This window comes from Biomphalaria glabrata, chromosome 3 (assembly GCF_947242115.1).
Source record: "Biomphalaria glabrata chromosome 3, xgBioGlab47.1, whole genome shotgun sequence".
Classification (NCBI taxonomy): Eukaryota; Metazoa; Mollusca; class Gastropoda; family Planorbidae; genus Biomphalaria; species Biomphalaria glabrata.
In genome coordinates, this window is record NC_074713.1 from 16770483 (window position 1) to 17014275 (window position 243793).

A 243793-nucleotide genomic window follows, 5' to 3' on the forward strand; every position below is an offset into this window, starting at 1 on the left:
GCTGGCTTGGCCACGTTCGTAGAATGCCAGTAGTTCGACTTCCACAAGACATTCTGTATGGCGATCTAATAGAAGGCAAGAGAGCTGCTGGTTTCCCGCTTTTACGTTATACGGATGTATGCAAACGCGACATAAAGCTCTTTAAAATCGACACTAGCAGCTGGAAAAAAGTAGCACTGGATAGATCCACATGGAGAGAGAGCATAAAGGAAGGGTCTCATATTGCAGATGCCATACACAGCTGAAGCAGAAAGAAGGGTGAAAATGCAATGGCGCTTGGTGATCACATATGCCCAACCTGCGATCGCAGCTGTGTAGCAAGGATTGGCCTCTTTAGTCACACAAGAAGTTGCAAAGGGAAAAGATCGTCTCTCAAGACGTAAAATACCACAGAAAACAAAAGGTTAAAAGTTCCCCTTTCAGACCTTGCGATCTATAGGGCAGATGATGTAAAGGTCGTCTGTTTCTGTTGGCAAAGTAGTATTGTATGTATTTTTCTTTTCTCTGCAGACACTTTTTCTGGATCATTTGTATCCTGCTCAACTGCTGATCATAAATATTTGCTTTTAGAGTTGCACTAGTCTAGTTCAGATCTTTATAGAGTAAAAAAATACAGCAAAATAATTATCTGTGTATACTATACATAATTGATACATAATTAATGTTCTTTACTGATGCATTATAACCCTCTGTATAACAGAACATTATGAAATATTGGTTTGAGGCTGGTGTGAGTGGTTTTTACATTCATGATTTGGAGTATTTGGTGGAAGACTTAAATGATGTTAATGGACAGAGCAATACTCAAGATACTCTTCAGTTTTTAGAAGAGTTGCGCAAGGTTGCCGATGACTATTCTGATAAACCTGGTAGGGAAAGGTGAGCACAACAGTTAAATAGTTACAGATTTTAAAATACCATTCTTCTCGTTCTCATTACTCAATATATATGTGTGCCCATGACCACATATATGACGTCTTAAGCAATCTATACAATGGTGGAAATGGGTCATCAAAGAATGAAATGCATACATAAAGATTGTTTTATATATATACATACATACATATACATATATACATATATATATTTATATATATATATATACACACACATATATATACATACATATATATACATATATAAAGGCATGTTTTGGATTTAATTATTTGTTTCGGAAATAGGAGAAGTTCTTACTTAGTGACAACTATATATATTTAAAAAAAACTTTTAAAAACATTTAGACGATATTAAGGAAGAAACAGAGCAGGCCATGAAAATGAATTAACACTGGCGAATAATCTTCTAATATCATTGACAGAAACAATTCCTATAAATAGTGTGATAAAGAATTCTGCGATTCACAAAAATTCCTAGCAGTTGTTATGAATGTGACAAGTGTTGTTTTTTTTTTTTGTTTTTTTTTTTAATTGAAATCATGCAGATATAAAGCTAGATGCTAAGTGCAAATAAAAAGCTTTCAGTTTCCCACTCTAAATTTACAAATAATTGTGCCTTGTCTGCATTTTCTGTGTAGGTTTGCAGTAATTCAAAGCACATATGATGTAGTGCGTAGCATTATTTAAAGAAAATACTCCACAAAATTAAATTCTACATATTAAAAAAATATTTTTCAGGGACTCCTTATTTGGGTTACCACAGCTGGCCTGTTAAGATAGGTTGATTTAACATCTTTCCTAAATTTATTTCAAAGTCTGTTCCTATCACTGATATAATGTTATATCTGAAATTGTGCTAAAGAAAAACAATTGTTAAAAATATTTCCAATTGCACACATTTGTTACTGTGATTCTAGATCTATTACATAGTAATGACATGATTGAGTTAAAATAATGTATACAATTACTTAGTATTTAAAAAATAATTTTAATATTTTACTTGTTAAAATTTTTTTAAAGGGCTCTGTTTGGATTTGTTCAGACGGCAGATAGAAATCAAACTCTTGAATATTGGGGTAATGATGAGAAAAAAAGACTGCACATTGTCGTTCCAGATCTATCAAACATAGATCTATCATGCAATTCTAAATGTGTTAAAAAATTGCTTGAGAACATCTTGGAAAAGGATAAGTGGTTAGGATTGCAAGTAAGTTGTATATTTCAAACTTTTGTTCTTATCTGGACAAGTGCACTTGCTTTGTAATCTTTTTAAAAAAAATGTCTTCCTGATTAGCTTAAAAATAATTTTCAACTGAGATGTTCCATTTTTTTTTTTTTCATATGCTTGGGAAGAGCAAGGAAATAATCTGCTTCATAAATTTACATTTATGGTTGAATATGCCCGATTCCTGATGGGAATGTTATATTATTCCATTAATTAGAGATAGAACAGCCTTTATTTTTTTTATTTCACTGGTTTTGCAACTCCTCTTTATATTTTTTGTTTGGCACTGTAGATAAAGATGGCCTTTACTAAGGTTCATGAGCAAGCAAAAGTTTTAAAAACATTTTAAATTAGACTTAAACTGATGTATCTTAAAACCTTTTTTTTTTTTCATTAAAAAATTTTTTTTAGTTAATCATATTAATATGGCTCAAAGTCTAAGAGAGGTGTGGTGGCTGAGTGTAAAGCGCTTGGCTTCTGGACTGGGGTTCAAATCCTGGTAAAGACTGGGATTTTTTATTTCTGGATCTTTAGGGCACTTCTGAGTCCCAGCTCTAATGGGTACCTGACATTAGTTGGTGAAAAGTAAAGGTAGTAGTCACTATACTGGCCACATGACAACCTTGTTAACCGGGGGCCACAGAAACATGACCTTTACATCATCTGCCTTAGCTTTACTTTTCAAAGTCTAAGGCCTAATTACATTCTAACAAACCATTGATCAACACCTAGTTGAATATCAAACATCTTTAGAATTTCGATAGATTGAATTTTAACTAAAACTTAAATTACTATTGAATAAGAAAGAAAAAGAATATGAAAATTATTAATGTTACTTACATGACATGCATTATAAAAAATTGATCTAACTTGGCTCGATACAGATAGGTGTTAAAAATTAACTGCAAGATTTGATCATTGTAAGATTAAACAAATTAAAATGAAATAGACAAAAAGGAATCATGAAGTTTACCGTAGTGGATTTTTTTTTCCTTCTAAATACATTGACTCAAAAGTTTTACTGATAACCTCATGTGAAATAAAATCTTATAAAATTAACAGCTTACTAATGAAAAGAGTGATCGTGTTGCAACCAGACTGGACAATAAAGATGGCAATTACAAAAAACGTTTGACAGTTGCCCATGCTCTACAGTTGCTCATTCAAGGCACTCCAATAAATTACTATGGTGATGAAATTGGTCAAAGAAATGGTGAAAAAAACTCTACATTAAATTTAAATGTATGTATTTTAAAATTTGTGTGTATTTAGATAGACTGAATTATTTTTTTACTGAATTATTTTTTTAAACTGTTGTGCTCTTTTCGTCCTATTTTATGAAATAACTTGTTGCTTATAAACACTTTATTTCTTACAAATTAGTAAAATGTGTATATTTTCAGGGTAGGGAAGTTATCATGAGTCCTATGCAATGGAATACTGACAAATATGCAGGTTTTTCTACCGTAGAACCATGGTATAGTGTCAGTACAACATATAAATTGGATAATGTAGATGTAAGTGTTTCAATTAACAGATAGTTTTTTTTACGTTAGATCACTCATACAAAAAACAAACTTAATGCCCCACAAAATGAATTTTTGCAATTTTAATAGTTAAATAGAATTAATTTATGTTGCTTCTTTAACTAATTTAAGTAGGTCATAATTCAGTATTTTGAACTTTTATGTTTAAAATTCTACAGGGTGAACTTGCTCATTTTACTACTTCATCATCTCTGAAACAGTTTAAAAATCTTTTGAAGCTCAGAGAAAGGGAATCATTCCGCTGGGGTAAAACACAGGTAAGAATAAAAAGGCAAAAAAACAATTTATCCTGATGTGGATCAGCTCACCTCCCAACTGAATGGGATATTATATTGATAATCTGTAATTTTGGTGTTGTGTGGATATAAAATTAAGTAATTCTAGATGTAAATCTAGTGACACAACATTTATGCAATGTGCTGGAGTGCTGTTCTAAAATATTGAATTATATAATTGCACAAACTCAGATTGTAGAATGCACACAGAAGCTTCAGATATAATAAATACAAAGTGAAATTATTGCAATAAAAACAATGTACAACTGGCTCACCCTGGACATTTGGTTCAACTATACTTTTTTTTAATATGCATATAGGAACATAGAAACTAATTACTCCTCAAATGCTTCTCACGCTACAATCTCTAGTTCTTCACGTATTGAGTCATACCAACTCTTTCTACCTTCTTGACGATATACAGGGTTTCAAAACAACAATATTGTAAGAATCGATATAGTCAAATTCTAACAATCAAACAATATCCTCTACAATTGCAACAATCCAAGATCTTAGAAAAGAATACAATTAACTTACCCACTAAAAGTGGATAGATGACAACAACAAAATCTTATATTAGACCAAACAGTACTTAAGTCTATAACAGGGCCTCCTCTTACAAGTTACAGGGCTTCCTCCTTCTATGTACACATTACACACTGGTCATTCTTGCAAATCAAAAACATTGAGGAGTCATTCACAGCAGAGGTCAGTTGGAGTCATCCAGACAAACAGTCATAATAAACATACTATTAAAAGTATGAAGATACTAACAGCATACTTTTTTTGTTTAAATCTAACATGTACATTTAGAAAATGTATCCAGAAATGTAAAAGCTATCAAACATAAATTCACCCATCTAAATATACAAACTTTTTTGTCTTGCATGCATTTTTTTGTCTGCATTTAGTGTCATTTGTAACATTATTTTAACATAATATAAATATGTGGCTCCTTATAGTTACCACACCACAGGATGTCACAAAGTAGGGTGTAGAAAACGTTTTCAAATTTCTTGTATATTCTGTTTCACTCGCTAGACTTAAGTGTTCTACCTAACAGATATTGAGACTGGGCTTATCTGGGAGTTACTTGAGAAAAATTGCTTGCAACTTGTTCATTTGACATTCATGGCTATTTCCACTGTTCCTGCGCATATGAAACAAGTGTAGAATAAAAATAGATAATGATTTGAAATAGTATCATAAATGCTCATAAAGCTGCAATTTATTTAACCTTTTCTAATTTTTCTCTGTTTAATTTCTTGTGTAGGTTTATGCACCAAACGATGATCTTTTGATGTTTACACGCAAGGCTGAAAGATTTCCTAGCTTTCTGGTATTGATTAATACTGGTAATTCAAGTCTTCATGTAGCTCCAAGTAATATTGAAATGGCAGATGTCCCAAATATTGGACAAGTTCGCTTTCATAGTAGGAATGTTGAGATTGATCAAGAGATAAATATTGCTGACTTTGCACTAAATCTGGAACCTTTTGAAATAGTTGTCTTTGAGTTTCCAAGTAAAGATTAACTTGTTTTCAAAGAATTGGTTAAAAAAATTCTAAACAAATTGAAAGATTTTAAGGTCTTATGTAGGCCAAGTTATTTAGTAGTATATTTATTGATATTTTAGGCACTTTAGGAAATAAATTAAAATAAACAATTATTCAGTTATATGCATAAGAAAAGGCTTCTTTTTTTTTCTTTCTATTTGATTGTTATAATGATGTTAATTAAGGTTTGGAAAAAATTCTAGTTAATGTCATCAATTTAATTACATAACAGATTCAGATACGCAAACATCTGAAGTTCTCTATGCTTAAATCTTATAGAACAAGATGACTAAGAAAGTTTGTATTATCAGCTCTATTAATGTGTAGGCAGGCGCAATATGTGTTCTTTTTTGTAACCACATTTTTATTTATTAACTTTGTAACTAAAACACAAGGAAATGCACAAAGTTGTGTGTATATATAATGTAATATGACAAAATTATTTATAAATGTTTCAACATAAATGTTTTCCTTAAGGTTAACTTAACCTCTCTTTATTGTTTTAAAAAATGACTTGCTTAATTGATTTTAAAAACAAAGCTCTTCATTTTGAGAAGACAAAAAGTGCTCTTAAACATCACTAGCTACAAAATATGGTGAATTTGATTTTCAAAAGCATTTCTATTTTATTTGAGATACAAACTAAGCAGGACATACTGATACCACACAAAACAAATAGTGGCTTTTCCCCATTCTTGGGCGGCTAATAAATCTCAGTGGCGTCACTAGGGAGTTGCAGTCCGCACCGGGTGACACCCAAGTATAAAAATGCACTTTGTGAATAACTGACAATTTATAAGAAAAAAAAGACACCGGCCAAATATTGCAACATGTTATTCACAATAGATTTATCTTTTTTTTTTTTTTTTTCATTTCAACTAAACATTTTCATTGCTATTCTATCAAAAGGTTTAAAATGTTATAATTAATATCACAAGGAAAACTTGAAACCTTACTTTCAGATGTATAATCGAATCCATTGAATTAGTAGCTACTACCATTATATTGTAAGTAAATAACTGGCCATTGAGATTTCTGAAGGTCATGATTTTATTTCAAAAGAATCTCTAGCCAAGGGTGAAGGAAATGTTACAATGCATCAGTCGAATGATATACTTGAATATTTTAGGGGATTTTCTTGGCCAAGTGTGGTTCTGATGCTTCACAATGGGACCGATTTAGTCACTTAATAGCAAAAAATTGTATTCTTTAGTTGTCCTCTGTTTTCAACTAATTGTATTGAAATGAAATAGAAATAATTTAATGTGTGGAATATTAAAAGACGTATGAAGAATGGTCATCTGGAATGGAAAATTGAAAAACAAGGGCATCAGCTACAAATACAAGTGACAAGGAAGTTGTTGCTATGATTGATGAAAAACAATGGATGGATATACTGCACGGACTGTTTCTATAAAAGCAGAATATTTGACATTTTGTGACCATAACGAGTTTTTATTGAATAAACAGATGATGGAAATGTTATCTAGATGAAACCTAGAACTGAAAGTACACCTGTCATGTTAAAAAGTTCATAAATGTTTTAGCAAATGACTTAAAAGATGAGTCAGTATGGCTGTAAGCACATTTGTATCTTGTTTGACAACACACCTGACATAATCATATAATTATAATAATTTTATTTATAAGGCGCTGTTAACAAACAAAATGTAGGCTCTGAAGGCGCTGTTATAACATTACAAACACGAGAGCTAAATACAACAGGTAGGTCTTAATGTTTTTCTTGAAAGTAGTGTATTGTCGGTCTGAGCACACTGATCAGATTCAGAAGTTGTACGATTTTAAGGGAGACACAAAAAAGCTGATAAGATCAACTTAATATCTTAGAATGTCTAGAAAAGGTTGATCTCAAAGATATGAAAATGTAGCTTCAATGTCTGGAACCATGGAGGAGTACAGGTCGGGGAGGTGTACTAGAAGGCCAAAGATACATGAGTTGAGGCCTATCTTTAAAATATTCACAATGTGGTGACTAATTAAACCTTTTCTTTAACAAAAGCACAACACGTTAGCGCAAAATGTTTTTGTTTTTTTTTAAAGGCTCTTCTAAAAAAAAAAAAAAGAAGCACTTAGATTCAGAAGAAATAAAGATTAAAAAAAGAAAATGTCAGGCGAGCAATGACAAAATACCGACAAGAGAAAAAGAGATACATTCTTATGTGCATTGATCGTTTTTTTAACTCTGAACTTCAACTCCTACTGGAAGCAATCATTGATGTAGCAGATAAATTTGAAGCAATCCAACCGATGTAGGTATTGTAGATGTCAGTTTCAAAATACTGGCGTTAGCGTATATGATGATTTTTCAAAAGGCGACATTCAAACAGAAATACCCTGACTCAGAAGGGATCTAAAGGCAACAAAAGTTATTCTTGAAGAAAATAAAAGTTGACAGTGCATGATTCATAAGCCACTATAAAGACATAGAAAAATATTTCTAAACCATTTAACAAAGCTTTGAACCGTTTCTTACTATCTGCTTATCTATGGTGTCATATGAAAAGGATTCTCAAAAATTATAATTTAGAATTTTTTGAAACAAAGGAACAAATTACACTTTCACAAAGGGGAATTTTAATTACAAATGAGATCGTTAAAGACATTAAATTTGATGAGGTTAATGATAAGTTTTCAAGTTTGAAATCCACAAGAAAAAACAGTGTAATTTACTTATAGCTACATTGTTGCAAAATTGAACTATAGATTAATGGCAATGATTCCAAGATTAAGGATGCGTGCAGAGTTTCACATGACTACACAAACCCAGTGAACTGTAGGTAAATTGTAATAAACAACTGAATTTTTTAATTTAATAGACACGCATTTTATAGTTGTTGAACAATCAAATAACGTGGTAATTATAAAATATATGTATTAAAGTGCAACAAACAAATAAACAATCAAAATTATTTTTTAAGGGGGTGTGTGGAGGGGGTGAAACCCTGAGCTGACCAACTGGGTGACAGTGACACCCACCCTAGTGACGCCACTGGTCCTGACCACTCATTCATTCATTCATAGGCCTAATCACTAAGTCTCTCACTTTTCGTGGCTATAAAAAAAAAAACAACCTTAAATTTAACTTAAGCCTAGAACAACAAAGCCATATTCAAAACTGAAACAGCAGCTGTTTACCAAAATGATTTTTTTTTTCACAATTTATACCCATAGACATAAAATATTTTATGTCTATGTTTATACCATTTGACATCCACATTTTTATGTCTAATGTACAACACAATAATTCCTTCAGCTTAAGCACTTATTGGTGTGTAACTTTCTTTCTTTCCGTTACTTTAAATTCCTTCTTCGCACATCTAGATCTATGTATATGTAGATCTTTAATGTATTTCTCCTCTAGGTTTAAATTAGACTGGAAACCGGAAATAAATTCTTATCCGCGATTGATTGATTCACAGACCTATACATATATAGATTTTTATGTACGTAAGCTCTTTTTTTCAGGCTCTAAAGGAAGTCGCCCCAATCAATCTTTTCAGCCGTTTCCTGTTTGTTTCCATTTAGATAATGTGTCAAAAATCCTAGATGGAAATAATTCTTGTTGATTTAAATCATCTTATGTACATTTAAATAGATTGATTACCTAGATCTTTCTAGATTATGTATCTAAAAATTGCAAAATAATAATTATGAGACGAGAGTACTCTTATTTTTGGATGTTCAATTACTAGATCTAAAAATAAAATTATATGTTACATAATTGTGATTTTACCATCACAAAAGAGATACAAGACACCGATAGCAAAGACAAACAGACACAAACACTCTTTTGTTCCCCTGGCAATCAAATCATTAAATAAGAACAATCTGGTATAAACTTTGTCACATGTAAATTATGAGTGAGTCTGGTGTGAATGTACACTTTGGTTTCTTATAGTTATAATGTTTTTTGTTTGGTGTAGTGCACAAATTGTAAGACAAATTTCCTTACGGATAATAAAGATTATTATTATTATTATTATTATAAATAGGCTAGGGTTGAAAAAAATATCTTTACTTCTTTTAACTACTTTACAAAACAACGCCTTGATCCAACTTTCTAAAAAAAATTAAAAAAATCTCCATGTCCAGTCTAGACATAGTACATACAAGTCTATGGTTAAAATACTTGTCAATGTGAAGAATTATCCTTACATCATTGTGATTGAATTGCGCATAGAGATGTTATTGTAATACTGGCTGTTCCACTGAATATACAAGGGTTAAATAGTGTAATGTTGGAGGAGGGTCGTTTTCATTGAAAATTGTGTTTGGGGGCATCATAATACAGATACATAAGACTACAACTGATAGGCTTAGTGTTTGTGCATACTCCTTAATATCAGTTCGATCGAAGGATAAAGGGACTTGATTTGAGGGCTAGAAAATTGTGTTAGCTGTGGGTGGGGAAGCGTTGTAATGAGGGCCGTTTTATAGGTGGATTTAAAAGTGATCAAGGCGATATACCAACTATTACAACAGTAGCGTAGTACGTATATCGAGCATAGCTATGAGCTTTTACATTCAAGGACAACCGTTTCATTAGAATAAAAATGGCCAAACTTATGGGCCTAAGTAGTGTTTGAGCTTACTTTATAATAGGGGGTTGCGGACTCTTCGTTTGTAGAATGAAAGACAAAAAAAAATAATAAAAAAGGTAGAATTTAAGGGCTAGAACATTTGGGAGGGGGGAGGCGGGACGTTTTATTGAGGGGTTTAACTGTATTCCGGGCAAAATAAGCATACATACACCAACTATTAACTCTTTGTCTCCGTAATTATTTTCCATGCTCTGACACACGTGTTCATTTTTCACTTTTGTACTTTTTACCCCATTATCAGTATAGTACTTCAATAACATTTTTGTGTGTAGGCCTAATCAGAAAACGTTACTCTTGGTATTTAGGAGAATGCATGATCTTTTTATGTAACACAAATACAAGTTCATAAACCAAAAATTAATTTAATGTAATAATGGGGTCAAATCAACGGCGGTGTCATTAATTAGGAGAGAAAGAGTTAAAACCATTGGGTATCAGTTAATTTATAAAAAAAATATGCACTGATTGTTGATTTAGTCAAATGTAAATGCTGGAAACCACTGGCATGAAGATATGTTAAAGCCATTGAAGCACTCTTCTCTACACACCTTTATACATTTCAATTGTTACGTCATCCTACTCATTTTCTCACCGTAATATTAATAATTGTTCTTTTTTTAAAAATTTTTTTACTACTTGAAGCATTGATTTACATGCAATTTAACATACAAGTAAGAGAAAAAAAAGTCTGTCATTTATAAATCCTTACTTTATGAGAATACTAAGTCTGCATTAGCACTTAGAGCATCAACTAACAATATGTCTTGATCATAAAAGTTGAAAGATTCTAGCACAAACAGTGCAATAATTACACACGACTCTTGCACACTGAGGTCATTTAATTAACAATGTAAACAAGAACCTACCATCACTAAGTCAATATAATTCATTTAATTCATTGTCTATTCTTTTTTTTTTTTCAAAATGATCAAAGCCTTCTTGCAAAGGTGTAGGCCCTACTGCTAAAGGCTTTGTCCTTTATTATGTGCTAGCCTATCAGTTGCAAACTAGTTTTAGAAGCACACTAAACAGAAAGTACGGGTAGCAACATTCTTTCAGCTTCACAAGATATAACGTTCAATTTGATTTGGCTCATCACACAAACCTTCCCCCCCCCTTTTTTTTTTCTTTCCCACATTTTGTTTTTATAAATGCATTGATAATGTTGGAAGTTCCTATTTGAAGCTGCAGTTGACAATCTTTGGCTTGTATCATCTCTTGGAAGGTCCATTTTCTGTGGAATTTATATAGACTTCATCCTCGTCATAGTAGTCGAACTCTTCTTTAGACCTTCAAGAAAACATTAGAAACAAAGAATCCTTTGTAACAAAAGTTACAGCTTCTTTTCGTAAATATTTGAGTAATGCATCTAAAGGTTCAAGTAACAACGAATCGTGGATAGACTTAGGCCTAGGTTATATAAGTTCAAAGAAAACCAACCTCTGGAACAGGTCACTATTTGATGAATAGGCCTACATGAAGGCTATAGATGGTCTGGTTCAACTTAAATGCGAGCTTTTATTATTCAAAGGACAATACTTGACCAAAATATCATTGGAACTGTAGAAAATGAAATTGGTGCTTATTTCTAGAACTACATCCCATTAAATGTTTTCCATTATCTCACAAGATGTCAAACTAGCATTTGAAAAAAAAAAAGGACTTTTGCACCTTTTAGCAAGTGATGTGTAAATATAGAATGAATGTATCCAGAAAGTCATCCTTTATGGGCACAAGAAAAACTGGTCGTCCCACCCCCGATGTGTGGATGTAATCAAACTCAAAGCAGTGGACATCGATGTTGACTACTGGGAAGACATAGGTTAAAACTTCTCTATGTGGAGATGGTGACAAAGAAAGTTATGGACAGTGAAAAAACATTATAGCCTCAACTCTGAAAAAAACAAAGCCAAATGAGAAATGGCTGGTTCCTTCCATCAAAGCATATGCCACATTTACCTGCGTTCTTTTTGGACGGGAAAGTCTCCCCAGAATTGGGCTGTACAATCACATGCAAATATTCTACGAGATGAATAATGGTCGTTCAACGACTAAAAGAGGCCAGCATTATCAATTATAGAACGATTAATAACCCAGCCTGTGTGCCAACACTTGAACACTTCCATAAGACCTGTCGTTCTGGTGTTTGACAGGATGGAACTCTTGTCGCCACCACTGGCGGATCCAGAACTTTTAAGTGGGGGGGGGGGGGGCGATTTTTTTCCAAACCCTAACCCTAATGCCCAGTAAACCCTAACCCTATGCATAAACGTGCATATATATATATATATATATATATATATATATATATATATATATATATATATATATATATATAGCCTATATATATATATATACATACATATATATATATATATATATATATATATATGAAAAATTTTTTAAAGCAGCATTTCTCAACCTTTGGTGAAAAACAAAAAAACTGGGGCATCGCTATAACGTTTTTAAGTGGGGTCGACAAAAGCGTATTCTTCCTTTTTTCACTGCAGAAAAGTATTCTCCTGACATTTACAGCTCAATATTCATCAATGGAGTTCGGGGCGAAGCCCCGCCGCCAAAAGCGTTTTCTTGCATTCTTCACTGTAGAAATGCATTCTCCTGACATCTACAACTCATTATTTATCAATGGAGTTCGGGGCGAAGCCCCGACGCCAAAAGTGTTTTCTTGCATTCTTCACTGCAGAAAAGTATTCTCCTGACATTTACAGCTCATTATCCATCAGTGGAGTTCGGGGCGAAGCCCCGCCGCCAAAAGCGTTTTCTTGCATTCTTCACTGTAGAAACGCATTCTGCTGACATCTACAACTCATTATTTATCAATGGAGTTCGGGGCGAAGCCCCGACGCCAAAAGTGTTTTCTTGCATTATTCATTGCAGTAACGCATTCTCGTGACATCTACAGCTCATTATTCATCCATGGAGTTCGGGGCGAAGCCCCGCCGCCTAAAGCGTTTTCTTGCATACTTCACAGAAGAAACGTATTTTCCTGACCTAAAACTCATTATTCATACTATTAAAAAAGGACCTTTTGAATAATGTTGTACTTGAAAAATATTCTAATATGAATTTATAGGCCCTTAATACATTGCAAAAAATCCGATTTGTTCCTTGAAAAGATAAGATACCCCACATATTTAGATTTTTGTTTTGAGGATCTCCGCCGAAAAATAATTATTCGATAAATAATATTCAAGAAAATTAAAGTATAAATTGTGAGTTATAGTCCCAAATTTATTTAACTAGAAAAATATCAGATTGAGTAAAGGTTAGAAAAAGGCGACTATGAAAAAATTATTTGGGTTTAGAACGCATCTCAATCGTGACTCTTATACTGAAAAATTTCGTTTGAATTCTAATTTTTTGAATGCAAAGTCTTTCTTAAAATAGTTATGATAAATTCATGTGAAATTACATAAACTCTGTCTGGAAATGGGAGGGGCGGTAGAGTGAAAACGATTAATCCTCGCTCCTTTAATAATTTCTGATAAAGATTGCATTTGGCATTAAAGAATAGGGGTGTGGCGACTCGATGTAAGAATTTAATTTATAGTATATATAAATTATATTAGTGACAGATGTTTTTGTTTTGTAATTTCCACTAACTGTAATACAAAAAGAAAAAGTAGGCCTATTGGTTTGTCCGATGGGGGAAAGGCGATTGCATGAATCGCCCCTCCCACCTGGTACAACCCTTTTTCATTTAAATTTCACTAATGATAAAATTTGAGATTAGAGTGTGGTACGACATAATATATAATGAGTTCACATATCAATATGTAGTTTATATTATATAGATATTCAACTAATTTTGTTCACAAACTATGATTCTCCACAAAAATAGGACCGCCCCCCCCCCACTCAGAGGGCTAGAGTGGGGAGGGAAGTACATGCAATTTCCCTCTCCCCCAACCTCACCGAAACGGCCAAGATACAAGAAGGCTAGCGACATAATATAAATCTATATAATAATTCAACTAATTTTGTTCACAAACTATGATTTCTCCATTAAAGTAGGACCGCCCCCCCCCCTCAAAAGGTTTAGGTGGGAAGGGCAGTAGAGATAAATTGGCAAACAGGGAACGACATAATACAAAGATAGGTTAAAATATCAATAACAAGTTTTAATCACATAGATATGTAATTGATTCTGTTAGCAAGCTGTGATTTCTACAAAGAAATTGGACCGCCCCCCCCACTCGAAAGTTTATGGGGGTAGTGATGGGAACTAAACTAAATTTTTTTAGTTAAACTAAAACTAAGTTTGAACTAAAAAAAAGTAATTAAACTTTTAGTTAATCACAAATTGAAAAAATTAGTTAAACTAAACTAAGAAATTTTAGTTAAACTTTTACAAACTATTTTGACCTTTTTTAAGGACGAAGCAGCCAAACATGAAAAATATAAAGCACAACCAATCTCTTTAGCAAAATGTAATAAACATTTATTTGTGCACATGAAACAAGATTTAAATGTCTTTATGGGATAGATGTAGATCTTAATAGAATCACTAGAATTAGAATACTATTATAGAAAGAAATTAGAAGTAATTGTCCAAGTTCTAATATAAGTTACCTTTAGATAGTGATGGGCAAAATTAGTTGAAACATTGTTATTTTCATAAACTTCAGCTATTTTTTAACGTTATGTATTTCATTTTCCGGTTATTGTGTTGGATACATGATGTATTATTATGTTATTAAAAGTTCTATCATTTTTAAGAAATTCACAAAATGTTACATTAAAGTTTCAAAAATGCGTTGACGAAATAGATCTAGATCTATTTTATTACTTAGAAACCAAATTTAACAATGAAAGGGCGGGGTAAGACACATTTGGCCTGTGTAACTGTAAGAGTAGATCTCGATTTATCCTTGACTATCAGATGTGTTATTTGTTCGCTAAACAACTCAAGCCTATTACGCACAAGGAAAACACATGGCAGTCTTTTTATCTTTTATAACAACTAGTCGACATATCGACTACACACTAGCCCTAGAGCTATCTGACCACCAATACACACTCTCAAGTTCAAGCTTATTTACTTTTGGGCAGAGAGGAAAAAGGGGGGGGGGGGATGAAAGTGTTACTTTTTTTTCTAGGACTGGTTACCCGAACGCTAAGAACTGTAAGTGTAGTCATTCATTGTAGATCAAGAAATCTTGATCTCAGTATGGCAGATTATAGGCCAACGCTTCGGTACCTTCTATCAAATGTTTAACTATTTGTTTTAGTTGAAACTATTAAAAAAAATTATCTGTAGATTCTCCTGTTATTAACAAATTATAGTTTAGCGCTAATGAGTAAATTGAAACCACTAACTAAAACTAAGCACGGTGCGCGTTGTATACACACAACCACGTGACTCGGGGGGAATACGAAACTACCTAGATCTATATTATTGACTTATAATTTTAAATTTACATCTAGATCTAAGACTACTAAGAGTTAGACTCTACTTAAGCCTAGAGACTAAAATAATTAAATATAGACTATTATGACTATAGTAGTCTAGACTAATTCTAATACTAATAGACTAGACGTCACTAGACTCTAGATCTATCTACTAGTAAAAAGTTTTAAAATAAAATAGAAAGAGTCGACATTTCTTTTAGATCTATAGTAAAGCAAAATTCTTTGTCTGCAACTATACAGGAACACACTGGTGTTTAAAAAAAAAGCAACAAAATGTAGATCAATAGAAGCAAGGAATTATCAGGATTTATCAAGCAGGGAAACTTGCTAGAATATAATGAACACGTTTATTTTTCTCGCCTTTCAAATACATTGAATTGGCGGGAATAGCGACCATTATAGGGTAAAGGTCAAAAGGCTTTCTAGTGACCTGTGCACCCTCTAGTTATTTCTCCTCTCTATTATTTATTACATATATTCTCCAAATTACATAGATCTAAATATTTATTGGTATGTCTGTTAAAAAAGTTTGTAAAATTTGTAATTAAACTTTTTAGTTTGTAACTAAAAAAAATTAATTAAACTAGGATTTTAACTAAACTTTTTTTTTTTAATTAAACTTTGGCCTTAACTAATTTTTTTTAGTTAAACTAAAAGTTAGCAACTTTTTAGTTAACTTTTGCCCATCACTATGGGGGGGGCGGGATTGATACCATCGCCCCCTCCCGACCCCACCCAATCGGCCAACATACTAGAGGGGGGGGGGCGAAATAATCTAAAAATAGGTTGAAATATAAATAATTAGTATATATTATTAACATAAGTAATGAATTCGTATACAAATTGTGTGAATTCTATACTAAAATTCGTCCGCCCCCCCCCTTCGGGTGGGGGGGGGGTCGGCCGAGTGGGGGGGCGATCGCCCCTACCGCCCCCCCCCCTGGATCCGCCAGTGGTCGCCACATTGGCTAGACTTAAGGTATTTTCGTGTCACTGGGTAGAATACTTGCAATTCTGCAACAACACAATACCATTGCAAATTGCTAGAGATTTAACCATAAGTAAGCAAGAAAGGCTTCGTTTTCAGATTGATTGATTTTCTTAACACTTTTCTGACATTTCTTCAAAAAGGAAGATATAAATATAGGTCAGTGTTTCCCAAACTTTTCCTTAACGGAACACTTCGCACATTCTGAATAATTAGCAGAACTTTTTTTTTTATCTTTTAAGATAAGATAAGATACGATAATTTCATTGATCCAATCAAATGGAAATTGACAATAACAGCGTACTACTGTACAATAACAGTATAGATGAAAAATTCAAACAACATTCACACACGAAACACATACACATTCACAACCAGCGCTTTATGAATTTGACTTCTATGTAATTCTCGATGACGACAGCTGATCTTGTAACACTCTGATCGAAAGTGGGATAAAGGAATTTTTAAATCTTTCTGTTTTAGTCCTAATGGAAAGGAGACGACCACTTCGTTCAGATCTTATGTAACAGTGGTTTAATGGGTGCAGGTTGTTCTTAAGAATCGGGAGTGTATTGGAAAGGCATCTTTCATGAAAAAGCTCTTCAAGAGATGGTATCTGTATTCGAGTGATATGCGATGCTTTTTTAATTAGTCTATTTAGTCTAAGTCTTTGTGCCAGTGAAGTATTACCATACCAGCAGGTGATGGCAAAGTTAATTAGACTGCTGATGGTTGCTGTATAAAAAAAAGTATAATAATTGTTTTGTCGATGTTAAATTTTCTTAGCTTTCTGAGATAGAAGAGTCGCTGGTGAATTTTTGTGTGGAGGTTTTGACGGTGTTTACTCCATTTTAGTTTGTTGTTGATGGTTGTGCCTAGATATTTATATTCTTGTACTAGTTCTACGGTTTGATTGTTTAGACGAGAGATTAATTTACGTGCTGGCCTACTAGTTACTCCAGCAGTTCGTGGACACACCTATTCAGACCTCGCTAAACACTAGGGTTCCGCGGAACACAGTTTGGGAAACACTGATATGCCTCATAGCCCAGACCTCCAGCAGGAGCAGTGTTCAAACTCAAGACCAGCATGACGACAGTCCGGAGTGCGTTAGAGACAAGGCCAGCACGATCTTGTTAGTCTATGGCCATCTCTAGAGTACTTAAAGCACTTAACAACTTACCAAACTATCTCTACAATGTTGAGTAAGGCCACTATTGCCAGAAGGCTCGCACTGGTAGCAGAGACAAAGTAACCCCAAGAGAGATTGAAGTCAAAAATGTAGGGCAAGGTTTTGTTCACCTGAAACTTTCTGTTGATTGCATACATGAGAAGTGGCGCTGTCATCAGTCCAGCTGTAACATAAGATGCAAGGAACTTACAGGAACAAGTCAATACCGGTTAGATCTAGATCTAAATATGATGTGCTATTTTTTTTTTAATGTTACGATTTTAGACAGAAATCACTATTCTCTATTTTTGTGACCATATATAGGCTACGCAGCAGTCTTATCTTATCTTATATTATACAGACGTTACTTCAAAAAAGAAGATGATTACGTCCAACGCGTAATGCATTTAGTCATGCATATTGTTATAAACCTGGTGGTGGCACAGATGGGGGTCGTGGTGTGAGTGTAGTCAGCCGACGCAAATCGCCCCAGGCCAGCGCTAGACGAGCGGTCAACCGTGACGAGCTACGACTGTCAGCCGAGACGAGTGTCAACACGGCGGTTCGGGAAGGATCGACGGCGGTCCGGGAAGGATCGACGTCGTGAACAGAGCTCAGGAACGTCACAAGAGTTGTAGTCATCTGACCACCTAGAAACGTCGAGCGGCGTTCTGTCCGGTTCGAGAAGGCCAATAGGGACCCTATATAAGAGCGGAGGTGTCGCAGTCAAGACGGTTCAGAAAGCGGGTTCACGGCAGGGGTTCAGAGCCCGGTTCACTACAGTCCGGTCTACTACAGCACAGTTCAGTGGTGTGGTTCTGTACGGAGCATTACGACGGTTCAGTGCGGAGTACTGTCAAGTACAGTTGAGACGACTGGCGTCTTGATCTTGGTCTGCGATCGAGTCCGACACAACGAGCCTAGTGTGTGAAGTCAATCCTGAACTGTTGAACCCAGTGCAAGCCCGGAACGAGACGGAGAGGCCAGTGCAAGAGTTGATACGGCGGTACGGTGTTATCGGAGAGATATTTGTACAGTCTTTTGTTACGTGCTGCCGATTGGACAGTATTGGCTGTTATTTATTCAACCATTAAAGTGTTACGTTACTTTGGAGCCCTGAGTTGTCAAGTTCTTTAAGTTGGTGGTGTATGGTGCAGTTTGCAGAGAGCCTGGATAGTGAGATTCGTAACAATATTAACCAATGACCTAAATTCTGCCAAGTCACTGATTTTCCTGGCTAGCTTAGGCAACCCATTCCATGCTCTTATAGCACTAGGGAAGAAGGAGCATTTGTACTAATTTGTCCTACCATATGGAACGAGGAATGTGCCTTTATATTTGTGTCTTTCTGAGTATTTTATTAAATTTTGTTTTTGTATTTGAAGATTATGGTTCAGTGTTTTATGTATAATTGCTACTTTACTGTTGAGTCTTCTATCTTGAAGGCTTTCTAAATTCAGTGATTTTACTAAAGGTGTTACTCTAGTGACACTCTAGTCAAATGTGAATATTCGTTTGTTATGAATCTCACTGCTCTATTTTGTGTCTGTTCCAGTTTCTTAATGTTTTCTTGAGTTGAGGGGTCCCAAACAGAGGATGCATATTCTATTATGGGCCTAACCAATGTTCATCAGTGATGGCCAATCTTTTGCCTATGGGACATGTACATTTTCCGATATCTGTGGCACCAGCTACATCAAGCCATCGTCGATTTTTAACACACCAGAACCTCTGAGTCTTCAGTATGCACAGAAGTTTCGAGGGCCCAATAGCACCGTGTCAAGGATCGGATATGTCCCAGTTGGTGAAATGATTCTTTAGGGATAACACGTATTTATAGACATAGACTGGACTGTGGTCTTTTTTTTTTGTTCTTCTTCTTCTAGCCAGCTTTATTGCTGCTGACTGTGCCAAGGATAAAAAAGTGTGCTGTTTTCTTCAGCACTGCCGAACAGGGTGTTGGTTATGTTGGGCTGTAGTGGAAGTAGGGTCTGTCAAAGATGGAGTAGGGAGGGGCACTCAAAGAGGATATGGTTTAAGGTTTCATAAGGGTATGCGCAGTGTCTGTATGTGGTCTTTTAAGTATTAAACCATCATCTGAATTGTCTAACGGTTTTTAGACTTTTCTTCACTTGTTACATTTTTTACATTTTCCTTTTTATGACCCCAAACCTTGATCAAGCGACGCACATTTCCACTAAGAAACCATCCAAACAAAACTAAATCCATTCGTTACGTCCTGTCGACTTGGTGGATGCAGCCATCTCGATTAGTTTTGTTCTAAACCATATCAGCCTTGATGTTTGCATAGTTACCCACCGCAAAGATTACAGTAGACTCCTTTAGAGAACTTACCACTTAGTGCATTACAAAGAGCTATGATAATCTTGCAACATGTTTTCTGACAACAAAACACGTAGAGCACGGCAATGAGGAGTCCAAGAAAACTCAGCACCATACCAACAATGGCCAGGCCAACTGCTATAAACTGCCAGTCGGCGGCTGTAAGTTGTAGAAAAGAATGGTGTCAGTGTATGAGAGACAAAGCTGACTATAATAAAACATTAACAACACCAATGAACAAGACATGAACAATATCAATGAACAAGAGACACAACTGAACAAATCAATGAACAAGAGACACAACTGAACAAGTCACTGAACAAGAGACACAACTGAACAAGTCAATGAACAAGAGACACAACTGTACAAGTCAATGAACAAGAGACACAAAGGAACAAATCAATGAACAAGAGACACAACTGAACAAGTCAATGAACAAGAGACACAACTGAACAAGTTAATTGATAAGAGACACAACTGAACAAGTTAATTGATAAGAGACACAACTGAACAAATCAATGAACAAGAGACACAACTGAACAAATTAATGAACAAGAGACAAAACTGAACAAGTCAATGAACAAGAGACACAACTGAACAAGTTAATTGGTAAGAGACACAACTGAACAAATCAATGAACAAGAGACACAACTGAACAAGTCAATGAACAAGAGACACAACTGAACAAGTTAATTGGTAAGAGACACAACTGAACAAGTTAATGAACAAGAGACACAACTGAACAAGTCAATGAACAAGAGACACAACTGAACAAGTTAATGAACAAGAGACACAACTGAACAAGTCAATGAACAAGAGACACAACTGAACAAGTCAATAAACAAGAGACACAACTGAACAAGTCACTGAACAAGAGACACAACTGAACAAGTCAATGAACAAGAGACACAACTGAACAAGTTAATGAACAAGAGACACAACTGAACAAGTCAATGAACAAGAGACACAACTGAACAAGTCAATGGACAAGAGACAAAACTGAACAAGTTAATGAACAAGAGACACAACTGAACAAGTCAATGAACAAGAGACACAACTGAACAAGTCAATGAACAAGAGACACAACTGAACAAGTCAATGAACAAGAGACACAACTAAACAGCATTAGGGACAAATGGGAACGAATATACAACATAAATTAAAGCCCTCTCATTAAATAATTATAAACAAGTAACTTTATATTGAGTGAAGCAGTTTCCATAGCCTCGACAAGAAATGCTTTCATGATGGCTATTACATAGTTAAAGAGAGTGTCTTCCATTTTTAGACATACAAATATAAACAACTAACGTTACACACCGCGGCTATGCCCGTTCATTTGTTCTTAGGTTTTTAATTGTTTATTCTAGCCAAATAGCCAAAAACACCCCCACCCCTCTATTATTTTTTTTTGGGGGGGGGGAGAAATTCAATAAAAGGACCACACTTTAACGATCATACTTTTTAGCCAGTGAATTAGTTAGTGTATCTGTTACAATGAAACTAAACGGCCCGCTTTTTTTTCCCCACTTTCCTTCTTTCTCTCGCTCTTTCTGAAACCAACATTTTCGTGAATGTGTCTTCTCCCTGCGCATCGTAATTTCTCCAACATACACAATTGATTTGATTTGGAAAGACCTGCTTTATAACCCCTCCCCACCGCGACACACATACGCATATATCCTTTTGGCCCGTGAATTCTAGTATCCCTTTTGCTTACTTACCCGCCCCGCCCCCCATACACACACCTCCAGCCCACAACAAAAGAGTTTGGCCTACGTACTATCACTTCTGCTTCTCCATATTTAATATACTCTATGTTGCTTTTCCACCGTAACCCTTTGCCACACACGCACACACCCGCTTTCACACTTTTCGGCCCATTTTTATTACAAAGACAACCCTTAACTTATTTTTAGCATCCTCCGGTGATCAAAGTCCCAAATTGAATGCTCCATTTCCGTTCTATGCATTACATTTATTTTGGTTTGATTAATTGTAACTATTATTTGATCCCTTTTGAATATAGAGAAATGATAGTGCAACAAAGTATCATTCCTTGCTCTCTCTCTCTCAAAAAAAAACAACAACAACAACTATATATATAAAAAAAAATAAAATTAAAACATAGACCTTGATTTTTTTTTTCTGTTAGGATTTTGTATTTTTATTTTGAGTGCGTCTAAACGGAAGCGGAAATGAATAAGAAATTTTTCTTCTTCTTCGTTCTTCGTTTTACATGTCGGAGGGTTCAGATCAGTAGGTCTAATCCTATATCTGAGACAATCTGAGATAAACTGAGAAGGGGTTTCCATATCAGGCAGTTCCCCGTATAGTTTTTTTTCTATAAGAAGGTTTTATGGTCAATTCTTGTTCGGCCAATTTTTCTATTAAAAGTTTTAAAGTTTAAAAAATGTTTGTGCTACTTCCATTTATACTTTATATATAGAATGCGCCCTTTTTGGCAAATACAAAAAAATAAAATACAAAGGTTTAATAGAACGCTTGCGTTTTTTTCCCTAATAGCGGTGGTCAAGCTTCGAATTAGTCAAAACCGGTTCTCAGCAAGTGCCTAGGAGTTAAAAGGAACATGTGTACGAAATTTCATGCCAATCAGTACGACAGTTTAAGAGATATCTTGATCAAAGTCATTCAGTGGTAACGAAATATTCAGGGTATGGTGCATATCCTACCATTTGATTGTCAAAAGAGTTGAGCCGAAGGCTCTTCGAACTCTATGCGTGTAAGCCTGCCTGAACAAACCGTTCTGCCTGGAAGAGGTCCAAGTCAATGTCTATGTAAAACATTGCTATTTCCGATATAACCGGCACTCCGGGCGCATGGACTAGAATGCATGGCCGAATTCATTTAGCCTAATCACTTCCTCTAGCGATCGTTTCCACCCGAGTGACCAGTTGATGCAGAATAGCGTACACCCGGGGCATATCCTACCTCAATTATTACTAGATGGCTTAAACTGAAACACCCACTAAACATAACTACAGTGGGAACAGCTTCCTGATTTCCCAAAACAGGCTATAGATCTACATTCTAGATTCTAGAATTGTCAATTTGCATAGTAATGGAAACTAATAAGAAAAAAAAAATACCCACAAGCGTTTCCATGGTAACGTGCCTGGGTCTTGTAGTATGTTATGGATTATGAAAAAATTTAATATCTTCGTATTTTTTCAAACCTCCTCGTGTACACACATTAAAAACTGTGCTTGAATATACACACACACACACACGCTGTTGCAATTTACGGTAGGCTTCTGTAGTAGCAGTGGCGGCGCTTGTGAGACGAAGTCGTAGGCCCTAGAGAAAATTGTGTAGAGGCAAAAAATAGGAAAATAAACCTAAGACTGAAATTTAAAAAAAAAGCCTGATTAGAACTACTTAAGAAAAAATGCCATATTGTTTGTTTCACATGGTGACTACCCTTACTAAGCGCCGCCACTGCTTGTCTTGTGAACACAAGAATTCGTTTTTGTATGTACGGTACCTCCATCTGAGCTACAGTTTTCTGTGATCCTTTCGCCACCACCCACGGTAGAATAGTGGATGCGCTTGCAGGCCGTGTAGAGCCCCATGTTGGCCTCTACCGGTGTGCTCTTAAAAGAATTCGGCGGCTGTGGCGGTATTTCAAATTTTGATTCTAGCCAGAAGTGAGAAGCGAAACCAACAAGGTACAAAACAAAGGCAGGGCACGCAAGGAAAAAATTGAAGAGAAACAATTTTCCATTCGTTTGTCGTTGTCCCATTTTTGAGTATTGTGACCAACAGCAACAAGAAAGGCTAATAATATATCCAACAATTTACAGCTTAATGTTGGCCAAATCTGCAGATATAGTCTTTGAGAATAAAATACTTTGCTGTTAAAAATACATAATATCTGGCAAATGGATAGTCAGTTACAATAAGATCATTGCCAGGTTGTCACATTATAAAATATCTCCACAGCTGGAAACGAATAATATTTTGTTTGTTCTCTTTCAAAACTTTTATTTTCTTTATAATTTTTTAAAAATTTCTTCTTCTGCTGTATCCAATGGCTTAAAACAGAGAACCATTCCAACAGGGTGTTTCCTATGGGAAAAAAAAAAGAAATAAAAAAACAGAACATTAGGCCATATATCAAATAATACAAATAAGTAAGTAAAAAACAAAAGCAAAAAAATCCGCTATTGAGGCCGTTAAAATTAAACCTATAACGTGAGTTTACATCGTGTGTTCACCAACAACCGGTTTTAGAGCATTCATTATTGACGGTATCTCCAACGAGATGGCAGCCAAAGGAGAAATGCCGTGCACGCATATGCAACAATATTCCCTGAAAACATTTTGGCCTTCTTTGTAAATGATGAACTGACTATGGATCTATGCTGTACGCTTGTGTCAGAGTGTAAGTGTGACGTATTGATAGGGAGAGTGCGAAGAAGAAGAAAGTAAAATACAAGAAATAGGTTTTAAAGTTGATGAATAATGAGAATTAAAAAAAGAAACCTTTCAGATATTTGTGGAGAACATGCTAGGTCTAACATGACTACTCAATTTTGTAATCGCACACACTTGATTTGGGCTACAGATAGTTTTCTGTGCTTATAATAATAATAAAGCCTGTTGTTATATCAACTGAGGATATTTAATGACAACTGACCTCACAGATACCTTCAAGGCCCTAAACATCTCTATGAATATTCTCGTTGCCTGTCAGAGGGCAATACTGCTGAAGACCTGCCACATCTCCAGAAAATTTCTCAGTTAATACTGTTAAAAGGACTACAATGAATTTTGTTTCTCTGTAACGGAGCTCGACCCTGGCAGTGCCACACTTGGTTACGCTAAGGACGTACTTAACTTCTCTCATGAAGACTCAATCTTTCAAGAACTATCTATTCCTCTAACGAAACAATTAAAACCCGCTCCCCATCTGTGACTCTGGGTTGCCAGGAGTGTGCGGTTCCTCTTTCCACTGTGGGTTGTCAGGAGAGTGCGGTTCCTCTCTCCACGCACCCACCTTTGTTGACTTGTTATTCAAAATGTTTAGGACATGCCTAAACTATTATGCCCCCACACACACACGCACGCACGTACTACACACACTCAAACTTCTTTTCTCTGCTATGCTACATATGCATTAAGTCACTAATAAGAAAACAAAAACATGAATACAAGACAGAACAAGCCCCACGTATTATCAGATAATGTTAAAACACCAGTCAGTTTGATATAGGCCTACTATTCCAGTGGGCCTCAAACGTTTTAGAACCAGGAACAATTTTTTTTTTAAGTTGTAGTCACAAAGAAAATTTACTTCGATTCAGATCGCCCAATGCTCAGTTGTTTATAAAGTTTAACTACTGGCAGACCACTGTGTTGTGTAAATATGAATCGATCTGTCAGAGTTATAACAAACGAATACGCAATACTAAGTAACGATTTCTTCAAATGCATGGATTTTTATATTTCAAACCAGGATTTCCTCCTCTCAATTTTAATATAGACCCCATTTTGTTATCCTTGATGTTTGAAGAGTACACATGCGCCAAAACGTTACATATAAGACTATTTTTGATGACATGAATCATATATACAATAATAAAGCTACAATTAGATAAATCTTACGATTTGTCGATATTGGTGGTTGAACATTAGTCAACAGTTACGTGATACGAAGTGGGCGACTCAGTCTTTAAGTATACAATAGTGTAGGCCTATCGGGTAAGGGCTAGAAATCTTTAGTCTGCCCCCCCCCCCCATTCCAGCTGAAATGTTCAAAAGGTTTTACTTTATGACTTTAAAAAAATCCTTTATTACTTCTGTCAATGATAATTCTGTTTGTCGCCAGCAATAATTTTCAAGTAATAATTTTATGTGTCATAGGAAATAACTGGGGAAACTCTATGGTGACTGTTCTTTCTAGTTCATTTAATGTGACCACAGTCACCAGTTGAATCTATCTTCATGATTGGATGGGAGTAGTCCACTGGAGGAAGTATTCCCTTTATGTTTAAACAGTTATTTTAATTTAAGTGCTATATTTTTTTAAAAATTAAACGCTGTGTCTGACAAAATATACAATCGCTGTATTTGATATAGATAGGCCCAGAATCTAAGTGCTACGTCTGACATAAGTGAGATCCAATATACGAAGCTTTATTTGTATACTATTTCTTTTACTTCAACATGTCCAAATATAGACCTAATTGTTGCATTCCAAAAGTAAATTTACTCCAACTAGACGATAAGAAGCTGGGCTACAGTTTTAAAAAAATTACATGAAGCGGGAGGCAACTCATACAATGTACTTTGTGTTATCGCTCTAGTGGTATTGAGACAGGGCAGCTGGACTCCTCAGCAAAAGATAACTAAAAAAAAAGTACAAGAAACTGGTCTCATTTTATAACTATTTTATTTCTTCTTCAACTAAAAGATATGCAAATAATAAAAAAGTTCATCTAGATCATTTATTTCGGTTTACGGGTAAAAACAAACAGCTAAATTAGATCTGGTCTATTGAAATCAACCAGGACTTTATAATCTTCAAACAATCAGAAAGAAGAGGCCCATTGTAAATCACCAGAGGACAATTTTATTGAACATATCCCTGGAACAATTATTTTTCTTTGGGGGGGGGGGGAGTTGGTCCCCTAATCTATAGTTTACTAACCTAACCCAGTATGAGGTCACTAACTGGAAGACTCAAGGCTCGAGGATAATTAATATTTAACACTGGTACTGCAAGAATCAAGATAATTAATCTATTTATTTATTTATTCATGACACATAAAAAATGACACTAATAAAAACATCGACAAGTTTTTAGGTTCTTTGATTTTCCTTACGCTAGACTTTGACAAAAAGAAGAACTTTGTTGTAACTACAAAGGTTTTTTAACTGAAAATAGAGAAATTATAACATTACCTTTATATCTTTTGTACCTAGTGTATGTATGTATGTATGTATGTATGTATGTATGTACTGTATGTATGTATGTACTGTATGTATGTATGATTTGTTTTTTTGACGTGTAAAATTAAATTACCGAGAATGTTGTAACTAGATTGAGAATGTGTTTCTTAAAAAATCTGGCACACAGTAAACGACGCACAACATTCATTCATATAGCCAGTTATGTAGTCACTATCTGTACAGACTAAAGACAAAATGTCTAATCTTTTGGGTGAGAAAATGGATGTGCAAGGTTAAGACTGCTATCTTTGTATCTACTTGCACGTGTGTCAAAAGGGAAAAAAAAAGTCATTTCAGAAGTACACTGAATAGTTTGTATCTTTATCGTGGCCAGTCTTGGCTGGCTCAGTTATCAGTTAATGATACCATATCAAGCTAAGCATCCATTTATTAATTGTTTTGAAACGGGGAGAACAAAAAAAAACAAGCCTATCTGTCACAGAGCTAATCAATGTCGCTACTCAGCACCTGCTCTGTGAAACAAACAGAACAAGCCGAATGGCAGATTCATTGGATTGCAACAAATGTTTCTCTGATCAATGAGTGTCAGTTCGTACAATCCCTAGTGGACACACGATGGAGACTTACTGACGATGACTGAACGCATGCAACAGAGACAGCTTGCATCTTAAAATTGTACTTAAACATTATGGGAGACAAGTTACTTTACGCGGACTTGCACGTCAACAGCCGAGTTGACTTGAGGGACGTCGACTGTCCGAAATAATTGTTTCAGAACTTAAAAGAAAGTTAAACTTCCTCTGACCAAGACACTGCGTAACTCTGAAGAAATTCAAGAATCCTCACTAACGGGTCACAATGCTGTTCCATTCACATCATTTTTGAAAAGACAATTTCAAGACTTATACAAGCTGTACACACACCTACCTGCCCTTCTTTTCACAACTTTTAGAACATGTTTTTTTTTTGGTACCAGCTTATAAAAACCACCACACCAGTGAATCCCAACCTAAGACCTGCGGGCCATATCTGATCACCAGCATCCAAAAATGACTGCCCATAGGGAAGCCGCATATGCTTGATTCCATTAAACTCGAAGATTGCTAGCGGTGATGTGGCCAATACACGTATCAAAAATGAAAGAAAGTGATATAGAACAAAATTGCTCCACACTGTCACATTCTAGTAGCTGATTATAATACTCTTTTTACAAAGCTTATATCAACTCACTTTGTCTGTCTATCTGATAAAAAGTTTGTACATATTATTTCTCCCACACCTAATCACAGATGAAGCTAACATTTTGCACAGTTATTTTTTTTTCGCCTGACAAAGCAACAATCAATACAAAAAAAATTAAACAATTAGTTAATTAACTATTGGTAATTTTTTTTTTTGGTTTTGTACAAGGGAAAGAAATTGTACTTGACTGATGTGGTGGTATAAGTTTAATAACTCCTGTTTATTCTTTGTAGAGAGAAAAGTTCGAAACTAACAATAGAGTTCGAATTCAGGACGTTCAATTAAAAAAAAACGCATTTTAAAAAGCGATCACCCAGATACCCCATTCTTTCTCCCCCATCATATTTTTCCAATTGGTCCAGACAAGTGATGGGATCATAGCTTATTGAGAAAGCTAAAAGAATACAATTGCGCTAAACAAAAACAATTGGTAGAACAGATTTATTATTGTTAGTCTAGATCTATTATAAATTTAATTACATGACAGATCCAAACTAAGTGACACAGCTACGCTTTTAAAAGTATTTTTTTATGTTGTTGCTTTTTGGTTTGTTTGTACTTTGAATATCACTTTAATGCTTGTCAACTTTGAGAAGAATGTAAATTTTAAATGTAAAAAAGTTGTTTTAAAAATTTCCTATTCCATGTTTTATGTTTAATGATCCATGCTTAATGTTTTAAAAGATCTACTTTGACGATACAAGTATCACGGAATTCCTCAATTTATGTTACATCTAGTCTATACAGCAAATTGAAAGATGTTTTTACGCTGGATTAATCTTAAGACTGTCATTAATATTTCTTAGATGATTTTGGAGGCCGTAGGTTATGTAAGAAAACCCTAAACCCGATGTAGTGTACATTTAGAAAAAAGTTTTTTTGTTTTTTTTTACTTTAGTTGTATTGTCTTGGAATAAACACGTGATACGCCGGGTACTTCTGCTAGTATATTAATAAACTAATGCTGTTATCTTCTTTAATAAAGTTCTATACACTGGAATATTTAAAGCAACTTTTTAATTAGTTAATTTGTTCTTTTATTTTTTTAATGTTGTTATGACAACATTGGCCAGGAAGCAGAATGCTAATGCAAAGGTAAAGTGTGAGAAAGGGCATGGGAGAATGTACACTCTAAGTATTGACAGACGTTTTGTCTTTGTCTAGTAGTGACATTCTTTGATTAATCTCTAGTCGATGGAAGCCACTGATTAGTATACAGGACGATGCTAGATTAATTCTAAGAAGCAAGATCTAATTGATTCCTACCTGATAGTCCAGGTGTAACATGTGTGGACATCTGCGGCCAGACCTGGTCAACTCCTGGTAACTCGAGACTTGAACGTCAGAAAGTAGCCCATGGAATGGATTGTGTTTCTGGCCCACATATGTAATAGCCTTGCTGCATGATAAGGAAATAATACAAACATAGCAATGCACAGTTTTACAAACATAGCAATGCACAGTTTTACAAACATAGAAATGTACAGTTTTACAAACATAGCAATGTACAGTTTTACAAACATAGCAATGCACAGTTTTACAAACATAGCAATGCACAGTTTTACAAACATAGAAATGTACAGTTTTACAAACATAGAAATGTACAGTTTTACAAACATAGCAATGTACAGTTTTACAAACATAGAAATGTACAGTTTTACAAACATAGAAATGTACAGTTTTACAAACATAGCAATGTACAGTTTTACAAACATAGAAATGTACAGTTTTACAAACATAGCAATGTACAGTTTTACAAACATAGCAATGTACAGTTTTACAAACATAGAAATGTATACAGTTCTAGAAACATAGCCATGTACAGTTTTACAAACATAGCAATGTACAGTTTTACAAACATAGCAATGCACATTTTTACAAACATAGAAATGTACAGTTTTACAAACATAGCAATGAAGTTTTACAAACATAGCAATGTACAGTTTTACAAACATAGCAATGTACAGTTTTACAAACATAGAAATGTACAGTTTTACAAACATAGCAATGTACAGTTTTACAAACATAGCAATGCACAGTTTTACAAACATAGAAATGTACAGTTTTACAAACATAGCAATGTACAGTTTTACAAACATAGCAATGTATACAGTTCTAGAAACATAGCAATGTACAGTTTTACAAACATAGCAATGTACAGTTTTACAAACATAGCAATGCACAGTTTTACAAACATAGAAATGTACAGTTTTACAAACATAGCAATGTACAGTTTTACAAACATAGCAATCTACAGTTTTACAAACATAGCAATGTACAGTTTTACAAACATAGCAATGTATACAGTTCTAGAAACATAGCAATGTACAGTTTTACAAACATAGCAATCTACAGTTTTACAAACATAGAAATGTACAGTTTTACAAACATAGAAATGAAAAGTTTTACAAACATAGCAATGTACAGTTTTACAAACATAGCAATGTACAGTTTTACAAACATAGAAATGTACAGTTTTACAAACATAGCAATGTACAGTTTTACAAACATAGCAATGTATACAGTTCTAGAAACATAGAAATGTACAGTTTTACAAACATAGCAATGAAGTTTTACAAACATAGCAATGTACAGTTTTACAAACATAGCAATGTACAGTTTTACAAACATAGAAATGTACAGTTTTACAAACATAGCAATGTACAGTTTTACAAACATAGCAATGTACAGTTTTACAAACACAGCAATGTATACAGTTCTAGAAACATAGCAATGTACAGTTTTACAAACATAGCAATGTTCAGTTTTACAAACATAGAAATGTACAGTTTTACAAACATAGCAATGCACAGTTTTACAAACATAGAAATGTAAAGTTTTACAAACATAGCAATGTACAGTTTTACAAACATAGCAATGTACAGTTCTACAAACATAGCAATGTATACAGTTCTAGAAACATAGCAATGTACAGTTTTACAAACATAGCAATGTACAGTTTAACAAACATAGAAATGTACAGTTTTACAAACATAGCAATGTATACAGTTCTAGAAACATAGCAATGTACAGTTTTACAAACATAGCAATGCACAGTTTTACAAACATAGAAATGTACAGTTTTACAAACATAGCAATGTACAGTTTTACAAACATAGCAATGTATACAGTTCTAGAAACATAGCAATGTACAGTTTTACAAACATAGCAATGTACAGTTTTACAAACATAGCAATGCACAGTTTTACAAACATAGAAATGTACAGTTTTACAAACATAGCAATGAAGTTTTACAAACATAGCAATGTACAGTTTTAAAAGCATAGCAATGTACAGTTTTACAAACATAGAAATGTACAGTTTTACAAACAAAGCAATGTACAGTTTTACAAAAATAGCAATGTACAGTTTTACAAACATAGCAATGTATACAGTTCTAGAAACATAGCAATGTACAGTTTTACAAACATAGCAATGTACAGTTTTACAAACATAGAAATGTACAGTTTTACAAACATAGCAATGCACAGTTTTACAAACATAGAAATGTAAAGTTTTACAAACATAGCAATGTACAGTTTTACAAACATAGCAATGTACAGTTCTACAAACATAGCAATGTATACAGTTCTAGAAACATAGCAATGTACAGTTTTACAAACATAGCAATGTACAGTTTAACAAACATAGAAATGTACAGTTTTACAAACATAGCAATGTATACAGTTCTAGAAACATAGCAATGTACAGTTTTACAAACATAGCAATGCACAGTTTTACAAACATAGAAATGTACAGTTTTACAAACATAGCAATGCACAGTTTTACAAACATAGCAATGTACAGTTTTACAAACATAGCAATGTACAGTTTTACAAACATAGCAATGTATACAGTTCTAGAAACATAGCAATGTACAGTTTTACAAACATAGCAATGTACAGTTTTACAAACATAGCAATGTACAGTTTTACAAACATAGCAATGTACAGTTTTACAAACACAGCAATGCACATTTTTACAAACATAGCAATGTACAGTTTTACAAACATAGAAATGTACAGTTTTACAAACATAGCAATGCACAGTTTTACAAACATAAAAATGTACAGTTTTACAAATATAGAAATGTACAGTTTTACAAACATAGCAATGTACAGTTTTACAAACATAGAAATGTACAGTTTTACAAACATAGCAATGTACAGTTTTACAAACATAGCAATGTACAGTTTTACAAACATAGCAATGTACAGTTTTACAAACACAGCAATGCACATTTTTACAAACATAGCAATGTACAGTTTTACAAACATAGAAATGTACAGTTTTACAAACATAGCAATGCACAGTTTTACAAACATAGAAATGTACAGTTTTACAAATATAGAAATGTACAGTTTTACAAACATAACAATGTACAGTTTTACAAACATAGCAATGTACAGTTTTACAAACATAGAAATGTACAGTTTTACAAACATAGCAATGTACAGTTTAACAAACATAGAAATGTACAGTTTTACAAACATAACAATGTACAGTTTTACAAACATAGCAATGTACAGTTTTACAAACATAGCAATGTACAGTTCTACAAACATAGCAATGTATACAGTTCTAGAAACATAGCAATGTACAGTTTTACAAACATAGCAATGTATACAGTTCTAGAAACATAGCAATGTACAGTTTTACAAACATAGCAATGCACAGTTTTACAAACATAGAAATGTACAGTTTTACAAACATAGCAATGAAGTTTTACAAACATAGCAATGTACAGTTTTACAAGCATAGCAATGTACAGTTTTACAAACATAGAAATGTACAGTTTTACAAACATAGCAATGTACAGTTTTACAAACATAGCAATGTACAGTTTTACAAACATAGAAATGTATACAGTTCTAGAAACATAGCCATGTACAGTTTTACAAACATAGCAATGTACAGTTTTACAAACATAGCAATGCACATTTTTACAAACATAGAAATGTACAGTTTTACAAACATAGCAATGAAGTTTTACAAACATAGCAATGTACAGTTTTACAAACATAGCAATGTACAGTTTTACAAACATAGAAATGTACAGTTTTACAAACATAGCAATGTACAGTTTTACAAACATAGCAATGCACAGTTTTACAAACATAGAAATGTACAGTTTTACAAACATAGCAATGTACAGTTTTACAAACATAGCAATGTATACAGTTCTAGAAACATAGCAATGTACAGTTTTACAAACATAGCAATGTACAGTTTTACAAACATAGCAATGCACAGTTTTACAAACATAGAAATGTACAGTTTTACAAACATAGCAATGTACAGTTTTACAAACATAGCAATCTACAGTTTTACAAACATAGCAATGTACAGTTTTACAAACATAGCAATGTATACAGTTCTAGAAACATAGCAATGTACAGTTTTACAAACATAGCAATCTACAGTTTTACAAACATAGAAATGTACAGTTTTACAAACATAGAAATGAAAAGTTTTACAAACATAGCAATGTACAGTTTTACAAACATAGCAATGTACAGTTTTACAAACATAGAAATGTACAGTTTTACAAACATAGCAATGTACAGTTTTACAAACATAGCAATGTATACAGTTCTAGAAACATAGAAATGTACAGTTTTACAAACATAGCAATGAAGTTTTACAAACATAGCAATGTACAGTTTTACAAACATAGCAATGTACAGTTTTACAAACATAGAAATGTACAGTTTTACAAACATAGCAATGTACAGTTTTACAAACATAGCAATGTACAGTTTTACAAACACAGCAATGTATACAGTTCTAGAAACATAGCAATGTACAGTTTTACAAACATAGCAATGTTCAGTTTTACAAACATAGAAATGTACAGTTTTACAAACATAGCAATGCACAGTTTTACAAACATAGAAATGTAAAGTTTTACAAACATAGCAATGTACAGTTTTACAAACATAGCAATGTACAGTTCTACAAACATAGCAATGTATACAGTTCTAGAAACATAGCAATGTACAGTTTTACAAACATAGCAATGTACAGTTTAACAAACATAGAAATGTACAGTTTTACAAACATAGCAATGTATACAGTTCTAGAAACATAGCAATGTACAGTTTTACAAACATAGCAATGCACAGTTTTACAAACATAGAAATGTACAGTTTTACAAACATAGCAATGTACAGTTTTACAAACATAGCAATGTATACAGTTCTAGAAACATAGCAATGTACAGTTTTACAAACATAGCAATGTACAGTTTTACAAACATAGCAATGCACAGTTTTACAAACATAGAAATGTACAGTTTTACAAACATAGCAATGAAGTTTTACAAACATAGCAATGTACAGTTTTAAAAGCATAGCAATGTACAGTTTTACAAACATAGAAATGTACAGTTTTACAAACAAAGCAATGTACAGTTTTACAAAAATAGCAATGTACAGTTTTACAAACATAGCAATGTATACAGTTCTAGAAACATAGCAATGTACAGTTTTACAAACATAGCAATGTACAGTTTTACAAACATAGAAATGTACAGTTTTACAAACATAGCAATGCACAGTTTTACAAACATAGAAATGTAAAGTTTTACAAACATAGCAATGTACAGTTTTACAAACATAGCAATGTACAGTTCTACAAACATAGCAATGTATACAGTTCTAGAAACATAGCAATGTACAGTTTTACAAACATAGCAATGTACAGTTTAACAAACATAGAAATGTACAGTTTTACAAACATAGCAATGTATACAGTTCTAGAAACATAGCAATGTACAGTTTTACAAACATAGCAATGCACAGTTTTACAAACATAGAAATGTACAGTTTTACAAACATAGCAATGCACAGTTTTACAAACATAGCAATGTACAGTTTTACAAACATAGCAATGTACAGTTTTACAAACATAGCAATGTATACAGTTCTAGAAACATAGCAATGTACAGTTTTACAAACATAGCAATGTACAGTTTTACAAACATAGCAATGTACAGTTTTACAAACATAGCAATGTACAGTTTTACAAACACAGCAATGCACATTTTTACAAACATAGCAATGTACAGTTTTACAAACATAGAAATGTACAGTTTTACAAACATAGCAATGCACAGTTTTACAAACATAAAAATGTACAGTTTTACAAATATAGAAATGTACAGTTTTACAAACATAGCAATGTACAGTTTTACAAACATAGAAATGTACAGTTTTACAAACATAGCAATGTACAGTTTTACAAACATAGCAATGTACAGTTTTACAAACATAGCAATGTACAGTTTTACAAACACAGCAATGCACATTTTTACAAACATAGCAATGTACAGTTTTACAAACATAGAAATGTACAGTTTTACAAACATAGCAATGCACAGTTTTACAAACATAGAAATGTACAGTTTTACAAACATAGCAATGTACAGTTTTACAAACATAGAAATGTACAGTTTTACAAACATAGCAATGTACAGTTTTACAAACATAGCAATGTATACAGTTCTAGAAACATAGAAATGTACAGTTTTACAAACATAGCAATGAAGTTTTACAAACATAGCAATGTACAGTTTTACAAACATAGCAATGTACAGTTTTACAAACATAGAAATGTACAGTTTTACAAACATAGCAATGTACAGTTTTACAAACATAGCAATGTACAGTTTTACAAACACAGCAATGTATACAGTTCTAGAAACATAGCAATGTACAGTTTTACAAACATAGCAATGTTCAGTTTTACAAACATAGAAATGTACAGTTTTACAAACATAGCAATGCACAGTTTTACAAACATAGAAATGTAAAGTTTTACAAACATAGCAATGTACAGTTTTACAAACATAGCAATGTACAGTTCTACAAACATAGCAATGTATACAGTTCTAGAAACATAGCAATGTACAGTTTTACAAACATAGCAATGTACAGTTTAACAAACATAGAAATGTACAGTTTTACAAACATAGCAATGTATACAGTTCTAGAAACATAGCAATGTACAGTTTTACAAACATAGCAATGCACAGTTTTACAAACATAGAAATGTACAGTTTTACAAACATAGCAATGTACAGTTTTACAAACATAGCAATGTATACAGTTCTAGAAACATAGCAATGTACAGTTTTACAAACATAGCAATGTACAGTTTTACAAACATAGCAATGCACAGTTTTACAAACATAGAAATGTACAGTTTTACAAACATAGCAATGAAGTTTTACAAACATAGCAATGTACAGTTTTAAAAGCATAGCAATGTACAGTTTTACAAACATAGAAATGTACAGTTTTACAAACAAAGCAATGTACAGTTTTACAAAAATAGCAATGTACAGTTTTACAAACATAGCAATGTATACAGTTCTAGAAACATAGCAATGTACAGTTTTACAAACATAGCAATGTACAGTTTTACAAACATAGAAATGTACAGTTTTACAAACATAGCAATGCACAGTTTTACAAACATAGAAATGTAAAGTTTTACAAACATAGCAATGTACAGTTTTACAAACATAGCAATGTACAGTTCTACAAACATAGCAATGTATACAGTTCTAGAAACATAGCAATGTACAGTTTTACAAACATAGCAATGTACAGTTTAACAAACATAGAAATGTACAGTTTTACAAACATAGCAATGTATACAGTTCTAGAAACATAGCAATGTACAGTTTTACAAACATAGCAATGCACAGTTTTACAAACATAGAAATGTACAGTTTTACAAACATAGCAATGCACAGTTTTACAAACATAGCAATGTACAGTTTTACAAACATAGCAATGTACAGTTTTACAAACATAGCAATGTATACAGTTCTAGAAACATAGCAATGTACAGTTTTACAAACATAGCAATGTACAGTTTTACAAACATAGCAATGTACAGTTTTACAAACATAGCAATGTACAGTTTTACAAACACAGCAATGCACATTTTTACAAACATAGCAATGTACAGTTTTACAAACATAGAAATGTACAGTTTTACAAACATAGCAATGCACAGTTTTACAAACATAAAAATGTACAGTTTTACAAATATAGAAATGTACAGTTTTACAAACATAGCAATGTACAGTTTTACAAACATAGAAATGTACAGTTTTACAAACATAGCAATGTACAGTTTTACAAACATAGCAATGTACAGTTTTACAAACATAGCAATGTACAGTTTTACAAACACAGCAATGCACATTTTTACAAACATAGCAATGTACAGTTTTACAAACATAGAAATGTACAGTTTTACAAACATAGCAATGCACAGTTTTACAAACATAGAAATGTACAGTTTTACAAATATAGAAATGTACAGTTTTACAAACATAACAATGTACAGTTTTACAAACATAGCAATGTACAGTTTTACAAACATAGAAATGTACAGTTTTACAAACATAGCAATGTACAGTTTAACAAACATAGAAATGTACAGTTTTACAAACATAACAATGTACAGTTTTACAAACATAGCAATGTACAGTTTTACAAACATAGCAATGTACAGTTCTACAAACATAGCAATGTATACAGTTCTAGAAACATAGCAATGTACAGTTTTACAAACATAGCAATGTATACAGTTCTAGAAACATAGCAATGTACAGTTTTACAAACATAGCAATGCACAGTTTTACAAACATAGAAATGTACAGTTTTACAAACATAGCAATGAAGTTTTACAAACATAGCAATGTACAGTTTTACAAGCATAGCAATGTACAGTTTTACAAACATAGAAATGTACAGTTTTACAAACATAGCAATGTACAGTTTTACAAAAATAGCAATGTACAGTTTTACAAACATAGCAATGTATACAGTTCTAGAAACATAGCAATGTACAGTTTTAGAAACATAGCAATGTACAGTTTTACAAACATAGCAATGCACAGTTTTACAAACATAGAAATGTACAGTTTTACAAACATAGCAATGAAGTTTTACAAACATAGCAATGTACAGTTTTACAAGCATAGCAATGTACAGTTTTACAAACATAGAAATGTACAGTTTTACAAACATAGCAATGTACAGTTTTACAAAAATAGCAATGTACAGTTTTACAAACATAGCAATGTATACAGTTCTAGAAACATAGCAATGTACAGTTTTACAAACATAGCAATGTACAGTTTTACAAACATAGAAATGTACAGTTTTACAAACATAGCAATGCACAGTTTTACAAACATAGAAATGTAAAGTTTTACAAACATAGCAATGTACAGTTTTACAAACATAGCAATGTACAGTTCTACAAACATAGCAATGTATACAGTTCTAGAAACATAGCAATGTACAGTTTTACAAACATAGCAATGTACAGTTTAACAAACATAGAAATGTACAGTTTTACAAACATAGCAATGTATACAGTTCTAGAAACATAGCAATGTACAGTTTTACAAACATAGCAATGCACAGTTTTACAAACATAGAAATGTACAGTTTTACAAACATAGCAATGCACAGTTTTACAAACATAGCAATGTACAGTTTTACAAACATAGCAATGTACAGTTTTACAAACATAGCAATGTATTCAGTTCTAGAAACATAGCAATGTACAGTTTTACAAACATAGCAATGTACAGTTTAACAAACATAGAAATGTACAGTTTTACAAACATAGCAATGTATACAGTTCTAGAAACATAGCAATGTACAGTTTTACAAACATAGCAATGCACAGTTTTACAAACATAGAAATGTACAGTTTTACAAACATAGCAATGCACAGTTTTACAAACATAGCAATGTACAGTTTTACAAACATAGCAATGTACAGTTTTACAAACATAGCAATGTATTCAGTTCTAGAAACATAGCAATGTACAGTTTTACAAACATAGCAATGTACAGTTTTACAAACATAGCAATGTACAGTTTTACAAACATAGCAATGTACAGTTTTACAAACACAGCAATGCACATTTTTACAAACATAGCAATGTACAGTTTTACAAACATAGAAATGTACAGTTTTACAAACATAGCAATGCACAGTTTTACAAACATAAAAATGTACAGTTTTACAAATATAGAAATGTACAGTTTTACAAACATAGCAATGTACAGTTTTACAAACATAGAAATGTACAGTTTTACAAACATAGCAATGTACAGTTTTACAAACATAGAAATGTACAGTTTTACAAACACAGCAATGTACAGTTTTACAAACATAGCAATGTACAGTTTTACAAACATAGCAATGTACAGTTTTACAAACACAGCAATGCACATTTTTACAAACATAGCAATGTACAGTTTTACAAACATAGAAATGTACAGTTTTACAAACATAGCAATGCACAGTTTTACAAACATAGAAATGTACAGTTTTACAAACATAACAATGTACAGTTTTACAAACATAGCAATGCACATTTTTACAAACATAGCAATGTACAGTTTTACAAACATAGAAATGTACAGTTTTACAAACATAGCAATGCACAGTTTTACAAACATAGAAATGTACAGTTTTACAAACATAACAATGTACAGTTTTACAAACATAGCAATGTAGTTTTACAAACATTGCAATGTACAGTTTTACAAACATAGAAATGTACAGTTTTACAAACATAGCAATGAAGTTTTACAAACATAGCAATGTACAGTTTTACAAACATAGCTGCATGATAAGGAAATAATACAAACATAGCATTGTACAGTTTTACAAACATAGCAATATACAGTTTTACAAACATAGCAATGTACAGTTTTACAAACATAGCAATGTACAGTTTTACAAACATAGCAAAGTACAGTTTCACATTACAAAATGCACCAGTCATTTACACATACCCAGTCCATCATCTAGATGTCATGTATCGCTATTAAGACCTGACTATTTCGTTGAGAACCAAATTGTATGGTTGTAACCATGTTCATACAAACTGTAACTTGTTTTCGATATCACAGTTTACAGTTTACAGTTTACATCGTTCTTTTGTTTTGTTTAAATCGTATCTTGATGGTTGTATAGGTCTCGTCCTGTATCATCAACTGGGTCTTTCTTTGAAAGTACGTTTGTAATGGTAATGAAGTAAACGAGAAAACAACACAGAGTGTCAGCTCGCTATTGTAAAGTGCTTCTATAATCTATACTTTCCATATCTCAGTGTCCGATTAGGGTCAGGCTTGAGCCCTTTTAAGACCCTTTGACTTTGACTATTGGGAAGGTGTTAACCCAGAGGCCATGAATGAGAAATTGACTCTTCATCAATCATTCTTTCCGGAGGTTCCCCATCAACAAGATTATTTAATCACATCCATTTTCGTGAGACTCCTTAACCCAACGCTCCTTTGCGAGCCGGAGGCGACCCTGCGCATGCGTACTTCATTGGAGAGGAACCTTTTCGTGCTTCTTTCCGTGCATTTCTGAACCGATTTGTTAATCACAGAAGATACCTAGAAAGCGCAAAAGTAATAGTAGGCCTACATGTTCACACATATTTTTCCATGTCTATTGATAGACAATATGCAGCATTTTTAAACCTTTGTGTACTCTATGCACTAGATATGGTTAGCACAGCCAAGACCTATTCATTTTGTGCTAACATCCACTGAATCGTTTTGTCCTCCCCGCTTCAGGCTTCCCAAATTAATATTCGCATTACTGGCGCCAACATTTGTAAACTTTCAGCCCTTGTGTATGTAAACCATTTGGAATACAAATAATTCCTGGAAGTGATTCAATTTCCAATATTTTAACTTACACGACCAACAATGCACAAAGAATCGTATCATCAGGGGAAACAATTTCATGTCTTTGTAGTTCGATTCATCCGTGAAATGGGCTTCCTGCTTCTTTACTTTGTTCATTATACAAAAGGGCCAATATTTGTGTAACGATTGCACACGTGACCTCTACATTTCTCTCACAGCACTCTGCTGCAATAGTCGATTGCTTTTGCCTTCTTTATAAGTGGGAACTCGGCCTGTAAGTCTCTGTTGAACGTCAATGTCCCCGGCATTTCTTACTCTGCCACTGACTCGAACAGAAGGGAAAGTTAAACCAAGAAATAATGTATGGTAGAATTGATTAATAGAAAGTTAGCGACACACAGGCAAGAAGACAAAAAACTTTCTGTGAAAAAGGTAGCAGGTCGCTAATCACTACTCATGATTCAAACACTGGAACCTGCGGAACGAGGAACATGACAAAACGATCAAGAAGGAATTTATAAAAAGGCGATTAAAATTTTTTAATTAAAAGTTGGACATTGATCGAATTTTTTCTGAAAGTGGAACATTGGCCATTCACTTCGGACATTTTATGAAAAGCGTGACAGACGGTCAAAAGCGCTACTGTTGAGACGTCTGGTCACCTTAGATACGCCTATGCAGATAAAACGGTTATATACATGTTGTTTATTTAGTACTGAGATTTATCTTACATTTGAGTTGCTTGTCTTTAGTTTAGCGATATGAAGATGTAGGCCTGTGTTATCTCATGGCGAGTTAATGACTGGCGCCATGCAGGCTATCAATCGCCATATGACACACATTACTAGCCAAGAGTCGGAAGACATTCATAGCAAGATTGTTGTAAATTATTTTAAATTGCTATACCCAGGTATTAAGACAAAAGGAAGGAAGTCTTAGCAGACATCAAGACAGACATCAAGACAGACATCAAGACACCCGTTACAAATGGGGCACCGAGAGCTACCTTGAGGTCTGTCTACTTGCTTCGTAGCTGCCTGTCGCTTTGAAGTAGACCTGCCTTCTATATCCTGTTGATTTAGATCTATCTCTATGTACTGGAGGCTAACAGCCAGATTTCTAGATGGTGCAGGTACTATAGGCCTCTCTTTCTTCTTCCTTTTGTAATGTACCCCTTTCAGACTTTGCGATGAGTCATCTAGTTCTATGGCCGACGGTTAACGTCATGTCAAATGTCAAATCCTGAAAGTCAAAATCCCATTCTTCATCGAGATTCGAACCCGTGACCGTTTGCTTTGGAAGCAAAGCACTTTACAACTCTGACACCACGCATCCCTTCTGTTGGTAAAAAAAAATTATTTAGAATAGGGTCAAGGTCATGGTTTGATGTTTGATGACTTACGACAATATCATCCAGTTCCTAAGGAACCGAAAGAGGGACACGTCAATTCCTTGTCATTATATCTAATCGAATTATATAAAAAAGAATTTCCTAAACTCAGATAATTTAAAATATTTTCTTCTTGAATACGCCTTCTGTTCGTACTCCCCGACATGAACTCTAACCTATAGGTCAATAAAGAGTTGATCTCTAACTTGATGAAACATTCAATGGTAATGGTGTTAATGTGAGCTTATGATGATCTGAAAATGAAACATTAGGTTTTTAGATGAACAAGTCCACAATACAAGGACTACAACTTTCAACACACAGAATAACTATCATATTAATTCTATTTGACCCTAACATAAACAAACTCGGGGGAGGGGAAGGAGTGGGTGAGAAGTAAAAAAAAATGATCTACAAAAATGAAAGTTAAAATCAAGTGCTGATTGTATATAGGCCAGTACAGCGGTACTTTGAAGTACGTTCCGTTTGTATTTATTCACTACTAGGTCTATCTAGGCCACACTATCGAGTTACTAAAATACAAATACAAGGAAGAGCATGGCGACCTTTTCGTATTCAACCTAAATATGATTTAGTATAGGACTGATAGACGACTAAATCGGTTATCTTTTTACGACAGATTTCGTTCCTTGTTAAGTTTATGATAAAGAACTATTTACACAGCAGGATAGACATCAAACATGCGGACGAATCTTTGTTATGCATGTCAGTCTCACCCTCAGGCAAGGTTCTCACCATGTGCAAGGTCAAAGAACTCTCGTCAGCAGTGTCGTCTTACATATCATTTAAAATGTGGTCTTTTAGTTTCATATTTTAATACATTGACTATCATGGAGGCCCGAGTTCAATGTCCGACTCGAGCTGAGTTACGTTTGCTGAGCGCCTAAAGACAGCACGGAAACCTTCTCCCCCACCCCCCACTAACTGATCCACAAAAGAGATTAGACCTTAGCGCACTGGAATTGGCTGTATGCTATTAGGATGAAAGTTAAAAAAGAGGAATACAAGGGAGTGAGGAGGCTGCTAGGAGGATGACAGTTAAAAAAAAAACACAAAAAAAAAAAAACAAGTAATAGAAAAAGATAACGTTTTAAAGACAAAGCTCATCTAAGTTAAAGAGCGCTAATTACTTCCAGTTATCTGAAAAATTACCTTGCTTAGCTCCCTTTCTGCTATAAAAAAAACAATATAAATTAATTAGTACTAAATAATTAACGACTTGGTTAATTTTTGGATTGATTTGTGTCTTGTCATGTTCAATGAATAATTGAGTAAAATTTTAACTTCATCTGAGAATGGGAAAAGGGAAAAAAAAACAAAATCGAACTTTTTACTAGACAGAGTGAGTTGATATAAGCTTTGTAAAAAAAAGCCAGTATAAATAAATGCAATGAAAAATTTGTTGGGAACTTTAAGAGATATACACAAATATCAACCAATTGATAAATACATAGTACTATGTCATGTTATTACCGTACACTCCCATCCAGAATAGAAAGTAACTTCGTTTCTAAACATTTTACTTAACGAGCAAAGATCAATAAGGGAAAAATCACTCAAAAAGGCTCAAATATTTCCATGGTACTCACTCTTTTATTAAAGAAGCAGTCGAAGCACTTTGATGTACTTTTAAGTACTTTGAGGTATTTTGACTTGCCGACTTTTGAAGTTGAGTTTTACACATTTGGCCTCGCAACCCTATAAAAAAAAGAACGATTGAAATACATATCTTCTTTGTTTGCAGTGACGTCTGTAATATATAAGATAAGATAAGAAGACAATATTTACTGTGGATTTGAAATTTACAGTCAATAATATATATAAAAGTTACTTAAAAGTATGTACATGTCTCATTAACGCGAAGGCCTGCAAGTTTAGGAGCTATTCGCAACTGCAAACGAAAAGAGGATGTTAGAAGTTAACTCTTTCTTTCCTAACTGACGATACCAACGTTGATTCCACTAGAATGTGATAAATAATTACGGAGAGAAAGAGTTAAAACTATGGGAAGTGCATCACTCAGCTCAATTCAATGCTGGGGAGGTAAAATACTAGAAAAAAAGAACTCAAATAATTAAGTAGATTTCAGTTATAAGACAAAGGGAAGTAACAAGTAAATTTATGCCACTGATTCCACCGAGCACTAGTTGTATTTCACTAACTGTAACATAAAAATAAAATAAAAAAAAAGGGTTACAAAGACAGTTTATATGGAAACACAAACTCAAAATCGGCCCCCGAAGTGGTCCACCCAGGTAGGAAAAAAGGCAGGTTTCAATATTTTCAGAAGAATATCGGTATTAAATTCTATCAGAAGTAGTCCACCCAGGCAGGTAAAAGGCAGGCTTCAATATTTTCAGAAGGAATATCATAATGAAATTCTATCAAAGGCAAATGACAGAGAAGAATGAAGAAAGAAGATTGACAGATCCTGTGTGGTGCCCCAAAGGTACAGCAGACCAAGGGATAGGTGAAAGTGAATGTGAAGTTAGATGTGAACCTGGCCTAACTGATGTCTTATAATGAGTATCTAATTGATCTAATTGTTTTGTAAAGGGTTAATCTCTTATTCAAAGCCTCAAGAAAAAACATTTCTGTAAAAAAAAATAATTAGTTTTGTGTTCCTCGGAGTATGGTGGACTGCAGGTCGAGCGATAATATGAAAAACTACTTATCAATTGTTGTTTTAAATTATGTCTAACTTATTTGAATACTAAATAGAGTTTTTCTCTTAAACAAAGTGTTAACATTTTTTGTGTGTGTAAATGTAGTAATTATTATGATAGAACTTACATAACCTAGCAATACAATTGTAAACAAAATATTTTTTGACCAAAAATCTAAAACGATTTGCATAAATGTGTTAAAAAATGGTAAACAGTCATCACTATTACTAAAAAGCTTAATAGTGAATAGTGGTAAAAATAGTGTATTTTTATGAAAAAGCTGCTTGCATAAGTGATTTAAAAAATTAGATTTTTCGCTTTCAGAAAAGAAAAAAAGTAGCTGTTGCATCAGAACTTTGAATGGTCTAAAATATCATGATGTCCGATTTTCATTTTGTCTTCTAGTTTCTGAGATCTAAACGGGACGGACGGACGGACAGACATGCCACACAAAAGTAAAAGCGTCTTTTCCCCTAAACTTTTTTTTTTATCATAATCGTCCATGACTGGAAAGTTAATTAAGGGGAAATAAAAATAGCTAAATGGACACAAAGGGAAACAATAAATATAAAATTCTTAAAGCTGTCAACTTTGAATGACCAAGTCAATATTTGCCATGATCTTGTCAGACGGAATGGAATGAACAATAGTATTTCCATGAAATAAGGAAAGAAAGGCGTAACAAATGTTACAATGCCCAGAAGTGAGTTCTATAAATGATGCTGACATTGTGAGTTACGACTATTTTTCGACTATTATTATATTATGCATTTCTATTTAGTTCCGGTGAATATTTTTTTAAAGGACTTTTTTAACCACTGCGAATGTGAAAGATTTGCACGACACCTAGGTGTCACCATTTTGTACAACGTCTTCTATGAATTCCAGTAGGGAAACGGTGCCGTTGGTGCCATTATGGCGATTAGTCGTTAGAAAGGATTCTATCCAACGATCAAGCATAGACCGGAAGCTCTTCACCTCTCAAGTCCTGTCTGAAAGTTCCGCAATGGTAGCGACCGTTACTGGGATGTGTCGTACCATGTAAGTTATGCACCACGCCATAGAACCGGGCCGTTCGCTACACATGGCCGAGGGCAGTACTACTAACTACGGGCAATTTCTTCATGTTCATATTTTGTAATCGCAACAGCACAAATCGTGAAGGGACCGCCGATCAATCAATTACCACGACGGCCTATTTGTGGAACGGCGTGGTGGTCTTTTGGTTTGCAGGGTCTCTGATCCATCCTCACCCCAAGCGAGATTTAAAAAAAAAAAAGCTCACCCAGGCTAACCCCAGGTATCTACGATACATTTTTTTTTCAATGCACCATGAACCGTATAAATATAGGCGATTTCTTTACCTTTATCTTCTAATCTTCTACTCCTTTGAACTCATTCCATTGATAGGACCTATCAATTAATTCCACCACCCCCTTATTTAAATAGATTAGTATTGTTGTTGTTCCTTTTAGATTAGAGACCTTCGTTGTAATTGATTTTGTGGGTGCAAAAAGTGCTTGGCACCTTACCTAAAAAGTATCTTTTTATTCGGACTACTGCAGAAAGTGAATGCGCTATAAAGGCACTTCGATTCATTCTCTTAATAGGCCTACACTTGATGTACTCTTCAACGTTTAGGTACAGCTTAATGCAGTACTAGTAGCCAATGTTTCAAAATACTTTTCATTTACTCTTCTTATACTTTCATTTACTCTCCTTATCAGGGCCGGTCCTAACAATTGCGGGACCCTATGTGGAAAGGATCGCGCGGGGCCCAGTATGGGCAGGGATACGCATAATGTCAAGACTAAAGTTTTGTATTAGAAAATACATTAGTCTTTGCAAAAAATGCCGTTTTTTTTTATCGCGTATAGGATTGGCACCCCAAAAACTGACAATTTTCTCTATTGTTCAGAAGATTTTTATGAGCTTTCAGGAGATTTCCAGGACTTTTTCGTATATTTTGCAAATTCATTTATTATATATAAGTTATAATGGTTAATTTAATAGTTTAAACCTAGAATTAGCGCGGGGCCTATGAAAGTGCGGGGTCCACTGCGACCACATAGGTTGCAGTGGCCTAAGTCCGGCCCTGCTCCTAATACTTTTGATTTACCCTCCTAATACATTTGACTTATTTTCCGAATACACAGAGATAGGAAATAATCAATTTGTGTAGTGTGTTATTTCTTGAATTTCTTGTGTTTTGATTTACATGTTTCGGAAGAACCTATAGAGTTGAAGATCTAACCCTAACCTACTGCAGTGGTTCAAACCAGGGGTATCTGGGAGAAGGCTTTCCTTGCTACCTTAAGGAGCTCAGTAAAGACAACTCTGTTTGAGTCGGGTGTCGAACCTAGAGCCCTCTTCATAGGTAGCCAAGCCAAGCCAAGTGTACTCAGCCTCTCGACCATGCTTCTCTATATTGACATATAGAACCATTATGTGAAGCATGGCTGATGAAATGTTCATTTATTTATTTTGCCATGTAATTATTAATATTAAAATATCATAAGGTCATTTTTTTTACAAATTTTGTATGATCCTTCATCCTAGTCCAAATTTCATCCTTCATCCTAGTACAAACTTCATCCTTCATCCTAGTCCAAACTTCATCGTTCATCCTAGTACAAACTTCATCCTTCATCCTAGTCCAAACTTCATCCTCCATCCTAGTCTAAACATCATCCTTCATCCTAGTCCAAACTTCATCCTTCATCCTAGTCCAAACTTCATCCTAGTCCAAACTTCATCCTTCATCCCAGTCCAAACTTGATCCTTCATCCTAGTCCAAACTTCATCCTTCATCCCAGTCCAAACTTCATCCTTCATCCTAGTCCAAACTTCATCCTTCATCCCAGTCCAAACTTCACCCTCCATCCTAGTCCAAACATCATCCTTCATCCTAGTCCAAACTTCATCCTTCATCCTAGTCCAAACTTCATCCTTCATCCTAGTCCAAACTTCATCCTTCATCCTAGTCCAAACTTCATCCTTCATCCCAGTCCAAACTTCATCCTTCATCCTAGTCCAAACTTCATCCTTCATCCTAGTCCAAACTTCATCCTTCATCCTAGTCCAAACATCATCCTTCATCCTAGTCCAAACTTCATCCTTCATCATAGTCCAAACTTCATCCTTCATCCCAGTCCAAACTTCATCCTTCATCCTAGTCCAAACTTCATCCTTCATCCTAGTCCAAACTTCATCCTTCATCCTAGACCAAACTTCATCCTTCATCCTAGTCCAAACTTCATCCTTCATCCTAGTCCAAACTTCATCCTTCATCCCAGTCCAAACTTCATCCTTCATCCTAGTCCAAACTTCATCCTTCATCCTAGTCCAAACATCATCCTTCATCCTAGTCCAAACTTCATCCTTCATCCTAGTCCAAACTTCATCCTTCATCCCAGTCCAAACTTCACCCTCCATCCTAGTCCAAACATCATCCTTCATCCTAGTCCAAACTTCATCCTTCATCCCAGTCCAAACTTCATCCTTCATCCTAGTCCAAACTTCATCCTTCATCCTAGTCCAAACTTCACCCTCCATCCTAGTCCAAACATCATCCTTCATCCTAGTCCAAACTTCATCCTCCACCCTAGTCCAAACTTCATCCTTCATCCTAGTCCAAACTTCATCCTTCATCCTAGTCCAAACTTCATCCTCCATCCTAGTCCAAACATCATCCTTCATCCTAGTCCAAACTTCATCCTCCATCCTAGTCCAAACATCATCCTTCATCCTAATCCAAACTTCATCCTTCATCCTAGTCCAAACATCATCCTTCATCCTAGTCCAAACTTCATCCTTCATCCTAGTCCAAACTTCATCCTTCATCCTAGTCCAAACTTCATCCTTCATCCTAGTCCAAACTTCATCCTTCATCCTAGTCCAAACTTCATCCTTCATCCTAGTACAAACTTCATCCTTCATCCTAGTCCAAACTTCATCCTTCATCCTAGTCCAAACTTCATCCTTCATCCTAGTCCAAACTTCATCCTTCATCCTAGTCCAAATTCATCCTTCATCCTAGTCCAAACTTCATCCTTCATCCTAGTCCAAACTTCATCCTCCATCCTAGTCCAAACTTCATCCTTCATCCTAGTCCAAACTTCATCCTTCATCCTAGTCCAAACATCATCCTTCATCCTAGTCCAAACTTCATCCTTCATCCTAGTTCAAACTCCATCCTTCATCCTAGTCCAAACTTCCTACAAGACGTCAGGGAAAAACGTGTGACGACAGTCCAAATCACACGACAATTCCCCTCCCTTCTTTTCTTATAACAGGTAAAATATATTTTTTCATTATGAAATTATTTCTGGAAATGCGAAGCAAAACAAACAAAAGAAAAAAAGATAACTTAAAAAAACAATAACAAAGCTTATTTAGGTTTAGCTCCCTTTCTGCTATACAAGACAAAATTAGTTCATTACTACTAATGCATTTTTTTCTATTGATTCGTGTATTGTCATTGACTTTGAGTAATTATGCTAAATTTGAGAATGGGAAGTGAGAGAAAAACGTGACAAAACATAGTAAGGGAAATAAGTCATCATCTCTTATTGAGTATAATTTATTCCCCTTATTTTGATATCAAACGAAATAATTAATTACCTATTATAGTTAATTAGATAATTTTTTAAATTGATTCATGTTTTGTCAGGTACAATGTATAATTGCATAAAGTTTCAAATTTAATCCTAAAATGGGAAATGGTAGAAAAAACATGTTCAAACTTTTTACCAGACATACAAAGTAGGTTGATATAAGCCTTTCAAATAAAAAAGTGAGAAGATAGAAACTATTATTTATTTAACAATGTCGTCCACTGGCCAGAAGTGGCCCACTGGTCCCACGTTGGCGTACACACGAACATTACATTCATACCAATGTTTGGCTAGGCAGTAAGACAATGAAAGGAAACTAGTTGATTGTTAAGTTTAAACAAAAGAGCTCCCCGACTCTCCTACACAGACTATTGATTTTTGTCAATGAGTCCGCCATTGTTCACTCGGTCACAAGTAACCAAAGCATTCATGTCTACATCGGGTTCAGCCGAGTACTGCTTAGTAAGGGACAATAATGTCCACTCAGCATGGATAGCAGAGATGTAGGCTTGCTCTACTTATACATATTTTACCACCACCACAGCCCTTCCCTAATTCAGTTATTGACTGTTTCTTCTCATTGGAATCTTGAGCTTTCATTCGATGTTCTCTTTCCTTTAGCATTCTCAGAGAAACGCTAAGCAGGCCTAGCTTGGTTTTAAAGTGCTTCAGTGCTATTGTAGTCAAAGCTAGAAACATTTAGTCTCGGGAGCAGTGAGATTCATAACAAACGAATATTCACATTTGACTAGAGTAACTTCTTTAGTAAAATCACTAAATTTAGAAAGCCTTCGGGATAGAAGACTTAAAAGCAAAGTAGCGATTACCTACATAAAACACTGAACCATAATCTTCAAATACAAAAACAAAATGTAATAAAATACTCTGAAAGACACAAAGATAAAGGCACATTACTGGTTCCATATGCTAGGACAAATTTGTACAAATATTCCTTCTTCCCTAATGCTATTAGAGCATGGAATGGGTTGCCTTAGCTAGCCAGGAAAACCAGTGACTTGGCAGAATTTAAGTCATTGGTTAATATGCATGACTAAATGCATGACGCGTAGGACGTAATCATCTTCTTTTTTGAAGTAACGTCTGTATTATATAAGATAAGACTGTAGATCGTACTTTATCATCTGTTCAACGAATACATTTTTGAAGTAACGTCTGTATGATATAAGATAAGATAAGACTGTAGATCCTACTGTGTCATCTGTTCAATGATTACATTTTTGAAGTAACGTCTGTATGATATAAGATAAGATAAGACTGTAGATCGTACTGTGTCATCTGTTCAAGGATTACATTTTTGTCTCCCAATAAGACACAACAGAGTGAGACTGATAGTTTGGAAGATGAAGGTTAGAACAAGTGAATCAAGCTTTAGTAGAGTGTCACCAGAGTGGGCCAAGTATGCCCTCCAAAGATGCATTCTGTATTGAAAGGTCTGAACAAGATACTGGCCCCAAAGAAAACAAGAAAATAGTTTTTAAAAATATTTTAAAACAACAACTTATATTACGAGAATTTATTTCAATTGGTTTGGGTCATTTTGTAATACATATGGGATAACAATAGTAAATCTGTGCGAAAATAAATATTTTTATCAATTGTTTTTGTTTAGCGCAATGTGATGCTTTTGGCTGTCCCAATAGCTATGATCTTATCGCTTATCTAGACCAGTTAGGATTGGGGTAGAGGAGGAGGAAGGGGTATCTGGTGTCTCTGCTGTGTTCACTTTTTAAATGCATTTATGAAAACAAATTTTTAATGTTGAACGACCTGGATTCGATCTCAAGGGCTTTAGACTCCCCAGTCCTATGTGGAAATCACTGTTACATAGAAGTGCTTATGAATATAGAAGGTTTTAATAATAATCTTTATTATCCGTAAGGAAATTTGTCTTACAATTTGTGCTTTACACCAAACAAAAAACATTATAACTATAAGAAACCAAAGTGTACATTCACACCAGACTCACTCATAATTTACATGTGACAAAGTTTATACCAGATTGTTCTTATTTAATGATTTGATTGCCAGGGGAACAAAAGAGTGTTTGTGTCTGTTTGTCTTTGCTATCGGTGTCTTGTATTTCTTTTGTGATGGTAAAATCACAAAATCCTGACACAAAGGGTGATTCTTTATAAAGTAATGTAATCTATTGTTAGTTTCAAACTTAAAAATAAAGTATAAAGGGGACTAATTCAGCTTATTCAACTTCATTATTGAAAGATATAGTTGTAAGCGAGGAGTTCTTTCTCTTTAATAAGCTTGTTTTTTTGTTTTTTTTAAGGATTGTTTTTATTTTGCTTGTTAAAAAAATAGGGATATTGGTCTTGGCATGTAAGTGTCACATTTAGCTGACCATTGACTAAAAACATTAATCTAGGCATGTAGGTGTCCTAACATTCAGCTGACCATTGACTAAAAACATTAATCTAGGCATGTAGGTGTCCTAACATTCAGCTGACCATTGACTAAAGACATTGATCTAGGCATGTGGGTGTCCTAACATTCAGCTGACCATTGACTAAAGACATTGATCTAGGCATGTAGGTGTCCTAACATTCAGCTGACCATTGACTAAAGACATTTATCTAGCCATGTAGGTGTCCTAACATTCAGCTGACCATTGACTAAAGACATTGATCTAGGCAAGTAGGTGTCCTAACATTCAGCTGACCATTGACAATACTCCGATAGAACACTTTTCCTCTTTCTTCACTTGCTCTGAGTTCAGACTCCCTCGTTCTCTATTCTCTCTTAAATACTTTCTCCATCTCTATTTCTCCCTTCCCCCTTCTCTGATAAGAGCTCTTTCTCTCTACATATCCACTCTCTCTCTCTCAATATGCTTATAGCTCTATCTCACTCTGCGAAGACCTCTCAAGACCTCTCATACTCCAATTCCTCTCCTCCTTTCTCCTTCTCTTTCTCCCTTATTCCTGACAAACTTCCCCTCCCCATGAAAATCTATCTGTATATGTATATCTTTTTATCTCTCTCTGCCTCTTTCTCTCTATCTATTTCTCTCTCTCTCTCTCTCTCTCTCTGTCTGTCTCTCTGTGTTGAAAACCCTGCAGGAACACTTTTTTTTTTTCTATTTGAAGAAAAAAAATGCCGATTAAGAATCTGAAGCGTTAATTCAATAACATATCGATACCCTGGCACGTCCGCCATGTAGCTTGTGACCTGCCACCCTCCCCCCTTTTCCTTTAACTTCTTTCAACTGTAAATAATCGATTTCCAATCAATGATAGATGAAACTCCGTATCGATTCTGGTACCGCCTTTTATAAGTTATGTTAAGACGGAGGAAAGAAAAAAAAAGTTCACACACACACACACATTTACACGTCAAAGACACAAACACACCAGCGAGGCAGCATTACAGTGTATATATGTGTACATGTATAATCGTGTGTTTGTGTGTGCGTGTGCATACATGATCGCGTGTTTTGTGCACTAATGACGTGTGTTTGCGTGTGTGGGGGTAATGTTTTTTTTTATAGAGGTATTATAAAAACGATTTGTATAACCGTGGACGCGAGATCTAAGGTATAACCACGCTTATAAAGTTTATAACGTACATGTGTATAGTATAACTGATGACGTAAGTGTTGAGACAGTTACTGAGACAGGTGCCTACGCTGACAAATGTCTCAACTAAGACATACACACCTCACATGTGACATGACACTCTGAGGGTGGAGCCGTGTGTGTCTGTTTTCCCTACTTTAAATAAAATGACTTATATTATTTTAGGTTTGGCGGAGAGATAAGGGACTTTTAAAAAAAATTTCAAAACAAGTTTTCCAGGTAAGAAAATTACCAGATACATTCCGTTACGTATAAGTTTTATATACTTTTAAAGAGTTTTCTTTTTTCACGCAGCCATAAAATCTGTCAGATGACATACTTTACTAATGCTAGTATAACTATTGTAGTCTGAAATCCTCCTGCTCGCCTAGGTTTATTTACAATTTACTATGCAGGTCTAGGTTATGGTGTAGATGAAATTAAAGCACACTTTGTTTCCTTTTGAAATAACAATTTCAGTTTACAGAAAACTTTTGAAGTAATTTCTAAAAATATGAAACATATGACAAAACAAATTAAAATACAGATTTCAAGATTATCAATTCACATAACATTTTAATACTTATTTGCCATTTAGCCAGTGGCACTAGTAATTATAAGCCCTTTAAAAAAACTCTTAAAATTAATTATTTACTTTGTACTCTCACTTCTGCTAGAAAAGAGCCTTGTTTTATTAGCAGAAGTTCTTGCAGACGGTCTTCATCAATTCAATTTTTTTAAAAATATTTCGACTTCCTCTTGGAATGCACCCTATCTAGACTCGTGTAATCTCATCGCTGCTCTATTTGGTTGGTATCCATTCTATAGTTTGATATAAATCTATGTCTACTCTAAACTAAATAAAATGAAAGAAAATAGCTAAACAGTTTATTATGCATTATCGGACAAAGCTCCATAATTTCTATTAGAAAAACAGTTCAGGCATATGCTTTTTAGGGCCGCTACCAGTATCACGAAAACTCCAATACAATCTTAGATTGTTTAAAATCGGTATTTTCCATTGAGACTAAATGAAACTCAAATAAAGGCTACCACATAAGACGACAAAAAAAAAAAAAGAGTTCAAATCGATCCCAATCAGACCAAGGCTTTGTCTGCGTAATTATGTAAAATAATATGTAAGTCATAGCTAGGTCTGCCTAGCTAGTTACTTAAGTATTTAACTGTTCCGTAATTTTACGGAGTCGCATACATTTTCCTAATTATATAGAAAAATTACAATGAAATATAAATTACCAAATGAAAAGCTACAAATCTATCTAAACACTTGCATATATATAAATCTAGATGTCTGATGTGGTGGACACATGACACCCTAATTAACATATCAGAGCCATATCACGTGCTCATAAGCAATGGGGGTCTGTTAAGATCTTTTAAAAATTTCCTTCTAAAAAATGATTCTTATAATGCCCTATATAAAATTCCCCTAATATTAAATTTTTTATTATTGTTTGCACTCTACAGAATTTTATCAGCTAATTGTTCTGTTGTCCATACAACCCATTTCGCCACAATCTATTCTACAAACACTGACTATTTTTTCCTGTTTATCGATGACTGGGTTATGTGGAATCTAGAGAGTATGGTCATCGGGCAGGCCTTTCAATGAGGCTGGGTTATGTGGAAAGATTCTAGAGAGTATGGTCATCGGGCAGGCCTTTCAATGAGACTGGGTTATGTGGAAAGATTCTAGAGAGTATGGTCATCGGGCAGGCCTTTCAATGAGACTTGGTTATGTGGAAAGATTCTAGAGAGTATGGTCATCGGGCAGGCCTTTCAATGAGACTGGGTTATGTGGAAAGATTCTAGAGAGTATGGTCATCGGGCAGGCCTTTCAATGAGACTTGGTTATGTGGAAAGATTCTAGAGAGTATGGTCATCGGGCAGGTCTTTCAATGAGACTGGGTTATGTGGAAAGATTCTAGAGAGTATGGTCATCGGGCAGGCCTTTCAATGAGACTGGGTTATGTGGAAAGATTCTAGAGAGTATGGTCATCGGGCAGGCCTTTCAATGAGGCTGGGTTATGTGGAAAGATTCTAGAGAGTATGGTCATCGGGCAGGCCTTTCAATGAGACTGGGTTATGTGGAAAGATTCTAGAGAGTATGGTCATCGGGCAGGCCTTTCAATGAGACTGGGTTATGTGGAAAGATTCTAGAGAGTATGGTCATTGGGCAGGCCTTTCAATGAGGCTGGGTTATGTGGAAAGATTCTAGAGAGTATGGTCATCGGGTAGGTCTTTCAATGAGACTGGGTTATGTGGAAAGATTCTAGAGAGTATGGTCATCGGGTAGGTCTTTCAATGAGACTGGGTTATGTGGAAAGATTCTAGAGAGTATGGTCATCGGGCAGGCCTTTCAATGAGGCTGGGTTATGTGGAAAGATTCTAGAGAGTATGGTCATCGGGCAGGCCTTTCAATGAGACTGGGTTATGTGGAAAGATTCTAGAGAGTATGGTCATCGGGCAGGCCTTTCAATGAGACTTGGTTATGTGGAAAGATTCTAGAGAGTATGGTCATCGGGCAGGCCTTTCAATGAGACTGGGTTATGTGGAAAGATTCTAGAGAGTATGGTCATCGGGTAGGTCTTTCAATGAGACTGGGTTATGTGGAAAGATTCTAGAGAGTATGGTCATCGGGTAGGTCTTTCAATGAGACTGGGTTATGTGGAAAGATTCTAGAGAGTATGGTCATCGGGCAGGCCTTTCAATGATGCTGAACGAGTAAAACACTGTGTAGAGAAATCACAAAATGTGTTGGAAATATTTGATTCCTAATTTAAATTATATACATGTACAAATATACAAATATGCAAGTATATAAACCGTATAATTTTTTTTTTAACATTGTCTTCCTTTCCAAGACCTCTGCCCAGTGTCTGTTCTAAAATGTGGTTTTGGACCCACTCTAAAAACAGCCACAATTAAAAGAATATAAAATTTAAGTAAATAGCTCTTGATCTTTTAGCATGTAGGCAGGCATGGAAAAAAATCAAAACTAAATGCATTGTTCTCTGCCCATCATATAAGAATATTTACTGGATCTCTATCTCTAACAGTGTCAGTGCTTCATGTATTAGGCCACTCATTCTGCTAGCTACGTGCTCACAGAACTTTGATATTTTAATACTGGCGCAATATTTCCAACGCTGTCCAGGCATTAACAAGTTAGAACAGCCTCATATTAAATAATGTCAACACTGCTTTATGTATATCCACTCATATTGGCTCTTTTGAAAATATTGAGAGAGCATAGAAAGCCACGAAGGGCCTGACGTGACAGAATTATAGGGACCAAAGTGCGTGGCCGCTCGAATCTGTACTCCGATATTGATTTTATTGAATTCTAAACTTGATTATTTGGGATATTTTTTTCATTTCTGTTTCTGAACTAGCATGTATAATTGACACAGTAATGTACTGTATAATGTACTATGGATGTCTAGAAAGCTGAAACAAGAGTGTTTTCTTGATACTAAATTTAGTTACAGGAAGAGATTTTAAGGGTGATTTTAATAAGAGATAAGAATATAATAATAAAAATATGGACGAAATCTAGTGCTTCTAGTCAGTTCAAAACAGTGATTTTTTTTGTGACGGTACGCACCGGTACGGCGTACCGGCACTTTTTTAAATTTGGGGGAAAATGATTACTTTTCTTGTATTGTAACGTTTATTATTAATTTAATAGTAGGCCCCTTGTTAAAAGTTAGGCAATTCATCACTGAGTACCGGCACCTATTTTTTTTTTTTTTTTTTTACAAAAAAAAAAGCACTTGTACAAAATATAATAGATATTTATATGAATATGAAATATAAGCTTAATGATATGATATTTATACTTTAAGTTAATGTTCACAGTGTGTTACGTTTGAACTTTATTTTAAAACGTATTTATTGGAGATAGTGATTAGTAGCAGACGACGAAAAAACAACTTAAGTAGACCCGCATCAGACAACGACTTTGTATTTGATGTGGCATAATATACAGTTCGCCGCAATCATTCTTAATCTTCGGAATCGAAGACATTGCCTGTTATTATAAGTAGTAGCTAATTGTAAAGGACTAATAATTCGTAATGTCAACCCAATCTTTTGGCTGCTGTGGCGTCATTATTAAGCTGAGCAGTTCTCAACCCAACAAGAAATGTAATATTTACACAACTTTTAAATGTATTATCTTCTTGTTGCAATAGTTAATGGAAGGAGTAAACCGTATAAATAATAAGAAATATTTATTTTCTCTACAGACATATTGGAAAGTCATGGATAACAACGACCAATCTAACAATAAAGCTGAGATTGTGAAAGAAATCGAGTCTTTCAAAAAGGCAGCAGATACCACCAATGTCGGAAAAGATGAGAAGTCAGAGAGACACGGGGAACTGAACACTGCTTTAGAAGAGCTTCAGAAGCAGGCTGAGAATTTAATGCTCTCAGATTCTTGGAGCGCCACTTCACCTGGGCGCCCTTTAAGCATGGCGAGGGAGCGCTCTTTGCTGGGAGACTCGGAGAGGATTCTGAAGAAGTATAATAAAAACGAGGATGAGCTAATGAAAGAGTTCACCAAGAGAAGATCCTTGGACGACGCTGACAAGAATGACCTGACCCCGCTGATCTGCTGTGCTCTGCAAGGAAAGATAAAACTGGTCACGAAGCTGCTGGACATGGGCGCAGACATGAACGCACCCAACGGGGCAGGGACGACTGCTCTGATCGCAGCCACAGCGTCAGAGAACGTGGACATTGTTAATCTGCTTCTGCAGAACAATGCCAAGGTCAACTCTGTGGACGCTAGAGGCAACAGTGCTCTTATGATCGCCATACTGACAGGAAATGATGACCTGGTCACGGCACTGCTGGACCACGGGGCTGATGTCCACGTAAGAAACGTGAGTGGCCAGACAACACTGATGCTGGCTGCGTACAAAGGCTCTCCTAACCATGTCAGCACGCTCATCCAAAAAGGTGCGGAAGTCAATGTGAGAGACAACAAAGGCTGGACGCCACTGATGTTCTGTGCCCAGTACAACGAGCATGACACTGTGGCCGTTCTCCTGAATAACAATGCAAACGTCAATGAAGTGGACATAACCGGGGCTACTGCCTTGCACATCAGCGCCGGAAATGGTAACACTGAAACGGTAAAACTCCTTCTGCAAGCAGGCGTATCAGTAAACAAACAAGATAAAAGGGGGAGCACCGCGCTCATGCAAGCCAGTTTCGCCGGCTGTCTCCCTTGTGTTGAAGAGCTGCTTCGAGCACAAGCGCAAGTGAATTTATGTGACGGAAGCGGTTCGACTGCTTTGCACTTAGCAGGCGCAAGCGGAAATAAAGATGTTCTGGATGCTCTAATCAAAGCCAAATCTGATCTGAATTTTTTAGACGACGAGGGCAACTCAGCACTTATATGTGCCTGCATGAATGGCCAGGCGGAGGTCATAAAGACACTGTTAGAAGCTGGTGCCGATGATCTGCTTATCAACTACAGGCGTGACACCGTGCTCTCGATAGCTGTTAGTCTGAACAGGCCAGACATTGTGAAAACTGTGCTTGGCCACCGTGGAAGGAAAGAACATTATCCACTTATTAATTTTAAAGGCGACAGAGGGATAACGCTGTTGGAAGAAGCCGCTAGATGCGGAAATGTTGATGTGGTCAACATGCTTCTGGAGGCAGGAGCACAGGTCAATCTGAACAACAGGGTGGTTGGAAACACTCCCCTGATGGACAGCGTCACGTGCGGAAAGCTTGGCGTAGTCCAGACACTTATTAAAGCAGGAGCTAGTGTCAATGTTTCTGACATTAGCGGAAACACGCCGCTGATGAAGTCAGCTTTCCGAGGGAACGAGTTGATAACCAGCGCCCTGCTGAATGCTGGCGCGTTGCCGAACGAGTCCAACGACAGGGGGAGAACAGCCGTGATGTTTGCCGCGTATGCCGGATGTGAAAACATTATCTCTCTGCTTTACACACATGGAGCATCATTGGAAATGTCCGAGATTGAAGGCTGGACGGCCATGATGATTGCAGCCCAAAACGGCCATCTTGAAGTAGTCACTTTACTTTTAGAGAAAGAAGTGGATGTCGACAAAGCGATGAATTTTAGCCGGACGCCCCTTTCGTTTGCCGCAGAAAATGGCCATGCAAATATTGTAGAGCAGCTTCTGAAATACGGGGGCAACATTAATAAATCGGATATCGAAGGGGATACACCACTAATTCTCAGTGCCCTTCGAGGTCATACACGAACAGTGAAGCTACTTGTGAAAAACAGCGCCGAGCTTGAAAAAGTTAACAAAGACGGACAATCTGCTCTGTACGTCAGCTCGCATGAAAATCACAAGAAAATTGTTGAACTTTTAATCAACGCAGGGGCCGATGTGAACAGGGGCGATAGAAAAGGTTGCACGCCCCTCATGGTGGCCACAATCAACAGCAATGTTGAAATTGTGGAGAGTCTCATCGAGGCGGGTGCCGACCTGAATGCCGTGGACCGCAAAGGTCGCACAGCACTGATGATGGCCGCCAATAAGAACCTGGCCAGTCTAGTCCAAACTCTAGTCGATCGCGGCGCTGACGTGGGTGCCAAATGTGCAGATGGCTGGACGGCTTTGATGTACAGCAGCCAGCATGGCTTCACGGAGTCGATGAAGATCTTGTTGGACAGCAAAGCGAATCCAAACGACATGGATAACGAAGGGAATTCCCCCATCAGCATATGTGCTGCTAACGGATTCCTTGAAGCTTTGCGTTTACTGAATGTGCACGGAGCAACCTGCGAAACACAGAATAAGTCTGGTAGAAGTCCTTTGATACTTAGCACATACAATGGTTTTACCGAGATCGTTCAGTATCTATTACACAAAGGAGATGCTCAGAAAACAATAGAGCTAGTCGACAAAGAACGTGGCGACACCGCTTTAATTATCGCCGCGAGAAAGGGTCACGCAGAAATCACAAGAACACTGCTGCAAAGCAACGCAAACGTCAATACTGTCAACAAAAAACTTCGTTCTCCTCTTAGTATCAGCGCCAAATACGGCAGAGTGGAGATAGCGCAGGTGCTTTTAGAACGCGGAGCAGACGTAAACATGGCCGACATAAACGGAAATACACCATTGCTCCTCAGCGCCCCTAGCGGCTATGCTGCGGTTCTTGAGCTTCTGCTGCAAGGCGGCGCTGATATCAACCAAGAGAACACTAAAGGCGAAACAGCTTTGCTTTTGTCGGTCAAACATGGCTGTCGTTTGGCTGTTCAGATTCTTATCGAAAAAGGTATTATTTAGACTTGCTTACTTGTTTCATTGCTTTTTATTTCTTTCACTAAATTTAAGCTTGACTGTTTAGTACTTAAAATGTGAATATAGAATTTAATTTTTGTTAAGCCAAAAAATAATTATTTTAATTCTGTTTTTTTTATGCTGATTTTCTACAGGCGCGAATATTGACATCTGTGACAAATCAGGTCGAACTTGCATGTCACTGGCCAAACTGAATGGTCACGACGAATTAGTTGAAATTTTACAGTCTGCTTCTGGTAAGGTTGTGGGTAGGTTTTTATTTCCTTTTTATTGTAGTGGATTATTTAATCTGTAATTTGTGACAAAATGGCGTAACTGTTTTATCATCGCACACACTATTCATTAAATGTGATCAATAAGTAGTTTATGGAATTCAATTTATACATATGAACAAACGCACTTGGACTTGATCACCACTGACTGTGGCATAAACACTGTCACTACTAACTGTGGCATAAACACTGTCACTACTAACTGTGGCATAAACACTGTCACAACTGACTGTGGCATGAACACTGTCACCACTGAGTGTGGCATGAACTCTGTCAACACCAACTGTGGCATAAACACTGTCACAACTGACTGTGGCATGAACACTGTCACCACTGACTGTGGCATGAACTGTGTCAACACCGACTGTGGCATAAACACTGTCACAACTGACTGTGGCATAAACACTGTCACTACTGATTGTGGCATGAACACTGTCATCACTGACTGCGGCATGAACACTATTAACTCTGGCATCAATAACTTTAGCTGACCTTAAATGTTATTAAGGAATTTCTACGCAGGGGAAGTGAAAAAAAAAACAAAATCTCGAGGACAAAGTGTCATCATGATGTCACGGAAAACTCTATGACAGTATCATTTTTTGTTTTTAAAATATGCCACACACTCTCACATACCAAATTTAACTTATGTTTTATTCTTTATTTTCATCCCCTCTCAATTCCTCTCTCTCTTTCTGTGAGTTTTTCAAACAGGTTACATGCATATTTTGCTCCCTTCTAGACTAAATGCTATGTTTAACACATTCATGAAACAAAAAAACAACAACTTTTGTCCGTAACAATTTCTAAAAAAAAGATGTGTGTTTGACTCCTCCTATGGAGACTTTGTATCTGTGATGATAAGCTGCATTCGCCAGGTATTTATTCTGATTCTTTCTCTCGAGGCTTTAAATCTTTCAGAGGAGAGGGGAGGATCAAAGACTGGTCACTAAGTGCTTAGCCGAGTTGTCACTTACTGTAGACGATATAGATATAAATTAGCCGAGTTGTCACTAACTGTAAAAGATAGAGATATAATTTAGCCGAGTTGTCACTAACTGTAAAAGATAGAGATATAAATTAGCCGAGTTGTCACTAACTGTAAAAGATAGAGATATAAATTAGCCGAGTTGTCACTAACTGTAAAAGATAGAGATATAAATTAGCCGAGTTGTCACTAACTGTAAAAGATAGAGATATAAATTAGCCGAGTTGTCACTAACTGTAAAAGATAGAGATATAAATTAGCCGAGTTGTCACTAACTGTAAAAGATAGAGATATAAATTAGCCGAGTTGTCACTAACTGTAAAAGATAGAGATATAAATTAGCCGAGTTGTCACTAACTGTAAAAGATAGAGATATAAATAAGCCGAGTTGTCACTAACTGTAAAAGATAGAGATATAAATTAGCCGAGTTGTCACTAACTGTAAAAGATAGAGATATAAATTAGCCGGGTTGTCACTAACTGTAAACGGTAGAGACAGAAAAAAAAAACAGCTAAGATTTGAATTCTACAGCAATTTGTTTTCTTCCTTAGAGTCCAGTGAGCCCAACTCAAAGACAAGACCAGCTCAAAGCAGACCAATGACTGCAGGTCGTGTCAGGTCCGCTGCTGGAGCCAAAACTAACATGAGATCTTTCAGGTAAAAAGGGGAGGCGACCTACACTCAATGACAAATCAGACTAATATATCAAGTTGTCTTTACGTAGCGGTAACTTTTTTTTGTTTTAAAAGGGGGGACATCACTGGTAAGAATACACCATATTGCTTCAACAATTCGGTGCCGACAATAGGCTCATCAAACTAGTGGATCAACAGACCAGACATTTGATCATTTGTCAATGTTAGGAGAAGAGAGTATTTTGAATGCCAACATATTAAATGTGCGAGCAGGATGTGGACAGGATGTGACTCCCTTGTGAACCAGTGTCGATAAACCAATGGTCAGTGAGCCACTTGTCGCGTTTTTTTGTTGTGAGCCAGTCTGGGATATTGCTAGATAAGGATGAAAACAACCCCCTATTAGGATTAGGCAAAATACTTTTATTCCCCCCCCCCACACACACACCTTTTCCACTCCCCGCCTGTTAATGAGAAATGTTTTTAGTCATAGAGTTCATATTTTGATAGTTTGTTAAAGTGTCCTATCGCCGTGATGATTGACATATGTAAACAAATGTATTTAATGTTTGTACAGTCGAGCCTTGAGTATCAGTTCAGCCTCTTCAGAGAACGACTCAGTTCTAGCCATCAGGAACCCAATCTTCATTACAGCTTTGCCTATCGAAAAATTGGAAGGCTCTGTAACCTTTGACATGGGCCCCGAGAATTTGTAAGTAGATCTAGTTCTAGTTCAGATGAACCAAATCCAGCTAAGATTTTATTTATGATATTTTCACATTTTATTCCATTTTTTAAGATTAAAAAATTTTGAATTTTAAACAAGCAAAATAAAAAAAAAATACTTAAAAAAAAAACAAAGCTTATATTGAATGCTGCCATATCTCTCAATATTGCAAGGTTTATTTGGTTAAATTTTTTATTGATTCAATTTTCCTCATCGGCAATGAATAATTATGCAAAATTTCAACTTAATCCGAGAATGGGAAGTGAGATCAAAAGCATGTAAAAGAATCCGACCAGACAGAGTTAATATAAGCTTTGTTAAAACATGTAAAAGAATCCGACCAGACTGAGTTAAAATAAGCTTTGTTAAAACATGTAAAAGAATCCGACCAGACAGAGTTAATATAAGCTTTGTTAAAACATGTAAAAGAATCCGACCAGACAGAGTTAATATAAGCTTTGTTAAAAGAAATACACCGAAATACAATTGAGTACATAGAAACCTAGTTCAATAAAGTGATAGTTGTGTGTGTCAGTGTGTGAGTGTGTGGGCGTATCTTGTGTGTGATTGTTTTTAGTGTTTGTATCTGTGTTGTTATTGATATAGTCATTATGCTGAGGTGAACAGTTCTAGTCAAACAGAATTTTGTTTCCAGGGAGTCTGATCTTTATCTCGACGCCACCAGACGTAGCAACGGCCATCTGGAAGGTTCTGTAGACGAGGCGGATGAGGAGAATTACGACGACGACGACGATGATGATGAGCTGATTGTTGACCGCGATGAGGGTGACAGTGAATCAGATTAGTTCGCTGACAGTGAATCAGATTAGTTCGCTGACAGTGAATCAGATTAGTTCGCTGCTGAAGTAGCAGAGTTCCACTTGGAATCCATGTCAGGACACAAAATACTTACAAAAAGATTATTTTCACGTCCTATGTGTGCTTGGAGAAATGATCTCAGAACTTTTGTTTTAAAAACATATTTCTAACGAAATCAATCCTTATTCTGAAACTAGTTACTCCTTACAGCTTATATATCTTATAGGCGCATCTTTGTAGTGGGATCTACAAAATACACTGAATTTTTTGTGTGCATTATTAGAATTGTCAATTCAAGCCTATGAAATGCAAAAATTACATTCACAAGTATATGAAACTCACGTGTACACACATGGGCTGGATTTGATTGTGTAGTGAATACTTTAATTTATTGACATTGAAGGTCACTCGATGTCATTTAATAAATATTGATAGATGTCATTTGCTTGAAGTAATAGCCCCCCCCTCCTATATCTGGTTCTAATTGTTGTTTATTGCTTCAAAAGTGTGACTGTCTAATGATTGATATTTATTTTTCTAATGTGTGTATTTAGAAAGAATGATGCTTAGGAACATGTCTGTGAGAGAAATCTTTATCTGTGTCTATAGACTTTTTTAAAACCTTGATGCCTAAAAGAATATTTTGTTTGTTATAAAAAAAATATTTTGCATATTAAGAAAAAAATACGATGATTATCACAACAACATTCGTGGTTATAAGGAGGGGTAACTCCACAACTATAAAGCATGGGCAAAGTAAAATAAAAAATTAAAATCTTAGTTTTCAGCACAATGCATCGTGTTTAAATAAATGGTTTCGTCACAAAATTTTACTGGCCACTTCTGCTTTACCATCTCTGTAATTATTTTCTTGTGCTTTAAATAACAAAAACAAATTCTAATGCTGTTTTTAAATGCATAAAATAAATGTTTATAGATGACATTTTATTTATGTTTGTTTACATATGCATACACTCTCCACATTCAATTGGAAACAAGTCTCTCAGTTTAGTAGTAAATACCTGACGTCTGTTTAGACAGCTCCCTTAAAGTAATCGCTTCCCTTCTAATCCCACAGAAGTTTACGTCACCGGATGTGTTCACATCTTTTTACACGAGCAATCAACATTGATATGGGGCTAGGATAAGATTCGTTGCTAATAAAAACTGATTGTAACAATGCAAACATCTCTGCCTATCAATGCCATCGTGGACCTCAAAATAAATCATGTGGGCGGGGCTTATCGACACTCTTCACTCAATCATTAACGTTAGGAATAACAAATCATGTAATAATCTACTTTTGGTAGACTAAATGGGCTATTTTTATAGTAGAAAACAAACCCCACTTAAATAAAAGGAATAATATAGATCAAATAAACGTAGTTTAAGTCTGGGGTTTTACCAGAGGGTACAAGAAAATCTAAAGAGATGAGTATTTGAACAGACTGTTCATTATCACATTAAAACGAGAGAAACATTGACAAAGTTCGAGGTCACTGGAGTACAGAGTGTACAGTAACATTGAGAACAAAGTCACGTGATACATGTGTACGACGTTGAAACAGTTGTTTTTTTTTTTATCAATCTAATTCCAGTTTGTAAACTTTGTGTACAAAGAACACGAGGACTACTGTCGATAGGGGTGGGTGATGGTATCTAAATAGGAACAGAGACGATGGTTTCTGTGAGGTCTTAAGATGCAGACACAATACATTATGGGCCCCAACCTAACGCAGGGCTTTAAGCTGTTTGCTGTCCTCTAGTGCCGATTGTGTCTTGAAAAAAAAAATGAAGTAAGTTCATTTCCATCGAGTCACTGAGCCATGTAAGTCTCGTTTCTAAAGGAGAAAAAAAATCTAATGTAAAGTAGCATTGAAGACATTTATTTCTGTGACATATTTCTAGGTTTTTAATTGACCTCGTCGCTCAGTGGATTATTTGGAAGGTAAAGACGTTACTTTTGTTTTCCTTTCAAATCAACACATCTTTTCAAAAAGAAAATTGACTTTTCCATACACCGAAGACTGCACGAGATTTACTTTCTCTGAGAACAGGTGTGACATTAACGTAGTGGCGGCGTTAAGGAAGGTAAAAAAAAAAAGGGTGGACAGCGCAAGACATTGAAATTGAAGGTCCCCCTAACCCTAATCGCAGTTTTTTTTTTATGGAATAATTTATAAGCACAAGTTCTCTCATGGCGCCAGCTTCAACTTTCTTCGATGTTGCTGCTTCAATTTTTGTCTTGCTACTCAAGGTCGGATTTACGTCGACGCAGTGATCCCACTTCCAATGAGGACCTCCACAAATACAAAAAAAAAGTAAAAAAATACGCAAAGTAAATTTTTAAAAAGATGGAAATTGAGATTAAATCTACAAAGTACTCTAGTTTATTACTCTAGCGTTAACTAGACGCATTTATTGAAGTCTTCAAAAAGAAGGTAGGTGTAAAGAAAGGGGGGAGGGTCTTTTATCCTGAACATGGCGTTCACTTGCTTAAATCTGGCCCTAGGACCCTTCCCCCTTTTTGTTTCCCACTTTGCAGAACGATATTTCAATCAACTATTTAACCTCAATAACCTGTGTTAAAAAGATTATTACTCACTTTTAAAACAAGAGTCATTCTATGTTCAAATTCTAGACATTATTGTTGTTGTTACCGGTCGTTGACATGTAGCACCAAACTGCTGGTAGACAACTAAACCGTTGTAGGCGTAATATATTTTAACTGTTAAAACTTCAAATAACTTGAATAACTTCCTTTTGTGAACAAACTTAATAACACTTTATTTACAATATAAACAAAACCAATCTGAAATGAGATGAAATGACATTTGTAGACTTTAGTAATAATATCTTGAACAAAATCTAACTCACTGTACAACCTTTCGGTCTCACGTTCTGGAGTCGACTCTCCTAACTAAGACCAAGTGACGACAATGCCACCTATGTTGCATCATTTACAACCAATCGCTAACCTCTTCCCATCGTCAACATATAAACACACACACACACACACACACTCCATAACAATTTTAGGCTTTAAGTCTGTCATCGTGAGACACAAAATACGCCAATACGAGGAAAGCGTAAACAGGGACGTCCTCGTATAACTTGGCGCCACACTTTCATGGAGGACCTCAGAGCAGTGGACACCAGGTGGAAAGAGGCTTCAGACATTAACAGTGACAGATCTTTATGGAGACAGCTTGCGCACGGCGCAGGAGGGTTTAAGTGTAGGCTAAGACAACGCTTTAAGAAAAACTCTTGAATAGACTCAAAAGTGTTCAAATACTAATACTATACACAATTTATTTACATGAGCAGGTTTTTAAAAATGTCATTAGTATTGCTAAGAAAGAATTGGTTACTAACTTATGAGATTTATAATAAATGAATATTCACATTTGACTAGAGTAACACCTTTAGTAAAATCACTAACTTTAGAAAGCTTTCAGGATAGAAGACTCAAAAGTGAAGTAGCAATTATACATAAAACACTGAACCATGATCTTCAAATACAGAAACAAAATCTAATAAAATACTCAGAAAGACATAAAATTACATTCCTCGTTCCATATGCTAGAACAAATTTGTACTAATGCTCCTTCATCCCTAGTGCTATTAGAGCATGGAATGGGTTGCCTGAGCTAGCCAGGAAAACCAGTGACTTGGCAGAATTTAGGTCATGCATAAATAAATGCATTACGTATAGGACGTAATAATCGTCTTTTTTGAAGTAACGTTTGTATTATATAAGATAAGATAAGAGTGTGTAGAAGGTACAGTGTCAAGAGAATGTGAGGCAGGTTGAAGATGAGTGGATCACACCATGTCCCATTCATAACAGAATCGTTGAGAGCAGTAGTGAACTAAGACAACATGTACTCACATTTTGGACACTCAAATCACCTCTGCATTGGATGCTTCCATAGAGAAACGCCTTCGAATTGATTAGACTGCCTAAAACATATTCATTAATGAATGGGGGTATTTCTACCCACTTTGTTTTAAGTCTGAATGCAGCACTAACAAAGTGTCCGGGAACAAAGTTTCTCATTACATGTTTAAACAAACACAAACTTTGGCCACATCAACAAAAGTCTAACATTGGAAAATAAATGTAAGAAATATATACTTGTGATATACTTGTGATATACATGTGATAGAGTATACTTGTGATATACTTGTGATATACATGTGATAGAGTATACTTGTGATATACTTGTGATATACCTGCGATATACTTGTGATATATTTGTGATATATCTGTGATATACTTGTGATATACCTGTGATATACTTGTGATATACCTGTGATATACTTGTGCTATACTTGTGGATTTATTTCTAAATTGTGGGCATGGTGGATGAGTGGAAAACGCTTGGGTTTCGTGCCAAGGGGTCTCGAGGTTCAAATCTTGGTAAAGACTGGGATTTTGAATTTCGGGATTTTTAAGACGCCCCAGAGTACACCCGACTCTAATGGGTACTTGGCATTAGTTGTGGAAAGTAAAGGCGGTCGGTAGTTGTGCTGGCCACATGACACCCTCGGTTGTTAATCGTGGGCTACAGAAACAGATGACCTTTACATCATCTTCCCCTTAGATCGTAAGGTCTGAAATGGGCTAGTGTACTTTTGCATTTGTATATCTAATTCAGTGAGTTTCAATGTTAAAATGTGTTCAGTTCAGAAAACAAGTTTCACACATATAAATATTCTGCAACCTGCAGTTTGAGATCACTCGGAAGTTTGATTGTATACCAATGAACTCGAATAGACCTATTGAATTTACTTGCAATCAATATTGACAAACAATTTGCACTAAGTCTCTTAGCAACAGAAAAGAAACGACTTCATTTTCTCAGAATTCAACAGAATGGAACTAATTGTGGAGCGAGCAAACTACTTAAAATGCTTAAACACTCAAAAATTCCGTTTCAATTTTCTTTCCGTCCAAAGATATCTCTATGGTAACACCACACGAAAGACATTTTCACGTAAAAAAAAAGTGTTTTTTTTTCTCTTGATAAAATATTCATTTAATTTGCTACTCAAATCAATAAACTTGTTGAAAACAACTAAAAGCATTTTAGGCAAACTATAAGATAACATGAAATGGGGGAAAAGTGTCATATTGATAAACGGATGAACGATTTAAGAGGAGAGAAGTAAGAGTAGAGATCCTTCTTATACAGATATAGAAATAGGAACTAACTATTTGATGAGTGTATTCTGTTACGATGGATGTAGTGATTAGCTCTACTTGAATTGTGTAAGTTGAGCTTTAGAGATCTTTAAAAGGAAAACTCTATTGTAAACACATTTATGTATTTTTCTATTTTTTAAAAGAATGTTATTTGCTCTTTGGTCTGCCGTTTGCATTGGCGAGTCTTTTTCGGGTGTATCTTCTACCTTTTCTATATTGTAAATATGTGCCCACGGGCTGGTGTATAGGCCTATTAAGACAATTAAAATGAAATTATTTTTTGTAACATTCAGGAATACAAATGAATGTTAAATTGCTATATGTCAGGGCATTGAGTTTTAATATTAAGTTTATCCACTGAACAGAAATTGTGAAGTGGGATATTTTTATTATTATTTGACTCTAGGTACACTTATTGGCTTTTATGTTCTACATGCTTGTAACTAGTTCGAGTGTTTTGTTTTACATGCATATATACTAGATCTATAGAATAAACAGCTAAAACTACTGAAACTCTATAAATTTGAATTTTCAAAGATTGTCATCATGAAAAACAGCATTTCGCCGACACTAATGGATGACCCTCAGCTCTCTTACTCCGGAGAAATCGCCACGCCTTTAGTCAAAGTGAGTCTGTCTTTAGCTCTGGTAGCTGTCATACTTCACACAGTTGGCATGGCTTGTCCCTATTGGCTGGTCGGGGCCATGTACTACCCGCCATATGGTCTGAACAGAATGAATATAGGTTAGTACTGTGTTGAGCGAGATTCCAATATAATTGAATGGAAGGAGCAGTGTCGTAGCATCTATGACTATGGCTCGAAGGGATTCATTGCGTTTAGGCTCACGACTAAAGTGTTTTGACGACTAATTGTCCAAACGTGCTCTTGTTGAGGTTGCCTCCTATGTCCGGCATGAATTGGCCTCCTAATGCATGAAAATCTCCAGCATTTTATTGTCTGTCTATTGCAATGGCATATAGTATAGTGTCTGTCTATTGCAATGGCATATAGTGTCTGTCTATTGCAATGGCATATAGTGTCTGTCTATTGCAATGGCATATAGTGTCGTCTATTGCAATGGCATATATTGTCTGTCTACTGCAATGGCATATAGTGTCTGTCTATTGCAATGGCATATAGTGTCTGTCTATTGCAATGGCATATAATATCTGCTGTTTTAAACACAAAAACTCGCGGATCGTCGTGCAGACAGCATTTAAACAAATGAGGTATTGATTTGTATGATGTTTGATAAGTATGTCCTATTAAAACCACTTAAAGAACATTCAAATGAGGTATTGATGTGTATGATATTTGATAAGTATGTCCTATTGAAACCACTTAAAGGACATTCAAATGACATACATCTTGTATATCTCATTCGTGTAATCTGATCTTCGTAGATTTACGGATTTTCATATGAACCTGTTACTCAGTTCTCTTCAAGCTGAATTTTTCTTATGAACAAAACAGAGATCTGTGTCCACATACCCAGGTTTAGGTTTTTGTTCCCACTGAATAGAGGTGTTTTAAAATGGTGTTTGTTGACCCAGAAGAAAGAAGTTTCATTGGGAGGATGTTTTCACAAAAATAAATCGAAAGAAAATATCCATAGCGTGGTGATAAACTACTGCAAGAGATCAGTAAGTCTGACAAATATCATACTTATAATAGCAGTTTTACAGTCTTTGATTTATTGGCATGCTTCATTAATTAAATTGTATGCCTAGTTTAAAAGTGTATTATTTTTTCCGTCCATCTTTTAAAGACAGTTCGCCTTTCTGTCCTCGTTTGGACATGCAGATGTCTGGTAGCCCTAATTAATAATTTTAATTATTAGTTCCTTCTCTAATAATATTAAGAAGATTCTCGTCACCTGTCAGAGGGCAGTAATGCTGCAGACCTGCCACAACACTAGAAATATCCAGTGGACACTGTTAAAGGGACTACAATATATTTTGTTTCGCTCTAACGAAGCTTGACCATGGTAGTGCCAGAGAATGAAAAGAAATAACAACACTAATCTGTCTTACCCTGGAGGTAAATTAATGTTACAACAGTGAATATAACAAATTCTTTATCAAATTTGCTATTTGGAAAGTCTGAAAATTGTAATTGTATTAAGTAAATATCATATTCATCGATAAAATCCATGTACCTACTAATAAATGATGGATTGTCGAAGAATTATACTTTTAGTCGGTCTACTTCAGTCGTGGTATGACTTAGGTTCATCTTAAACCCGGGCCCACTGGTACCTAGCTACGCCACTGCTCATTATGCCAGATCACCATTTCACATAACATGAAACAAGGCTTCTAGTCATTATGTTTTTTTTTAAATATCGCATTATTAGCTTTGCATTCACTAAATGATTTCCCCTTCATGTTTCAGGAGTTTTTCAAGGATGTTCTGACTTGACAGGCTGCACATCAGCTAGAGGAGACAGTATGTTAGGCTTAAAACTAATACATATGCTTTTTCTAATTTCATCCACACTTATACAATAGATGCATTGCAATTTAACATTCAGTGATGTGTACTTACTAGACAGTGTGATAAATCAACTTGATATTTGTCACAACATTAAAAACTAAAATAATTATCAAAACTAACTAAGATAAACCTATTCAATTTCGTTCAATAAAAAGGACGCACTCTGGCTAGCATTAGAGATAAGGCCGAAATCACGTGAAATGTTCAAGAATATATCTAGATATTCACCCAAAACTAAGAAAATTTCTTATTAAATCCACCTGAAAAAAAATTAAAACTAGCGACGTTGACTTAAATGTAAACAAACTTTTAGACTGTAAGAGACTGCTTTGAAAACAACTAGGGGGCCACAATGTAGAGATTATAATGCCGCGTAAAACAAGATTTAGCTAATAATTAAAACCCACACATCTTCAAAATTGCTCTATAACTTAAAAATACAGACGTTTTCTCGAAATCGCTTAGATAATTTTAGTAATAAGTAACAAACTTTTTAGATTGACTTTAAAGAAAATGATTATGTTTCAATATTGCTTTGTAAGATGCATAGTGGCCGAGTGGTAGAGCGCTTGGCTTCCGAATCAAAACTTTCTGGTTACGAATCTCGATGAAGACTGGGACTTTGAATTTCTGGATTTTTAGGACGCCCCTGAGTATACCCAAATGTAATGGGTACCTGACTTCAGTTGGGGAAAGTTGTAATGGTTAGTCGTTGTGCTGACCACATGACACCCTCGTTAACGGTCGGCCATTGAGACAGGTGACCTTTACATCATCTGCCCTATAGATGGGAAGGTCTGAAAAGAGGATTTTACTATTAATACTTTATTGCTTTGTCTAGCAAGGCTTCCCATATGTATTTTTTTTGTATTTTCTATACTATTAATGTTCACCGGAAAGTTAAAATGTAAACTTCTACAGAAAATGCTTTTAAATTATACATCTATATTTTTTTTATCTTGACTATCAAATCGATAATAGGTTCCTTTTAGGCCCATATGTAGTAGCTATTCATTCTTCTTCTTCTTTACAATGCCTTAAGAGTTGAGTCTAAGACCCATGGAATTCTAAACCTTCTGCCTGTCTGGACAAACTTGTACATACTTGTAACTGTAAAGATCCAAGTAGATGTAAACTATTACATCCCTGTTACCGATGGATCATATCCCAAGACGCTTGAATTAGAAGCGAGGCCTCCATAGTTCTTCTCTGTTGTCTACCGCATCAGCAATGCAGGTGTTCGCCCCTTGAGGAACAGTGTGTAGATAGTGACATGTTTGTTGGGGCTTTCTTACAAATCCGCCTGTACCATGGGCTCAGTCCTTAGGTACCTAATGGGTGTTCTTTTTTGCTTCCCTATTGAACTAATAGTCTCCTATAATAACAAACGTTTCCACCCGAGCGCCAAAGTGTGACTGACAAGCTTTGCGCGGGTGTGCGTAGTACTTCTATGTAATTTTACAAACCAATTTAAAACAAAAAATAACATAATAGAATCATAGGCATAGTCATAGAAATACTTATTGGTCTGGCTAAATAGCTAATAATTAATAATGCTTAAAAATAGTCTAATAAAATATTAATTACACATCAATATGTTCCACTGTTCTTCAGCAAATGATTGGCAAAAAGCATCGGCGGCACTAGAGGTGGTAGCAGAGCTTCTTTGTCTCTGCGACATCGTCACTCTGTTTGCAGCAATGTTCAAGGTGAAGTCCAGTCACACCTGGAAATATGTGAAGATAGCATCAAGCATGTTAACTCTTGCAGCTGGTGAGTCTTTCAGCTTAGTACTCTCACACCCAAACAGTGTTTTTAGAACACCAACAGCCAGTGAGTCTTTCAATTCAATACTCTCAAATCCTAACCATGTGTTATGTTTTTTCTGTGGTTGCCTGGTTATGAGGATTGAACTCCGGACTGCCGTGATGATAGCCATGAGTTCGGACCCTGTCCGCAGTCCTACCCTGACGTCCTATGGGAGAATTGGGCTAGGACATAGTAATCTTTAATTTTGAAGGAACATCCGAAACGTATAAAATAAAAATAAAACCACCAGGAGCTGGTGAATGTCTCATTTCAGTACTCTCAGGCCAAACAAGTGTAATAGCCATCAACAACCAGTAGTTCTTTTTTGTGTTTTTCTTTACTTATTAAATTATTATCACAAATTATTTTAAACAATCATATTTTTTACTTTTTAAATTACCTATTTCTGTGTCGACAATCAGGGTAACCGACCATGGTACCGGCTTATGATGGGGCCCCCACGGATCGCGCTAACTTAAAGAAAATGATAGATTTCAAATGTCTCGCAATATTTCGTTATAAATAATAATTTCGTATTAGTATATTTCAGTTTCATACATGTCATTTAAATAGTCAAGCGGTTATATAAAAGCAGACCTCTAACTTTCTTCGATGATAAGACCACGTGCATTTTATTATTCAGCGTTTAGGCGGGCTAAGGCTAGTAGTTATAGTTACAGGCTACAATTACAGCAAAGTTTATAATAATTATCCTAAGCTTAATTTGTATCTTCTTTTCAATAATGTAGAAGCTCAATGACTAATAGCCTAAAGGACAACTTCTTCTTTCAGCATTGTCCATGGTGGTCCCCCTTGCCCTCTACGGGACCAATGCCAACAAGATGTACCCTGGAGTGATCCTGAATGTTGGATGGGCCTATGTACTGGTCTGTGTCTCCGCCATCATGCAGTCCCTTTCCGGAGTTACTCTAATTATCGAACTACTCGTCTGAAGAAAACTGATCAGAAAAGAAATAGATTGTTTCATACAAACAGTTTGCATTTTCTTTATAATTTTTTTGTATGTCGATAAGATTGAAAGAAATAGTTTGGAGCAAGGTCTGTGTTTATCTGTTAATCTGTGTCATCTGTTAATCTGTGTCATCTGTTAATCTGTGTCATCTGTTAATCTTCTGGAAACGTCAAAAGGATTTCAACCAATTGCGTCTCTTTTGTCTCGAGATACATTGTATGCGCCAAGGCTACAAAAGAACATGGGTTGCCCAATAGTCTTGGGGGACACTTGGTCGCTTGAAACTGTCTTGTTAAGACACTCAGGTTTCCATTCCCATTGATGAACGCTGGGGGAAAATGTGCATAGTGCGCATATAACATCTTGTGCGCCATAATGCACTATTGAAAACGTCAATGCCGTTCTACGATATAAATACAACTGAAAAAAAAAAAGAATTAATTAGCTCAGTGACTTTTTTTTCCCAACTAAATTTTGTTCTATCTAAAGGAATTGATTACAGCAAGTACGAAATATTGTCTTTTTTTTTCTTTCAACGATTTGATCTAGATTTAGAAAATAGAACTAGATAGATAGATCTAGATCTATCTAGATCGATCTAGAAGTAGATATCTAGATCTAAGTTAGACCTAGAATTAGTATAATGTCCTATATTCTACTATTCTAGATCTAGAGATTGACACCTATTACAATATTAACCTGGTCGAGGAGGCTGAATAGTCTTGCGCTCTAGACTGTCCACTCGGTGGTTCCCTGCCGTGCTGATGGAATATGATAGTCTACAATTCTTAAGGAAATATATTATAGATATACTTTATAGATATACTCATTATATAGATCAATAGATCTAATTGTTTTACATTTTACACTAGATCTACCTAGTGGCTAGATCTTTGCTAGGTTTTAATTTTAGGGATATTTTAATCAGTCTTAATATTCTTTATAGGCCAATCTGAATGTAGGTGTAGGCTAAAGCCTAGATTGACTACACGAAATATGCAAGCGCTTTGCTACTCAAGTCACTGAGACTAAGACAGGATTTAATTAAGTGGAGGCATTAGGCAGGATTTAATGAAGTGGAGGCATTAGGCAGGATTTAATTAAGTGGAGGCATTAGGCAGGATTTAATTAAGTTGAGGCATTAGGCAGGATTTAATGAAGTGGAGGCATTAGGCAGGATTTAATTAAGTGGAGGCATTAGGCAGGATTTAATTAAGTTGAGGCATTAGGCAGGATTTAATTAAGTGGAGGCATTAGGCAGGATTTAATTAAGTGGAGGCATTAGGCAGGATTTAATTAAGTTGAGGCATTGGGCAGGATTTAATGAAGTTGAGGCATTGGGCAGGATTTAATGAAGTTGAGGCATTGGGCAGGATTTAATTAAGTTGAGGCATTGGGCAGGATTTAATTAAGTGGAGGCATTGGGCAGGATTTAATTAAGTGGAGGCATTGGGCAGGATTTAATTAAGTGGAGGCATTGGGCTGGATTTAATTAAGTGGAGGCATGTATCCTCTTATGAAGACTTGAGTAAATAATAAAAATGTTCTAATTGCTAAGATAATGAGACATCAGAGTTTATGAAAATTCAATCTCATTTTTTTCTTCATATTTGATGTGCATATTTTAAAAAGTTTTTGAATTGTTTAGTTTGCCAAGGCCCTTCTTTTGATAATGAGCTTGCACTGATGGCACTACGGTAATCCGATTCTGAATACGACTCTATATACGAATTTACTGTTTTATGTGTTTCAAAATAGACAAACACGTATTCTACTATTTAACTGTCCTTATTTAGTAAACAGTAGGCCTACTAATGATAGATCTCTTAGCGGCTTAGCCGTTAGCCTATTATGAACACCGCCTTTAACTAGTCATTTAGTTCTATTTTTATTCATTTTGGTCAACTTCTTAGTTTACAATATATTTATTTATATGATTATCAGTTTTATAAAAAAAACTATTAGACGTAGGCCTACAATGAAGTTAAGTGCTATCTTGTATATTCAACATTGAAACTGCAGATCTAATTAGTAATTACAATGTGAATAATTTCCCTTTACGCAATGTACAGTTTGGAAGGACCTGTGTTTATGTTCACAAACAAATTCGTCACATAGGTCAAGCTCATTACGTCATCTTTTCAATGTTTTCTAATTCTCCTGTGTTTTCTTTCTATTCACCTGTCTTATATAGTCTTGTAGACTAAATCAAAGACACATCTGGACGTCTTGAGACATGTTAAAGTGGACCTCGAAGGGCTCACTAACCTCGGACGATGTGGTGAGTAGCACCATGCCGCAAGATTTACCTTGGCATAACATACACGCAGTCGAAGACGGCAGGTTGCGGCGGAACGAGCCAGGGTCAAGGACGTTATCCGAGAGGGCTGGGCTGCGAAGGTTGCAGAATATAGTTACGAATGCAGACGAGATGAAAAATAAACACTCGATGGTGTCCGAGCCAAACTCACCCTATTGCAGCACCGAGGATGTTCGAAATGTTCGCAGCCTTTCCCTCCCCTCTTCACCTCTAACCAAGAAGAAAAACAAATCTGGTGTTATGAAAAAGATTAAAAATATTTTCCGAAAAGGGAGAAGTGATCGCTATGAAAGCCCGGGTCTTCTCAATAATAAAGAGTTGAAACCCTTGACTGAAAAGACTGGCTCAAAGGAGAAAAAAGAGCCACCGAAGACTAGGTTAACGCGCCTTATTGAAACCAAACGTGCGCAGCGAAAATTTAGACAAGTCGCTGATGGGAGTCACTATGCATTGGGGGAATCAAGATCATTTTTGAGTCCTTCAGTAAGCAGCGATGATGAAGGGAACTATCAAACATCTTTGTATAACGAACAGACGCACAAACCATTAGCTACCTTTACGGTGCCAAGAGTCGACGGCTTTGCTGCCAGAAAAGATTCGACGTTAAACACTTTACACTCAACAGACGAATCAGAACAGTACGCCAAGAGACCTGCTGAAACCCATACTAAGGGTGTGACTAGAATCATCGAAGAGCCAAAAGTAATTGCTCGGATTATTCCAGATTTTCACGATGAAACTGTCAAACCTATTATCGATCCGCTGCACTCTTTTGGTGACATTAAAACGTGCCAGGTTGTGCATCGCGATGTTAATGAAGACACGTTGCCAGTTAAAGTGGAGAGCTTTATCCTGGATGGCAAAAGATACGATTTTCTATGCTCACCTGTACCTCAGCAGCCTCAGAAGTGGAGCCCCTCTGAAAAGTTAAAGGGCAAGCTGGGGTCAAATGGCATAAGGAAGTCACCTCAGGGACGTCATGAAGACAGCAGCAGCTTGGTCAGCGTTAGCAGTACGTCGGTGAAAGATCTTGTGAGGTCATTAAGCTTCATCAAAGAAACAGGCAGTATGGAGAAGGTGAAGGTTATATTCTCCAGCCCAGAATCAATTATTTCTGCCCGAGCTTCACTGTGTCCAATCAATTCCAATCGCCAAAGTCCCAGTTCAATATCGAGTTCAAGCCAACCGCACAGAGTGGAGGCAGACGACTTGTACACAGATAACGACGAGCCGTGGTCATCCCAGGAAGAAGATCAAACTATATTGTTACCGCACAACGATACCGGTGAGAACATTTACTACAAAAAGGCAGTGGAGACAGACAATGGCAACAATCACCAGATTCCATTCTGTACCAGAAACAACAACAACGGTCACCACACCTCTCCCCTTGTGTCGTCCTCAACATTTTGTGACTCTCCGCCAGATGTCAACGGCTCCATCAGGCCTAAAAATATCTTTAAGTCAGACCCAATGTTAGACTCTTTCAGCCGAGAGGCGAGGAAAGACCTTAACTATTCCGAGAACAGTTTTGAAATGCGTCCATCGCCCAGTCAGTTTATTAGGAAGGGGAAATTCGCAGCGAGTAGCCCCATGAGAAAACAAGACATCTCAGGAAGTGAATCTGACTCGAGAAGTTCTCCCTTAGACATCAATCACCAAAGTCTATTAGCGATACGCCCAAAGAAAGTCAAAGATATCGTAGAACAGATCGAGAAAGAGTCACTAAACAGTTCAGCGCGCTTTTCTCCAATTGAAAGTGTTATGGAAAAGCAATCCAAAGAAACTGATTTTGTTAGACATTCTGAAAAAAACAAAACACACAACGGTGATATAGTACAAGACGGGACACCAGACTCATGTCACGTGACTTCAAACAGACCAGAGCATTTCAGCTCGTCGTCTGACACAGAGCCGGACGCGGAGAGAGAATATTCGATTGAGGACAATTTCTCTTTCTCACTTGACGAAGATTCCTACAGAAAGAGCGATGTGGACACCAAGCGGGACGATGCAGAAAAGGAGCTGACATCACCAGAGTCGTCCTCGTTTCATTTGAGTGAGAATTTACCAGACGACCGCAGTACCTTCACGTCCGACAACAACGTTTTTTACAGCGACAACTCTGACCTACTGACTTCCAGCGTTTTTTCAAAGGAAGGGGAACCTGATGAGAAAGATAAGGGATTATCCCCACTCGTCCATTTAGTATGCGATACATTAATGAATGATTCTTGTTTTGATGCGAATTATGAAAACGACTACAAGCTAGGCCGACAGCAAGAAAGTGCTAGTCAATGTGTAGCCATTTCACTACCCGCTCTTACTAGTCACGTGGGTGAAACATCTGCTTACCATGATTTGAATCAAGAGGAAAATTGCAAGGAAAAGTTGTTCTGTGTTATAGATAAAGATGCCAAAGTGAATGAGGATGGTCTGAAGAAACTAACTTCAAGGTGTCCTACTGTTGAATTGGATATTCCCATACACAAACAAAAAGCGTGTATAGATGATGCTGAGCATATTTGTATAAAAGACAAAGATTTGATGGCAACGGTCTGTGAAGAAGGTGATAGACTGGTCGCTGCAGACTTTCACACGGAACAAGAAGAATGTATAACTGACGTCATCGCACCAGCTATGATGGTGATATTAGACGCTAGCACCAGCGAAAACGTAACGGAAACGCCAGGCAATAAATCCATTACAAGTGACAATAAAGAAAACTTTTTAGAATCAAATGTAGACATTGAAAATGTAGGTGGACAAGTAACAGTGAAAACGGAAAGTCTAGTGGGCAATGAAACGGCAAGTCTAGTGGGCAATGAAACGGCAAGTCTAGTGGGCAATGAAACGGCAAGTGTAGTGGGCAATGATGCACACGAGAATGAGAATTTAGGTAGCAAAGAACATATTTTTTACATGCCCGAGTGTGCATTGCAAGAGTTTAAAGATTTAACCAATGCCGATGAAATCGCTAAAGAGATCAAATCGAAGAAAAAAGTATCGTTCAAGCTGGAATCCTACTCGCCAGAGGAATCAAGTTTCTCCGATGACAGAGCTGTCGTTGAGACAACGTTCCATCAAAGGCAGGGTCAGTCGCTAGGGGAAAATCAAATTCAGTCGCAATGCCAAGTTAGCCAGTCCGAGGCCAGGGAATCTGCAAGTTCGACAGATGTCTCGGTAACTGAGCTTTCAGTAAGATCCAACGAAATTGCTGACATGCCAACGCCCAGTGGCGACGATTTCAGCTGGTGGGGAGCCGAAAACATAGATGATATTGATTTTTTCCATGACCAGTCATTTGGCGCTGAACACGAAGAGGCGCCGCCTCAAGATACAGATGTCGCACCGTCAAGCGCAACAGAAAATTTGCTGCATGAACATTTCTTAGCCACGACTCCAGAACAGCAGGAAGACTTGATTGATTTGAGAGAAGAGAACGTATGTGTTCCCAGTAATGTTTTAACCTTGTCTTCTTTTATCACTAGTGGAAGTATTTTTAATATGGAGGAAAATGAGCAACGGTCCCTCCTTATGTTTGTCGACGAGCAACAAGAGTGCAAAGAGAATTCACCAGTTCCATTCGATGACACGGGTTCGTCTCCCAGCGATATTCACACGGGGAACAAATCAGTTAATAAACAAAATGAGATGTTTGAAGACCCTACTCAAAATCGGGAATCAGTGACACTAAAAAATGGGACTTGTGATTCAGTAAGGGACCAGCGCATTGACGACGAAGCGCACCAAATGGATATCGACCAAACTTCGGACATCAACACGCATACATACAATGTGAACAAAATAGAAACGGCCGTCGAGAAGGAGGTGCAGCCATGGTGGGAGGAGCATTCCGGTGCCAGTCCCACTAACGACAGCTCTGGCAGCTTTGAAATAAGTAGCCAAGATGAGTCGAATACATTGTCTGAGCTTTACAACCAGGTGAAAAATTCAAGACCAATAGTCAATCAAATGAAATTGGCCAGGAAAGTCTTTAAAAAATCAAATAAATCTCATGTCAAACCAGTGACAGAACGCAAACAAAGTAAGTCAAAACATCCTGATTATGACTTGAAGCCCAAGACCAGAAGCGCAAAGACCAAAAGTAATGTCAAGAGACAACCAACACCAGTGGCGGATGAATATTTACCGGAAACTGAGTTACCCAAAGCAGAGTCTAAAAAAGAGATATTTGGAAGTCATAAAAACCCAACTGATTTCACAGGATCACTATCGAGTAGAGAAGATTCAAAAAGAATTAGAAACTTCGATAAAACTAAAGGGAATAAGTCAGACGAGTTAGACATGAATGAAGTTGATAGAGACTTGATGTCAGATGCAAGCCAGTCAAAATGGACAGATCGGTCACATTACATTTTAGATGGGGCATTAGCAAATAAACATATGGACAGAAGTCCTTCAGAGTGGACACACGACAATCAAAACTTGCGACCAGTACAAAAAGAGACTTCTGAAGAGGATAAAATGCGTTCAGTCATTCGAATATCCAGTACACGATCCCCTTCTAGGACAATGTCTTCTGACAGCAGGTCAACTACTTCGAATTCACAGTTCGTATCTGATGAAGATATCCCACGAATTATTTATAGTAACACTTCGTATTTTACAGAGAATTTGAATGAACGTAAGAACACGTACCAGTCACAGGGTGGGCCGGATTCAGACAGCAGCATTTCACAATACATATCAGAGTCTTGCGTTATCGATAAATTTATTGAAGACTCTTCAAGTCAGGAGACGAGCTCAGGACAAACAGACTCCAACATTATTGACTACATAGACACTAACTATACACTACAATCTACTTTTGATCAAACTTCTGACAAATCCAGCTCAAGATATGCAGTGCGATATTCAGATTCGACAAGATCCTTTCAAACACAGATGGGTGTAGCTACTTCTGAAAGTAGATATAGTCCAAACGACAATATGGATCGTGTCTTGAAGTATAGTCCACATACAGAAGCACAACGTCACAATGTTGTCATGTCTTCGGCGTGCAACTTAAACGAAGAATATCAAAGCGGCAGGTCAATAACTCTAGCAGTAGCGGAAAGCGATACGACTGCTGCTACCAATCTACTTAGTACAGAGAGGACACAGCTTAACATGTCTCACTCTAGTGCTTTTAGGTACGTGCAGGGACATCAATTTTCAGATCCATCGGTCAACATCGGCCAAAATAGACAAATGCTTCCGATTCCCCAGCCAGGGATTTCTAACGCAGCTGCAGAACAATCTACAGGCCACTACCAGACAAACGAATATAACGATCAACAGGCGGCCCAACAGCAGTCCAGGATCCAGCGATTTGGCCAGGGCCAGCTCAACCGGTCAAGGCTCACCTGCACTGGCGTCGGAGACATTGCGTCTGCTCAACACAGCAAGCGTAGCTCACAGGACTCGTCCTACCCAACAAGCGTGATAGGAGAGGCTGTTGAATTGAAGCCTAAACCTGGAAACTGGCTTTTCATAGCTTCTTTCTTCATTTTCCAGTTATTTATTCACTGGATGTATGCTGCCTAGGGTATCGTCCACGGAGATCTAACAACTGAACGTGTTCAATGAAAGATTCAATCCTCTGGGCATAAGGAATCTGAAAATCAACAGCACCCCCCACCCTCTAAAAAAAAATGAACGTTGATACTGGATTTAACTTGCGACATTGAAGTGTAGCAGAGAAACAATCCTGACAATCAACTTGTGACTTTTAAATACATTTTTTTTTATAAACGAGTCAAAATCCTCTTTCAGACAATCGGTTTGTTTGATTGATTGTTTGATTTGAGGCACATCGGCACAATTTAGGCCATGTCGTGCCTGCAGTCCTTTCAGACAATCGGAACTCGATTCATTTTAGAGAAGAATTTCCAGTTGTGTTCTATTCCAAAAGCTTAGAAACAGCTGTCATATTGAAATAATGTAATATGACCAGTTCAAGTTGTTCTACTTTTTGAAATATTGCTATTTTATTAAGCCAACAAGTTACACAGTAAATAAATGACATCGACTCTATTGACTAAAAACTATGTCCCACATGCCTATGGTATATTACCAAGTAAAGATGTTAAGACTTTTAAAATTAAATTACTATTAGTAAAAAAAAATCACACATTTAAATCAAATCTAATACATAATGAAGAAATGATGTTAGGACTTTAAAAAGAGGGAATAATTATTAGGTAATAGAAAAAACAGTACACATTTAAATCAAATATACGGAGTAAAGATGTCACCATTTAATATAGTATTATATCAGGTAACGATTATTTCCCATTCTATAGATTATAATGGAGCAAAGACGCCATCTATTCAAAAGTATTTTATAATACCAAGTAGATCTGTTACACAGGTACAGTTTTAATATTTCGATAGTTCCTACATAGTAGTAAACATTTGTTCTGTTAGATATTTTCTTGTAGATATTTCACATTGAAAGTGTATAATAAAGTATTTTGTAGATAGTACACAATGACATCAGTGAAAACATGGGCGTGAAAGACTTTGTTTAGACAAACTTTCCTTTCATTCATGAGGTTTTGCGTACAAGTTAGTGAAAAGAAATGCAGACAATGCTTCTAATGAAATAAGTCGTGTGTGAAGCAAATGATAAGGAGAAATTGTATTTGTGTTAGTTCTATGCTCATAATAAACATATTTAAGAGGAGAAAAAAAAAAGGTTACAACTATAAGTTGGTCTCAATGTGAACACCAAGAAGAACTGACTAAAGACAGTAGCATTGGACTACATATTGTGTGACAATAAAATTGTTAGGGCTAGTCGTTGTCTCAGAACAATGAACATTAAGTAAGAAGTTGTGACTGACGTCAGCAGTGCCAGAACATTAATTGGACATATTTATTATTGAGCTAAAACCTACGCGAAGCATTTCGAACGATGCTTTTCATTGTTTGAGTTACATTTGTACACTTCCTGTTTCGTTTTTCAAAATGAAATCAAATGGTTGCACAGTTTATTTGTAATACGCTCATGGTGTCTGAGAGTTATACGGGGAATCTCAAGGTCAAGGCTTAGTGACAACTGGTGTTTTTAATTAGTTATTTCAGGACATTTAAAGTCTACACAGTTCAGGTCTTTACATTCGATTGTCAAATTTAAGTGATTGATGCCCACTGAAACAAGTGAGTATCATAAAAGGTTGCATTGAGCATTTAAATTTGTTTTCCAACGAAGTTTTAAGTTTGGCATTCGTCATTCCTTCTTTATGGAATTGTATTTTCAACACATTTATTTACATACTGTTTTGAATAATTATTACTCTTAAGTTCAAATTTTGAAACCAAACTTCTGTAGCAATGAACACAGGAATAAGAAAGAAATGGCTGGTTTCTACATGAAACAAATGTACTGTATAGACATAAGCTTCAAACATTTTCTCTATAGGTTCTCTGATTTAAATAAAGGAAGATAAATAAATATCAAAATAAAGATGTTATAAAAATGGTTTGAATCCAAATGAAAGAAATCAGTTCACAAGCTGTGTTATAAAAAACATGAATTGTTTTTTTTGGTTTTATGAATCAAATTCAAATTGATGCAATATTGAATTGAATTAAACATTTTATGATTGTAACTTGTCTCAATCTTGTGTTGTTATATTTTGGAAATTAATGAAAATGTGTCAATTGATATATATACAATTGATCAAACTCAAAATTTAGTATAACTTGTTATCCAATATATTGATGCTTCACAGCAGTAAGTTGTATTCATCTCAGAGTACAAAAAAGGAGCTTAATAAAAGTTAATAAAAAACAACAACACATCATGCACTATATGTTAACAAATTAAGCTTGCAAGTCAAACCAATTGATCAAGAAACTTTTATTACAAACATATTAGTTTTCAAAGTACATTTCTCTAAAAGATTTCATGGTTCATAATCTTCTGCATTTTAGTTTGTTTTTAGTCATAAATCAGACTGAACTCAATCTCACATATGTTTATTACTTTTCTCTGCTCCAATGAGCTGTAGCAAGCCCAGTACCAACTGGTCCAATTTTTTTATGTGGACATGTATGGAAAGGGTCTAGCTGGGAGAAGGTAGGCCCTCAGCTCCCGTCAATGTGAAATGAAACATTACTAGTCAGTGTGGCAATATCAACTCTCAAGCGGAGACCCATCGTCCTAGAAGGCCTGAACACTGACCTGCAATGTAGCAATCTGTGGGGGGCAGTGGCTGGCCAGTGTTCAGGCCTTCTAGGACAATCGGTCTTTATGCCACTCTGCCACTCATTCAATATCTACATTGGTTCAAGGCAAAGTCTTAAGTTCTCAACACATTATATTTGAGTTTTACACATGATTTTCTAAACGCACATTAGTATAAAGATTTTATAGAATATAAATTCAAAAAATGGTTTTGAGATTCTTGTAGAAAAACTGAGATTGGAATAAAGCTCTCAAATTCAATGTGAACATATTGTGCTTCACTTTGTCACAGACATTTAGTTTTGATAGAGTACAACAGAAAAAACAAAACACTAGCTGTAAAAAGAAGAAAATGCAAAGCAAAAAAAAAAAAATAATATCAATAACAAGTCATGTTCTACAATATTTATATAATGCTGTACCCAGATAGAAAGAGTTCAGGTGAGCTATAGATCTTTTCATTATTAAATGAGGGGAAAACAAAGTTTCCTCACATTTTTACATTGTGTAAAAAGGATCAAAGAGATCAATTTGTCATTGAAATTAAATTTCATATTCATAATCATTTAGTTATGGTTATGTAAACAAGGCTTTAGATTCAAGTCTGAACTACTGGTAGATCTTTTGCCTGTTACCTAGCTAGGAAAGACTCATCACTGACCTATATATGGTTGTGTTCAAGTACATCATAAAAATAAATTACAGACAGCAGCACTTTCATTTAAAAAAAAAAAAAGGTGTGTCATCTGTAAAGCTTTCTGTATTAAATTGGTGGTAAGCTTGAATGAAATACTGATCTTTGTAAAGTAACAAAAAACAAAGTTACCAACTTCACTCCTAGTAAAATAAACAAGTGACAAAGAAACTCAAAAACTTCACACTTCTATCAAAACAAACAATAAATGCAAAGAACTGGCAGGTATAGAAGCAATTAGGATTACTATCACAGACTAAGGTAGTCATCTTGACTTTTTATTTATGCAAATTTGTAAATTGAAAACGGACAAGAGATTTGTTTTTTATTTGACACAGAGCCACAAACAAAGACAATAAAATCAGAAAATCCAGCAGTAGTGTTGTATAATTATAAAAATTTTACAATATCAAACTTGAATATCTGTAAATTACATTTCCACTTAGTTCTATCTTCTGATCTCAACAGGGGAGATAGAACCATACTTTATTGTACTATCCTTACCCAAAATAAAAATGTTAAAAAGTTAAAATGAATTCTTATACTTAAAGGTCATCTCAATTTCATTGCAAAACAGTAATAGAATATGGATCAATACAGAAGATTAATTAAATACATTTAATATAGATACCAAACCTTTATAAAACAAAAAGGTCTAAAAAGTGGAAACCTTTCATCAGTAAAAATTAATTCTATTTCCCTGAAATTGAAAGCATTCTAAAATTTTTATGAAATAAACTTCTTGGTGCCACAAAAAAAAATCACAGCTGTATAGTTTAGATGTTTAACTCATTGATCTACACATTTTCTTTATATTTAGCTTTGCAAATGGTTGTGCCCATGTGTTTACATTGAATGGATGTGGCTTTACTTGAAAAAGTTTAGAAAATTTGCAATAAACATGAACCAGGCATGTATATGGTAGGTCTAGGCTTGTAATAAGCCTAAAGTTGATAGATATTTTAGTTGAATTAGACTCTTGGATGTAAAAACTTCATAAAGAATATTTTTACTTCCATTGAATGATACTGTGAGAGATCGATTGATAAGAAAGAAATTGTGAGCTTCAAAGATTGTAAGTAAAGAGGGGCATGGCACTCAGGACTTAGGGACGGTATGTTTCAGGGGTTCAGGGCTGGTGGGGTTAAGTTTTAAAACTATTTACGAGTCATAAATGCAACCCAATTAGTTGGATGAATACTAAAGAACATTTTACTACGCTTTTTAAAGTTTTTAATGAAACAAACATATCACAAAATTATGAACTCAAGTTGTAAATTTGTGCAGTCAATGAAATTGGTCTTAATAAACTAAACCAAACAAAATTGACCAAATAAAGCCAAACAAAAGAGTCTTTTCAATAGTACATCAATATCTTGTATCTAACATAATAACACAAAATGTTCAAGTCAAGTCAATGATACAAGTTTGTTTTGTTTACATGGGATAAAAAATCTATATTTTATTTTGTTTTATTTTGATATGAGAATAAAACTATTTACACCTAGTTCATTGTATCACTATAACAGACAATTAACTATTACCAATCTCTTCAGCTGATTCTGTTTTGTCAATAATGCTGAGGATGTCTTCATATCCAAGTTTCTCAGCTACATCTCTTTGGGTTTGGCCAAAAGCATCAGGAACATCAGTACGGGCTCCACATTTAATGAGAAATATGGCCACATCCATTTTATGTAAGGTGATGGCCTGGAGGGAACACAAAATACAATTTTATATCTAAAACACTTTCAGAAAATCAAGATGTTACACTATAATCATAAAGACAAGGATTAAAATAACAATCCTACAATAATAGCTGGGAAAATTGAGGAAGACAGAAGATTTGTGCATTCTTTCAAAAAAATAAAACAGCCTAGCCTATACACACTCAATATGAGAAAGGGACCAGACAGGGTCAAGCTGTAAGCAGAGTCTACATCCCCTCTCACACACACAGAAGAGAAAAGACTATTATAACATTTTGAGAATTTTTGCTTCTGAACAAATTTATCTATTGGTCCTTTAAATACTTATTCAAGATAGCTAGCGATTTATATTAAGACTGAAATTGCTTTGTTCAACCTACCACATGTAAAGGTGTTCTATCATCATAATCATGCCAATCTGGACTTGCTCCAGCAGTGATCCAAGCTTCTATAAGTTTAACATCGTTGTCAGAAGCAGCACTGGAAAGATGTAGCACACACATAACAAAATGATTTTATAATTTGTTGAGTTAATTTCATATCACATATTATACAACCTTTGCTCTATGGTAAAAGAAGACTTGATTTAGGGTTCAGGTTCATTGGATACAGGTTTAACTCAGGTTTAAATTTCGCTTTACCTAATCAAACTCAAGTTTAAATTTGATATTATCAGTAAATATTGATCACACAGAACTAAATAGGGCAAAGTTTTATGCATCACATTAGGTACTCTATTTAAAATGTTTGCGAAAACAATTTTAGAAGAGTCATGAATTTCAAAATGAAATCTTTGAAACTTCACAATAAATAGTCCTATTTAGAAACTACTAAAAAGAAAGACATCACCTATTCTCAGTAAGGAACACTAAAACATTATGAGTCTTTGAGTTTGAGTTCCTAATACAAGATAAACATGATCTCCTCCCATGATTAGATAATAAAATGATAGGATACCATTATTTTTCAGTATGGAACTGAAAGGGTTATTGCCTTTTTGTTTAAAATATATGAAAAAATCAGTTTTATTGAATTATATTTATGTCTTGCCTACAATTGGTTGAGAAAATACCTGCACATTCTGACAGCTACAACAGTGCTGGCCAAGGGCATAGTGGCCCCAGTTTGCACCAACAGCCTAATAATCTCTAAGTGGGCCCCTTCTACAGCATCAATTAGTGGTGTCTCCTTTCTGTAGTCTTTGATGTGGACGCTGACACCTTGGTTAAGCAAGTAATGCACAACATTAATGTGACCTTGGCGACAAGCTATGTGCAATGCTGTCCGGCCATCCTGATTCTGAGCTGACAAGTTTCCTCCCTTTAATGATTAAATAACAAAAGTAATAATAATTATAACTAATAATCATTACACTAATAAATAGTAATGAGTGCTATAATAATAAAATTAGTTTGACTTGTATTTAAATCAGACCAAAAGAAAGCAGACCATGATCTATTAAAATTTTACTTTACTCAATAAAAAAAAACAACAATAGCATATATAACAAGAGCTATTTTTTTTTCCAATTTAAACAATTCAAAAGAAAACAAATCACTTAAAATATTTTATTGATTATGTGACTAGAAAACTGAGACATTGATAGTGCAGTTAAAATAAAAAACAAATTCAGCCACTAAAAACAATGTCTTACAGATTTGCGTAACTTCTCTAAAGCTGGAATATCACAGACTTTGGCTGCAGCACACATCAAGCAAGGATAAATAGCTTCTCTTACTTTCATTACTTCCTGGAAACCAAGTTGAATTCTCTAAATATGTCTTAAAAATAAGGTGCTTACAGGGAGACAAACAGACCTAATGTCTTAGACAGACAGACAAAAATCTTAAACAAACTCATGTCTTAGATAAACAAACTGAATTTAGATAACAACCAACCTCACTGGTACTCAAGCTCATGTAACGGGCAACACTTTCAATCAATTCAAAGTCTGATATAGACATTTCTTGAGAAACCATTGCAGTCATTTCACCTCTGAGGTTACGTGCAAGCATCTGGAGGCATGGGAGAAAGAAATGAAAGAAAAAATTTAGTGTTGCAATCTAGTGTTGGTTCAATGTTTTTTTTAAACTAAATTAGTTTCATTACCTAGTTTTTTTCTATAATTAAGAAAATTTTTAAATAATATTGTTTCTTATTATTTTAAATTGCTTTTCATGCATAAATTAAGATCATGGGATAAAGATAAAATAATGGTTTTTATGGAAGTGGTAATGGATATAAGAACTCCATTATCTACAAAATCCAACCAATAGCGTGCATATAAAATAGCCTCTGGCAACCAGTCCAAATCCTGGCTTTCACGTGTGGCTCAGATATTGGGTCTCATAGAACTGTTTTCACAAACAGGGAGTAAGCTTTGAGATGGAAAGGCTCATTAGCATTGGTTGGCTACTCACTGAACTCAAACCTCTGTTGCCTTGCAGCTATACTTTAACATGGGAAGGCTTAGGGAGTCAACCCTGAGGAAAAATCAAGAGCAGGCAGTTTGCAACACACAGTGATACAATCTGACACTGCTGTATTGGCACTTGCCGTTCCCTTGGGTACATCACCTGCATGAAAGGGGAGGGTAGAACAGAGGGAACTGCTGTGTTCCAACCATAACTAATGCCTAGGCATTCATTTCATTTCTATGAGATAATACATAGTTGCTTTGCAACTGAAGGATGCCATAGTAGCATATGATATAATACTTATCTACCATAAACATGTACACTTAACAATTTCATCTTAAATTATACCATGCTTATTTTCTAGGTCTTATTTTGTCAATCATACTGTAGGATCATTTAAGATGTAATAATCTATCATACCAGATGCTTATTGATGTTAACCATGCTGAACACAAATGTTCTAGCATTCAAGTCTTTATTAGTTATACTGTATAAATATGTTCAATTAATGTCAGTCATACTGTACGCTTATGTTCGAGTGTCCAATTATCTTTGCCAAGTACATAGCTCAGCTTCATCAGGGCTGCTTCTGGGGTCATATCTGCTCCCATGATGATACCAATTTCACGTAAAGCCTTGATAGAATATATTGAAACAAATTGTATAAATAATAAACTTCTTGTATGACCCACACATTTAACTCACTAACAATGCCAGAAAAACTATAGTTTGTTTAAAATTTTATTTAATAAATAAAATCTGGCTTCAATATTTTTTGATGCCAGTTTAAGTAGCATATAAATATTAAACTTTTTTTTTTATCAAGGGGAATTAATGAAAATCTTTCTGTTGTTAATTTTAAACAGACACACCTACACCAATGTTCATTATTTAGCATTTGTCTCAATGAAAATTCTCTGTGAGAGAATAATTGAATTACATCCTTAGCATTAACAATATTTTGGTGCTGCTGATAACTTTACCATAGTTTTTGTATAAAGGAACATGACCTTTTTTGTTTTTGTTTGTTTGTAAGTTACTGACTAGAAAGAACAATTGTACCAAAATGATACATTCATGAAAATGTAAATAGACAACTTACTATAACTGTATACTAAAAACAAATAGTCATTTTACTTTGCTTTGGCATTTTTTTTCCCTTTCTTGAAATTAATTTGTACTAGTTCTTTCCCTGATCATTGTGACGTTACTACAATAAAATTCCTTTATACTCTCCCCAAATACAATTCCACAATTAGTCTCAAGCATGAGTGTGAAAGTCCTACATTGATGATTGCTGATAGGAAATATCAAAATTGTTTCTATTTATTTCCTGACTAGCAAAGTAAATGTAGAAAGTGCTGAGCTTAAACTCTTTCTACTCTCACTAAGCTGTATCAACAACAAAACAAAAACAAAAACTACCTTGCCTGTAGCGTAAGCTGCACTAACATTGCCCTTGCTGCACTGCGTAATGTTTAGAATGAGCACTCCCCAACTGCAGGCCTCTTTGAACAGGTGAAGTAGGTCAGGTCGATTATTGGGAGCATTTCCTGCTCCATAGGTTTGGAGCACTACCCCTTGAACTGGTGGTTGCAAAAATGCACGCACCTGTTGAGTTCATGACTGGTATTATGGCTGTCTCAGAATGTTTAAATTATGGCAGCTTGTTATAAACATTAAAAATTATTTAAAAAAAAAAATTAAAAATTTTAGTTATTTTTTTTGCTTCTTTTCTTTTTGATACCAGAATCCACATATAACTGCCCTCCAGTCTCCAAAAATAAAATTTGATAAAAAAAAAAAATAAAAAGGATTGAAAACATATATTTCAGTGCACTAAAAAGTGGGGAAAATAAATTGCAGAAATTATATAAAATAACTAAAAATGTGTATCCTCAACAAATTGTTTTATAAAACATTTTCTTTTGCTTCAGTTTAGTATTAGCCGAATTAGAAAATTCTGAAATACGAAAGCAAATAGTTTCATGGACTATACATTTTTTAAAAAATTCTTTCATATTTCAAAATAATAAAGGCTTGGTCAAGTGGCATTGGTTGATGAGGGTTTAAATATAATTTTTTTTAGACATTTAAAAAAAAATGAAACAAGACTGGGCAGACCAAATGGACTGACAAGTGAAGTGAAATAAAAGTGTGTAAAAGGATTAATTACAATATTTTCCTAATGTGATGAGGTTAAGTCATAGATTGAAGTTCTGAGCATGCCAAATCTAAATGTATGTTTCTTACCGTTTGAAAGGTTATTCCAGGAAATAAACGTAAAAGTCCAACATTGGGGCACATGTTTCGTGACACTGAAAACTTTTCTGTAGTCCCAGGTCGAAAGACTGAGGCATAATCAACTACAAATACAAAAATTGTTAAAAAGCACTGAGATGACAAAAATTATTTGAAAAATATCTGAAAAAAACAACAAAAAAACCTAAATTTTTACAAATGTACAGACTTAAATTAATAAGGGAAAATTAAGCATATAACACTGTCTAGGTTTAATTGCTAGATATCCTTAATCTTTTGAAAATTGTTTGAATACAGGCCTTTTGCCCTAATTACAAGGTTACCAAAAGTTTTAGATTTATGGTATATATAAAGCAGCAAGCATGTTCATTTAATTAAAGAACAAAAATCTCTTTCTATTAGTGTTTCTAAAACTTTTACCAGTAAACTTCCTAGCAAAGATAAAAAAAAAATTTTCACACTTCCCTTAGCCAGTAAAGGTTTCTGGGGGAGTGCTGTAAACTTCCCATTTAGGGCTTAGGGTAGAGTCCCAGCACCTTATCCTGCTCCAGAAATTAATGCTTCTGGTGTAAACAATGCACTAATTCTCACAGTAAGAAGAGTGCAAGTCAAGGTTCCATTAAGAAGGGTGGAATGGGCCCATATACCGAAGTGTGAGAGACATTGGAGGCCATAGAGCATATATGTCATGGGTCGGGTCATTATTAGATCTGTTTGATTTACACAAATGTGTCATAAGAATGATGGAACATCACTTGGGACATAAGAAAGATGCTAGACTCTATAATCATATTAGCAAAACAATATATTGAAATGTATTCTTCAAAAGAATATTTTGAATCAATCTTATTGCAGATATTCCTTGCAACCCTGAATGGTATTAGCTAGGAGATGAAATGAGGTAAATGATGTCACTAAATTTAAGTATTTTCAATTCATTGGTTATTATGTTATTTTACTAGATTAATTCTCAAATATGCATTAATAACTAAAACGACAATACAAAAGATTTTGTCCTTAGAAAAAAAAAAGATATAAGGTATGGCCACACAGTTTGAGAAATGCTGCTAGAAATATATAATTTTAGTTAAGAAACAGAAAAAAATAACAATATTTTTTGCCAAAAAGTTTCAAAAGGAAATCTAAAAAATGATAGTTTGAATAGTTAGTTATAATATTGATAAATAATTTATTTATACACAGATTTCATGAAACAGTAGAAACATGTTGAAGGCTTAAGGAAATAAGATGTAGAAGGCTAATGGAATTATAGGAAAACATAAAGACAAACATTCTAAATTTATAACACTTTTTTGTAATTGTAAATTTTTAAAGACGTAAACAAGACTGTCCCTTAGTTCCCATTTAAGCATGTCCAAAGAATTAGCAAATTAATTTTTTTTTATAACCTTTAGCTAATGAGCGGTTTAGCCCAGGGCTAATAGAATATAAAGTAATTTGACTAATAATAACATATTATCAAAGATTTTTATTGCAATCTGGGTTTAGCCCAGGGCTAATAGAATATAAAGTAATTTGACTAATAATAACATATTATCAAAGATTTTTATTGCAATCTCATAATGATAACAACAAGGATGGGTCTGACTGTATTGTTTTTTACTTGGACTATGATAAGGAAATTATTAGTTAGGCTTCCAATAAATTTTGCATTAATGAATGTATATACATTTTATTATCAGTTAGCACAACTGCAGAGGAGAGAAGAATATATTTTTCTATACAATAATAGATTACTGAAATTTGATAGAAAGTCTTTTTTAAAAGCTTTACACATTTTTAATCAGAAAAAAAAATCTGTAAGTATTTTAAGAAATTTAAATATAAAGAAGTATGAAGAAATCTAGAATATTGTTCTGACATCTGACCTTACAATCTCAGGTGAAGTTTGAACATTTCTAGCTTAGGAAAGAACAAAATCATGATGTGAATGTAATAAGTTTAACAAATTTTTTGTGGCTGTTGTTAATGTTTTAAGTGTAAGTAACAAGATATTTGATCTGGAATTATTTTGTTAATTTATTGACATGTTCTTAGTTACACTGTGATTATCCAATGATGAAACTGGAATTATTTTGTTAATTTATTGACATGTTCTTAGTTACACTGTGATTATCCAATGAAATAAAGAGCTAAATTAAATATTAAAAACCTTTTGCTGAATCATCTGAAAATGTTATAAAAACAAAATATCTGAATGATGGAGAAATTTTTGTTTTTAAAACTTGACTACATAAATTAACTGTGTAAATACAGCAGGCAGGTTGTATGGCCTTTTACTAAAAGTTAGGGTAATTTCTTTTAAAACTTGTTAATTAATAGCTTGTTAATTACAACTAGCATTTGTAGTTCTTACTAAATTAACATGTTTGTTGGGTGTGAGTATGCACGACAAGTGTCATAATGAAATTTCAATAAAAGATTATATATATATATATATATATATATCTGTCTTGTTATGTAATACAAGTTTGTTTCATCAGAATATAAGGTTTTTAGGACCAAAATAATCAATTCCAGGTGTGGTCTAAAGATTAATCAATAATATTATCCATTTATCTATGCTCAATATAAGCTTTTAAAGCTATTTATTATTTAAATCACTGTATACAGTTCCAAAGCAAATATAGCCTGTTTAATTATTACATCCTAAAATATTATTTAAGACAATATGTAACATTAATCAAAAATCAGTATGGAAAGCACAAAATACAATTAAAAAAACAACAAGAAAACAATAAATGAAAAACACTTAACAAAGTCTTCTTGTAAAATAAAACAATATCTCTCATACCTTTAATATCAATTTCTAAGGTAACCAGTGGTGGCATATTAGGTGATGCAAATGCTGAGAAACTCTGTGAATCTGACTTGATACAGCGATTTCCTCGAAAAACTTTTTCATTAAAACATATCATGACCTGCAAGATATTTGAAAAGTTCAATTGGGAGAATGCAGAAAACAAATATTTATTTACACATATCTATAAAATTTCAATGATAAATAATGGGAACAAAAATAGTTTATTATAGTTATTATAAAGGGCTAAAAATGTTCAAACACACCTCTGGTATGGAGTAATTGCCTGCTATAATGAGAGATGAAAGGAAATTATCTCGACCATCACTTCTTGTTTCAAAAATTGGAATCTTGAAGTTAAAAAAAAACAACAACATATTTTCAGTTATGTGAAATAAAAATTTTTTTTAAAAACTTTCTACCGGTACCTCAAGTCTTGTAAGGAAAGATGTCTGGGTTAATTTCTTTTCAGTTACACAGATCCTTCACTCTATTTTAATTCTCTGTTAGTTGCATACAACTGATACTATTCAGATCTATGTAATACATGTTTCATCAGACCAGCAGGTTTTGAGGACCAAAATAATCCATTCCTGGTGTGGTCTGATCAATCAATAATTTATCTATGCTAAATAAGAGCTTTTAAAAGCTATTTATTATTTAAACCACTGCATACAGTTCCAAAGCAAATATTTAAAGAAAAAACATTGTAGAATTTTAACTTTAGTTACTATAATAAAGAAAAAGTTCTTTACATAGATAAACCTTTTTACAGTATAAGATAAATTCATGGGTTAACAAAGAACACAGAAGAGTGATTACTTCTGCTGATTAGCAACCATTAGATGTAGATATTTCTTTACCTGAGAACCAGTTAGAATGATTGGTTTGCCAAGATTTTCACACATAAATGACAATGCTGAAGCTGTGTATGCCATAGTGTCAGTGCCATGAAGAATAACAAAACCATCATAGTCCTGGTAGTTCTCCTGAAAATATTGTTTCAACAGATATTTACACGACACATATCAATATAAAAAAAAAAAACTAATTAAAAACTGATATCTGTTAGAAATAAAGGTAATAAACATCTTACAACTATTAAAAAAAAACATTTGTACACTTTAAAAATTCCCAATTTATTTTAGCTATTATACCTTTATACAATCAGCAATTTTAATCCACTCAGAGAAAGACATGTTAGATGAATCCAGCAATGGATCAAACTCTATAACATGATATATTAAATATTTATCTCCTTTACCAGTGGATCTGTAATACAAAGAAAACTCACATCAAATAAACATGTCGCAAGGTAGTCAACCATAAGTGAAATTTTGGTACTGGAACTGATGAATAATTATGAAATGTAACATACAATAGTAGCATAAGAATGCTAAAGTGCTTGAGAGAAGAAGGTGAATCTGCATGTAAAAAAGTGTCTCTATCAACTTGTACTATTAGAGAGACAGATACAAATTAAACAGAGTCTTTGCTTGTCTTTGGGAGAGACCTTGAAATCCTTGTAACTTTCTATAAAAGCATGTCTGGAGGAATGAGGGTGTGCTTTAAAGCAGGTCCTGTAAAAACCTGTGCCTGTGTGACCATACAGGTCCAGATAATTCTACTGACTTGAAAGTTTCTTTTTTTTTTTTTAAATTAGATGGTCAAATCAGATGTTGCTAGGCAATGTTAGCAAGTAGTATGTCCCTAATTCAAGACCACATTATAGCCCATCAATGTTCCCCCAAGTTTCTTCCCCATCTCAATGACTATCATATTCTAGTGCTGCTATTTTGTTGTCTTTTTTGTTTTTTGTTAAGCACTACAGCTTCAAACTTCACTTGTTTGATTAATTGATTCATTACCAACTGACAAAGAGCCTTTCAATTTTACCTCTTTCCAAAATACATAATTTAATTTGCATTTATGAACAACATTATTTCCCTAATGTTAAATTTATGAACAACATTATTTCCCTAATGTTAAAAGTCACAACTAACTGAAAAACTCTTACTGTAATACTAAAAAGAACTCTGACTGCTCAGGGGTTAAAATGGATGCAGCTTCAGGACTGTGAAAGATGGGCAATGTGCGCAGCTTTTCTATCATGCAATTAGCTTTTGGTTCATAAGCTGTTAAAAAAACAAAAATATGACTTGGTTTAGAGCATTATAAAACTATTTCATAAAAAGTTAAAATCTGCTTCAAGATATAAAAACCCTGGAAAAAATCTTCATTACAATTTTTGTTAGCATTTATACATCTAAAAACCAGAAGTTAAGTCAATATCGATATTTTCTTGATGATTGGATAACTGTCAATAAGTCAATTGGTTATGGCAAATTAGCATTGAATGGGCTATATCCAGCCAATAAGCTTTGAGAAAATTTTACAAAAATAGAATGAGAAGAAAAAAAAAATTGCATTAAAAGAAGGAAATTAAAACATAAAATAAAATGTCTTTTAGTATTAAACAAAAAAAGCTTAACTTTGTGCTCTGGATAGGTTTATACATAACTGGCTCAAATACCTTGAGGGAAATTATAAGCACATGTTACAAGCATAAATGAAGTTATTAATGTCTTAAAAACAAACATGCTAATAAACTACAGCCCTAAAGACCTATAAATGTGATAATTAAGTGGTGATGGTGAGTTCTTGGCTGATAAACCAATATTCATAAGTTTACATTCATAGTGGAAATTATGTACCATCCCACCAGAGTCCTCTGGGCTTTAATAAACATTTACTGGGCAAAAGTAAAGGTTCTTATGTCATGTAGAAACATGTATGACATTTACTTGGCAAAAGTAAAGGTTCTTATGTAAAAACATGACATTTACTGGGCAAAACAAAGGTTATTATATCATGAAGAAGTTGTTGTTGCTGGAAGTTGGCCTCCTTCAGTCGTAGAACGACTATGGTTCATCTTGAATACTTTTTCATGTGGCTGTCGAGCCCTATTTTGGAGAGACACTCACGTACACAAATATTGCAGGTTAAAGTGGCATTTGCTTTGGTGGTTGAGGAGATGGCCATTTTTCACATGGCATGCTCTTCCAGAGCTGAGGCCCATGTTTTTTGGCTGTCCAAAGCTTTCTTGCTCACTGTCTCTCCATCTGGTGCAGTCTGGTGCTATGTCTTCCAAGTGGTAAGTATCAATTGAGGTCCCGTTTTATTACATCCATGTAACGAAGGTGGGGGTGACCAGTTTTTGAGATTATGAAGAAACATGACATTTACTGGGCAAAAAAAAGATTCTTATGTCATGAAGAAACATGTATGACATTTACTGGGCAAAAGTAAAGGTTCTTATGTAGAAACAGGACATTTACTTGGCAAAAATAAAGGTTATTATGTCATGAAAAAAACATAACATTTACTGAGCAAAAGTAAAGGTTATTATGTCATGAAGAAACATAACATTTACTGGGAAAAAGTAAAAGTTTTTATGTCAAGAAGAAACATGGCATTTGCCAGGAAAGAGTAACGGTGCTTATGTCATACTGCTAGCTACATGACAAACCTTGTTGATCTCTGGCCACACATTAAATAGATGCAACTGCCCTAATGGGGTGTGGTGGCAGAGTGGTGAAGCACACGGCTTTTGAATCAAGGGGTTTTGAGTTTCAAATGAAGGCTGGGATTTTGAACTTCTGGATTTTTAGAATGTCCCTGAGTCATCTAAACTCTAATGGGTACCTTACATATGTTAGGAAAGTAAAGGCAGTTGGTTGTTGTGTTGTCCACATGACACCCTTGCTAACCATCAGGCATAAAAACAGATGGCAACGTCTCGTACATATACAACTGACTCATGTATCTTTTGCTCTTAAAAATAACTTCGCTTAAAAGTACTGAGCTTCTACCAGCATGAAAAAAAACAACATAAAGAATAAACTGTAGCCCTCTCACTTACCACCTTGCTGATTGACCATTCCAATAGTACCTCCGGTGTAAATGACTAGAACTTTAACAAGGTCAGGGCCCTTTGCACTTTGAGACAACTGCTTGAATAAAACTGGACTGGGTGTACTTGACATGCTGCCTGTCAATGTGCTTGCCACAGATAAAACTGATTCAAGTTTTGAATGTTTCAACTATCACCTAAAAAAAATGGATCAACACTTATGGTAAAATTCAATTAATTAATACAAATGCTGCACAGACTGAACAATGAAATGTTTCAACTATACAAAAGTAAACTAAACCAAAGAGTTTAAAAAAAAAAAAGGAACGCATTATTGACAATTAGATAATTCATGATAATTCAATTAAACTAGCTATATGATTTCTTAAAACATTTTATTATTTTTATTTTTTATTATTATTATTTTTGTTTTGAATTTGATTTATGAATTATTATTATAAAATGTCTTCAATAATGAAACTTAAGCAAATGATATGAACATTTTTAGCAAGAAATGAATATGTATCTTTTAAATCATTCATTAAAGTTATATAAATTGTAAAACAAAAAATTAAAATTAACAATTAGTATTTGTTTGTTGTTTTACATGTTTCGAATGTTCCTTCAGAGTTGAAGATAATTACTTCCTTGTCCAAACCTCCCGCAGGACTACGGGGGATGGGAGTGGGCAGGGTTTGAACCCTGGACCATCGATAAATCTGAACGACAGTCCAGTGCGCAAACCACACGACCAGGCAGCCATCCCTAGTCTTAACTAATATAGACCGATTTAATCTAGACCTAAGTATTAGTCTTGAATAATCAATATCAACTTTTAGAAATCTTGGAATGTCAATCTAAACAGTGAAGCTACCTGAGTCAAATTAATACAGCATATGTTTTTAATCATGATACTAAATATATCAATATTATCTTTATCTTAATATGATCCCAACAGTCAACTAATAGACTAATACTACATATACTACATGAGGGCGAGGTGGCTGAGCGCTAAAGCACTTGGCTTCCGCACTGAAGGTCCCGAGTTCGAATCCTGGTGAAGACTGGGATTTTTATTTGGGGATTTTCTGGCGTCCTTGAGTCCGACCAGCTCTAATGGGTACCTGACATTAGTTGTGGAAAAGTAAAGGCGGTTGATCATTGTGCTGGCCACATGACACCCACGTTGACCGTAGGCCACAGAATCAGGTGACCTTTACATCATCTGCCCTATAGACCACAAGGTCTGAAAGGGGAACTTTACTTAACTTTACATATACTACATATCACATAGAATAGAATTTGTTAATTGAATTAATAGATAACTGTAATGCTAAATTGTTGATTACAATATAATAAACAGGATATTCTTATTTATTATAGTCTTAGTATTGTTGCTGTCTCCATTGATGACCTCTGGCTTTGAGTGGACTGCTCAACATTATGATTTTTTTTTTTCAAGAATAACTTGTGTTGACACATGGATATGTTAAAGGATTTATTATTATTAATATTATTAATGATTGAAGTATTGAGAGTGATTTGATTTTATGAGCATTCAGATGAATATTGTTCCCAATTAATTATATCTCAGGATTATTATTTCATTATATTTTTCTTCTCACGAAGCCCTATTTTGAAGAGACACTCCCATCCACATATATGACAGGTTAAGATAGCTTTCGCTTTGGTGGTAGAGGAGCCAGTCATTTTCATTTGGCACGCTTTTCTTCCAGAACTGAGGCCCATATTTTTTCAGTGTCCATAGCTTTCTGGGTCACCATCTCTCTCCACATAATGCTGTCTAAGGCTATGTCTTCCCAATAGTCAGTATCAATATTCACTGCTTAGAGGTCTCGTTTGATTACATTCAAGTAATGGAGGTGAGTTGCCAATAAAGAATGATTTTTCAAGATGTGATTGTCCTCCATCCGGTGGACATGCCCAAGCCAGTGCAGGCGTCATTGTCTGAGGATTGCAAAGATGCTGGAAAGACCTGTTTGCACAAGGATCTCAGTTAAATATGACCAATTAACAAGATTTCATCATGAATACAGAATAGAAACATCAACATATCAACAGTACTATTAATAGTCTAGGTCTAGACTCTATTTAAAAGTCTATTAATAACTAAATAGTCTATCATTAATTATGATTTTAATATCATTATTAAATCATTTTCTTATTCAGTTTATCCTTAATTAAATAATTTATGAAATTGAAGAGAAAAAATCACGAAATAGATATACATGTCAATACTTTGAGTTCAAATACATGAGTATGAGGACGGCCATTTTTGGGAGATTCTGCGTAATGAATACGCATTTTGCATAATGATAGGCTGGTCTGCTGTAATCATTTTAATGTGGAGCTGACATCTCCATGATTAAATAGGCTAGCCCATAGACATCACTGTGAAGCTAGGAAAAAATTTGCAGAACCATTATAATGTAGGGGGGTGGGGAGACAGGACTGAAAAAATGATCTCAAAATGTGGAACTGCTCCAAACAAAACTTTCTCCCCCATGTCAAAATAGGCTAGACCATAGTCATTGTTTTGCAGCTAGGGAAAAAATATCAGATATGTAACATGGATATTAATGTAATTAGAGGGAGGAGGTCTACAAAAAATCATTTTAACATGAAGATTTAGACTAGTTGGGGAAGGGAGAGGGTGCAACTTGTGACATCAATAATAAACATAGAAAGGCTAGCATTAGAGTGAGTGTGGAAAAAGTGACAAAGAATTAATTGTCTTAATCTTTTGTAAAAGAAAAAGGCTAAAAGGAAAGAATTGTAAGATTATAATGATTTTTATATGACTTTTATATACTGTGTCCGTGAAGTTTTCACAATGTTCGTGAGTTTTTAATTTAAATTGTCAGAGAGGTGTGCAGAACCCACCACAAGTAAACTTCAATTTATTTTTTTTAATTAACATAGGACTATCACACAGCAAATATATAATTATAAGCTAATAGCTGAGGAGTATTCTGATACTTTCACTTTTTTCCTAAGTAACCATTTCAGAGAAAAAAAATTCAAGTGAAAACGGTACGATCTTTACTCTAGAATCTAATCTATATTTACTCCCTCTAGACTCTCACTCTTGACCTTAACCTAGACTGCCTAGCCCTAGAGTGTCCTAGAGTTAGACTTAGAGTAAGAGTGTTATTAAAACCTCTAGACTTTAATAATTTAATATTAATCTATTAATACTATAATTCACACCTGGTTCAGGCCTTCAGAGTCCTTGTGTTGCCACTCACTCAGTCACTGGCCTAGTCACCCCCCCTAGTGAGGCTAGTGGGCCCTAGCCCTAGTCACTAGTGTAGCACTGACATGTGATCACTGTGACTGTGAACTCAGAACTGTGACTATAAGTTTAAAGTTTGTGTAACTTTAAGTTTAAGACTTTTTAAGTCAGTGTAAGTGTAGAGTGTAGTTTTAGGACTTAGACTTAGTACGGCTAAGGTTATTTATCTCACATCGACATGATCGGACATGGATGATTGAATTTGGATGATTGAATAAAGAACCTGAGTTAATCTAGTTTAGGAAATGTTTTAGTCATGGCCTTATCATTCTACAAGCCTAGATCTAAAGTAATCTAGATTCTAGATCTAGTCCTCTATTCTCTATGTTACCAGTCCAGATGAAAGTTTGATTTAGATTCTATATCTAGTCCACTAGTCTAATGTTTTTTAATCCTACTTTTTCATTGTAGGTCTATTATTAGCAAGGTGATCTAAAAATTAAAACTATGATCTATACATAGACATAAATAAATATGTCTATGTATCTAGATGTCTATATAGACTAGATCTAGACTTTTTCTAGTAGATCTAACTCTCGGAATAGTGTTAGAACATGGAACTAGATCTAGACTTCTATAATATATAGGCTGTTGGTCTGTGGTATAAATCTGCTTCCACTTCCACCCCTTTCCCTGGCATATTTGGATATAAAGGGGAGAGATCGAAAAAAAAAAAAGCAAAAATTATATTGAATTTGCATTAGCCTATAGTTAGACATTACCGACGTTTAAAAAAAGGGGACGCTGTGGCTGAGTGCTTCCAAAACGAGGAGTCTCGGGTTTGAATCCCCGCCGATGAGGCTATTGAATTTAAGATTTTTAAGGCGCCCCTGAGTCAAAGAAACCCTTTTTAATATGCTTTTGACCTACAGGCTGAGCTAGAAAATTAGATGTAAATGTTAATGTAAGTCTAACTCCGTGTTTTGTGTCTTTACAAGGAAGATGCAATCGTTTTTGTTACAGAATTATATAAATTCTTAACTTAATGATATAGTTCTGGTTATTGGGTCATAAATTAGAACTTATTTTATAAAGGCATATTACAGACGGACTCGGACGTTACTTCAAAAAAGAAGATAATTACGTCCTACGCATTTCATGTGCCAATCTATTCATGCATGTTAATCCATTCCCTAATGGCGCCAAGGAATAAGAGTGTTCTAGCGTATATGCCTCTATCTTTTTGTCTTAATTTCTTATTCATTTGTAAATTATGGTTCAGTGTTTTATGTTTTATAGCTACTTTACTTTTTATTCTTCTGTCCTGGGACAAACGAGATGTGGAAAAAGATAATATAGCCCCTAGTGTCGAAAAAGACACTTTTCTTAGGATTAAAAAAAAAAAAAAATAGAAATCCCAGATTCTACGTTCTGTTCGCGAAGTTTCAATTTTTACTGTGCCCATTCTATTTTTGGCTTACGGTTTTTTCCAAGTAAACACAAAGTGAATCACACGAATCACTCAACCTGAGATGGTGAAACGAAATTTAATGTGACCTTAGCCTTAAGAATGAAATGGCACCTTTTCCATTAATAAAACTAGGATATCTTGCGATTAGGCAAATTAGTAAACCTATTGCAAATGCTATTAAAAGAAGGGCCAAAACTCATCCATTTTTCAGAAAATATATTTGCATGCCACCCGCTCAGTGTAAGTACTTAGACTTAACTTGACTAGATCTACTGATCTAGAATTAGAATCTAGTATAACTAAGTCGACTAAGACTTACTAGATCTAGATGTAGATCTAGATCTATATATATTTTATAGAATTTACTAGATGATTAGATCTAGATCTATAGTAGTTTATTTATTTCGGACATTACATGAATTCGGACATTCGTTGTTTTTTGTGGTCATTAAATAATTATTTTAATATTTATTATAAAACTAGCGCGCTGTATAATGTGCTAGTCCATTTTCCAATGATTCTAACCCAATTTCCTTCCATTTAGCTGTCTTTTTATGTAAGAAAAACGAATTACAAATTTGTTATTCAGGTTGTTGTTTTTTCCTACGTTACCCGGATGACTTTACCTCTTCCTAGAGTTAAGACTATATTTTTTGATTGGCTAAGTCTATACTAATGAGCCCGGCAATATTTATTCTGTTTTTGGAGCTAATTTATTTGATTCATAAGCCAAGTTTTCTAATTCCATACCAAAAAAAAATTAATATGGTGTCCGAATTAAATTACGATTTGCTTACCAAAATTTATTTCGGACAGCCACTTTTGGACATCAATAAAAATGATCTTATATTATATTTGTTAGTTTGTTGTTATTATTTTTAATAGAGAATAAATGGGCAAATGTTTGGAGTGAGCTTGGTACATTGAATGAAGTTAAATGCTTAGATCTAGACCTACTAGATAGATCTAGATTTATAGAGAGAGAATATAGAGGATTCAGTTAGGCAAGAATGGCTATCGTAACCTGTAGGGGCCTAATATACTACAAAAGATCATCTGTATTAGAAATTTATTAAATTAATAAACAAAAAAAACACAAACATTCAACACACATCTAATCAGCAAACCCCAAACATTTAACACACACATAAAATAAACAAACATAAAATAAGCCTAAAAGTCGGTGCAGAAATCACTATTCCAGTGACCTAATTTTGGTAGAATAAGTGTGTTCATATTTTTATTTTTTGTGTTCGTATTTATGCATAGTTTGAAAACATCGTAATGATCTCATGTGAGGGGCTATGCCTGGGGATCTTAAAATTTAGTTAATGTTAATATAGAATTAAAATCTGAGTTTATTGATGCCTAAATATAGAGACTGTCCGAAATAAATTATGGTGTCCGGAATCAAATAATGTGGGTCAAATGTGTCCGAATTAAATGAAAACACACGGCCTCTTTGACCTTAAATATAATAACAAATATAGGTTTGTGGAACAAATATAGGTAGTCATCCTTATTCTCCTTTAACTAAAGAAGATTTTGATACCGGTACGTCATTTTCTTTTCTATGTCAAACCATTGTAAAATAATGCGCTGTCAAAGTCAAACTTTCAAATTTGGGCCTATAGGTGTCCGAATAGCATAAACTACTCTAGATTCTAAGTGAGTAAGTCTAAGTTTACTAGATCTAAGTCTAAGTTGTAACCAAGTCGTCTAAGTCTTAGTCTACCCACTCTCCTGAGACTACTGTCACTGTGTGGGGGGAGTACTGACTAACTGAGTCTGAGACTACTCAGTAACTCTCTCTAGTCTAATTCTTCTCTCTAGTCTAGTGACTGGTCTAAGTCTACGTCTCTTACTCTACTGAGTCTACTGTCAGTACCCTGCTGTTTGTCTGTGTAATCTAGTTCTAGATGATACTAGATCTATTCTAATACCTCTGGCACTGCTTAGTCATTAATTCATTAATGAGTAAATGATAATGATTAATGTTTTATTGTCTACAGTCTTGCTTAGTGATAACTTACACTGTCTCACTCACTCAGTCACTGTCTATGTCTAGAGTAGTCTAGTAGTAGTAGAGTAGAGTAGAGCCTAGACTGACTCTAGATTAGATTTAGATTAGATCTAGTAATCTAGTCTAGCTAGATATATATCTAGATTGCTAGATTTAGATCTAAAAATCTAGTGACACACAGTCTTTTATAGTGACTATTTAAAATATAGAGTACCGGTAATAAGAGTCACTACAAAATTATGAAAATACAGATACTAGATAGTCGGCAATAGATTTACTAGATCATTTAGAGATAGTCTAGTGTAAAATAGATTCTAGATTACTCTAGAGTCTAGATCTAGAAATAATAGTCTAGCGTAGTTATGCCAGATCCGACCCGGGAGGTGGTTCCATCTAGCCTGCCAAAACGTCTGCACAAACTTGACAAAGAGTAGAAAATCCCCCACCAATCCAAAAATTAAAAAAAGGTTGAAAAATGTATCTTACCTAGTTAGAGGCCTATTTTTTTCTCTGATTTCTACGTTTATAAAAATAGCTGAGACGAAGAAACCACAAGTAGACTGTATTTAGAATATACCAGTAAAAGTTAATGGATCTTTACTTTTTGTGGAACAAAATAATAAGACAACATTTTGATTTTTAAAGAAAGTGTAGCTGTTTAAAAAAAAGAACATCATATGAAATAATATAAATGTTATTATAAAACAATATGACTACGTTATTGGTTTGAACCGCAAAAAAAAGATTGCTAAACTACGTCTCTAGAGATTTTAGGATAGATGGAAAGGTTTACCAAAGGGAAACAAAAAAATGAGTCATTGGCTAGCTAACTACAATGTGGTTATGTGGCCCGTGACACAAGTTTTGGATATGGAATTGGTCCAAAGGTTGAATTACCGTATGTTGGGTATCACTGGTCTAGAGTCTAGATCAGGGGTGGGCAAATTACGAACCATGGGCCACATGCAGCCCAACAGAGTGTTTTATAAATGCGTCCCGCTGACACCTACAGACATCAAATGTGCCCACAGATTATAAAAAAAAATAAAAAAAATAAATAGTTCTAAATATCTGTATAAATTAAATAAACCTCTGATTCTTATCACTTAAAATGAAGAAGGTAGCAAAACATTCTCTACTTGTCATTCTTAAAAAGTTTAAACTAAACGAAGATTAGACATACATATTCTTATCGGCAACATTTTGAAATATTCAGTCAAAGACACAAACTCATGCTAGTATTTATTCAGTGCTATGTAGAACTGTGTTGAAAGTGTTGGGTTGGAACAAGATGGCAAGTGGAACAACTGATGGAGCCCATGCTCTGGCTGAGAAAAAGTTTTTTAATCAATTAAAAAACAAAATCCCAACCATTAAACTCTAAACGGGAATGTTTGTGCAAACCGGCATTGACTATCATTGACCCAATTATCCCAGGGGTCAAACTTATCAGAGCTTAACCACTGGAGGGAAAAAATTATGTTCCTTGAAGGACATGGACATTGTTAATAATATTTCTAATGAAGAGTGGAAGAAAGACATTGATGTTTTTCATTGGAAGTATTTAATGGGTTGTTTTCACTTGAAATGTATGTGCATGTTAAATCTTTTCAACAAAGTTTTCCCGTTTCTCCAGGCAATTGAAAACATCTTTTGTCATTTTCCTTTGCTTAAAGGTTTAACTATTTCTAGTGAAATGGTTGAAAAGTACTAGAATTATTTGGGTTTCTTGATTGTGAAATTTGAAAGCAAATTTTAAGACGTCAAGAACTTGAACCAGTTTTCAATACCCTCAGTTCACCATTTAGTGCGGAAGCTGATCCAGCTCCAGAGGACACACCTCCAAGTAAATTATACCTGAAAAAGAAGTCCCAGTCAGTTCTTCTGCAGGATTTTTATGTGTGCCAGAAGCTGTATTTCCATGCTAAAAAAAATTTGGATGCTAAACTTTCACATTATTTGGGCCCACAGATATCTGTGAACAAGAATCTTTTTGCTTGAAAATAAATGTTCTAGAAAACTGTATTTAACCTCTAAGTTTATTAATATTCAGACTCGAAGACATGAGAATAAAAATTGTATCAATGATTTGCACACAGTGACATAGGGCAAAAAGTTCTATTAAAAGGCTATTGATTGCAATGTCAGTATCAAGTTTAATCAAGAACAGTAAAAAAGAAACAAGTGTTTCATAAGCCATTCTTCGTTTGCAACTTGTGAGTATTCGTGATGCTGCACTCAAACATTCATTCAACATGGAAGTGTTCTGTTGCTCTTTTTGAAATCTTCAGTGACTTGGATAATCTGACACGATGAATGTTTCTCTTTGGACAATTCTTGGTTATACTTTCAACCAGGACAAATAGCTTAATAATATAAATCTACCAATAAAATTAATTATATAATTGCATGCTCACAGAGAATACTAACAAACATGGTGCTTTATAATCTGAGTTGTTGATATCACATGATAAGAAAACAGGAATATGCAGTTGAACTACTGCTACTACTCTACATTGAAAAATTTTTAATTGAACTTTTTAGTTCGCAACTAATTAAACTTTGATTTTAACTAAACTTTTTTCTAATTCATCATTGGGCTTAATCATTTTGTTAGTTTAACTAAAAGTTTGTATCTTTTTAGTTAACTTATTATAACTAGTATTACTATTGTTAACTGTAACTTACTTAGTGACATACCTGGCACAGATCTAATCCACATAGTCATGATAGTCTCCCTAACACTAAATAGACATATTTTAAGTTTAAAGATAGATTATGGACTAGTCACTAGTAAGTAAAGATGATAGATCTATCAATTAGATTCTATTGACTTTTAGCATGCACAAAAATGAAGACTTAGTAAATGCTACCAACCTTGGCAATTATTTTGAGGCCATGAGAATTGTAAGGCCTATATAGTCCTATGGTGACCCTGTTTATGTAGAATATTTTGATGAGTTGATGCAGTAATTTTAAGCTTTAAATTTAGATCAACCATGATTCAAAATGATTTACCTTGACAGTTAGGGATAACCAGAATACTTATTATTGATATTAGTTTAAGTGGCAGTTGTTTTGTTTTGTTCTAATTTGAGTTCACCTACTTATTATACTTGTGTCCTAATTTTGTAATTCTAACTAATTTTATTATAGAAAACAAAAAGGCTAGAGGGGAAGTAAGGAGTAAAAAAAAATTTTAAATGGGTCAAACCTTGTTCATATTTCTTTATTTGTTACATTAAAGGAAGAAACTAGTGTAGTGGGTATGACACAGCAGAATAAATTGAAGACTATGTGTAGGCAGATTTTCAACTTTTCAATTCTTAATTAGGACTAAAGACCTGATCATGGCAAATAAAATAACATACATTAAAATAGAGTCTCACATATGAGTATAAGCTTAAAATAAAAGGCATAAATAATTAGACCTAGTTGAAAACAAAACATTAAAGTCTAAATACAAGTAAATGAAATATCCTATAAGAACTTATGAGAAATATGGAACCTGTGAAACATTATAATCATTAATGTGAAAGTAATTCTCTTTAACAAAATGTATTTAATAAATATAGATAATCATAATTAAGAATATAGATAAAACAATCATAATTACATTGGTTTCATAGTTTCAAGTGCATATTTTCAGAACTGTAAATCAAAACAACTATATATATTATATATATATATATATATACATAATATATATAGTTGTTTTGATTTACAGTTCTAATATGTATATATTAGACTAACTACATTTCTACATGCTGTTCTAAAAATACATTTACAATTTTGAACATTAAACATCCTATACATTAATGAAAATCTTTTTTATTTATAACTTATAGGAATGTTTGCAGTTGTCACAGTTAAAGTACATTTTAAATATGAAGTACATTGATAACATTTATAGTTACCATTATAGGTATTTGGGGGTGTGGTGGCAGATTGGTAAAGCACTTGGCTTTTGAATAGAGGGTTTTCAAGTTTGAATCAATGCAAAGTCTGGAATTTTGAATTTCAGGATTTTTATAGTCCACTCAGCTCAAATTGGTATCTTACATACTTGGGGAAGTTAAGGTGGTTTATCATTTTGCTGGCCACCTGAAACCATTTTTAATCATCAGCCATGAAACAGCTTAGTTTTTCATCATCTAACCCCATATATTGCCAGGTCTGAAAGGGATTCCTTTACTTTCTATTATAAGTATCACCATTTTTTTATTTCCAAGTGTTATTTTATGTCAGTGTGCTGTAATTCTTAAATTTTTTGTTTTAGTGTGATGAATTTATTCTCTATAAATGTTCTCTGTTACAAAAATTCCCTAGAAGACTATCTCCATTCAGGTGGTCCTTTAACAAATATTTTAAAAAATTTAGCTGAGATTTAAAAACAAAATGTACCGGTAATTTATATTTTGTCTCTTGAATTGAAACTTTAAAATATTTTTTTCTGTCCCCAGTTTATCACTGGTGTGAGGTAAACATACAACTTCGACTCATGGGATTAGGGAAAACTAAGAATTTTCAAAGAATGCCAGACAAAGATGCTATTGAGCTTGGTGGTGAGATGCTTGGTGAATTCATTGTATTTGGAATGGCTTGTCTTGTTGTTGTAGCAGAATATACAAGGGGTGCTAGGAAAGAAGCAGCCAAAGAGGAAAGTCTCAGACAAGAAAAAGAAACTATCAATTTAAAACTGGAACAATTGTTTAGTATAACAGAGGTTCAAGAAAATCAGATCAGAGAACTGCAGAGATGTGTAGATAATTTGACTTTAGAGAAAGAGAAGACTTCTGAAAAATCTAATAGTACTAATAGTAGTTTAAAGAAAAGACTTCTAGGATAACAAAATAGACATTAATGTAAAATGTGAAAACTAGGATTTGTATGAATGTACTTTCTGATTTCTAATGGCCATCTTAATTGTTTCTACACACTTCCCATATATGTACAATCTCAGTATATTATTGTTTAGATTTCAGCCTGTAATAGAGATCGTTTTGTTGAACTGTGGTATTTATATTGAAATAATACAATTCAATACACATTATTGAAATAATAGAACTCCACATGCAGTATTGTTTTATTACAATTGTTTCTTGCAATGATATTTTCAGAGCAAAGTACATAATGTTAGCTAGCATTTCATAAAAAATGTAATATTAATATCTACCTACAAAAATAAATTGTATACAGAGAAATTATTGTCAGAACAAAAAAAGAAAAATAACTCCACAGTCCCACGTAGGCATATTTAATAAAGGAAACTTGTGTTTGAAATATCAATAAATCACATTGTACCAACTGAAATATTGCCATGTTCCCCTTGGATTTTATATTTTTTCTAAGGATAATATTAGTGTAATAGGCTACATCAATTTTTAAATATTTTAGCATCCAAGAAGCTCAATACATGAGAGGCATTAAATTTGTTTGCTGTTTAAATGCTTTACAGTCAAAACATGTTCTCTTACAAGGCTTTGTCATCTATATCAATAAAGTAGAAAAAGGGGTGCTGTTGTGGTATGAAAACTATTTTTAAAAGCATCATTTTGTGTAACTATATCATTTTTTTTAAACAAAGGTGTACCTATTGATTTCCATTGTTGATTCAGACTTTGGTAAAATAATCAGATGAAAGAAATATTGCTTTCATCTTTTCTGGTAAAATAATCAGTTGAAAGAAACATTGCTTTCATCTATAAGAAAATTGTTTTTATTACAACTGAAATTATCAGAGCATTAGAATTTATGTTAGGCTCATATAAACATAATACACCTATTGAACATTAAAATTTAATTGAATATTAATACCGTACAAGTTGAATCTTAATGAATATTTTTTTATTTTGCAATGTTGATTATTTAACACCTTACAGTTTACAACACGTCTTCCAAAGATGTACTTTCAGTTAACATTATAAATACCAGTATGAGAACTTTTCAATCTTGTAATGAAATCAATGTTACCAAAATGACTTTATAGAAGCACATTTTGCTGCTTTCTGAAAGCTGGCTACTGCCCATAACACCATTGCCAACTAAAAGAAACTTCAACTATCTTAATAATTTTTTATTTTTTTTTTGTTATCATGCATTTCATCATGACCTACATTTTTGTTGGTGAATAAGCCATTGTGAGGCTTCAATATTTATTTCTTACTTTAAAATGTGCATTGAGCATGGTATACATTGAGACTGAGTAATAAATAGAATGATTGGAGTGAGTGTTTATATATTTATAAGACATAAATGTTTTTTTTATGTCATCATCCATGTGATCCATGATTGCTTATAGTATAAAATACTGTTTATATATGTGCCTCAATTTGATTTGTATATTCTAAGATATGCAATAGATACATTTAAAATGTCAACAGATGTTTAAATTGTTTTGTTTTCCTCTTGTTTAACATTCTTCAAGAGGGGCCTTCTTTGGTAAGTTTTACTAGCTACATTGTTACTCACTTTGAAAGTAGAAACCTGAAGCCATTTTTCTATGCGAATGTGGGGGAAAAAATGCTTGCTAGCAATGACGGAATAATTGATTTGTGAAAAGATTTCAACCTTTACTCATGAAAATTATAAGGCGAGTGAAAGATATGGGTAAATATCTCCATCCGCTGACGAGTGTACCGATATAGCCTATCTTATACCTCTCAAAATCTTGGTACGGTACTTATTTGCGTTACAAAGAGCAGCTGTGAAAATCAGAGAAGTTAGTAGTTATAAAAAGCATGCATGGGATCACTATACACTGGCGAAGTCCTGTTAAAGAAGTTTCAACCACCACAGAGGATCTTCGTTGGGAGAAATTAGTTGGAGTGGCTACAGATGGTGCCAGAAGTATAGTATCCATCAAGAGTTATTAGAAAAGTTGTCGAGTGAAATGTAACCGATCCTCAGTTAACTTCATTGAATTATTCACCAGTCTAAACCATGTGATGATCTTGTTCAGATTGAACAATCGTAGTTGTTTCAAAAATTCAACTGCTGTCAATGTGTCAAGTGCCCAGACAAAGTTGCATCTGGAACTTACAGATCCAGACATCAATGCTTGAAAAATTTCAAGAGATTCAGAAACTGATCTCTATTCCGTGTTACTTGCAGAAACGTTTTCTAAATCTCCGAAAACAAGCGAAAAGGATAATCACAATAATTTCAAGCACTTATTTGTGAGGATTATCATTTTCGGTGATAAATCATGCTAAACCCATGTTACATAATTGTCTCACGGACAAACATCAAGAAGTATAGATTCAGTGCTCCGACTTGGGTGTCTCATAGGCCTATATTCAACCGTAGGCTATACCGGTACCGGTATTTAAAAGTTGGTTTAAACCTTAGGATAAACTTCCCATGAATTAATGTAAATAGGCCTACTAGTTTCACAAAAGTTTTTAATAAGTTTTTGGGGGGTCTATTTCCTTTTTTAAAAAACCTTTTCGATTATATGGCCCGCAACACGAGTGTCGGAAATTAAAATGGCCTGCCGACCGTTGAATCACTGGCCTACATTATTCCTTGTGACTATCAATGGCTTACCTAGACTACCGGTATTGAAATGTCAGGCGCTGATTTTTACTGATGGTATTGTGTTGTGGGGATTGGGAAGGGACCGTCAACATCTCATTGGTGCCATCCAGCAAGCAATGACAATAGTTTCTTGCTTCGCGAAGATATGTCCCCACAGTCATCTTGAAGTAAACTGCCCAAAGTCGATTTACTCCTGGTACACACTAGGACGTGATATATTCTTAACGAACCAGTAGAGCTACGAATGGACGAAAAAAAAAAAAAAAACTAAAATTGGACAAAAAGCCCAAGTAGGCCTACCTTTGAGTTATTCTCAATCAGAAACTATGTTTGATCAAGTCCGGCATGTACAAGAGGCTGAGAGCGCTCTACGTGGGCGCAGTGCGCTTCAAAATAGTTTCACTCTTAGGTCTATGCATAGTAAAACGTCTCTAGCGTGAGTAAATGCTGTCCAGAACCGAGTCATACAATTGATTGGCGTAGGCTCCTTACAACCCCGATAGCCGCCGGTGAAGTTATGGCCAATGTCCCACCGCTGTTATTGCGCAGAGAGATGAGCTGTCGTTTAAAAAAATAGATAGGCCTACAGACGGCTTGTGGCACGGAAACTATTTTAAAAGATGCATCTACAGGCGGAACGGACCGATCTATCACTCACCGGTTCTTCCCACCTCTTTGAATAGGCATTCCTGAAATTTGCAAAAGCCAACTTGACCCGGAGTTAAACAGAAAAAGCGGCCCAACCCGATTAGTCCAATCAGCCATCAAAACTATAAACTTTTACCCGGGTTTTTTTTATGAGAGCCGGCCGTATGGTGCGGTGATACCATTCCTGGAAGGGCAAGAATCATTGCCAAGAAATATATATCTATATATGAGTTTCTCCTTTCTCAGGACTTCTGGTAACCATATAGGACACGGAAACCTTACAATTTACAATTAACCGGTGGCGTAGCTAGGATAATTGATACCCAGTGCGGCAGCACATCTTGGTGCCCTTCGAAAAAAAAAAAAAGGAACCCAAAATAAAAAGTGGAAAGACGTTATTTTCACATAAAATATTCATTATTAAAGTATTGCTAATTAGTAAACATTATTTAAAGAAATACAAAGATATTAGGCCTACAATTTTTCTGTTGGCAAGTTTGATACCCCTCAACACTAGTTTTCCCGTGTGGCCCGCACGTTACGAAAAGAGTTTCAGATAGGATCTCTCTCTTGACTCCTTTTAGAAAGATCAGTGAAACAGAAAAAAGAAACGTACCGGTATTTATAATAATAATAATCTTGATTAATTTATGTAAATGGTTTTCCCCTTCTTAATAACAGATCTAGTATACTAGACAATAAATTATATGAATCTAATTTTAATATAGGAGCTGGTAACTCTTAGGCCGATTAAATTGTGGCACACTGTGCTACAACCTGGCAGAAATTTCGGCACTACTGATCCCAAACTGTATCGGATATTTGTAGGCTATTCCCTTGGGTAACATCAGCTACGCGGAGAAGGGAAAACTAATAGGCAATATGGGGAACTGCTTCGTGTGAGCGACATCGTTCAGACCATAACTAATGCCCAGCCTTCCATCTCACTTCTAAAATATGAACCATAGTCTTTACGACTGTAGGAGGCCAAATAACTATAGATAAATGTATTCAACAAAATATTTTGAGTGACTTGAATATTAGATCTATAGATATAATATAGATCTAAGTCTAACGGGTCCTGATCTGGAATCTAGAGTAGACTCCAGAACCGTGTGAGTCTCATCGCACTAGGGCACAGTGTTGAGAACTCTATTCTCTGATAACACGGACAAGCAGCAGTTCTTTGCAGAGTTTCCCTGTCTCAGTATAGGGCCAACTCTCCATGCTTTCCAGTTTCCGTTTCACTCAGACTACAGAACCTACTATCACAGAACTCAACAGGACACAGATCTATATAGAACTATATTTTCTATTCATTAGGATCACAGACCTATATAGATCTATATATTTCTATGCATGTCTATGTTTCTATGTCTATCGCCATAGAAAAAAGAATTCTGGTTCCGTATCCTGTTAGATTTCTAGTTTGTTATTGCTGACGTCTTTACATGTAAACCCTACCGGCTTTATTTGTTTACATTCGTGTAGACTGACATTGCTAAAAATAATAATAATAAATTGTAAATTAAAAAAAAAGAAGTAATGTCTGACGATGTTTTGGCAATCGTCAATAACATTATCACTGCTATTGACAATGAAAGAACTGATGTAATATGCTCAGTTGTAGCAGAATTGAAAAAAAGTAGGCTAGCTAGTACTACTAAGCTATTAAAAAATATACAAAAATTTATTTTAATAACTTAACTTAATTGATACTAATTAGATCTAGAATCTAGTCTAATATAATTTAATATTAAGATTATGGTATCGATGAGTTAATAGATCTAAACTAGGCATTTTCATTGTTTCGTTTGTTTGATTCATGATTGAAGTAAATTAAAGAATAAAGTTAAAAGTAGGGCTTTATTTAATTTATTAGCAGATTCTAGAATCTAGTAGGGAAACTAGCTCTGATGTTTTTTTTTAATTTTTGATTTTATTAAATTATTTATTGCGCTGACCATGCCAAAATTTTGTGCTAACACTGTGACACGTGAATGGCAATCAGATCTTTTTTTGTTAAAATGATGATATATTTAGATTTTTAACAAACATAGGCTGTAAGCTTGAATGGGTAGCATGTATACTGTTGACTCACAATGTTAAGTTAGTTACAAATGTAAACTATTTTATATAAATTATGTATGCATTCATGAAGATTTAAGGCAGCGTAAGATTATGATACTGTTAATATTTTTGAGGTGAATTTAAGTATTACTTGTTTGTTTGTTTTACATATTTTGGATGTTCCTTCAGAATTGAAGATAATTACTTCCTAGTCCAAACCTCCCGCAGGATGACGGGGGATGGGAGCGGGCAGGGTTTGAACCCTGGACCATTGATAAATCTGAACGACAGTCCAGCTCGCAAACCGCACGTAATTGTAGGGGATTCAAATACTTGCATTGAAGCTACTTGGAAGATTATTTAGTTGGAATAATTTAGGAAAATATTCTCAAATTTTGTTGTGAAAATGTGGTACTAACCATAAATAAATATATATACTTAGTTTTGTAAATGCATTATTATAATATTTACTAACAAAAAAATTCTAGATATTTTAACAAATATTTTTATGCATTCTAGATACACATAACCCAGACATTTTAGCTAATGTTTTAAATGGACTTCACACTGAATTTGGTTCAGTTCTTCACTATGCAACTAAAGTTAGTGCCTATTTTATTTATAATTTTATATATACTTAATTTATATTGTGTATTGTAGAGTTCTCAAAATTGTATAAATGGTAATATAATTTTATGAATTGAAAAAAAAAAGTAACTTTTTATTTTACTAGTTGACCAGCGGCGTACCATATGCCACTATTTTGCAGGACCAGCTTTAGGCCACTGCAACCTATGCGAATGCTGTGGGCCCCGCACTTTCATAGGACCTACACTAATTCTAGATGTATAAATTATTAAATTAAACCATTTTAGAACTTCCTGTCGATTTACCAGGAGTTCCTGGAAATCTCCTGTAATTGCAAAGTATCTGAAAAAGTCCTGGAAATATCCGGAAATTAAAATCATTTGAAAACTCATACAAATCTCCTGAAATATATAGACAAAAATTGTCATTTTTTGGGGTTTCATTCAATATGGACAATGGCAATCCTACGCACGTTAAAAAAACCCAGAATTTTGCAATAGGCCTACCTGTAATTGTGGAATCTAGTGAAACAAGCTTCTTGCGCCTCAAAGTAATGAAGAATTACTTGAATTCTCGTAGAATAGATTGAAACATTTGGTAATTCTTGCTATTGAGCTTGATCTATGTAGGAAATAGAATTTTATGATATACTGTATGACTTCGTTACTTGCAAGGAATAAAATGCAAAGACGAATTTATTTTCTAATACAAGCTCTTAATTTTCACTTATTATCTGTATCCCTACCCAAACTTGGCCCCGCGAAATCCATTTTGTATAGGGCTCCACAATGGTTAACCCCCGGCCCTGCTATTTAGTGACGGGTGAATACAGAGTAGATTACTTGCTCTCTTTCCTTGACTTCTTGGTCACAATGGTTAAGCCCGGCCTTGCTATTTAGTGACGAGTGAATACAGAGTAGATTACTTGCTCTCTTTCCATGACTTCTTGGTCACAATGGTTAAGCCCGGCCCTGCTATTTAGTGACGAGTGAATACAGAGTAGATTACTTGCTCTCTTTCCATGACTTCTTGGTCACAATGGTTAAGTCCGGCCCTGCTATTTAGTGACAAGTGAATACAGAGTAGATTACTTGCTCTCTTTCCATGACTTCTTGGTCACAATGGTTAAGTCCGGCCCTGCTATTTAGTGACGAGTGAATACAGAGTAGATTACTTGCTCTCTTTCCATGACTTCTTGGTCACAATGGTTAAGCCCGGCCCTGCTATTTAGTGACGAGTGAATACAGAGTAGATTACTTGCTCTCTTTCCATGACTTCTTGGTCACAATGGTTAAGTCTGGCCCTGCTATTTAGTGATGGGTGATTACTACTTGTTCTCTTCCCCCCCCCCCTTTTTTTTTTCCGCCTCTTAAATTACGTAAGGTAACTCTAGTCCGCCCGACTTGCAAAAATAAAAGAGTTATCTTTCCATTACGTTGTGTCCAAACTCTTGAGCCATGAAGAGAATTATATATATAGATATTTGTAGAATGAATAAGATCAGACCACCATTTAAACACCTTTAATTGACTCTCACAATTTTTTTTTTCCCTGAATCAGCATGGCAAAGTAGACAAGGTGAGGGCACTCTTGGCTGGAGGAGCAGATCCTGGTACACAGAATGCACAAGGCCAAGTTCCACTGGATTTTGCTTCCCCTCAGATATGTACTGTTTACAACGAAGAGCTGTTGAAGGCAACTGCACAGTCTAAGTAAGAAAATGATGTAAAACTAACAAGAGTTCTCTGCATATGTTGTAGAAAACTGCCAATAGCTAACTAGCAACTTTTTAGCTAGTTTCTACATACTCTAGCAAGTGAAACATTCAAACTGATTAACAGCAGTAAAACATTCAAACTTTATAATAGAAGTAGAAAATTTAAAATAGGAGTAAAAAAATTCAAACATTATAATAGCAGTTAAACATTCAACCTTTATAATAGGAGAAAAACTTTTATCCTTGTATTAGCGGTGAAACTTTAAATAATAATAATAATAGCAGAAAAACATTCACACCAATTAACAGCAGTTAAATATTCAGACTTATTATAGTGGTGAAAGTTTCAAACTTTATTAAAGCAGTAAAACATTGAAACATTATAATATTGGTGAAAAATTCAAACTTTATAGTTTCAGTGAATCATTCAAACTGATTAATAGCAGTAAAACATTAAAACTTTATAATAGCATTGAAACATTAAAACTTTTCAATAACAGTAAACCATTTAAACTTTATACTAAAAGTGAAACATTCGAAGTTTATAATATTGATGAAAAATTGAAACTTTATAATAGTAGTGAAATATTCATCCTTCAATCTCTATGCATAGTTTCACAATCCGTTATTGACGGCTCAAATCAAGAATGCTGCCCTATTTGTTTTATAATGCCATTTACATGTCTTTCTTTTTTAAAACAACACTTTTTTTACAAATCAAATATTTTGGCTTTTTATCATGTTCCACTAAAAGTAAAGATTTGTTTACTTTTTCTGGTAGATTCTACATTCAGAGTCCCATTTCATTAACGCACAAATGTTAAAGGTCATGGTACCAATTAATTAAAGAAAAATTGAGGGTCCTAACCTTTTTTTTTGAAGGGGGGATTTTCTACACTTTGTGCCAACATTTGAGTGGGCCGGATGGAACCACGTCAGCCTGCAGGCCGTATATTGGGCATCACTATACTAGCCTAAGAGATTTCAAGTTATCTGTAGCTGATGGAACAATTAATATATGATATGCTTGGTAATTTAAACCAAAAATCTATAAATTTTTTAATGAAATAATAATTTTAAGTTTCAAACTTAAAAACTTTGAAATATTATCAAAAAAAGAATATGAAAAATTCCATCTTTACATCTTTCAAAATGGCATTTAAAATCTCCAGTCTAGGAAGGGTGTGTCAGCTTCTGGCAGCAGGTGTAAATATAAACCTTACAGACAGTCCTGAGATGCTGAACACCCCTCTGCACTGGGCAGTTTGTCATGGTAATAGAGACATTGTGCAGTGTTTATGTGGTAAGATTCTTGTTATTTTTTTTGGATGTGTTCAAAAAAGAATCCCTTTCAGACTTTGTAATCTATAGGGAGATGATGTAAAAATTATCTGTTATTATGTCTGATGGTCAACTAGGGTGTTGTTATGTAGCCAGCACAACGACCTACCACTTTAATTCCTCTAACTAATGTCAGGTACCCATTAGAGTTGGGTGGACTCAGAAGTGGCTTAAGTCCCAAAATAAAAAATACTAGTCTACTTCATGATTCAAACCCAGGACTTTCAGTTTTGGAAGCAAAGTGCTTTACCACTCAGCCATCTCCCCTATCAGGATGTTTTCTTAACTATTCTTAACAAATTTTGTCCAACAATTTCATATAATACTACTACTATGTCTTACAGTGGTGATTACATAGTTCTGTAAAATTCTTCACTTTTCCTTAATCCCCGGACTCAACAATTATGCCTTAGTAATATTATATATCGTAGTAAATTGTTATTGTATTTTTTGTCATACTTATTTTATTTTTAAAAAATTCATACTCTGAAAGCTATGACTTGGGTTTTCTTTATCATGTCATACAAGCAAGAGGAGCTGATTTAAATGCCTATAATGCCAGAGGGCTTACTCCTCTACATGAGGCTGTGAAGAGAGGAGATGCTGGAATATTGGAAGAGCTTCTGAATTATGGTGCTAACCCAGATTTGCAAGTAACGTTAGGGTACCGTTTCTTTTTTATAAAGAAATCTATTTTTGGTATAGTTATTCAGTTAATATTATTTTGTTTACTTTTTTAAATTTGGGTGATAACAATAAATTAGTAACAATTATGTACTTTAAAAATATCTTGCATAAAAAAGACGAAATGCCATGATTGTTAGTATTTATCTCATATTTCTTTAAAATTAACTAGAACTTTAAAGAATATAATTTGAACTAAACATATTCAGATAAAAGAAACAAATCCTTTATCTTGCACCTCCTGCCTTTTTATTATTCTTTTCAATAATGTAAAGTTTAACTTTTATTATTGTTAAAAAATACATTTAGAGAAAATGTAGGACAAACAGTGATGGACATGGCAGCTGGTAAAGAATCTCTTTTACAAGTCCTAAGGGCCCCTCGCCATTTTCTTGAACCTGTTGGAAAAATCAATCACAACTTTGGTATGATGTTAAAGAATGTTTAGTTTTGAAGGATTTATTATTGTATGCATAGAGAATTTACTAATTTATTTGTTTAATATGTTCATTAATTTTTCTTGACCACAGACAGTAACAGTAAAGTAAATCTAGCAAGGTTTGACAGTATGACATCAACAGACAGTGTCATCACTAATGGTCTTGATGATGATGATCTACAATCACCAAAATTAACTCTTCCACCATATCAGGTCAGTGCTGCTGGTAGAATGCTTTTTTTAAACCAATAAATAATTAAAATGAAAAGGAGACCTACTCCAGAACTTTATAAGAATTTTTAAAGTACTAAAAACTTAAAGGGTTAAGTTCTGATTATTCTGTGTTTGTGTTTAATGGTAACTAAACTGTTTTGATATTTAGGAAACTAAAGCAAAGCTGGAGTCTAAATTAAGTTTTGAGGCACCCAGTATACCTCCAATCATAGTTGATGAGAAACTCTTTCTACTGTGGCCCCAGGTCCAAAGCTTTAAGCAAGGAGGAGGCAAACCTTTTGTCATCAGTCACGTATTGCCTGTATTTGTTAAACCTGGCCCACAGGGAAGTAAGTCACATCACACACAGTCGATAGTTTCTTTTTTTTTCTAAAACATACTTCTTGTCACTCTCTACGAATGATAAGCATAATATATTCCCACCCTGGCATCTTGTTTTCATCTGACCATTTTATTCCAAGACTGATTTGACATGTGGCTTTGTGAGTTTCTTTTTTTTTCTATGATTTTGAGAGCTTTTTTTATTCATAAGTATTTTTTTTTTAAAGTACTGTTAAGTACCTAGTTAAAGTTGAAAAGGTACAAAATGTATAAACTTTATTGCAATTCACCCAGATTAATTTGGATTACTTTTGCTTTTATGTGTGAGAGTTTAAAAAAAAAACAACGCTGTCCAATTTTCATTTCAGCAGCAAGTGCCTCAGATATTGCCTTCCTTTGGAATCTTCGACGTCATTTGTTTGAGGAACTGGATCTAGAACTTTCATTAAACCTTTTAACACCACTGTCCATGTTTGAATCACCTCATATTATCTGTCATGTGAACAAACACCTTGCCTGCCAGCTAGGCTCTTACAGGCTGACAATCTCCCCCAAACAGGTAGGACATAATAGTTATACTTTGCTGTAACTGTAACTTTGTTTTTAGTATTTGTTTAAATTGGGCAATAAATCTGTCTGTATTTTAATTAGGAATTTTGTAAATGCTTACGGACTGTTATAATAATAACTGTTTCCTTTGTTCTTCTTTAAGTATTTAGACAAAAACCTTGTCGTTGGATCCAAACATTAGGAGAAATTGTTGTCTTGTATATGATTTTTAAGACGAAGCTTTTATTTCCTGGCAGGGATATGCTAACTGCAAACAACTTCCCACTAGGATGAATTGATATAATTGGTTAAATGTGTCTAATTAGCACAGTAAGACTGAAGTCAAGGGTCTGTTGAAAGTGATTGAATCTCAACTGACTGGGATGAACTCTTCTTTCTGTTATCTGAAAAGAAACGAGCTTAAAGCCCTAAACCAAACTTAAGCTTCTAAAGAATTGGTTTTTCTATTATGTTTCATATTTTGTTTTCTTTTTGCCTAAAAAGTTCTTGAATTTATATTTTTGTAGATAAAACTAATCTGTGGTGATTTGGAAAGTTTAAACAATGCAATTTCAACAGTATTACAATTGCTGTCTTTGTACAAAGGAGAAAATGCTGTTTCTATCCCAACATTACTGGTTTGTAAATAGATTGTGATTACCAGGTTAAATCTGAAACAACTAGAACACACATTCTATTAAATGCATGAAATTACTAATGGTATTTATGTCTAATTTTTTCTCTCTAGATTGATGATTGGCCCAACATGCCTTACAGGGGAGTTTTACTTGACATATCACAAGGGAGAATACCACTGGTGGTGGGTCTATTACTTATATTTTTACATTTGTGTTTTTGAAAAGAAAAGAAAAAAATTTTACTTTACAAGTTGAAGTTTTTTTTCATTTAAAACTTTCAGTTCTACACAATATGATGATTTTGGGCAAAAAATGTTGTTGTCCTCATCTTTTTTTTTAGTTTCAATATCAGTACCTTATTCTCCTTTTATTTAGGAAAATTTGGAAGAATACCTGGACATATTGTCACTGTTAAAGATCAATCAGGTATGTGTGAGCGTATATTAAAATGTGTTCTGCTATATAATACTTACTGAGAATTTTTGAAGATATGGATATAAGATTTTCTATTAAAAATAAAAAACAACAACTTGTAAGTCCATCAACCAAAAGTGTATGTTGTAAGCTAATATAATTGATATATTTCGATGCGTAAACATTTGATTTTCTGTTAATTTCATTTTCAGATATATTTTTATAACCGTTTTCATTCTAACCTTCCACCCCAATGGCAATGTCCCTACACACGCAGGTAACAGTCAGAATGATTTATTAAGATAAAACTTATTTGAATAATTTTTGGGGTTCATTTGAATAATAGTTGAGTTTGAAGCTGTGTGGCTGTTATGTGAAATATTTATCAACTCTATTATCAGTCTGTTTTAATTTATGTCTACAATTTTTTAAACAGCGAGGTTCTTCATCTCTCAGAGTTTTGTCAAAAAAGACGGATGCAATTGATTCCAGTCATTGAGGCAGGTCCGCGAGTACAGTTTGAGGATCTGTCAAAACTGTATTCTGTTTTTCAAGACTTTTTAGCTTGCTTTGGAAAAGCAGAGTGAGTTGGAACAATACATTCCAATATTACTTTATTAATAATAGAAATAGTAAAAATAAGGGTTTTAATTGGAAAAGCGTATTTGAAAATTACATTTAAAATAGTAAAATAATATTAAGTCATAGAACTTAAATAGCAGACTTGTATAATACAATATTATAAAATTAAAATGAAAGTTTTACTGCATTTGATAAACTCTTCAATAATGTCTCAATAGCTTTTCAGTTTGGTATTTAGTTCTGATTTAGGCACTGAGTCTAGGATATGTCTACACACAGTTAAAAATTTTGTGTTTTGGTGCATATTATTTTATATATCAATCATTGTGAATGTGAATATTTCCCCCCATAGCTTTGTTAGTGTCGGCCCCAGGCTGAGCAGTTTTCTGTTGGATCAGTCAGATGACACTCTGGCTGTGGATGATTTTATGCGTTACCTCCCCATCTCATCCCATCAGACATTACAGCTTTGTTCATATCCTCTTCATGAATTGACCACAAACTTACTGCAGCAGTTGCCCCCAAATGTGATATTTCAAGAGTATGCTATCAAGGTAAACATCATTTCTCATTTTTTTGTGTGCATCTTGGAATTTTAGATTCTGCTTATGAAAGCCCTTGAAATGAGTCTCATGAGGCTAGAACAGAGCAGATAAAACAATTTGAGGCTTTTGAGGTGTAATTTATTAAAGCTTTGAGATTACATGCGATAAACCTTGTACATTTGCATTTTTTGTGTGTTCAGTCTGACTTTCAGGATTTGTTCTATTTTCATAGGAAAATCATTTGTTATGAAGACAGTTATAAAATTCAGTTTTTCTTGTTAAATGAAATATAAAAAGTAATTATGTGCTGTTGAAATAATAATTAATTGTCTTTATTTTAGGCTGATCATGACTACAATAAACTTTGCACACCATTGTCAGAACTTGGGTAAGAGATTTTTTAACAAAATTTATCAATTTGACATACACATTTTGTTTTAATTAACTATAAATTTGTTAAATATATGATATATAGAGTATTAGTAATCTAAAAAATTATTTTAGTCACATTAATGAGATTTTCCAGACATTATTAATAACTTATGTTTTTTTAAATTACAGAATAAATTATGTTGTTTGTCCTGGAACGGCAGCTTGGAACAGGTAATTGGCTACTTTGTGTAATAGTGGACACTGTTATTTAGTTAGCCTCTGATGTTTTGAATTAATCACGTCATACATACATTACAGTTTGGCTGGTTGTCCTGAGGCAGCTATTGGAAATATCTCTTCTGCAGCTACCAAAAGTGAAGGGGTCTTAGGCATGGTGGTGTGTGACTGGACTGGCAAAGGGCATCTTAACCACCATCCATTCTCTTGGCCTGGTATTCTCACATCAGCTGGGCTCTCATGGAATAATACAATTAAAAAAGTAAATCTTTTTTTTTAACAATGTAACAAAAGGAAAAATGAATTAAGAAATCAAATCTGAATGGAAATGTATAAAAAAGTCCTTAAAGATTTGAATGTTTTTTTGTTAGGAGACATTGGAGCAACTGCTACCTGCTCTGTTAAATCAACATGTATTTAGAGACAGGGGTGGAATTCTAGGCAACATTGTCATGGAGCTTGGCAAGGCTGAGACCTACGCTATCAAACGAGCCCGCAACCAAGATGGTAATAATTGCTCTTTTGTTTTATTCATTGCTGCCATAAATGTTATTTAATTAATAAATTGTGGTGATTTAATAGAAACTAAATGCATTTCATATTTTATAATATCGGACTGTGATTGTTTAATAAATATACAGTTTATTTGTTGTGGAAAAAATTGCACATTTGTAAAACCAATTTCCTTTAGAATAATAAATCTTTTTTTTATCGTATACTATCTTATTATTAATTTTTGTTATATGGCCTGAAAGTCACATTAACTAATTTATATTTCAGCCAATGATTACTCAGATCTACCAGAGGAGCAAGGCTCCATATTGTACAGATTCCTGACTCACCCTGATGGTGTTCCACTTGAAAAACTTTCTACTGATGCACTTCAGGTAATTACACAAGAGTTTTGTTTGTTTTTTCTTAATTACAGTTAGATGTGTGTCCGAGACGCTAAGTACGCATGAATGTTGCTTAGCTACCTATCAAGAGGGCTCGAAGTTCGACACCCGACTCGAGCAGATTTGTGTTTACTGATCTCCTAAAGACAGCATAGAAAACCTCCCAGATACCCCATCCGCCAAATGAGATTGGATCATAGCGCTTTGAGCATGCAATAAGCATGAAAGTTGTGCTATTTAAAAAAAGTTGTTGAAATACTGTAGAGCAGGTGAAGTTTAGCTTCATAATATGCTTTTATGCTTTATTAAGAAGAAATAATTCTTGATCACATGCATTTTAACCGTCGATTGGAAATTCATGACTATTTTTCTAATCTTAGTGATTGCTGCTGTTCAAATATTGAGTCTCTTTTCTTGTATGTTCTGTCTTTAAACATTTTACATTATGGACCAGTTGTTCTTTAACTTTTGTCTGAATAATTTAATTTTTAACGTGACTGTTATCCTAATATATATTGATATAAATAAGGTGAGAACTGCAACCACCTTATGGTGAATTAACTTTTTTTTTTTTTTAGAGAGATGGATTTTCACAGAATGATTGTACACCAATAATGAGTTCTTTTTAAATGTTTACAAAGTAGTGTCATTACTAATGATTTTATTGCTTTATTTTGATCAAGTAATACAAGTGTATTATGTAAATATGTTTTGTTTTGGTATTTTATTGTTACAGTATGTCACTAAACTGGTTAGAAAATGCCAGACAAATCTACAGGCAGCAGACTCTCAATGTATTTTTGGTGATGTGATCAAGATAGAGTTACAGCTGACCACAGAGCTCATGCTTCTGGCTTGCAGGTGAAATGATGGGTAGACAGACTTCATCACAAAATGTTGTACACTTTCCTTGTGTGGGAAAATCTGTAAACTACTCAAAGAATGTTAACTTTATCTGTCACCTTAAAGAATATTTTATAAGACTATTTTTAGATAGTCAACTTTTTGTGATGAAGGCCTTGTTTTAACTCTTTAAGACTTAATTATATAATGGAATTCAGTAGCTCTACCAAGCCAATGTGCAATCTTTCTCAAGTCTTCTGATTTTTGAGCTATTGCTTCAAGCTCTGTTATAGTCTTTATGTATAATAAATAGGTAAAACCATACTTGTTAGATTAATGTTGCCTCTAAATGAACATTTCATGTTGAATTTGAGATATTAGAGTTTTTTTTTTTTAATTTTAGAGTAGGAAAAGCTCTTGTTTTATCTGGTCGCAAACCTGACACTCAAACTGGTTATAGTGTGGTGAATTTTGGAATCAGTAATTTGACTATTACCACTAGAACGGATCTAGCTAACAAGTGAGTTGCTCTAACATTTTGTAGTGTTTAAGATAGATGACTTTAAACAAATTAGCCAGACTTTATTTCTTTAAATCTGCTTAAATTGAACAAGAACAAAAAAGAAAATCCTGGTCAATAGGCTAATAGTAAAAAGAAAAATAAGATCTAATTTAAATGAATATAACTGATAACATCTTTAAAAATTTATTTTGTTCTTTTGTAATTCAGTAAATGAAAGTTATGATTTTCTTATTTTCTCTCTAGATTACTCGAGCTAATGAAACAATTTCGAGAAGTTTGGTCCCAGCATTCCAACCCTAATATCGGCCTAGAGGAGTCAGTGGAGAGGCTGAGAAGTTTGTTCAAAGTTCTACTGCCTGACTCTTCTCACACAGAACATTTAAGCATTGAATCAGGCTACTAAAGCCTCTGCAGAAGAAGTTTAATGGCCTCTCCAGAAAGATGTTAATTAATGTTATGGAAACCCCTTTTTTTTTAGGCCAATAATTTGATATTTCTTGATGTGATAGAATAAATTAATAAACCACTAATTGTTATCTAAATATATTTTATATGATGACTAAGAAGTGTTATTATTAAACATTTTGTACTTGGATGTATTCGCAGCAATGGTGGCACTTATGATATTATCAGTAGCACTGATGAAATATTGTCATGTATGCTGGTATTTTTAGTGAAACAAATGGTTTTAACTGCTAAATCATGTATGCTAGTGTTTTCATTTAAACCTATTTTTTTTTTACTGTTAAATTAGCATTTACTAGTGTCCAACACTATTTAATATGCAGATTTGTATGTTGGTTGATTGACTGGAGTGGTGTTAGTATTTAGTATGATACATATCACATGATGATAGTGGCTAGATCTTTTCCAGTACTTGACAGTGTTCATGTGCTTTCAACATTAAATGTTTCAACTGTTTGGGAAATAGCTCTCAAGTCTACAAAGGAGCTTAAATGGAAATACACTCCATTGTTTCTATTAAATTTCAGCATTAAGTTGTAAGAAAAATAGTTTTGTGAATTTAACTTTAAAGCATCACTACTGCACTATGCATAATGTACCATCAAATTGTTATTGGTGCTGTAATTTCCTGCAAGCTGTTTCTTTTAAATTACTTTTAATACAACTTACACATTTCAAAACTAAATTGACTTCAGAACTGAAGGCTGTTACATTCTGTTCAAACCTCCTGCAGGCTGGCATGGCTTGGCGGTGTGCAAAGTTCAAACCCGTGATGTCAGTTTGCATACGGTCTCATACCACATGACCAAGCAACAAGTCTGTTTATTTCTGTTTGAACATAATATTAAAGATGGCTGGTAAAGTGAAAGGTATTTTTTTTTCATAATTTCAAGATAGTCAGGAGTTCAAATCCTGCTTTGCAGTATTTTTGGGACATTTTAACACATTGTTGTTTTTCAGTGGTCCTAATCTCTATATGGACTATGTTATAAATAGCACACAAAATATAACAAAGCTCTTTTGCAAATCAAATGGAAGAAACCATTTCTTTGATTTATGTATTGAGATGCATTTGACCTGTTGAGTTCCCTTGTTTAAATTCCAATGATTACAAATTTAATAGAACTGCAATTTTTCACCACAGTTCATTGTGTTTCACTAGAACTGCATGTCTGTTAATTCTATGCACAAATATTCATGAATCTTGGGTTTATCCAGTTTTTAAAAGGGATACATACTTCTGTTTTGGTACAAAATATTTTTTTGGCTTTTGACACACTGTGGCTTTTTAGGTTAAATCAAATGCATTTAGACCTTTTTAATTTTTGCAATGCTTTTTTTTTGTTCATTATGTCATTGCATATTTAATGTTCATACTGGTGGTGAAAAGAGAAGGAGAGCCTTTGGGGGAGGGGGGTTGATAGCCAGTAAAATAAAATGTTTATTTATTTCCTTATATTTTACAGTATTACCATTACATATATATTTTTTTTTAATTTCTTTATTTTTATGATATTGATCAAAATATCATTTTGTATTCTTACATATTTGCTATTGCTATTTTTGTTTTTGTGGCTAATTGTATAACTCTGGATTAGAACAATTTAAAAAATTAATTTTAAAATATCTTTTTGTGATATTAGATTACTATGTCTAAGAAGTCTTCTGTCTTTCAATGGGCGTTTGTATCATTTCTTTGAATGTAAGATCTGATTGTTTTTCTGTGTTTTTTTCTATTGACAAGTGTTATGTTTTATTTCAGACATACTATTCTTTATCTTTTAATTTGAGCTGGTTTATACTTTGTTGGGCTTAACTGCAGTTTTGTATTTATTTATTTTTGTATCATGGGCAATATTAAAATATATTATAACTTGCATATTAATGTATGTTAAATTGTAGAACAAAATCTATTTAATTTGTTACCCAATATGATAAATAAAATTGTTAATTTTAAATCACTCAGATTGCTATTAAGCATCATGGTTATATAAGGCAGAGGTTCTCAAACCCCCCACCCCCCGATATGACTGTAGGGGGTCCGCAGAAAGAAGAAAATGGTATACAAAGTCACAAAAATCACTTGGTTCATTGCATCTGTAACAAAGTAAACATCTCTGTTCTCCAAGCTGTTCTATTTTTGTCTAACATTGACAAGTCAAAATAAGAAAACAAAAACTTGTCAAGATTAAAAATGACTTTAGACAATATTTTATTCAATAATGAAATTCCCACACAAGAAAAAATAATGATTGAAAGTATATAATTATAAATGTTCAATAATAAAAACTTTATTATATAGCAGTTAGAACAAGACAGAATTTAAACAGTGCTAGTTGCTTCAGATAGAGGCAAAACCAATAAATATGAATTCTGTCCTAACCGAAGTTCAAAAATATCTTGGCACACATATGTTCTCTGTATTGACTTTGTTTTAATATTAACATAAAATCATCATCACGATGGTTAGTGTCTCAGCAACATGTCATAAAATCATCAAACTACTTACTAATAGGTTTATACACACATTATATACAGGCAGCATTCACCAATAGTGTAACAAACATCTTTTTCAACAATAAGTGAAGTTGCCAGGCTGGCTATATCTCTTACCTCATTGTGAATGAAGGATATGGAAATTACCATCATGAAAGCTAGCAACTATAGATACTGAGCATAAGTATTTATTTAACTGCATTTAACATTGAAATTACAATCATCATTTTTGAGAGAGAAAAAAAAAGACTAAAAAAAATATTGTTCAAGGGTTTTAAAAAAACATACATTTCTTAATAAAACTTGGAAACAGCCACACAAATTTCATTTTAAAAATGTCAGGTAAAAACTTCAGATTTGGCAAATAATTAATAAATGCATAAAAAGGTACATTATTTTATATCTAGCCAAACATCCTCTATAACTACATATGTAATATTTCACAAGGGGTCAAAGATCACCCATTTTATTTCATGTAGAAAACAATTTTAGTGTGGAAATTTTAATCCTCTGGATGCCAGTGGCTTAGAGTTAGCACATTTAGAATGCTGATTAATATCCAAGTAACATCAAAACATTAGCCTCCTATTGTGCATTATACATGTCTTCATTGTTCACCTTTCCAGGTAAAAAAAAAACAAACTAGTGCAGTCAGATCACTTTATACATGTCATGTTAGGAAAAAACAAAAATGAGCAAATATAAAAAATCATACATATTTATTTCAGTGAAGTACATCACTATCATTTGAAACCATGATCAGTCATTGTGTGTAGAAAAATTAATCAACATTCTCTAAGTAATCAAAAACAAATACTGGTAGAACAAATGTACGTTTGAAGAAAATACTTCTACATATATAACTATGAATGAATATTCAAGAGGAACTACAAGACTAACATTATCAGTGGGACCTTTTGTAGCAATATTGTGCTACATTTTTCTTGTGTGAAATGTAAGTATTTGAGTTCTTAAATAATTGAAACATCCTGTAGTTGAATGATAATTATGAGAACAATATAGAAATAATAAACTATAAGTACATTAGTACATCTTAAAAAAATGAATTCTTTTTAAAGACTTTTTTTTTTATTGAAACCTTTTTAAACCTTTTCAAAAGACATTTGAAGTAGGCAGTTTAAAAATGAAGTTCTGTATATTTATAGTAGTTATATATTATATATATATATAATATATATATATATATACATATATATAGTAATGAGACAGACAGAACTCTTAGCTTTCAAATATAAGCAGAAGACTATTAAAACTTTCCCTCTTCTGATCTTTGCCTTGTGTTAATGAGGAGTAGTGATGATAGTACAAACAATTAGCTCTGCTTTATTTTTAAGTACCCAGCAAGTCTATTCTTTCTCTCTCTCTAAATATATATATACATATTTATTACCACAGTTATGATTTTAAAAAATGTCAGTAATAAACAGAACAAAAACAGAATAGGTTAAGGAAACTGTCTTCAAATAGGATTATAAAAGACTAGGTTGTTTCATGGAAGATCTGGATAATACAAATGTTAAATAGATAAAAGAATTTCAATTTTTAATTGATCACAAGATAAATGTTTTGGTCTAAGTTGCTATTTTTTACCCCTAAAACAAGCAACAACATAGACAATTAAAAAAAAAATGCTCAGGTTACTAAGGAGTAAAAGAATTCGAGCCATTAATTTAACTAGGTTATATTATCAGAAAAAAAAACCCCAGTGCAAACACATATAAACTATTTGTTTATAGTGGTAAAAGCCTGTTTTCCAATAGACCATTAGTGTCTTTAGTTTCTATCACAGTGAAATTTTTACTTGAAAACTCTAGGCTTTTGAGTTCACAAATAATAAATGGAGTTTTTTTAATAGCAATCCAAAGAGAGAACTGTGTCAACTCAGACTAAAGAACTAAACTGAAACAACTGCCAAAGCAACTCAACATTGTTATTGAACCGCCAAACTCTCTCAATTGTATTCACTAAGTAACAACAAATCTAAAATCATTTCACGTATACATCTAGTCATAAGATTACTTGAAACAATCTCTTTACAGGCCATGGAATGTACAAAAATAAATGTCATAGGCCAGTGCTGTGTACATTGTTTCCCTTCCTTTCCCATTTGTTTGCCTGAATACCATTAAAAAACAAAGAAACAATAGTGAAATAGAATACTTCTGAGTGTTTTGCCCAGAAAATAGTTTTGCGTTCAAAACCTCTCCCTCCCCTTGTAAAGTTAATAATTTATTAAAAAAACAACAACTTTTTTAGGAAACAATTACATAGGTGGAATGAACTTATTGAAAACAAATATTTGTAAGAAGAAATGAAAGTAAAAATATTTACAGACAAACTTTAGATCACTTGCCTCTAGGTCACTGAAATGATTTACAGAAGGTTCGAGTGGGTGAAACAACGTTATTGTAAATAGGGATCCAGCATATGAAGGGTAACAAGATTTTCAAGCTATAAAATCAAAGCCATTGTCTATGCATAACATTTTTCTCTAATCCAATCACAATAAAAACTACTTTTGGAGTGATCTCTGTAAAGTCCACAATTGAAATGGATCAAATAGTACAAAATATTGTTCAACAGATAAAAATAATAATGCATTGTTATCAGCAAGAATGAATCATTAGAGAATTTTAAATGTACAGTATTGGAGTAAATCAAAATAAAATATTGAGTTCCATATACAAATTTCATTCACTAAAACGAAAGTTAAAACTCATTGTAGCAAATTTTTATCACCAAACTGTGATCTCAAATGATTAATCAAAACCAAAATAGATCTGTATTACAACTTAAATATAGATAAATGTTTAAGTAATACACACAATGTATTTCTTTCAGACTATTTTGAAGTGAATGAAATTCTTCAAATAATATGTTTGGAAGTTGAGTGTAAGTGTGCAGGTTTTAAGAACATTCAAATGCAAAAATTGTACTTAAAAACAAGAATTGTTTCACATTTCAGAATACAAAAATGATCCCTATGTACACAATAAGAAAGTAATGGCAATGTTACAAACCGTTTGTCTAATATAAGCAGAGAATAAATTATAGAGCAGTTCAGGCAAGCAGACTTGGAGAGAACAATTTAGATTGAATTTTTACCACACACATTCAAGAAGCAAAACTAAAAAAAAATTTACCCTTAGGATCATACCATCCAGTACTTTCTACATTGGGTATCTTGGCACCCAGTACTATCTGCTCAAACCCATTCCTGATCCAATATGAAAAATGAACAATATTGTAATACACACATACAAAATATTATTTGCACTCTACTTTTCCCCGCCAATGCTGTAATTCTAATTTAGAAACTGATTTAACAGTATTCAAATTATAACATTATTCTGTCCATTTTTGTTGACAGTGTAAGGCTGTTAGAAAATGAAATTTTAAAGTAGGCAAATTACTTTCACAGAACAATATAATGTAAAGGTTAAAATAACTATCTAGGATAGAATAAAAAATGAAGGTTATTCGACTGTCAGGTTAATGAGGACGGTGATCAGGTAGAACATAGATAGTGGTCAAAAGCTTATCACAAAATATTTCTCCACCCCAAAAAATAAATTAAAAAACATTTCTTCAGTGAACTTATTTCCAAGGGTATATTTCATTCACTTCCCACTTCTGTGATTCATTATCCGAGTCACAAGTCTGCAGGTGAAGTCTGTCGTCTTTACTGGTGCCGACACATTTGTTGACAATCTTGTGGCGTATCTGACCCAAGGACTGAAAGTTTCAAGTTAACACTAAATTAAACACTGTACAATGGGAAGTGAAAAAACAAAAATGATGTTCTCAAAGAAATAAAGTGTTAGTATTTATTTACTCTTTGTATAATATAAATAAGAAAACCCTTTCCCAAAAAGCTACACCCTGTATTTAGATTCTATGATAAAATTCAGAGCCAAGCTAAACATAGCAGGTTGTAAGGGAAATAAGAACAATGTCACATGTAGGAATCCATGTCCTTTCTTTTATGCAAAAGATTTTGAGATTTATATTTGGATATGCTGTTTGACTGGCCCTCACATCAATAGGTGCAAGTGAAAATCCAATTTCGCCATTGCCTAGCCTATATCATGCTCAGATAGGTTCAATGGTTACTTTAGTGTGCAGAGGTAACATTTTGTAAACAAGATTAAAGTCTTATAATATTATATGTTTTTTTGATAACATAATATAATTAAATATAACGCAAAATCCCTTTATTATATTATATTTAATTCATTACTTAAGATATGGAGGTATTTTAAAAGATAATGAGTACTGAAGATCTATTACCAAAGATATGGGGCAATTAAAAAAAAACACTTTCATTCTATTGAATAAAAAGGAAAATGAAAATAGGGCCATCCACCTATATCATGGCATCACACCTTCTTAGAAGACCTAAAATCTGTGGCACAAACTGGGAGGAGGCAATTAAGTCATCTATGACTGATCTCTGTGAAGAGAGCTCTCCACCCTATGCGCCAAATGAAGATAGAAGACCTAAGTCCTACGTAAGTAAGTCTACTGAAATGACCTGAATAAGTTCTTTACATTTTCCAACTCAAGCATCTCACTGACCTTATTAAACTCCCAAGGTCCTTCTGGCTGAATGTCACAGTAACGTATATGGAGTGTATCTTGATTCTCATCCATGATACAGCGTTCACCTAATCCAAGCTGACCTTTTTCATTGATACGGAACAGCTAATTCAGTGAAAAGGAAAAAAGATTTATTATAGAAATACTATGATAACAAACCATCTTGGTCAAAGTTTTATCTAGTTCCATCATCAAACAAATACAACTGGGAAAAAATACACCTTAAGCTGGAGGTTATCCAACATGAAGATAGATAATGCTTAAATAAAATTAGGATTAAATAAAATTCAATTTCAGGAAATGATGGTTTCAAAACTTACAATCATTTAGTAAAAACTAACAACTATATGAATTATATTTAAAAAAGAAAAGTTCAAACATTACAAACAAAATCACAAGATAAATGTTTGAAAGTAGTTATAATAATACTTTTTAAAAATGTAATAATTACTGCAAATGAATGCGAAAAAAAAAACAAATATTGTTATATTTAACTAATTTGCTTAAATGGTCCATTTATAAAAAAAATGTGAACTTTTTGCTCATCACAATAAAACCAAAGTTGTATAGAACTTAAAAAGAGAAACTATATTTTCTAGAACAAGTTTACTGGTCTCCTCAAGCTGCAAACAATTTGTAGACACACTTTGAACTCCCCATTGTTTTCTATTCCTACTGGACCACTTAACATTTTAACAAGCAATTAATTTGTTTAAAAATGAACAGAAATTGAACCCATAATGTTTATTTTGAAGTAATTGAGATGGCTGGCCATACAATACACTGGTAGGTTCTACAGGGCAATGAAGTTTCAAGCTTGTGGTTGATTTTCACATGACACAACATGCAGACAAAGAAATGACATAAATCATACCAGAAGCCCAAAAGCTTTAACACAAAGGAGATTGAAATTATAAGGATTCAACTAGATTTTTAAATAACAGTTTTGAAAAAAAATAAGACAATAAAAAATGTTTTTTTTTACATTCCTAAGAATGTCTAAAGAAATTTTAAAAAAAAGCTTAGCAAGAACTTATTGAGTTTGTGCAGGACATGCTGAAAGATTATCTATTTTAGTATTAATCCTCAAACCAAGCAGACTGATATTTTGACAAATAAAATTATGCTTTATGCAGACATTATCAGTGGTTCTCAAACCTAGTACATAGTACTACCTATTGCAAACTGCCAAGGCTAGATCACTAATTTTGGATTAATGTAACCAACCTATTATTAGCTTCTCAATGCTACATAAGTTTTGAAATTGAGCAAGAAAATGTACAACTAGTGCTAGATGACTGACTCTTCAGTTTGATAATTACAACTTGAAACTACAGAGAAAAAAAAACAACACTTAAGCTTCACTTAAGTCTCTCCAAATAAACCCATTTTCAATTTCTAATACACAAGGAATAAGGAATTAAACTAAACACAGAAAATGTGTTCTACATCCAATAATAGATGAACAATCTTTTTCTTACCTGACGCTATAAGACATTGAAATCCAAAATTAATGGCAGCAAATGTAGGTCAGGGTTTATTATTAGTGTGTAAGTGTGTTGAGGGGGGGGTACATGTAAAAAGTAATGAGGGAACTGGATTAGAGGTAGAACAATATTGCTTAAACAATAATAGTTGAAATATGGTGTGGTTTGCATGAATTATGGAAAGCTCTTGAGTAATCAAAACAAAAGGTTTTACAGGAAACATAGCAGTTAGATATTTAAGTATTAAAATATAGCATGAGGGTCACTAACTATAGAGACACCTTTTAATATTTAGAGAATATTTGTCCTAATATAAAATGTTTGAATAATGGTTGAGCTTTGTGAACATAATATTTCAACCATTAAATTAATGCCCAAGATTCTAAACATAAATGGGGTGATTATAAAATAACCATCATAATATTATAAAGTGTGTTGCAAAAATTATTCAGTTCTAATTCTAGCATCCATTGATAGCAAGATCTATGAATACAATTCTTGTGGTCTTTGAATTTTTGTTTTCTATAATTTTCATTTAGCTATTTTGCTGGAGGGTTATTATATATACTAGCAATAAAGACCAGCTACACCCACTGATTTGTTCCCAAACGTAATATTGTTTATTATGTCTGGAACATCACCTTTTTTTTTAAAACTTCCAATAAATGGGCCACATTTTAATGATCCTCCTAACAAACTTTTTAGCATGTGAATTATTATATCTGTTACAATGAAATGAAATGGACCTCCTTCTTTCCTTCTCACTTCTTTTCTTTGGAACCCACTTTGTTTTCACCCTGCGCTACGTAATGTTCTCTATAGAATCTGTACGGCAGATGATTAGATATCTTGATTACATACATACATAAATGAATGAACGAGTTAAATTTTAGGAACATGTTTAAGGTAAACATGTATGTCTCAAAATTATCATTTTTGGAATTCTAATCTTCCAAAGTTCTTTTTTCTCTAAATTTAATCAAAAATCAATTGATGTTTAACCACATTATAAGTTTTAGTTAGTACTTCCTTTTTTAAATTATAGATTTGTCAATTAAGTGATACCATTTATCTCAACAGTTCTTGAAAAAAATAGTATTTCAATTGAAGAAGAAAAAAAAAAAAAAAAACTCGACTTGACATATTTTATAATTAATAATAATTAATTTATAATTTAATTATTTTATATTTAATAATTTTATAATTAAAATGGTATGACGAGTTTATGCTTTAAGTAACAGCTCAACAAATTGATTTAAACATCTGTGTGTGTTTGACTGCCCAACTTTATAAGCCAGTCACTGCTAAACTAAAGAAAGATTAACAGTGTGCCTGCTGGACTCTGTGACACCTTTATTTTATTGATTTTAACCCTTTCCATTAAATCAATGCAGCAGTCAACACATACAGATGATGTATTCCCACTGATTGAAAGTGAAGCTGACAACTGTTGTATGTTGAGAGAACAACAAAACTTGGACAAACTCATTGCTTTTTTTTTTTTTGTTTCTTGCTCTTGTTTCAACAATGACTTGTCCTGGTTGAGCCCAACTTCACATCATGTGTTGGCAAAGATGGCTAAATGGCTAAGAAGATTATCTTTGACTAATTCATTTAGTTCAATTATGAGCTCCCTAGCATGTTTTCATTTTCATTTGCTTTTCACTTTGCAGCACTACTGATGCCTCAGTAGAAAGTAATTCTCTATAAGTACAAGCCGTACTATCACTTAACAATAAACACTGTAACATAAGTCACAAGTTTCTAATAACCAAGGCACCCACTTCTAGAATCAGTGAAATAACTTTGTAAACTACATACAAAACCCTCACAATAAAACAGCTTAAATTTCTAGCATTTCATCAAAAGCTCTCTAAGTACATTTTTTTGGGGTCTATATCCAACTAAAAACAAACTGATGACAATGTGACACTAAGACAAAGAAGGTATGAAAGATATACAGTATGGCAACACTTTGACACTACACACACAAAAGGACTAGCTCTATAGTGAGCACACAGGAACAACTTATAGGTCTTTGTAATCACAATTTGTGCAGGTATAAACACACATTAAAACTTGAGTGAGTTACCTGATTGCCACCTTGACTATGACAAAAGTAAACTCCAATTGGGCCTCCATTTACTGGCTGGTTATGAGTATCCCAACACTTACGATCACTGCCAGAATGACGAATCTAAAAAAAGAAATACGACACATTTTTTTTAGAAAAATGATATAAAATGGAAGATTTACAAGCTAAGCAAAAAAATATATGAAGACGTTTAAATTTTAAAGAAAAGAAAATATTTCAGAAAAAGTCTGTACCTCTCCCCAGGCAACATTTGGAGGTAAGGGAGGGAATTTATCATACACATCATAGGCAACATTTTCCATGAACCAACGGAAACTTTTGCACTTTTTCTCCTCCTTCATCTTCAACTGTGCACTGACATCTCCATAAGGTGCTCCTCTCAGCCAGGGCTCTCGTCTGTAAAAGTACTCCTTGAATTCACCTTCCATCCATACCTCTACCACTCGCAGATAATTCTGTAAATCATTTCAAAACAGGTTCAATAGATCACTACTATCAGCAAATGTACTTTTTTTTTAAATATCTAGCCATTTTATTTTGATAACAACGCAAACATTTGTTTTAATTAGTACAATACATGAATCCCAACAAAAAATACATGGATTTTGAAGTCAGACTTTATGTTTATCATCATAGTAATCACTTTACTTACAGCATAAGAGTGCGGTACTTTGGGAACTGGATAAGGTTTCTTGGGACCACCACCTGTCCTTGGCCCTCTGTAAATGTGACCAACACGTGAGCATGGAACCCATTCTGAGCTACCACCACACATCCACACCTAAGAATAAAACATTTTTCATAAATTTATATAGATAGTCAATGACCAGATTGCAAACAAAAATGATTAAAAGGTAGGCTAGTCTCAGAATGCTAAATGATGCAAGAGCTCTAAATCTAAGGATGTGCTAAAGTAGGTCAAAGCCTAAATGGAACATAAAGCCATGGGGACAGATGAAAACAAGAGCTTAAATACAAAGACTGTCACAATGAAAGCCCCCCCCCCCCCCACCAAAGAGCTGAGTTTGTGACTAAAACTGACAAACTTCATTATTACTAAGATTAAATAGTAGAAGTTCAAAGCTAATACAATATAAGGGTGCCTGGTTTGTTGGAGGCTTGGCACTGTGATTTAGTCAAGTTTTTATCATTGACTAAGCAAACACATGTATAAGCAAAGGACATAATAAGAATGTAATTTATAAGACAACAATACAAGGTACAATATCTGCCATCAACTTCCCCTCCTGAAAGCTAGGGCTATTACTTCTGTTGTGTTACATATTCTATGAATGGTGTTTATAAGGAAATTACTGGCTGCTTAAAGTAAAGTAAAGTTCCCTTTCGGACCATATGGTCTATAGGGTAGATGATGTAAAGGTCATCTATTTCCCAGGCCTACGGTTTACGAGGGGGTCATGTGGCCAGCACAACGACCAACCACCTTTACTTTTCCCCAACTAATGTCAGGTACCCATTAGAGCTGGGTGGACTCAGAGGCGCGAAATTAAAAATCCCAGGATTCAAACCCAGGACCCCTGGTTCGGAAGCCAAGCGCTTTACCGCTAAGCCACCACGCCTCCTACTGGCTGCTTGGGTGTGTTGTATTTACTTTGGATAATGCCCGCTTCCATCCCCATTAAAATCTTAAAAGGACTTCAAAAAGCCATACACACAATTTCTAGCTGATGTACTTTAGGGTAATGATGATGATTGATTGTTGATACGATGAGCTCAAATTTTTATTTTTAGTATGATAAAAAACAACATATTTATACATAGGATTTTGGATTTACCTTAAATGCTAGCTCATAATTTTCACCTCCCCAAATTTTCAGTCCAGGATCATAAGCTCCCAGCTCAAAAAAATATGCTCTGTCCATAGCCAGTAGACCACCAGCATGAGTAGGGGCGCTGAAACATTGTTAAGTCTTGTGTATACATTTATGTTAATGAAGACTGAAACTTTAAGGCTAAAGTATTGATTTAACACCATCTGGTCATGCCTCTCTATAAATAAACACACCAAGCATATTGATGGGTCTTTTTACTGAAGTATGTAAGAAATACATTTAAGCTTTTTACAATTTATTTTAGCTTCTAAACTAAAAGAAAGTAAAAAAACAACAACAACAACAAATAACATTGTTCCCCATTTGTAGATGATCTACTTACTGATAAGGTTCACTGGGATGTTTCCTCTGATCAAGGACCTTCTGTGGCACTAGTCCTTCTTTGTACAGAAATCCCCATTCAAAGATACCACGATGATGATGGTGATCATAAACAGGATAATAAGCCATATTATCCCAGTTGATCCCATCCACAATAGGTACAGCTAAAATAGTCCTTAAAAAACACACAAAACAAAATAACAATACTAAAACCAAATGTAATTGAGTTAAACTAGATGCAACTATCTGTTGAGTAAAACTAGATGTAACTATCTATTGAGTAAAATTACACGCAACTATCTGTAACTGCAAAATAAATGTTCACTTTTACCTTCTGTACTAAATCTAACTATATTTTACACATAAGCCTTACATTCAGCTCAATGAACAGCAAGATTTAAAACAAAGGAAACTTTACTTTTCTATTCATATGTATTTTTCTTTAGATTGATCTAATAAATAGTGGAGGCTTTCATTTTGAAAATGGTCTTTTTGTTCTATAATCTTTTTGTTCTATAAATCTAAAAAGAAATTCATACAAGTATCTACAGAGCAGATGTGAGCAGTTTACCTGTCATATCTTATTCTGGCTAACAGGGGAGGAAGCCAATTTTTGTTGCACTCACAGTGAGCATCAAGGAAGACAATGACGTCCCCTGTGGAGTGTTCAGCACCTCTTGTTCTAGCAGTAATGAGGCCCAAGCGTTCTCCATTTCTATAGAGTTTCACAAGACCATTGAATTGCTTAATGTACTCTTCAAGCTTGCCCTGCAAAAAGTCTGAAAAAAAAAAAACAACCCTTCATTTCAAATTTGTGTATTTGTTTTGTGTTATTATGAAGCATTTAATTAAAAAAATAAAGAAGCTATGCTATTGCAGAATCTGCCAGTGTGTAGTACTGAGTGCTACAAACTGTCCATAGGTTACCAGCTCCTGATTTTTCCTCTGTGTTAACTTTTTTTGTGCTAATGGCCAATGATGGTGTAAATTCATATTCTAATGGCCAATGTTGGTGTAAGTTCATATTCTCATTTGAAGATCAGGTTATAAACACAAAATTTGTATACATCCTGAAACTTCCCCTGGTATCAGTTGAAGTCTGTAAGGTTGGTTTTAGTGCTTGAAATGGCCAATGATGGTGTAAATTCATATTCTAATGGCCAATGTTGGTGTAAGTTCATATTCTCATTTGAAGATCAGGTTATAAACACAAAATTTGTATACATCCTGAAACTTCCCCTGGTATCAGTTGAAGTCTGTAAGGTTGGTTTTAGTGCTTGAAATTAACACCAAAATAAAATTTTGACCATCAGAAACATAAAATTTACAGAACATGTCTTTTGACTTTTGCATTAAATGGAAGCAATATAATGATAAAATATAAATTAGTAAAAAAAATGTTAATTAAAAAAACAATAAGAATGTCTTATTTACAATAAAACAAAGTTGTCTAATTACTAGTTCATAAAACAACACATGACAAAAAAATATTTGTTACAAAAATGATGCATTCAAATTTAAAATGAAAGAACGTGTACTTTATGATTAAGTGATTTTTTTTTCTATTTAGCAAGAGAAACAGACACACTAGACCTAAACCTCTTTTTACAGAACTGAAACTATGGATTTTACCATATTCACTCCCATCATCTATTAGAACAACTTCTTTCAAAAGCTTAGGAGGTGATGTGTTGATAACGCTGTGAACAGTTCTGATAAGAGTAGACCATCCTTCATTGAAAAACACTAAAATAACACTGGCTGTGGGAAGGTCTTCTGGGTAATGCCAGTACTTGCACCTGTGAAAACACACAAAGCAAAGAAACAGCTGTTACAAACTAAGGATATTTAGCTCACTGTTCCTGGACATTTCAAATGCAAACAAAATATTAAATCATAACCTTTCTAAGGAATTAAACAACTTGCCAACTAACCATCTATAAAACAAAAAAATGAGAGTTTGGGGATATCTGGCAAAATATTAAGTATTATTCTCAATTGCAGCTTTTCTGAACCAGAGGTAATTGTGTCCCTGGGAATATATGCTAGACAAAAGCTTTATTTTTAGCCCAATGCATTGTAAATTTACTCAAAAGATACAGTTGAGAAAATGCAATTTTAAATTTATTACAAAAGATTGTGGAAATCTAATTTTCAAGTCTCTAAGGGTATCCTTACTGCTAGTTTGCTTTAGTCCAATCATTATTTCAATGCAGAAAAACAAATTTAAGTAACTAAAATAATAAATACAGATTTAGTAAGATAATCTCTTACAGGAATATGAGGATTATCCAATTTAACAAAACAAATACTCACTCTTCCATTCTTGTGTCTGGTAGAGTTCTGTTCATAGCAACTTTGTCACTGGCCACCATATTGAAACCATACTCTCTTGTTTGTCTGTCTGCCTCATCTTTTTCTTCCAAGCTGACCACCACAGCAGCTCCTTCTTCACCTTAAATATAACATTTGATGAATCCATTGAGCTCATAAGCAAATTATCTCCCCCCTTTATCTATGAATTATTTTTATTGGTTGCTATTTTATCAACAGTAAACAAAATGTTTATATGTAAAACTACTATCTTACCATTTTAATTTTTAGATAGAATTGAGATCAGTACACACAAATGTTATGTTAGGTCAAAACATACTAACCTGGCCCATACTGTTTTATTGAAGGTGGCTCATAGTTTCCAATAACTCCTTCTTTAAATACAGCTGTTGGGCCATATGTTTTCTCTGGGAATGGAATGTCATCACCATTGAGGTTCTCACGTTTTTCAGGTGCTTTCAAGTTGCTATCCATAAATGGGTTGAGTGGAGCATTCTGATGGAGATTGGGCAATGGTAGAGAATCCTGTGGCATGATATAGGAGAGATATTTAGTCATAATACAACATATATATATATATATATATATATATATATATATATATATATATATATATATATATATATATATATATATATATATATATATATATTGATATAAAATTATATATATATAACTTTATATAACTTGAGTGACTATTTACTGCTTCTTAAAATTTAAATCATAAGATAAATATTAATATTCATCTGGATAATTTTGAAGTACATTTCAGAGTTGCAATAAAAACATAAGAGTAATAACACAATATCTTGATTATTCAGTTCAACTTTTTAAAGGCAAAAATAGTATGCTAGAGCCACAAGTTGCTCAGTTAACATAGAAAACAATTTAATTATTAAAACAAAGTAGAATCAATTGAGCCAAGTAAGTTAATTTGCTACATTTTTAATTATTTTTTAAACAAATTATTAAAGATATATTATAAAATATTAAAATATAAAGGAAAAGCTAGTGACATAAATACCACCATCTAACTAGAGCCAATGAAATATGTCGATGTCAACTTACAGCTAGCTTGCCTAAGTTGAGATCAGATTTGTTGGATGATGAGGGTAACAGTTTAAACATAATGATGATAAACAAGACAGCAAAGACGCCTATGCCTATCTTGGCTATCTGCTTTAACTTGAGCTGTACAACTCTCATGGTCAAATATTAACATCTGAGAAATCAGCAATAAAAGCATTATTTTTAAAAAGTAAAAAAAAATAAAAAAATATTTCCTTGGTAGTTTTCACAAACTAAATATAATAGTTAAGAAAGTACATTTGCTTTCAAGAAGCATACACATTGCCTGGATATATACAGGAGACAAGAACTAGTTCAGTCAGTAAGTGTGGCTCTATTGTAATGATTCTTGGGTTATTTCAAAAAAGTTAAATTTTTCTATAGGGACTATAGTGAATCAGTGAAACTACTGTGTCTGTATGTGTGTGTGTTTATATTTATATAAATATATTACATTTTGTATATTTTAAGTAACTTCAGTTCAAGTTATTGTATGTTGCAGCATTTATGAACCTGCACCACAATCAATAGGAAAAAATTAGCCACTCATTGCTATGTTCCTCATAATAGTGACATTAACCTTGATATAGTAGTTAAATTCAATATGAATGTATAATTACACTTGTTTTATTATATAATTTGTTAAAAAAAAATTGTGTTTTGTGTTTAGATAAAGAACAACAAACACACACTTTCTTTCCTAATCTGCTAAGGGAACTAGCTCTTACACAACATTACATCATATATATCAACATCCTTCTTTCTCTACAAAAATAACATCTGAGCAAATATTCTATAAAATTAAACAAGTAATATATTAAAATCTTCCCCTTTTACAAACAATAATGTTACATATATCTAACACATGAATTTAGAAAAAAACAAAATAAGTATGACAGAGAAGACAAAAACAGTCAATAGAGCCATACATCTGAGTAGTCGGATAGTACTTTACAGTATTTCAGTTACTATTTCATCACCACGGCTTCCTTCAAACTCCTGAGTTTTAATGATGCCTCCTTTCCTTTCAGTGTCATGTTGAGGTGCTACTTTCCTGAGATTTTCATTTTTGAATATTTTCACCTTGATCAGAGTTCTGCCACAACCTTTTCAGATTCTTCACAGAAACATCAGTCTTTACAATTGGTTTTGGATATTGTCTCTTACACAAGGAGGAAAAATTATTCCAACAGTGGTATGTGTAGCATTCTTTACCCTGGGCTGGGCAAACAGTGTTTCTTATGTGTGATACTTGCCACAGCATATCTTTTGGAAATTTACTGCCACTATATAGATTGTTCTTTAAGAAGTTTGAACGATGATCTGTGACTATAGTTGATGTCTTGATTACAATACAAAAATACACATAGGCTTTATTTTATTCTACCATTTTAGATAACACATCAAACACACACTTCCAAATCTGATAAAGCTAAGGCTTCTAAGGGATCTATCTCTTGTATGTACAACAATTCATCACACATACCAAAAACTTGAGACAGTGTTAGTGTAGTAAAGTGTAAATACTGTCTGCCCTGTAGTCTGAAGATCTAAACCTAGAAGTATATGTGGATCTAGTACAGGTCTGAGGACTGAGGTAGATCTAGTTAAATCTAGTAGAATCTAGATCTAGGTACAGTGCAGTAACAGCACATTACTACAGTATGAGATACTAGTTTATGAGTATCACATTGTCAATTGGGTAATCCTGTATATCAGCGTCCCGCGTTCATAAAATGCCGATAATTAGCCAGGATAAAATTTAATTCATTTAATACATGTAATTAGTGTTTTTTAATAAATTTGGATTAAAAAAAAGAACCTTTACATTTTGAATGACATAAATAAAGTACGTTAGCGACTTTTAATATGATCTGCACGCCGCCATTTTGTTTGTTGGTAAGGTACAGTGGTGTTGCCAACTTGTAGTATTTTAAGGATCTTTTTTTTTTTTCACATTTTGTTTACTAATGGCTGTTGCAAGTGTTCTAAAGATAAATAAAGTAATTAATTATAGAAACTAAGGTAAATTTTTATGATGGATAGATGAGTGGATGGATGTTTGTGGTTGGTTATTAGCTTAGATTGATGGTTGGTTGCATGGTTGTGTTAGGGTGTTTGATGGTTGGATGTTGTTGGTTTGCTGTAGTTGGTTGGATGGATTGTTGTGTTAGGATGTTTGATGGTTGGATGTTATTATTTTGCTGTGGTTTTTTGGTTGGCAGTGGTTGGTTGGTGTTGGTAGGTTGATTGTGGTTGATTGCATCGATAGTTTATTGGTTGATTTGATTGATGGTTGGTTGTGATTTTTTTGTTGGTTGGCAGTGGTTTTTTGGTTGTGGTTGAATGGATAGATGGTTGGCTGGGAGGTTGTGTTAAGGTGTCTGATGGTTGGATGGATGTTGATTTTATGTTTTGGTTGCTTGGATGGATGGTTTAATGGTTGTTAGTGGTTTGTTGTTTTTTGGTTGATTGAAATTGGTTGGATGGTTTGATGGTGTTGCTAGGTTGGTTGTGGTTGGTTTGATGCTATTGGTAGGTTAGTTGGATATTGTTGGTTTGCTGTGGGTGGTTGGTTGGTTATTTTTGGTTGGACGGTTTGATGGGGTTGGTAGGTTGGTTGGATGGTTTGATAGTGTGTTTGATGGTGTTCTTACATTTGTTGGTTGGTTGGATATTGTAGGTTTGCTGTGGATGGTTGGTTGGTTGGATGGTTTGATGGTGTTGGTTAGTCAGTTGTGGTTGGTTTGATGATGTAGGTAGATTTGTTGGTTGGATATTGTTGTTTTGCTGTGGATACTTGGTTGATAATGGTTGGTTGGTTATGGTTGGTTGGATGGTTTGATGGTGTTGTTAGGTATGTTGGTTGGTTGTGGTTGGTTGGTTTTGGTAGGTTTGTTGGTCGAATGTATGGTTTGTTGGTTAATTTGATTGATGTTTGGTTGTAGTTTGTTGTTTTTGGTTGGTTAGCAGTGGTTGGTTGGTTGTGGTTGGCTGGATGGTTGGATGGTTCTGTTACAGTATTTGATGGTTGGATATTATTTGTTTGCTGTGGATGGTTGGTTGACAGTGGTTGGTTATGGTTTGTTGGATAGTTGTGTTAGGGTGTTTTATGGTTGGATGTTGTTGGTTTGCTGTGGTTGGTTGATTGGATGGTTCAGTTAGGCTGTTTGATGGTTGGATATTGTTGGTTTACTGTGGATGGTTGGTTGGTTTTGGTTGGTTTGATGGTTATGTTAGGGTGTTTGATGTTTGGACGTTGTTGATTTGATGTGGATAGTTGGTTGTGGTTGGTTGCTTGGTTTGATGATGTTGGTAGGTTGGTTGTGGTTAGTTGAATGGTATTGGTAGGTTTGTTGGTTGGTTGGATATTGTTGGTTTGATGGGGTCGGTTGGCAGTGGTTGGTTGAATGGTTTGATGGTGTTGATAGGTTGGTTGGTTGTGGCTGGTTTGATGGTGTTTTTACATGTGTTGGTTGGTTGGATATTGTAGGTTTGCTGTGGGTGATTGGTTGGTTATTTTTGGTTGGATGGTTTGATGGGGTTGGTAGGTTGGTTGGTTGTGGTTGGTTGGAGGGTTTGATGGTGTTGGTTGGTTGGTTGTGGTTGGTTTGATGGTATTAGTAGGTTTGTTTGTTGGTTGGATATTGTTGGTTGGATGGTTTGGTGGGTTGGTAGGATATTGTTGGTTTGCTGTGGATGGTTGGTTATTGTTGGTTGGATGGTTTGATGGGGTTGGTTGGCAGTGGTTGGTTGGTTGTGGTTGGTTGGATTGTTTGATGGTGTTGGTTTCATGGCTGAATGAATGGCTTATTACTTGGTTTGATGGTGTTGGTAGTTGGTAAGTTGTGGTAGGATGACAGGATGGTTGGTTGGTTAATTTGATTTGTTTGATGCCTGAATGTGGTTAGTTGGTTGGTTGGCTGTTCAACAGTCTCCCGAATCGACAGGAATAATAAACAAACTAGTGTGACCATAAACGAAAATAATATCCGATTCTCACTCCATCACAACTACGCTATTACACTCCTGGCACTACTTGCTCTTATCGAGACCTAAACGGGGACTGATATTATAATAAGGTAATAATTTTTTTGTGACCTTTATAAACGTGTATTTTTGTATTTTATTTCAAAGAGTATTGTTATGGTAAAATAAATATTAACATTGCACATGGTTTACATTGTGTTTTAAGTGTTCGATTTTGTTTTTGTTGAATTTTTCTTGTTTTAATTAAATCTAATAATAGAACGAGATTCCAATTCTAGGTCTACCTGTTTTCAAAATCATTAGGTTAAGTTTGATAATGTATCGGTAACTGTATGCGTGCAAATATTGGATTCCTTATAATAAATATAGGCCTTATCTTAATCGCTCAGTGTGTAGTACTGTAGATCCTAAAAGGATTAAGCCTATACTAGTAGCACTGTCTACGCATGTAGGCTATTACATTATTTCGAAAAATGTGTTAGAGCCTACATTAATTTAGTATTACACCGTCCCTTTTATAAGAGCATATATATCATAAAACATTTTAACAATTTGATACATAAGTGGCATCCATTTGCTCCTGTGGCCTCACCAGTCCATTTTGGTGCCGGCCCACCGGGCATTTGCCCGAACGCCCATATAGCCAATCCGCCCCTGCATTTACAGCACCAAGATTCGTAGTGCTCCTAAAAAATGAAAAGTCTCATAAAATCCTCCTAAAAATTGCCCTCACCTAAAATCTAGGCATATTTGTAGCAGTGGACAGTTCGTAGATCTAGGCCTACCTATAGTGGCAGTGTGTACCTTTAGATCTAACATGTAGTGAAAATAATTCTCACCTTACCTGAAAACTCTTTGAATTTTAGTCAATTTAATGTTCTCGATATATTTAATGTCTTGATTTACGCTAAATCACTAGAATCTAATGAATATAATTAGCACAAATGCACACCATGACCATATATAAGATACATATAGGTACTAAAAATATACATTTTCACCACAGAGAATATTATGAAGGCATCTCTAAAAGAATGTTTCTTATTTAAAAAACATGAAATAGCGACATATTTGAGATGTTTAAAATAAATCTTTGGAAAAAAAAGATAACATTGTTCTCTGTTCTGGCTGAGATGTTGGCAAGATATTTATTATTTCCACAATCAAGTACCAATAATTTATTTGAAAAATGCATAGTTTTGTGTATGTTTTACAATGCATCAAACAGGGCAGGACAAACTGAATTATATAAATGTGTATATGTATATATATGTCAATATATATGTATATATATATCACACATATATCACACATACATATAGGCCTAGATCATACATTCCATCCTTAAAGTCTCCTAAAATCTTGTCATGGTAAAGTTCTACTAACTTTGACATCTCTATATCTTATATTTGTCAATCGCTGTAATTTAATCACAGTATTTTACTATTTTAAGTTTTTTAATTTCTGAAAAAAAAAATTCTGGAAAAAATGAGTAACAGAGCCTAAAGAAAAACGTGAGACATAATAATTATTTATACTGGTGGGGTATGTAATAAATCTGGACATAGATCTAAAACAATCACAGCATAAGAGCATATATATATATATATATATATATATATATATATATATATATATATATATATATATATATATATATATATATATATATATATATATATATATATGCCTATAAATATATATATTTTTGACATAGATCTAGATCAAAACTCTAAACATTTGAAATAAAAATACAAAAACAAAAATATATATTTAAAATAATTTATCAAATTGTTTTTTTTTTGTTTTTTTTAGATCTGCATAAAATAAAATCGTTTTCTGATAAAAAAAAAAATAGTTGTTAGAAAACTTACATTTGTAAAAGAAATGTTTATTTGTAGTTGGCAGCTTTCGAAATGACACGCCTCCCCCCGCCAAAAAAAAATCTAGCCAAGTTACTGATCAAGCCTTGACAACAAAGAATGTCGTGAAAATGACGCGGGGCGCTGATCTACAGGATTACCGTCAATTGTCATTGTCAGACATTCACATTGATTATGATTGATAAAAATGATTTACAAGTGTCAAGTCAAGTTAGACAAGTCAAGTGCCAATAGTCTATATTTTAGTCTATATTTATAATATAATTATATTTGTATTTATAATATGAATATAACTAGATCTATAACTATAGTTACTAGTAATACTAGTATACTGACTCAGTGACTATTCTATATATATACTATAATTACTATAATAGGTAGATTATATTATTATAATTATATACTAATATATACTGACTATCACTATACAGCGTATTATACTTATACTTATAGAATATAGGTAGACTCATACTCATTTTACTCATACTATTTTTAATACTAAAATACTATCATTTATCATAATCATATACATATTAATATATTAATAATTATATACTAGTTACTAGACTCTAGAGTCTAGACTAGTACTAGTTACTAATAGTACCACTAATACTATTAAATTAAAATTAAAGTAATATAAATATTCTAGATCTAGTTCTAGTACTACTCATAGACTGATAGACTTCATAAAGTTATTGAGAGTCTAGAAGAGACTAATCTGCATGAACACTGACAAACAGTGAACATTAATCATTTAATGAACAGAGTGCAGAACTATTACAGATCTATCTAAGTAATAAATAATATAGAAAATCTAGATCTAGATCTAGAGTTTGCATGCAATGCACACATACCTGTACACGTAATGCCAAATGGATCTGTTTGCAGATACACTTACCTATATTAGAATTTAGATTCTATCGACCTCTCTCTATATAGAGAACATATCACTAAGAAAAAAAAGTTTTTATCTAGATCACACATTTATAATATTTATAGGTCTGTGATCTATATAGATCTAGATCTTGTATGCAAACAGTAACGGGTAGTCTCCCTTAGGCTTAGGTCTTGTTTAGAAAATTTGTTTATTTATCAAAGATCCCAAAGAATTGAAAGATCTTGGAGAATCTTGGTTAGATCAAGTAACTATTAAATGATTAGATCTAGAGTCAATAGACTATAGTTATAGTATAGAGTCTAGATCTAGACATTCTAGACATTTATTTATAATTATAATATACTCATTAAGACATTATTATATTTAAATATTATATTATATCCCACTTCCGACACCATGTAAAAAAAAAATGTATCAATCATGTATGTAGAATATTTGTATTACAGTATTACACAAATAACAAACTAGTGTTTAACAGGGAAGACATATTATAATTAGGAACTCCATTTATTACGTAAACACTAGCGGTGTTGCACATTGCACTGACGCTCTAGTGTGCGAATGTACATATGATTATGTTACACCTAGTCTACATCTTAGGCTTAGTCATCTAGATTTAATCATTATCATGATCATCTATCTGACTTATATTCTAATAATTCTATTTCTATATATAGTAGATTCTTATATAAGGCACACCGTATTCGGGAACTAGGTCAAATTTTTATTTTATTTTTTTATTTGGTGACGGTTTAACTTACAAAAAAACTGAAAGCAGATTCTTATTCTGCAACTAAAGGCGTAAAGGACTATAAAAATAGCTGTGCTCCTTTGTATTACCACCCATAGTCAAGATTTTATTTTAAAATAAATTAGGTCACTTCATGCTCCTATACTAAACGCAGTTTTTGTGCTTTCTCCTGTAGCGCACACTGAGCACTGTCAATAAACACCACTATGTTATTGCTAATAAATTATATCTGTGTTAATTAAAAATTATTTAGATTATATTAAAAGAAGTAGATTTACTTCTGCAATATGTATTTATAGATATAGTATATATATATTGCCTCTCTCTCTCTCTCTCTCTCTCTCTCTCTATATATATATATATATATATATATATATATATATATATATATATATATATATATATCGTTTATAGTTTATTTATTTATATATGCCTACCTATATAATCTATGTGTAGAAACAGACAGAAATAAATCTAAATCTATATAAATTATAGATCTATAAATTAATTATTTTAATTTAATAAAGATAATATTTTCAACTAGGCTACTTGTATTTTCTCTCTGTCTTTCGTTTAATTCCCATCCAATGACCCTCTTCTTTTCATAATTTGGAGGTTCATTTTGTTACACCTTAACATCCCCTCCCTCCCATAGATGCTTATAATTCTTTTCATGACACTCTCCCCTTCCCTCCACTGCCTGTTGGATAGGTTGTGACACTACATGTTTAGTGTATAGTTCTCCTCACCGCCAGTGCTCACCTGGCATGATCACCTGCAGTGGGCATGGTCTCTGGCTTCAAATTAGCAGCCCGCACTTTTTCTTTCATTCATAAATTATATATTCTAGATATCTCAATCTAGGTCATGTCTATTCATTGAAAAAATCATAGATTTATTAATCCCAATAATATTTCTTATTACGATTTTGCCTTGTGCACTACAGGAGAATGTGTTAAATTCATTATTATTGAAATTGCAAAATATACGAAAAAGTCATGGAAATTGTAAAAAATCTTTTGAAAACTCATACAAATATCCTAAAATATATAGATAAATTTTGTCATTTTGGGGTGTTATTCAATATGGAACATGCCAATCCTTCGCATGAAAAAAAAACCGGCATTATGCAATACCCGCAATTGTGGAATCTAGTGAAAGAAGCTTCTTGCACCTCAAACTAATGAAGAATTACTTGAGGACAACAATTCTCATAGATTAGATTTAAACATTTGGTAATTCTTGATATTCAGCTTTATCTATGTAGGAAATAGAATTTTATGATATACTGTATGACTTCGCTACACGCAAGGCTCTTAAAGTAATTCTGTACGTAGTAAAGAATGAATAAAATGCAAAGACAAATTTATTTGCAAATACAAACTCTTAAATTTTCACTTATTATCCATATCCCTACCCAAACTTGTCCCCGCGTGAAATCCGTTTCCCATAGGGCCCCATAACGGTTGAGTCCGGCCCTGCTATTTAGTGATGGGTGAATACAGAGCAGATTACTTGTTCTCCCCCTTTTTTTTTTTTGCTGCTAAAGTTACGTGGGGTAGAAATAAATAATTAGAAATAAAAGAATTCTCTTTCCATGACTTCTTGGTCACAATGGTTAAGTACACGCCATTTAGTGGCAGGTGAATACTACTTGTTCTCCCCATCCTCTTTTTTTTTTTCGTGGGGTAACTCTAGTCCGACTTGCAGAAATAAAAGAGTGATCTTTCCTTTACTTCTTGGTGTCCAAACTGTTGAGCCATGAAAAGAACATCTAAAGGAGTTTTGAGTTTATTCCCCCCTCCAGAGTTTTTTTTATGTTAAAAAAAAACCCTTTTCAATAAACTAAAGCAAACAAGTCACCAGAGATGGGTTTTGAGTTTAAAATCCCCCCTCCAGAGGGTTGTGACTTTAAAATCCCTCTCCTGCGGGTTTTGAGGTTAAAACCTTCCTACTCTTCAATATAAAAGTAAAGCCAACTACAGTCACCAAATTCTCTGAGCATAGCCAAGGAGGGTTTTGAGTTTAAAAAAGAATAATCAAGTATATTAACTAGATTTAAGATTTACTTAGTTTATAGATGTACTATAGACTGTATAGTATAAAAATATGGATGCGTGCGAGGATTTTCCCAGTAAAAGAGAGAAGAGATATTCCTCTGTGGTTGTTGCAGATTTGGCTGTTTCCTTTTCACTTGTATAGATGGACAATTGTGGCATCTTTAAAGTCTTGTGGTATTGACACTTGTTCCCACTTAATTAAGAACAGCTCACAAAGTCTTACAATCAGGGCTAATCCACCTTTTTGTAGACCTCTGTGGGAATGGAGTCAGCTCATCAGTGACTTCTCAAGAGCATTCTCAGACTTTGGCCTTACCATTAACACAAAAAAGACTGGTCTTATTTTTGCCTGCTCCAGGGAAAGCCTACTCAGATCCAAGCATCAAGATAAATGGACATGATATAAACGCAGTGGACAGAATCACATATCTTGGCAGCACACTCTCCAGAAACGGAAAGTTCGAAAATGAAATCGACCTGCGTATCGCCAAGGTCAGTGCATCATATGTCAGACTGTCTAAAAATGTCTGGAACAGACGTGGTATCATCACAAATACAAAGCTATGGATCTATCAATCTATCATGCTCCCTACATTTCTCTATGCCTCAGAAACGTGGACAGTGTACAGAAAACTTACAAAGAAACTGAACTACTTCCACATGACATGTCTAAGAAAAATACTGAATGTCAAATGGCAAGACAAAATACCAGATATTGAAGTCCTTCAAAGAGCGGGTCTGCAAAGCATCCACCTAATCCTGGTGCTGTCCCAGCTGTGATGGGCAGGACACATCTGCAGAATGGAAGACCGCCACATCCCTAAATGACTCCTTAGTGAAGGAAAGTGCTCACAAGGTGGTTGTTACGTGCGCATGTTAATGTAAATGTGAAATGGTGCGAATGCGTGTTGAACGGAGAGGAGAAAAGAAAATGGAGAAAATAGAAACGAAATAGTGTTCTAGTGTTCATGAGAATTAAAATGAGTTCTAAGCGATGACGTTGTTGTTTTAGTGTTAATGTACTGTTTAAAGAGTCTCATGCTAGAAAGGAACGTAACAAGTGGCGCCCAACGTAAAGGTAAAACCTACGTAGTCCTTTATACACAGTTGATCTCCTGTCAACAGATAGTAGAGATATCATATTATATAGTCTAGATCTAGTGATAGGATACTATTCTATTTGATTAATAGTAATAGAAAATGGCGGACAAGGCTGAGGTAGCAGCGTTGAAAGAAGAGGGAAGGTTGTTAGAGCTTGAAGGGGCAGAACTAAGAAAATACGTACAAGAAAGGTTGATGGAGAGGGAGAGATTAGCAATGGAAAGAGAAAAAGAAAAGGAGAGATTAGCAATGGAAAGAGAAAAAGAAAAGGAGAGATTAGCAATGGAAAGAGAAAAAGAAAAGGAGAGATTAGACATGGAGGACAAAAGAGAAAGAGAAAAAGAAAAGGAAAGATTAGACAAGGAGGACAAAAGAGAAAGAGAAAAGATAGCCATTGAAAGGGAAAAGAAAAACGAATTAGTTGCCATTGAAAGAGAGAGATTGGCGTTCGAAAAAGAGACGGCCGAGAAAAAGTTAAAAACAACCCAAGAAAAAGAGAGTGATAAAAGAAAAGGGGAAACTACAGGGAACAAACTAGCAAAGTATAAAGGTGCAATATTCGAAGAAGCTAAAATGGACATAGACATTTTTTTGAAGAAATTTGAAATTGAAATGAGGGAACTGGAATACCCCGAAGACAAATGGTCATTCTTATTATCGAAGTCATTCGTAGCAGAGGTTCCATCGAAGATATGCATGAACCAGAGCAGCTATAGCGTGGTGAAAGAACAATTACTACGAACGTACGGAAAAACAGAGGCGTACTACCGTGAACAATTTGTTAACTGTGCGATAGAAACAAATGATGACCCACAGACATTCCTGGACAGAATGACCAGTAGTTTTGAAAATTGGACTGAAACCGCTAAAATAGAAAAGACCTTTGACGGTTTAAAGACATTTCTAATGATAGACAAAGCAATTTATGAGTGTCAGGAGGAATTAAAAATATTTTTGTTGGAGAGGAAACCAAAAGCCATAGAAGACATAGTGAGACTGATAAGGGCTTATAAAGTGGCACATCCCGATAAGAAACTATCCAGAGGCAGTGACATAGAAGAAATAGTTGCATTTAACAGAACAAGAGATACACGAGACAACTACATCAACAATGGAAGACGATTTAGATATGATGAACAAAATAGATTTAGAGGACAAGGAAGGAACCAAATGGGTAGTAGACAAGGACATTTTTATAGTAACCGAGGGCGATACCAAAGAAATGTACAGGGAAGATACGGCGGAGTGAGAGATAGAAGAGATCAAAGCCTTTCAATGTTAACATGTGCAGGAAGCCTTGAGTATTTTGAGACTTTCGTGGGAAACAAAATAGCAAGGACGATACGAGATTCAGGCAGTACAATTGTGGGTGTTAATAAGAAATTAGTAGAAGAACAAGAATATACCGGCAAAACCAGGAATTGTGTGATGTTTGATGGGAAGACTGTACAATTACCAGTTGCTAGAATTAAAATTGATACACCATATTTTACTGGAATTGTGGATGCATGTGTAATAGACCATGCTCATATTGATTTGATTATTGGAAATATTCCAGGTATAAAGAATTGCAATGAAAAGGATATGGGAAATTGGAAGAAGTGTTTCGGAATGAGTATTACTCGATCCAAATGTAAGGACCTGGATGCAGGAGATCTGGAAAAATTATTTCAGTTACCAGATAAGGAAAAAAAAAAAGAAGGATTAATAGGAAACTCAGAAACATTAGAACTTAATGATGTAGTATTCAACAAGGAAAGGTTTATTACAGAACAAAAAAATGACCCAGAGATGCGTCAGTTGGCCCAGAAAGGAGGTAGAGGAGGAAGATTTTATATAGAAAGAGGAATTTTGGTAAGAGAAATTGAGTCACAAGGAAGAAAAATTATACAGGTTGTTGTACCAGCTGAATTTAGAAATGTTATATTGAAGAATGGGCATGATGAAGCATATGCAGGCCACATGGGAATTCACAAAACAAAACAAAGAATATTTAGGGACTTTTATTGGCCATCTATTAGCAAAGACATCAAAAATTATGTGTTGTCGTGCAAAGTTTGTCAAATGAAAGGCACTAAAAAAATCAGAGCTCCATTACAAAAGGTAGATATACCAGAAAGGCCATTTAGGAAGATTGCGATTGATTTGATTGGACCCATGCCGGTGATATCAAATAGGGGTCATCGATATATTCTAACTGTAATAGACGTTTGCTCAAGATGGCCAGAAGCGATCCCACTAAAAAGAATTGAAGCCAGTGATATAGTTCAAGCGTTATATACATTATTTACACGGTTTGGATTTCCTGAAGAGGTACTGTCAGATAGGGGCACACAGTTCCACTGCCAACTAACGACAACATTTTTGAAAATGTTTGGAATTCGGCAACGGTTTACAGCCCCGTACCACCCGCAGAGCAACGGTATTTGTGAACGTTTTAACTGTACGTTAAAGAAAGCGTTGTCGAAAGTAGCAGATGACAATCCCAAAGAATGGGATGTGGCATTACCCTCAATCCTTTTCGCATACAGAGAGAGCCGTAACGAAACCACGGGGTATTCGCCATTTCAGATGATTTATGGAGGAAATCCAAGAGGCCCAATGGCAATCCTAAAAGAACTAATACTCCCACAAGAACATGTTGGAAATAAAGAAAGTTACGATATAGTGACAGAAACTAGAAATAAAGTAATAAAGGCTTGTGAGGAAGCGAGCAAACATGTGCTTGATAAAAATGAACTAACACAGTCTAGGGTGAATGAACACAGGAAATTGACCAAACTAGAAGTAGGTCAAGATGTTTTGGTATTACTAAAGGATAAGGAGAATGTACTATTCACGAAATGGTTGGGTCCTTATAAGGTAACAAAGAAAATTAGTGATGTGGATTATGAAATTAATATTGATTCAAGGCTGAAAATATTTCATGTGGATATGCTAAAAGAATTTAGGTCGAAACAAAAAAGTGAAAAAAGCAGTAAAGAAGACCCATTGGTCATGGGTACATCCGTAAGTGTAGACATTGAGACAGAAGAAAGATTGGGACACATAGAAACAATTTCAACCGATGCCAGTCAAACATGGAAAGATGTGGAAGTGAAGGGAATCTCGTCAGACAGAGCTAAGGAAGTAACAACATTATTAGAAGATTTTAAGAATATTTTTACAGATTTACCAGGAAGAACGAATATCATAGAACATGATATCAAATTAACAGGCAGAGTTCCAAATAAACTACCTCAATATGCTGTACCATTGCATCACAGAGAAGCATTACAGAAAGAAATAGATGAACTACTTCAATTGGGAGTGATAGAACCATCTAATTCGTCATGTGCTGCACCAGTTGTACTGGTTAAAAAAAAATGTGGTAACATTAGACTGTGTGTAGATTACCGCCAACTAAATAAAGTTACAGAATTTGACCCATTCCCAATGCCACAGGCAGAGGAAATGTTTACTAAATTAAAAAAAGCGAAAATTTTCACCACGTTGGACCTTTCTAGAGGATACTGGCAAGTACCTCTAAAGGAAGAAGCTAAACCACTATCCGCATTTAAGACACCATTCGGAGTCTATCAGTGGAATGTGATGAGTTTTGGCTTAGTAAATGCCCCAGCCACTTTTAACAGGATGATGGCAAAGATACTGGGTCACAGAAGAGACACTATTTGCTATTTGGATGATATCTGCATCTTTAGTGAGGATTGGAACGAACACTTACAGAGTCTAAGAGAGGTATTTACTATTATCAAGGGAAACAATCTGACATTGAAACCAACAAAAATAAAAATTGGACTTAGTGAAATTCCTTTTTTGGGATACAAGATAAAAAATGAATCAATTACACCACTGGAAGAAACAGTTGCAAAAATAATGGATATTAGTGTACCAAAAACAAAAAAACAAATTAGAAGCCTTTTAGGTCTATGCAATTTTTATAGAAAATTTGTTCCAAAATTTGCAGAAATGATTGAACCTCTTACAAATCTTACCAAGAAAGGGAAATCTAACATTATAGTTTGGTCTGAACAATGTCAAAGATCGCTAGACAAGATTAAGAGGGTGTTTTCTGAAAACCCAATATTAAAATTGCCCGATAGTACTAGAGAATTTATTTTGGCAACGGATGCTTCATCCATAGCTATAGGGGGCTGTTTGATGCAAGAGTATAGTGGAATTGCACACCCTGTTTTTTATGTAAGCAGGAAACTAACCCTTGCAGAGTTAAACTATGCAACTATTGAAAAAGAGGGGCTGGCAATTGTGTGGTGCATAACAAAGCTAAGTTTTTATCTGATGGGGGCTAAATTCCAATTATGGACTGATCATGCTCCGTTGGCATTTATTAATTTAAATAAATGTGGTAATAATAGAATTGCTAGGTGGGCATTACAACTGATGGACTATAAATTTGAGATTAAGACAATACCAGGGAAAGAAAATGTTGTGGCAGATACATTATCACGATGTACTTAGGTTGGTGAGATTGTGTAGGGTATATAATGATTACTTACATGCTGTTAAGAATTAATCTATTTTATTGTTTACAATTGTAAATTCTGGCACGGAGTGTAGTAGATATTCCACAGAGGATTGTCCAATTGGGAGTATACACAACAATGATTAGTGAACAGATATAGATTTAAATTGAATTATAGGCGGGGAGTGGTATTAACGAAATCTGCATGATTACATAGAGATATGCATAGATATATATATGTGTCAATTGTTCATAATAACAATTAGTATTGTGATTGTTACTGTCACAATGGGTGAATATAAATGCTATATGTTAAATCTAATGTTAGAATTGTATTGGTATTAATATGTCATTGTGTATGATTTTGTTTTGTAGTACATTATGGTTCTCTATGTTACAGAGAATTTAAAGTAGTTTTAACTTGGAATAGGCTGATAAGATATGTGACAATTTATATTTTGGACGTTCGATGTACATCGAACTTGTTAAACAGGGGGGGTGTTACGTGCGCATGTTAATGTAAATGTGAAATGGTGCGAATGCGTGTTGAACGGAGAGGAGAAAAGAAAATGGAGAAAATAGAAACGAAATAGTGTTCTAGTGTTCATGAGAATTAAAATGAGTTCTAAGCGATGACGTTGTTGTTTTAGTGTTAATGTACTGTTTAAAGAGTCTCATGCTAGAAAGGAACGTAACAGTGGTCAAAGAAAATGCTTCAGGAACACCTTCAAAGCTTCACTGAAGGCGTTCAGCCTAAACCCAGCCACCTGGGAGACAGAGGCACATGACAGAGCATCATGGCATCGCGCTGTGAAAACGTTAATATTATTTTAAAAAATTCTTTCTGTGTACCAGTATTATATGCATTTAAAAAAGCACAGGTTTTCAGAGTTACAAAGCCAAACCAGGAACACCATGAGAAAATCCAGCCTTTCTATTCAAATCACTTTTCCCACTGAATACCTCTTTTTGGGGCCTTCCATTTGTTCACAGACTTGAGTAATTCACAATTCATCAAGACCTTGTTTTTATTAATTTGTCAAAGCTTATAAATTAACTTTTTAAATTTCATTTTAAACACATTTGTAGACGTTTATGTATATTTTTTTTTATTACAATATTATCTTGATTATTTTAACATAATCTATAGTTGCACCATTTCCCCAGATTTAGATCATCAACAATATTCACTTCAACTTCATAGTCTACATCTAAAATGGATGATGATGATTGTGATTTTGAGAAAGCAAGCAAGAAAAATAAAAGCAAAATTAATATTTTTGATGACAGAGTAAGTTCTGCGGAAGTTTTTTTTGGTAATAAAAATTATCACTTGTGAGGTCTGAAAACAATGGGAAGGGGAAAGAGCAAGACTACAGATTAATTTAACAAGTGATATAATTATTGCCTTTAATATTCTACCTTACCTCAGCATTCCAACTACCCCTTCTGTCTAGTGTTGATCACACTATCTTATTTTAATATTTCTTAAAAATAAACTTTTGGTCAATATGAACTTCCTTAAAATATTAAATGTTTGGCTACATATTAATGTCAGTCATGCCTCTAATTATAACTAATAAAGGTAATAAAGTATTGTCTTTGACTCTGAATATTAAGGGAAAAAAATCCAGTTATGATTTACATACTTTTCTTTTACCTGATATAGAAGAAGCCAATATCTTTTTGGGGTTTAGTTGATTTTTCACCATTTGCACTTTTTTTTAATCTCATTTGTACATGACCGTGTTTCTAAGCTTTTAAACAGATACATGCTATTTTAATACTTTTTTTTAAATTATTATTATGTGACTGCTTTTTTTGCACCTCTAAAAGTAAGAAGAATTAACTGCCAGTTAAAACTTACTGTATATAGTTTTCATTGTACAAACAAACAAACAAAAACTTTTTTGGGTCAAGATTTACTTGTTAGGAGTTTCATTAAGTTTTAATAATAATTTATTTATAATAATTTTATTTATAAAGCGCTGTTAACAAACAAAATGTAGGCTCAAGGCGCTGTAATAACATTACAAACACAAACACGACAGCAATAATCCTTTTATTTTATTCATTTCCAAATGGTTTAATCTGACAAGACAGAGCTGAAAGAGTTCTTGTATATGCCATTGAAAATTAAAAAGAAAGAAATTCTATTCTCTGTAATGTTATTCACAGATATTTAAGTGGAAAAAAAAAATAAGAAAAAATCTACATTTAATAGCTTGTTTGTTTTTTACACCAGGAATGCAAAATATGTATTGCTTTCTCTACTTGATTGTTGATTAGTTTATCATCAGCATTTAACAGTCTCATTAAAACTTAGTGACTGTTTATGCTGCTGTAGGATTGAATTGATGTTTTCAGCTCACAAGAGATTTTTCACAGTAAAGAAATCCTCTTCTGAGATCTATGTAAAACTTCACAGTTGTATGTGATTACTGTGAATGATTATGTTGTATGCTCAGCATATCATTATCATTTAAAATTTTACTGGTAGATTTTATTAATATAAAAGCTTTTTGAAACAACATAAAATTTACAAAAACCTTCACCAGCATTCAAACATAGGTCTCCAGCTGTAATATCTGTGTCCTCATTTCAGAAGGTCTTATATTTGTTAAGTTTATTCTCCCATTATTTTGTTTTTTTTTGCATGTCTTATCTTCCTTCTGAATGGCATTGCACACTAAAAGAAAAACCTATTTGTTATAATTTATTAGTCTAAGTGAAAAACACTTGACTTTGTGTTAAGAAGTGTGTGTGTGTGTGTTTGATGTAACACTGAGTAAAGGAGGTTGGATGGTTTGAAACCACAAGGTGGTCTGTCATAAAATGGTTGAAGAGAGAACAAGCGAAAGACTTGACACAAAGGCATGTATTTTTAGTGAGTTATATCTTGTTTAAATTATTATGATCTCATTTGTGTATGTATGGAGGTGTGGTGGCCAAGTGGTTAAGCACTTGGTTTCAGAACGTATGGGTCCCGGGTTCAAATCCTGGTGAAGACTGGATTTTTTAAAAATTTCAGGATCATTAGGGCACCACCCAAGTTCGCCTAGCTCTAATGGGTACCTGACAGTGTTAGGAAAGTAAAGGCAGTTAGTCATTGTGCTGGCTACACAACACCCTCGTTAACCGTGGGCCACAAAACAGATGATCTTTATATCATCTGCCCCACAGATCACAAGGTCTAATGGGAAAGGGGTTTATATACATGGATATTGAAGTTGAAAACTGCCTATTTGTTATATTCAGTTTTATTTCAATAGAATTTTTAAAAGTCTATTTCAAGTTCTACATTAAGAATTCAATACTCCTACATTGGTTTAGTTGTAGTAGCTGTTTGTAGCTGCAAACCAATGACTGATTATTAACCCTCTTTATATTTTTTAGGTAAGCCTGGAGGATGCTCGATCTATTATTAAATCATCCCAGATAAATGCTGAGGATGATGAAGATGAAGATGTTATTAATTTTGATGATACTCCAGTAGGGGTCAAATTTACAAACAGTAAGTACTAATCTTATTTTAATTAGGGATTTTTAAGCTTAATATAGAAGAAATCTTATTTGTTAATGTCTTAAAAAAAACATTTCAATAACTAACAGAAAAAAATGTTTTTCATTGTAAATTATTAAGATAAGGAATATGTTTTTAAGTATTATATGTTGTGTATTATATGTATTATATGTATTTATTTAATCTAAATTCTTTTTTTTTTGTGATTTCATAATATTATGATATGTTAGTTATAAAGACTGCATTTATTATTAACCTCAGCTGTATTACTATATATTAATGTTTCAGCCAATATGCCTTTTTAATGGTTACATTAATGTAAAACACACAAAGATACTTGTCAAATTTACACACACACACACAAACTTTTTTTTCACAAAGTTAAATTGTAGGAAATGTCACTTGCTTGTTTCCGTACATTGGCAATAACGCTTCAAGTCGTCTGTTAAGTTGGAGGTACTATGTCATGCTTGCAGCTTTACTTCGTTCTCCAGCATTGTACCTCAATATCTTGTTCTCAGTGTTCTCCTGCTCTCTGAGGAAGTGAGAGATTAACTTGTACACAATAGGGTGATGACTGTCAATAGACAGTTGAAATGTATGGTGCCATCCCTCCACTGAATTGTTTGTTCGTGGTAGATTGTCCTGCACACGATCTCTAACATTCCATAATGCTATCGGAAATCTTGGAGTCACTCTGCGGTTTCGTCTCTGGCGACCAATAGGCCAATAGTCATACAAATTTAAATACAAATGATAAAAAAATTAAAGTACTCTCGTTCTCTCAAATATGGCATAATTTCAGATCTATTAATATTGAAAAAGATAGAGACATTAACAAAATGATGCCCAGGACATTCAATTACTAATAATCCGTCACTTTTATACACATCATATATAAGTCCGCGCTATTTTGTCTGGCGCTATTTTGTCGGGAAATTTTGCGCAATTTTGTCGACGCTATTTTGTCCACGCTATTTTGTCCGCGCTATTTTGTCCGCGCTATTTTGACGGGTCACCAAAAAGTCCTGTTTCAAAACTTTATATATCTCTTAAAAAATAAGACATTATTTAAAGTTATTTGATACTCTTAATTGGTCATTAAATATTTCTATTAACCCCCAAATTAATAGTTTTATAATCATTGCACCCAAAAAAACAAACAATTTTCTCCTTTTTTTATGTTAAATAATTAATTTATGCTCCATTGAACATTGATGCTTCTATTATTTTTCAGAAGTCATCTTTTTTCCCTCTCTCTCACACATACAAGCACTCTAACACTCTTTCTCAAACTCTTTCTCAAACATCCTTTTGCTGTTTGCCATTAGTGAGGAAAGTAAATAATTGCAAATTTCAATTTCACTAGCACATTACACATTTTCCTTGACAAATTTGACCTATAGAAAAATATGCTCTGATTTTTCTTTTCTTATCACTTCAAACTTTGGTTGAGTTAAAAAAAAATAAATTTGACTATAGAGAATAGTTTGCTATTTTTTATTTGTGCATATGAAAATCTACCTGCACTATGATTCTGTTTAGTCCACGGCCATCTTGTTCTTTCTTTTTTAGTGGCTGTACAATATTTTCTTTAACCTCATTTTCCATGGTGTTGCTGCTATGTGACATTTTTGTCTGCTTCAACTATTACTTAACCCAGAGATACTATTTGTATTACTCTTTTGTCTTGAGTTGTTAATGTAAATTCTATTTACATCACAAAACATTATTGACCTAGGACTCTTTTATTCTTTTGCGGTGAAACATTATATTCACCAGTCTGTCCATTGTATTTTAAATGGTTCTAGTTTTTTTTTTTTTAAGGTTCTTGATAATATATAAATATCTTGCCTGTCTTGATTCTGTCAATCTATTATTAAATGTTGTTAACCTACTTCAGAGAGTTTTCCTCCCCCTTTCACAAATAGTTCTGATACTATTCCAGTTTATTCATCATTCATAATTCTTGGTTGCCAAGAATTTTATATCTTTTGTTGAAGCTGATAATTTATTCAAGGTTTTTGTTGTTGTTATTTTAAAGAAAAAAGCTGATATTATATTGATCTTGTGGTTGTCATAAAATGAACAGCTTTTGTTTGCTAGATTAAAAAACCCATCACACCTTTGTTGCAATGAGGATCAATAGAATTTTATTTCCTATCCTTTTCTAAAATCATAATAAGTGTACTGAAGAAGTGTCATTACTTCAAAGCAGACTCCCCTTCCCTTATCATTCCCCCTCCCGCTCTTCTATCCACCTGCATGCTTATATATATTTCTAATTGAAACATTTGTATTATTTTTATTTATAAGTCCAACTAGTTAGATGTTAAAACAATCATTTCTATTAGGATTTAAACTTATGATTCATAAATGAATAGATTACAAAGCAATAAAAGTCTTCCAAGGATTTTAACTCTTTCTCTCCAAATTAATGATACCATCCTTGATTTGACTCCATTAAATTAAATTAATGTTTGGTTTTATAAACTTTAATTTGTGTTATATAAAAAGAGCATCAAAATTAACATTTTCTGATAACAAACAAAAATGTTATTGAAGTTTATTCATAACAGGGTAGAATGTACAAATGTGAAAAATGAATAATTTTGTCTAAACATGGAAATAATTACAGAGATAAAGAGTTAACAAATTTCTGTATAAACCTATTTGAACTGAGGTTGTCACAAGACCTTTAAGGGTTTCAACAAATTCCTGTATAAACCTATTTGAACTGAGGTCACTTGAAAACATGGTTCAACTAATTGTTAGGTTCTAGATGTCATGTCTTTTTGTATAACAAGTTTTCATTTATCAGAGTCCAATGAACAATCAGTGAAAGTTACTCCCATGCCAGACTTGTCCTCCCTTGCATTACCAGCTTCTCTCTCTGGCAACAGTATGCCTAGAACTGATGCTTCTAATAGCAGCTATATGCAGTTTAATGCTGTGACCTATGGCCATAATAGGTCTCGCAGTCTGACCCTGGGTAAGATGCACAAACTAGTTCAACAAGTAATATTTTACATTAACTGTCTAAACTACTTTAAAATGTATTTACACAGAAATACATTTTATTATTTACTTTATTTATTTTTTTGCTTATCTTTTCCCTTTTATTTTCTTAAGTATGCTTTTAAAAAATTATGAAAAATATTTTTTGATGCCAGAAAAAAGTAGCCTTTAAGTTTAGTTTTATTATAATTTTGTTAAGTGGAATACAGCCTTAAATAACAAAATTAATTCTCTAATATTATATTTTAAAACTTTTAGTATATTGAATTCTGAAAATTTTAATATTACATTTTTTAAATGTAAAATTTTATAAATTTGTTGTTAAAATTTTTGTTCTATGCTTTCGTATTTGACTTGCTTTGCTACTTAATTTGTCATCTTAAAATTGTCAATAAATCATATTTTTATTGTTTGATAGTTTTGGTACATAATTCATCAAATGGTTTAGACTCTGTGAAACTCACAGTTTAATACTTGCAAATTGTACATTTTTAAATTGAATTGTTTTTTTCTTAGAACATGGCAACATAAATCTTCTTTAATTGAATTATACAGGATAAATAGATGTTATATTATCACTTGAAACACTAGATCTAATCTTGATTTTCAGATAAAAACTTCTCCAAGACTTCGTTGACATCATCACAGAGTTCTTTCATGGATATTGAGGAAGGTAAGGGCATATTACAGATTTAGGTAGCTAGCAAGGGACATCAAATTATACCCCAAATTTAGTGCCCCTTTTTTTAGATGATTGAAATATAAATACTACTTAAATAAATGAGTTTCAAAAATTTAATCTCACTATTTTGTTTACTAGCAGAGCTACACAGTGTTGCACTTTGTGACAGGGAGGGGGAGGGGTTGCTAACATTTTATAGGCTTCACAATAATCCATGGAACATTCATGCTAAGTATCATAAGGATTGGTTAAATTTTTTTCCCGAAAAGATATTGGACCAAATGAACTGAGCATGCTAAATGGGCTTTACAAAAGTAATTTTAAAAAATTAATTAATTAAATAACTAATTAAATGTCCACAAAATAATGTTTCCTTTATTTTACAGTAAGTGCAGAAGATACAAAAAAAAATTTTACCAGAGCAGATGTAGAAAACCTTCAAAAGGAAGTTTTGTCTTTAAAGCGTTCCCTTTTGGTAAATGACATTATTAAATCTTATAATAATCTACTAGGCTTCACATTGTAAAGTGGCTAGAAATTCCAATGAAGTCATAAAACATTTCCAAGAAACAATTTTTTTGTTGTTAAAACATTTTGCTTTTATCCTTCAAATCTGTCCAGCTTACACTTTGATTATCTAAAAGTTTGAAACTGATTAAAGTAATATATTAGATTAGATTGATCATTGAAATTCTATTTCCAATGCTCATTGTATTGTATTTTGTGTTCAGAGTGCCAAGAAGGACAGATGGAAAAAACTACCTGTTGATGAAACGTTGCAAAGAATAATAAGAGGCGAGGTTTGTTCAACTTTAAATATTTAGTATTAAATCTGCAAGTCTTGTTCAGCTGAAAAGAAAATCAGTATTCATACACTCTTTTACTATCCAAAGAATTAATAGAGAAACTGTAATAGTGTATGTAAAGAAATGGTTTGTACATAAACCTACACATAATGCTGTGAAAATCTTTTGACTCACCATTAAACAGTTAACACAAATCTATCCCACCCTTTTATCAATTCAATATGAAATGGAACTATATATGCTATTTACTACTCAAAGGTGTATTCCCTGGAGATGTACAAATCATTAGAAGACAAATTAGACCTGATAGACAAGGCTGTGAGGATATGTGATGGAAATGCTATTACAGCAGTAAGTTTTATAAAAATTATGAACTGTTAGTTTTATTAGATAAGTTCTGGATGTTCTGTGTGATATGAGGATTATTACATCCTAGCCTAAACCTTACGCAGGATGACAAGGGACATGGTTTGAACTAGGGATTATTGTGGTGACAATCCAAGTTGCATACACATCACCAGGCAGCTGACAATTGCATTAGTTTTTACATTAGATTAGAGTCATCTAAATTGTTTTTGTTTCAACCAATTCAAGTAATAGAAACAGAAAAAGGAGCTATACTGGTGAACAAAAGAAAAGAACATGGCTAAAATACTTTTCTTATGTTAAAAATATTTGACTAACAAAATGAAAATGCTTGGCTGCCAAAGTAAGGGGCTTCAACTCTTGTGTTCACTTTTTATTTTGGTATAGTCTCTTGTCCACCAACCTCTAATCAGATTTTTTTAAGGTTGAATGTGATGTACTTGTCAGGTGTGTTTTGTCCTCGCGCTCATCTAGGGTATGATGTACTCCGCCGGGCTCCCCACCTGAGCAGTGTTTATTAGCTTTATGCCAGAGTTATAATTTAGCCTCGGCTCGTCTGCCTGGGCACCCCTAACAGTCTAGTAATCAATTTATGCAATAAATATCTAGGAACGAATAAACCCAATATTAACGTATACTATTGAATAACAATATTGCATATAACAACAAAGGTTTAATGAGTTAATGATATATATGATATTATGAGGCATACATTATGAATAAATATCAATGGCAATTACAGATTACATTCAAAGGGCTATAGCACACCTTAATCTTCGTGTCATAGTCAATCAGGCTTCACAACGCCAACCCAACGCCAACGGGCAATAGTCAACTACCAAGCCTACAACTCAGACTTGACTCCAACAGAGTCCCAAGCCTGCGTCCCTAGATAAGAAAAATACACACTCCTTTGATACCGCCATTTTCACGATTATTAAAGAACCGATTGTAAAGCTACGACATGTAAAACAATAAACTAACTTACCCAATACTGGGGAATAACACCACACAGATAACTCAATCTCAAGGCACACCAAGAGAACACAAAGAGACTCATCTCAAGGCACAACAAGAGAACAATGACACCAATATAGCGCATCCTTAGAAACAGAACTAATAAGACCTTATGGTGCTCAAACAAAAATACCCTACCAGATGCGCACGACATCCCCCCTCTCCCTCTAACTGGATCTTGCGAAAACAAGTGCAGTCTTCCAAAAAAGAAATTGAAAACTGAAGTATATAGACAGCAAAAGAAATTAGGAAACATTGCCCAGCATTGAAGCCGAAGAATACAACCTTCATAAAGTCAAAATTACAGAATTATTCACATAGATGATGTCGCAAAGAACAACATCCATCATAAAACATTATAACATTACATTGCATAATAAAACAAGCAATACATATTACATACATATTCATATATATCAATCAATATCTATAATAAAATAGTCTTTTTGTGCGAATCACACCAGTCTTGAGCACAAGTCTGCAAGTATATTGTCCTCTCCTTTTATGTGACACACGTCGAAATTGTAGTCCTGGAGCATCAGCGCCCACCTCGTAACACGGTGGTTCGTAAAGTTCGTGCTCCGGAGGTAAGCCAAGGCCTTGTGGTCTGTCTGAAGGTGAAACGTCGTTCCCCTAAGGTATCTGTCCAGTTTTCTAATGGCAAATACAATAGCCAAGCCTTCTCTCTCGATGATGGAATACCTCTGCTCCCGAGGCAACAACTTGCGACTCACATACTTGACGGGATGCAGAACACCTTTCACGCACTGACTCAGTATACCGGAGACTCCTTTGTCCGATGCATCGGTCTGAAGAAAAAAGGGTAATGAAGGATCAGGCAAACGAAGAATGGGGTACCTACACAGATACGCCTGCACCCTGCTCAAAGCCTCCGCGCACTCATGATTCCAGTGCACCTTAACAGACCGACCCCGACACAACAGATCAGTAAAGGGGTACACTAGCTCAGAGAATCTCGGTATGAACCTGCTGTAATAATTCACCAACCCAATGAGGCTACGAATCTCCTTTTTTGTTGTGGGCGTTTTAAACTCTAGAATTTTCTTAACATTACTAGGATCAGGCTTAACAACCCCCTGCCCTACATTATGTCCAAGAAACTTAACATTAGTAAACCCCACTTCTAATTTGGCTGGCTTTAACGTAAACCCATTTTCCCTAAGAGCGCCGAAAACATTACGGACACTTTTCAAATGTGTATCCCAATCTTCACTGAAGATACATATATCATCGAAGTAAAATAAAACGTTTTGCAAACCTTGCAGCATACGTTTAACGACCCTATTAAAATGATTTGGGGCCCCACTTAACCCAAACGGTAAATAGTGAAACATATAATGTTCCCCCAATACACGAAAAGCTGTGTATGGTTTACTTTCCTCACTAATGGGAATCTGCCAGTAACCTTTAGTAAGATCAACCAAAGTAAAATATTTGGCCTTATACAATTTGTTAAACAACTCCTCCTGCTCAGGTATCACTTCAGCCGGGATCTGAGTTACATTATTAAGTTTTCTAAAATCTATACATGGTCTTAACGACTCATCTTTCTTTTTAATAATGACTACCGGGGCTGCATATGGCGAGTTCGTGGGACCAATTATTCCCAACTCAAGCATACTGTCAACTTCTTGCTTAACTTTATCCCTCATATGTATGGGAACCGCGTATGGCTTTAGTGCAATAGGCTTTGTATCTGTTAACGTAATAGAAAATTTCTCTACCTTTGCTCTACCAGGCGAATCTGAAATGATATCCCTAAACTCATTTAGAACATCATCAACCTGATTTCTCTGCACAGAACTAAGATCGGGGTTTATTTTGACCTGCGCCAAGATATTCCCGTCTGACTTCTGGCTAACTTCCAACGTTGGAATGTTAGGCAGCGCATCTTCCTTAGACAACCCTTCAGTATCTGCGTCTTCGTCGCTCACGACAGACACCATATTGGCTGATAGAAACTTATTTTCATCACCAATAGTATTAATACTAACTACATCATCTACTTTCCCTACCCGACAATGATACTTCATAAGCCTATTAATATGGTACATTTTCATCTTCTCGTCCTTCTGTACAATAAAGTTAAACTTTGACATTTTTTTGACAACCTTATACGGGCCCTGCCAAAATACAGACAACTTATTTTCTCTTTGTGGTTTTAAAACCAACACACAATCTCCCGCTTCTATGTCCCGATTGGATGAATACTTGTCGTACTGGACTTTATATTTTCTTTTATTTACTTGGTCATTTTCACTAGCAATAGCGGTAACGACAGACAACCTTTCTTTCAAGTCCAATAGATAGCTAAATACATTTTTATACTCCGTTTCTTCTTCCCTATTTGTAAAAACTCGTTTTAAAATAGACAATGGACCCCTCATATGCCTGCCATAAACAAGCTGAAACGGAGACACACCAGTTGTCTCATTAGGAACTTCCCTAAATGCAAACAATGCAGCAGTTATCTTTCTATCCCAGTCCCGTGGGCTATGTTGGGTGACCTTCCTAAGGAACGACTTCAAAGTCCCATTTAGCCTCTCAATTTGACCATTCGAGGAAGGGTGAAACACAGTGGAGTGCACCGGTTTAATTGAGAAAAACTCACACACCTGGTTATACAGTTCGGAGGTAAACTGACCCCCCTGATCCGACAATATTTCACAAGGCAGTCCGATTCGGCTGAATATGGTGGTTAGTGCCTCGATTACCGTCTCTGTATTTATATTACGTAGTGGAATAGCCTCCGGCCATCTTGTAGCAATATCCACCAAGGTTAAAATAAACCTGTTTTTATTTTCTGATAGCTCCAATGGGCCAACAATGTCAATGGCCACCTTAAAAAATGGGGTGGAAATCACATTCATACGACCCAGTTCCACTCTGTCACAACGACGTGGTGTTCTAGCTTTCTGACACACATCACACGATTTCACAAACTCTTTCACATCCCTGTCTAAACCTTGCCAAAAAAAATATTTATAAATTTTGCCTTTCGTTTTCCTTATTGAAAAGTGACCCGCTAGCATACTCTCATGCGCCGTTCTTAACACAAGCTCCCTCTTAGACGACGGTACAACTAACTGTCTCTCTTCCTCACCACATTCTCCCTTAAATACTCTATACAACAATCTATCAAATACTTTAAATTCTACACATCCATTTTTCTTATTGTCCACACAGTTATCCACCTGCCGCTCCCAGAGATCTTTCAACGACGGATCACTCAATTGCTCACGTAAAAAGTCATCACTTGTACCTAGAACATCACGACAATCTTCCAGCACTCCACTGTCATTCATAACACTGTCATCATTTTCTCTCTCTTTCATCGCCCTAGTTACAGCAGCACAACCAAGCTGACTGCCACCGTTCAAATCTATATTCCCAATAATTAGGTCTGCCACTGGATCCCTAAAACATGCTACCACAAACTTACCAACAATATATTCAGTCTCAATGTAAACGCACGCTAACGGGTAATCTCTCACTGTCCCATCAACAAGTTTCAACCTATAACTTCCAGGAATCATATCATTCTTTCCAACTAACGAACTCCTAATACCTATCACGCTTGAACCAGAATCTTTCAGCACAGACACAACTTTACCATTTACTCTACCACTTTCAAACTTCAACTTGCCTACCGATCTGTCACGCAACGATTTATCCACATAAGATAATGTTTCTTTTTTACAAGGGGAAAAAAAATCAAGACCCTTTCCTAGGGAACAATTGCAACAATTTTGCACATCATGTGGACCACTCAGTCACCTGTATCTAATCGGTGGGCCAAAGGTTCTGTTGTTATAGTTGGGTCTCGGTGCGTACGCCCCTGTACCACCTGACCTTCCGTATCCGTTATCAGGCGGACGCCCCTCAACGTCATAACTTTGCCGTCTCGTGCTCGTGCCGCGAATTCTGCGCCCACTACCATCAAATTGCCTCCGATAACGCCCTAATGAAACATTTCTATTTGGGTGGGAGTTTGCAGGGGTTGCGGGTGCTTTCTTAGACCTTCCATCCGCAACAGGGATGGAGCTCGCTACTGGCGAACGTTGAGGGCATTCAACTGACTTGTGGCCTTTCATGCCACACCCGAAGCAAACAATCACTTTTCTTTCAACGGCCGGGCCACGATTCACTGCTTCGCCACACGCCGCCGCCACATAAACACTTTCTTCTTTAGCAAGCGACGCCCCCGAATTCGCGACTTTAAACCCCTCTATAATGTCTAACATGTTCTCCACAGTGTTTTGCTTGTTTAGAACAAGTTGTCGATAGACCTCCCCTGAAACATTTTCAAGTATCCCGTCTTTAATCAAGAGATCTTTGATCTCATCTACTGTCTTTCCTACCTCGGCCATTTTGCACCAGTTGTCCAGCGCGGTCCTCCGCTCAGTCACATACCCACGGAAGTCATTCTGCCGTGGTTTGACCCGGTGGAACCTTTTGCGGCATGTCTCCGCATTGATGTCTGCGTGGCGGAGAAGTGCCGTTTTGACATCCTCATACTTGTCGTTAAGGAACAGACTGTCCCTCAACATAAAGTTTTTGAGAGATGTCGTCAGTTTGTAGGACAACAGTAGGGCCCACTCTTTACTCTCAATCTTACACCTTGCTGCTACGGCCTCGAAGTGCGTCAGGTACGCCAGAAGATCGTCCTCTTCCTTCATGCCTTGGAAGTTCTTGTCTAGCCTGTCCAAGACACTCTTTTGTCGCACCTCAACTGCCTGACCTACCACTGCACCTGCCTCTGGCGCCGACTTCTCTTTAAGCCGTGCCAACTCCAGTTCATCTTTTCTCTTGAGCTCCTCTCTAGCATCTCTCTCCTTCCACCTCTCGTGTTCCTCACGCCTGGCCTTCTCCTCCCGTTCATGTCTAGCGACTTCATCCGCCTTCGCCTCTCTTCTCAACCTCTCTTCCTCTGCCTTCGCCTCTTTTCTCAACCTCTCTTCCTCAGCCTTCGCCTCTTTTCTCAACCTCTCTTCCTCCGCCTTCGCCTCTTTTCTCAACCTCTCTTCTCGCTCAAGCCTAGCCGTCTCTCGTTCAAACTCCTCCTTCTTGGCTCTCTCGTAGTCAGCCTTCTGCTCTGTCACATACCTCTCCAACCTCTCACCATCATACCCGAGAGCACGGCCGTCACTGATGAACTGGGCGGTTAGAGTCAACCTCGTCTCCATCACACAGACTATTAAATAATACTTACAGTCTAACTATCGCTAACAAAAACCAAAGTTAGATCATAGAGATAAAAAGGAAAAAAAAATATATATTATTTCTTAATTACAACGGGCTAACTGAAATCACGGGCGCATCGACAAAAACAGGGCCAAGGACTTATCTGCTCAGTATCCCGCGTCGGAAGAAAGTCGCCTCACTCCAGGCTCCGCAGAAGAGAAAAACCACTGACAACCAAAGCCACTGGAGCAGACCAACGGTTCTAACTTCAGGACGGTTCCGGTACACCAGCCAGCAAGACGCACAGTTTCAGGTCGATCCCGTCGACAGGCACTCGATCCACTCACACGTTGCCGCTCAGAGTCAGAGGATTCAGGCGTTGGTGACAATAAATAAAAGAACAGGTTACAATAGTTTCAAATAGTAAATATACACTCTAAGTTTCTCGATACATATTGTGAACTAATCCCATTACGCAAAATACAACGAATGCTCGTCTAATCTATTTAGTGCTGCACAACAGCAGACCGCTTTAACATCATAACTGTATTTACAGATCACTTTAAAATATACAAAACATATCCATTATGTATCTGCATTTTATACTGGCCCTAGCGGTCAAATCAAGGACACAGAGGTCACAAAGTTGACATTTACATATTGTTTCCCAGAGCCCCCATTTCTGTCAGGTGTGTTTTGTCCTCGCGCTCATCTAGGGTATGATGTACTCCGCCGGGCTCCCCACCTGAGCAGTGTTTATTAGCTTTATGCCAGAGTTATAATTTAGCCTCGGCTCGTCTGCCTGGGCACCCCTAACAGTCTAGTAATCAATTTATGCAATAAATATCTAGGAACGAATAAACCCAATATTAACGTATACTATTGAATAACAATATTGCATATAACAACAAAGGTTTAATGAGTTAATGATATATATGATATTATGAGGCATACATTATGAATAAATATCAATGGCAATTACAGATTACATTCAAAGGGCTATAGCACACCTTAATCTTCGTGTCATAGTCAATCAGGCTTCACAACGCCAACCCAACGCCAACGGGCAATAGTCAACTACCAAGCCTACAACTCAGACTTGACTCCAACAGAGTCCCAAGCCTGCGTCCCTAGATAAGAAAAATACACACTCCTTTGATACCGCCATTTTCACGATTATTAAAGAACCGATTGTAAAGCTACGACATGTAGAAGATAGTACAATAAACTAACTTACCCAATACTGGGGAATAACACCACACAGATAACTCAATCTCAAGGCACACCAAGAGAACACAAAGAGACTCATCTCAAGGCACAACAAGAGAACAATGACACCAATATAGCGCATCCTTAGAAACAGAACTAATAAGACCTTATGGTGCTCAAACAAAAATACCCTACCAGATGCGCACGACAGTAATGGTCATTCAAATCCTTGTTTATAGTGAATGTTTAGTCTTGCATTATTTTCTCAATGGACCATAATGTCTCAAAGGGAATTGGTCATGGACAAGGGCTACTCACTCCAATTAAATATATATTATTTATTGAAGTCAGCATCTTAGAATCACACAAAAAAAAATAATTTTCTGCATTGTAGTACTGTTAAATTTGAAGTATCTTTTACATCCATTAGGCAGTTTTATTCTTCAAGCAATCTGTGACAAGCCAGATTTTTAATAGAGAAATTCTCTCTCGTCCAGTGGCAGCCAATCATTATTTGTCTTACTTGAAATCCCATTTCGACACATCTGAATACATCAATACTTTATTGTAAGTATATTCTTGAAAGTGAGCTGTTCAAATTTGATAGTTAAAATTATAAAATTCTATTGGCTCAAATAGTAACTTAAACATGAACATTTCAGGTTACTTGGAAGAAATGAAGAGGCTGCTGTAAGTTATTTTTAGCATTTTGTTTTTCAATATAATTGCTAACAAAATTTCCAAACAGGCTTTCAATGTTTTGGTAAGATATGTAGTCAATAATCCAACTAAGTTAAAAGCATTATAATAATTAATTTCACTTTGATTAATATTCTGTGGTAGTAGTGAAGTATTGAATTTTAATTATACTTTTAGATGTAAAAAATGTTTTTTTCTCTTCTAGAAAAGATAAAATAAAAAAAAAACATTTAAAAAATGTTATTGATATTGATCAAATGTTTTTATATTGTAAACTAAATTTGTATTCACATCAGATGTACAAATATAAAACTTGTGTTGCCGCACCTGATGTTTCAGTGAAGATTTCAAAACTTAGAGACTGTATGAGGTACTCCATCTTATCTTTCTTCGTATTCATGTATTTGGGTTAAAAAAATTTTGTTAAAATTATCTCCTTACTTAGTTTAGCTTACTTGAGGTACCCCAAGCTTCATTTTATTGGCATTTACTAATAATGCATTTTGTTTCTCTGGTTTCTGAAGATCATTTTTTCAAAATGATTCACAGTTGAGTTTTGATTCTTCATTAGTAGAGCAATATATTGACTTGTTAGAAAGGCAGCGACCTATTGAGGTAATCACTTGTATAAGAAAACCATGTTGTTGTTTTTTTGAATATTTTGTGTGTGTGTGTTTTGATAACATTGTTGTTATTGCTATTTAGCACTCTTAGGACTTTTTATATGTTAAATGATTTTTTTTTTAGAGTTGTGAAATCAACTTTTCGAAAGCATATTTTGTCAATGTGTATTAAACAGGAAACTGATGCCCAATTGGAATCATCTGGGAAAAGTACATTGTTTAGAGATTTTCCCAGGAAGAGGTCTTTGCTAGACATGCCTGTTGTGACTACTTTATACTACTGTTGTCTCTATCATTATGATTTAGGAGAAGTAAGTTGTTGTTTTTAATATTATCAGAATCAACATTTTATCCTAGAAAGAATAAATAGCAGAATAATAATTATCTTATGAAATCCATTTCATGTAAATCATGTCAAATAACAATAAATAAAACAATAAAACAACACTTTTTCATTTATTTTCAGAATTCTCTTGCAAGCCCATTATCCTTGAAGAAACGGCATATGGTAAGAAATTATTGAGCAAAACTATTTCTTAGAAAATTTGTATTTAAAGTTGTGATTTTATGAAAATTTCACAAACATTGTATAACTTTTATAATTTTTTCTTTCATATCACACCCCTTAACTACAACTAGTCCATGTCTCCTACCTTCTAGGCAACTTAACAGAAACAAACAAATTTTGCCTTGAATTCTACTGTAAATTTTTTAGATGATGTTCTCTCACAATGATTTCTTTTATACCTAATTGACGTTTTGATTCTTGCATCATCAAGCTCCTTTTTTTTACCTTGAGTTAAATAAATCATAGAAATCATTTGCTTACAAAGTTATATATACATATATGTCCTTTGAAAGGATGTAGTAACTAAATGCTTTCCTGACTAACCTACACTTCTCCTAAAGTTTTTTTTTTTTTTTGCCGGTCATCATTAGCTTTATAAGTATTAAAAAAGTTTGTTAAACTAACATAAACTTACATAAAAGCTAAAACTAACTAAAGGACACATCTTTATGGACATTTTGTACTCAAGCTGGCTGGTCGTGGGGTTTGTGCGCTAGACTGTCGTTCTGACTTATCGATGGTTCCGGGTTCAAACCCTGCCCGCTCCCATCCTCCATCGTTCTGCAGGAGGTTTGGACTAGGAAGTAAATTATCTTCAACTCTGAAAGAACATCCAAAATCTGTAAAACATTTTACAAAACAAACATTTAACTATAATTAGATCTTCAAAAATTCAAGATCATTTGGTTGAAAATACATGTACATTGTCTTTATGCCGGAATCAACTTCATTTCTCATCATCTTTTTTTTGTTTAGATTTCAGACAAACAATTCTTATGGACAAGTATTTCTGCCAGGGCTAGACTTCGTAATTGGAAAGATATTGAAGCTTTATTAACAACTAAAGTATGCACTTTTTTAAAAAGTATTTTTGGTTTAAAATTAATCTAAACTAATTCTTCATTATATGTTTAATTGCTATTTTTTTGTTTCAACTTAATCTAAACTTTATCCTATTTCTCATTATATTTTTTTTTATTTGTAGAGTTGGTTTGGAGGAACAAAAATGAAAGCTGTAATAGCCTTTGAGAAAATAGTCAATATTTTGCATAGAAATGGTGCCCCACCTGATGTGAGTATATACCTATTTTAATCATCATTAGGTTTATGTGTACTTCTATTTCAATGAAAATATTATTTTATGTTTTATTTTTTTTTTTGTTTTTATGTTATCAATCATTTCTAAGCCTTCCCCCTCTTTTTTTTTTTAAAATAAATATTTTAAATCTGGTTATAAAGTTTGTTGTTTGTTGCTGTATTGTTCTTATTTCTTTAAGTTATAAACAGATTTGTTCAAATCATGTGACACAGCGTGTCAAAAAACATTCACTTGAAATTATTCTTGAGTATTACAAACAAAACATTGACATTTCTTCTCACAAAATTTGTTTGAATAAGCTGCTCAAGTTTTGTATATTTCACATCGGGAGCTATACTCACCAAAATATTCATTTGAGTTATCATTTAGTTTTACCTTTAAAAAAAAAGCTTTCGTTAATCTGTAAAAATAAAAGTTTATCTTATTATTGAGATTTGATTTGTGTAAATTAAAAAAGTTCAGGCAACATATTCAATTCTCCATCTTTTTACTTGAATAGCTAATGGAAAGAAAAAATTTGTTTTCGTTGGCTTACACATTGAAGAATGGACTTACATTTGTCCTTGTTTCTGTTTTAGGGCATTTTTTGGTTTATGAAAATTCTTTATTTTCGTGGATGTTTAGACCTGTCAATGCTCTTAGTTCTATAAAATATTTTGTTCTAGGTATTAGATAAGTATATATCAATGATAGACAACCTTGAGCAGAGACTCAGCGTGGCCAAAAAAGTGGAATGTCACAAAGCAGTAGTAGATGTAAGTAATGTTCTAGATTTGAATCAGTTCAATTAGATCTTTAATACATTCTACACCAGTGTTTCCCAAACTTTTTTTTTGACAGAAGACTTCCCACATTCTGAGCATTTAGTAGTTCAAAGAACACCTATTCAGGCTTAACCCTTGTGTTCTATGGAACACAGTTTGGGAAACACTGTTCTACACTATTCACTCATAAATGAAATACATTCAAATCTTTTCAATCTTACATGAAAGCTATTCAGTAATACACAAATACATTCAAATCAATTCAATCACAGTTAATTCAGTAATACATGGAATATATTCAAATCAATTCATTGTTGTAATCCATTCATGTATGTAATAAATTCTCATGAATGTAATCAATTCATTAATGAGTATAATAAATTCTGATGAATGGAATCATTATTACAAGTGTAGAACTTATAAAGATTCTTTTCTATTCTGCTTCATATTTTTATAAATATAAAGTATTTGATGTTTAGAAAAAAGCTTGATTATTGGGATTGATAATTACTTCTACCTTTATTGCTGATTTGGCTTCAAATAGGACAGAAAATGTTTATAACTTTTAGATTAAAAACCAACATTTACAAATGTGTTTTCACAGACATTAGTAGCATTGAAAAATAGACAGGAGCTAGAACAATATACATCTAAACTGGAACGCTACTCTAAAGAAGGCTTGTATGCTCATGATATTTTAAATAGCTCTGTAAGTATTTTACCTCCTGTTGTGTTAAGCAGATATTTTAGGAAAATCATTGTGTTCCCTATTATTATGTATTATATTTTATCTAATATTATGTTAATATATTATACTAATTATTATGTTATTATATTATACCTATTATTATTTTATTAACATAATACCAATTATTATGTTACTATATTACAGACCTGCCTACATATATATATATATATATATATATATATATATATAATATTAGATCTCGATGTCATGATTAGATCTACAATCTAAATCTAGATCAATACGACAATACAATAGAGATGATATCTAGACTAGATCTGGATCTATGTCTATATAATTTATAATGAATATAATCTACTAATCTACTCTAGATCTGGGCTCAAGTGTTACCGATGCCGTGGATCTATTCCTGTATAACAAGTTATCTAGATTCTAGATCTAGAATCCAGATCTAGATCTAGACTTGATATCTACAATGTCACTCAATGTGTTTTGAATCGATAGCACTTCGATATTTTTTTCTATACAAATGAATACGGGAATCAGGGATTCAACATAATTAATTTCTACTAATGAACTTACAAAAAAAAAAAAAGTCACGTTGGTCACCGTTTGTATCAGCTAACTGACGGTACCAACCTGGTACCAACCCGCCACTCCCTCACTCTTGCGTTCTTCATTTCTAGACTAAATCTAATTGCTATTAAGAACCAATCAACGTATAGATCTGGACACAATGTGTTCCCCCACCTTTTCTGTTACCCCCCCCCCCCTCCAGCCCAACAGGACGGCTTAGCGTGACCTCCGTGACCGCTCGTAAGCTAGTCAAGAGAGGGGGAAAAAAAGGATACGAAATGCATAACGCGACGGGTTAAATGCGTATTTGCGTATTGACTGTCATTTTTGGGAGATTTTGCGTAACGAATACGCATTTTGCGTAACGGTAGGCAGGTCTGATATTATATTGAAAAACATAGTTCTTAATAGCATGAATGCTCAAGTGAAGAAGTAAAGTTCCCCTTCAGACCTTGCAGTCTATAGGGCAGATGATGTAAAGGTCATCTGTTTTTGTGGCCCATGGTTAATGAGGGCGTTATGTGGCCAGCACAACAACCAACTGCCTTTCCTCCAACTAATGCCAGGTACCCATTAGAGCTAGGTGGACTCAGTGGCACTCAAAGATCCCAAAAATTAAAAATCCCATTCTTCACCAGGATTCAAACCCGGGACCCCAAATTCGGAAGCCAAATACTTTACCACTCAGTCACACACCTCCATGAATGTTTAAGGGAGATACATTTTAAGTGTTATTGAGTTGTATATTATTGCATTCTATTGAAAGACACAGTACTTAGTTGCATGAATGTTTAAGCCATTTTAAGTGTTATTGAGTTGTATATTATTACATTCTATTGAAAAACACAGTACTTAGTTGCATGAATGTTTAAGCCATTTTAAGTGTTATTGAGTTGTATATTATTACATTCTATTGAAAAACACAGTACTTAGTTGCATGAATGTTTAAGCCATTTTAAGTGTTATTGAGTTGCATATTATTATATTCTATTGAAAGACACAGTAATTAGTTGCCTGAATGTTTAAGGGAGGTAGTATCTTGATAATGATATTCAAGTGAAAGTATGAAAATGAAATTACATTGAAAACAATCTATTTTCAGACAATTAAATGGAGATAACAGATTCTTAGACAGCCAGTACCTTCAAGGCCTTAGATATTAATATAACTAATGGAGACAATATAACAGTCTGGTTGAAGACAGTCAGTTGAGTTTTCTGATTTATTCTTTTGTACCAAACTGCTTTTTATTGAAATATATTGTCATTCAAAACTGATTTCACTTGCTGCTGAGTAAATGAAGCTCAAAAACAGATTAAGAACAAATGAACTTCTTAACCAAATATAACCTCATTGAACCAAGGTCACCAAACAATGTCAATTTAATAATAAAAACATAAGTATAAAATAACTTTACTATATAATATATTCATTTAAAAAAATCATCATTACTTTCATTACTTGTTCAAAAAAAATTTTAATATGAATTTTTTATATATATATATATATACACAAGATTTGTGATTTAAAGAAAAAAGGTTGTCTGTATTTTCATTTATAAGGAACAATAAATGTGTGCAGTTTCCCCCCTCTCTATCTTTGCAGTCAGTTCTATTTTGGCAGATACTTTGTACTACGCTTTAAAATGTGTCAACTATGACATTTCAAAATGTATTTATGTAAATGTCTAAATTTTACATTCCAAATATTTCAATTATGTTAGATCATTTTTTGGCTACCTGTATTGTGATTTTGAATTTGTTTCCTGAAGCTACTAGTCAAATTATTTCTGTTATAAAAAAAAATATATAAAATCTTTTACACAAAATATACAATTTTATGATATATTTATCACATCTTCATATATTAACACATCTTTGTTAACAATTTTATATTTAAAATATTATGTCCTATCAGATTTGTTTCAAAATAAAGATCAATATTGTTGAGTACAGTAAATTGAAGAATTTGAATTGAATGGAATACCTGTTTATTCTTTTTGAAAGTCACTTTATGTTGATCTTCTCTTTCTCAATATTTCTTCAAGGCTACAATCATTATTTTGCCTCCTTATTTTAAAATTCTTAGTCCTAACTCTTATTTATGTCATATGTCTCATAACTCAGTTTAATTCTAAATACACTTACACTAGTCTATTATTATATCATGTTTCTGTGTAACAAGTGAAATCCTAGTAAAAAAAAATCCTTTTATAAATACATATTAAGCTTGTAGCACATGTAATATTACTATTAGTACATACCTTTATAAAGATATTTTGTTTGATTAGACTTATGAAACATTCATTTTTTTGGGGTGGCAAATAGGCTGTGTGAAGATTTAGGACTGTGTTATTGTATTATGTTGAAAATTATAGATATAATGGTGTTTGGAGATTATTCATTTAATGTTTATTAACTATCTCAGTAATTATGTACAGATTTGAAATTCATTTGAAGGTCCATTGTCACTTTTGACACTCACAGACTCACACTTTTATTAATAGCTATATATTCAGTTAAAGGCTAAAGATAATAATGGATGGAGAAAGTGAGTGGGGAAAAAATACATTTTAATCTTACATACATATGAATAAACCTATATATAATTTTTTAAAATACTTTTGTAAGAAGTTTCTTAATTTTAGATTCATGATTATTATTTAAAATAAATAACTCAATAGAGCTTGGTGATGTTTCAGAAGACTGGAGTATTACAGTTGTTTTTGTGTGTGACTCCAATTAATTTACTCTTGTTCGTCCATGTTAAACTAACATAACAAGAGCTATGACTTGATATATTATGTAAATAAATCAAAATTAATAATAATAACAAAATCTTTATTTTTTATTTAACTAAGAACACAATAGTAGGCTACAACTCTTTTTCTTTAATCCAACTGACAAGTATGAATTGCATTTGATGGAAAGCTTTCTCCACAGAAATCTGTCATAGGCCATAGCCTTCTCCCAGATTGTGCCAATGGATTTTCAGTCTTCTAAGAAGTTGCGACATATTGTTAGATGCAGATGGCCCTGTTTTTGCTTACCCTTTTTAGGCTTCCATGTTATGGCTGACTTTAGAAAATGGGTTTTTGTCTTGTCTAGATATGTCCTGCAAATCTCATACAATGCTCACTCACCACTTCTATTAGGGTGCAAATGCCTGTGCGGGAAAGGACTTCTGTATTGGTGAATTGATCTCAGTATGTTAATCCAGGGAGCTTTCTCGGCCATCACTGCTAAGCCACACTTAGCCTCTTTTTGCCTGTAGGGTAGTTTTCTACATCTTGCAAGAGTAGAAGGCCATTGAAACAATAGTAGTATTGAGGAATTGGATCTTGGTCTGCAGGCTAATTGATCTTCCTGCAGATAATGATTCCACTTAAGTGGGGAGTTACAAAAAGAAAATGTTTTAATTCCAGACCATTGACTGGTCATTATCAACAAAGCCTACAATATGTGATAGACATCACTAGTTTCAGGCTATTGAAAAAAATTACTACTTAAAAAGCTATTCTTTTGACATAAACTTCCTACTAAAAAATAAATTAATTATTTGCCACTCACCTTCTCCATCTATTATGTTTAGGTAAGGGCAGAGGAATGTAGAACTTTGGTTCAGCATTTGGTCTGCTGAATCAGAGATAATAGTGTGTGACAATATTTTCATGGTCTAAATGATTTCTATATGAGATATCCATCTATGGAGGACAACTATTAATAAACTATGTGTTATGTTGTACAGTAAAGTCGTTATTTAACTGAGAAGGTCAGTCAGAAGGTATACAATAAATTTTAGGCACTTTTTAATACTGTCAAATTAAATGTCTAAGCTCTTTCAGTTGTCCTGCAAAATGATTTAAGATAATGTTATTGGTCCAAACAAATGGACATTCCACCTCAGCATAACTACTATAACAATAGCAACATAGATGCAAATACGAAAACATTCACACATGAAACACATACACACTATCACACAAATAGGCTTCTAAGTGCTTCTCGATGATGACAGATGACCTTGCAACACTCTGACTGAAAGTCTGATAAAGGAGTTTTTAAATCTTTCTGTTTTAGTCCTAATGTTAAGGAGATGACCACTACATCCAGATCTGATGTAACAGTGGTTTAATGGGTGCAGATTGTCTTTAAGGATCATTTGTGTTATGGAAAGGCATCTTTCATGAAATAGTTCTTCAAGAGATGGTAGCTGTGTTTGAATGATATACAATGCTTTGATCTGCAATATGAAATCTGAGAAATGCTGGTTATGACACTGGCACATTTCTTCGGTAGATTAGCTTTGTGTATTCTGTTCTTCAATTAAATGATTCATTTCATTTCTTTATATATTTAAAAAACGTGAAAAAAGAAATAATGAAACAATGATTAAATAATAATATTTTTATTAGTTTGACATAAAGTCTACAAAGCTCTAGATTGCATCACAATTGATTGGCTCAATGAGTTGCCATAAGTCACAGTCATGGATTTCATTCAAGACCATGAAAAAAATATAGTTTATCATAGTAAAATCATTATATCTATTATATATCGATCAATATGTGATTAATAAGATATCCTTATCGATTAACAATTAAAAGTTAGGCTGTAAAATAAAAAAAAATGAAATTATAGGATGTATAGTTTGTAGGCTTACATTGCACGATTTTCATTGGATGAACAATAATTATACTTAAGTCACTAAGCGTTCATTTCTACATGTTACTTTCACTAAACAATTGGTCAGACTACAATCAACTTTTAGTACTGCTGCCAATTAGATTCAAGCAAATATGAAAAATAACAACATCAACTTAAAAGTTCCAAAACACCAGAAAAAAAAAAAAAAAAAAGAACAAACAAAACAAAAACATGGCAAAAAAATATGCAAAGTTATCCTGTGGATTAAATGATCACAAAATGTTAGGACCACCATATATGAATAACATGAACGCTGTTTTATGGTTCTGATTCTAAGGCTCAAAATTAGTGGATGGAAATTGTAACAATATCAATCTGTAGAATGTCATTTGATTTTTTTTTTTGATCAGATTTAAGTGAATGAACAGGTTGTTTTTTGTTGTTTTTTTTTAAACATTGTAATTAAAATTATTTTTTTTAAAGAATATTTTTCCATAAATTCAGTTTGATATGATTTTTTCAATTTATAGAATGTTAACAACATAATAAGTAGCAATTAACCAATAATATTTACCTAATACCTTGGGGAAAATTCAAAATATAACAATAATATTTCAACAATATAAATCAACACCACTATTAACAAGTCTCCAGGTGCCAGTATGTACTCTTCAAGTTTAGTGTACATCCTAAGAACTTAATACTTTTGCATTTACATTTGTGTAGGACCTGCACAAAATAACAAACTTTCATAGAGTAGAAGTTAGGGAAGCTACCATCTCTTACCAAGTGCAGCCCCAGGTGGCAGATAGGGGAAGGAGCCTTAGATAGAAGGGCTAGCTGTGAATATTAAATAAAAAGCAGAGGACCAACTGGTTTGCAGTCATGGGGAATGAGGCCCCCGGGGTATTCCAGTGGTTAGGATATTCACTTAAACATCTAAAAAAAAGAAATCCAGGGAAATGATAGCCAAATGTGAGTTTAGTGTGCTATTACTCTAAACCCGGATAGATGAAGCTTGTAAGCTAGGTATAGCAGTTTATCTAGGAGAGACCTCCAAAACTAAACAACTGCTGCCTTGCAGATGATCTTGGATGATCAAAGGCTAAGGAAAGCAGGCTGAAGTCTGAGTCATCTATGTTGCTTAGTGCGAAGGAAGAAGAATAACAAAATAGAACAAATACTTTATCAACACTCCCATGCATATGGTCACTGGAGACAAATGACTTCAGTTTGTGCACTGATTAGAATCTCAAGCCTCCTTTAAAGTTCAGCAGCACATTAGAAGGAAAGTGTTACATCCACTTTGTTAAAGAAAAAAGCATATTATATATGGAAAAATTTTGGTTATGGATAAAATCACAATTGATATGATAAAAAAGCAACTAGCACCTGATAAATATAGAGAAAGGTCAATACTAGTATAAGGTGTGGTAATACAAGGTATCATTAAATGATTTACAGGTCTTTGGGTATGAATTAAACAGCAACTAGCTATTTGTATATGTTGAGAAAGGTCAATACCAGTACATGAATTAAACAGCAACTAGCTGTTTGTATATGTTGAGAAAGGTCAATACCAGTTCATGAATTAAACAGCAACTAGCTGTTTGTATATGTTGAGAAAGGTCAATACCAGTACATGGTGGAGATAAAGTAATCATTTAAAAAGTACTAAAAAAAGACTATGAAGGATTTATGACCAAATGGTGCAATAAGTAAAATGAGCTAATAAAGAAAGAGACACAAGCAAAGTCCTCACTTCAAGAAACTTTAAATTTGCAAAATGTATTCAAAAAAGGCCAGACTTATTCTTTTTTTTTTTTATATTACATTAAAAATAAATGAAATTTTGATTAAAAAAAAATTAATAAAAATTTTAAAATATAATGATTCAAAACTATTTTGAGCACAAACTTTGTTAAAGAAAAAGAAATTTTTCAGACAAAAAAACAAACAAACAAAAATCATAAAAACAAAACACAAAACTTATGAAATTAAAAACAATTACATAAATTCTGTTTAGAATATTAAAAAGCAAAGATTTAAAGATTATGATATAAGAAGTAAATCAGCAATTGAAGATCACAACTGATATTTTGTTTAAGGTCTTTGTTGACCTTAGCATTCATTTCATTGTCATTACAATATAATACATATCAATAATTGTATGAAAGACATTAACAGATATGTCAGCATTTTAAAAGCCTATACAATAGAAAAAAGAAAAAAAATATTTCTTTAAAAATTACTTAATTACTAAAGCATTTTTGAATTTAGTTAAAGAGCATTTTTTTTGGTGGTAATGTAAAAAAATCCCATTCAGAAATTTGGATACAAAAAGTTTTGTTTTAGCACTTTGAAACTGTGTGCTGACAAAGAGTGCTGTAGAGTTGCACTTCAAAAAGTAACACCAAAAGGCAAGGGGGAGGGAAGTAGGGAGAAGAAAAAGAAAAGAACAAAATTGTTAATCTCCTACAAGTGAGATTTAGTTGTCAAAAGGTTTCACCTACATAGAAACAAATCGCAAAAAAATTGTTTTATTTTGGCATTATGGTTAATCCTATTACTTCCCTACATTTAGCTTTTCCATGTCACATTGATCATTGATCAATGATTCATTATATAGACACTAATAAGGCTACAATGATTATAACGAAATTTGACAAGTGCTTTATAGGGCTACTTTGTTTATGAGGAGGATTATCTTGAGTAAGCGATATGGGCCTACTTTTATCTTGGGACTTCATAATAAAGTTTTATGTGGACAATCTGAATTTCATGGATGATTTTTATTTGGATGACATACTAAAATGGACTAACTCCCTATTCAAATCGAATCCTAAAGTACTAAAAATTGTGTAACATAGAACATGATCACATAATCAGATCAGCTGATTGATGAACTCAAAATGAATACATATGGATGTAATAGGCAAATGGTTATATTTGAAACATATTTGTTGCTTGACTGAAGTGATAGAATCATTTAAACATTTAAATTTACAAACACAATAGCAAGAAATGAAATCAAAGATGATAAAACATGATACTGATTGTTGTTTTTTTAATTTTCAAAAATGCTTAGTTAATTTAAAAATGTTCCAACATTAAAGTGGCATTTCTTTTTTTATTTCCCCCCCCCCCCAAAAAAAAAACTGCTCTGCTACTTTTGTAGATTTTAATAAGCCAACCTGGCAATTAACAGCAGGAATGGGAGTGCATTACAGCTTAGCATCGCTTCAAAGTTTAAGTCTCTTAAATTTAATGTAATGGAATGTTGGGTCGAAACTATATTTGAAAAATTTTGTGAAATTTCAACTATTCACACACAAAACAAGTTTTTCTCAAAATTATAAATTTCCCTAAATTCTAAACATAAAATATGTAGAATTAACAACAGTTTTATGGTTGACAGGGGTGTGATGTGCATGGCCAACCCACACAAATGTTTATGATCTTTTTAAAACTTGATGCAGTGAGGAATACCTTACATCCTGAATGTGAACCACTGCCATACAAGACCTTAAACAATCAGCCAACCCCCTGACAACTGAATTAATGCATTAGATTATAATATTTTGTTCCTTGAAAGTAATTTTTTATCTTATCAAAGGTGAATATATACAGTTCAACTATTTGTTTTAGAAATGGTTAGATGTGACCATGAATTTGTACAAGTTGTAAAAGTTTATTATAAGACAATATTGTAAGTAGTATTTATGAAAAAGAATAGATTAAAGTAAATAGCAGTAGGAAAATCATGACATTGTTCTTCAAAAGTTAAAAAAAAACAAAAAAAAAAACAACATAAAAACTATTCCTGGTAATCAATAAAACTAAAAAAAAAAAAAAAATATCATTGTGGCTGTCACAAACTAAGCCATATAAAAGTAAAAAAAAAATGTTTCAAAACAAATTTAAGTTAGTTTAACTTTCATTGCATATATTATAAATTGTATACAATTTAATGCAGAAAAGATTGATATGTCTACTGAATGTGTATTAAAGGGAAGGGATATTACAGACCAGTTTCACCATTCAAAAACAATCTACCATGCTATAGGTACTTATTTTTTAAATTATTGAATTTTTATAAAATAAATACTCTTCATTTGCACCAGTTAAAAGCAATGTGATATTAAAAATAGAGAAAGTTGAAACAAATGAAATCTGAATTGTACTTATGCTTGATAACATAATTTATATTTCACTAATGAGACCTATGTTGTCAAGTATTTCTCGGAAGCCATGTAAGATTATTTTTAAAAATAATTATTTGAGAATTTAATAAAAAAATAAATGTAATAGTCATAGCCTGGGGCTTTGATTTATGGACTATGATATACAAATAGGTTTTCACTACAGACTTGTTAATATAGATAAAATTCTGATATTATCTTCAACTCACCCAACTCAGCTTATTTTTTAGAAACAATATTTTTAAAGATAAAATTACAGTGGCATTGTATATTGCGTTATGATTATTTGATACATATTGAATATATTTTAGATGTGTTACTAGTTCCTAGTTGCCTTACAAAGTAATTCTTGTAATTAATTAATTACTCCACTTTGTTTCACAACTAAATGTTGATTGCAAGTAGAGATGACATGAAGAAACAGTGTTTGTGTGTCTCCAAATAAAGAGGACATGAAGAAACAGCGTTTGTGTGTCTCTAAATAAAGATGACATGAAGAAACAGCATTTGTGTGTCTCCAAATAAAGAGGACAGGAAGAAACAGTGTTTGTGTGTCTCCAAATAAAGAGGACATGAAGAAACAGCGTTTGTGTGTCTCCAAATAAAGATGACATGAAGAAACAGCATTTGTGTGTCTCCAAATAAAGAGGACATGAAGAAACAGTGTTTGTGTGTCTCCAAATAAAGAGGACATGAAGAAACAGCATTTGTGTGTCTCCAAATAAAGATGACATGAACACATACAAAAATGGTTAAATAAGTTTAAGTACAAGACTTATTTTTAATGATTAAAAAAAAAAATTGCATATCTGTGGCAAGAGATTTTCTTTGCATATCAAAAAAATTTTCTGATCAAAAATATACAAATATATTTTTAGAAACACATAAAAAAAACAAATACACACATCAAGAATACAAACATAAATTTAAAAAAAAAAGCAGTAGAACTAAATCACAACCTTTCCAAGCCACTAGTATTTCAAATATCATGCTATTATTCATAGATAAGAATTTATACCACAGAAAACACAACTCAGCATACATTTGAAATCCATTGTTTCATTTCCATTTAATTATTTTGTTCTAGCAATCCTTCAGGCTTGAAGAACCATTTCTGAGAAAATATGCCTTCGTTGCAGGAACGCATTACCAGAATGCTATTTTTCAAAATTTCAAGACAGAGATTGTACCTCTGGTGTATTAACTGGTGCTCCTGATAGAAAAAAATAATTTTACAACTGAGAAACACTTTATAGCATTAGTGAACATAAGGGTCATAGGTTTCCTAATCTCTGATGGCAAGAAAAAATTAAAGCCCCAACAGACTATCACTTAGAAGTTATAGAAAAACAATATCAAAATTTTTCACCCAGTTTTTTTTTATCAGGCTCTTGGAATAATTAAGCACTTTTCAAAATTGGTGATACCCTAGAATTGCCAACATTGACTTGAATAATATCCAAATAAATCATAACAATTTATAAAAGGAAATAGCTATTTTCCTTATTTAAAAGTGCAGACTTTCCCTGTTAGCTGTACGTAGTTGAATTTTTTAGTATGTATGGGCTACAAGTGATAAAGCAAAGAAGTTTGATGGTAATTATGGGTAAGTGCTGGATCTCAAGTCTAGATCTAGATCTATAAATGATCAACTAAGAAATATGAGTGTGTGAAGGGGCTTTGGTGTATAAGAATTTTTCTCTCTGCTTCTTAAAGTGGCTACAGATAAGGGCTGGATCTAGAGTTAAGATATACTGAACTGACCAACCAAAGAGAATGTTATTGTGTGTTCCACTGATGAAAGAAAAACAAATTATTTCATCCTGTAGGGACAAGAACTGTTGAGCCAACAAGATTGGAGAACTATGAAGGTAGTGAATCAGAGAAATTGTATTATTATAGATTAAAAGTGATGGGCATCACAGGCCAGAACAGTGAGTGTATGGTGGCTATGTTGGGCATCACAGGCCAGAACAGTGAGTGTAAGGTGGCTATGTTGGGCATCACAGGCCAGAACAGTGAGTGTAAGGTGGCTATGTTGGGCATCACAGGCCAGAACAGTGAGGGTAAGGTGGCTATGTTGGGCATCACAGGCCAGAGCAGTGAGTGTAAGGTGGCTATGTTGGGCATCACAGGCCAGAACAGTGAGGGTAAGGTGGCTATGTTGGGCATCACAGGCCAGAACAGTGAGGGTAAGGTGGCTATGTTGCAGGCAAAGCAAAGCTATTATACTTCAGAACTAAAGAAGTTTGTGATGAAGGCATTATAATGTTGTCGTTTCATTTGAGCATGTTCAAGTAAATGATGCATATACAAAATAAGTCCTCACATATGGCATAAAATTAAATTGCTATTTAGACTTTCTCCCCTTAACAATTGTAATTCAAAAACATTTAGAAATGTTATTTCATAGCTCTAAGGTGAGAGAATTAGTGATAAGTGAGACTGTCAGGGCTTTTTTTTTTCTTGTGTGTATATTTCATTTTACAACTGAAAAGAAGATGCAGAATAGTGTTGAAGCCAAAACACATTCTTGTTTTACCCCAACCTTGATGGAGAACAGTAAACTGCATATTTTCTTGAAAAGCAGACACTAGTTTCTTTAATACTTCAAACAGACCACTTCTGCTGACAAGGTCAAAAGCTTAGATCAAATTGATAAAAGGCATGAAGAGCAGCTGTTTTTGTTTTCTGCTCTTCTCTGGTAGTTGCCGCAAGGAGAAAACCACATCTATTGTAGATATACTTGTGACTCAGGATAAACTTATTCCAACAAGATCTGCACAGTTGTTGTTGCCAGTGCTTTAAAATCCTTGAAAAGTGGAGTACATATTTCCACATTAGATCCGATGGCTTGACTTAAAGCCAAGAAGAAAAGACTGGGTATCTTAATTAGGGAACTGCTGTTTGCAGACAATGTGTCACTCAACTCTCATTCGCAAAAAGGACAAAAAAATAGTAAATGCTTTGGTAGCAGCATGAAAAGAGTTCAGTCTTACAATTTGTGTCATCAAGACACAAGACATCTCAAAAATACTTGAGAAGCATTGGCAATCACACCCTTACGATGGTGCAGAAATTAACCTGACATCAACTATTGCCAAAAACCTAAATTTAGATATTGAGTAGAAAAAGACAAATTGACCACAGCAACAAAAATGATAGTCTACAATGCCTGCATAGTGAGCACTCTTCTTAATGGTAGTGAGAACTGGTCAACATACATGCACCAAAAGCATAGATTAAATACTTTTCACTTGCACTGCCTGTTACACATATGCATGTGCATTTCCTGGAAGGTTTGTGTCTCCAATAAGAACAGTTTGAAATTTGTCAATGTGCACAGTATCTATGTTCTTTTGACACAGAGAAGACTACATTGGCTTGGACATGTGGAGGGTGTAAGATCTAAGGGACACCCAAGACTAACCTACAGAGATGTCTGCAAGTGAGATGTGGATGGAAATAGCACAAAATCGGACATTATGGAGAGAACAAAGAAGAAGGACATCATGAAGAGAACAAAGAAGAAGGACATCATGGAGAGAACTAAGAAGAAGGACATCATGGAGAGAACAAAGAAGGACATCATGGAGAGAACAAAGAAGAAGGACATCATGGAGAGAACAAAGAAGAAGGACATCATGGAGAGAACAAAGAAGAAGGACATCATGGAGAGAACAAAGAAGAAGGACTTCATGAAAAGAACAAAGAAGAAGGACATCATGGAGAGAACAAAGAAGAAGGACTTCATGGAGAAAACAAAGAAGAAGGACATCATGGAGAGAACAAAGAAGAAGGACATCATGGAGAGAACAAAGAAGAAGGACATCATGGAGAGAACAAAGAAGAAGGACATCATGGAGAGAACTAAGAAGAAGGACATCATGGAGAGAACAAAGAAGAAGGACATCATGGAGAGAACAAAGAAGAAGGACATGGATTTTACCGTATATACATATATATTTCTTTATAGTAAAAGTTTTTAATTTTTAATACATGAAACAATTTTGTTCTGAATAAAATTTGTTACAAATATGTAGTAGCACATACTGGGATAGGGTTAGAATGACCATAGAACAGTTTTCCTTTAAAGTGCTACTTGACAATCTGACATAGTTCATCATGTACCAACTCTAAGGCAATAACAAAGAATCTGGTACACATTATCATCTCTCATCACAGTACTTAGTGACCTCCACATACTTTTCAGTTGAAAAGAAACAAAGTCTGTTACTGTGAATGTTTAATAAAAACCATACTTATGCCTAAAATAGCTTTTTTTTGTTTGTTTACAGTGCAGAGAAACAATACCTTTGAATATGTCCAAAAGTCTACTTGACTCAAAAAACAGTTCTGAATGTGAGGAATGAGATCTTCACCAACAACTTTCACCACAACACAATGAATGGTGGCACGTAATTGTCCATCAGTCCCCAGAGCGAATCCCTGAAGTGATAAAAAAAAAATTAAGTCAAGTTTGTGAGAATATTGATCAGTTGACATTTTTTTAGGCAATACTTTCTGAATCAAAGTAAAGGCTGTCAACTGTTAGAATGAAATTCGCCTTATTGAAATGGGTTTAACAAGGTGTATTTTTCTCTTCCTTCTCCTCCCTCTTATTACAAGGTTTATATCAAGTCAATCATTCTGTCTGTCTGGTAAACAGTTTATTTCTCTGACACCCAATCTCAGATCAAGCTGAAATTTTGCACAATTATTTCTTTTACATGAAAACACAAGAATCAATAAAAAAAAATTAACCAATAAGTTAATTAACTATTGGTACTATTGTTCTTGACTGAAGTGGTGGTTAAGCTGAATTAGTCTCCTATATAGATCCCCACCCCCATTGTCCCAACAGGTCCAGACAAGTGATAGGATCATAGTGTATGTTATGACATGATTAGGAATTAGTTATTTGTTTCGGGAATAAGGGGAAAGTTTTGCTTAGCGACAAGTGACGTGACAGATCTTTAAAAAACAAGAACGCTCTAAGTGACGCTAAAAGAAGACGCTTCGTGTAGAGCAGTAGAATAGATATATGGATTTACAGACATAGCTGACATCAGACGATTCCCTTCTTGATTATTAAATATATTTGTAGAACAACATCAGCCTCGACTACATATTTTGATTGTTTCGGCCTTTCGCCGGTGTTACTGAAGTAGTTCGAGTTCAGCATTACTTCCAGTCAGACGTAGATCTACACTAGATATATTTCCAAGAATCAACACCGCGCGGAAGCCTTAACAGTATTAAGAAAGCTAAAAGCATGAAATAGTGCTAAACAAAAACAATTGGTAAAAATATTTCTAATCACACAGATTTATTATTGTTGGTCTAGAACTATTACAAATTTAATAACATGACTGAACCAAACTAATTGACACAATTACACTTCATATAAGCTTTGTTCAAAAAAGATATAACATAAGATAATGACCATGAATACTTTAGACTCTCCAACACAAAAGTTAAATAGTACACATTGATCTTAAGCAGAAATCTGAAGTAATCATACTTACTTGTGTCTGTAAATTTCTAGTACATGGTTTTACCATCAACAAAACAGGATCAGAAAAAACATAATCATTGTTATCCAAACAAAGATGTCCATCTTGTGTTGAAATCTAAGAGTTGAGTTGAAAAACTATTTGTTGAAACAATACATTCAACTAAGCAAGTATGATAATCCCAATAAAACTAACCAACTGATAAAAAGTTCCAAATGAAGTTTTATTTGTCATCATTTTTTTTTATATAAAAAGAATAGCTCTGTGGACAATCAAAGACTATTTTTTGGGTTCTCTTTGTTTGTAAAATGTTTTACATGTTTCAGATGATCCTTCAGAGTTGAAGATAATCTACTTTCTAGTCCAAAACTCCTGCAGGATGACAGTGGGCAGGATATGAACCCAGGACCACTGAGACCGCCAAAGGATAGTCCAACATGCATACTACACAACCAGGCAGACATTTGTTTAAATACAATCACTGTTGTTTTTTTTTTAAAGTATTATTTGCACCATTAAAATGTTTTTAATTGAATACAAACAAAATTATTTTAGAAATAAGTCATTTTTGAATAAATTGGTACATTTTACTATTTTAAATGCCAGGCATTACATATTCAATATTTCTAATTAATTATGGAGTATATATTATCTTGAACTTTTTATGTTTAAAAAAAATCTATTAATATAAATTAACTAAAAAATTTATTCCACAAGGTCTTTCAAAAAAATCTTGTAATTTTTAAAATAATTTGTACAATGGCGACTTGAAAAAAACAATAGAATTGCTAGTTGGCATTTACCTCATGATCAACTGTGGTACCATAGTTAATTTTCAAGAAGAAATAAAAGTATATGCATCTATTACCTGGCCCCAGATTGAGGAGTTTTCCTTATATGGCATCAGCTCTGGCCAAACATTTTTCATAAACCAAGAAAAGTCTTGACATTTTAATCTTGACTTGATGGCTATCCTTTCTGACAGGTCACCTACATCCAGTGCCTAGTGAAGATGATAATTGAAAAGTGTTATGAAATATATTGATGAAATAAAATTATTTTTTTTCACTGAATCTTTCTTAAAGTAAAAATATAATTTTAAATGAAAATAAGAAAATATTGTTTGGCTGTTGTTTGTGATACCTTAAATTAAAAAACATTTCAAGTTTATTTTATAGGATAGGTCAATTATCTAGTTGAGAATAGGGTCAAAATAGAGAGAATGATATTCTCAGGCTTTAAAGAAGGTTGTTAAATATTAGATTATGTGAAATTTCATTTTACTAAAATATGAATAATTTAAATGTCTGTGGTCAGTAAATATTAAAATCATACTGAAAGAAAGCTATTGCCAATATATCTAGTTTACTAACCTTCTAATCCCCTAGTGCTAATATATCTAGTTTACTAACCTTCTAATCCACTAGTGCTAATATATCTAGTTTACTAACCTTCTAATCCACTAGTGCCAATATATCTAGTTTACTAACCTTCTAATCCACTAGTGCTAATATATCTAGTTTACTAACCTTCTAATCCACTAGTGCCAATATATCTAGTTTACTAACCTTCTAATCCACTAGTGCTAATATATCTAGTTTACTAACCTTCTAATCCACTAGTGCTAATATATCTAGTTTACTAACCTTCTAATCCACTAGTGCCAATATATCTAGTTTACTAACCTTCTAATCCACTAGTGCCAATATATCTAGTTTACTAACCTTCTAATCCACTAGTGCCAATATATCTAGTTTACTAACCTTCTAATCCACTAGTGCCAATATATCTAGTTTACTAACCTTCTAATCCACTAGTGCCAATATATCTAGTTTACTAACCTTCTAATCCACTAGTGCCAATATATCTAGTTTACTAACCTTCTAATCCACTAGTGCCAATATATCTAGTTTACTAACCTTCTAATCCACTAGTGCCAATATATCTAGTTTACTAACCTTCTAATCCACTAGTGCCAATATATCTAGTTTACTAACCTTCTAATCCACTAGTGCCAATATATCTAGTTTACTAACCTTCTATAACTAATCCACTATTGGCTTTAACTAGTTCACTTACCTTCATCCCTGGAAACAAATTATAAACATAAATTTTGTAGTCGCCTAGCCAGACTTCCACTGCCCTTTTATAATTGTGCATTTCAGTGAGCCTGCGTCCTTTTGGGAAACTATAAGGTTGGGATCTCTCTATGTGACCAATGTGGGAACATGCGACGTGCAAGAGCTGACCACCACACATCCACACCTGGATGCAGGGAATTATAAATGTAGAGCAAAAAAAAAATATTTTTTTTTAATACATGTGAATATTATCTAATATAACATTTTATAATTTGAAATACAATAACTTATAGTTTAGGGCAAAGGAAATTTAAAACAGTTGACATACTCTCCAAGCCAACTCGATATTCTCTCCTCCCCATATCATCATATCTCCATCATACTCTCCAATACTTTTGAAATAGTCGACATCCACAGTAAAACCTGGCCCTACCATCAACACACCTCTGTGGAAATTTCATGACAAAAAAAAAAAATGATCAAGAATTGTTATTTCAATAACATAATTGTTTTCCCAAAATTATATTGGTGGTAATTTAAATTTTTTAAAATTACATTACATTGACTACAGAAGATACCACTTTTGAATTAATTTTCACCTGAAATTTTAAACCATTAATGTCAGTTTTCATCCTGTTTGATATATAAGAAGCTAATATTTATTATCCTACATTCAAAGTTTGAATTTATTTATATAGACTGTGGTCCAAAGACGCAATTTAGATTTTGAATGAGGACCTTTTCTTCAAATTTTTTGAATGATATTTTATTCTTTGTATAATTTGTTTGATCTTTCTTTAAATCGAGTACATTTAACTGGTCATTCAAATTTAAATAACTTACGGCATAGGATCAGAGTCTTTTTTTCCTTTCAACTGATCAGGTCGAAAATAGGTTTCAAAGAACTGCATGTCCCAGCGGAAACCATAGCGTGTTCTGTAACCAGGATAAAAATTGTAATCTAATGTCTCGCGATGAACATAGTCCAACTGGCCCATAGCTATTGTCTGCTTGTTTTTAACTATTTCATATAAAAGTGGTTGTAACCTGTTGATAAAATCAGAATAATTTTTTTTTTAAAGTAGGTGATAAACAAGGCTGAGATTTGAATGTTAAAATGTAATAAAATATCTGGTAGTTGGTTTACAGTTCAAATTTTCACTTTTCAAACAAAAATGTGGTACAGCCTCAGCTGTAAATATTCAGTTGAAAGTTTTTTATAGTTGATTGCTCAACTGTGTACACAAAAAAAAATCAATTGTAAAAAAAATGGAAACATAAAAAACACAACCTAATTTTATAAATCTTTATCACTGTAGTCTGATTATGTGTGCTTATCTTTTTATATTATAATAACTCTCAAATATAAACACCTCAAAAATATCAAATGCTATATCTTTATTTCATAAGAAAAGTGATTTAAAAAAAAAAATGAAAATGTAGTTTTTTCCTCTTCTTAATTGTTCTCATTTTTCATGTTGGAGGGTTCATATCAATAGTCCTATATCTGAGATGAACCATGCAGTGGTTTCCAGATCAGGCAGTTCTCTGTATAGTTTTTCTTCTTGGGTCAGCTACCATCTTCTACTAAGGTGGCGAATAGGGAAAAAACTAAGGTTTAGCTGTCAATATCAAATAAACAGGAGTGGACCAACTGGTTTACAGTCATGGAGGATGAGGTGGAGTATTCCAGTTGTTAGGATATTCACTCAAAACATCCAAAAGGTTCAGGAAAATGACTGCAAAATGCGATCATAGAGCGCTTGAACTCTAAACCTGGGTAGATGAAGCTTGTTAACTAGGGATAGTAATTCATCTAGGAGAGACAACTCCAAAATTAAACAATCTTGGTTGATCAAAGGCTATCGGAACACACACAGAAAAAAAAAACAGGCTGATGTAGGAGTCAGTGGGCATGCTGGTGCATAACACATTGACATGCAACCTCATCTATGTTGGAGTTCAGAATGTAGTTTCATTAGAATGTGTTTCTATCCAGCATTATTACTGAAATAACTAAATGCAAAAATAAAATAAAATAATGAGATTCCCACATATAGTTAATCCAAACATTTCTATAATCTAACACCCCAGCAGTCCCGCAACTGTCACATTATCAAAAGTCTGTACTAGTGCAGGTGTTGCAAAACTAAAATAAAAGCCTCAGGAAAAACTCACCAATCATAATTGACTTCCATGTGACTGTCAAAAAAGGATACCACCTGAGATGTGACATACTTCAGGCCTTCCAGGCGTGCACGTATTAGCCCTTGTCTGGTGTCCAGGCGTATAAGCAGGACAAGATTTTTTGGGAAATTCTCCTCAAAGTAATTTTTCAGATGTGTTCTTAAAATCTCTGTATGTACCGAAGAAAAAAAAAAAGGGGTGGGGGTAATATAAGGATATGAGTTGTATATGTATGAACATAATTTTAAATTACACTTAAAACCAAATTGTAAGTTTAGTATTTGAAAAACACTTATCAACTTAAATTGTATTCAAATTTCAAATGAGACTCTAGAATAAGCATTTTATCAATTCTGTTCAACTGAAAAGAGATAAAAGTGATTGTTATTCTTTTCTTGAACACTATTTTTCTTATTCTATTACATTCTGCTGGATGGCAAGGAAAGACAAAGAGTGGGATTGAAACTATTACGTGAGCATTCTGAAACACACACTATATGACTAGCCAACTTTGAAACATTCAATACTATTTGAACATTCTGAGATACAATATTATATAATGGACTCCTCATACCCTGATTGCTTTATTAGCTTTAGATATTTTTAATTTTATTATATTATTTAGTACTTTTTTTGTTTTGCTTGCTTGTTTTGTATTTGATCAAAGTCATCATTATTTAATGCTATGATGACTTTGCTCATGCTGATAAAAAAAAAATCTTAACACCAATATGTAATATGATACTGTAAAAAAAAAATGAGATAAATTTCCCTCTCTTATCTTAAGCAAACAGAACAGCTGTACTTTGTCACTGCAGAAGAATCATAAAGATAACACTTAGTGGCTGTTTGACAGTAACAAAAATCTTACAACTGCTTATCCAAAACATTTACTGTATTAGATGACAGCTTTCATGTTTGTTTCTATTTTCATTTTCTACGATTTTAGTGGAATAATAAAATTCCAAAATACAACATGTTTATCAATTTGAACTTCTTTTTAATCTCCCTAAATAAATTGTTTATGCTTTGTCTTAACACAATCTATTTACACATGTAGACTTATAGCTAAACACATTTTGTCTGAATCATCATTACTTAAGTAAACTTTTCACCAAATTATGTATGCTCTGAGAACTTTCCCTAAGAAATAATAGAAAATATACATGCACACACAAAAATATTTCTCACCAACATCACTAGCATCATCTACAAGTATAATTTGTTTCAACAATTTCTCTGGCGTTCTATTGATGAGGCTGTAGACTGTCCTTATAATAACAGATGGCCACTCATTGTGAAAAGGAATGACTACACTTGTAGTTGGCAGATCATCAGGATAGACCAGTGAAGCACAACTTGAGAATTTAAGGACAATGAAAAAAAAACAACTTGATAATATCAAATATTAAAAAAAAAAATGATTCAATTAATTATATGTTGGTATATTCATATGGGCATTATGTATGTAAGTGAACTAGACTTTTATGTAGTTTTTCCCTTCAATGAGTTGGCAATGTGAAAAGAAATAAAAATAATGTCTGCATCTACTATTCTTATTGAGTTTCATTTGGCAAACAGCTTATAGCATGCATTGGATAAAAGCAAAACATCTAAGACTTACCCTCTAGGCCTTGAATCAGGAACATCACGATTTAAAGGTATTTTATCACTCTTGAAGATATTTAAATTGTAATTTTTTTGAAAGGCTTGAGTGAGATCATCAGGACCAAAATCCATCTTATATTCTTTATCATTAGTCAAATTTATTGCCTTCAGCTTCTCTACTAATTTGTTTGTCTCTGATGTCAAATCCCAATAGAGTGGTTCTTGGTTAGCTATGACCAAGGACTTTTTAGCATGATTTACTTCTCTCATGTACTCTGGCACAACCCTGAACCTGCGGGATTTCTTGCTGAACAGAGTTATATAGATGGTGCTTGTGATGCATATACATGCTAAAACAAGGCAGATCATGTAAAATATTCGTCGAAAGTGAAGGCGCATGGTGAACTAATACATCTGTCGAGGGAGAACTGAAATAGAGGAAGTAAGACTTGTTTCAGCTAGTAATTCTATAGTAAATTTTGACCATCAAGGAACCTTTATAAGAAAAGTTACAACAAGCATAAAGACCAACTTTTCTCCAACTAATGTCAGGTACCCATTAAAGCTGGGTAGACTCAGAGGCGCCCGAAGATCCCGAAATTAGAAATCCCAGTCTTCACCAGGATTTGAACCCCGGTTCGGAAGCCAAGCGCTTTCTCACTCAGCCACTGCACCTCGAAGTGGTGGTATAAGCTTAATTATTTGCCTTTATAGGTCGCTGCTCTAAATTGAAACAAACAATACATAACTATACAGTTTTCTCTAGTCATAATTACCTCAGTAGCAAGTAGTCAGTCAGAGAAAGCGTGAGTTGGGATTCAGGTCCTTCCCCTTTTCTCTTTTTTTTCCCTTTTGTAAATGCTTTTAACAAACAATCATGGTAAAATCCACACAGATATTCTTTCCCATACACACACACATTTTCCCAACTGGTTCAGATAAGTGATAGGATCATAGCGTATTAACAAAGCTAAAAGCATGAAATAGCACTAAACAAGAACTATTGGTAAAAATATCATTAATTGCACAGATATATTGTTGTTGATCTAGATCTATTCTAAATTTAATTTCAGACCTTGTGGTCTATAGGGCAGATGATGTAAAGTTCATCTGTTTTTGTGGCCTACGGTTAATGAGGGTGTCATGTAGCCAGCACAATGACCAACTGCCTTTACTTTTCCCCAACTAATATCAGGTACCCATTGGAGCTGGGTGGACTCAGAGGCGCCTAAGGATTCCAAAGTTGAAAATCCCAGTCTTCACCAGGATTCGAACCCAGGCCCCCGGTTCGGAAGCCAAGCGCTTTACCGCTCAGCTACCACGCCTCTCCTGGCCTAACTGAAGTCTAATAATTGATATAATTGTTTTGAAAAGGTTCAATCGCTTATTGAATGCTCAAAAAAACAAAAAAAAAAACAACAACATTTTCGCAATTAAAAAAAAGGTCACGAAAATGATGTTTACAAGATTACTATTCGTGTTAATTTAGGTCTAACTTATAATGCATACTAATTATCTTTTTCTCTTTAAAAAACTGCTTGTATAACTGATTTTAAAAATTAGATTTTTCGCTTTCAGAAAAAAAAAAGTAGCCGTTGCATCAGAACTTTGAATGGTCTAAAATGTTGTGATGTCGGATTTTCAATATCTTTTCTAGTTTACGAGATCTAAACGGGACGGACGGACAGACATTTCGCACAAAACTAATAGCGTCTTTTCCCCTTTCGGGGGCCACTAAAAAACACACAAAAAAAAGATCCCTAATTAATAATTAATTGGTTAATTTTTTTTATTCATACTTTGTTAGGAACAATGAATAATTGTGCAAGTTTCAACTTGATCCTAGAATGGGAAGTGGAGAAATAATGTGTACAACATTTGTACCAGACAGACAGATGGAGAGAGTTGATATTAGCTTTGTAAAAAAAAAGGTGTGATGCACATTCAAAAGTGGGAGCCTGTTTCATAGATTTAATGTCAAGATATAGCTTCTAGAAAATGGATAAATGTTAAAAAAAAAATACAAATTTTTATGTTTACTCAGAGCCTCCTTTTCTTTCATAAAAGAGATAAACCAGGATCAAAATACCAATCATACAGAATAGAGAGTTATGAATACAACAATTACATTCAAGAGTGAGAAAGAAAACAAACAAACAAAAAATAGTTATTTAATGATGAAGAATGTTATTTTATGGAAAGAGGATATCATTGAAAATGAATTTGTAAATTGTAAGAAAAATATTTTAATGAAATCACTTGGCTGTTTTTCAAGTATGATGGCCTTCGGGTTACAGTTATTAGTCAAGTGTAAAATTATTAATGTTCCATGGAAGACGTTTAGAGGGGCTAAATGGCCAGATAATACTGTGTGAAGGGCAGTATAATATGGCTCCAGGCAGACCTAGACTAGAATTGACTAGATCAAGGTGATCTATCAGAATCTATCTAGAAATTGATTCTGGGTCTAGACTTAGAGTTTAAATCTATACTAAACCTATGCTGTCTATTTTTTTATACTCACAAACTGACTAGAGAGTAGTCTATAATTAGATGATCTATATTGAGATTTAGTCTAGTGTCTAGGCTCTACATAATCTTAGATATTATCATTATGTTTATCATCTAGTATGATATAGAATCTAGATTCTTCATTCTACTACAGGGTGCGTCAAAAAAATGTTTACACACTTTGAACTGTCATAGACAATTTATTTCCTGTTTTACAATGCTAAATTTTTTGACATGGAAAGCTTAATGTCCAATTAGAAAGAAAAATAAATGTGATTAATGTCAGTAGTGTTCAAACTAGTGGCCTTCAGCATCAGTAATTGCAACATGGCGGACCTGCGTTTGAGTTTTGAAGAGAGGAAGCAGATAATTAAGTGGTACTGGAAGTTTGAGAATGTTGCTGCGGTACGAAGACAGTGGAGATCTGAGTATGGTACAGAATCACCTTCAAGGTTAATAATTACATGTCTACGAGACAAATTCGAAATTTATGTAACATTGTGTGATGTGCATAAAGGTCGATCAGGGCGACCTCGTACAGCTACAAGTGATGAGTCCACAACTGCGGTCTTGGAACTGTTTCAGCGTTCACCTAAAAAATCGTCAAGGTAAGTGGCACGTGAAAGTGATGTAAGTGCAAGTAGTGTGCTACACATTCTGAGGAATGAGATTCAGACGGTGTGCGCAGAAATCTCAGTGGACACTTTGGTACGATGTACGGAATCAGTGTTGACTCGTACTCAGCAACGTATTGATGCTGAAGGCCACTGCTTTGGACATTTCTCAAATCAATCACATTTATTTTTCTAATTGGACATTAAGCTTACCATGTCCAGAAATTTAGCATTGTAGAACGGGAAATAAATTGTCTATGACAGTTCAAATTGTGTATACATTTTTTTGACGCACCCTGTATATGATAGTATATTATATTTAATCAATTGACTATATTAGTATATAGAGTATCATATTATTATAGTTTACAGAGATCTATAAATGATATTATTATTATATATAAAATTATAATATATATATATATAGAGAGAGAGTATTTAAACGTTTGGAAACACTTTGGCACGATCTTTTGTTTTTTATTTATAGTTCAGTAATGGCAATACCTAGAAAAAAAAAAGAAAGTACCCAGAAAATCTTCAACTTTTAATCTATAATAATAAGTCTGTTGCATGTCTCTGCATTGCATTTTTCTTATTGAAATTCATGTAAACTTACTGTAGGGTCGTCAACATTTGAAAACCCTTTTTCCCGAGGTGCAACAAATGAATACACTGAGAAGAATTTGTAAACACGTTAATTAAAATGTTTTTAAAATTAACTGGAGTATAAGTATGGTTGCATAGACTTGTAGTATTTTTGGTGATATCAATGTCCACCCCCCCCCCCTTTATAAAATACATGTTATTTATTTATTTTTGTTTGTTCGATGCAGGAGTTTTAAATATTTTGTTATTTTTATTAATTTGATTTCAAAGAAATAAAACAATAACAACACAATGTTTTTTAAAACATATATTTACATTTATATATACAAATATACAGCCAATATTTACAATTGATCTTTACAATTTTACAAAAAAAACAATAACAATGCAATGTTTTTTTAAAAACATATTTACATTTATATATATATATACAAATATACAGCCAATATTTACAATTGATCTTTACAATTTTACAAAAAACGCCTACATATTTATATACACATTTAGCCTGTAAGTATTTATTTAGCTGCAAAGGAAATGTTTGTTTTAAACATTTTTACATTCAGATATTTACATATATAAATTTTTATACATATACTACATACACTAATACAGACATACAGCAGATGTTAAATCATTTTATACAATTAAATTTTGCATATTTACATAAAGGCATGGAAACCTTAAGCCCAATATCAAGATTATTGATCTGGGCAACATGATTGACACACAAAAGAAAGATCTTCAAGCTCTTCACTTGTCAAATTTTTTGGCATGTGAGTGCATTCCACATGAAGCCACCGATCACATATTTCACACAGGATCTAAATATTTCCAACTTTTTTGTCACAACCTGAGCAAGTATCTTTAATGGTTTGATTTCTTAATGGTCAGCACCATCAACACCAGCAGCCAACTCTTTGTCCATCTCCCTTCTTAATAATGTATGGTCATCACTGTCTTCATCTATGTCTTTTGAAGTACTCTGTTCATTTTTTTAGCTTCTAGTTTCTTCCTTTCTATGACTTGCTTGTGCATTTGTTTTTCTACTTTTTCCTTGTCCTTCATAACTTTGTTAGTTGCCTTTTCCTCTTCTTTTTTTCTTTTTAACTCATCCTTTTGTAGTTTAGTGACAATCTTCTTCCTATCAGTTTCTTCTATTCTATTTTCTTTTTCAATGCCTGTTGAAATTCTTTACCGCTAAGAAGACTAGGTAAAGTTGGTGTTGTTTGTTTTCTTTCCTTTTCCTTTGAAAACAGGTATTTTTAATATATCAGCCTGTGTTAGTGTAGCTTGAGGTGTTGGCTCTTCATTAATTTGGAACACATCTATAAGTGATTGTATTGTGTTTTTAAATTGTCGAAACTTGTTTTCAAGATGTTGATCTGGAAATGTCTGGTCTTCGAGTGTGGCTAGTCTTGAGTAAAACATAACGACTTCATTTCTGGAAACTTGGTCAAGTATAAACAGAGTATGTTCTTTCAAATTTTTAAATTGATTGCTATTTATATTCATAGAGGTGGTTCTTTGAGTCTCAGGTGAAGCTTGAGGTGATGCTGAAGCAGGGGTTTCACAAATGACTTGAAATGTAGGGGGTTCAGTAAGGATTGTTGACATGACTACATGGTTTGATGTGGAGGCTTGTGGTTGAATTTGTAATGATGTGGGGGCAGGTGGGATCAGAGATGTTGCATCAGTACCCCCCTGGAAAAGACTGCAGATGCGGATGTCTCAGGTGATTGGGGGGACATCAAATAATCATGTGGGGAAGGGGATGAAGATGGCTGAGGAGATAATCTGTATGGTGATGTGGATATTGAAAGAAAAGCTGACTCCTCATGATGATCTTGATTATTTAAATTCTCAGGATGGGCATCAGTTCTTGATTGTAAGGCATTTACTTCATATGATTGGATAAAAGTGCTGCATGGATATAGTTTTTCTGACTTAATGATTTTTTCAGGATTAAGTGGGTACAGACCTGCAGCATTGAAACTACTAATAGCTAGCTCTGGAGTGGCTAATCTTTCCCAAACAGGCTTGAGTAATCCTGCAAATGATTCCAAGTTCACACCATCACCATAAGTAGCAACATATTGTTTAATGGCATCAGACCAGGCAGGCTTTAAGGATCCAAAGAAGGCTTGATCCAGTGGCTGCATGAGGTGACTGGAATGTGGTAACAGACAGTACAATATGATTTTATTCTCGGAGCAAATTAGGGATGTCTCTAAAAGTGATGTATGGCTGGAGTGACCATCAACTAAGAGAAGGATGGGTTTGGGGAGATGATTAGTGGATGGAATAAATACCTCTTTAATCCAGGTGTAAAATATAGCAGCTGTCATCCAACCAGTGTTGGACACTTGCAGCAGGGCTTCGAGAAATTCTGCTAATAGATTTTTCCTAGGGATCTTCTTGTATGGGTAGATAAGGAGGGGGGGGGGGAGTGTACTGCCCAGCTGCACTTATGCACGCCAAGACTGTCACTTGCTTTTTCGTGTTTGAAGTAACCTTATAGACAAACTTGGACCCCTTGCCTGCCACCACTTTTCTGCTGTGTGGGTCAAACGAGAAGCCAGACTCATCAGCATTAAATATTCTACTTGGGCTACTGAACAGGGAAGAATCTATGCTGTTATTCAATGTATTTTTTAAACCAATTTTCCACCTTCAGTGGGGAAATAGCAGCTCTTTCCGTGCCAATGGACATTGGTGTTCATAAAGCAAGTTGGGGATGCCTTTTAAAAAATCCACTTAACCACTGCCTAGTTGGTTGTTGAGTCTCTGCACTGGATTCTTTACTACTTTGATCTCCATCCCTGGCTTTATCATAGCAGTGACTGTCTTTAAAATCTCTTTATTTGATCTCCCAAATCCACACTTGCCCATGTTGATGAGATATTCTGTCAACCTATCTTCTTCTTCATCAGTCAGAAGTCTGTTAGTTACAACTAATAGCCGCTTTCCAATCCTTTTATTGTACAGTGTACTAAGTGGTAAATTAAAGTCTTGGCTGCTTTTCTTATAGACATTTCATTTTTATCAATTGCCTCTATGGCAGATTTAACAATTTCAGGCTTGTGATGAATATATTTTCTTTTCTTCTCTGAAGCCATTTAGACACTAATAGATGATCAAGTATTGGATACGGGTGTTTAGACTGTCACAGAGCAAAAAAAAATTATTATAAACAAATCAAATTAATAAAGCCATTAGATCTAACTTAGTCATAGTTAGCTCTACTCTTATATTTTACTACTGTTTCCATTTGCTTCTCTATGACATTTGTAAATAATTGTAATCACCCCCCTTTTATTTCTAATTCTGTTCAGTGAATAATCTGGGCTGTTTAGTGCGTGTTTTTCAACCATTTTTAAACCCTAAAACACAAGTCTGCTAAATCTAATACGTCAGGATGCTTAAAAATAGCAATCACCCCTGACCTGGTTTCATTCTCCCTACGTAGGAGAAAATTTTAAAAAGTTCACATACCTGTGGTCTTTGACCTCATGTAAACTCGATTGTCTGGATAGCAACGAATAGCAGACATGCAGAAAGTAAACAGAAATGACGCATGCGCATTACCAATGTAGTAGTTTTCCATTTCCTTTTACAATAAAAGCGATGTGATTAAAAAAAATACGATGGGTGTTTCCAAACTGTGCGCGTTTCCAAACGTTTAAATACTCTATATATTATATATAGATTATAATAGATATTAAAAAAAATATGTACTTTGACATTAACTTGATTAAGTCAAGAGTTGACTACATTTAATAAGTACTTTGTTGAGTCCAGTGACTCCAGTAAATTATTTAATTATTATAGATCTAGATCAATAGATGAGATCTAGAAATAGAATCTTGATCTGTAAATTTGATTTATTTTTAAAATATATAATATAATATTCATAATTTTTATAAACTTTATTCTTTAAAATGAATTTTAAAATTAAAAATAGCACGTTCCACTCAGACCACTGCAAACGTTATTTAAATGTTCGTTGTGTAATGAACGGTTCCATTCTAGATCTAGCACTTACAAGTAAAAACACCAGGGCTTTATATGTTAGAGGTCTAGACATTTAATCTAGTCCTTTCCAGTTGAATCAACTTGGCCGGTAGGTCGCACAGAACGGTTCGTGCCTAAAGCTCAAAGAATCATTATTTGTTTACGCCGGAAGTAAATAAACTCTAGTCAACCCATGGTCAACCTACGGATCTCAGATGTAGATGTATATAGGTCTGTACCATTCTTAAAAATGAATATATAATGATTTCGCTTTTAAACTCCATATTTTTAGCTGCTCCTAAAAGGGAAAGGCTGCTAGATCTATTAATTTTGTGAGGTTTGGCCGTGTGAAAGCGGAGCAGTTTTATTTTTACATTTAAATATGTAGATAAATCGTTGTTGTTGTTGTTGTTTTTTCATAAAATTTTGCAGAAAGGGAGCCTAGGTGATTATTTTGTATATTTTATAACATTCTTAAATACAGTTTTAATATTTCTCAAAATTAAGTTATAAAAAATACGTAGGCCCTATAAGCATTAACTCTTTCTTAACTTCTTATCTTATCTCTTCTAATCGACGATACCATCGTTGATTTGACCTCATTAGATTAAATTAATGTTTACTTTTATAAACTTGACTTTGAGTTGTATAAAAAGAGCATGCATTTCCCTTGAATTCTATACCAAATACAACATTTTCCGATAACAAACAACAAAGCTATTGAAGCTTAATCATAACATGGGAGTGAAATAGTAATAAGCAAAATGAAAAGCTCTTTCGAAACGTGGAAAAATAATAACGGAGAGAAAGAATTAATTATTTTTAGTGAGATACTAATAACTTACATCTATTTTTGTTATAAAATTGCATTTGTAGGCCCCATGTAAATATTAGTCACACTTTTTAAAACAAACTTTAATACTCAGTGTTGAAGTGTAGGCCTATATATTTAGGTCAGTTGCGTACTATGTAAGCCTATTAAATATACAGAAGCAATAAAAAAAAATAAATAAATAAATAAAAAAACCTTTAGACACTTCTTTCACAAGTCATGACTAAGAGATTAGCCAGAAATAAACATAGTCCTACAAAAACAATTTATTGTGTGAGAGACAATGTAACTTACTAGAAAAGTCCAAACTTCAAATGATTTCAAGAAGAGACCTTGCCAAGACGTGCCTATAAGATGTGCTGTCACGAGTTCTTAATTAACGCACTGGCTACGATACAAAACATCCATGTAATCGTTTTTTAGAGAAACATTCAAAATCGAACAAGTCATGTTACTAAGCCAGTGATTCCCAAACTCTTTTGTTCATTGGAACCCTTCATACATTTGGATCATTTATTAGGACACTGCCTAATTTTTTTTTTTAAGTTTGGATTATTTCCTATCCTATTTTTCTAAATAACAAAAACAATAATTAAACAATCTTCTAATTTTAGCATTATTTTATTATTTTATTTTTTATTTGTAGGCTAAGTAGATCTATAAAACTATAGTTTAAAAAATAGAAACATTTTGGGAAAAAAAAAGGTATAATGACTCCGAAGGTACCGTGTCCTTGAAGAGCATAGCATCTTGATATCAAGAGTGACACCAGAAAGCTGAATTTGAAGTTTGGTGTGAAGCCTGTTTCTATTCCTTAACTTTGTTGCAACACACGAAATTCCCTGTTCTCACAAATAGGTTGTTAAAGGAGGTTCTTCACCAGTAGTATGTAACCATTGATACAATTGAACACATCTTCACCAGTAGTATGTAACCATTGATACAATTGAACACATCTTCTCCAGTAGTTTGTAACCATTGATACAATTGAATACATCTTCTCCAGTAGTTTGTAACCATTGATACATTAGAACATTTCTTCTCCAATAGTATGTCCATTGAAGTATTCACACACGATCTTCTTCAGTACTTTTAGTATATGTGTAACGAAAATGAGCAAATGCTATTCGTAAGCATACAGCTACTCCTGCGACATCTGTAGATTCATCCACTTTTCAATGAATATTTACTGCAACGTTCAAGACGAGGAATTTATTCATTCAGTTAAGGTGCTAGTAGAAAGATCTTTAATGTGTCGACAAACAGTATTATTTGATAGTAGTAGTGCATTTATTTGTTTACTAGCACAGTAGCCAATGATGCGTCACTGTACAGAGAAATAGACAACCGTCTCGCAAAGGCCAATGTCGCTTTTGGTGGCCTCAGACTGAGAATATGGCGGAATAGGTCTCTTCACCTAGCAACAACAAACAAAGTTTATAAAGCGGTGGTTCTCACCACTGTATGGATCTGAGATCTGGGTGCTCAATCGAAGGCATTTAAGGCTCTTCGAACATTTTCATCAAAGGTGCCTTCGATTCATGAGGGGCATACGTTGGCAAGACTATATTACAAATAACTATGTTCTGCTGGAGGTCGGTGTGGCGATATTGCGCTGGTTCGACACTTATCTCGCATGGGAGATGACCGTATGTGAAAGGCGATTGTCTTTAGCGAGCTTATAGAAAGGCGGCGTAACAGAGGTGCCCCCCCTCCGAAAGCGCTATAAGGATCATCTCAGGCGCCATTTCGCCCTCACTTTCATAGAGGAAAGTAGCTGGCAGTAGGTGGCCTCTGAAAGAGACAGTTGGAGAGCTTTCCCAAAGGCTGCAGGACAAACATTTGAGACAAAGAAAAGTCATTATTGAAGACAGACGCAGAAGACGGAAACTTAGATAGACCGCCAGCCGACAACAGCTTTGTCTACATGAGCTGCGGGAAAATATACTGGGTTTGCGTAGTCATGTGAAATACTACACTCGGAATGGAAGACATTGTCATTTGTATAGCCTCCTCACTCCTCGTTATTGTTTCGTTTCGAAGTGCCTGTTAAGTTTTGCTAGAGCCAAAGAACTATTTGAAAGTATTTTATGAAATAACAGTATATAGGTGCTTCTTTAATTATCCAACGAAATAAATGTGTTAGACCTTGGTCTATATGTTAGCAAATTATCAGGTATTAAAACAAAGTGAAAATCGTTAACGGTGACTTGGTGGAGACCTGGACATTACATTACCAAAAAAAAATCACCTCAAAGTCGATTATATTTTAAGAAAAACAACCTAAACTCTATATAGTGCGATCATAAATACAAGTGAAAAATAATTTTAGACCTATCTGTAAGAATTGATTAACTGAGCTAGTTAAGGGAAGGGAGCAGACTCTAGATATCCTCAACGTTAATTACATGTGTGGACCGATGAATCAATCTGTAACACGCCACACTGTCTCTGGGTATGGAGAACACACACATATCAACATCACAGACGTTCAGTTCGATCTCTTGGTCAGATGTTTAATTTTCGGTTCAACTTTATTCTGTGCACTTTAACATTGGACACTATAAAACGTTTTGTTGGGATTGCCATGTTTCGGACGTTGGTTCTGAATTGAAGACTATTACATCCTAGCCTAATGATTCCCTATTGTCCTGCAAGACATGGGGGTGGGTGGAGACGGGAGGGTTCGAACCCGTGACAACAGAGACAACAGTCTAGAGCGATTTCCTTAAAACAGCTTTAACAAGAAAAATGTAAAAATTACTTTAAAAAAAAACAAAGCCAATTAGTTAATTATTTATTGGTAATTAATTACTTTATTTGGTATCTTGAACAAGGAAAGAAATCGTAGGCCTACTTGACAGATGTGGTGGTATAAGTTGAATAAGTCCCCTTAAAAACTCTTGAACCCTTAGTAAAGATTTTTTATGCATCTAAAAAAAAAACGATCATGTAAACATTCACCAAGAATCTTCCTTCCCCTTATCACAACTGGTCCAGACAAGTGATAGGATGATAGAGCAATCTAAAAGCTAAACAAAAACAATTGGTAAAAATAGTTCTAATCGCACAGATTTATTATGTCCAAGTCAATTGAATGACTGATCCAAAGATATTGATAAAATTACACTTAATATAAGCCTTTTTTTTAAAAGCATTTATATATGTTTTTTTTTTTTGTTATTTTATTTTCCGAATTTACTTAGCAGTTAATTCACGTGCACAACTACTGAACGCCTATACATTAGCTAATAAATCTAATAGTTATTGGAAAATCTACTCAGACCTTGCGGAACCCTGACGTTTCGCGGAACACAATTAAGGAAACACTGCACTATGCCATCTAGATGGTCGCTTGGTGAATGGTGATGTGTTGTCGAATTGGATGATTTGGACTGTCTGTTATTTTGCTATATTTTTCACAATTTTCTCTCATTAAAAAATGTGGTTCCCAGAGCTGCCTTTGTATATGTAATATGTATGCATATTTATTGCATATGTATCATTTATTGTTTCAGCACTTAGTTTCACGTTTGTAATCACACAGAAGACAATCAGATCACAAACCTTTGCAAACTATTGTGACTAAGCCTTTACATAAGATTTCACCAAGACTTCAGTTGATGATGTTAAGACTGTTGAGATATCAATTAACAGTAACTTACACTCCAGGTTCAAAAATGCAAATAGCTGATACGTTATCGCGTGCGTACATCAATGGTCAAGAACAATCAAATTCAAATGATGACATGGTTATGAGAATTCATAGCGCAACAGCACAGTTTCCGGGAAGTGATCAGAAGATTATTGAAATTAGAAGGAAAACTGAATCTGATGCTAAATTAAAACTTGTAATGAATTATGTCAGAGAAGGTTGGCCAAAGATAAAAACTCAAGTTCATGAAACAGTGAAAGTGTATTGGTCATTTAAAGACAGTATTCATGAAGAGAATGGAATATTGTTTTATTAGAACAGAATTATAATTCCTTCAAGTATGAGAAATGAAATTCTCGACAAGTTGCACATAGGTCATTTTGGTCTTGAGAAAACCAGATCCAAGGCAAAACAGAGTATGTTTTGGCCAGGATTGTCCAAAGACATTTTTTCGACAATAATGAAATGCGCAACATGTGCAACGCTCAAAAGAAATAATGTGAAGGAAAAATTGCTACCTCATGCTGTACCAGACAGACCATGGAAAAAGGTTGCGACAGATTTGTTTGAATGGCGAAACAATGATTATTTGCTAGTTGTGGACTATTTCTCCAAATATCCTGAAATAAAACGACTAGAGAACAAAACAGCAGAATGTGTTATCAGGGCAATGAAAGGTATTTTTGCTAGACATGGCATACCAGAAGAAATAGTGAGCGACAATATGTCATTCAATAGCTATCAATATAGAGAGTTTGCTTCTGAATGGGGTTTCAAGATAACAACATCAGGTACCCTCAATCAAATGGACAAAGTGAGGTGTATGTTGGTATCGTAAAGCAGATATTTAACAAAGCATACAAAAGTGGGAAAGATCCATATCTCGCTATGCTCGAGTATAGAAATACTCCGATAAGCGGACTGCTTTATTCGCCATCACAACTGCTGATGAGTAGAAGACTCAGGGACATCATTCCAACTGATCCCAAACTATTGAAACCATCGGTAGCTGAAAATGCAGAGACATTACTCAACGAACGACAGAGGAAAAGCAAAGTGAAATACGATTCAAAAGCAAGGTTACCTAAAGACTACTCTGTCGGGGAGAAGGTGAGAGTTCGTCTAGGACAAACATGGCAGAAAGCAGTCGTCATTAAGAAACATCCATCACCCAGATCTTACATCATAAAGACAAATGATGGGAAAACATACAGACGAAATCAACGGTTTTTAAACAAGAGCTACGACGAAGACATCTCTGGGTACTATGACACCGACGAAGACAATGAACAGCAAACTGTTAGAACAAACGGAACAGACAATTATAAACCAACATCTAGAGAACTTGCTGTGCCGGTCAAGACTACCAGAAGTGGTCGAGTTGTCAAAATTCCTTGTAAATATAAGTATTAAGAACTTTAAAAAGAAGGATGTGATAATAGCTTCAAAAGGAAGGATGTGCTAATATTAGAAGATATTACGTCATTGTTAGTTGTTTATGTTTTATGCGAAAGCAAAGAATCGGACGGAAATAAAAGTTAGTTATATATGTCTACCTTGATAAAGACAGTCTCGTTATTATCTTTATTAATTAGTAACGTCTACAGTAATATATTATTAATCTGTGACGACAGAACAATTTATATATGTTTTTTTTTGTTATTTTATTTTCCGAATTTACTTAGCAGTTAATTCACGTGCACAACTACTGAACGCCTATACATTAGCTAATAAATCTAATAGTTATTGGAAAATCTACTCAGACCTTGCGGAACCCTGACGTTTCGCGGAACACAATTAAGGAAACACTGCACTATGCCATCTAGATGGTCGCTTGGTGAATGGTGATGTGTTGTCGAATTGGATGATTTGGACTGTCTGTTATTTTGCTATATTTTTCACAATTTTCTCTCATTAAAAAATGTGGTTCCCAGAGCTGCCTTTGTATATGTAATATGTATGCATATTTATTGCATATGTATCATTTATTGTTTCAGCACTTAGTTTCACGTTTGTAATCACACAGAAGACAACAATAAGAATGATGAAGACCTTGAAGAGCTGAATGTTTCACATTATCTACTTAACAGATAAATAAACAAAAAACAAAACAAAAAAACAACAACAACAACAAATAAATCCAAATTCCATTTAAAAAATCAGGCTTTTAAAACCTAAATGCTAATTTAGCATAGCAAGCATTATGCCCTCCTATAATCGCGAAGTGACTATGGATCATTTCATTTTTAGCTATGGTCGGAACTGTCATCCACACAGCAGCCCCCGCCCCCTCTCAACGTAGCTGATGTATCCAAGGGAACGGCATTATAACCACTTCCACCAACAGAGAAAGGATCGACTATTCAAGTAGAGGCTGTTACCAAAGATTCAGATAGACGGATGACTGCCTGATCACGTGGTATACACTTCGGACTGTCGTCACGATCCGAGTTCAAACTGTGCTAGATTCAAGCTAGAACATCCAAAACTTATGAAAAAAAAAAGAATTTCCTTCATTGTTACAGAAAGTACTGTAATAACAATAAAAACGTTTTATAAACAATTTCGTGAAAAGTCATACCCCCCCCCCCCCCGCCATTCATGCCAGTGGCACTACATCCTGCTTCAACACATCTTTCCATTCAGATCTATCCTGCGCTTTTCTTCTCCATGCCTGAACTCTTAGCTGTTGTAGATCTGCCATCTACATCATCAAGCCTTCGTACTCGCTTGCCTTTTGGTTTCTGCCGGTATATTATTTGTGCTCCTCTGTTCTCTGACATTCTTTCGATGTTACATGCCCAACGTTATCTGTTCTTTTTTTTTATTTCCATCACTATAGAAGGGTCTTCACCTAACTGCTCCTGGTTAGTTCGTGTTCTCCATCCAGTTTCATTTTGTCTAGCTCCGTAAATGTTTCTAAGGATTTTCCTTTCCCAAGTATTGAGCAGATTTTCTGTTGTTTTGTCTGTGTCCAGGTCTCACTTGCCTACATAGCTACACCGAACATTAAGGTACACGTCATTAAAACAGAAAACATCTCAACATATCTATGGAGGCTGGAAGTCTCTCACATTGATATGTCTGGACTAGATGTATTTCTCTTTGAAGTTTAGTTTAAAATCTCGAGCTTTTCATGCGTAATTAAATGACACGTTGACCTATCCTTCACGTGTGTGCTTGTGTGTAGATGTGTGTGTGTAGATGTGTGTGTAGACATCTCTCCGGGTCAGCAACGTAGATATCTTGAGGCGACAAGCAATCTGTCAGGTCCTGCCTGACTGGCTGTCAAGGCTGGACTGCAAAATACGAGGGTTCTTATGAGAGTAGACTAAGTAGCCCCCCCCCCCCCCTTTAGTGTTTATCTTATATATGTATGTATTGTCTTTATACTTAAATAGATTTATCAATTAAGCTAATTTTTTTTTCTTAGTTTCAAAATATTGTTTCTAATTAATGTATGCATGCAAATACAAACCTTAAAAAAGATGGTGATAGTTAACTTGAGTGTGTCTAGAGTAAAAAGACAGAGAGGGACACTATGAGATGTTCTAGTAGTCTGCATTCCCTTCCACACAGATAAGTTCGTAGGCTACACAAAAAACACGAGGTTTCATTTAGTTCAGTGTTTCCCAAGCTGTGTTCCGCGGAACCCTAGTGTTCCGCAAGATCTGAATAAGTGTTCCATGAATTTCTTGAATAATTTAATTAGTAAACCACCATGTGAATTAATATTACTAAAAACTAAGCAAAGTGACCCGCTAAATACTCTGAATGTGTGAAGTGTTCCATTACTAAAAAAAGTTTGGGAAACACTGATTTCGTATTTTGGAAAAAAAAATTATATAGTCGTGTAGAAAGTTCAATAATGTTTTGTTTCTACTTAGCTAGAGAAGTCAACGAACAATCATTAACAGCTAACTAAAAGATGAGTACCCGGTACTAAAATAGAGATGGAAAGTCATTACTTTTTCTTAACTCTTTCTCTCCTAATCGACGATACCATCGTTGATTTGACCTAATTAAATTAAATTAATATTTAATTTTTTAAACTTGACTGAATTCTATAAAAAGAGCATGCATTTCCCTTTAATTTATGATTACAAACAACAAAGCTATTGAAACCCAATCATAGCAAGGGTAGTGAAATAGTAATGAGCAAATTCCTTTAAAACGGGAAAAATAATTACGGAGAAAAACAGTTGAGCGATCTCAGTATCAAGTTGAACTAGTTCCGATAACCAATCCGATATCTCATATAATCTGCCTAGTAGGTTTCATATCAGGCAATTCTTCCACCAGTTTGTCATCTCAAGGAATGTTTTAGGGGCCAGTATTTTGTGCTCGTTTTCTAATGTTTTTTTTTGTGTTCAGGACAGAGGTGTGAGAACCGTTGTTTAGTAAAATTGTAACCTTCAACCTTTTCATGACTCGTATTAACAAAAGTCCCCAGGACATGTGGAAAGAAATAAAAAGTTTTAAATGTAATTGAAAGAAAACTTTGTGCCACTTCTAGTCTTGATTAAATGGTATTCTCGTTATGATGTGACAGTATATTGCACAGTACAATTTAGTGTCATCCAAACCTATAGTTTCTTGCAATCCTTTCACTCACAACAAACGGAATAGCTAGGAGTATTTCTTGTTCATGACGTCAACTGGAGTGAATTTAAAGGGTTCATGGCAGTTCTTCCAGGGACATAAATCCGTTTCTAATTAGTCTGATATATTACAAATCTGCGTGTATGTTTTTGTTCATTCTATTCTAAAGGATAAAAACATACAACGAAATATTGAAATTAGGCGAGTAGACATTTATCTTAATACATTTTATCTGAATATTAAAAAAAAACTTGATTTAAAAATGATTCTATTCTTAGTTTTGATTATTTTTATTTTTTCTTTCATGTAAACACCCAAGGTAAGTGTATTTTTCATATGTTTACTTTGACCAGTACAAAAGCTAAACGAAACACCTCATCCTATAAATCAAAGGAAACTCTGTTAATAAAGACAATTCTTGTGTACAAAAGTGTGCCAAACTTTACAAAAGTTTTTAATAGAACAGTATTGCTATATTTAGAACAAAAAAAAAAAGTAAAATTTTTCTCCTAGTCGCCAGCAAGTAGGGCCTATTTATTTGTTAGCTTATGCAAGTTGTTTTTAAAGTCTTGAGCTTATCTTTGTTGTTGTTAAAGTCTTTATATAACTAATTCCTACACTTTCCCATTGTCTGAAGCATAAGACATAAACATCTTTCTTTTGTGTATGCGCGCACATGTGGTTTTGTATGTGCGCATGTGCTTTGATGTGTGTGTTTGCCAAAAGGCATCAGGCCGATTTTACCGATTGATTCAAATTGGACCCCGCGCCTGGCAGGGGCCCAACAATTTACATTTAGCACATCAATATCTTGTTCACTTCTCTCATAACTCTATGGAATTTTAGATTTCTGTATTTCCTTTAAACAGTATCTGCAATCAAACTGGTTTCTGGAAATAAGGCTAAAAAAATTACACCTGAGCTATGTTGAATTTCGCCTATTAGCATACACATGGGTGATGTGGATTATTCAGAGTCAAGCAAGGAGGGTTCTAGTCCAGCACTATATAATATTTTGGAGCTAAAAGATGACCCATCTACATGGCCAGATAAAATAAATCAAAATGTTTAGTGAACAAAGGACCACCAGGAGCTTATTTGAAGAGGCACAAATCTGGTGCACAGGCATGGAGGTCTTAGCCCCCGTCGCCTCAGCGTGGCGCCTCCGTAGAAACGTCTAGTAGTGTAACTTGATAGGCTAAAAACGGGAAGCGAACAAGACCTGGGATGGATACCTTGGGTGAGCTTTTTTTTTATCTCTCTCGGGGTGGGGATGGAACAAAAGTCTGCAACCCAGTCCAACAAAAGTTCGCCACACCGTTCCACAAAGGGGGCCGACGTCAGTGTCCCGTTAGCAGGAGTGGCAGTCCCAGCACGTGAAGAGCTCCCGGTTCAAGCCTGTTCGTTGGATGAAAGCCTTTCCACCGGTCAATGGGACTTTATCGAAGGTATGCATGCACGACTCTGGTAAAGAAATTCACGAGTTTTCTATAACCCTTGTCTGCGCCAAAACTTTAATCTAGTTCTTGAAGATATATCTAAAATGTGCTCAGATGGCATGACATTTTTAGGAACCCTGCAGCGTATATACACAATTTTTGCTTCATCTACGAAACCTGAGGGGAATGTAGAGTGGAAAGTGTTAGTGCTGAAAGATTCCAAGCTTTAGATGCTTTAGAAGAACTTGCAGGAAGCACAAATGATGCTCAAGGAAAAAAGTAAGCTGAATCCTTAGTAAGCCAAATGAGAAACTAAAGGTTTTTGGTTGCACTATCTTTCTGGCACTCTTTACTGTTTCAAGTAAATTTTACTAGCAAAGAGCTTCAAAGTAAAACCATGGATAATTGCCGCAGGGCTGACATCAGTAGAAAAATTGTGTGATTGGTTAAAGACATACCGAAAGATAGGCTTTGAGGCTCCTTTGATTGATGCCAATGAGCTTGCAAATGACTTAGAAGTTGACCCCATGTTTCAACCGAAGCGCGGACACACAAAAAAAGAGAAAGTTTATTTATGAATCTTCTCATGAACCCATTTCAGACCCCAAGACAGAATTTAGAATTATCATTTTCAACCAAGCTGTTGACCACAAGATAATCTCTTCAAACACGGTTGAAGCTGCTGAAGGAACATCTTTGGATTTCTGTATAATTTTCAGAAAATGACAAAGGACAAAATATAAAACAATGGTTATTTTTTTATGGATTGATTCTTGTATTGTCACCGACTATAAATAATTATGCACAATTTCATCTTGATCCGAGAATGGGAAGTGGGAGAAAAAACGTGTCAAAAGGAAAAAAGGGGATTAAATCCATAAATATATCCATGTCTCTCATAAAGTAGTATTTATTCCCCTTATTCTGACATGAAACAAAATAATTAATCATCAACAATTAACTAATTGGTAATTTTTAAAAATTGATTCATGTTTTGCCAGGTTCAATGAATAATATTGCACAGTTTTAACTTGATCCGTGAATGGGAAATGGGAGAAAAAGCATGTTTAAACTTTTTACCAGACAGACAGCCAGAGTGAGTTGATGTAAGCTTTGTAAAAAAAGGAAGAAAGGCTCAATTCCCTAATATTGTTTTAGTCTTTTTTTTTGTCATTTCAAATTTGCTAAAATTATTAAGGTATATACATTTATTAATTATATTTAGACTTCCTGGAGCCTTGAGATGACGGAAATGACCATCCTGACAGTCTTCGTTGTACTCAATGTAGTGGTTCTGACCAGTGGCCACGCCGGACATGGCTCACACCAGACTCAGCAACCACAAAGTTTTGGTGACCCGAACGTGATTGGCGATCAAGAGTGAGTAGCAATGTGCGCTGGGATCAGGAACTCTGAACTGATCTCTAAGCCTAAAAGTATTATGCTGGTATATCTTTAGTATTGCACATATAAAGCACTAGGAATAAAGTATTGTGTAAAAATGAAGGAAGCTTGGATACGACGAAATAATCTTTAGTTCTTACGGAAAGTCCGAAAAGTATAAAAACAAAAAAAAAAAAGCATGAAAAAAAGGTTTTAAAAGACAATTCTCCCTTCAAGAATCTGATGAATTTTAATAAGAGCTATTAATTTTCTACTCTTAATAACTAATGAATAATAAATTTAAACAAGATTACAAAGAGAGTTTGTGTTACACAAACTCAGAGGCGGCCCCCGTCGAAGTCGGATCCCTGTCGGATCTGCATATTCGCAAATAATATTCAAGAGGTGATTTAATTTTGATGTAAAATGTTTTACACGTTTCGGATGTTCCTTCAGAGTTGAAGATAATTACTTCCTAGTCCAAACCTCCCGCAGGACGACGGGGATGGGAGCGGGCAGGGTTTGAACCCTGGGCCATCCATAAATCTGAACGACAGTCCAGCGCGCAAACCGCACGACCAGGCAGCCATCCGATGGTCAAAAGTAATAATGTTTCAAAGATTCATTTGCCGTAAATTTAAATTTAATAAAAAATAGTAGATTAGTTTTAGTATATTAAAACATTACAATATTGATCAAAACGTTTGGAAATGAAAATCTACACTTTTTTTTTTACACTTTAAGTTTAGAAATTGAAATTCTACATCTTAATCTAGTCTATTTTAGTCTAAACTAGATCTAGAAATTCTAGATCTAGACTCTAAAATAATTTTAATTAGAATATAAATCCAGATCTAGATATACTGTAATAAAAATCTAGATCTAGTTTAAAAAATCTAGATTAGATCTAAATCAAGATATCATTCCTTTTTTAAACGCAAGTCACATAACGAGGCTTAATAAACATTACTATGCCGAGTTCTTTTTTCATTTCGTTTGAAGAATTTATTCCATATAACGTCAGAGGGAAAAAAAAACACTACGTCACACGGCCTAGCTAGACTAAAAATCGCCTTCATCTATAAGAGCCATTTATCGAGTGTTCATAGACTTTGGTGCACCGAGTGCGTTCTTTAAGCATTTCATTTAAAGAATTCATTCCATATGACGTCAAAGGAAAAAAAACACTACGTCACACGGCCTAGCTAGAATAAAAATCGCCTTCATCATTACGAGCCTTTTATCGAGTGTTCATAGACATTGGTGCACCGAGTGCGTTCTTTTAGCATTTCTTTTAAAGAATTCATTCCATATGACGTCAAAGGAAAAAAAAACACTACGTCACACGGCTTAGTTAGACTAAAATATGTTTTCATTAATACAAGCAATTTTTTCGAGGGTTAATAGACATTGGTGCACCGAGTACGTTCTTTTAACATTACATTTAAAGAGTCCATTCATATGACGTCAAAGAAAAAAAATTCCATTACCTCACAATAGGCTAGTACCGGTACCATAAAAAAAAAAATGTCTTTATTTACACGAGATATTTAACGAGGGTTCATAGACATTGGTGCACTGAGTTCTAATAGAATTTATTTAAAAAGGATCAAAGCCGCATTGTTTTTGCGTTTTGTCTGTCAGTCGGTCTGTCCGTCATCTAGATATAAAAAAAAACAACTAAAAGTTATTAAAAATTGATTAACCTTTATTTTACGTTTCAAAACATCGCAATAATTTTTAGGTATGAACACAATTGAAAAGTTTATATAATAGATTGTTCCGGATGTTTGTATAAATAGTAAAAGAAAAAGAGAATTTCAGATAAATGTAATCCCGTTAATTAAATTTTTTGGATGGTCTCGTATAAAAATTAGATGTACTACAGCCACGTGGAGAGATTTTCATACCTTACTTTGGTGTTTGGATTCTGTTTTCCTTAAAAATCGGAACATTATATTAACGATAATTAGATTTTTTAATGTTTTAGGTAGAAAGTTAAATGTACTGTAAGAGAGTAGTGAGTTAAAATATTTTTCATAAAAATCCGTAAAAACATTATTTCGTAAATGAGAAGATTATTAGTTTATTAATTAGAAGAGGGGGTTCAAACAATTATTTGGCGTTAGTAGATTTTTAAATAAATTCGGAAATTTCTGGCGACGATTTGTAAGAAACAAAATCCGGAACTTTCTTTATCGATTACAAAACTTCTATGTTATGTTTTACAAGAAAATTAAATGTCTAAAAAGTAATTTTCAGTAATCAATTCTAGTAAATTACTTTTTTTAAAAGCCTTATGCGATTTCAAACAATCATTAGGCATAATTCATGTTTTATAAAACAATATCCGGAACATTTTTACACTTAATAAAATATAAGTCAGTATAAAGATTTTAATTTAGCATTAATATGCAATTTACATAAAAAACGGAACAACATATTATTGATAATGTGTTTTTGCAACGTTTAAGCATGGAAATTGAATGTAATATAAGTTAGAAGAGCAAACAAACATTTGTTGGCGTTGATTAGTTTTGCACAAAAAAATCCGGAACAATCAATTTTAGATACTTAAAATTATTGAGATGTTATGGGAGGAACATTAAAGGGTAAATCAGATTTTCAATAGCTTTTAAAGTTCTAGTTTTTTTTAAATCTAATATATCGTGACGGACAGACCGACCAACAGACAAAACGCACAAAAATAAGCTTCTTTTATTCGGATGGGGGCACTAAACAAAAAATAAATAAAATCTGATTTTTTAAAAAAAGTTTAAGGAATTGGTTTAGCACCTGATCATGTTGCGACGTTACGCTACTGCACGAAAATCGCTGCATAAAAAGTCCATTTAAAAAAATGTGCGTGATATTTACATACAAAGTGCATTATTAGCCTTTATAAACAAACAGAAATGTTTTCTTTTAATTTTAGCAGTTAGTTGACCAGAAAAAACGTCTTTAACTATTATTTATATTTGTTGTAAACATTTCCTGTACATTTTTAAAATATATTTGACTTAGTGATACTGAAAATTCACAAAAATTGTCCATCTTTGTTAGCATATTGTAACATTGCCTCCCTTACATTTACGTAATTGTTTTAGAATTGGTGTTTTTTTATGAAAAAATCGCTTGCATAATTAATTTTATAAATTAAACGGTTTGCTTTTAGAAAACCAAAAGTAGCCGTTGCACCTAAACTTTTCAAGCCGGATTTAATGATGAAATAATATTTTTCATATCTCTTCTAGTTTTCGAGTTCTGAGTGTGACAGACGGACAGACGGACATTTTGCACAAACCTAATAGCGGCTTTTTCCCCTTACGGGGGCCGCTAAAAATGAAAATTTAGCCCCGTTCTAATTCCCACCTCACCAAGACAAAGATTTTCTACGCCAAATTTAAATTCAGAAGGTAATATTTCGAAAAAAATATAACAGTCAAACAAAGGTTTTCCCGGTGTGGCCAATTAGGTAGTAATTCTTTTTCCAAAAATATACATCAACTGCCAACTTTCTAGGAAAAACGTAAAAGCCGTTTTTGAGATCCGTGTCCAGGATTTTCCATGAATTTGAAAGCTGAAAAGAGAAATTGTAATACAATTTCACTACTTCCCCTTTTAAATTATTAGCTTTAATTTAAAAACAAACAAACTTTCTACTTTCCACGATGCTAATTTATTCGGTGTCTCCTTCCAGACCTCATAATATGACCCCGGTATAAAAGCTTAAAAAATAATTTATTTATGTTGTTGGATGTGAATGTACTTACGATCTTCCGACGAAATTATAGACGTTTGTATTTAAAAAACAGATCTATCAATTTGGTGCATGGTGTGCATCTTCAATGGAGATATGGTGTCTGAAAGATTGATTCTTGAATGGATGCAGCTGTAACTTCGGACAGGCCTATTATATAGCAAGTGTGCAACACACCTACATTGTGTGCGTATAGAACAGCCGCAGGGTGGCAGACGAGATAATGTGTAACATTAAGTAGATTTGTCATTGTTGTTTCCCTTTATATCTTGATTTTCTTTTTCCCTTTAGGCACTTGAAGCAACACATGAAGGGTCAAATAAATACAGAGAAACCGATGACACCTGCAGAAATGGAGTTTCATTATTTTAGGTCTGACGTCGTCAAATAATTTCTAATATTCAATTTATTTTCAATTTACTTATGTACCTCAATGGCAAAGTAGACCTTACATACCTTTAGAGTAGTCTCACGATAATAGGCCTATAACCAAAGGTGATGAAGAAAAGCTACTGGCCAACCATATAAAACATTTTTTTTTAAAATACAAATTCATGTATTTGAATTGTGTTAAAATTGGAATCACTCCAATGGGCGGTGGGGAGCGCTGGGGGGGGGGGGCGATCCCATGAAAAGCCCGAGACCGCAAGTGTAGGTGCCTGTATGAGCTTGTTTTCTGTTTTTGTTACATTTCCTTTTTTATTCTGTTTGCCGCAGGCTCCATGACACCAACAACGACACGTTGCTGGACGGCCTTGAAATATTGAAAGCACTAAGTCACATGATGCCTCCGATGGACTTTGCTCCCCACGAGATGAATGGCAAGACTGCTGTCGAGATAGAGGGAATGAAGAATCAGAGGATCAGGGAGATGATGGGCAACTACGTCCGTAAGTAGTTTCTGGAGGGCTAGTCAATAATACTTGCATCAACCCTATCTCTAAGTTAGACCTTAAGACAGGGGTTCTCAACATGTGGGTCGCGACCCCCATGGGGGGTTGAAAGACGATTTTGCAGGGGTCGCCTAAGACCAAAAGAAATATAGATTTTTTTTTTAAAGTGTAAAACTTGAAATGTTCACATTCAGCCGTTGTTCAAGGATAGCCTCAAGAGCTGTTGTAGAGAAATGAATCAGAAAGATTTCTAACATTTTTAGTGTGGAAGAATAAATATCTTTACACCTTAAATCATAGATAATATTTCTATGGTGAAATTCGAGCATGTTGTGAGGTATTTGAAAAGCATTTTCGTTTATATTTAATTGTTTCGCCATTGTTTTAAAAGTCCATGTTATTGAAGGTAATAGTTTCATTATGGAACAATATTCAATTTTATTTTGACATCAAAAGTATGGCCGATTTTGGACAACCGCTTTCGCAAACGTCCTCTGTTTTGAAATAGTTTATCATGGTTTCATATAGGCTCCCTCCCCATGTGTGTTTATTGTATTCTCTATAGTCTATACATCTATACAGCCGTTCACCCCTGCAGAAGTAAATCTTGTATTTTTCATGCTCTGGTAAATATATAGATTAATGTGACGAAAGATTAAAACAAAACTGAAATCTTTATTTCTTATTTTTTTTTACCTCAACAGAAATAATCGATAATGTTCTTCTCTCCGATGACCAGAACAAAGATGGCTACCTCAGTTACCCAGAATACTCAGTGGCGCGAAGAAGAGATGCACAGAGAATGAAAGAAATGCAGGAAAAAATGTTGCGAGATGCCAATCTGGCCAAAGAGGAAATGTTGAGTAAACAGCAACAGCCATATAACACTGGCTTGTAAAGAAAAGTGCGCAAACCATGATTTCATGAATGTGTGAGTGAACATTGCGTAGATGTGATAACTTATTTCTGGAATGGAGTGCTGTTACTGAGTGTGTTAGTAAAGTATTTGTAGGAAAACGAAAAGAAATAAAGACAATAAGGAAAGTGGTAATTGTAATCATCATTTGTTAAAATCCCTTGTAATAATAATATTAATAAGTTTTATTATTCCGATGGAAAATTAAATTTCTTTGACGATTGTTCGTTTTACATGACAATTCATCAATAAATGCTATCTTAGACATCAGACCCAATGAAATACAATTTACATTCATTTTGTAATAATATTCGAACATTTCCAAGTGTGTTCTTACCAATCCCTTAGTCTGTTCGACCGTTGTGACACTCACATGATCTGTTTTTTTTTGTTAACCATCTTTCTCCATTGCTCTGTCTTTTGCTAGGATTTGAATCTCTTCCATAGGGCCGTCCATTTCTTAATTTGATCCTTCCATCTGTCTACCTCTCTTTTCCCTGGTTCTGTTCCCTGCAGAAAAGTCTTTGCAAGCTCTGAGGATTTCATTTTATGTTCATAGAGTCTTTAAAACTATGTTCACAGCAGAATGTCATCAGGGCTTGTGAAAGGAATGTTTAAAATTGATAACAACATTAGGCTGAATGGGAATAATAATAACAAAGGAAATGGTTTATATATAAAAGAAAGCAAACTAAAAGAGCCTGATGTTTGAACTAAATACAAGTTAAACTAAACATAAGCTACAGACTATGTACCAACAACAATAAATAGCTTCGGACTGTGGGAGTAGTTCTATGAACATTATGTTAATTCCGAACCGAACTATCCATTAGTCTGTTGTACCGTTGGGAAACGGTGCAAGATTTGTCGACCGTCTTTCTCCATTACTCTCTATCTTTTGCCTTAGATAGTACCTCTTTCAATAGCAGGCCCGTCAATTCTTTTATGTTGTCTTCCCATCGCTTTCTCTGTCTGCCTCTTCTTGTTTTTCGTGGAACTGTTCCCTGAAGGAAGGTCTTTGCGAGACCCAAAGCCCTTGTAATATGGCTATAGATTTTTAGCTTGCGTTTTTTTACGATAGCTAGCAGGTCATCGTGGGGTCCAATTGGCTGTAGAAACCCTGTCTCTAAGCTCTTGGTTTTTGATGCAGTCTTTAAATGTCATTTGAGACCGCAACACAACCCAAAGAGATGTTAGTTCACGAAGGGCAAATTTACAGCGACTCCACTCTTATTGTTTTTTTAATAACCCCACTGAAGTCTCTGACAGCTACTTCGTAGTTCTACACTTCAAGCAAAATTATTATTGTTTTGTTTTGGATGTTCCTTCAGATTTGAACACATCTCACTCAAACACAGCTACCATATCTTGAAGAACTTTTTCAAGAATGAGGTTTCTCCAAAACATACTTAAAGACAATATGTACCTATTTAACCACAGTTACATCAGACCTGGAAAAGGTGGTCGGCTCTTCTCCATTAAGGCTAGAACAGAAAGATTTAAAAACTCAATTCTTCCACTTATAGTATAAATGTGTCGTCACCCGGTCACCTAAACTCCCAATTCTTGAAGCGCTGGTTGTTGTATGTGTGCGTTTTGTTGTCTTTGTTGCCTCTATAACAGTATTGCTACAGTCGTCATGCTGAGGTGGACAATTGGAGTCACACTGAGTTCTCATTGGTTTGGACCAATTCAATGATCTAAATCTTAGACCAAGCTTTCCGAAAGACTTCGGGGGGGGGGGGGGGGGGGCGGCGGTCGGAGTAGAATTTCTTAAACGTGTATGTATGTGGTACCATAGAAGTAGGCTACACTTGGCACTTAAAAGTTGCAGAAGTAGGCTACACTTGGCACTTAAAAGTTGTACAAGTAGCCTACACTTGGCACTTAAAAGTTGTAGAGGTAGCCTACACTTGGCACTTAAAAGTTGTACAAGTAGCCTACACTTGGCACTTAAAAGTTGTACAAGTAGCCTACCCTTGGCACTTAAAAGTTGTAGAGGTAGCCTACACTTGGCACTTAAAAGTTGTAGAGGTAGCCTACACTTGGCGCTTAAAAGTTGTACAAGTAGCCTACACTTGGCACTTAAAAGTTGTACAAGTAGCCTACACTTGGCACTTAAAAGTTGTACAAGTAGCCTACCCTTGGCACTTAAAAGTTGTAGAGGTAGCCTACACTTGGCACTTAAAAGTTGTAGAGGTAGCCTACACTTGGCGCTTAAAAGTTGTACAAGTAGCCTACACTTGGCACTTAAAAGTTGTACAAGTAGCCTACACTTGGCACTTAAAAGTTGTACAAGTAGCCTACACTTGGCACTTAAAAGTTGTAGAGGTAGCCTACACTTGGCACTTAAAAGTTGTAGAAGTAGCCTACACTTGGCACTTAAAAGTTGTAGAGGTAGCCTACACTTGGCGCTTAAAAGTTGTACAAGTAGCTTACACTTGGCACTTAAAAGTTGTACAACTAGCCTACCCTTGGCACTTAAAAGTTGTACAAGTAGCTTACACTTGGCACTTAAAAGTTGTACAAGTAGCCTACACTTGGCACTTAAAAGTTGTACAAGTAGCCTACACTTGGCACCTAAAAGTTGTACAAGTAGCCTACACTTGGCACTTAAAAGTTGTAGAGGTAGCCTACACTTGGCGCTTAAAAGTTGTACAAGTAGCTTACACTTGGCACTTAAAAGTTGTACAAGTAGCCTACCCTTGGCACTTAAAAGTTGTACAAGTAGCTTACACTTGGCACTTAAAAGTTGTACAAGTAGCCTACACTTGGCACTTAAAAGTTGTACAAGTAGCCTACACTTGGCACTTAAAAGTTGTACAAGTAGCCTACACTTGGCACTTAAAAGTTGAATAGGTAGCCTACACTTGGCACTTAAAAGTTGTAAAAGTAGCCTACACTTGGCACTTAAAAGTTGGAGAGGTAGCCTACACTTGGCACTTAAAAGTTGTACAAGTAGCCTACGCTTGGCACTTAAAAGTTGTAGAAGTAGCCTACACTTGGCACTTAAAAGTTGTAGAAGTAGCATACACTTGGCACTTAAAAGTTGTAGAAGTAGCCTACACTTGGCACTTAAAAGTTGTACAAGTAGCCTACCCTTGGCACTTAAAAGTTGTACAAGTAGCCTACACTTGGCACTTAAAAGTTGTACAAGTAGCCTACCCTTGGCACTTAAAAGTTGTACAAGTAGCCTACCCTTGGCACTTAAAAGTTGTACAAGTAGCCTACACTTAGACCAGATTCGAGACTAAGCTAGCAATTCATTTTTTACATGTAGGATGGAGTATTGCAACCTGTTTTATGACAGGACTCTTACTGTTGGAGTGCTAAGTGGTGTAGCGTATCTTATTTTATAAAATACAGACGTTACTTCAAGAAAGAAGATGATTACGTTCTACGCTAGTTCCTAGGCCAATCTAGCCATGCATGTTAACCAATGACTTAAATCCTGCCAAGTCATTGGTTTTCCTAGCTGGTTTAGGCAACCCATCCATGCTGTAATAGCACTAGGGAAGAAAGAGCAATTGTATAAATTTGTCCTAGCATATGGAACGAGGAATTCGCTTCTATCTTTGTGTCTTTCTGAAAATTTTATTACGCTTTGTATTTGTATTAGAGTGGTGTGAATGCGCGTTTTAAGGACACTGGCAAACGACAGCGTGTTTTGCTGTAGATTACATGTTCGTATATAATGTTGTGTTCATATATAATAAAAACAATAAACATCACATGTAATGAACATTCTTTAAAATTATTATGTTCATTTTACTATAAAAGAAATGTTTCATTTCAAAAAAATCATTAGAAATACTTCAAGATATTTATGTTTGGTAACATCATAGCTTGCAAAAAAGTAATTGATACGTATTTCACAGTTCTAATGAAGTAAATCAAATATTGAAATAATATCTAATAACTTTTCTGCGGAATACAAATAATGAATAGATAAATAAAACGAATATTCGACTTTGATGAATGTGTGTTTTGAGTGAGTTTACACAAATCATAAAACTTTATATCATTTTTTGAAGAAATAAATAAAACAAGTCAATAAAGCATCAGTCTTAAGTCATACACAAGGAGTGCTAAAGAGGGAAAAAAACACAATAATCTGATCATATGAATAAGAAAATTTGAATAAAATATGACAGTTTGTGTGGAAACACAAACTCAAAATCGGCCCCCGAAGTAATCTACCCAGGCAGGTAAAAAGGCAGGTTTCAATATTTTCAGAAAGAATATCAGAATGAAATTCTATCAAAGGCAAATGACAGAGAAGAATGGAGAAAGAAGGTTGCCAGATCTTGTGTGGTGCCCCAGCGGTCCAGCAGTCCAAGGGATAGGTGAAAGTGAAGTTGGATGTGAACCTGGCCTAACTGATGTATTATAATGAATATCTTATTGATCTAATTGTTTTGTAAAGGGTCAATCTCTTATTCAAAGCCTCTAGAAAAATAAAATTTCCTTTAGTTAAGGTGTACCGTTGATGTTGCCATGCTCCGCAGGTCACGCGATAACATGAAAAACTACTTATTAATTGTTGTTTTAAATTATGATCCACTTATATGCATATTAAAGACATTTTTTCTCTTTAAAAAAAAAGTTAACATTTTGTTTGTAAATATAGTAGTTAGTATGATAGAACTTACGTAACTTAGCAATATAATCATAATAAAATAAATTGACAAAAAATCTAAAACCGTTTGCATAAATGTGTTATAAATATGGTAAATAGTAATCTCCCTTACTAAATAGGCTCTTGTGTTTGTTACTATTAATAGTGAATAGTTGTAAAAGTAGTGTATTTTTATGAAAAAAAACATATTGCATATTTGATTTTAAAAATTAGATATTTCGCTTTCAGCCGTGCATCAGAACTTTGAATGTTCTAAAACATTATGATGTCGGATTTTCATCATTTTTTCTAGTTTACGAAACGAGACAGAAAAAACTAATAGCGTCTTTTCCCCTTTAGGGGACGCTAAAAAATAATGTACAATTTTATTTAAAAAATTGATAAAAATGAAGTTCTGTAGAAATGAAAGAAAATTACGAAACAAAATATACACTACATGACTAGCATACATTTTCCCCGATATAGTAGTATTGGTTCAGCAGTGCTTTTTTACGGCTTGCAAACAAAAATTCTTTGTAATTTGTCTGCTGGGTAATCTTTTACATCTTGAAAACCTGCCGCAGTAGCCAAGTTGATTGCTGTTTGTCGTCCCCAACAAGGACCTAGCGCCATACTGTCCGGGTGTTGATAGCTTTCAGGAATACATAAAAATGACCCTGCGGAATAGAAGCAGGCAACGCTCATATTTCCTTTGTCTTCAATTGGACTTCCAGACGATGCCACGTCTATAAACGTAAACACTCCAGTCCCTGCTTTGAGCAGATTGCAAATTCCTTTCAATGCTTCTAGAGGTTTTGGGAGATCATGAATGACATCCACACAAAAAGCCCAATCGTACTGCTCTGTCAAGTTCTCAGGAAGTGCACAGAGGTCATATAGTTTGTATGAAATGTTGGGGATATGACCCCACCTCTCTCTTTGCAGATCTAACAGTTTTTCCACATTTTCTGAAGTTGTAAAAGTGCTGTTAGGGAACATGGTGGCCAGTTTAGCAATCAGACGACCTCGGCCACTTCCAAACTCAATCACTTGAATTCCAGATTCTGTCAGATCAAACAAGATTTGTTTTGAAATTTAAATTATAAGAAGAACTAGCGTATTATACAAAGGGCTAAATGTTGTTTTTTTTCGCTTAGTGATACCACTGCAGGAGCCAAATATAAATTTAAAAAAAAAGCGATGGGAATGATGTAAGAATGGGGAAATCGAATCTAATTCAAGTGTTATTAAACGATGCCCGCTGCAGGGTACAGCTTTCTTCTCTAGTGCCATTCGAAATTTGTAACGGCTTGTCTAACTCAGACAGGAATCCCAAGTTTAAACATCTATTTAACAAGCACGACTAGATTCACGCATACATATGCATGACATTTATCATCTTCTTTGAAGGAGTGTTTTTAAAGAGAAAAACGAAACGTGGAATGCGTCTATTGATTGGGGGCGGGGGGGGGGGAGTGTCTTGGGATTCACCCCAAATATAATGCAAGAACGTTTAGTATTATACGCCTATTGTGATATGTGGGCACTGCTTGTGTCAATAAATTTGGTGAAGTACTGGGCCACTGATAGCAACCGTGACATGACACGATGATAAAGCCGCTGTAGTTTAATTAGAACAAAAAGTAGCAACTGGTGTGCTGTGCATGTAATATATAGCAATAAGAGCAACAAGTGAAACCAATAGCAACGACTCAATCAACAACAATGGCCGTAAGACGAGCTTAAAAATACTTCGAATTCTAATGCTTTATGCATTGTGTCCCTTTCACCTAGAGTTAAAAGCATGCATTGACTAATGAATGTTCAAATTATGGATCATTGTGACTAAAGTCAACAATAACACATTACTCTTAACCCGTAAACCTACCTAGTTTTTCTTTCAGTTCATCGGTATGCTCAAGGAACAAAGAAGAATAGATGTCAACTCGTGAGACATTCATTTCATCAATGAAGTTATGAACAGTGTCTGTGTACCTTGTGCCTGAAATCACAACAGAAAAAAATCTGGGCATTAAAAAAAAAGCTTTTTTGATTTAAAATATAAGTTTAGATCTACTTTTCATTTGCTAAGGAAGTATTCTATTTCCAAATGTCTCAAGACTTGTCTCAAGACTTGTGTTTTACTCTTTCATCTTATTAAATAATGTTAACTCCTCCACAGTGAGCATCGTAATGTTCTCCGACATAGACTTTTGAATTGAAATGGAACAACAAGCTTTATAACGCCCCCCCCCCAACACAAATACATATTTTTGGCCCTTGAACTCTAGTAGGCCTATCATTTTTCTACCCGGCCATTCCGTCCACAACAGAAAGTTAGCCCTACATATAATCTCTGACGTTTCTTCCGTGTCTTAATTTCTATATCTAAACTCAATATACTCTAAGTTGCTTGATGGCCGGAACCCCCCCCCCCCCCACTTTTTCTTTAGCACACTGCGCATCCTATCGCTCTCCCATTTAGACTTTTGATCCTTGAATTTCCATTTAAGCCTTTCTCTTCCTGTGGAACAGTTTAAAAGGGACATCACTAATCGTAATTTAGTCCCCTCTTAACATGTGGCTTTAAAAACATCTCTTCAGTTAAAGATCAAGTCTTTACATCGGGCCTTTATCTAAAAATACACCTTTATATAGGGGGCCTACTCTTAAACTTTTCCCCCCATTATTTATAGCTCGTGGAGATAAAATAGCCACAAATCCGCGAACTGCAGTCGATTAAACAAAATATCCTCCCCAAAATACACACACCATCGGCTACTACGTATATTATCACATATTGACTTTGTATATACTTGGCCACCAATGCGTCCACATCTCACCAACCTTTTCTTTTAGTAAACGAGGGTTTACGGGCAGCACAGTATCCAATGATGTGTCACTGTCTAGAGAAATAGACAACCGTCTCGGTAAGGCCAACAGCTCTTTTGGCCACCTCCAGTTGAGAGTATGACCGAATAGGTCTCCTTGCCTAGCAACAAAAATCAATGTTTATAAAACGGTAGTTTTTACCACACTTTTTTATGTTTCTGAGACCTAGGTGTTCTATAAAAAGCATCTAAGGCTTCACTAAAGCTTCTATCTAAAGGTGCCTTCACTCCATAAGTAATATACTGCTGGCAAGACTACCTAACAAATAACCATATTCTGCTGAAGGACAGTGTTGACAGTACGCACTACTTATAGACAACTGTACAGAGTTTGACACTAATGCCGCATGGGGGACGACCCCATTCCAAAGTTGTTGTTTTTTAGGCGAAAGTAAAGGAGAACGACGTAACAGAGGTGCCCTTCTCCAGAGCGCTATAAAGATCAACTCGCTCACTGTCATAAAGAAAAGCAGCTGGTGGAAGATGGCCTCTGAAAGGGAGGGTTGTAGAGCTGAGGGACACACATCCAAGGAAAAGCCCCCGCCAAGGACAGGCGCACAAGGCGAAAAGAAAACACAGACCTGCCGTTGATAACGTGTTTTCCCCCCCACATTTTTTTCTACATTAGATGCTATTATGTAATTTCAAAGTTTCATTCTCTTATTCAGTAATAGTTGATAATAATAGTACGATTACCAAGTGGGCCCTCCAACATGAAGCAGGATTTCACTTGTTCATAAATGGGACTAAATACAAGTGGGAATGAAATGAAGCCATAGAGGGGCGATTTCAAGGCTTTCTTATCATCTTCTTCTAAATGAAAAAACAATTGTCCTTTTTCGTTAGTGGTCATGTGAAGCAATTCGGCTGTACCAAGGCTTGAAAGGATTTCTCTAACATATCTGAAATAGATGTAATTACAAATGGTGTGCTTCGTTATTTGTTGTTATATATAGATAATAGAAATCAAAGTTTTAAAGAAGTTATATTTAGGCCTAAATCTACAAAATGTCTTGCGAATGACGGTGGTAAAAATCTGAACACCAAACTAACAAGGTGACAGACCGAAACGAGAAGCCTTTTTAGAAAATTAGAAGATTGCCTTATAGATTGTTTATATTTATAGAAGAAATAATATTTGGTTTTACATATTAAAAGGGTTGTTAATTAATGATTGGTTTGCGTTCTGAATTGTGTTTCAAGTTTTTCTAGCGCCATTCCTGACCACCCAGAAAATTTTTAGAATGAGCCAAGATGCAAGAGGCAGACCTGGGCAATAAAGCGAGAAGCATTCGAGGCATATACGTAGCTAAGTTTGTAATGGGTTTATTTCGTAAGATTTTCTACAATTGTTGATTCAACCATTATAGACCCCTACTCCTTTTTTCCCGGAATCTTATCATACCATTTCACCAAAGTTTCAATCTTCTTGTTGTCTTCATAGTAGGGCCTAATGGCTATGTTTTTAAAAGATTACGAATAAGTGTAGTATAAATTTTGGATTTGTCTGCATTTAAATACATAGATGTGAATATTTTAACACTGACCAATACACACCCTAATTATAACTTTATGTCCGACTCTCGCCAGACTCTCGCTCTGTATCTCTGTTTCTCTTTGTCTCCTCCCCCCATTCTCTTGGTGACTGTCTCTCCATTCCTCTTCCTATAATCCTTTCTCTCTCCCTCTCTTCTTCCACTCCCTTCCTCCTTCTATCTTTTTTCATCAACACGGTAGACATTTTTTTTCACTTATTAAATACATTGTAGAAATAATACTAGATATATACATTATTAAGCAGTCATTAGTAATTTAGCTCTTTATAATAGGTTATATTTTTAGTGGTATTAGTAGATCTAGTAGTAGTAGATTAATAGGCCAGGTAGATACAGTTATTTGTATTAAGTTAAATACCTGCTTACCGTTCTTTTAAACTTTTATTGTCTGCTATTTCCTGTGATGTCAAAGGTCTCTCCGAATCCATTAGAGCTTGCAAAATACCTGTATCTTTAGCCATAGACACACCAAAAGCCACACAAGCAGAATTCAAAACATTTGTAAGTCTTTCTGTCACTGAGGCCATTTTAGATGTTATTGTCTAGTAATAGATCTAGCTAGAGTAATATTACTGCAGAAGCTCTGTTAAAAATAAAACTAAGCAACGAACATTAGCCCATTTATGTCAACAAAGATATATGACCGACAAAAACAAAACACATATTCCTAGGAGGAAAAAACCCATTAGAACCCAGATTCATTTTTGACACATGTAAGTACAACCGAGATCAATCGTGATATTAGGCCTGAACACTGACCTGCAAGGTCGCGACCCGTGGGCAGCATAGCTTGGTGCACGTCGTACAGACCTGTGACGTGGCAACAAGATATTGGTTTAAGTTAAGCTGCCCACAAGTTGCGACGTTGCAGATCAGTGTTGAGGCCTTCTGTAACGAATGGCCTCACAACTAGCAGCGATGTCTGCTCTTTTTTTCAGCTGGGGGTGGGGGGGAGGGCCTTACCAATTTGCTTTTAACACATGTCACGGGTAGCATTACCACAGAAGAAAAAAAAAAGGACGTTCGTATCAACTAAGGGGATAAGGAGTAATGAGGAAACGAAGTCTCTTAAATTATGTTTTTTAAACACTGATAACAATGTCGTTTTTACTTTTCCAAGTTGAGTAACACTGCCCTGAACCATTAATGTTTCCCAAACCAACAATAAGATAAGGCAAAGAAAAATATTTTTACAGTGCACAATTTTAATAGATATAATAGTTGTTCTATTTAATAAGCAAATTATATTCAGCTAGTCAAAGTAACTGACCTGTGATATTTACATTTATTTTTTTAAGTCAGAGTATTGGTGAAGAAATTTGCAATTTTCTAAGAATTAATCTGATTAATCTATTATTATTAGCCTGAAGATTAGACTACTGTTAATAAATGAATATTTCATTGATTGTAGAATACCTCTTCTCTTATTTTAGTTTTTGTCCATGCTGTTTTTGGTACCGGTAGTGTGATACTGTCATTTTAAAAATATACTAGCCATATATTACTCGTGACTCGCGGGTCTTAATTTGCGTATCACTGTCAATATAGTCACTGAGAATGTTTTGGAAACAATTAAACGAAATAATAATGTTATAAGAAAGCGAATGTGTGAATGTAAAATTAGTATGAATGGAGCTATCAAAATAGCTAATCGACCTAAATCCATTTATTACATAAAAACGTTTGCTTGTAGGCCTACATATATTTAGATCTAGATCTGGAGCACTGGCGGATCCAGGGGGGGGGGCGGTAGCCCCCCCCCACTCGGCCGACCCCCCCCCCCCCCGAAGGGGGGGGGGCGGACGAATTTTAGTATAGAATACTAATTATTTATATTTCAACCTATTTTTTTATTATTTCGCCCCCTCCTCTAGTATGTTGACCGATTTGGTGGGGTCGGGAGGGGGCAATGGTATCAATCCCGCCCCCCCCCATACACTTTCGAGTGGGGGGGGCGGTCCAATTTATTTGTAGAAATCACAGCTTGCTAACAGAATCAATTAAATATCTATATGATTAAAACTTGTTATTGATATTTTAACCGATCTTTATATTATGTCGTTCCCTGTTTACCGTTTGGGGGGGGGGGGCGAATACCTCTACTGCCCTTCCCACCAAAACCATTTGAGTGGGGGGGGGAGGTCCTACTTTTATGGAGAAATCATAGTTTGTGAACAAAATTAGTTGAATTAATCTATAAATTTTATATTATGTCGCTCCCTTTCTGGTATCTTGGTCGATTCGGTGGGGTTGGGGGGAGGGCGATTGCAAGTACTGCCCTTCCCACTCTAGCCCTCTGAGTGGGGGGGGGGGCGGTCCTATTTTTATGGAGAATCATAGTTTGTGAACAAAATTAGTTGAATATCTATATAATATAAACTACGTATTGATATGTGAACCCATTGTATATTATGTCGTACCATACTCTAATCTCAAATTTTATCATTAGTAAATTTAAATGAAAAAAAGTTGCAATAGGTGGGAAGGGCGATATATGCAATTGCATTTCCCCCATCGGACAAACCAATACTTTTTCTTTTAGTATTATAGTTTGGAAATTACAAAATGTAAAAAATCTGCCACTAATATAATTTATATATACTATAAATTAAATTCTTATATCGAGTCGCCCTACTTTTTTTTTTTATTCTTTAATGCCAAATGCAATCTTTAGCAGAAATTATTAAAGGAGCGAGGATTAATCGTTTTCATTCTACCGCCCCTCCCATTTCCAGAGTTTATGTAATTTCAAATGAATTTATCATAATTATTTTAAGAAAGACTTCTCTTATCTTATATAATACAGACGTTACTTCAAAAAAGAAGACTTTGCATTGGAAAAGTTAGAATTCAAACTGAATTTATTTTTCAGTATAAGAATCATGATTGAGATGAGTTCTAAACCGAAAAAAATACATTTATAGTCGCCTTTTCCCAACCTTTACTCAATCGGATATTTTTCTAGTTAAATAAATTTGGGACTATAACTCACAACTTATACGACAATGTTATTGAATATTATTTATCGAATAATTTTTTTTTCGGCGGCGATCCTCAATAGCAAAATCTAAATATGTGGGGTATCTTATCTTTTCAAGGAACAAATCGGTTTTATTTGCAATGTTTTAAGGGCTTATAAATTCATATTAGAATATCTTTCAAGTACAATATTATTCAAAAGGTCCTTTTTTTAAATATTATGAATAATGAGCTTTAGGTCAGGAGAATGCGTTTCTGCAGTGAAGAATGCAAGAAAACTCTTTTGTCGTCGGGGCTTCGCCCCGAACTCCATTGATGAATAATAAGCGTAGATGTCAGGAGAATGCGTTTCTGCAGTGTAGAATACAAGAAAATGCTTTTGTCGTCGGGGCTTCGCCCCGAACTTCATTGATGAATGATGAGCTGTAGATGTCAGGAGAATGCGTTTCTGCAGTGAAGAATGCAAGAAAATGCTTTTGGCGTCGGGGCTTCGCCCCATAACTTCATTGATGAATGATGAGCTGTAGATGTCAGGAGAATGCGTTTCTGCAGTGAAGAATGCAAGAAAATGCTTTTGGCGTCGGGGCTTCGCCCCATAACTTCATTGATGAATGATGAGCTGTAGATGTCAGGAGAATGCGTTTCTGCAGTGAAGAATGCAAGAAAATGCTTTTGGCGTCGGGGCTTCGCCCCATAACTTCATTGATGAATGATGAGCTGTAGATGTCAGGAGAATGCGTTTCTGCAGTGAAGAATGCAAGAAAATGCTTTTGGCGTCGGGGCTTCGCCCCATAACTTCATTGATGAATGATGAGCTGTAGATGTCAGGAGAATGCGTTTCTGCAGTGAAGAATGCAAGAAAACGCTTTTGTCGTCGGGGCTTCGCCCCGAACTCCATTGATGAATAATAAGCGTAGATGTCAGGAGAATGCGTTTCTGCAGTAAAGAATACAAGAAAATGCTTTTAGCGTCGGGGCTTCGCCCCGAACTTAATTGATGAATAATAAGCTTTAGATGTCAGGAGAATGCGTTTCTGCAGTGTAGAATACAAGAATATGCTTTTGTCGTCGGGGCTTTGCCCCAAACCCCACTAGGGGTTGAGGAATGCTGCTTATATATATATATATATATATATATATATATATATATATATATATATTTATTTATATATATATATATATATGTGTGTGTGTGTGTGTGTATGTGTGTGTGTTCTGTACACACGTTTATGCATAGGGTTAGGGTTTACTGGGCGTTAGGGTTAGGGTTTGGAAAAAAATCGCCCCCCCCCCCCACTCCAAAGTTCTGGATCCGCTAGTGATCTGGAGTCTAGATACTATTATAATAGATGGAGACCTATTATTATAAGAGTGAATTCAAGGGCTCGAGAATCGAGAAGCTTATTGATTATTGAATGTTAGTATATAGAGCCTCTGTAGCCTGCCCAATCATACAAACAGATGTATTAAAAATAATAACCAAAAATTTCGTTTTGGGTTGCCTCTTGTACTCTTGTTAGAAGGAATGATTCGAGTCTGTGACGACAAGCCAAAATGGCGCATTGTTTTGTTTCACGTTTTGTATGTTCCTTCAGAATTGGTGATTATATCCTAGCCCAAACCTCAAGCAGGACGTCGGATGATGACCGTGGGCGAGGTTCGAACCCGGGACCATCGAGATGACAGCTCAGAGCGCATACCACACGACCAGGCTTCTTCTAGGTTGTAGCCTCGTTAAAATCTATTTATAAAAGCGTCTACATGTTATTAATAGTTAATAGACATAAATATATAAATAAATAAATATAAATATATAGCTTACATATATATAACATTTTATTGTATTATGTACATTACATAAAGATGTGGACCTATTTAGGTAAAAAGATCTAACAGTCGACGTTAGCTCAGTGGGAAAAAAAATATTTTTTAGAGGAATGTACCAGAATTTAGTGAGAAAATACCCAGCAATGGTATCTCTGATCGAACAATAAATGTGGCAACAGTTGTGCTGCGTAAACGTCCTAGAACCAGACTCCTTCACATTTTTGATTGGTGCATTGGTCACGTAATTAGGTCAGTTGTTAAATGTTACAACGACCTAATCTACTTTACCTCGCTCTGACTGTGAGAGAGTGCAGTCCATATGGGATGCAGTAATGTAGTTTAGAATAATATTTTTCCCCTTCTTCGAGAAAGAAGGCGTAGATTAAATCAGTTTTTTAAAAAGATTTCAAACTAGGTTATTGTTAATTTTCATATGGCTCCGATCAAATCAAGATCTATTATTATTATTAGGCCTATTATTATTATGTTAGAAACATTCTCTGGCGCTATTATTAGTATTATTATTAGGCCTATTATTATTATGTTAGAAACATTCTCTGGCGCTATTATTAGTATTATTATTAGGCCTATTATTATTATTAAGACATGTTTTAAAAATAAGATCAAAACTCCGTACCTCTTTCAACGATCAATTTTCTTTCCTTAGCTAATAGGCCTACGACTCTAAATTGACTTAGGTCGTCATAACCGAGTTGCGAAACTAATCCGCCAGAAACTGGCCCAGACACATCATCTGATTAACGCCTCGATCCTTACTACAAATAATCACCACAGAAGGTCATAGAGTCAACCAACTTCCTAAACTATTCTGCAAGTTCTCTTATTGTGTTCTTATACATAGAGACAACCAACTTCCTAAACTATTCTGCGAATTCTCTTATTGTGTTCTTATACATAGAGACAACCAACTTCTTAAACTATTCTGCGAGTTCTCTTATTATGTTCTTATACATAGAGACAACCAACTTCTTAAACTATTCTGCGAGTTCTCTTATTGTGTTCTTATACATAGAGACAACCAACTTCTTAAACTATTCTGCGAGTTCTGTTATTGTGTTCTTATACATAGAGACAACCAACTTCCTAAACTATTCTGCAAGTTCTCTTATTGTGTTCTTATACATAGAGACAACCAACTTCCTAAACAATTCTGCAAGTTCTCTTATTGTGTTCTTATAAATAGAGACAACCAACTTCTTAAATTATTCTGCGAGTTCTCTTATTGTGTTCTTATACATAGAGACAACCAACTTCCTAAACTATTCTGCGAGTTCTGTTATTGTGTTCTTATACATAGAGACAACCAACTTCCTAAACTATTCTGCGAGTTCTGTTATTGTGTTCTTATACATAGAGACAACCAACTTCCTAAACTATTCTGCGAGTTCTGTTATTGTGTTCTTATACATAGAGACAACCAACTTCCTAAACTATTCTGCAAGTTCTCTTATTGTGTTCTTATACATAAAGACAACCAACTTCCTAAACTATTCTGCGAGTTCTCTTATTGTGTTCTTATACATAGAGACAACCAACTTCCTAAACTATTCTGCGAGTTCTGTTATTGTGTTCTTATACATAGAGACAACCAACTTCCTAAACTATTCTGCGAGTTCTGTTATTGTGTTCTTATACATAGAGACAACCAACTTCCTAAACTATTCTGCAAGTTCTCTTATTGTGTTCTTATACATAAAGACAACCAACTTCCTAAACTATTCTGCGAGTTCTGTTATTGTGTTCTTATACATAGAGACAAATAACTTCCTAAACTATTCTGCGAGTTCTCTTATTGTGTTCTTATACATAGAGACAACCAACTTCCTAAACTATTCTGCGAGTTCTATTATTGTGTTCTTATACATAGAGACAACCAACTTCCTAAACTATTCTGCGAGTTCTCTTATTGTGTACTTATACATAGAGACAACCAACTTCCTAAACTATTCTGCGAGTTCTCTTATTGTGTTCTTATACATAGAGACAACCAACTTCCTAAACTATTCTGCGAGTTCTCTTATTGTGTTCTTATACATAGAGACAACCAACTTCCTAAACTATTCTGCAAGTTCTCTTATTGTGTTCTTATACATAGAGACAACCAACTTCCTAAACTATTCTGCGAGTTCTGTTATTGTGTTCTTATACATAGTGACAACCAACTTCCTAAACTATTCTGCGAGTTCTCTTATTGTGTTCTTATACATAAAGACAACCAACTTCCTAAACTATTCTGCGAGTTCTGTTATTGTGTTCTTATACATAGAGACAAATAACTTCCTAAACTATTCTGCGAGTTCTCTTATTGTGTTCTTATACATAGAGACAACCAACTTCCTAAACTATTCTGCGAGTTCTCTTATTGTGTTCTTATACATAGAGACAACCAACTTCCTAAACTATTCTGCAAGTTCTCTTATTGTGTTCTTATACATAGAGACAACCAACTTCCTAAACTATTCTGCGAGTTCTCTTATTGTGTACTTATACATAGAGACAACCAACTTCCTAAACTATTCTGCGAGTTCTCTTATTGTGTTCTTATACATAGAGACAACCAACTTCCTAAACTATTCTGCGAGTTCTCTTATTGTGTTCTTATACATAGAGACAACCAACTTCTTAAACTATTCTGCGAGTTCTGTTATTGTGTTCTTATACATAGAGACAACCAACTTCCTAAACTATTCTGCAAGTTCTCTTATTGTGTTCTTATACATAGAGACAACCAACTTCCTAAACAATTCTGCAAGTTCTCTTATTGTGTTCTTATAAATAGAGACAACCAACTTCTTAAATTATTCTGCGAGTTCTCTTATTGTGTTCTTATACATAGAGACAACCAACTTCTTAAACTATTCTGCGAGTTCTCTTATTGTGTTCTTATACATAGAGACAACCAACTTCCTAAACTATTCTGCGAGTTCTCTTATTGTGTTCTTATACATAGAGACAACCAACTTCCTAAACTATTCTGCGAGTTCTCTTAATGTGTTCTTATATTTTATCCTTGACCAAAGAGCAAAGACAAGTTTAATTGTATAACAGCTTATAATCACCAGTCCATTCATATAATATTATAAACAACTCTTTTCTTCATTCTTCAACTGTCTTTACAAATCTCTAAGATAGAAGCCTTTAAATACATTTTAGGTCGAAGTGTTCATTAGCATATTTACTCGCTCAACTCACAAAGGCAAGTAAAAAAACAACAACATTTTTATTGTTGATGCTAACAAGCAAACAGCGTCAGACCGAGGCCAATCGTTATAGATCGAAGGCCTGTTCGAACACTGACCAACAACGTCGCAATCTGTGGGCTATTTAGACCAAAGAGTTCGTTGCCACGTCACAGGTCCGACTAAACATGGACCCACCCGTATTAAGTTACTCCCATGCACATACGACGACAACCCTCCCCCCCACCCCCCAAAAAAAAAAAAAAAACAATCCATATAAAACTTAATTGCACTTTTCAAATTTCTAAAACCTACTATACTGAGATAGATCTATTTAGTCTGAAGATGATAAAAATATGAAAACCTAAGCTTGGAGATTAATTGACTAGATCTTTATATGGAACAACTCTACAGTGATTCCTCGCCACTTCGCTCTTCACCCACTAGCCGCCTAGCAGATCCAGAACTTTTGAGGTGGGGGGGGGGACTTTTTTTTCCAAACTCTAACCCTAACGCCCAGTAAACCCTAACCCTATGTATATATATATAGCCTATATTAATCTTCGGACTCGAAGACAAGCGTCTTCTTGCATTCTTCGATGCCAGAAAGGCATTTTCTGACATCCACAGCTAATTATTCATCCTATTTAAAAAGCAGGTCAAATTGAGTACGTGAGGGCAATGGCCGATACTGAAGTGTGAGTGACAAGTATTGTAAGTATTATCTTTATTACGTGTATTTATCGTAATATTATGTTCATGTTAGCAGAAGCGGTCTGTTTGCTGTACTAGAGAGAATCGGCTGTCCAAATAAGTTAAGAAAACTAGTGTCAGCTTTTCACGAAAATATGCAGGGCACCGTTCAGTTTGAAAGTTCTTCCTCCAGGCCATTCTCCATTAAGAGCGGTGTAAAACAAGGATGTGTACTGGCCCCTACACTATTTGGCATCTTCTTCTCAGTCGTACTATCCAGTGCTTTTAAATCCCTGGAAGACGGAATATACATCCATAGCAGATCCGATGGAAGGCTCTTTAACCTGGCACGTCTTAAAGCCAAAACGAAAAGGCGTCGTATCTTGATAAGGGAGCTGCTGTTTGCCGATGACGCGGCACTCGTATCTCACTCACAAGGAGGTCTACAGAAGCTAGTGAACGCCTTAGCAGCTGCTTGTCAAGAGTTTAGCCTTACTATAAGTCTCTCCAAGACCGAAATCCTGGCACAAGACGTTGCAGAAATACCTATAATACAAATTGGGAACCACACCCTTTCAGTGGTGCAGGAATTTACCTACTTGGGTTCAACAATTGTCAGTAACCTAGACTTAGACATCGAGCTGACAAAAAGGATAGGAAAAGCTACCACAGCATTGGCAAAACTCTCCAAGCGCGTCTGGGAAAATGGTAAATTGACCACAGCGACCAAAATCCTAGTCTACAACGCCTGTGTTGTGAGCACTCTCCTTTATGGCAGTGAAAGCTGGTCAACATACATGTACCAAGAGCACAGATTGAATAGTTTCCACTTGCGCTGCCTGAGACGCATAATGGGCATCTCTTGGAGGGACCATGTCTCCAATCAGGAAGTTTTGAGATTGGCCAATATGAACAGCATGTATGCTCTCCTGACACAAAGGAGATTACGCTGGCTCGGACATGTCACCCGCATGCCAGATGGTAGAATCCCGAAAGATATCTTATATGCTGAGCTTGTGGAAGGAGTCAGACCCAAGGGCCGCCCAAGACTAACATATAGAG

General features: G+C 34.3%; 13 protein-coding genes and 3 long non-coding RNA genes across 34 annotated transcripts in view; 9 read left to right on the forward strand and 7 right to left on the reverse strand.

Moving 5' to 3' along the window:
• LOC106073919 (maltase A1-like) overlaps nucleotides 1-5634 on the forward strand; it is an 11224-nt gene extending 5590 nt beyond the window's left edge. Inside the window, exons 5-10 of the mRNA XM_013234598.2 lie at nucleotides 701-879; nucleotides 1917-2103; nucleotides 3184-3363; nucleotides 3525-3638; nucleotides 3827-3925; nucleotides 5217-5634. Coding sequence (XP_013090052.2) covers nucleotides 701-879; nucleotides 1917-2103; nucleotides 3184-3363; nucleotides 3525-3638; nucleotides 3827-3925; nucleotides 5217-5477 — 1020 coding nt within the window. The 3' untranslated portion in view covers nucleotides 5478-5634. The remainder of the gene's footprint in view (nucleotides 1-700; nucleotides 880-1916; nucleotides 2104-3183; nucleotides 3364-3524; nucleotides 3639-3826; nucleotides 3926-5216) is intronic.
• A 5178-nt stretch (nucleotides 5635-10812) lies between these two features.
• Nucleotides 10813-29648, reverse strand: LOC106073917 (uncharacterized). 4 transcript variants are annotated; one of them, XM_056023718.1, is made up of 5 exons: nucleotides 29501-29648; nucleotides 23562-24145; nucleotides 20069-20215; nucleotides 17726-17897; nucleotides 10813-11411 (listed from the first exon to the last, which is right to left on the reverse strand). In XM_056023718.1, exons 2-5 carry the CDS (start codon nucleotides 23818-23820, stop codon nucleotides 11333-11335), a joined length of 657 nt encoding a protein of 218 aa, XP_055879693.1. In that variant the 5' UTR covers nucleotides 23821-24145; nucleotides 29501-29648; the 3' UTR covers nucleotides 10813-11332. The 4 variants fall into 4 exon arrangements, with proteins under 4 accessions (XP_055879693.1, XP_055879694.1, XP_055879695.1 ...); XM_056023719.1 differs by lacking the exon at nucleotides 29501-29648 and adding an exon at nucleotides 26984-27127; XM_056023720.1 differs by lacking the exon at nucleotides 29501-29648 and adding an exon at nucleotides 24717-25060.
• Nucleotides 29649-53052: 23404 nt separating this feature from the next.
• Nucleotides 53053-64931, forward strand: LOC106062666 (serine/threonine-protein phosphatase 6 regulatory ankyrin repeat subunit B-like). 5 transcript variants are annotated; one of them, XM_056023723.1, is made up of 7 exons: nucleotides 53053-53197; nucleotides 53405-53458; nucleotides 57490-60517; nucleotides 60678-60779; nucleotides 62356-62461; nucleotides 63017-63151; nucleotides 63822-64931. In XM_056023723.1, exons 1-7 carry the CDS (start codon nucleotides 53108-53110, stop codon nucleotides 63970-63972), a joined length of 3666 nt encoding a protein of 1221 aa, XP_055879698.1. In that variant the 5' UTR covers nucleotides 53053-53107; the 3' UTR covers nucleotides 63973-64931. The 5 variants fall into 5 exon arrangements, with proteins under 5 accessions (XP_055879698.1, XP_055879697.1, XP_055879699.1 ...); XM_056023722.1 differs by having other exon boundaries at nucleotides 53054-53197; nucleotides 60678-60791; XM_056023724.1 differs by lacking the exon at nucleotides 53405-53458 and having other exon boundaries at nucleotides 53066-53197; nucleotides 60678-60791.
• Nucleotides 64932-69134: 4203 nt separating this feature from the next.
• Nucleotides 69135-74481, forward strand: LOC129925193 (uncharacterized). Of its 2 annotated transcripts, XM_056024118.1 has the most exons (5): nucleotides 69135-69260; nucleotides 69732-69939; nucleotides 71591-71644; nucleotides 73307-73465; nucleotides 74294-74481. In XM_056024118.1, the coding sequence occupies exons 2-5, from the start codon at nucleotides 69741-69743 to the stop codon at nucleotides 74452-74454; spliced, it is 573 nt and encodes a 190-aa protein (XP_055880093.1). In that variant the 5' UTR covers nucleotides 69135-69260; nucleotides 69732-69740; the 3' UTR covers nucleotides 74455-74481. The 2 variants fall into 2 exon arrangements, with proteins under 2 accessions (XP_055880093.1, XP_055880094.1); XM_056024119.1 differs by lacking the exons at nucleotides 69135-69260; nucleotides 69732-69939 and adding an exon at nucleotides 71065-71236.
• A 410-nt stretch (nucleotides 74482-74891) lies between these two features.
• LOC129925149 (uncharacterized) lies at nucleotides 74892-84395 on the forward strand. The gene is made up of 2 exons (XM_056023727.1): nucleotides 74892-74979; nucleotides 76669-84395. The coding sequence occupies exon 2, from the start codon at nucleotides 76711-76713 to the stop codon at nucleotides 82342-82344; it is 5634 nt and encodes a 1877-aa protein (XP_055879702.1). The 5' UTR covers nucleotides 74892-74979; nucleotides 76669-76710; the 3' UTR covers nucleotides 82345-84395.
• A 252-nt stretch (nucleotides 84396-84647) lies between these two features.
• Nucleotides 84648-102525, reverse strand: LOC106062667 (L-asparaginase-like). Of its 3 annotated transcripts, none has more exons than XM_013220965.2 (15): nucleotides 102039-102525; nucleotides 98817-99004; nucleotides 96912-97029; nucleotides 96052-96166; nucleotides 95758-95883; nucleotides 95161-95244; nucleotides 94889-95015; nucleotides 92065-92177; nucleotides 91237-91422; nucleotides 90333-90446; nucleotides 89293-89409; nucleotides 89049-89144; nucleotides 88467-88714; nucleotides 87775-87874; nucleotides 84648-87395 (listed from the first exon to the last, which is right to left on the reverse strand). In XM_013220965.2, exons 2-15 carry the CDS (start codon nucleotides 98938-98940, stop codon nucleotides 87219-87221), a joined length of 1845 nt encoding a protein of 614 aa, XP_013076419.1. In that variant the 5' UTR covers nucleotides 98941-99004; nucleotides 102039-102525; the 3' UTR covers nucleotides 84648-87218. The 3 variants fall into 3 exon arrangements, with proteins under 3 accessions (XP_013076419.1, XP_055879703.1, XP_055879704.1); XM_056023728.1 differs by having other exon boundaries at nucleotides 102455-102475; XM_056023729.1 differs by lacking the exons at nucleotides 96912-97029; nucleotides 102039-102525 and having other exon boundaries at nucleotides 98817-98967.
• A 1019-nt stretch (nucleotides 102526-103544) lies between these two features.
• Nucleotides 103545-111937, forward strand: LOC129925150 (putative OPA3-like protein CG13603). The gene is made up of 2 exons (XM_056023730.1): nucleotides 103545-103774; nucleotides 110021-111937. Exons 1-2 carry the CDS (start codon nucleotides 103639-103641, stop codon nucleotides 110404-110406), a joined length of 522 nt encoding a protein of 173 aa, XP_055879705.1. The 5' UTR covers nucleotides 103545-103638; the 3' UTR covers nucleotides 110407-111937.
• Nucleotides 111938-115153: 3216 nt separating this feature from the next.
• On the forward strand, nucleotides 115154-129081 carry LOC106056949 (uncharacterized). 2 transcript variants are annotated; one of them, XM_013213904.2, is made up of 23 exons: nucleotides 115154-115389; nucleotides 116334-116416; nucleotides 117963-118114; nucleotides 119292-119422; nucleotides 119989-120124; nucleotides 120454-120569; nucleotides 120675-120796; nucleotides 120966-121146; nucleotides 121507-121697; nucleotides 122215-122325; nucleotides 122436-122507; nucleotides 122701-122751; nucleotides 122952-123016; nucleotides 123176-123322; nucleotides 123674-123875; nucleotides 124208-124254; nucleotides 124428-124469; nucleotides 124557-124737; nucleotides 124847-124982; nucleotides 125256-125362; nucleotides 126108-126232; nucleotides 126618-126734; nucleotides 126981-129081. In XM_013213904.2, the coding sequence occupies exons 1-23, from the start codon at nucleotides 115290-115292 to the stop codon at nucleotides 127138-127140; spliced, it is 2775 nt and encodes a 924-aa protein (XP_013069358.2). In that variant the 5' UTR covers nucleotides 115154-115289; the 3' UTR covers nucleotides 127141-129081. The 2 variants fall into 2 exon arrangements, with proteins under 2 accessions (XP_013069358.2, XP_013069359.2); XM_013213905.2 differs by having other exon boundaries at nucleotides 121510-121697.
• A 316-nt stretch (nucleotides 129082-129397) lies between these two features.
• On the reverse strand, nucleotides 129398-150288 carry LOC106056948 (N-acetylgalactosaminyltransferase 7-like). Of its 2 annotated transcripts, none has more exons than XM_013213902.2 (13): nucleotides 150204-150288; nucleotides 143477-143630; nucleotides 142732-142933; nucleotides 142391-142529; nucleotides 141707-141873; nucleotides 140646-140853; nucleotides 140076-140249; nucleotides 139697-139814; nucleotides 138553-138681; nucleotides 138134-138355; nucleotides 137898-138002; nucleotides 134298-134423; nucleotides 129398-133454 (listed from the first exon to the last, which is right to left on the reverse strand). In XM_013213902.2, the coding sequence occupies exons 2-13, from the start codon at nucleotides 143612-143614 to the stop codon at nucleotides 133317-133319; spliced, it is 1866 nt and encodes a 621-aa protein (XP_013069356.2). In that variant the 5' UTR covers nucleotides 143615-143630; nucleotides 150204-150288; the 3' UTR covers nucleotides 129398-133316. The 2 variants fall into 2 exon arrangements, with proteins under 2 accessions (XP_013069356.2, XP_055879706.1); XM_056023731.1 differs by lacking the exon at nucleotides 150204-150288 and adding an exon at nucleotides 150017-150038.
• On the forward strand, nucleotides 145183-147655 carry LOC129925153 (uncharacterized). The gene is made up of 2 exons (XR_008776932.1): nucleotides 145183-145993; nucleotides 146092-147655. It is a non-coding gene; the product is annotated as an uncharacterized LOC129925153 (long non-coding RNA).
• A 55-nt stretch (nucleotides 150289-150343) lies between the features above and the next one.
• Nucleotides 150344-184379, forward strand: LOC106056921 (spermatogenesis-defective protein 39 homolog). Of its 4 annotated transcripts, none has more exons than XM_056023735.1 (19): nucleotides 150344-150481; nucleotides 159810-159933; nucleotides 162039-162156; nucleotides 164987-165157; nucleotides 165794-165856; nucleotides 166252-166340; nucleotides 166597-166665; nucleotides 166930-167022; nucleotides 174899-175035; nucleotides 175131-175158; nucleotides 175464-175537; nucleotides 175692-175782; nucleotides 175967-176101; nucleotides 176257-176298; nucleotides 177115-177204; nucleotides 177344-177430; nucleotides 178123-178212; nucleotides 178826-178930; nucleotides 180606-184379. In XM_056023735.1, exons 2-19 carry the CDS (start codon nucleotides 159859-159861, stop codon nucleotides 180621-180623), a joined length of 1575 nt encoding a protein of 524 aa, XP_055879710.1. In that variant the 5' UTR covers nucleotides 150344-150481; nucleotides 159810-159858; the 3' UTR covers nucleotides 180624-184379. The 4 variants fall into 4 exon arrangements, with proteins under 4 accessions (XP_055879710.1, XP_055879709.1, XP_055879712.1 ...); XM_056023734.1 differs by having other exon boundaries at nucleotides 150345-150491; XM_056023736.1 differs by having other exon boundaries at nucleotides 150385-150491; nucleotides 159793-159933.
• Nucleotides 167696-168835, reverse strand: LOC129925154 (uncharacterized). The gene is made up of 2 exons (XR_008776933.1): nucleotides 168026-168835; nucleotides 167696-167925 (listed from the first exon to the last, which is right to left on the reverse strand). It is a non-coding gene; the product is annotated as an uncharacterized LOC129925154 (long non-coding RNA).
• LOC129925155 (uncharacterized) lies at nucleotides 174160-174665 on the reverse strand. Its single transcript, XR_008776934.1, has 2 exons — nucleotides 174497-174665; nucleotides 174160-174389 (listed from the first exon to the last, which is right to left on the reverse strand). It is a non-coding gene; the product is annotated as an uncharacterized LOC129925155 (long non-coding RNA).
• Nucleotides 183895-208692, reverse strand: LOC106056947 (inactive polypeptide N-acetylgalactosaminyltransferase-like protein 5). 2 transcript variants are annotated; one of them, XM_056023733.1, is made up of 11 exons: nucleotides 208615-208692; nucleotides 199760-200171; nucleotides 199327-199493; nucleotides 198127-198304; nucleotides 196792-196995; nucleotides 196277-196394; nucleotides 195947-196132; nucleotides 194736-194870; nucleotides 193880-193984; nucleotides 192666-192800; nucleotides 183895-189564 (listed from the first exon to the last, which is right to left on the reverse strand). In XM_056023733.1, exons 2-11 carry the CDS (start codon nucleotides 200140-200142, stop codon nucleotides 189421-189423), a joined length of 1755 nt encoding a protein of 584 aa, XP_055879708.1. In that variant the 5' UTR covers nucleotides 200143-200171; nucleotides 208615-208692; the 3' UTR covers nucleotides 183895-189420. The 2 variants fall into 2 exon arrangements, with proteins under 2 accessions (XP_055879708.1, XP_055879707.1); XM_056023732.1 differs by lacking the exon at nucleotides 208615-208692 and adding an exon at nucleotides 207520-207677.
• Nucleotides 207809-225099, forward strand: LOC129925152 (multiple coagulation factor deficiency protein 2 homolog). Of its 3 annotated transcripts, none has more exons than XM_056023740.1 (5): nucleotides 207809-207933; nucleotides 219242-219396; nucleotides 223451-223531; nucleotides 223877-224049; nucleotides 224757-225099. In XM_056023740.1, the coding sequence occupies exons 2-5, from the start codon at nucleotides 219260-219262 to the stop codon at nucleotides 224948-224950; spliced, it is 585 nt and encodes a 194-aa protein (XP_055879715.1). In that variant the 5' UTR covers nucleotides 207809-207933; nucleotides 219242-219259; the 3' UTR covers nucleotides 224951-225099. The 3 variants fall into 3 exon arrangements, with proteins under 3 accessions (XP_055879715.1, XP_055879714.1, XP_055879713.1); XM_056023739.1 differs by lacking the exon at nucleotides 207809-207933 and adding an exon at nucleotides 216402-216778; XM_056023738.1 differs by lacking the exon at nucleotides 207809-207933 and adding an exon at nucleotides 219065-219112.
• Nucleotides 225100-228703: 3604 nt separating this feature from the next.
• Nucleotides 228704-234789, reverse strand: LOC106056946 (S-adenosylmethionine-dependent methyltransferase Rv2258c-like). The gene is made up of 4 exons (XM_013213898.2): nucleotides 234400-234789; nucleotides 233174-233379; nucleotides 231475-231588; nucleotides 228704-230650 (listed from the first exon to the last, which is right to left on the reverse strand). The coding sequence occupies exons 1-4, from the start codon at nucleotides 234558-234560 to the stop codon at nucleotides 230097-230099; spliced, it is 1035 nt and encodes a 344-aa protein (XP_013069352.2). The 5' UTR covers nucleotides 234561-234789; the 3' UTR covers nucleotides 228704-230096.
• Nucleotides 234790-243793: the final 9004 nt, after the last annotated feature.

What these genes read in the sequence shown, in the direction of transcription:
- LOC106073917 (XM_056023718.1), bottom strand. Translation starts at nt 23,820, where the DNA reads ATGGGACAACGACAAACGAATGGAAAATTGTTTCTCTTCAATTTTTTC. An exon ending in AAACTGTAGCTCAGATGGAG is followed by an intron (nt 20,216 to 23,561) that starts GTACCGTACATA and finishes TACAACTTACAG; the next exon opens with CCGCCGACTGGCAGTTTATA. An exon ending in TCTTTGTAATGCACTAAGTG is followed by an intron (nt 17,898 to 20,068) that starts GTAAGTTCTCTA and finishes CTTATGTTACAG; the next exon opens with CTGGACTGATGACAGCGCCA.
- LOC106062666 (XM_056023722.1), top strand. Translation starts at nt 53,108, where the DNA reads ATGACGTGTGTTTGCGTGTGTGGGGGTAATGTTTTTTTTTATAGAGGT. An exon ending in CCGTGGACGCGAGATCTAAG is followed by an intron (nt 53,198 to 53,404) that starts GTATAACCACGC and finishes ATATTATTTTAG; the next exon opens with GTTTGGCGGAGAGATAAGGG. An exon ending in TGCTTCTGGTAAGGTTGTGG is followed by an intron (nt 60,792 to 62,355) that starts GTAGGTTTTTAT and finishes TTTCTTCCTTAG; the next exon opens with AGTCCAGTGAGCCCAACTCA.
- LOC129925193 (XM_056024118.1), top strand. Translation starts at nt 69,741, where the DNA reads ATGAAAAACAGCATTTCGCCGACACTAATGGATGACCCTCAGCTCTCT. An exon ending in TCTGAACAGAATGAATATAG is followed by an intron (nt 69,940 to 71,590) that starts GTTAGTACTGTG and finishes TTCATGTTTCAG; the next exon opens with GAGTTTTTCAAGGATGTTCT. An exon ending in CATGTTAACTCTTGCAGCTG is followed by an intron (nt 73,466 to 74,293) that starts GTGAGTCTTTCA and finishes TTCTTCTTTCAG; the next exon opens with CATTGTCCATGGTGGTCCCC.
- LOC129925149 (XM_056023727.1), top strand. Translation starts at nt 76,711, where the DNA reads ATGTTAAAGTGGACCTCGAAGGGCTCACTAACCTCGGACGATGTGGTG.
- LOC106062667 (XM_013220965.2), bottom strand. Translation starts at nt 98,940, where the DNA reads ATGTCAAGTACACCCAGTCCAGTTTTATTCAAGCAGTTGTCTCAAAGT. An exon ending in GAGTTCTTTTTAGTATTACA is followed by an intron (nt 96,167 to 96,911) that starts GTAAGAGTTTTT and finishes TTTGTATTACAG; the next exon opens with ATCCACTGGTAAAGGAGATA. An exon ending in CTGGAATAACCTTTCAAACG is followed by an intron (nt 91,423 to 92,064) that starts GTAAGAAACATA and finishes TGAACTCAACAG; the next exon opens with GTGCGTGCATTTTTGCAACC.
- LOC129925150 (XM_056023730.1), top strand. Translation starts at nt 103,639, where the DNA reads ATGGCACCTTTTCCATTAATAAAACTAGGATATCTTGCGATTAGGCAA. An exon ending in TTGCATGCCACCCGCTCAGT is followed by an intron (nt 103,775 to 110,020) that starts GTAAGTACTTAG and finishes TTCTGTCCCCAG; the next exon opens with TTTATCACTGGTGTGAGGTA.
- LOC106056949 (XM_013213904.2), top strand. Translation starts at nt 115,290, where the DNA reads ATGTCTGACGATGTTTTGGCAATCGTCAATAACATTATCACTGCTATT. An exon ending in AAAAATCAATCACAACTTTG is followed by an intron (nt 120,570 to 120,674) that starts GTATGATGTTAA and finishes TCTTGACCACAG; the next exon opens with ACAGTAACAGTAAAGTAAAT. An exon ending in CACTGTTAAAGATCAATCAG is followed by an intron (nt 122,752 to 122,951) that starts GTATGTGTGAGC and finishes TTTCATTTTCAG; the next exon opens with ATATATTTTTATAACCGTTT.
- LOC106056948 (XM_013213902.2), bottom strand. Translation starts at nt 143,614, where the DNA reads ATGAGAGTTGTACAGCTCAAGTTAAAGCAGATAGCCAAGATAGGCATA. An exon ending in CCAGACACAAGAATGGAAGA is followed by an intron (nt 141,874 to 142,390) that starts GTGAGTATTTGT and finishes GTGTTTTCACAG; the next exon opens with GTGCAAGTACTGGCATTACC. An exon ending in AGATGATGGGAGTGAATATG is followed by an intron (nt 140,854 to 141,706) that starts GTAAAATCCATA and finishes TTTTTTTTTCAG; the next exon opens with ACTTTTTGCAGGGCAAGCTT.
- LOC106056921 (XM_056023735.1), top strand. Translation starts at nt 159,859, where the DNA reads ATGGATGATGATGATTGTGATTTTGAGAAAGCAAGCAAGAAAAATAAA. An exon ending in GAATACATCAATACTTTATT is followed by an intron (nt 175,036 to 175,130) that starts GTAAGTATATTC and finishes TGAACATTTCAG; the next exon opens with GTTACTTGGAAGAAATGAAG. An exon ending in GTCACAAAGCAGTAGTAGAT is followed by an intron (nt 178,213 to 178,825) that starts GTAAGTAATGTT and finishes GTGTTTTCACAG; the next exon opens with ACATTAGTAGCATTGAAAAA.
- LOC106056947 (XM_056023733.1), bottom strand. Translation starts at nt 200,142, where the DNA reads ATGCGCCTTCACTTTCGACGAATATTTTACATGATCTGCCTTGTTTTA. An exon ending in CCTGATTCAAGGCCTAGAGG is followed by an intron (nt 199,494 to 199,759) that starts GTAAGTCTTAGA and finishes TAAATTCTCAAG; the next exon opens with TTGTGCTTCACTGGTCTATC. An exon ending in ACTCCTCAATCTGGGGCCAG is followed by an intron (nt 193,985 to 194,735) that starts GTAATAGATGCA and finishes CTCAACTCTTAG; the next exon opens with ATTTCAACACAAGATGGACA.
- LOC129925152 (XM_056023738.1), top strand. Translation starts at nt 219,080, where the DNA reads ATGTTTAAACTTTTTACCAGACAGACAGCCAGA. An exon ending in AACGTGATTGGCGATCAAGA is followed by an intron (nt 219,397 to 223,450) that starts GTGAGTAGCAAT and finishes TTTTCCCTTTAG; the next exon opens with GCACTTGAAGCAACACATGA. An exon ending in GATGATGGGCAACTACGTCC is followed by an intron (nt 224,050 to 224,756) that starts GTAAGTAGTTTC and finishes TTACCTCAACAG; the next exon opens with AAATAATCGATAATGTTCTT.
- LOC106056946 (XM_013213898.2), bottom strand. Translation starts at nt 234,560, where the DNA reads ATGGCCTCAGTGACAGAAAGACTTACAAATGTTTTGAATTCTGCTTGT. An exon ending in AATAAAAGTTTAAAAGAACG is followed by an intron (nt 233,380 to 234,399) that starts GTAAGCAGGTAT and finishes CATCTATTTCAG; the next exon opens with ATATGTTAGAGAAATCCTTT. An exon ending in TGAACTGAAAGAAAAACTAG is followed by an intron (nt 230,651 to 231,474) that starts GTAGGTTTACGG and finishes TTGATCTGACAG; the next exon opens with AATCTGGAATTCAAGTGATT.